Source organism: Scleropages formosus, chromosome 1 (assembly GCF_900964775.1).
Source record: "Scleropages formosus chromosome 1, fSclFor1.1, whole genome shotgun sequence".
Classification (NCBI taxonomy): domain Eukaryota; kingdom Metazoa; phylum Chordata; class Actinopteri; order Osteoglossiformes; family Osteoglossidae; genus Scleropages; species Scleropages formosus.
In genome coordinates this window covers 22790675-23076816 of record NC_041806.1, presented here as the reverse complement: position 1 = coordinate 23076816, position 286142 = coordinate 22790675, and the positions used below count along the sequence as shown (strand labels likewise).

Genomic DNA, 286142 nt, shown 5'->3' with positions numbered 1-286142 from the left:
GTAGGTCACAGAGACAAGCAGGGCAAAGAATCATGATGGTGTGAGATGATATTATGTTTTTCATTTGACTAATTACATAATGCTATTGTGTGTGTAATTGTATAACCAAAGAGATTAAATGGATTAGGTGCTCAAAGAAGGACAACCAGTGGGAGTTTCCACTTGAACATTTTCTTTGTTTGCAGCGTTACACTTAATTTTCCCTGAGCTTACAAAATATTTCTGAAATATATACACATTTTTAAATGAATACAAATGGTGTATTGGTGGAACATTTCTGGATTTTTATTGAATGTTGCACCTTTATTTTTTGACTGCTAGAATGTCATCCCATTATATTTTATTACATAGCTGCTGGAGCTAAAGAAGAAAAGTCTGAAGCTATGTGCGGTTAGGCACAAGCCAACAAGGCACCTGGCTTGCATATGTGGGACAAACAGGGTAAATTCACAGCATTCGTCTGTGTGGGAAGAGTATTAATTGCAACAAAGCAGTCTTGACTACAGATTCAGATACAGGCACCTGCTTGGCCTATTTCAGACTTAGGCAGTGGGAACAGATGTTAATTAATCTGCAAGCAACAAATCACTATTGTGATTCGGTGTCGGTGTTAATAATAATAAAACATAATAGTAAATCACTTATTTTAAGAGAAAACGCAAGCAAAAAAGTCCGTAAATTAAGAATCCAGCCCTCACATAAAATATTTGTTGACTTCGCTGAGAATATGCCATCTAATATAGTTATCTTTGCTAACAGTGCCTGATTGCAGTCAATCGACATGGTGATGGAGTAATTTTGGTTTATAATTGTGCTAATTAACATGATCAAATAAATCGCAATGGGATAATTGTAAACAATTGAGCAAATTGCATCGAAAGGTTCATTTGATTGGCACCCTGTGGAGGGAAGGGGAAATGCAGTCGAGAATGCCGGGGAAGAATTGGTCCTGTTATTTACGTGTTTTTCCGTGATAGCTGCTGTAGGAGCGATCCTGTGATCAGTTCATTTTCGACTAAGATGGCGTCTCCGAAATCGATTTTAAAAGCACAATTTAAATCATTTTCCTCCACATTGTCTTTGGGTATTTGGGCTTCAGGGCCCTTCTTGCCCGTCCGCACTCTGTAAAGTGTAAGGTGGATCATTTCCTATGGTTTTGGACTGTTAAACCTTTTTATTCCTTCGTAATTGCACTGCTAGATGTAAAAGTATGCCTTACCTTACAGGGATGCATGAGGTGATTTATTATGCTGCACCTTGCAATAATGATTAATGGGATTTTGTTCTCTGCACAGACTCTGCTCTCCACAGTGAAATGGTGCCGGCAAATAGAAATTCATTCTAGTGGCATTTTAGCAACCGTGGTCAGAGACACAGTAATGGGTACAGAGCCCTGCGAAATGGACTGAATCTCAGTGCCAAAGGCTTGGCTGCTGTTAGACGGGACGTGTAAAATGCAGCACCGTGCGGCCAGCCAGCTGCCGGGTGAGCTGATGTGCAGACGTGAAAATGTGGCTTTCAGCTTTGTCCCATCACCCAGGATGGTGAGACATAACCATGGCCTCTTACAGCTTAAGCTCTGCAGATGGGGCCAAACACTACAGTCTCTTAAAGGCAATATTTTGGTCATTTGAAGGCCCTCTGCACAATGGACAGATCAGCCAAAACAATCAGCAAATTGTGAAGTACCCTGAAAATCTGCTGTGATGCTATGGACCGTGGAATAGACTGAGAATAGGATGATGATCTTAACTCAGCTGAGTCAGGGACTGCGGGTTGAACCTTGTAAGGAACAGCTGCTCTTGCAACTGTGCAATACCCAGCAATGTATTAGCGTCAAATGAATATGCTAATTTCATATTTTGCCCTCGGTAATGATGCAGAATGGATATACCTGCCTCAAAACTGCTGAATCCATTTCAACATTCAAGAAAGGTCTCTCAACATCCCTCTTTCAGATACGCTTCTTTCCTGGCCTGGCATCTGCTCCACAAACTTATGTTGCATCATCCATCACAATGACCTTTGTGTTTCGTGTCGGTTCTATATGCAGCTACTCGTGTTACATGTGCCAGCAAAAATAGTGGTTTTGGGGAAACCTCTCCGTACTACGGAAATCATGTGTCTACATGTATAACTGTTTGCTTGCTGTGAAATGCACTTCCGTTCGCGCTGAGTTGTGCATCACTTTGAGGGGGAAGGTGACTGCTAAATGAATAAACATTATTACATTTACATTTATTCATTTAGCAGACACTTTTCTCCAAAGCGACTTCCAACAAGTTCTATGCGGTGTTGTCAGCTTATTGCAAGTTAGTCTGAATCGCTTTGGCTTTCAGGGAGCCAGCTAACTAGAAGTAATGTTAAATATCAGGAATCTCACATTAGGTTTTACTGTGTTTCCTTAGGGGCAAGGAATATTGATGCTTTTTCTCCTCGTGATTACTCAGTGAGTTATATATCTCATTCCAAGAGTTAGCAAAGGCTTGAGAACAAACTTGGAGAAGTGACCCATTCAGAGAGGCCTGAAACCTATCAGATAATGATGAGCCTTTCCATCAAACGATGATCATTGCAAGGGCCCCGAATTAATCACCCTGTCTAGCTCCAGGCCATCTTGCAACCTTCCCCACACGAACCTCAGCTTTTATTCTTCCGCTGCGGCAGCAGTAAGGCCGAGCCACCGAAGCCGCATCTGGTGATTGTAACGATTTAGCAGGGAATGAATGTGGCTTTGTGCTGCGGGCCAACTCTACGACGGGCACCTCTTTGAAACCGAAACTGAAAGTCTTGGAAGAACATGGGAAAGAACAAATGGGGGGGGGGAGGGGTGTGTGTGTAGGAGCAGAAACATTTGGAAACCTGACCAGGTCAGGGTGGAACAAAAAGAACAGCTGTCATAGTGGGGAAGAGTCCGAGGCCCAGTGCTGACTGATGAATGGCCAGTCATCCTCAGCTCCTACTTGGCTTCCTCCGACCACTAGTGAACAGCAGGAAAACAAGCTGCTCGACAATGACGTGACTGGGCTGCACGGGAGTGCGCTCGATGAACCTGTTTATTCTTGATGAACCTGTGTTGTCGTTACGCTGCTACCTGAGAACGACAACCTGTCCTGTGAAGCCCTTCTTTAGGGGGGTGCTCACTTGCCTCCCACACACGTTCGCTTCCTTCTGCGTTCCCAAACTTCTCTGTATTCTTAAACTTTCATAATTGGCAATAGAGAAATTTTTTTTTCCCCCCCGATTTGTTTGGCTTCTGTGAATTGCTGAAAATTATAGTAATTTCAAGTTTACAAATATTCAAGTAAATGGGCACTTTTGCACGCTTCAGGCATGGTTCATAACAATTTGTAAAAATACGCTTTACTAAATAAAATTTGACGGACCGACTGCGGTAGGCTGTTTACAATTCCTTGATACTCTGAATTTGCCTGACAATGTTGTTGGTTGTCCTGGAAAGATCCAAACAAACATTCTTCGCACTGTGTCATTACAGTTACAGTGATTTGTGTTAGTCCTCAGACACACACTGGTTGTTTGCCTCCAGTTTTGGGGTCCTAATGATTACTGTAATCTAAGCAAATTGGGCATTAATAATCAGTGCTAAGCTTGTAATTATGATACTTAAGGTAAATTAAGCATTGACAATTGTTTGGTTGTGTCTGACACACAGGTGTTTTAATTTACTCTTGGGTCCTGTGGAGCGAAAGGAGTTTTCTGTCAAGATGTTATGAGAAAGCAGACTGGTGTCAAAGGCAGCGGTGCAGTTTAACCCTAGAAAGGATGGTACAAGAGAGCAGATTCATCGACACACGGTTGGCATTGTTCAACCCAGGACAAGCTGGGTGGTTCATTAACCCAGAACCATGGTACAGTTTAACCGTACGGAGGAGTGTATGAGAGAACACACTTATTATAAGACATGTAGTTTGGCTGAACCCAAGATGTAGCTCTGTTTAACTGGACAAAGGTTGGTGTGAAGGAGAAGATTCCTCATAGGACTAGTATATGGTTTAATCCTAGAGTGGAGCGCAGTGGTTTCACGCAGACCTACTTTGGAAACGCAGAAACTAGATGCTGTCGTAACAGACTTTGGTGTCAGGAAACACTGAAATATACTGTTTTTTAAATCCACGGAAAGAAAACGACCAGGAATAGCATTGGGTTCTGCACTTTCATTGGTGATGGGGGTAACTTCATTTATCCGTTCCTCCATTGTCCAAACACTGTTGTTAACCGCTGATCGAAAGGCATGGTCGCAGTACACAAAAACACCCACATCGTCTGAAACCACTTGTCCCAAGTGGGGTCACGGCAAACCAGAGCCTAACCCGGCAACACAGGGCGTAAGGCTGGAGGGGGAGGGGACACACCCAGGACAGGACGCCAGTCCATTGCAAGGCACCCCAAGCTGGACTTGAACCCCAGGCCCACCAGAGAGCAGGCACAGGCCAAACCCACTGTGCCATCACAACCCCCCACAGTCACAGTAGTCAGTGACTCACACTCACTGACTCACTGATACACACTCAGGGTGATCTAAACTCACTAGTTCACAGAAATATGTCTTTTGACTGTGGGAAACACACACAAACATGCGACCTTGACACTCTGGAGCTGGATTCGATGTCATGTTCAAACTCATCCCAGGAATTATGAGGCACCAGTGCTACCTGCTGCACCGCCATGCCACTCCCTACTTAGGAAATAACCGAAAATATCAATAAAGGATTTTGCCTATGAAAACTGCGGACTTTGCATTATCGTCATAAATAGGCATGGACTGAGACAAATTCAAATATTATAACTGATATTGTTTTATCTGATCCCATTTAGATGTTTACATTCAGTATGTCAGCAAATCTGATCTGAAGTCACAGTTCTTTATAGCCTATAATTACCGCTGCCTATGTATACATTTAATCTCATACTGTATGTTCCTTCTCATATCACTGTCACTTGAGTTTTTTTTTTTTTTTTTTTTGTTTTATTTTAAAATCCAAATTGACAGAGATAAATGGTAAAATTGTTGAATGCTCAGTGGTAACACTAATGCTCCTATGAGCTATTACTTAAGGTAGTGAGAACTGTATCTTTCTCCTCCTCCCTCCCCCCACTGCTTGAGGGGTAACACTGGGTCTTGCAGGTAAGCACATTACCTGTCAGAGTTAAGTCGCGTGTCACCCTGTCCCTCCCACCCCCACCCCCCGCCCCTGCTTTGTGTTTGTCTATCTGATCCTTTGGCCTTTTGTTGCTTCTTTCAAAGCCTCGATCCGACAGTCATTATTTTCCCCTTTATCTTCCTCCTCCTCCCCCTGATTATGGTCGTCGAGTTTGACAGTCGCCTTGGCGGAGATCCTATCCATTATGCTGTCATCGCGGGCCGGCGCCGCTTGCTGGAGGTGTGGTGTCAACAGAAGGTGCTCGGTGAAAATTGGCACCCCCCCATCTCCAGCTAATTACCCCAGCCTCCAAGTTAATTAAATACGCGTTAGGCGCAACAGGGAGGATGGCTGATTAAATGTGTCTCATAATTGTGTGCTGAAACATAGAATTTTCTATGAGGGACTAAATAAATGTGTAAAGGGTGATACCTACAGACTGTGTCATGCTGACTTCAGCCAGTCTTGGTGGTTTTTTAAAATTTTTTTTAGAAATTGTCCGATGTGTCTTCCAAAGGGCCACCTTCTTAATCTTAATGGTTTCATTAAAGGCAATGCTATTAGTGAATTTTTGCTCTATGCTGTGCAAAATATGTTTACTCTTTTGAAAGGTATTTTAATCCAGTTCCAGGGGTAGAGTCTCTGCATTGTATATTGTTTTATCAAGCACTGGTACATTTTCTCACGATGCATTGAGGGAGACGTGGGAGCGCGACCTCGACTTGTTGTTTGGTGATTAAGTCTTCCCTATCGGTAAATAAACTTTGTGTTCATTCATAGAACGTACTTCACCGCATCTTTGTGGGACGTTCCTGGGGACGTCTTAGCTGGATTGTAAATGTAAGACTGTTCCGGGCTATTTGGTATATTTATTCTGTCAATGTGATGAGACTAAAGTTTACTGGATTGGGGAATGGGGTTCATTCAACAAACTTTGATTTGTCCTCCTTTAAATTCCTGCTCAGTCACAGCCTGAATTCAGTTCCTTCATCAGTTTATAGAATGTAGGCTGTTGACTCTTACACATTCGGTAAGGAAACATATTTTACAGCTGTGATCCACATCAGAAGTTCCCACAGCAGATGTTAGTCTGCATGATCATTCATATGAATTCTGGAGCAACTGTACATGCCCGGACTGACCAGCTTCATCATTGTGGTGTTGCTTATACCATGTTGAACAAGTCCATCTGATGCTGAGGAACACTGTTCGACATATTCATGGAAAAATGTAGAATGGAATATGTGGTTTCCGCAGTACTGAAATATTCTACAGAATCAGCTGCCTTTTGATGGTGCTGCATTAAACAGATCTGCTTTATATGGTCAATTTCAGTAAATAACCTGCACTTTCTTTCGCTAGGTAAGCATATGAAAAATGACACTTTGATGTTTGACTGGTCCTAGATCTTAAATGTGATTCTGCTCCGAAAACCTGAGGTTAACATTTAAAAAAAAGGATATGGATAAAATACAAGGATTTTTTTAAAATGTTCAATGAATAACACACATTAGGATATAGTCCTGTTGACCCTATATTTGTCATTCATAAAAAATCTGAATACGATCTGGTGCTCAGTGTTACATTTCATGTCATATGTACATGTGTAACAAGCCCCTAGTTTTATTGGGCAGGATAAGCTGGGGACTCAAAGTAACTCGAAATTTAATTGGGGACTTTGGTGCTGGATAAACCACTTCAGGATGGCAGATGCTAGTGTGTGTGTGTGTGTGTGTGTGTGTGTGTAGGGTGACGAGCTTTGGAAACAACACGACAACGCACAGGCACTCCTGGCTGGGTCGTAGCATCTGCATCTGGGTCGTGATCAGCTCATCCTACTGGGGAGGGAGTTTAAAAAGGAAGCTATTGTGGCTACGCGTGCCACAGTGTGTATGTGTCAAAACCGCATGCAGTCAGGGGCACAGTGGCTTCAACATTTCTGGCAAATCCAATTCCCAAAGTTGTCTCTATCAGAAAACTGCATGGAACGCTGCCCTCTTTGAAGGTCGTTTTACAGCCGCTTAGCGCATACAAAGGGCCTCTGACTTGATGTGGTTTGACTTCAGCAATCCTCTAAAGGGGGAATGACCCCACTCCCACACATTCAAATAGTTACACATCATGCTGCCAGAAATTGTGAATATTCAGTCAAATTCTGAATGTGCATAAACCCCCTACCTGTCACATTTACCTGTGACCTTAATACTTAACTACATTAATTGTGCTTGGCTTCATAACTGTGTTCAAGCACATAATAATTATTGTTGTTAATTAATCCCTTTTCTGTGTCTATGACAATGTGTACGATATATGACTGCGATGGACTGGCGTCCTGTCCAGGGTGTATCCCCATCAACATTCCACCTAGTGATTTCAGGAAAAGCTCTGGACTATTGCAACCCTGACTAGAACAAGTAGTTAATAAAGATGGATGGATGGATATTTATCCCATAAATTTGACTGATACAAAGCAGCATTGTTTAAAATGTAGTGATTTATCTGAATCAGTTTATTTGCTGGGAACAATGAAAGCACCACGAATTTACCTTGGTGATTCTACAGGCATTCACAAGATCTGGCAGTACGGGACTGTGACATATGGGACTTGAGGGCACGGCTGTCCCTGTTTTCCAGCGTTTACCACGGGTGGGTTTTACATTCGTTTGCCGCAGAGTGGGAGGAGAGGCGAATACACGAGCCCGGCACTCCTGGTGCGAGCCGATAGGGAAGGACGCGATGGGCAGGCATGGTGTGCGCTTCTGTGCTGACCTGTCGCTCTGGGTGAATGGCGCTGGATATGTGATATGTGGTTCTCTCTCCCTGGGTTCCATTGTGCACTTGGCTTTGGGGGAGAAAGACATGATGGCAGTGGAAACCAATACAGAATTGCTGATGAAGCCAGTCTGTTCTGGCTTTTATTTGTTTTCGTGTGACCTTGTGTGGCTGTGTTTTGTTTAAGTCTTTGTATTGGGTTCCAGATAGTAGACGATTGTTATGTATTTTCTGAAAAAAAAACACAATGTATTTAATAGGTTATATGTTTAAATATCTTATCTAATCTTTAACTTTATATATATTTTTCTGTGTATATCTCTATTGCTGTGTGTGTGTGTGTATATATCAATATGTATAGAGAGAGACAACATATATGGAAAAATAGTGATATCTAGGTACATTATATCCAGCATAAATACAGTGACATAACTTGTTTGCAATAATACTCAAGTTTGCTTGAACATGCCTTTCTTATTGCAAACGCACATAAAAATTACAGACAAAAATAAATAACAGATTACACATGAATGCGACATCTTGTGTATCTTGAATGAGTAAAAGAGATTCACTCTTTATTCGAATTAGATACATCGGAAAAGACTTTAATCAAACTTGTTTCTGGATTTATTGCGGCAATGGTAAGGAAACGACTGTTTTGTAGCGTACCGTGATCGGAAGGTGAATGAAAGTATCAGAAGCACGGGCTTGTAGGTGTGCGTATTTTGTTTGTTTATTTTGCAGGCTGCCATTGCACAGAGTGGATAATGGCTCAGCATTTTGTTCCCAGTATGGGGAGCACCGTCTTGTGTAAACAAGGAGCTTGTTTCCCACGGGGTACCTGAGAGATGAAACGAACTGCAGGCGGTGTCAACGGAGAGCAGGAGCAATTGCTGCAGGATTGGCGGGGGTGATGCTGGACGCCCTGGTAATGAACGGTGGATTGCAGGCTTCCCCTCCACGTGCTCGTGCGTGCGTGAACGTGTAAGCGTGACGGCCTTTGTGACGCTTCCCGTCTATCCGGCTGGGGATGTACGTAGTGGGGACGCGAAACGGAGCGAGTGACTGCGAACGCGCTGCCTCTCGCACGCGGCCTCAGCTTTTACCTTACCGTGTGTTCCCTCACTGCATTACAGCTTACGGTGAATTAAAAGTCAAATAGCTGGCGTGTGCGTGAACAACGTATTATTCCGCAGTGTAAATCTATACAACGATAAAAAAAAAAAAAGATCCCTGATTTCATTTCTGTGGCTGAATTGGATTCTTTGCTAAGATTTTGCTCTTGCTGAGTGTTCCGCTTCCTACACGACATTCACATAAAAGCCTTGGTCTGCTTCACGAGTGTCGCTCTCTAGCATCTCAAGAACGTTCCCCGTGCAGCATCCTCCGACCGCTCCGGGTCACGTCTGGACCGGAGCTGCACCGACAAACTCCCGTGTCTCCGTCATAATGGTGAACTCGTGGAATAAAGCACCTCTCTGTTCCCACATGCCGTCCTGCCCCCAGCGGCCTTTTTGTTTACTCTGGGAGCACAATGGGAGCTATAGTCCCTTCCACTACATCTTTTATAGGAGCATTCTGGTCCTGAATGTACATCCCGGGCTGCCGCACTGAATAAGCCGTGTGAATATTGCCAAGACCCTCTGCTTTGTTCAGCATTATTCCCCACAATGGATATCACACTTTGGAAGTCATTTTAAAAGGGGAATCAAAATAGTGGTACTTTTGGCCTTTGTTTCCCTTTTCCACTGCCCCGCATTCTCCTCGCCTCACTCAGCAGCCGCCATTATACTGACAAATTAAATAAACCACTGCGTTGCCTTAGAGGCACGGGCAGTCTGGGAGCAGTTAGTCTGCAGGAGAGGTGGGCCTGGCTGGCGGCTCATGGCCTTCCCCGGCACCTCCGCAGCCCCTCCGCAGAGCCGTCGCGGCGCCCGCGCACCCGTGCCTCCTTGCCACGCTGGCCTCTGCTCGTGGGGAACTCAGAGGGGAAATTAAATTAAAAGGAAGGACAGAGAGATTGGGAGGATGGGGAGGGGTTCCCTCCTCCTCTCTCCCCTGTCGTAGAGAAGGGTAGAGAAGCCTCCTCCTCTCTGCCCAACCCCATAAAAAGGTACATATTCTTTTTTATTCTCACGGTTTTATTCGGGGGGTTGTTTATGGGATTGCCAAAGCTGTGGCTGCACTGCACGTCTGCAGAGTGTGTGTGTGTGTGTCCACGTGCTCATGTTCTCAGGATGTTGACAATGTCTTAAGACTCTTCGAGAGGGCGTCTTGTTGAGCCGTCTATAAACTTATCAGCTATTGGAGACAAGATAATTGGCTTCTTTGGGTGTTTCTGGTTAAAATGCAACGAGGGACAGCGGGACAGCGATTAGACGCTCGGAAATGGCGCACGTCCCCATTCCTCTCGCTCATACCTGCTCATTCGGCGATGACTCACAGTGAAAACATTTCCGTTCGCGTTTGATTTTTGGATTTTAAATTACTGTACGGAAAAGCTCTGCGTGTGTGTGTATTTTGGTTTGTTGTTCAGCCTTCTTTTTTCATGTAATTACTTAATAGTTTTATAAATGTAAGTTTTTATGTACAATAAAACGCAATTTAAGAAGCAGCTCATGGAAGAGGATTTACCTGAGCTAACGGAATCTGCACTAAGAGCAAACTAATTTTCTTAGCTTATGAAAGTTCAATGTATTTCCCAGACATGCAACAAAACAAATTTCAGCATTTATAGGTTACCTGATTTGCATGAAAATAGCACAGCATTGTTCTCAGCCTGAGGTGATATTGGATATTTGTTATCTATACAAACCCTTGAGGTTTAAAGTAATGCAAACTTTCGTGGAATAATAACTAATCTTATCTGTGCGAATTATTAATTTTCTTCCTCTTCCTTAATTTGTATAGCTGCTGCTTTTTTGATTTATCTTTTTTGTGCTATTTTTGCAAGATGAATTTTTTTTTCTTTGCCGATGAAAGCGATGGGCATCGTACTGTGGACGTAGTAGGGTAGGTCTTTCCTTACTGACTGAGAAGGTTAAATTTAAGTGGTTTTCTGTTCTGGCAACCTCGAAAGAAACAGCTGACAGTCATTTATGAAAAATAAAGGAGGCGGGAAAGAAAGGGCAAGCAGGAGGTAAAGGGCAGGTAGGCCGAGGTGCTTTGAAGGCCCGGGCCTCCCTGGAAGGGTGACCTCATTTAGAATTCCAGGAGTTCACAGGACGGAGGTGGCTCGCCCCTCCAACCGGGCGTTCCCGGACGTCCTGTGTGTGGCGCCATGGGGGGCCGGAGCGGCATGAGGCTGGCCCTCAACCAGGATGGTAGGTGACCGCTTCTCCGCCTTTTCTTTTCCCCAACCTGCCCGCCCCCATAAAAAGAGAAGGGGAAACGGGGCCACCCAGCTCACATGGCTGAAACTTTTTTTTAAATCTCCTTTTGTGTGTGAGTGGAGGTGGAGGGGGCTGTTGGAGTGCTGGTGCTGGAGGAGCTGGTGAAAGGAGTTTGTCGCTTCTAATTTGCCCCCAGGGAGATCCCTGGGTCCATTGTCACAGTGGTGGGTGCCCACAGGAGCCCCCAGGAGAGGGGAGCTGAACAAGAGGTCAAAGACTCCCAGAAAGGTTCAACTTTGCAGCCAAAGGGCCTTTCGGTGCTGCTGTTCCAGGGTCAGATCCCATCAGCTGGTTGGTCTGGCATTTGTCAGGAAGGAGTTAATTGACACTACAAGCTTTACTGTCTTCTGCTAAGGGGATATTAGGCATCATTTTAAAAGTCATGGTTTACAATGTGGCGAAAGTTCACTTTTTGCAGAAGTCTGGAATATGGCTGGATTTTTTAAAAAATATATTTAAAAATATTTTATTTTGTAATGGTTATTTAATTCTGTGATGAGCCTTCAGTGATTGCCCTCAGTATGCATATCCTGGCAGCAGCATGAGGCGTAGTGGTGGGTCCAAGTTCGAATCCCGTCTATTGCCGTAGTATCCTCGAGCAGAATACTCGGAACGCTCGATGCCATAAATGTCTCCGGTTAAAAATTACCCAGCCGTGTAAATGGAAAAGTCATTATAAGTAGCTTAACGTTGCAAGCTGCTTTGGAGAAAAGTGTCAGCTCAATAAGCGCATGTAAATATCCTAATTTTAACTGTGCAGCTGGAGAGTAAACTGAAGAAAAGCATTTCCGTGATGCTGGACCGCAGACAAGAGGTGGTATTACGGTGCAGAACCGAGGTTAATTTACCCGTGTCCATCTGATCTTAAGCGATCTGGTTCTTGGGGAGCGCAGGTGAATGGTGAGAGCTGACCAAGTGGCTCTAAGCACACTGAGGAACCTTTGCTCACATGGACTGAACGGGGCTCCCTATCCGTGGGCTTTAGGTTCTGATCCAAATTATGCACGAGAGTTTATGAGAATGCAGGATAATACCAGTAACAGCAATAAGAGCAATCATAGTATAGCAACTGAGTTCATGATGTTGAGCTGGTGAAAGAGTGGCCTTATCTTTGGTTGGAGAGGAAGGTGGAGCTATGATGCTGAGAGAGGGTGATGAGGAGAGGATGTGTTGAGGAGATTCCGCATCTGCGAATGCATCATCCTCTGCTTAATTCCAGAGTTTGCGATGCCTGCACGGGGGCACGAGGGCAGAGATGACTAACAGCCCTTCTTGCCCCACCCTCCACCCACCACCTCCAGAAATGAGGTGGCTAATTTATAAAGGAGAGAAATTTGCTGTGCTCGCTTGGGGAAAAGCTGATTGCTCCGTTGTTGTCAATGCACCTGTGCTGTGAATCAACTGTGAATTATGTAAGTGGAAACACGTTGCGCCGTGTGCCGCGCGTTTCGCAGCACACAAAGCCCGGGGGAACAGTTTGATACGGAACAGTCTCGAAGCCCAGTGTTTCGTGTCTCGGTGTCCCGTAACGCGACGGTGCTTCTCACGTCCGTATCTCGAGGTGAACACGCTGCGTGAATGTCGTGACGCCGTGGTGTTGTTCATTTGGGGTTTTTCTGCTCACCGCGTGCTCCATCTTGTTTGCTCTATAGAGTTTTTTTATAATGAGCTTTTATAATGGCCATTGTTGTTTTACCTTGATTTTTAACTTGTCATACTTGTCAACTGTCCAAAGGCAAAAAAGAACAGCAGAGCCATCTTGGCGTAATTAATGGTAATTATCAGAAGTAAAAACATGTTCTAATCCACAACGCTGAGTACAACAATCATTGAAGTATTTTCTGCTTTATTTCACATTTTTGCCACGTTTATTTCACATTTTTCATTTAAAGCGTATAGGCCTTTATCTGGTAGATCAGCAAAATTATTTTATTCCTTTACATTAGCACTGTGAATGCCTTCTCACCTGTTTCTCCTAAGACAAAGGGCAAAGACGGTTTGTTTTCTTGACAAAATCATTGGTCAGTGGAGTAGTTTTTAATTAATCTAATGCCAGTTGTTACAGGAAATGGATCCATCGTTGTGTTCGGGCGCCTGTTCTGGTCAGTACTGAGGACAGAGAGGCATCACTGTGCAGCTCGGGGAAAAAAGTTAGTGAAACGATGTAAAAGTCAGTAGAATTGCAGTGATCACAATATTTCACTGTTTTCATATTCTCCAGTGTTTTGTCAAGGGTTTACAGCGCTTACGGTCACAGTAATTCTACCACGGTTTTCAGATAACCACCCTTTCGTATAATATTTGATTTCACATCGCTCTATAGTATGCCACTCTAGGTGCAGTGATGAGTGTGTCTTCTCGCCTTGATTGAAATGGGTGGTAAACACACTGTTTGACTGAGTCCAGCCTCTTGGCCAGTGAAGTACCATTAAATAACCTGTCATCGCCACACCAACGCTTCAGGTCCACTCGCAAATATTGGCTGTATATCAGCCTTCGCCCGAGCACGCGCGAATAGAGAGCTATGACACACACCGTCATAGAAACACACGGGCGCACACATACCGCTCTGCTGCCTGACCGCACCTCACACCTAAGCACAGGCGTAAACATTCCCAGTATTCTCCGTTGAGGGTTTTTCTGCCCGTGAGATGGTACGTGGCTCTCTGCCTGCGAAAAACCCACACCTCCCCTAGGCGCCTGTCACATCGGTGCATCATGGTACACTGCATCTGAATGAGGCTCTTCACATCAAAACCCGGCAACCATTATGATATCATCTCCCGCACCAAACCGTAATGCTTATTAATTCTGCACCCCTACTCGCCAGGCTGGGACGAGTGTGTTCCTGCAGCCTAGCATTTAATTTAATTAGTCCAGCTGGGCTCTCGTTCCGGCTTGCCTGTGTCAGAGCCATTGTCGGCGTGTGCCAGCGCTAACACAATTACTGATTGCTTTTAGATAGGCAGAAATATGATTAGGGTTTTCGGGCGACTGTATCGTAAGCCTTATTAGTTTCATTTGAAATCTGCAGATAAATAGGAAACTTTTATTTGCTGTGTAATGAGATTATGCTTATTAGGACGGGGGATCGCGACCCTTGTGCGGGGATTAGAGGGACACCGGTGGATAATGAACCGCCGATACAGCGCGGATGAGCCGCCTGTCCAAAACGCACAACGCACCCCTCCACCCCCCCGGGAGCGTTGAGTGCACGTCTGAGGCCTCCGGAGCCTCAAGGCACCGTGTTTGTACTTCCAAAGGGGTCGCCTCTCCTGTTTATTCGCTAAGCCGTTGCCGTTGCCCCCACACGATCCAGTTGAATTCGAGCGGCTGGATATTTACTGAGGTCACTTTTCGAGCGTGTTGTTCACGGGTACTGTACAAGGGCTTGAAACAGCTCCCTTCTCATCCAGTTTCTTACATGAAGCAAAAGGGCTTTACATTCTAACATTATTACGCAACATACTGGACATTTAACCTTCAGAAATATGTGATACACCGTCATCCTCCTGGGATGTCCCGAAGGGAGCCGTGTTTAAGGCGGTTCTTTTTCCCCATTTTACTGCATTTTTCATGAGAACAAATTTTAATGATTTTTTTGTGGCTGCGGTCTTTAATTTTTCTTAATGTTGTCTTGATACAGAACATATCGAGATTTTCTTCGTACCGTTTTTTTTTTTTTTTTAAGGAAAGTCTTAATCCTGTTGTGATAGTACTTTATTTTTGTGGAAGGTTGGCAGTGCACCAGATGTCCAGATGTCTGCTTCCTTTTACTTTGTTTGGGGGCAGCAGGTACCATAGTGGTTGGCGCTGTTGCCTTTGCGTTTGGAGGTTGCAGGTTTGAATCCCACCTGCTCCTAGAGTGCCCTTGAACAAAATCCTCACCTTAAGTTGCTTTAGTAGAATTATCCAACCGTATAAATGGGTAACGCATTTTAACGAACCTAAAATAGTGAGTTGCTTTGGGGAAAAGCATCAGCTAAATGCAGAAATGTAATATACATGCTTACTTGCTTCCTTTGTCTGAAAGAGGGTTGGGCAGCAGCACCTGGGAATGTCGGCCAGTGAAGTTTCACCACCTTCGCTGTCCAGGTGAAGCTCAACCTCCAGCCGCAGTTTTGTCCGTCCAGCTGGAAGCAAATCGAAGCGATACAGTCAGCAAAGAAGGGCCACGTCCACTTCTCAAATTCCTCTCGAACCCCCTCTGGTACCTCTGTCAAGACTAAAGAGTGTGGTCGCCTGATGGGGGATGTGACATTGAGCGAATCCACTAACAAGCATAAGTGGCGGAGTGATTAACGAAGGATAGCCCCTCTCTCTGTCCGGCACATAGCAACCATTGTGCTCCTCTGAGTGGAGAAAGCTTCTTTTACAGCTTCTGACCCCGGGCAACTAAATGACTACATTAAAACCTGCTTTCACACCAGGCCCTCGTCAGATACCCATTAGAGTTAGGGCTTATTACTTCCGTAATGAATGACACGGTGCCTAATTATAAATGTACTCCCAAATGCTGACATTATTAAAGGCAGAGAGCTTGCAGCCCCATTAACAGTGTTCCTCTAAGTGATATGTCTGTGAACTGCTTGAACCATTACATTCATTATATATCAATCAAAATAGGTGTTGCGATTAATTGATGAACAGAACAATGGTTAAAATCTGAGAATAATTGCGGAGCTCTCAGACAAAAAATACTCTTCTTCTGACATGAGCATATTTATAAATACATTAGTAAAATAGAAATGAATGTAACATGGGTAATTCTTTTCCATATGTATGACAGGGCTATAACGCTGATTTAAACAACACTTTATTTCCTAATGTATGTAATCTATGTAGGTAAGTAGATGTCTTGGTTGTCTCTTTTTAAGACACAGTCAGCAGAAATTAACTCTTTTTGGATAACAGATACATATATTTATGTATACATACATACAGTATATGTATACTATATAAGCTATATATTTGCAGCTGTACTTCTCTTTTACTTCATTTCATTCAGAAGTATAAGCAGGGCTTGATACAAAATCAGGGACTTGGCCCTGCAACCGACAACATATTTTTCCCCACAAAGATTTACCGATATTTATTAGTTTAGCGGACAGTTTTCTTCAAAGTGATGTACAACTCAGCAAAAACAAACACAGTAGGAGCAGTAGCAAGTCAAAGATCAGTCTGCCATAAATTATGCCTTCGTGTTGAGGGGCACAGATAGAAAAGCAATTGCAAACACTAATGTCTATTCATGTGGCTTTAAGAGGAAATGCTGTGGTAATAAATATTTTCGTTTTCGGTCATGTTCGGCAGTGTCTCTTGGGAATCTTCTGGAAAATACCTTGAGAACAGGTGAAGGTATTGGTGGGAGTGGCCGTCCTTTCCCACAGTAAGCTATAGTATCAGCTCTAGGTGTTACAGATGATGATGATGATGATGATGATGATGATGATGATGAGTGCTGCAGGGCACCTGAAAGTGTCTGGGGGCAGTTGTCCATATTTATACAGGATGAAGTACTGCCTAACTGCCCTGGTTAAGAACTGGTAAAATGAGAAAATAAGAGGGCTTTGATGACACACTTCTTAGAGGCTGAACACTCTCTTCAGCTTCTCTTTGTGTTTGTGCAATTGGTTTTTAAGAGGTAACTCTATATAAATACCGTTAATATTACTCTGCTGTATTTAACGGTTTTCATTTTCGTCTTATACTGATTGTGTTCTCTGTGATCCTCTTTCGTCTTGTCGCAATATGTGCTTCGAATGTTACCTAGAGAAACCAGTTAATGCTCTTGTGTGATCTTCCGTCATTTTCCTAGGCCCACCGAGGTGGATATGGCTTCGGTGTTGTTTAAAGACCCTCTACTCTTTCCCTTTAGCACCATCAACTGCTGCCCGTAGGCCTCCGTTTTGATCCTATCAGCCCTTGGGGAGTACCAGTATGATGCATGGAGGCTGAGAGGGGTTGGCAGGGGACAGGACTGAAGTCAACCATCCTACCGCTTTCGAGCTCTAGAAGTGCTTTGATTGGTTTTCAACTATTATTGCTGTACCAGCCATCAGGAGTGTGAGCTCACTTTGTGGAACGCTGGACTCATCTGTTTGTCTTAGTCCTGGACACCTCATCTGTAACACCTTACTGTCATGCAATACAGACAATAACAGTGTCGTGGGGGGATTTGACCTGCCCTTTTCTCACAAACACTCGGCTGCTGCACAAATAACATCTAACCATTGTCGCGGTGAAACGGTCTCACTATGAATCTCTGCACCGTCGCTGCGATTAATGCTGCAGATGTTAAGTTTGTTCAAAATTTAATAACGTCTCATAGAAGAGAGATTTAGTTTCAATGAGTAGATGTCTGGCCTCAAGGACGTACAGGCAGTGCACCTGTTCCCATGATATACAAGCATGGAAAAATCTCTGTGCAACGTGTCGAAAAATGTATTCGTCCGTTTGTCATACATGCATTAGAATGCATCAGGCGGTAGTTCTCCCTTGTGCTGTTTGAACTGAAAATACAGTGACTTCTTGTTTAATTCGACTTGTTTGTAAGTGCAGGAAACTGGCTGTTCCCAAGTGACCTTCTTATATTAAGGGTTATGGTATTTTGTTTGGATTCCTCGTATAGGCTATGGGGTGGGAGTCTAAAACAAGACTGACACAAAGACAATGTCATTTGTAAATCAAACCAGCAAGGTAAACAACCACAGATGTCTAACGTGTGAACTCTGGTAACGAGAGTCAGAAAATACAAACGCAGTTTTATCCCTCCTGCTTTGACGGTCGAGCTATGCAATGAAATATGAACTTCCACACGTGACGTACGTCTGACGCCGCATCCACTTTTATAAACTTGTTTCTTGTTATCCGGTGCAGGTTATTTATGAAATGGGACCCTGAATGCAGATAGATTGCAAGCTTTCGGAAGAGCAGGTCCCCAGGGCATCGAGCTGCGGGGAAACATTAAATCAAAGCTCAATTGTGCCCCAACCCTATGTTTTCTAATGGGCGAGGCGGTGAGCATGTTTGATTTAAGGCCCCCTTGAACTGTTGGTTAAATCACTTGTGAAGGAGGCTCTCTCTCAAAGAGCCTGTGAAGATTTATGCGTGTTTGAATCCAGTCTTGAATCAAATGCAAAGAGTGTGTCCCCCCCTTTGCTTTTATGTATTTGTCCCTCTCTTCTCCTAGTGCTTTCAGGACTGACCCAGAGCTTCCCTACACCCCAACCGCCCCCCCTCTCCCACCAAAAAGCTTTAGAGCTTCAACAACAGGCTGTGGATTCTACCCACAGCTGTCACTGGGGGACCCATCGAACATGTGTGATTGGAATCGCTGGCCATCACTGACTTTGCTCTTGCTAGTTAGACCATGTCTAAACAAGGGACTGACATTACACGCAGTCCCCTTCATTTCAGCAGCTCTGTACGTTGCACACAGACAATTGTACATTATCGCGAGCTGCCGTTGAGGGAAACCTTCAACGGCTTTCATTTCAGCCTTTTATTGGCGAATGGTAGCGGTTCCTGTTATTGACAGCATCTTTCCGGTACACAGCAAGAGCCATAGCTCACGTTATTCTGTATGTCCAGTGTATTTCTGTGTCCTTGGACATTGGACAGTATCCCCAGCATCCGTTAGACTGTCAGCAGAGCGTGACTGTGTTTCTAACGCATGCAGGAGTGAATCGGGATCCGCAGTTTCATAAAGGGCCTTCGGAGAGGGGATATTTATCCGAGTAGCATGTAATGACTGTAGCACTCATGACAAACTACACTATTCAGCCAGCTGTTACTGAGATCAAATCACTGAACCAGTCAGATGAGGCTGTTTTTCCAAGGTTTCAGTTGAAAGATTCAGCAATACTGGGAAAACCTCAAAATATATTTTGAATCTCTTCATCTGAATTAAGGGCTTGATGCCAATATTTTTGTATTTTATCCAGTGCTCAGCAAATTCAAAAATCCAGTTAATCCCAATCTAATAATATAATATGCAACAGAGAGTGCTTAAAATATGCAGTCTTAGTGCTTTTCAAGTAAGGCCATCTTTTATTCAAAATAATCAGTTATTAAAGCACTTTCACCAGACAGTATAATATGCCAAATAATTTGACCTAATTTGGAATATTAATGTAATACAATGTGAAAACAATCCTTTGCATACCAGAACCTCATTACCAGATTTACGACTTCAATAAATATCATCATAAATAGAATCCAGTCATTCAAAACCATGTTATAAAATTCCACAGAAAAAGGAATAATATTCACAAAAATGAATGATTAAATGCAGTAAAATGGTTTCCTCTTATTTATTTTGGTATGGGAATCCAAACAGGTTTGAAATGCAAAATTAATGACAGATTTTTAATTATTTCTGCTTAGGGTTTTTATGCATGAGTTTGGAGACAAAGGGAGCCATGGACCCGTGACTGGGAAACTGGCATTATCCCACAAATCCGTGTTTGTAAACAGATTGTAGCGATAAGCGGCTGACACGCAGTCAACACCTGCTGGTATTTAAATACACGCAGTGCGACAGAACTTGATTAGATGTGCCACATTAATAAACAGTGAATCAAAACAGAGATGTCGCCGTGAGTGGAAATTGAAAATTAGGCAAGGGCATTAAGGCCCGATGAGCGCTGTTAACAAACATGGTGGGAAACAACACATGAGAGTAATAAGGACTGCTATTTATGAGGTCTCACCTGTTACTCTGCTCAGCCTTTAGGATGGGAGAAATGGATCATGGGCATAAATAAACAAGTAAATAAATAAATAAACACCCCCAAGGTACGTGCCTCCATCTGAGCTAGCTTCACGCGGCAACGTGTCAGCTGAACAACTCTTCATAATGCACAGCTGCTTTTGCTCGCCTCACCTAATGCAGGCATTCACATCTGTATTTATTTTCCGAGAGCGCCAAGCAATTAGTAGGGTTTTTTTTTGGTGGTCACATGACCAATACTGTGGCTTCCTATTGGGCCTCGGTCAGTACTGTAAGATGACTGTACTTCGCTGGCACTGCAATGGAAGGCATTGTGTCCCCATTCTAGAGTTGTGGAGCACCTCTTTGTCACCTTATCTCCAGTGGGGTCCCTTGTTTACAGCCTAGTCTGGGAGATTTTCTAGACTGTAGAAATGAATGACCCTCATAGCAACTTTCTAATCGTGTGTCTTAATGAGAAGCGCCCTGAAAATGGGGTGTAATTTGATATCTGCCCTTGAGGTCATGAGAATAAAAAGGGGGCAAATTCTTTTAAAAGTTCACTGAAGAGACCCCTCCATAGACAGCCCAAAAGGGGACCCCCATATTGTTCTACATGCACACAGACTTGTAGTATGATAGGCCATATAATTGTGCTATTTTGTATAATTTTACCATCAAAGTTTGTTCTCTGACATCCCTGGAGAAAGTTGAATTCATTGCTCTATACTTCTGCATTGGCCAAAAGCTATTGTTAGTTTCCCAGAACACACCTGCCTTTTTAACATTGCTTAAGCACCCCCCCCCCCCCCACCCCCACTCAACCCTTGTTCTATAGCATAAAGGTGGGGTCACTTTTTATCTTTCAACATGACTTGAAAGACTGAGGTCGTAGGCACAGAGACCCAAAGGTGTCCAGCTCTTTCTCTGGACATCAGGTTGACCAAGCCAGTGTTTTAGGTATATTGCTCTGAGTTTATACAGAGGTTGTTAAATATCCTAAATGATTATTAAACTTTTGGTGACATTACATGCTACTGTCCTACACCCACTGAAGAGAGAGTGTGAGCTCTGGAGATTCCGCCATTGGTTTACACCAGCAGCATTAATAATCTCTAACAACTAAAGCGAGATGACAGTGTTTGAGCAATTTCTATAGATGGAATTCAACTCCAGTCCTTGGACCTGAGGACTCGGGCAAGACATAATCATTTTGAAGAAATATTAAAAACAGCCTGATTGTGCCTGTGTGGGTGCTTAGTAAATGTCATGTACGGGAATATTTTCTGTTCAGGGTCACGTTCTATATCCTGTAGGTTCTGGACTGTATATCTATGGTTAGTTAATCATCTTCATAGTTCTCTCCAGTACCTATTATCTAACTCATTCTCCTTGTTCTGTGTAAATAAGGTCAGAGGATTGTTGTTGTTGTCGTTGTTCACAAGCCGTCTATAGGTTCCAGTTTAAAGATAACCCGTACATACGTTGCCATATGAAAAGGCTGTCACAACAATTATTCTTGTGAAAGAGACGAGGGTAAATTTCACATCCCGAGCGAGAAGACAGAGTGTAGTTTCTCGCAGCAGAAGAGTCGAGCGCGAAATGAGCACAAAAAAACCCGTCTATGACATGTGTGTTTTTTTTTTTTTCCCTTTTTTTTTTTTTTTTGCACAGCTCCTTTTGCTGCGCCACGCTGTCTCAGAGTGTGACAGGCTGTCAGGTCCATGCGGATGACAGCTGTGTGCACCTCGAGGACAGCGGTGCGCGGCACAGCACGCGCCGGGCGCGCGCACAGCCGCCCGCAACTCTTTCTTACCTTCAGCGCCGAGGCATTTTATTATTCCCCTGGATGTGTGAATAACGCAAAACCACTTCGTGCTTTATTATGGTCGAGGGCGCTCATTTTTTATTATTGTTGTTCTTATTAGTACTAGTAGTAGTAGTGGTGTTGATATTAATTTTGTGTGTGCGTGTTCATTGCCAAAGTTCGTACTTTAGTGAAGAATCAAACTTTTTTCCTCATCTACTGCGGACATTTAAATTGAGTGCTTTTAATTAAGAGTTTATTATATGCCTTTTACAATACCTCTCGAGACGACCAACTGTAATCACATTTGAAACCCGCGCATTGATATTTAGATGGGATGGATTCAAATGATCGATTAATATAATTTGATAAATATGATGGGCGACAGTGGCAGCTATTTTTCTGTTTTTTTAGCAGAGGACGTTGATTGTTCTTTCATGGCGAATTAGGAGCAAATTCCCCCCAACTTCTTCGCCAGCGCTGTTACATTGTCCCGATAATAGACATGGAAATTGCATGTCATCACGGGTTAGATATTATAATAAAATCAGCATCATTATTTATAGTAGAATTTTTTTGTTTAAATTAATTGTGACTATACAGATATATTAATTTCCGAGTGAGAAATGCACGCTGATACTACTGTATTATACAGTGTATAAAGACGAGTTTTGCATGTGAAGAAAAAGCGCTTAAAATGAAAGTTACGGGAGTCCCACGAACGGAACGGCTACAAAAACACATAACGGTTATTAGCGGTATATTAATGTTAACAGACCCACGGCGGAGCGCGACATAAAGCGGCAGCGCGACGAATGCAGCGCGAGAAGGACGCTCGCGAAGACGGTGGAAACGCACGCGCAGGGAGACCGGGGGCGCGAGAGAGAGGGGGGCGGGGTGGTGGGGGGGGGGCGCAGGCTCCACCTCCCTCTCCTGAAAGCGAAGCAGCTGCTTTCAAACCCAACTGTTCAATTCCATTCATCGTGGAGAGCGAACAAAAAAGTGGCTATTTATTAGAATACTTGTTTTGTATTGTTCCTGCGTCACACAAAAGGCGCTTCATTATGTAAGAAGGAGCCCTTTTGCCGAGAGAAACAATAACTTGAAATTGTCTTTAAAGTCTATCAATAATAAATTTCATTTTCTTTTCTCTCCCTTTCAGTGTGTATTGAGTGAGTGGTGGGTTTGGAAGCTGGGCAGGGCCGGCCTTGGCACACTTAGACGGTAGAATTTGGTGTGGATGGCGGGTTTACTTCGGGGGCTTTAAGGCGTATGGCACTTTGTTAGAAAAGGACATAGCAATAGGAATGAGTATGAATGAAGATGTACTTTTCCAACATCACTGTCTGCGATTGACGGACAAGGGAACGCGCGTAAGTCTGCATGATCATGGGCTAAAAAACAGCGACTAGCCTCTTATGTTAAATATACCTTTAGTTCCTAATTTATTTCAGTTGGACAGGTTGCAGATATGGACGCTTATTATTATTGTCAATAAACATTGGAAATGGTATCTTGGTCGCTTCGTGATAGATTCTGTGTCAGTATTGTGATTATTCAGAGGACTGCGACAAATAAGCGGCGAAACGGGCTATGTGTTCTTAACCTTATGACACGGGTGTCTATTTTTAATGTAATATAAATCAAATGTGTGCTTGTTCGGGCGCGTACGCAACATGTGTTTGGAGATGAGGTAAGAGTGGGAGGCATTAATCCCGTTCCAGCCCCGGGTTGCTTTAGGGCTGAACGGTCGTCCTTGGAATCTGGGGGGAAAGAGGGGGGAAAAAAAAAAAAAAAAAAAAAAAGACACGATGCGCTCACTGGATGATTAACCAAGTCTGCAATGTTGTTTTTTTTTTTTTTTTTTTTTTTTTTAACCTGCTGTTTTTGAATTTCTGTAGAATTTCAATCTAAAATGTATTTTCAAAACAAATCTAGGATTCTTACTTTAAACGCTCAGCGGGCTAAAATTGTATTCGCAACCGAACGCATTAATTGAGTTTGTAAATTAAGGATTATTCCAATTAAGTCCTTAATTAGCCATCCTAAAATTGAATTTAGGAGACGGAAAGGATGTCCAACTACCAGTCAATGAAAGAAACAGAGTTGAAATCGACTGATTAACCGATACTATTGACCGATGCTGAAAATGTCTAACAAAATGTAATTTCACATTTCCCCCCACATTAATTTAACATAAACCCCATCTTAACACGTGATAAATCTAAACCCACGATCTACACGCTGCAGCCGTTGGAAGACAAAATTTCAAGAACACTTCTTTGTTAGTTATGAGATGTATTTTCGCGCCCCTCCCGCCGCATGTAGAATTAGTTAAGTATTTGTAAAAGGGCCCTTTGTGCCCATTGTTAGTTTGTCTGTTTACTGTGCACATATAGAATTTAGCTGCTCAATGACATGCAAATGTGTTACTTGGGAGTCCGATCGCTGAATGAGTGGGTTTGTCCGTGAACAGGAGGAGAAGAGGTGAACGTGTGGAGAAAGTGATGAACAGATAGAAACAGGTGTTTCTGCACGATAGCTGCGCTGCTCAGTTAACCCAATAATGAAACTGAACTTAATGTCCAGGTTTTTTTTTTTTTTTTTTTTTTTTTTTTTTGATGTGTTTTGGCAACATCCTGGGTGTGCGACGCGGAGAAAACTCAGTTAATAGTGGTGGGGTTACAACTGTAGCACAAACTGTATCCTATGTTGGGATATAGTAGCAGTATTCTGGATGAAATAAATGCTGTAAAAATAACTACTGTAAAATTAACCAAAAAAAAGGTCCTTTCGTCATGTGACCATTTTCAGAGTTTAAAACAAATGGAAATGCGCGCAAGTAGTTAATTCGCATCCCGCTCTTCGTCTTGACCAAGTAACCTCTCAATTTTTAATCACTTGAATGCAAATGCGCTTGCAAATAAAAATTCGTAGGTGACGGATTTAACTTATAACTCGGAATGTGTGATGTGTGTGTGCACACACGAGCCGGCAGTACCACCTCCATCAGAAAACACCCCCCCCCCCCTCCCGCGCCAAAAAAAAAAAAAATAAATCCAATTGTGTTTACTGAGCGTGCTCGGGAGCGCGTGGCGGCACCTGACAGGTGGTGACCATTTTAAACTAGTCCTTCTCACAAGTTCAAGAGACACTCTACCTTCACTTTTAGAAGAGGGTGGGAAAGGACGGAGGAGGGCTGCTGCTGCTGCTGCTGCTGCTCCTTCTTCTGCTTCAAATTGCGGGTTTCGAGCGAGAAGCGCGTGTTCAGTACTGAATACTGACACACGGGACGTCATGGAAACAAGGTCCCGGTTAACGAACTGTCGATTACAAAGCCTTTTCCTCAGGGTGGAAGGTAGAACCACCAGAAACATGGCATCATACACCATTTCTGGCTCTGTCTCTATGCCTCAGTATATCAGCACCTGCGGTTAAAAAAAAAAAAAAAAAAAAAAAAGCTCGAAATACTTTTCAATGATCCTTTAAATACATCACAAACGCTAATTTCTCTAACCCTTAAATTATATTATAAGCTTTCCCCCATAAGCGTCACGTTTTGCTTGTTTTAAATCACGGCGCTTAATCACACGAGACGGTTTATTAGCGGGCACACCTATGTGTATGTCGGGGGTGTCCTGAGAGGTGAAGGTGGCCGAATCACGCGTGGGAGGGGTTAAATGTTATTTGAAATAAAGATGGAAAGATTCTTGCGCAAGGTATTGTTTCTGGGGAGGAGGGAAGGACCTTGCGGCCGCCGTGCGCACCAACAGCACATGTATTGTCGGCTTCCCAACGCTGAGGCACAAAGACATGTCTAAAACCCCGTGACCGACACAGGGATAAGCAAAAAGTAAATAGTACTCCCCTCCTGCCAGCCGAGGGGCACAGAGAGTATGTGATGAATGAGGTGTACATCAGAGGTCCCAAATTCTTAAAATATTATTTCACACATAAGCGTTTCAGATACACATTACAATTTTTTCATAACTGTTGTTTGTTATAATTGTTGCTTGTAAAAGATAAAATATGTGAATACACCAGAAATAGAGGCGTATAAATATTTTGCACTACACCTCACGTTTATAATTTTCTACATAGTACATATTGTTGGAAAATAGATTTATTCATCTTACATTTTTGACATTGTGCCAGTCCTTGTATCAATCAGTTTCATGTTAACGTGTTTAAATAATAGAAGAGACATGGCTGAGCTACGAATATGGCTTTAAGAACTTGTTTAAAATTAAATTAAAAATTAAATATTTTAAAAGCGTTTTTAACAAGAAAATGTGGCCGTGTATCTCATCTGGTTTCAAAAAAGGAGAGTGCAGAGTCCCCGTTTGTGACGTTGGAAGTGTGTATGCAATTAATCATTCCCAGACGTCCTCTTATTAATCATAGTGCCAGAAAATACCACATTAATATGCTAAAATATATAATTATTTTAAGGCAACACAAATTCCTCGCCAAGGATAAGTGACTTTTACCTACGGTATCTCTGTGTGCGAGGTGTTGCAGTGCTGGATGGTTTTCTTTTTTCATCTAAATGAGGAGGTGGGGGAAATACACCATTTCTCATTGTGGTAAATATACAGGTCTGTTCAAGATTTAGCGAAGAAATTACTGTTTTTACATACCTATGCATCGGACAGCGAAATATTAGTAATAATTAATGTCTGAAATTTATCGTCTTAATTCTGTTTTTGCAGAATGGGTGTAAAAAAAGTTTCTTAGTCTGCCGAGAACAGTTTTATGAAACAACTTTAATGCAATTGAAATTTCAGTCAGGAAAGACCAAAGGATTATTTTCATTTTAATCATGCTGTTGGATGATGATGATGATGATGATGATGCGTTTTTTCATATTCTTTCTTGTAGCAACTGTTTTGACAATCGCTTTTAGGCTTTTTAACACAATATCTTCAGGGATCAAGAAAAAACTTTGGTACAGAAAAATAATCTTGTTTGAAAGATGCTTATGAACTGCAAATGACCGTCACAAACTAGATTTAAATCTTCAGCATTACCTGTATTGCGCAATGGAAATTCATCATGTGACTTTATTGTATTATCCTAATCTTTGTTATATTGAATATTGAATATAAGCAAGGCATTATAATTTATCAAATTAAATCCCAGCAGTTGAGAGGAACTGGGCCAGATGAAGTCCAGGTATAATGTACAGATCTGAATATAAGCATTTCGTGTTGGATCCAGTGATCATGTGTCCCCGGTGTTTCTGCAGAAAGCAGGAGCAATTACAGAAATAAACGACATCAGTTTCCTTTTTAACGCCACAGTTAGCCTAATTAAGCCATAATGTCTGATATTACTATTAAACCGTTAGCTGTGTCGCAAGGAAGCAATATTTTGTTTCCCCTTTAATTAGTAGTTGATTGGGGTTTTCATAGTAGGTCATCTGTGAAATTTGAATTACATGTGTGAATGTTGCTCACAAGTTGAAACCCCTATTCCTACATTCCGTCCTTTCCAGTATTTATAGAAAACTAGCTCGTTGTTTAAATACTCACTTTTGCTATGAAAAATTGCGTTGGATATCGCAAACATGTAGTAATTTGGTCGTTTTTCAAAAGTATAATTTAATTGCCCGTCGTGATTTAATTTTTATATATATATATATATATTTATAATTTAAGTTTTGTGAAAGTGAAACAGTTGACTACTTAACATAAATTCGTTTGCCATGTTAATGTTTTGTGTTTATATTGTTGCATTTCATCACGTACGTTCATGACGCTTCTTTCTCCATACATTTGTAGCTGTTGTTCAGAAGTTTGCGGTTCTGTGGGTCGCTGTCTTTCAGCACCACCCTGCGTGCTTTGCCACCAGCAGACGGCGGTCAAACTCTGCGTACAGCTGGAGAAGGCCCTGCTTTGACGTTTATACTCTGTGTGTGTGTGTGTGTGTGTGTGTGTGTGTGTGTGTGTGTGTGAGAGAGAGAGAGAGAGAGAGAGAGAGCGGGAGAGAGTGAGAGAGAGAGACCGTACGCCAATCTGAACTCTCTTTGGAGAACAAAAAACAATCACCAAGTTGAACTGCAAGAAATTATCGAAAGGCTCTTACACTTGCTCGAGCTATTTGCTTTATTTGCAATATCAGAGCGCTTAAATGTTTATTGTAATTAGCAAAGAAGCGTACAGTGATGCCGCGCAGGGCAGACAAGATGCGCACGTATGTCTTCGCATGTCTTTGTGCCTTTGTAAGGCTGCCTTCCCCTTTCTGTAAGCCACGACGATTTTAGCATCCCATTCAAAGCTTGCCTGTAGTACTGGGCTATTGCGGGAAAGTGGCTCGGCTGGCACGTGCTGCGATCGTCAGTCACCTGTTTCTTAGCAACCGTCACAACAAGAGAGCACCTGTGGCTCTAATTAAAAAAAGGCTTTCACGGATTTAAAGTTCTTTTAAAAGGCGAGATGCGTAAGTAGGCTAACATGAAACAGTGTTTCGGGTTCAGGACCGGAGTTTCACTAAATCGCCAAACTACATTCCTTTCCGTGTATTTATTTCTTATTTTCGACTTTTTGGTGGATTCTAAGAGTGTGTGTGTGTGTGTGTGTGTGTGTGTGTGTGTGTGTGTGTGTGTGTTTTTTTTTTTTTTTCTTCTCAAAGGTAGACCGCTAACCCAACTCTTAAGATCTTCTTTATATATGAACTGGAAATGGGTCGCATGTTGCAAAATATTCTAGCAGCTTCCCATGTTGTCAAGACCATGATGGACCAGCGATGACAATGTGTGTTTTCCGTTCTGGACGTTCTGGCAATGTCTCCTTGGAACCTGCTGCGCACAGTACTTTTGAGTGAGCAACAATAACGTAATATTCGCGCGATGCTCCACGAATTACACAAGAAGGCTGAAATTAAACATTGTCTGAAATGGCATCAACTGCCGTTTCTGCGCGAAATATGGCACGCGCCTGCGTTTTTCGGAACTTCCATGCGCGTAAAAAGGAGCAGGAAACACAAATTGTCCAGAAGCGCACTTGTTTAAATCATGCGCTGTGCGTGTACGTGATTATTTAGCAAAAGGATGGTGCGTTTCTGAACTCGGATCTGAAATCGGCCACGTAGTACGACAGCATGAATACATGATCAGTATTAGATAAAATTAAAATTCGCAGGCTTCCAGGCCAAAATTGTGCCTGTTTGATACGAAAGCGACTTAATTTTCAATAATAGATCTACAAGATAGGTATTTTGCAGCGTAATAACGAGGTTGATGGAAACAGCAGTATATGTAAATACAGTATATGCGCAGCTGTTCAGTAATCGGTCATGATTGCACGTGACAGCTTCGTGTCAGAACTGTTTCGGGTTACAATTTACAGTCGTGACAGGTTGCAGGTGACATGATTTTACACCATCGCGGTACAGCTGTCAATACCTGAGCGCACACAAATAGAGCCCAGCGAGGAGGAGAGAGCGACAGAGGTAATCATTATCTCGCTTACATTTGATATTAACAAATGTCATGCTTCTACTCGGACCAGATAATCCGACCCTAACTGGTTTATTACTATTTACCTTCCGCGTGAGAAGCGGCGGTGACCCCCTGTTACACCCCGCCTACTAGTTAGTTCTCACCTCTCTACGTCACCTGACCGACCGCCATGCAAATCAAATCATTTCTGGAACGCCATTGGCCGCCTTCAGCTCATTTAACGGCCGTGCGCGCGCCCCGTATGGCTGCTCCTCCATTAACTTACCTAGACTGTTGAGAGAAAGTAGCTCGACGACACTTTTCGTCGCTGTGGATCTGGACGGCAAAGTGGAGAGAGAGAGAGAGAGAGAGAGAGGGGGGGGGAAACATCCCGAAAAGTCCAGCGAAGTATCAGCGCCCTCCTGGATTACATCGCGCTGCGTTATTCCCTTTTTCCGAGGAGGTTTGCTCGTTCGCGGACCACTTGAGCGCCCGAACTGAATGTTCTTGTGTGTTGTTGGCTGACAACTCAAAAGCCAGGTGAATGTATAGCATGATGATGGAGACGGACCTGCATTCCCCAGGACCCCAGACTAACACGAATTCGGGTCAAACGGGGCCGAACAGCGGGAACAAAGCTAACCAGGATCGCGTAAAGAGACCGATGAACGCGTTTATGGTTTGGTCCCGGGGCCAGCGGAGGAAGATGGCCCAGGAGAACCCCAAAATGCACAACTCCGAAATCAGCAAGAGGCTGGGCGCCGAGTGGAAGGTCATGTCCGAGGCGGAGAAGAGACCCTTCATCGACGAGGCGAAGCGATTGCGGGCGATGCACATGAAAGAGCACCCGGATTACAAGTACCGACCCAGGAGGAAGACCAAGACCCTGCTGAAGAAGGACAAATACTCCTTAGCCGGGGGTCTTCTTGCCGGGGCCGGTAGTGGTGGCGGAGTTGGGGGTCTGGGGGTCGGCATGAGCCCCGCGGGGGTCGGACAGAGGTTGGAGAGCCCCGGGGGTCACGGCGGCACGGCCAGCGCGGGCTACGCGCACATGAACGGCTGGGCGAACGGCACCTACTCGGGACAGGTGGCCGCGGCGGCTGCGGCTGCCGCGATGATGCAGGAGGCGCAGCTCGCGTACAGCCAGCACCCGGGCGGCGGCGCGCACCACCACCACCCGCACCACCACCACCCGCACAACCCCCAGCCCATGCACCGCTACGACATGACCGCCCTGCAGTACAGTCCCATCTCGAACTCGCAGAGCTACATGAGCGCCTCTCCCTCGGGCTACGGGGGCATCTCCTACGCTCAGCACCAGAACTCCAGCGTGGCTTCTTCTGGCACCATCGGCACCTTGGGCTCGCTGGTGAAATCGGAGCCAAGTGTAAGCCCTCCTGTTACCACTCACTCCAGAGCTCCGTGTCCGGGGGATCTGAGGGAGATGATAAGCATGTATTTACCCACGGGGGAAGCGGGCGACCCGTCAGTGCAGAGTAGACTCCACACACTGCCGCAGCACTACCAGAGTCCGGCGGCTGGGGTGAACGGAACAGTTCCTCTGACACACATCTAAAGCGCACACAGAACGAACGCAAGCTGCGAGGGGCGTACAGAAACGCTTAACCAAATATTTACCTCTTTTTTTAGATCGTCGCTTAACTACCTTTTGTACAGAATGTTTTTGATGTTCTTGTAAAATTGAAAGTAAATATTGTTTTGGCTGCCTTTTAGGGACAGGTGATGCGAGCAGACATGATGGACATGGTTTGACACTGGCTATTGTTTTATTCTTTGTTCACAGAGAACCGTTAATTATTAAGTTTTGCTTCACTTCACTGACGAGTTCTGAAACGAACGCGCTACTCCTGTAAATTAAGTCGACTGATTTTGAACTCACCCTCACTTCTCTGTGCGAAATGACTATAGAGTTTATCGATAAGGAAATTAACATATAGTAACAATGTAAGTTTGGAGAAAAAAAAAAAAAAAAAACACTGAAATGTTCTTAAAAGTTTACAGTTTTTTTTTTTTCCTCCATTTGACATTTACCCAGACGTTTGTACAACATGTGCGTTTCTGTATCTCAATGATTTATTTTTTGTTGTAATATTTCTTGTAAATTGTGAATATTTTTCAATATTCTAGAACTTGACGAGATACTACAACTGTAAATAGTTTACTAAATGCATTTCTCCTAAAGGAAAAAAGAAGAGAATCTTGACATTGCGTTGAATTATGAGTTAAATAAATTTTACAGATATGTTGGCCTGGTTCTGAAAAAGTGTCTCAAGTTTCATTACTTTTGTGTTGTGTTGTAACTAAAACTTAGATATTATTATATTATTATTAATATTCATCTGCAAAATATTTAATTAACGCAGTTTCGGAAAGGCGGTGGATTAATTTGTATGTCTTTAATTTGAAAAAGGATATTTTTTCGGTGCAGCTATATTCGGTACTTTATGTGTTTCTCACCAAAACCGCTGGCAAATGGCAAATTCTTGTATGACTGGATTAATGACTAATGATCGGGTTATTTTTTACAAAACCATGACAGCTTTGCGTTTAGGCTTAGCATAAATAGTCAGGCCCATTTGTGAGAGAAGCGACGCAGAAAAATCTCCTTGGGGGAGAATAATAATATTTTAGACTAAATTGATGATGTTTAATGATCTTAATGTTTACAGAGCGCCCAGTGTTAAGTGACACTGCACACCAGTTCAGCCTGTAATGTACGAAAATGTAGATGCACTAAAATAAACCCTACGGATTTGACATCTGCACAGAACAAATTATACTATTCTGAGCATAAAACAGAAGCGTTTGCATTAAGATACTTTGATCAGAGGAATAGCCTACTTGTATCCTTTGTTTCATAACGAGTAATTATAAGTATAAACGTATTGGAATGTATAATTGATTTACTTTTGTTTTCTGTAATTCTTTGAATGCATATGCATTATTTAAAGAAAAAACATTATACACATATTTTTCTTCTTGAAATTTGTATATTCTTTCCAGTAAATCAGCCTTTAACACGGCATAATTAGGGCATAATTATATTTGTCAGAACCTGCAAATAGAAATAATTATAAAACGTGGTCATTGCTTATTCTTGTTTAAGTACTTTGTAACATTTACTTTCTTTTAATATTTAAACAAAATATACCTCTGCGCAGAGGAAGAGAGGGTAAAAGACGAACTTGATCACCTGTTGAGTTACAGAGTTCTAACTTTCGAGATAATAGTGATTTTGGACTTCGTTAAAAAGGCCTTTTCAATCTAAACAGTGCAATTTCACAGAATTTAGAAATTAGGTGCGAATCTGCAGCCCATTTGCATTTCCCAGAGCTGAACAATTACAGTATAACTGTGCTATTAAACTGTGCTAAGCGAACACTAAAAGCAGTGCTTTTTTGTCTAGTGATTTGTAATATTCTGGATTGATTTAATTCAATTCAGCTGTCACTGATAGTGTGTTTACGATATAATAGTCTCATACTCTTTGAGAAATTTAATGTAGGATTTTAAAAAATTTCAGATCACTGGTATTAAATCTCTCACTGGAGAGATATAAAAATATTTGATTAACTTCAAAACATTCCGAATGTAACACCTGAGAGAGATTCGAGAAATATTTAAAATACGCGCATGCTTTGCCTTGACATTCAACAACAAATTAAACATTTAAGTGAGTAGATGGATGCAAACAACCAACTTAGTTTTTCGGCAATGAACTTTGTTATTTTACATTTGAAATATTGCACAAAAGAAATCTGAAGAAGTAGGTGTTAGTTTTGCTTTTATTTTTTTTAATCTTTGTTTTTATTTTTTCAGTGATGCGCTTTTACTGGAAACTGCAGTTCTTCTACACTGGAAGTGTAAAAACGTTGCCGAAAGCAGCAGTTCTCATTTTGCATTATACTTTGAGAAATGGCCCGGTACAGTAATGATATTAATAGTGTAGTGCGTATCTATCTTTGCCGCTCTTACGTCTTCACTCACTTGTGTTGTGTATTTTCTGTCATTTAAAAGGAAATACAGTATGACTTTTAAGCAACGCGACATGCAATGCTGTGAAATTAATGTGCAGAAATCTGTTCCCGTGCGCCGTTTGAAATGGAAAAAGCCATCCGGCTGTTTGCTTGTTTGGGATCCAGAGGTCAAAGTTCAAGCCTTCTTCCTTGATCTGTGAACAAAGAACGTCCATTTGAATACGAAGTGATGCGGATGAAAAGAAATCACAAATTCATTGGCGGACGGAGACTCCGGCTGATGTATTCCGACACACGTTCCTATAAACCCTTCTCCACTTCAGATAAATCCGCCTGCTAACCGGGGAGCTATTGAATTATTTATTTGCTTTGTACAAAATAATGAAGCACTTAAATGTAAAAAATATTGAAAAGGCTGTTATTAGATACCTAATCGCGTGTATACGGACTATTAGTGGCTTTAATATCAATACACCGAGACCGCATGTTTTCCCATGTGCTTCCTTTAAAAATAACAACAATGTGACTTCGATGACTGAATTATGAAGCCGTCAAGAAAATTTCGCTATTACTCAGTTAGGTGTCAGATGGGATTAAGATGGATGAGACGAGTAGTGGAGTTTTTTGTGTGTCGGGAAGAATAGGATTAGTCAGCAGAGGGACTAACCCCGAGGTCAGCGGCAAGTCACAGTCTCTCACAATTACCACCGGAACAATGACGTCAGAGAGCGCGCGAGCTCTCCGGCAACAAGTGGCGGTGCCTTCGGATCTCATCTCCCGCGTCGCCATCCCCCGTCCCTCCACCTGACATCTCTTAATGAATGCATTCAGCAAACAGTAAAAAATAATGACTGCTAATCTGCGATAAGCATCGAGTCGTAAAACGAGCAGAAAGGACTTGGATTAATCTTGTTAAGATTCAAGCCTTTTTCTTAAACTATTTAACATATAACTACATAGGTGGAATAAACACATTTTAGGTACTGTAGTAATTGCAGCATAGGATTAATGTTACCGGCTCCGTGACTTGTATTCATTCATAAATTGACCTGCGCTAAAATCATGTGCCCGCGCGATTAAGCGAGAAAACGGCAGTAATGTGATCATTAGAATTATTGACTGCATGTTATTATCGTTAGAATTATGATTACTACACGTGACATGTTCAGTGAAAGTGCCTTAACCTAAGGTTGACACTTGCTTGCAGTATAGCTCGAGGGCGTCGATTCACATCTCGTAGATTTTTAATATCACAGATGTTTCTTACCTTGGATGTATTATATGCAGCGAGCAAGGAACCGTCTAACCCTACAAGAAAACTCTTCATCCTTATCCATCTCTGAACGACAAGCCCAAGAAGCCTCTGAAGGTGAAGGAAGTGCTACGACACATCATGTTCCATTGAAAACCGTTTTTCACAAACACATGTACATTTCAACTCTCCAGCACAACGCTGAACATTTTCAAACACCATCCCATTTTAATCCAGAATTTGAAACTGCTGCCGAAGTGATTATTTCCTTTCCATTAAAACTTTGACGTTAATTATTCCCTGAAGTAGCGCGCACATCATCATGCCATTCTTTTCTTGGACGCTCCGTCTTCCACACTAAATAGAGAGCGTGGATCCCACATCATTATTTTTTTTTTGAACAATACGATTACAGAATTGTGCCTTTCGCACGCATGTGGAATAAAACAGTTCGCAGGCAAAGTTAGCGCAGTTCGAAAAGAACATTTTCACACAAACTGACTTACTGGCGCACATCGCTAATTAAAACAATGCGCTCGTCTGAACGGGCGCGTCTCCCAGGACCGAAGCCAGGTGATGTCATTATCAAATGTGTGTTATCGCTCAACATTTCACCCCGTACTTTACTATACACCAGTGTAAAACGGCTTGCCAGTCGGGCGGCTATTCGTAGCCCTATCTTCAGATGCAGAGCCGCACGGATTTGCATTGAAAAACACGACGACGGAATAAGTCGTGGCATATTGCCAAAATAAAAAAAGAAACGTTTATATTTTTTGTAGAAATTTCACCAAAATAATATATTACTCCATAAAGGGGGGAAAGTAGGAGGAGACACTCTGACCAGCAAATCTCTTCAGGATGTGATACCCTTATCTTGTAGGCACCGATATATTCTGCGCTAGGAAGCCGCCACTGTTGGCTCGCGTTCGCTATTTGTAAACCCCGATCTCTTGCACTTGGTGTCCTAAATGTGGATAATTAGCATCAGTTTATCACGCCTCTGCATATTTTCTCCTCTCTCCGAAAAAACGCACGCTGCTATTGGGTGCCATTCTGTCACAGAAGATTACGGAGACAGATTGCACAGAACGAATGTGCTGAACGAGATTAGAGAGGAATAGAAATAGCAACTGGGCCAATAAATTCCTCGCGAGGGCCTTATCGTGCAATTACACGTTGACATGTTTAACAATCTTGCAGCCTCTTAATCCTCCGCCCTTCCAAGAGCAGAAATGCTGCGACGTAGTATCTGCTGTACACTCTTACAGTCAGTTAAACACCAAAACGTTGTTGTAAATTATAAATTGCCCCCCGAAAAGAGACCAACAAAACTTCACTGGGAAAACTTTTTACCTCCGCTCTTTTCCCTCCCCATACTTGAACTGGATCAGGGTTACTGCTGCAAACTGAGAAAACGTATCGGAGTAATTAATTTCAACTTTGATTTAGCAGTGCCGTTTAAAAGAAATCTCGTTTGAATGAGCCCGGCCTCATACGTTTGCGTGTGATTTTTTTTTGTTTTTTTTTTTTTTTAAAGCACCAAAGCCGTGTCATGACCCTTTCCAGATTTTCCATTTACACCGTCGCATTGTATAAGTTCCACGCATAACAACACTGAGAAGCATCACTAATGAGAATTCTCGTACGCGACTGAGAATATTCCACTGACATGGGGGCTCATCGGTTCAGCATCTTCAGAAAACGCTCACAATTCAATCTGAGTTCATCCGGACAACGTTCGGGTGACCTTGAGTGAATAGGAATTCATAAAAAGTGTTTTTTTTTTTTTTCTTTTTATAAATTATTTATTTTTTTCAAAACTGCCTTCTCCACGAGTTGTGAAGAACGTGTTGGTGTGACATGATCATTTGTTAGACTTGGTCTTGACACCCCCCCCCCCCCCCTCCTTCCTCGTCCCCTCGCCTCGGTGCCATCCCGGAGCCCCTCCCCCCCTCCCCGCAGCGGGTCTGCGGCCGCGAGGCCTGTGTGGGAGTGATTGTGAGTGACTCTGCTGGAATTTGGCAGGCCCTGCGTTTGGAGAGGCGCCCCACGCTGACTCCCATTCAGCGGGCCAGCTCGCTGTGAGGTTGGGAAGTTTCACTGAGCCGCGCACTCAATGGCTCCACAAAGCTGATTACAAGCCTCAGCGAATTCCTGAAGGGACCGAGAAGCGACGCAGGTGCAAGGGAGCCGAGGGACCCTTTAGAACAGTGACAAAGTGGGACAAGCCGGCAAAAGGGCCGGACCACACAAAACCGAGCGCGCGGCGGGACGCGCGGGGGCCTTGGGATGGAAAGAAAAAAAAAAAATAAATAAATAAAAAATGAAATAGGAAAGAAGAGCGAGAGAGAAGGAGAGAGAGAGGAAAGAGAGAGATACTTCGGACTTTAAAATAGCCAGCCCATCAAATAAACAGGGGATAATATGGTCAACATAAAATCTTAAGGAAGGAGAAAGCAAGCCAAGGTGCTCTTAATTTTTTTTTTCTTGTTGTCACCGACAGCACGAGCACTTGTCACTCTGTAACACCCGTCCGGTCTATAAAAGTCGCGTAACTGTCAGTTCCCGCTTCAGCGGAACCGAACCGCAATATTTTTATACCACTAACCCTGAAGATCTGTGACCAGCTATCTAACATTAAAGAAATCGTTGCCAGAATAATAATACGTTTAAAAATAATGAGAATAAAATAGGATAATAATAAAAAAATAAGTTCTATAAACTTTTAGCGCTGACATCCGTTGTCAGGGTGTGAACAAATAAAATAGAGCATCTCGGTCAACTCGGGAGAAATATTAGGTTCATTCTATTATTTAAATGAATATTGAGGATGTAACATCAGCGGTGTAGAGTTAACTTAATTCAGGCTCAGTGCGACATTTGAAAGTTCTTCCAAACGGGCTAAAACTATGGAAATGTCACTGGTAGTATATATAAAAAATCAAAGTAATAATGAGTGCGCTTCCCATCCGTGCAATTCGCGCAGTTTCTTTTGCCGACCAACTCTGTGCCTGTTTCTAAATATCAGTTACTGAGTGGAAACAGAGGATCCCTGAGGACTGGTAATCAGCCCACCGGCGGTCCGCAGATTCCCCATTTATCCAACAGTGAATATTAATTGGGGTGCAGGAACGCATAAAGAATTCATTGTGCCTTGTATCGTGGCCTCCCCCGTTTGCTAGACGACAGGGTATTTCTATTAAACTGTGTATGGATGCCTCGTTTTTAAGGTTTGCCACAAATATTGTTTTGCGCCATTGTTGGTCCAGCTTCATTGGATGCACTGAAAACGGTGTGTTTTTCCGTGTTAAATACACTTTAAGATTAGCTACAGTGTTGCTGACAAGGTTTACGTTTGGGGGGGAGTTTTCAAAAGCTTTAAACAACAAAATTATGAAGAAATGCCTACATAATAAATTCTATCATTTTGTTTCATAATGCGTTGTTTGTATCCACTCGTGTACTGTTTGGACTTCTGTGATCATCTTTAGAGTTTTCACATGCACATCGTGGGTTACAGATAAAAAAAGGGACGTTGCATTAATTTCCTTTTGTCCTTAACTAATTCAAGCTAATTTGATATGTCTGCGAGGCTAACAGCAGATAATTGTCCATTTTATACTCCAGCATCTTCAATTACAACCGGTGATCTTAAAACCAGGGGTTCAGTCCGCCCTCCAATCCTGTTCACTTGTTACTTCCATCTCTAAATAAACCTTTTAAATGTACGTGCTGCTAGTTTCCTAATACACCTATGTATGTGTCCTGATTCACTGCTGACTTTGGGTTTCTGACAGTTTAGTAAAGTTGAAATATTCTCTCACCCTTCAGTTTTTCCTATGCGCTTTCATTTTGCTTTGCATATTATAAAGGCACGGGGGGAAATATCAACAATTTCTTGCATTGCAGTCAATCCGTATGTAATCCTCATGTTTTTACAGTGAAATCATGCAGGAGACGACCTGGAGCGCGATTTCCAGAAAAAAAAAAAAAAGATGCTACCGCAATTGCGAGATGTCTTAAACTGAATCTTTGTGCTGGCATTTTATTTTCTACTTATCCACTCGTACTTCAAACAGATTCAGCCTAATTTATCCCCCTCTGCCCTCACCTGTGCTGTCAACACGCCGTCTCTGGGTGACTGTGGAACAAAGGAGGTCTCCCGGACTGGCTATGGTGGTCAATCAACCAGAACGGACTATACAAATGGAAGAGAAAGGCCAGAAGATGGTGAACAGTGGGCCCGATTGTTGGGCCAATTTCACAGCCTCACGCAGCTGCAGCCCTCGTCGTCTGGGACATACACTTAAATTATGGATTGACGTTTCCAGTGTAAATCGGAAAAAAAGTACTAGAAACAAGTTAAGTCTAAATGATGCCCCTCCCAGCCAAAATGTCATTTTTGGACATTTAACGGGGAGGAGATAGCGGTTACCAGCGGTCTGAAATAACTTCAAAATAACTGTCTTGTTTGAAGAAGTTCCAGAGAAGTTTTTTTTTTTTTTTTTTTTTTAGCTCATGGTGATTCACAATCATGACATGTCCAACCGGGCGACATCATAACTGACATGCAGTTAACCTGTCCTCACAAATGTGATTCTCCACCACTGGATAGCAGGGGGCGCAATGGTTAGAACTGTTGAAGTTGTTAGAATTCCTCCCCTGCTGTACCCTTGATTAGATACAGTACCTACCTTGAGCTTTCCCAGTAAAAATACTCTGCAGTATAAACCGGTAAGTCATTGTAAGATGAACTGCACAAAGCCGTCATCTAACTAAATTAATAATTAACTAAACAAAAAGTTGGTAAATTCCATAGGACGCTCAGATGGCTCCGTTAGTACGCCAGCACAAAATACAGGACGGGGATGCGATGGACTGGCATCCCGTCCTGGGTGAGTTCCCTCCAGCCTTGTGCCCTGTGTTGCTGGGTTAGGCTCCGGTTCACCGCGACCCCACTCAGGACACGCGGTTTCAGACAGTTTGTGTGTGTACTCGGTGTAGGTTTACACAAATACCCCCCTCCACACACACACACACACACACACCTCCGCCCTAGTCGCCCGTGTGGTTCTCAGTAAATTGATTCTCGCCCCTCTCCACCTCTAGTACTGTTAAACACTCCCTGAGGACGATTTAAGAGCTTAACCTCCAAATCTTTGCAAACTATTTCGGTATATAGCCCTCAATCATTCGATTTTAGTGCACACACTCGCTGCAGACACATTAGCGCACACTTTATTCTTATAATAAGCGCATAAGCACTCACTCTTATTGCAAAGGTCTACAGAAGTCCGGCTTTCTCTGCTGGAAGTACCTACGTCCTGTCCGACGGTCCATTGTTAGTTCGGAAGGAGCTGTCCAGGTGCTGAAATGCTTCCACTTTGAAGAACACCTTCTACCTCCTGGGTGCCTGGATGCGAAGGTTGTCCTCCTCTTTTATGAAAACATTTGTCACCACTTAAAATACCACAGTATTACCCCCCTTGAACAGCATTACCTTAGTTAACGAAAGACCGGTGTCTTATGAGAGCGCGGAAAAGCGAAGGAAGAAGCAACTTATTTGTGAAGTTTTCACTTTTTGCCGTGACTGACTTTTTAAACACGTGTGGTAATTTGGGAACCGGAGGACGTAAAACAGGGTAATACTGCTATCAGTTCCCTGTTCGCTAAATTCGGTGCGATTTTTCAGACTTTTTTTGCTTTTCTTTGGTTGTGTCGCTGTTGAAGTCTGGCGGTATTTTGCGAGGTGAAGAGCAGCGATGCTATTTAACTAAACCCACTTTAATCTTGAAGTTACCAGAAGGTATTCCTACACAATTTGTCGTTGTTTATTTTGTTTTAGAGAAACAAACCGCTTAAGATTACAGTGCTGGCAACTGTACTGGCCGTGATCCTGACAGTTTTACATTTCGGTTTAGTCTTCTTCCCAAAAGTGCATTTAAAACATTTTTTTTTGTGTGTGTGTGTGTCTCCAGAGCACAAACATGAAATTCCGTCAATCTGTATATTGCCAGATATTCAACGGTTCATTTCTAATTGCCGTGTTTTCAAATGAGACGCTAAGTTCCATTGCCGCTATTAATTCCGTTTTTCACATTCAGCGCAGTGAAAGAGGAGCCGCCGCGTAGCTTTTCAGATGACAAATACATCAGTTTTTTTGTGCTGGAGATTTTTTGTTTTTTTTTTTTTTTTTTTTAAAATCAAGAAATCCATGTTTGTTGTCTGCTATGTAAATTGAAATATTTTTCTGTAAAAAAAATGTAAATTAATCGCGTTAACTTGGGACATTAAATGTAAGAGAAGGAGAAGATTTAGGCAGTGCGAAATATAATGCAGAAGGATAATTCCAGTTCAGTAATGGTAGAAAACAAAGAGGAGGCACGTTTGTCTGTGAACAGTGCCGCTATATAACCTACTTATCACAGCAGAGTACCCCTGTTCAATAGTCCTAGAGCAAAGAGAATGAGAATAATTAGAGATGAAGTTATTGTTTGTTCATTTAATACAGTGTTTTACCCCTGTAATGACTGCAGTTGCATAAATAAATAATTATCCAACAGCAAATAATAGCTGTTCGCATGGTTGTAATAACTTCAAATAGGTTTCTAATAAGTCATATTATGGAAGAAACCAACTCCGTGCCATAAGCAAGATGAAACTGGCAAAGAATTATGAGTGATTCGGTGTATTTGTGTGGTATATTACACACATACCTCTGCATACCGTGTGTACATTGTCACTTGTGGAGCTGTGTGAGTCTTTGAAGAGACTTCATTCATTTCAGAAACTGCCCTTGAATGTGTTTAAATTTGCAGCCTTAGAGGAGCCATTTCTGAGTTCACCTTTGTATGAAATAGGGAGAGATTTTCTTCTGCATTGTGTGTGTTCTCTGTTTCTCGGCATCCCACTGCGTGCAGTGGAAACAAACTTTAGCTCTACCGGACGGTCTCGGAAGGCCTCTCTAGTTTGTGACAAAATTAGATGTAATACAGGCATTTCATGTTGATGTATTGATCATTGATTTTTGTTTTTGCGTTGACTTTATTTCAGTTGGAAAACAAAGTCTTCTGAAGCACAGCTCGTAATACAGTCATGCGCGCGCGCGCGCACACACACACACACGCACACACAGAGTCATACAAACACAGACGGAGTGAGAGAGCCATTGTTAAGAGCAAAGCTCCCTGGGCGATCGATGGCAGCAGGTGTGGGAAACCTCCTTGGGTCCAGGGGTGTTTGTGGAATAATCAGACACCCCATGGAGCGTTATTACTTAAAGACTGTGCCGCAGTGAAATTGTAGCCTAATGGGAGGGTTCTTTTTAGACTTCTGTGGCCGTCAGAGCAGGCGACCTCGTCCTTACGTTATACCTCCGTGTTCTGCTTTTGTTTTGAGAACAACATCTGTCCCTCCATGGCCCATCCCTCTCTGTGATTGTACAGAAAAAGACTCTGGTGTGCGCTTGTGTATACTTCTAGTATCTGAAAAGGAACAGTCGTAAGTGTGCCTCCAAATGGGTCAACACACACACAGTGTGTCACAGTAGAAAGGTAAGTCTGTCGGTGTTCATTGCTGATTTGGAAACTTTGGGCAGAATTGTTTTTTCACTAAATACCTTTGTCTGGGTGAGACTCAAAACCTGTCAGCTTTAAGGAAGAAGCGAAAACGTACCTGATCGTTGCCTCTGCTGCTTTCTCTGTCATTCCTGCTGCTACACTGAACACAAAAGGAGTAACAACTGTGTAAACGTCTGTCTCTCCTCTTTGGCCTTCTGCCTTTTCAGGGAAACTCCCAAAAAGTGAAATGGGGCAAATTAATATGAATTATAACTCTTGCTGTGTCATTCAGTACCATTTGTTGTGAGTGCAGAGGTCAGCATGGTTTGGTTCCCTAGGGAGGGTTAATTAGGAGAGAAAAACCACGGTGGCAGGGGATGCCACTGAGCTCATTCGTCCCACTTAGGCCCATGCAGTGCTGATTAGCTCCCATAGCGCTGGCCTTTGCTGCAGGCAACAGCGTGACACCTTGGGTGGCTGGTCCAGCCTCGGGGCACAAGCGAGACCCGGGTCTGCCAGGTGAGCGCAACTCAGGCAAGAGGTCACCGGGTGTTTTAAAGCCTCTCGACTCTTCTGTTCTGAGTTGTAAAGAGGCACCAAGACATAGAGTCCCCACCAGTCCAGTCCACTGTTGGGCTTTGACTCTTCCTGCCAATCACTTCACTTGTCTTTGTAAATTAACAAAGATTATTCTTGAGAACTCCAGCAATTTACGTGAGTTCACAGTCAATGGGTTTTGTCTGCAGTTTTCTTTTCCCTTGCGCTTATCCAGTGGACCAAGTAAACAAGACCCAGCTGGTTTATGTGAGTATAGCTAAAATAATGGTTAATATTCTTCAGAGATTCCAATTTAAAGTGCTAATTCATGAAGTTCTATTGGAGAAAAATGATTTGCCTTGGGCACTATATAAACATTTAGTTTTTTGTTAACATAGAAATTAGCATCAGCACCAGCATCACCTTATGAGCATTGTGGTGTAGTACAGCTGAGGCTATATGAAGGTGAAGGTAAATCTGATGAAAGCCCGGAGGAAACCGATAAACCAGTGGGTTGCAACTGATGCTGCTCTGGACGTAAGCGATAGCTCTCAACTGCCCTTTTGACCTTTGACCCTGTGTTTGCGAGTGCAGTGGATCGTTCCAGGGACATTTAGATGGGCCAGATAATGACACGCAAGTGTCTTGTATCCATTCACCTCTGTCTCAGGGTGGCTGACATTTTCCAAGGTTCGATTATTTCAAATGCTTAACGTAGAGTTTGCGTCTTAGCCCTTTCAGCTAAGGGATCAACCTACTTCACAAACTGTGCTGCGAAATGCATATGTGTTTGTTTTGTATTCGGACAGCTGATGTTTCACAAAGAGCATGAGACATGCTAAACGGACGTATACACTGAGCTTGAATGTTATCTAATCAGTCGTAACGCTGTTCATTAACTGGTTGCTTAGTATGAACATGGTCTTCCTGACCGGAAGAATGAAACCTTACACAGAAAACATAATGTGAAGTTTACTGAGGGTGGCAGTCTTCACCTTTGAAGACATGCAGCCAACTCCTCTTCTGGCTGTATGAGAACTAACTGGGGAAAAAAGAGAAAAACCTTTCCATTTGGGGTGTTTGAGCATGCCAGACCTGAGATGTTTAGACACCAACTGTTGTATTAGCTGTTTGACGACGATGAAGGTGTCTCCTTATAGAGGGTATTAGCGTGTGGGTTTGTGTGTCAGGGGAGGGTGTGTGTAGTGGGTGGGTGCTTTTGGAGCCCAGGCAGACCCTGGATTTGCTCGAGCAGGGCATGCTCATTAGTGATCCTCTGGTTGTGGATTTCCAGCGACACCCACCTCCTCCCGCAGCCTGCCTTGATCCCCTTTCATAGTGATTATTACACTGTCCGCAGTGAGGGAATTTCAGCTTCGCCGAATGCGCCACGGATCCAGGATTAAAACTCGGCGTGAGGAGACGTCAGGTGGTGTTTGTGATTTCTCTTTATTGCCTCATAATCGGGCCACATTCATGCTGTTGCTCTTGTTCTGTGAATGCGGCCCCTTCAGAGCCCAACATCGTGTTGTCGTATTCTCGTTTTCCCATTTTCTCTTGCTCGGTTGTTACTTGTCCTCGGTTATTCTTGTATCACTCATATGGAAATTAAGGACACGGTAGTTGGCAAGATCAAGAAACAAAATAAAATAAAAATGAAAAAGTTACTAATTTAACTGGAATTTGGACATCGCACCGGTGATCGAAAGGAATCAAATACGATATTGTCGTTCTTGTTTCGTATTGGAGCCCGGTACGCGCACCCTATTGTTGATCTTGACTCCATTGTTTTGTCTTTTGAAAGTTAAATAAGGGCTATGGAACCGGTGTGTATTTGTATGTGTGTTTCATTTTTTTTTTTTTAAAAGTATACATTAAAATAGTCAGAAAATAGTGAACATGGAGCTGTTTCTGCAATACATACAAAAAGACCCCTTAAATGTAACAAAAATAGGATAATCACATAAACTGTAGGGTGTTGAGGGAAATCACTGGCAGGCTGGGCGTTTCGCGCATTTTCCGACATGACTGTCCTTCCAGGTTCTCTCAGAGGACAAGGGGTCCATCGTGATCTGACCCCCAGCAGAGCCAGTGCAATTCCAGATAATGTGACAGTGTCAAGATGGTTGACCATCGGCTCTACTTTTCCGATAAGGGCTTTCAGGGACGTTTCAACCACATGTACACTCACATCTTATGTCTTTCATTAAGCAGGTGTCCTAGAGTCACATTCATGCCTATATTCATTTAAAAAAGGAAGTTTACACCAAACCTAGATTTTGCTGCCACACACAATCTAGAATGAACACTTTAGATACAAAAGCAGCATCATATCCACCTTGGCTCCTTTACAGTCATACATGGCCAAAATAAACCTGTTTTCCAGACCTCGTGAACTGTAGCTGTAAAGTGTAATTCATCTGTATTATTTTTTTAAATAATAAAAATTAACTTCACTTTTACTGTGCGAAAAATAAAAATTAATTTCAATTTTGTCATTAATCATGTTATTTCTAAAAAAAATAATTTCTCGTTTCATTTGCAGACCATTGTTCAGGAGAAGAACCTTCCGGTCCTTCGTTTTAAACCATGCTCTCTCCCTTGGGCTTCATTGCTTATGTCTGAATGCAGTCACCCAGTGTACATTGATTAGTTTCTATGTGCTCCTCTTTTTTGGCCTTCAGTTATTCTGTTCACTTTATAGAAAGGCAACGAGAAACAAAGAATGACTACAAAATAATAATTAAAGAATATATTTATCAATATAGAAAATATATTTCTATATATATATAAACAACAGAATTTTTGGTGAAATTCACTTTGAAAAATCTGCTGCATTTCATTCTGAAATACCAACAAAAATGAAGGTATATATGTTTTAAAACTGGTGCAGGGGTGTATTGAGTGGAATGCTGAAAGAAGGAAATCAATGTAACTTTCCATATCTCCATTCTGGGTCTATTAGAATAAAAGCTTCAGAGGTACCCAAAAGTTGTTATTGTGTTCCTGTATTGGATTTTTCTATTGCATGGCATTTATTGCCGTATTTGTGTTTTGACAGCTTTCAGAGTACTGTATGAAATTTTTTCAAAGAGGTCATTTCTGTTTTCAGATTTCTCTCGTGACTGCTGAAAAGTAACTGTTTGCAGTTAAGTTATTTCTGAGGAATAACAGCTCAACCTGCAGTGTCTCCTTTAGATATTCACACCGTAAAATCCTACGTTTGTCCCTCGGGTATCCTATGGAAAATAAATGGCAGCCCCACAACTTTGTGTCATTCATGGGTCATAATATAAAGTAACACATTAAAAAGAAAATATGCATACATAAGAAAAGGACTTTAACTTTACATTACTTGTACCAAAAGAGGTGTTGTTTTCCCTTAATGTAGTAATGCTTGCATTGCTTTAAATCAATCCATCATGCAAAACATTGCAATTTTTGCAGTGTATGCTTTTCTCTTTTATTCTAGCTTGACCTTTTTGTTTATCGAAAAGTATGAAATGAAGCAAAGTGGAAACCGAAGAGGCGGAGGCATCCGGGCAACATTCCAGGTCTGTCGGAGTGAGGAACAATGAGTTATTGTCGTGAAGATGTCGTGAGACTCTGATGCTCACCCCCCCCGCCCATCTCGAACCCTGAGGAGTTTCCCCTTACAGTCTCACCTGTGTCCCTGGGGATGGTGTCAGTAGGAATGCGCAGAGGTGGGTGTGGAAACGATGCTGTCCTACTTCCTTCTTGATCGCGTTGAGGTTACCGGGGCTCTGAAAACAAGCTTTCCCTTCCTGGGGCTTGACAGGGACACACACAAACATGCAGATGGAAGGTTCTTCAGTGTTTCTCATCACAAAATTTTGGTTTTCTCATCACATAACCTCTTCTTTGTGGGTTATGGATGCCTTCTCATGAGGTGCAACATGGTGAGGTCAACACATGGAAGTGGGTAAACACAGCAACTCTCTGACTTTCAAACAAATTAGAGATTGAAGCACTTGGATCTTCTGCGATGAGTGTTGTGTAAGTGTTGATAACTATGACTGCCGTAGGGTTCTAATACGGAACTAGTGAATAATATGACGCAAAATCCTTTTATTCTCTCCACCATGCCTGGATTCTCACCGCTCTCTTGTCCGAGGGAAAAAACCTAAGGTGGTGGAGCCCTGTTTCAACCCGAGAGAGCGCTCCTCAATCCCAATGCAGGGAAACCGGTGGAAGACGGTGGCAGCATCGTTTTTTTTTTTTTTTTTTTTTGCTTACAGATAAGACGCGGTACAGGTAAAAGACTTGATTCGATTACTGGGATATTCATTCCAAATGGCACAACACACCTTCCCTTTCATTGCAGAAACACAGAGTTATCACACAACACCAGAGTGTTTTGAAATGTAGGGGAAAACATATTTGAAGATGTATTAGTGTGCCTTCCACTCTTGTCTGCAGGAGCCAATGTGAAGTACATGGTTGTTTTTTTTTTTTTACCATCTCCAAATTCCCAGCGTTGCTAAGATGCTTTGGGAGAGGATTAGCCATTGCTGGCGCTGACGAGCAAGGCTCGCAGATTTCCTACCAGCAAGGAAAGACAAAGGAAGGGGAAGGGAGGAAGAAAAGAGTGAAGAGGGAAAATGGCAACAGCAAGTTGTGTAAACATGGTCAGAGAGTGGCTCGCCAGGTAGCTCTAAACAATCATTATCCTTGGAGCGGGAGGTTTTTTTAGTTTCGCTCCACGACTCACATGAGGACTGTCACCTTCGCCACACACTAAAACATCCACACACACACACACACACACACATATGAACAAGCTTTTGCTTGCTTCTCTCGCTGATCATTCCAGACCCCATTGGAAACCTTCAACACCCAGCAAAACGTTCCCACACACACACTTTCTATTGCTTGTCTCTCTGATCATTCCAGTCCACAGAAGAAATCATTGTGAACCACCTTTGTCCACCGTCGTCACAACTTAAAAAAAAGGAAGCCCGTGTCATTGTGATGCACGCTGCACTCCTGAACTAAGTTTCCTGCCGTTTCCTTGGTGACACCTGCTCTCCGACCCTGACCCCAGGAGTTCCTTGCTTTTAAATGTCTTTGGAGGCATTTCAATCCACAGTGAACTTGTGAATATCTGCCAATACGGAGTGACTCTTAGGAATGTAAAATATTGTGATTTTATTGATACGAAGGTCTGAAGTTTAATAGCCTTGCTTACCTTTTACAGCACCTTTCAGCAGAACTTTCCCAAGTGTGTAAACAGAGCTGTTTTCATATCTGATGTTTGTGAACCAAGTACGTATTTTATCAGCTGGTAAACTTTGCCTGAGAAAAAGTTAGTTTTTTCAGAATTATATGCAAATAAACCGACTTCTTATAATATAAGTTTACTCCTACAACTTTTAAATTGTACTACTCCTTTACTGCTGCTCCTACTTCTACTACTTTATAGATATAATGTCTAAAATATTTTTGCAAGACATGTGCCTTCTTTTCAAAAGCAGCAGCATTTCTTTTGTTGAAAAAAATTGATGTTGGATTGCTTGCTGCATATACTATCAAAAAATAAGCAATATAGGCATGTATAAAAGGGCAGGTTGGGTTACATTTTATCTTTGACTTTACATTGACTTTTACACGTCTGGCTTCAGTCTTCACATGAGACACTTAAGGACGTTTGGGGAAAAATCTCTGAGCCACTGCCATATTTTCTTCATCGTCGTCATGCCTCCCAGAATCATCACTGTCATCGGAGCTATTAGTGCAGTTTGTGTTATTACAGTTAGTAGGTTGTAAACAGCACGACTCAGAGCTTGTCGGGGATTCGGGTCAGGACCAAGGCTTCTCTCACATGGCGTCTTGGGCGTCCTGTTTCAAGCCGGGAGGAACTGGATCTGCGCTGTTTGCAGGGCTCTGCACAATGGACCTGACAGACGGCCAGATTTCTGCTCCCGGCCAGTTTAGGGTTACAATAATCTCATTATTATGCTTGAAAGACGACAAGTAATCGAATCTCGGGTGGCCGCTGTGTTGCTGCTCAGAGTTGGCCCCCCTCCTTTATTCCGATTTGCCTTGATTACCTGAACCGCGCCGGCTCCATTTCAGCCACTTATCTCCCAGAAATAATCATCTGATCGGCCCCTCAGTGCCCCGGCGACGGACCGCCGCCTCTGCTGGGTCAAACACATTCCCCCGGGGACCCCTGTCCCCAACTGGAGCTCGCTGTGGTTGCGACTCGGTCCAAGCCTGTTACAGGCTGCCTCATGAGCGCACATCCCGGCTTGGGTTTGCAGTGGTCCGAGCATCTTTAGTCATGGTAGGACGATCTGTGTGCAGTTTTTCATCTGGCTAAGCACAAGACCGAACTAAATACATCTCCCACTGAAGTAAGTGAATCCTCTGTCCTATTGCTATGATTGTTAGCATGTTATGGAAACCTATGAAACATGCTAATAGACTGGTTTAGCAGGACATGACTGGTCTCAATGTGGCGGCCATGGTCCAGCTGCAAGCTTTCAGGGCACACTGGGGAACCCCACTGTGGTAGAGCGGAGCTGTACAGATGACTGCTTGGCACTAAACTCGGATGGGGGAGAGGGGTGGTACACCATTAATTGAAGAGGAAGTAGACCAGCTGCAGGATGGAGTTCTGGCAGTTCTGGCTTTGCTGAGCATCACGTGCTTCGAAGAGAGGGAAAGCAGCTGGTGAGAGATGGCTCAACCTGAGGGTCTAGGTTGCACTTTCCAGGGGTCCTTGGTCTGTGGTCCTTGGTTAGTATGCAGCCTAGGAGCAAAGGCCAAACTACCTGTCCTAGACAATATTAGGTTAAGCTTGGGCATCTTGCCAGGTTAGATGTCAGCAGGAAATGTTGGTGAATCTGGTTAGACCACAATATCAGAAGACAGACAACAGACTAATTTTAGGATCATGTCCTAGACAAAGGGCTATATGGAAATGTGCCCCAGGTATCTGAATTGGTGATGCTATTCCACAGTTCAATCTTTCAGAAATCAGACTGGTTTGTGTTATTTATGGCACCTTTATTTAGAGAAAAACTCGTCACGAAAGGTTAGCTGCACCCACGCTGAGTCAGTCAGTTCCTCGGATCTTGCAGTGCACGATTTTACTCATTTTCGAACGAGTATGGAATTCCATCCAAACGAAGAAGACACATATCGTGCAATTTGTGTCTAACAGCTGCCTATACTACATCTGTACATGTGAGCGCTTTCTGCTCTTCTGTAGATCAATCTTAGTAAGATCATGTACATTTGTTGCAAATGCAGAAACAAATAAATACATTTTCAATTTCATTTAGTAATAAATGGAGACATAAACAGATATCCTCCTATTGATTCTCCTAAGGTAAAGTGCACAGGGGAACTCAATCAGCGCGGTGCAATTTTACAGTAACAATTTAGCCAGGCACCCTGCCCTCCTGGCTGCTGACAGGAAAATAAGAAAACTATTACACATGCAGGCCAACAATGGCCTCCAGCAGGGCGGCTCTGCCCGGCTCTCCATGGCCAGGAGAAATGGAGGCCGCAGCGGCAGGAGGTGTATTATTCTCTCCCCTCTATGTCTGTGGCCTGGTTGCACCCCCCCCCCCCCCCCCACCCCGCCCCGCCTGGCTGCCCCGCCCGGCCCCTAAGTGCAGAGCGAGGGAACAAGTGACATTTCCAAGTTCTGACCTTTGTTTTTACATTGACCGAGGCTAGCGCTGAAAATAAATAAATAAAGAAAGAAAAACATTTACAAAAAAAAAAAAAGAAAATCTGAGAGGAATAAACGGCTGAACGCAGTGATGTGGCTCATAAGGACTCTTTCTGACATGGTCAGCTGGACCAGTGTAACGGTCACTGTACCCCAAAGGACGCACAGGTGCCGAGGTCAGCACTGGAAAAGCTCGCAGTCCTGTTGGCTGGAAGTAAGTATGTGGCATCGCCTGACTGTGCACTTCTTACTGACCTGGGCTTCCGCAGTAGCCCCTGCGGCATTTGTTTGCGTTCGCGACCGAGAAGCATCCGTGGGGCATCTTTCTCATCCCCAACACGACAGAGGGCATCTTGAGACCCGCTGCACACCGTCGCACGCGAAATCACCTCTTTTGTCCCAACGGTTCTTTACGTCAAAAATTTTCAAAAGGAATTAGAAGGACCGAGAGGTCCCCATTAGCAAAATATGTTTTAAAATTAGCAGCTGAAAGTAATTCTAATAATTATGTTGCACCAATCTAAGGTATTGAGAAATGGCCACTTTGAAATGCTTTCGCCACAGTGAGGTTTTGTTCTACGGTGTCCCTTCGCTGTGGCTCATCCTCCCCCCTGGCCGGCGGAGGGACTGCCGGGAAAATGCGGAAATTGCAGTAAATAGCGGAGTAGTTAGCCGCGCTGTGCCGTCACGCAGCATGCCCCAGGCTCTCCACTCCCACAGCCCACATTAAGCCCCCGATTCCAGAACCGCTTAATGACGTTCTGACCGCCGCCAAAGTTCAGTAAATCAACCTTCTGCTGTTCCCCCCCGAGACTGCTCCCTTTCAGCGCAGGCCTGGCATGCGGCGCTGGCCTCGTTTAGACCGCGGCTAATTGGCCTCCTAATTGACAGCGGTGCTGGGCACGGCTCTGAGCTCCGCAATCAACATGCGTCGCAGGTCATTTTTTGCACTGGCATTTTGATATGACCTCATATTGTTTCTTCCCTTCACTTCTCCCTCTTTTCATTTGTTGAACGTAGGCATTCAAGGTGGCATGCTGTACTTTGCATATGTTTTCCCTCGTATTTTGCACATCTGATCATTAATTAATAAACAGCTGTGTGTTCCAGCGTATGGTGTCATCAGCCAGCTTTTTCCAGGACCGGACACTTTAATCACAGAAACACTGAGTGTGTATTTCTGTACGGCAGGCTGACCACTTAGGTGAAAGTGATGCATCCAGTCACTATTTAAGGGCGGGTATGTGCACATGAGCTCGGGATTTCTATTTCACTATCCCTCAGATAAGCACACATATTAGTGTGTTAAGACCCTGTCTGCTGAGGCTCATATTGCTCCTAAGCAGATTACACAAGGTATGTTTATTGCACCTACACAGAGATTTTTACCTGCTGTTCTGTACTGAGTAGAGGCTGCACAACTCAATCCCTCACACACACACACACACACACACACACACACACACACACACACACACCAGGGTTTGCTCTTTCGGCAGGGCTCTGGAACTTGGCAGGCAGTGAGATGCTCCCGCTAGGTTTTCCCAGCACATTGCACCCTGGATTGTGAACGCCATGCACAAGTGCTTCCAGGCAAGGTACAGTAGACCACAGACTTTCACTGTGCTAATATCAAATCTCAGAGCCTGACAGCTACTGTATAGCAGGGAACAGACGTAACACTTAGAGCGTGGCAGACAGGAAGGGTTTTCGTATCAAACTGTGAAAGACTTTAACAAGCAAACATCTGTAGAAATCCTTTGATTGCACTACTTTACACTACATTTTTATATGTCAATAAATTATTTTGATTATTCCTTCACAGTTGTGTTTTTATTAATTTTCAAACAAATGTACAATTACAGGTTATACTCATTAAAAACAAATCCACTCCACTCCTTAGTATGCTCTTCAGGATTAGTTAATAAAGAGGGTCAGTTGTACTGATACACACAAACACACACAGAGAGTGCGGTGATTGTCCCATGGTATCTTCTCCAGAGGCCCCTCCTAGTCCCGTCATCTGGAAAATGCCCCCTAGCTCACCCCACCCCACCCCATCCCATCCCAGATTAAAGGTGAGGCACTGAAGCTGCGATGATGGTGGCCCTGCACACTGTGGGAGAGTCGGGGGAGAGGGGGTAGGAGAGGTCCCCTCATCAGCCCCTGGGGGGTCTGCTAGTATAGGCCCCAGGAACCCTGGGAAATACGGTAGGGGTAAGAAGCTTAGGGGCCAAGGAAAGCCCTGCTGCAGTGGATTTACACAGACATCAACACACAACCCACACCCACTCCCATTATTATTTATTTATTACTCCCACTATGGGAGCGTTAAGGAGGGTCCGTGAGCTACGCATTCCCCCACACACAGAAGGAGGGGAATCTCTGCTGTCTTGCTCATGAACGTCAGCTGTGCTGGGCCCTACCTTGAACTTTCCCATAATTCCTTGTTATCAGCAGGAAGAGCCACAGTGAATGGGGCGGACACAAAGTAAAGCCATCTGCGGACCTCCGTAACGTCATTGTGCCGTGAAGCCCCGTCCACTTCCTAAATCTCTGTAGTACCCTCCAGGTTTGCTGATACCCAGAAGTGCTTCTTATATCTTCTTACATCTTCTGACAGTGAAAATTCCCTTTGAAACTTACTTGCGTATTACAAACAGAGGAATATCTCACTAAACGTTGGTGCTGGACTTCTATATGGGACATTCTGTTTTTCAAAACAGTGCCCTACTATGCTATAATAAACCATACCATGCCATACTATTCACTATACGTTTTAAACGTGTCCACACCGTAAACCAAAAATAGGTCCCTGGGAGATTTAACTCGGTCTCTACTGTAGTTAACATGTAATAAACACACGAGATGACAGACAAAACAACACGCCAATGTAGTGGCACAAGAGGCAGCCATTAAACAGCCACGGAACAGACGGACCGGGATACAGAATGTGCAGATAAAAACGGGAAATGTAGATTCATGTCCATTTCAGATTTTCCCAAAGACTGGAAAAGGAGGATCATTACATGCGACTATTTTTCTTCATTTGATAGGTGGCAATCAGCCCAAACAGTCAGACACTTTTAGTTTGGGCTCATTTGGTACCTTTTAACCTCAAAGCACTCTCCAGCCCTGGCTTTTAGCGTGACAGGTGCACAGAGGCCGGAGAGGGGCTGTAATAGTCTGCTCCCAGCAGGGCAGAGCGACTCCTGCTGAAGGGCTCCCGCATAATGTCATCCGAACAGGAATATGGAGAGGAGAGCATTGATCTGAAACCACGCCGACCCTGACTGACTGCTGTTAACTCTGTGAGACCCCATCTTGGCTTGGGAAGGTAACGGGGGGGAGGCATTGTTCCTCTCGGCCTGGTGCGCGGGAAAAGCCTCACAGGGGAGTGTGGGTTCTGATCTCGGGCGGGGGGCGCATCTGCTTCCTTCCCCCACCCCCAACGCAGACCCCAAAGGTCGTCCATCCCGAGCCCAAAGCGGCATAAACTCAAACTCGAAATGCAACCTGTTGACTTTTACTCTAATTTACTGAAGAACAGAACAAGTCATGTGGGACTTTTAGTTTCAGCATTCAGTGTTTTATGGTTTATTTTCAGTTTGTCCCTCCGTTTTTCCTTATGAACGGAGACTTTTTGTGCACTAATTTTAAAACTGTAGCTGGCTCCAAATAAAAACAGTTTACGGATCAGATCGCTCACCCCTCCTCCCCAGGTCTGCTACTCCTCCATACAGCATCCGCACCGCTCTGGCAATACACACACATCAGCACAGGCAGGAGGAAGGTTTCCAGTGCAGTAACACTGCCCCCTTTTGAAGGCACACCTCGAGCAGATGCAGTAGCGTTGCGCCATGACACCAGCCCTTTGGCCTGCAGATGGGGCAGGAGAATGCTGAGCCAGGGCCGCCGGGTCTTCGTGGCTGCACATCTGAGATACCGCAGCAGACCTTTCTCAAGACCCAGTAGTGTGAACATGGTCAGAGAGCGCTGGTACCTTGACCCATACAAGGCTTGTCTTTTTCTTTCTATAGCTTCCAGTTTCGAGTTTGATGGGAAGGTAATTAGTTATTTCACTGGCTTTCTCTGTAACCCGGTACCGTGTTGAAGGCAAAATCACTCCTAGACCTTCTCTTCGCTCCACTCCACTCCAACACCCAGTTTCACACAAATGCAACCACTTCTTAAAACAAATCTGCTGACCTTCTTTTCATGCCCACCAAATGTAAAGCACCTGCTGGGCATCTCTGCCTTCTGAAAGTCTACCCTTATGCAAAGCTAAGACAATATATGCTGATCTGTGTGAAAATGTGAAAGCAAAACCCATATATAGGTAACATACAATAGAATGCGTGACAGAGTAAATTTCAGCAGAAGAGAGAACTGAGCTGTTCAGCAGGTACCAAAACCTTTTAACCTGAAAATTGCAAGCTGAAGTCCCAAGTTATTTTACCTTTGAAAATAGTAATTAACCTGAGATTGACTTGCTGAAAAATTGCTTTTCTGTGTTCATTTACCTAGGATTTTCTGAGGAGTGTGTGTATGTGTATATGCATATAGATATACATACATACACACACACATCTTACAGTGTATATATATATATATAATTAGCTTTGTTTTAATGACGCTTACAATTTTCTTGGAAAATAAACCATTGCATTTTAAATTAATTTTCTATCAACGAAGGGTAAAATTATACAAAATGCAATAATGTCCTCTAAAATTGGTAGGAGGGTATCAGGATTTGTCTATCCTGTGTTTTACGCACCTACTTGAACGATGAACCTCGATGCAGCAAGTGGTAGGTAACAAACTAGGTTTATCTGAGTCACATGCCTGCAGCTATGTCTCTTTCTCTTAATGTAATGCATAAATTGTACTTTCGCTGAGATGTACGTCGCTTTGGACAAAAGGATCTGCTAAATGAATAAATGTAAATGTGAATGTAAAATATTATTTAATCCTCTGAAAGATACAGCATTGTCAAGTCTTTCTGGAGCTAAGGGCTATGGTTGCTTTTTACTGGATAGAGTATGCACTTCACCTTATAGTCATACTATAGTGGCTAACTGGGTTCAGAAACATTTAAATTAAACCATAATCTGTCTTTGACGTGACTGACGTAGGACGGTTTGGAAGCTGTTCCTGTACCTCTGCGGTTATTTTTTCCTCAGACCTCTTGTGACTCATTCTTTCATTTCGACAGCAGAAAGCGGTATAATATCACATGACTGCATCAACAGCGCTGCCGGCAGCATTCCAGAGTAAAAGCTGTTGTGTAAACGCTTTATTAGTTTTTCCTGTTTTATCACCTCTTATTTTGTATTATGTATAAATAAATATATGCATCCCATAATATCTTGCATTTTACCTATACGAAATGCAAAAAGATTTAGGGAGTGTTTCTAGCTATGTGACTTTATGTAGATTTTTTTCTCCCATGTTGCACTTTGGCAGAGGTAACAAAGCTGAGAACAGCCACTATGGAGAATTCAACCTACTGGCCGCCATTCACCCCTACGGTCTGAATCCATTTCCATTTAATTGAGTTCAAGACAAAAGGACAGATTATTACCTGATAGCATTTAAGTCAATGAGTCATTAAAACCTATCGAGCCCCTGAACATGCCCTCGGTCAGCAATGTGGTAAACACAAAAGACTGGTCATCATTTGTACTTTGATTATAATGTTTGAGAGAGAAAAAGTGGTGCCTAACTGCTGATGCTTCCATCACACTGGGGTCATTCTTGATCAGTTTGATTGGTTTAGGGAGACACTACTGACAGACTGCATTCAAACCGCCAGCACTGTGCTGTGACCTAATAGTGTGATTGACTTCCAAGGTGAACCTGTGTTAAGTATCAGTATTAGGCAGGGGTAAGCAAAGCTCAGCAAGAGCAGTCTAACAATCAGATGATTATTCAAACTAAAAGGCGCAGAATTTTATCGTATTTGAGCCTTGATAATCCTTTTCGCTCATGTATTCCAAACCTTCATGCACTTACTCCACCATCACACCACATATCACATATCATTAAGTCTTTCCTGCAATCTGCCTCTTTTTTGAGCTCCAAAGGTTCGTGTACCAAAAAGCTTGGTGGTTTCCAGCAATGTTTGCTTGTTCATTTTCTCTCAAAGCCCACAAAAGTGGCTGTCCAACCCCTAGACCTGAAGAAGTGAGCTTATTTGTCCAGGTATCCCAGTCTCCCAGCTGCTCTGGGGCTTGGGTAAGTCACATCAATTAGCAGTAAGCCTATCCAGCGCCTAGGGACGTGGTGGGGATCATGTTCATTACGATGATGAACTGTGCCTCTGCACAGCACCATACTGCCCGCACTGTCTCCGTGCCCCATCTTCAGCATTCTCATATTTGGCTGTTTCTGCTTTGCTTTGCAATGAATTGTTGGGGGCTGCTGAGCCAAACGGGCTCCTGTTGTTTCCTCAAAAATAAACATTTGTGCTAGGAGTTTAGAGGGAATTTTATCAAATAAAACAGGTACAAGAAGCCTCTGAATGACATCTACAGCAATGGTTTCCGGCAGAAAATGCCGTAAATAATCCATAAAAAATATAGTTACGCTTCTTTATGACCAGATCAGTATTCCTATTTTTATTACCATAATGTAAAAAGAGCATATGCAAGACAGATTTATTTTTCCAATAAGAATTTATTTTTATCATTGCATATTTGCTCCATGGTAACAAGGCATGAATTTGAATGGTACTTGTAGCATGACAGTCAAACATCATTAGCGGCAGCAGGCTATTTTCACTGAAGAAAAGGTACTACTAATCCTGTAATAGGCATACAGAAGATCCTTCACTAGTTCCTCTATATGCAATGTGATCTTAGGAGACTTGTAATGTAGGGATAGTCTCTGCTCAGGAAAGAAAACGGAAAAACCAGGCCACATATTATCAATTTTCATTCCAGTATTTTGATCTCATGTGGTTTTCAGTAATGATCCCCCACCTTGGGATGGGTTTGGGACCACTTACCTGTCCTTCACATCAGGGATCATTCAGATGGGAGGGTTAATCGGAGGGAAAGGGTGTGGGGCTGTTGGCTGTTGATGCTTTTTTAATTCAGCAGTGTCACTCAGCTAATAACACCACCACACCCCCCCGCCCCTAAGCCTTAGTGTTTCTTTTCTTTCCAGTCTGTTATCGAGGAAAGACATTGACTTTCATCCTGGATCAAATGACATTTAAGGAGCCGTGTTCCAGGTACAGGGGTGTCCTGCCCCTGGTGATCCCCCTTCCCTCCATCCTCTGGTGACCTTCCCGTTGTGAAGGCCTCCAGTCAAACTGAAAGAAAACATCAATAAGATTTTCACGACGTTGTACTCAACCACCTTGTTTTGAAGGGTCAGGGAGTAATTTTCAGTTTTTCCTGCCCTGGAAAATTAGGTTTTCTGTTCTTCCATTCCCTCTAGAAAATTGCCGGCGTAACACTTTGTGCCAGGTGGCACCTAAAAATGCACCATACTGAATAAAATAACTAAATAAAATTTGATTGATTGAGTAATCAGAGAGAGAGGGTTTGAGCAATAGTAGTCAACATGCCAGTTTAAACTGCAACATAATTTGTAAAAATTGAAAATAATCACCGGAGTGAAAAGATGGTAAACAGGGAGTGAAAAGAAACCATGTTCACAAAGGTACTTGGTTACTGTGGGCGTGATGACCAGCAGCACCTTGAACGTTTTGACCTAGATGGCTTGTGGAAATGCTAGGATCCAGACCCTTGGAAGCGGGAACCCTACAATTCCAGTGGCTGTCCCCAGCCCAGTCTTTTGCATCTCATACATCAACAGGAAGTCATTCTGGTCATTCAACCAGGCATCAACTCAACATGAGGTATTCTGAAAAGATGCAGGTCATTATACCCTTTATTAATGTCTTTGAGTAAAGGTGAATCTTAATGTTGTTTTTCTTTATCGAGCAAACAATGAGTTTGCGTTATGGTGATTGAAACACATGCCAGGGCTGCCCTCAAGTTACTGGGCGTTCTTCTACTATGCCACTCAGGTGGTGAAAGTACTCATGGTGCAGACCTTCTGCAGAGGGGGCGTGACCTGCTCGTTAACTAACTGTATCTCTTGTCATCCGTTCCGCCGAGGGCTGTCATTCCAAATTTGGATACAAAAGCGCTCCTTGGGAAGTCATTTGTTCTTCGGATTTGGGGGTTCTTTTGTGAAGCTAACGGAAGATTTTGTTAAGCACTGTAGAAAAATCGTGACCAGCAGGGGGTTTCTCGCGTCAATAGATGTCACACATGTTAACGAGCAGCTCCACTGGGGTTCAAGACACAAAACATGGCCGTCACAAAGGTGCCTTTTGTGTCATGCTTCTCACTGTGTATGCTAATGAGCTTCTCCCCCAGAACGCGGTGCTGGGCACCTGCAGTGGGACAGGGAACCAAGCTTTTTTCTCTCTCTGGAAATAGGGGATGCCTACACCTGTGATGTCAAATTTCACAATCTTCCAGACTCTCAATGCATGTCCCACAGATTGACTAAGGCTATAAATTAACACAGCAAGTGGAAAAAGTTTGTGCAGAAAAGGAAAACTGTGGTGCTTTGTGTGACTTGAGTTCTTTAATTCAGCATTAGTATTGTGGCGAGCAATGTAATGGACAATGAAGCTTGCAGGTCCTTTTATTAATGACTGCATTGTGGATACGCTCTCGTTACATCCAATATTTGCTTCCTTGGAAATACAGTGACATTACGTGATTCACACACCAGCTTCAAATATCTGCCTTTCTTTAAAGGTCACTGCTTCAGCATTTGCACAACAGTACGAGAAGAGCAGTGTAGGGAAGCTACTAGAAGAGACACGCATCTTTTTATTGTCCTGTTGATTTTATAGTACATATGATTTAAGAGGAATTTACGCTGAGAACAGTAAAGCTGAGTTAAATATGACGGCTGTTTAAATGACTAGATTATACAGCAAAGGCTTTTACAGCACAGAGAGGGTTCACATCATGTTAGTAATTAATTGTATGACACAATGGATGTTTTTCCAAACCAAAAGCCCCTGCCATGCCCCTGGGTTTCTATTTCACATTAGAAATACGAAAAATCCTTCCGTAGGTCCAGGTAGTTAGTAAATCTATTAAATACCCTCATCAAGAATTCAGTTTACATTTTGCAATTAGGGACAAGTAGTGATGTAATCAATCATACAATAACCAACTTTTGTGAGTCTGAGATGCACAATTTTCTTGTACACAGAGGCCTCATCACCTCTACACTGCCCTGTCTGTATTTATCGTGGAGGTGGATCATTTTTAAACTTGCTTTTCAGTCCTGAATGAACTCAGTCTCATAAGTGCTAAACTCTGGGATATATGGCTAAACGCACTGCCCAAGGCTATTCACGGTTCCAGAGCGCGCTGACTGACGGGAACCAAGTATAAAATATGTTTTTGTGCGTGTGTGGTTTTGTTTTCTTTCAGAGAAAGGAACGCTTCGATTCACCTGAACATGAGTGGAACAGACCTTGAGCAAAACCACAGGGACGGCTTCACCCCTGAACAGAATTCAGCTCATTCTTTTGTTTGGTAGCCTGGAACAGGGAAAATGTTGCGCTGAAGAAAACACCCACGCTTGCCGCTAAAACAAAACAAGCATAAGACTGGACAAGGTAAAAGGATAAAATCATGGTCGCCGCACTTACAACTTCTCCCTATTCATGGTTTAGTGCGCTCATTGTCATCAATCAGGAAGAGAAGGAGGCTCTTAAACCCTTTTTTTTTTCTCCTTCAAAAATGCAGACCAAGCAATGCTAAAAGAGCCCACAGCCTTGCACTGTGTACACCTGTACAGCAAGGCGGAGAGAAGGGGAGCGATGCCTTGCCACATTCAACCTCTCCCTCGACCTTCTAAGGCCCAGTTCCTCTCTTGTGGGCTCAATTCACCTACAGTTTTCTAGAAGATAACTTCTTCCATAAATGGCTTCTCTTAAAGTGATGAAAGATGACAGAAGTGGAGGTGAGGGGCACACACATGGCAGGTTGCTGAGTGGACAATGTGAGGTGAAGTGAGGGCGACAAGTGCTGGAGGGGCAGGGGTTTGCTGGGCATGACCCGCCAGCACCTGGTAATTAAAATTGCTAATGAGAAGCAATTACGCTGCCAGGCTTCCTCTGGCTGGCTGCGCAGTTTGACCCTTCCACGGGAAGAAAGAAGAAGAAGAAGAAGAAGAAGAAGAGAAAATGCCGGCTATCTCGCGACCAAGGCAGCGCTGAGGAGACCCCGCCCTCCGCGGCACGCGGGTGAGTGGGCGCCCGCCTTCCGTTCTGAAGAGCGGTTGCGAGAGGAAGTTCACAAAGCTGGGAACATCTGCTGGTGGGCGCTGCGGTGTGCCAAGCCCGGCGGGACAGGTGCGGGGACGCCCTTGGGACGCAGACCGCCACGGCAAGGTGCTCCGCCTGCGCTGCGCAGCTGATGTCGGAAGGGCGGCGCGCTGCCTCGTGCGGGTGTTCGGCACGGGCTTTTCTGTAGCGCATGCCTTCGCTTCGCCAGTTTTCTGAACAACTTTTTTGATTGTAGTCAAATGCGTGGGTGAGCCAAGTATCTGCAGTCATGCTTATGAAAAGTTAAAATATACATAACTGTACCTATTATTTAAGTAACCATTTTAATTCGTTTTATTTTCGCATCTCACGTCAGTCGCGTGGAAAATAACAACTAAATGAGTTTTCCTGTCAGGATAACAAGTGTTGAGACTTTTTAAACAAGAGAATATCGAGCTGCTTTCGCCGGACTATTGCTCCGGCTAACCTGGAGCTCGACGGCATGGCTTAATTAGCCGTGTAATGAGCTCAAGCTGAGAGGCGCGAGAGCGGACGCGGCCGGGCGCGCGGGCACTCGGGCTCGCGCTGAAAGAAAGGCGCAGGCGCCAGGAGAGCGCGCGCACAATGGCACCTCGAGCCGGGCGCGTTTTCAAGCGCTTCGATGCGCGCCACCTGTTTCCGCAGGGACGCTCTGTCCAGATTTTTGTAAAAGAAAATGAATTAAAACAAAAACGTACTGCTGTCGGAGACTGGTGGTGGTTGATTACCCCGTTGTTCTACTACTTCTGTTACAAATTTCATAAGGAAGGTACCTATTGTACCTTTCACATAATAGGCGTGCAGCCACGTCAGAGATTAGGGAGTATTTTTGCCATTAATATATATTATCATATGTCATTCTGGAAGAATGAAAAAAGCCCTGTCAATTTAAGATTAAAAACATCCTGAACACGATACGTGTTTCAGACCGAACACTGATACTTTTCAACAATAATATAGTAGATGACTCATTACCTCACGACGAACAAAACTCACTTTTCCAAGCAGTGTAAACGCATGCGGTGTATGAATTCCTTTCTGAGGCACCGGCGGCACACGAGTTCAGGGGCTTACAGCTCGGTTCCTCCTCCTATTAGCTAGAAAAAAAATATCATAATAAACAAAACCTAATTCCAACGTTCATAAACTAAGCCGATTTTTTTTATTTTTTTTTCTTTTGTTCGCAGGAAATACGAAGGAAAGGACTTAAGGACCGAGTAAGTGTGTGTGTGTGTGTGTGTGAGAGGACGAGAAATTGGTATGTATTCCCATCTCTCGTCGCTTTGTTTTAATGTAAAATTCTCTCCTTATGGTCATTTTCTTTGTGAGCAGGGTGTGAAGTTCAGCAGGAGCAACCTGCCGGCCGGAGACGTGGGCCTTGTGTCACCAGCAGACCGGGGACTGGAAGGGCGGAAGCCTCAGAAACCCAGAAGGTGCTCTAGTGCGAAGCTCATATGCAGTTATGAGAAATGGCGATGTGATGCATTATGAGGAAAAATGGTCCATTAGTTGAGGATAGAAAGTGTTCCAAACTGATTTGGGCCCAGATATAACTCGCCGTGCTGAACAGAAACTCTTGCTCGTTTTAGCCAGATGGTGTTTTGCCAATTCAATGAAATAAATGCATTAATTACAGCAATACTGCGAGAAGTGAGATTTTGTTTGTAGGGAACAAAATCTGAGGCGAGTCACTTTCTGCATTGTGGCGTGTTATAAATCTTTCTACAGCAAAAGTATACAAGTAATTTTTCTACATGCAATAAAAACTCAATGACACAACTTGCCAATATATAGGAACACCCAAACATTTTAGCAGTTAACTACAGAGGTGACTTCAGTAGAAGTAATAAAATTTTTTTTCCCTTAATATACATATCAGAAAGCTTTTGTAAAGAAGGAACACGTTCTCGCAATGCAGTGTAACCCCTAAAGTCTAGTAATACCCCAAGGAATAGGCTGATCCCAGTAACAGTATTTTGTGTGCTTGTGTACCCTTGGCTGTCAGTGGTCTGTTGCTCCCTCTGGCAGGACATCGCCCTCCGCTGGCTGAGAAGAGCTGCTGCCAGTCATCCGTCATCGGCCGCGGAGGGACGTGGCTGTGAGCAGAGAGGCAGGCAGGCAGGGCAGGGCAATTACCTGTGATCGATAGCAGTAAATATGAAACCACACATGGCTCATCCACAAACCACAGAACCGGGGCAGCATTGTTAGCACAGGAGAAGAATGGAACTCGAGATAACCCTGGCAAATTAGACAGATGTTAACATTAAACCATGTCAGCAAGCAGGGCTATATATTACAGACATATTAGAGGCCCATAAAGCCCCCTAATGAATTGTGCAGCAGAATAAGCATGGCGATGAAATCCTTTTGTTGCCTGACTTAACCCCTTCGGGGGGCCTACAGTGGCTTAAAAATTACATAAAGACACACAGGACATGCATCTTAGGTATTCTGCAATATTGTTATAAATACTGTACGTGTGTTAGATGTTCACTCATCCAGCACCACCTTTCTCCATACCATTTTCATGCCATGCCGAAATGTTGCAAATTCTTTTCAAGGAAATGTATCCGCCTGTGTATTTAACCAGGTCTAAATGAGAAAAATGTTTGCTGGTCACCCAGATATGCAAAGGCTAACTGTGGGCTGTTTCCGTAAAGACAGAAATCTGAATAACAGTGGAGGGTGGGCTGGGTGGTGGGGTGTACATAGTCATTCATATCCTGTCACACAATCGCCCACATCTCCTCACAGTGTCCTTCAAATCTCAACTCATGCTTCCAGAAAGTTTGTCACGATCCATTTTCCATTCTTTCACTCAAAGTGGCAAGTAATTTCTGTAAATGCTGCTATGCTAGTATGGCATATGCAAATGTTCACCACCTGTACTATCCAATTTCTGAGGGAGTATTGTGCAAAATATCTGAATTTGCAGTTATGAAAAGGGAAGTATGAAATGGCTAAATTGCTCAGCAGGAAATTGATGAAGGAAAGCTGTCGAGACAGGGTGTTCAATTAAACTGAGGCCTCTTTTAGTTGCCTCACCTTTTCTAAGAGATAGTAAATTCAATCTGTGCTGCGGCTCCTCATTCAGAGTGGAGCGCGCGTACTTGTTTAAGAGTGCTAGAACATGGATATGGACGTAATCCCGCACTAATTTCCTCAAGATCAGAGTCGGCTGCTTTTAATAGCTTTTCTACCGCAGGCTGTCCTCAACTGACATAAAGAAATATATGGTTTCCAATACCTGTTGTATTAAAATAATTTGGTATGATAAGGGGAGGAATCGAGGCAAACATCTGCCCTGTTTTACTGTGGGTGTGAACAAAGAGGGAAGAAATCTTCATTAGAGGAAAAAATCCTCTTCATCAAGCTATTCAGGACAGATTTTATGAATTCTGATTTTGTGCTCCCAAACACTGAAAAGGAGGCTATTGTCCACTTCACACAAAACTGTAATTGATGATGGCTGTTACCCTTGATAAGGGAGTGTGTAAAATCGGTAACCTCGATTGGGATCTTTTACGACCGAGGGGAGGGCCGTGACTGACAGCGCTGTGTTTTTGTGCCATTTCTCCAATACAGAATGACTGAGATCAAACCTTCTTGACCTTCTGCTTGTTTGTTACATTTTTAAAAAAAAAAAAACCTATTCATGTCATTGGTCAAGTAAAAGGGTATGTTGCTGAAGAGCACTGGACATATTTGTACTGTACAGCTGACACAGATTGCATGAATCAACCACTGATCAAATCATTTTATGTCCCCAGTGTTCACTATTTGTACAGTACCAGATGTTATTCCATCTGGAATAAACTCTCATAAAATTATACGTATCCCACTAATTACTTTCAAGTCTTTAAAAATGTGTGCTTCATTTTATCTTTTTCAAAATAATAGTTAATAGTAATGTTTAGATGTAAAATAATCTTAAGACATAATATACCATTAAATTACTAAGTGTTTTTTTTTTTCCAAAAATCACAAGAATAAATAAGAGCTATTTGGCTCCTCACTCTTGGAACCCTTTCAAGAAGATGTTAAATGAGGAAGCTTAATTAGATTAAGAGAGTTAAGGTTTTTAATAGAGTATTTAATAACTGATGAAACCCCCTTCTGATAGGAGATTTGGAGACAGAACTGCATGATTATGTATTAGTATTCTCTCTTATAGCCAGGCTGGATTCTATCCATCTGGAAAATATTACAACTTTGTTATTATCACAAAAGCACTCCGGTTTGTCATCCTGTCCTCTCTATCCCAGCTACATCTGAGGTATCAGTTTATATTCATTTATATTAAGAAGGGGTAGTTGCAAGAGATTTTTTTAAAGGAATATACTTATGAAATGTTTTTTTTTTTTTTCCCCCCCTTAGCTGAAAATTAGACCGTGTTGTTTGTATTTAGTTGTTTTGTTTACTTTCTTTTTTGGCTGTTTTTGTATTGAATGCAGTTAATTCCAAATTGCTTCAAATTCACTGGGCCTTGTGAAAGTGTGGTGAGCAGGTACATCCCATCATTAGCGAAATGAAAATAAAGGCAAGTGCATGCAGGCCTGCAATTGTACAAGGAATAGTGGGGTTCTGAAAAGGTATTTTCTGTTGTTTACTAACATGAAGATTAAGAGGCTTAATTTTTCCATGCTTGACTTTTTTCCACAGTGATTTGAATCATAGTTGATTTTCCGTAGGAACTTGAAGTTTTTGGGCTCAAGGCAAAACCCGAGACTCCCCTGTGTACCCTCTCAACTCCCTACACCCAAATGATTGCTGAACAGAACTGGACCTGGAAAAGGAGAAAGCATGGTTGTAACTCTTGTAAGTAAATATCTTTGCTAAGGTGCGAAAAATAGCCCTAGCAGCATAAGTGACTTCAGGCAATATTCAAATGTATGAATGGAAATATTCCATGAGGTGGAACCATCTGCTAAGTAATGAAATGATTAACAGAACCACGTACAGCAGTGCTTACTGCTTTACTAGTACCATTTTCTACATAGTGCTGATGTGGCTGACATTTACGTGTATAACTTTTACAGTTGGTAGTTTCCCCGAGTAAGAAGCTGTATCTGGGATGTATGAATCTACTCAGTGATACTTCCACTGCTCCCCTAATGTGTGAATTCAACATTACAGTAATTGAGCAACTGCAACCGGTAATGGCACCATGATAGATTAGCCTGTACTCAGGGAAGGACTGTACCTGAACATCGAGATGATTGACGCACCGTAACTCAAGATAAACCCAGACCCATTAGTTATAATATTAGTCATGCCATAGTTTCATATTACAGCCGCACACGTTAAGTCTAAGCAATATTAGCCGACAAAAGCGTATGTTGAGCTCAGTGGTCAAGTGGTGTGCAGCAAAGAACCGTGTATGAGACAGCACTACCCCCAAGCATGGATCTTCACTCTGGGCATACAAGACTGGTAACAGACAGGGGAAGCTGGATTTTAGACGGTCACCTTAAAAATTACACACAGTATTCAGAGAATCCCTTTACATTTCAAACAAGCGCTTCTTTAATTTCGCTGCTCCGTCACACTTCTCCTCCTACGAGCGTCAGTGTGGAGCTCTGCTGTGTACCCACGCCACCCCAAAAGACTGCACTGTGTGTTTACTGGTGCCTCCGCTCTCTCCTCGCTCTGGGTTGATAACAAGTGAGCGCAGCACACGCAAAATACGAAGCAAAGGAACTGTGTTCCGATTCAAAAAACAATCTTAGCAAATGACAGAGCTGTTTCAGGGCTAATGGGAACACTTCACAGCCGGCTGACTCCACACAGTCCATTAAACATGCTCAATGGCAGCCGCTCTCAAAAAACTTCTCCAAGTACTAGAAGGCGCACCCACCTAGACATGGTTTATTACCATTAATTACTTTAATTTGTAATATTATGTGCTGCTGAGAAGGGCAATGACCTGTGTTTGACAACAGGACATCCCTGCTTGAAATTTCTTACGCAGTCCCGCCCTGTTATCCCTGCATCATTAACAGTATCAAAGTGTACATGAACCCATTGCTGCTCTCTCAGAATTATTTCTGCGTGTTTCTTTGTTAGCGCTGTGATATCTTGATCAGGGGGTTCTTTGTGCCATGCATCTTCTTGACCTTTCAGCCTGGTATGACCAAAGCATCATCCATAATATAATTAACTGCGCCAGGTGTTGAAAAGAGAAGGGTGCTCACCAGCGCTGGAGAAGAATGACTTGTGCAGCTTTCCGTTGTGATGAGGTGTTGGAGATGCGCTAGTGGATGGGCCCACTTCCGCTTTCTTTGCCTCTGTCTCTCTGTTCTGCAGTAGTTGTTGAGGAGGATAACAGTAGAGTGATACGCCAAGCGGGTTAACTCCATCACTTTGTTTGAATCAGCACTGTGTCTCTTCTGCTGTGGTGGAATTTCCTCTCTGATGTGTTGACTCTCAAACATATCCTTCGTCCAGGATCCTACTACAGGCACGCCTTTGGTCGGTTGCTATGAAGTGCAATGAATTGCTAGATAAATGCCATTCCGGTGTAACACAACAAAGAGGATCTGGGCTGGAATGTAGCTCTGAATATGGCAATAGTGTCCACGTCAGGTTTGGGATAGAAGCTTTTGTATCTGTGATAATAAGGAGAACACTGGCAAATACTGCTTGAATTGTATTTCTCAAAGGCTGGATTTCTCACTATGTAATTCGTACGGCGCCAGCAGTTAAACGACGTATCCAGTGATGCCAGAAAATCGGAGAGTACCTTATGTGAAGACGCAGCTCATTTTGGTGGGGGGGTTGAGAATGGGTCTTGCCGCCGTGAGTTTTGCACATCAGTTCTTGCTGTCTGTCGGCCAGAGGCCTCCAGAGCAGCCCCCACTGCTGTAGCTGCGGAGTGGGGTGTCATGGGGGAAAAAAAAGAGCCTTCAACAAGACTAGGCAGCTCCCCCCACCTCCTTCCTCCCCCTCCTTCCCCCAGAATCCTATTTCATGGTGCCAGGCTGGTTCCTACTTCTGTCTTAGCCATGCTCCTCCTAAACAGCACACTAAACCCATCTTCCGCGCTTTCAGGTTATTTTAATGCAGCGGCCTTTCTGTAGCAGCTCCCGTTCAACGTGCGGCTCTTGGTAACAGCATCGCGTCTGAGTCACAGGAGGTGACAGATCGCAGCTGTGGCAAGCAGGCCTTCCGATCGGGACAATCGGATTACTTGTCGTTTCCGTGTGGGGTGCTGGAACTGCTCGGACCAGCGCTGCCGATGCGCCGTGCGCGTCAGTGTGTTCAGTGTGTGCAGCACTTGCTGCTCCAGGGCTCTGCTCCCCTTTCTGAAAAAGCAGCACACCCCACACACTTAATCAGTGGAGTGAGATTCAAAATGTAACAGCGATGGAGTGGCGCCGTGTGCTTACTTCACATCGCTGCAGAAATCGTGTCTAATAGCTCGTTCAAAATACAAACATGTCAACAGAAATGTAGACCCTCCTTGTATGAGGACAGGAGAGTGGTTTACTGCAGTTGAGAGGGCAGTTAAAGTGGCAGCTGAGTGGCAGAAAGGAGAAAAGTTATGTAATAGGGACCCCTAGTGGTGGTAATGTAGAAATGAAGGTACCTCTTCCTGGGACCCTGTATTCATAAATCCTTATTTTGTTTTCTTTATCACAGGCAAATGTATAGTTTTCTCCCAAACGTACTACAGCAATGCGGCAAAATAAACAGTTGTCTATAGATACCGGTCTGATAAAAATGTATATAAAAGACCGCCCAAAATACATTACGAAAAGTACACTAAACATATACGCACACCTGTATAACCTGTAATATATATAGTATTGTATATAGTGTATATTCCAAGGGCAATATTTTTATATTTTGTGTTATGCACTGGAAGGCAGTGCATGTGTTCAGTATGAAAGAGGAAACTGTCACAAGCTGTGTCTTAGTAAACTCACATACTCAGAAGTGTGTCAAACATGTTTATTTGGTCACACTTTCACTAACAAGTTTTTTTTTTTTTTTTTTTTTTAAAGAAAATGGGATACAAATACCCCTTTTCAGTGTGAGAAATACAGATATCCTTTGAAAACAAACACATAAATGTTATTTACTGACATTTGAGAAATACATGTAACAAGAGCAGCATTTTAAAGCTATCATTTTGCATTTTTTTTTCCTCATTTTTGTTTAGCCGGCCTCTAATTTTGGTTATGAAACCAAAACAGATAAATTTCCAAATAAATAAAAGTAATTTTTTTTTTTTTTTCCTGGATAAAAAAGTAGCAAAACAAAGTTATTGTAAGGTTTACAAAGGACCTACATTGGTTAAAACTAGATCAACATTAATTGTATATGAGGGACACAGCAGTAGTGAGACAAGCATGAATGCCCATACACAACTAGTTAGCATTTGGTGATCTTGCAGTTATGCTTTTTGCAGGTGCTCTGTATATAGATGTCTGTCCAAAATGTTACAAATAGCAAAAGTGATGCTGTTAAGTGTGAAAAAGAATACAGTCATTTGTAAATGCACTATTTGTTCAAAATGACATCATGTTGCAGTTGCTTTTGCTCGACTACAGACCAAAAGGGTAGTACATTCAGAGTTACAGTTTGTGTTCAGCAACACTGAAAACAGACAGTGCACACCATCAAAGTCCTTTTCAAGCCACACAGTACTTTCAGCCAGGGAACGCTCCAGGATATGGAAAGTAGAACTTGGGAGGATCAAATCAAATTTTACTTCTACGGATAATTCTGCACTTTAGTGATCTCCGCACACTTCGTTCGAGATTTTCTCTTGTAAGCCATGAAAATATCTAAAAAGGGGGACTCTTTGGTTTGGCATCCATATCCTGCCGACTTCCCTGAATAAAATGTACCTCACAGCTTCGGTAAATTACAGGAAATTATGTTTCATGTCATGTGTGACACAAGAAAGCACCTGAGGTAGCCCAAAACAAACCTTTTGTGCCAAAAACAATGACGTTCTTTCCCAAGAAGGTGGATTCAGCTCAGTGAGGGCAGTTAAGCACAGCAATGCAGGATGTGCACTAAGTAACAATCCCAGCAAGTGTGGCCAAACCAGCAGTCAGGACACATTCAGACAAAGACACAACAGCAGCTTTGGACCTGTGTGAAAGTTCATCTTTCACTGATTCAGTGTGACATAACTTATATACATTTTATTTTTCTTGCCCTCACAGAACAAATAAATAGTGGACAAGCTCATGTTTTATGATTTTGTGACACGTCAGTGCCTTTTGATTTAAAATTCCGTATAAATTGAAAAGACTCCTAGTCTCACCTCTGAGCCAAACACCCCCAGAGGGCAATAACATTTCTTTACTCTCACATTCTTTAATATTGAAGTTGCCTTTACACTTAATGACTTACTAAACATGTTTATGTATTAAGCACTTTCAAGTTTATCAAATTATGACAGCTTAAAATAAAGATTTGAAAAACTTCAGTTTATCCCCCACCATTCTAGATGCCTGTTTTAAAAATAAAACATCTTACCAAAGAGAGCACAATTAAAATTTCATCTGAAGGCAATTGGCAAACATCAAGCAACTATTAATTTGTATACTGAGGGGAAAAAAGTTGGTCTTCAAAGTGTTGCCACCTGTCTGCTGCTGACCCTGCGATACATTCTGTTTTTATGTGCAGGAACAGTGTTGCGCCACAAGAGGGCATGAGTGAGCAAGACAGCGCCTGGCCACAACCAGGTGTGCGTTATGTCCCTTCTGGCCACAAGGGGGCGCGTGTGGCAGGTGGACTGCGGTGAGGAAAGGAGGTTGTGAACAGGAGGAGGACAGGATGGCCACCGAGAGCACAGATCCTCAAGACATGGCTACACAAGCAGGACGAAAAAGAGAAAAATGAAAGCAAATCATCAGGAGGGATGGAGACGAACAGAAAGGTGAAACAGGAGCTCGTGTCTCAGGTCGCACTTTGAAGAGCATGAGATGCCCCTTGTACATACAGGTAGGGTACAGTGTACATATTTACACATTAAAAATAGTATTTCTCTCACGATTAATCCCCACAGCTAATCTGTTACACACAAAACATGACGATAAATATAACAATATCAATGCTGCATGAGAAAAAAAAAAATCAGGACTGAGGACAAATGACGATGACAAACGAAGACGTCAGTGACACGTAACAGGTGATCCTTTTTGGCCGAAAACACAGAGCGCAGCATGAGCACAGCAGCAACGGACAAAACAGGACGTGAAGTACCGAGTGACAGGCAGTCACATTGGCCATAACAGCGCAAAAAAGTGAACACAGAAACCGAGCGCTTTGTGGTCCCCACCTTGGCTGCAGTTCAGCCCAACCTGACACACACATGCCCCACCTGCTGATGGAGGTGCAGTTATTTTAAGGCAGGATGGCTAGAGCTTACAATTCTTCAAAAAGCCTGTTTCTCCCCAAAGGCCCCACCGTAAGGCAACGACACGAAACGTGTGTGTACTTTTCCTCATCCTTTGGCTGAGGGACTACTGTGTAACAGAAAGGAAACACTGTAGTATTAAGGCAGAGTAATAGTTTTCGGACACAAGTACTAGGCTTCTACAACACCACAAGGCTGGACTACACATGTGACATTCAGCGTGACGTGGACATGGGGATGACACAAGAGCAGCAGCACAAAGCAGCACGTCACACACAAATACTGTAAACTGGCTGCCATGGCGACAGGTGACAAACAGCTCTAGAGCTTCCAGACCTACAGCTGTGTTTACATGGTAACCTTCTGACTCTTAGGAGACAGGAAATAGATAAACAGTTACAGGGTTGCATGTATAATAGTGTATGTTGGGTGACCTTAAAAAAAACACATAGGTGTAATGACAACCTCCTTTTGCAGCCACAAAGCGCTTAACAACCCTATAAGTGTGCAGTAATTTCTTGACAAACTTGGGTCCAAAATGGATGTTACAGCAACAAAATAAAGGATTATCGTTGACAGGGAGCTAACATTTGGAATTTTACACATAACTGTGTGTTACATTTTTACCATATCTGTGTCGGACTGGGCCAAGTGACACCCGCAACGTGACAACCCAGTTACAGCAGGTTTCTAGACAGGGTCTGTGTCTCTCTCTCTCTCTCTCTCTCTCTCTCTCTATCACAGACACACACACCAGTGTCTACGGGGACCAGTCTAGCTTGGTCTACTTTTACAATGACTTACAATGAAAGAAGGTAAAACACAGTCCTACGGAGTGTTTCTTGACAAAAGATTTGCACAAAGGCAACACCAGTTTGTTCTACAAGCAGCAGAAAGGAAAAGGGGGAAAAAAAAGAGAAAAGAAAGACAAAAAGGTCAGTTAAACAAGTGGACACGGCTGTTCATTCAGTGCATATGCAGAGGTGTCAGTTCCTCTTGCTCTGCCTACACGAAACAGACAGTTGATCGCAACGCTCCTAATGCCAGATTTTGCTTCAAGTAATTTCACCTGGAGGGAGGAGGGGAGGCAGGGGCAGGCTGCAGGGCATGACTGGAGTTACACAGGGCTCACGCTCTCACCGCAGCATCACGGGGGTAGCAGGTCACGCAGTCCTGGACAGTGTGGTGGGACCACACGCAACAGTCACACCACAGGGTTGGAGGAGCAGAGAAGGAATCCAGGGGCTACAATCCCACAACCATATGGGTCTCCTCAGCTCCCAGGTTAAAGTCACTGACACCTGCAAAGGTGCCACTTTGCAGGGGTCGCTTGTTTACTTGTTTGTTTTTCTAAAGGCATAGGTAAGGGTAAGCGAAGCCTGGGTTACACTGAGGTTTCGTGGCCCCCCCAGCTGTAAGCAGAGTGAAGGCCAAGATGTCCAAAGGAGGAGCTAAAGGTGCAGTAGTCGGCACCACCTCCCCAGTGGGTGTACATGAGCTTTTTGGAAGGGTGCTCAGACCTTCTTGGGTTGAGGTGATGGGCATCGGCGGCCTTGTGGTGGGACGCATGCAGCGAGGACAGCGGCGTGAACTCCGACAGGTGCCCCTGGTACAGCTTGTCCGCATTCTGGAAGGATCAAGACACAGGAGCGTCAATGCGACTGCACAGCGATTCGAGTCTCAAGCACAGGCCACAGACAGGCACAAGCGGAGTGGGATGCAAGTGAGGAAAAGTAACAGTATGGCGTGTATTCAGCCCGTTCCCCCGTGGGTGTGAATGCGAAGTCACTCGTGTTTAAGGCATGCAGGTACTCTGACACAACAAGCTGTCCGTTCCCAGAGTTAGCAATTCGATGACGTCCCCATGATGTCACCAGAGAAGATTTACCTTTAGGGTACAATAAGACTATACGATGTGGTATTTCACATACAGTGCTCCTTGATAGTATGTGGATCCTATAGGGATGCTTATTGTTCTTATATATTAAAATAAACTGGTAAAATCTAAATGTTAATTCAAAATCAATGTATAAAATGAATAAATGACTATAATTTACGCACCTGATTCCACTTACCTACTTGGTTTAGCCAATTCAACTTGTGCTTCGCTTATTTTTGCACCTGCACAACTTGTGTGTTTCTACTACACACGATTTCCTCTAAAGCAACATATGGAATTGGTCATTACACACCTATTAAGTCACATGAGAAACACTGATTTTCATTAAATAAGTATTTTGTGGTAAAACTAGGGGACACATGGGGTTCACCTACTTTCAAGCAGCACTATATTTCATGGTAGTATTTATTTAATGTCTAGCAGTTGCTTTCCAAATCGCCTAATATTTGTTAGAATAAAATTAACAAGATGCCAGTCTCTGATAGACCAGCTAGAGTTTGGGATTTCTGAAATGCTGTTGAAATCAGGTGTGTGCTGTTTGTACTGCTCCTTCTGGCTGTAAAAGCAGGTCTGTCTGAGCTCCTCTCCAGGGAATCCCAGCCAGAGTGCGTTCCTTCGATGCCCTGTCCAGGATGGGAACCTGTGTCCGTGTCGCTTCCTATCGCGCTGTGGGAGTAATTGCTTGGAAGCGAAGGCGAGGGCTGCGAGCGTGTGCCTGCGCTGATGCACTACATTCCAGCCCTTTCCCTAAAAGCTAGTCATCCATCAGCCTCGTGGCTTCCAAGCAACGCATCACTGTTTACCAAAGACTGAGACACCCATCTTTGATAAACAGCAGTTCGAGGAGGAAGAAGGGTGGTTTTTTCCCTCACAGATTTCCAACCCGATTCTCACCACCTGCAGAATCATTCCGAACTCTAGAGGGCAGCAGCTGCTTCTGTTTGACTGCTGAGGTCTGACAAGTGGGGCACAACTTGAGAAGACATGCTAGGTTTGAATTGCGTGTTTTTCATTTCATTTTCTTACTTCACCTTGAACTTCTCTGACGTTCTATTTTAACCGTTTACAAAATGAGTGTATGTTACTGTCAGGTACTTCTTGTTATCTAGGGATACTTTTCTACATTCTGGCCATAGTAGAGTGCAGGAGCCACTGAGGTGTGAGGTTGTCCCATCCCGGCATGCGTCTGTGTCAGTGTGGAATTGAGGACATGGCCTCAGAGCCACCCAATGTAACGAAGACCACCGCGACCAACTAACCATTCCCCCCCCCTCCCATCAAGAGAAGCACACAGCACACTGCAAACCCCTCCCCCTGTGGTTACCATGGTACCGCTAGGCCTCAGTGGTGGATTGAGGCCCATCCAGGAGCGAGTCCTGACTGTGTGTGTGCACCCGCTCAAAGGGTCTATCTGCCTTCATCCTCTGTGAACAGCAGGGAACAGAAACACTTAAACATGGGCTGCTGGGAGTCCACGCCACAAGCGGGACCCAACTGGCATTTTCTCAACCGCGGAGATGCCACGGAACCAACGCAGGCGGGACGAGCAACATCAAACTGTGGATTTCAGGTCCAAAACCAGCAACAAGAATGCAGTGGGAGGAGATGAGCTGATGGGTTACCTTGAGGTTGACACCTGGATTTGGGCACATTAAGGTAACCCCACAACTGTAACCCATTACAGGAACCATAAAACTGGATCTTAGGCTCAGGAGGCTTAGGCTTCGAGTTACATTCAAATGCAGTGGGCTATATAGTGCTGGGGAGCTCTGTGTAAGTAGAGTTCTATGTGTAGCTGGACTGAGTCTTTCTCCGCACCTAAAATGTGGTTCACTTGCTCTTTTTTGTCACCAGTTAAGTGAGACGCGAAACTGTTGAAGAGCTCAAAGACTTACGAGCACAGAGACGCACGCCGTACGAGTCGGTGTCAATTCTCCGCAGCTAACTGCGTTCTCAGAACAGTCACCTCTCTTCGTCTTTGTCTTTTCTTTACCGCTTCACTATTCCCGCAGGTCACCTGCAGTACTGCCGCTTGACATTGCTCTGCTCGTCCTAGTCCTACCTTTCGTCTTCTTGCCCGAAAATGAATTTCTGTCTGGGGTTTACACGACCAATTATTCCACCAAGACTTCTGAGCAGAAAAGTGAAGAGCTATGAGGAGACAGCCCTGCACTAACGCTGATCAGTCCTGCTGATGTCAGAACGACTGTAATAAACCTGCAAGGGGAAAAAGGTTAATGCACTGATGTCACTGATGGCATGTTGCACAGCTGACCAGCACATTTTAAGCATGAGGATGACCTTTCACATCGGACCTTAGGGAGCAGTCCAAATAATTGATGAGAGGGAAATTCCACAGCTGGCTTTCCCAAGAAACATCTTTTAACACGCAACCCTTCTGTCACATCAGAGGGTGTTATGAACCCTGGGGCCACGGCATCAGTTGGTGTCTCAAACACCCAGAGTGATTCTGTGGACCTGACCGGACCTGATTCTGCCAAAAAATACCACTAGCCTTCCCAGAGCCAAGGGTGAGCATATCTTTTCTTCTATTCGTCCTCACTTTTATTGATCTTTTTCCTACAAGATGGATGGCAATACAGTGGGTCCGATGTGAACGGCTCACTCACAGCAGTTTGGACACAGGAAACCACCAACATGAACACAAAACGATCACGAGCACAAAAATCTCCCTGCATGCAGTTTACGGCTCAGGACCAGGATGAGAATGAATTGTGCCACGGGACACATGCATGTGAGCTCAGGTCACCATGATGATGGCTCAGGACTAGTGGAGAATTTAAATTGAACTCTTTTCGGTGTCACATTTATTCCCATTATGACAACGCTATTTCAGGTCTCTTTCTTGACGTCACAGCCAGGTGTCCCAATTCGCTGCTACTTTTCAAACTAAAAAGTGAGTTTCCCGTCAGCCAGCTGACAAACAGACCATTCGCACAGTATGTGCAGCACAGCTCATCACAGCCTGTTGAGGTTATTAAGAATTTGATCATTTGGTTTTGAAGAGAGAAGTCTAGAATATTCAGTGCAAAGCAGGCATGCACCCAGTGAGACCTGCAGTGATGTGAAAGTCCAACGAGAAACACAAATGCTAACATCCTGAGTCGTGCCATCATGACCTGGGAGTACAAACATGGCATCATGCAGAAAGGGTTCGACAGTCACCTCCGGTCCCATTAGAAACTTATACTGCTGGAGGTCTGGGATAGCATAAAAATAGTGGACTGCTCAACATTAAGGCACTTTCGCTTTGTCTGCCGTTTCCCAGGAGACAGAGCCGGACGCAGATATCAGAGGTCAGAGGTTACGGAAACACAGAGGAGTAGCAGGAGGGAGTCAGCAGGTGAGGGCCAGGGCAAAGGAAACAAGTGGTAAAGATCATTAATAGAGATACGCAGATTTTCTCTGTAACACACACTTCACATTAAAAAACTGCCAGTCTTGGTGAATAGGAATAAGAAAATAGAAAGATGAAAAAGCTTTAAAAAAATTTCTGAATTTTGAATGCTCTGAAATGTAGGTAATATGTATATTTTGTATATTTTGCATGTAACATACAGTCTGTTGTTTACATTGTTAAAACTTGTTCTATATTTTTCTGTAAGGTCTTTCCTGTGCAGTGTACTTTAAGTGGTGTGCATGTAATTATTTTCCTCAGCACTGAACACAGCACAATAAATTGCACATTACTCTGATTCTGAGAGTACCACAGAAACACTGCGATGCTGTATTTACTTTTCGACGCTGTCTCTCGCCTAAAGCAACGAGGTGCAGGTCATCACCTTTAAAGGGCACCACCATTCATGGAGCTCACATGAGCAATATTTAATAATCCTGTTCATATCAACAGTTTGCAGACTGAGTCCCCGAAGAAAAAGTAAGTTAAAAATGGAACTGACAGAATAAGTTACATTTCTACTGCTGGCAATTTTCCTTCCTTAGGAGGGTTGCTGCGTTTCACAGTATTTGCACAGTGAGTTCAAAAGCAGCACAGGACGGAGGAGCACAGTGAGTGTTACTGCTACACGGTTCTGGGAAATGTCCCGTCCAGGAACCTGGCCTCTAGTTTAAGAGTCGCAGGGATCGGGGAAGAACTCGTACCTCATACTGGCATTTTTCTTTTCCTTTTAACAAGCTATCGACCCAACTCAACCTCTTCAAGTGCCAGTCTTTTCTTTTACCTTTAACCCAAGTGTATTTGTACTTTTAGTTGTATTAAGGATTCATGTTTAAACAGTGTACTGATTGCCCAATTCAGCATTGTTACTGGTGTCACAAATTTGTGGAAATGAACTCAGAAATCTCAGAAATCCTTTCAGAACATAGGAGAAGAACTGCAAACATAGCACAGGTCGTTCACTTACTTCTAATATCGCTGGATGACATCCAGAGCAAATGTAAATCTAAAAGCCATTTGATTATCATGAAATAATATATATGCAACAGTTCATATTTGCACTTTTATGTGCATGTATACTGTCTCATGAAGTGTTCACAATTTACAGCAGTCAATGCTGAAGTATGTCAAGAACAATTGGGGTGCGGTGCAAAGGCACAGCCTACCTGGATGCGCTCAGTGGTGGTGGGCCACAGGGCCCGGCACATGACCTTCTTCACCACATCGGGCAGCAGGCTTACTGTGATGAGCAGGATGATGCAGAGCCAGGCGGGCCCACTGGACAACATCTGCATGAACACGTAGTACATGCGCTGGTAGTTTAGGAAGGGCCTGTGGGGAGCCAGGTGGGAAGTGGAAGAACATGAAAAGCCAAGCGAGGCCCCAAATCAGGAGCAATATTTTCAATTTTTTTGTTCTGCCTCATTTTTCCATTGTATGATAGTGCCTAAGGTAATGAATTTAGATATAACAAGGCAAGGTCAAGTGGCAAGATGGTGAAACTGACCAAATGATGCCTCCCCACAGCAGGGAAAAAACGACATAGAAAAGCAATGACCCCCAAATGACAAAGTGGTTGATCCACGTCCAGTAGTGTGTGTCCAGAGCAAGCTGTGACAGGAAAGTGGAGCGCATAAGGTAAAGGCATTTTTACAAAGCTAAACCATGAAATGAAACTGCATACACAAACACATTCATCATGCTATTTATATCATGAGTAATTAAACAATTCCATCATTAAAATATAGGATAATTACCTTTAGTGTGACTGTGAATACCAGCACGGTGAAGACAAGAGTCCCAAAAGTCCAGTTTCCAAACATCTGCAAAAAGTAAGTTTTAAGAATAATAAGGTAAGATACCGACAAAATGGACACACAGTCTGGTACGTATAACGTTTCATGTTCGTTTCCATGATGTTATGGTAATTCAGTCTGAAAGCAAGGTTCCTAGTGCTAACATGACTGCTGCAGACCTCATTTGCAGGGCTAACAAATACTAATCGGACTCACACTACTGGCTCACTTGACGCCTTAAAGCAAGAGGTAAAACTTTTTTATGCAGCACTCATTGATGTATTCCTTGTTTTGTTCCTGCTCGCAATCCAGCTAATGCCAGGTGTGAAATAAACATGCGTCACAGAACATTAAGCATCAAAGTGACAGTGAGAAATTCATAAATAAGAGCAATCCATGCAGTCTTCAATGTCCTTGATGAAGGTAAGACACACCAGGCTGTCTGGCTATTCGGTGGGAAAACACTTGCAAAGTTTCTGATGTTTTGACTGTCAGGAATGTGATAGCAATGTTAGGAAAAAGCTACATTATTCGCCATACCACCTTCGCATCTAAACACTGAAAACTTCTTTACGGGCTTCGTTGGTGTCAGAGTTGGTATGTCGCTGTGTCATCTGTCACTTCACTGGGCCAACATTCATACCCACTGGAAACATCGGACAGAGTGAAATCTGCATCTAGCAGTATCTCCGAGTGCTTTTACTAGTCTTTCAATCAAGTCAGAACCAGTGTTATTACGAAGTCGCTGATCTCTGTGTGCCAAGGTACAACTAGTAAAAGCCTTCGATTTCTCCATACCATCTTACAACTCAATTTTAACTAAGAAACCTACATCAAAATCTTCCCGCTTGGTCACAAGTGTTTCCCATCAACAATCTGTCACTGTGGTAAATAAGCCATGGTCACATTAAGGGGAGTTGTAAAGTGTGGTCTGTGCAGGTGGGAACACCACACTTACACAACACTCAGAAGTAGTTATACACCAGAAGGTAGCAAAAATCACAGCACTCAACAAATATTGCAAAGCACAATGCAGCACTTCACGCCTCCAAAGAACACAAGACTGCCTGTGTGTCTTCACACTTTCACATTACCTTTGTCAAGTCCTTCATTACGCTTTCGTCATTAAAATGTAAACTGTAATCGATGGATCGTTTCCATTTTCCAGAAGTTTGATTTCAGACAAAACCTACTGACATATCGCTGTTATAATGCTAAATGAAATATTGTTTGTCATTGTTTTGTCAAACGGGCAAAAATGTCTGGAGCAACCACACATATTTCTACATTTTGAAAATCCAAACAAACACATAAATCATGTATTTTCTAACAAATTAAGATATGCATACTGTCACCCATATTAGCTGACAGTTTTATGAAATCTGTAAACAAAAAAAGCACCAGTAGCGAAAATTCCAACCGTAATAAACTTAAATTGCAGCAACTCCAAATATATTGTAATGTTAAATATTACTACAAAAAATCCTAAGAATGAAGGAAAAAACCCACTTGAACACGGCGACTTCTTTAGCTCTTAAAAAGTGTCACCTTACACCTTTTTACATGAAACATTTTGATTTAACATCTGTTCCTTTTTCCTGCAGCCCAAGCTAATGAAAAGTGATGGATTAGGATTCTCAGTTCCACTCTAAGGATTTCGACTACATTTTTCCTTTTCAACAAAAGGTTAGTACTTTGCCACAGGGTAGTGTACTGAGCTTCCTCCTGTTTAGTCTTGTATCCGGATTTTTGCAAGGTGATGCCATCCTAACATACCATGTATGAGAGACTTGTTACAAACAGTCTGATACCAGACCATACATACTAACAGTCCAAACCCCGCGGCAAAATAGGGTGCAACACAAGAAAAACATTTATTCTTAGGTTACTTATGCTAAAAAAATGGAACAGGACGTGAAGGAGACACCTACTGGAACCTTGAACAGGTGGGGCAGGGGGTGCTGGGGTGGGGGCAACAGACTGTTAAGATAGCCGAGAGGTTTACATATATGCCAGGCAGTATGCACTGCAAGGATCTCTTTAGGTACGGGATGGGAACGGGGCGGTGAAACAAAAACTGGAGGACAGACAGAGGGGAACAGGCTTACCATCTGTGTGTTGGTGGTCATTAGCTGAAGAGAAGAAGAGAAGCGAAAAAAGCGAAAGAAACGGGATCGCAGGAAGAGGAGGAAAAAGAAGGGGAAATAAGGACAAAAAGTAAAGAAATTAGGATGTTAAAACTGAAAAACAAAGACAAAAATGCAATCAAAAAGGCTAATATGATATAAATAAACAGCACAGAGAAGGATGTTTGCAACTCAACATGTTAGCAAGCTGTAGTTTTAATGGGACCCCAGTAATGCTTTTGTGACTGATACTCAAAGAGCGCTTAGCCATGTAAGTACCCATGGCATGTTATCAACGTTGCACGTAACATTAGAGCTTCAAAAATCCGTGTTCAACACTGCCTCGGGGCCTAACTGTAAAAACTGCTGCGCAAAATTACATCTAGTTTAAACTGCCAAGTCTCGAAGGCTATGAACGGCTGTTGACCTCCGCTCAAAGTTCAGAGAAGCCCTATAGCCGATGCCAGGGACTCACCTGTCCATTGCTGGTGAAGGTGGTGTTGTCAAACAGGAAATAAGCACCAAAGAAGAACACGACCGCATCAAACACCCCAAGGAAAGTCCAGTAGATAAAGATTCTCCAGCGGAGGAGGGAGTTCTTGGCAATGTCCCTGGAAAAAAAAAGGAAAACGAGGTGGAAGACATCAGTTATAGTAAGTACATCTTTTTATACTATTTGTTGTTATAGCTATTTTCATATTGCACATGACAATTCTTGCAATCTCTCCTACATGTTGTGCAGTACCACAAAATACAGCGCTTCATGTTGGGACAGGTGCAGATTTCCTGTCTTGTCCTCACCTGTACAGAGAAGGGTCTCTTTTCAGGATGTCCATGTTGATGTGCTGCTCAATGAGGCTGTACAGCAGGATGGGCAGGGAGGTGAAGCTGATGTTGTAGAGTGTGAGATAGGCCGTGTCGTATAGCGGCTGGAGGTCACAAATCAAGCACAGCACTGTCACTGGTCACAGTAAGTCAGTCAGTCAGTACACTGCTCAAGCTTTGGGGACATTCCATTTCTGAAAGTGTGTGCCTAAACTCCTCAGACCCATCAAAAAAATGCTTTCTGAAGTATTTCTGGGATTCCCAGGAGATTATCTAGCCCAACCATGAAACATGTAGTCCCATTTAAATTTCTTCCACAAGAAAAATTAACATTTGATTTGCTCCAAGGAATTCTAGAAGGTTTAGACACCCTTCCGGAAGTCATTAAAAAGTGATATTTCATCATACCTGTGATATATTGGAATTGGAATGTCCTCTACACACTCTCAGAATTGTAGTATGCACATTTTGGGAGATATACTTAAAAAATATATGTCCTCTAGGGTGGAGAAAAATGAATGGCCTGTTCATAGGGGGATATGCATCTGTGGTATAGTTTGGAGCAATTTTTTCTGGGTTTGCCCAGATACCTGTTGTGAGAAACCACAGAAGAACTGGTAGAGGAACTGGGGGAAGATGAAGCAGACATTCTGTCGGGGAAGAACCAGAATCAGTTTTTTTATACAAGCCGTTTGGTGTAAACAGAGTAATTTCATTATAATCTGTTTCCCAGCAATGAAACCAATGCATTTATGGCTTGAGGTTTCCATCAATCCACAAAGGAGTTCCAGTCACCTTGTAGAAGAAGTACTGCACCAGTTCCGCAATTCGGATGTAGTAGTAGTGTCCGTGGACCAGCAGCATCTTCTTCAAGTGTTTGAATTTTGGGATTGCATAGTCACTGTTCCTAGCTGCCTGACGGCCCTCTTTTCCCATGATGCCTTTAGAAAGGAAGCCAGTTATGAGGCAATGCAAAACAATAATGGAGACTAAAAGTTTTTTCACTCTATTTCGTCAGAATCTTTGGTGGATTATGTTTGCAACCCAGTTCGGGGCAGTTAAAAGTACTTTCGTTTACATTCATAACAAGCACATTAAATTATGTGTTGTGGAGCAGCAGTGGAACAGTTGTTGAATACCTATGCCCACATGAGCCTCAAGGATCATGCTGACATCATTAGCCCCATCTCCAATGGCCAGTGTGATTGGGTGCTCTTTTGAAAACTTGATCAGCTTCACAATCTGAAATGAGAAGTGCCCCTTACAACTTATCATGCATATGACCAAAATATCCTATTTTAAGCAGAATAAAAATAGGGGAGTAGTTTATCAAATGAGATTATCTCGGTTACTTGAGCGATATGTTGGAAAAAGTGAAGGTTTTCCAGTAAGACTGTCCAATCTGTTGGACAGTCAACATGTTTACAGAAGTAATCCAGCTAACTGAGTAAAAAAACTTCTTAAATTACCCCTGAGGTACCTCTGAAGCACAAGGTGATGGTAAAAACATAGGCAGACTTTGTAAGTCCACAAGGGTTACACATTTACCCTTGTATTCCATTACCACTTAGTGTGATGTATAATCCCTTTTAACTAAACCAGCAGTGCTGTGTAATTCCACAATGTCACCCTTTATAGCAGGAAGGTCCAGTGAAATTTACAACCAGCACCGACACACAAAGTCACCATGCCACTGGTGTCCTCTGTGACATGCACTACTTGTCATTAATGTGGGCCAATGGGACCTTGACTGTTGACCGTGAAGCTGCAGAACACGGGAAGCAAGCAGCACGTCCCCTTGCAGTGAGATTCTGACAAGACTGCGTTGACGAAAGCAGAAAATAACTCTACGCTGCCTGCTTTTCGAGGGCTGATGGAGTGTGTGTAGTTGTGTGTTTTTGTTCATATGTGGGTGGGGGGGGGGGGTGTTCAGGTGGAAAATGGTAATGGGGAGCCCTGATCACCTCTTTTAAAGTTGCACTTCTAGTGGGCCAATTTGATACGACCTCATGTCAGTGACACATGAGATCAGGAAGCCCAGATTTTTATTCCACCTGACCAAGTCAAGTGTGGTACAACCGTTAAAATAAGACAAAAATGCCATTATATGAGGAATCCCAATCCAAGTTGTGCTGCTAATACTGCCGCCCATTGACTGCATCTCTGTATCTGATATGCACTCCTGAAGCTAAAGGTAACAAGAAAGCCCGCAGGAAGTGACACCTAACCTGAGCTTTCTGCAGGGGTGCCATTCGACAGCACAGCACAGCGCTGCAGTTCCGGCAGATCTCCAGAAAGATCTCCTTGTAGTTCCCTGTGCTGCCATCCTGGTCAGGTTTCATCACTGCTGTGAGCGTCGCCCCGTCGATAATGAGCCCGTAGTCCTGGAACTCGTTGGAGAGCCTATGGATGCACAGGAGTCCGTGAGACACACGTACCAACCCCAGACCCAGTGACTCCCCTGACCACTCACACCTCCCAAATCTAATTTGAACACGCACTAACTGAAAATTGCAAATATTTGAAAAAGTGTATTTATTTTATATAGGTACTCGTAATGTTTTGTAATAGCAATATTTATAACTGTAATATTTATAATAACTGGGGGGCACGGTGGCGCAGCGGGTTGGACCACAGTCCTGCTCTTCGGTGGGTCTGGGGTTCGAGTCCCGCTTGGGGTGCCTTGCGACGGACTGGCGTCCCGTCCTGGGTGTGTCCCCTCCCCCTCTGGCCTTACGCCCTGTGTTACCGGGTAGGCTCCGGTTCCCCGCGACCCTGTATGGGACAAGCGGTTCTGAAAATGTGTGTGTGTATTTATAATAACTATATTTTTTTTACATGTCAAAGGATTGAAATTAATTTCTTTACTCATCAATAACAGCATATTAATGGACTCAGCACGGTTTTGTAACAAAAGAGGGCACCGCTACTTGTGCACCGTAAGGCTAGTCAGCTGTGCTTCTGCATCACGAAACCTCAGTTATACAGTAATACAAGTAAACCAGCACTGTGCCATGTTTGAAGGCGTGGCTGGCAGAGCAGGGGAGGAGCCAACTCAGCGAACATACACACCCCGAGAAGGTGTCGCGTGTGAGACTGCCATGCTGCCTGAGCACGGTCCTGCTGAGGTCAAAGAGCACGTCGTGGAGGTTCTGCTCCTCCGTGCGCTTGGTGGTCAGCTCCAAGATCTGTGTGCTGCGCCGGAACAGCTTGCTGGCATAGCAGGTAGCCGCCGCGGTCTCCATCTTGTCCCCCGTCAACACCCACACCTTCATCCCGGCCTTGTGCAGCGATTCTATGGTGTCTGCGGCCTTGTCCTGAAGCCTTGACAGGCCAGATAATCAACTGATCTGTTCAGCAACTAACTGATCAGGTTGCAAATTCCCCATTAGTTGTGCCTACACATTCTCAGAATGGAAAAGGGCACAGAAATCAATGTACTGAGAACATAATGAAGAAAAGTAAATGTCAGACTAAAAATGGAGACAAAGACTAAATAATTAAAACCATCAAAAGAAATGCAATAGTAATAACACAATAGAAAGATAAAGATACTGATCCTTTAATCAGTTATATAGTACGTAATTCAGTAATGGCTACTCTCTCGAAACAATTCACCCCATATTGATCCGTATTAAAACAAATGTGAAGTTGCGTCGTGCTTTTAGCTGGGTCAATAATCTAGGTTTGATGCGGTCTCTGTATTGCTTTTGGGGCAAAGAGGTAAATAGTGCCGGTAATTAAAAAATCTAAAGCATCGTTTCCCCACTATTAGACACAGGGACCTGTTGTTGAAGCTGAATGCTTTTCCAGCGCAAATTTAACAGCTATATGTGTGCTGGTAATAGGAACTCCTCTCTTTGAGCGTGTGCAAAACATCAGTGCTGACCATAAAGAAGCATTAAGCGACCAAAAACCATTGATCAGCCAATTAATGTCAAGAAAAGACAGATACAAATGGGTCTGTAATATCTTTATGTAGTTATTAAGTGATAACAGCTGAGCACATTGTCTAGGGCTTATTGACTCCCTTGAATTAAAACTGCTGAAAGACATATAAACTGAAATGTGTTTGCAAAATGCCAGTAAGCCTTTCCTTCTTCAAGGAGCACGAGTGACTCTCTTCCGTTACCCCAGCTATGTGCACTGGAATTCTGAATAACTAAGAATAAACTGCATATAGCAGCATACATGGCGGTGGACCCCTCCATATATCACAGCCCATTATAGTTATAATTATCTGTGTTCCACATTGCCTGAGATGTCTACTTAGCGTAAGTTACTCTTTCAGCAGCTTACACTAGTACAGCCCAGTAAAGTGGAAAGTCAAAATGAAAGTAAAAGGCAAACACTGAAACTCTTTAACCTTAGTAAGGTACAGTGTGGCCTTCACCAGACCCAGGTGAGCTTACTTCCACCTATAATGTACCTGTCCTCCACAGCCGTGGCCCCAAGCAGGATGAAGTCCCTCTCAATGGCATCGTATGCCTCTGCCAGCTTCTTGTCCCTCTCCTGCAGGGCCAGCTTGGCAGTCTCTAGAAGCTGACAGATATCCTGGTACTCCTCGAAGGTCAGCAGCTTGTAGGCTACGCATAGAGTCCTCAAGCCCTCCTGTAGACAGCAACCAGTCACAGGGTCACAAGGGTACGTAAGGGCAGAGACCACACACTGTTTCAGGGATTGGTAAATACAATGCCCTAGTTATTGTGATCTCTCTTAAACACATCTGTAAAATTTTTACACCCATTCCACCCACAGCTCTTAATGCCTCTGTGCCAACTGGAGACTCTGGAGAATATAGGCAATATCAGCTTAGTCATGGGGATGAACTCAGTGTGGTTTGGAGACAAAGAGAATGAAACCGAGAGGTGCGCAGGTGTGCTTCAGGGATCCTCAAAGCAGAAGGAAAGTGGGTCATATAACGTTCACCACCTCCTACATTTCCAAATGAGGGCTTTTCCACATCATAAATAGCACCAAACACACACACTTGACATATACTTTTCAGACCTTTAATGAGTCCTCTGGTGTTGACATTATCAATCTATGAGGTATATCAGATTGCATATGGATCAGAAGGATAGGAAAGGGTGTCTTTGGGGTTGAGAGTGGTCTACAGAGGTGAGGGTGGTCTACAGGGTAATGGCATTCCTTCCTGTGATGTAGCTCCAGGGACACGTCCTCTTGTTAGTCTCACTTATTAGAGCATCCTAAAATCAGGACAGAACAGCTAAACCGGTGTCACTATGTGCAGCAAGCTGACCCTACAACCCTCCGGACTGCGCCCCACCAGCTCCTCAGAACCTCAAAACCACAGAAACGGACAGAGTGCAGTGCAGTAACAAATTTCTAATTATGCTGGCAAATAAGGTTTGATATATCGGCAAAATTAATGCATAGTACTGCTAACCAAAGCAGTCAAACATCTGACTCTTAAAAATGTTAAATAGGTCACTTTCATACCATAAAATTTGGAGTTTTAATCATAACTATAAATTAACATTAAACAAACCTAATTAAATAGAGAGAACATGTGCTAACTCTGTGGGCACATCAGGTGTCTTCAAGCAGAAAAATAATGTACAGATGATTGGCAGCAGTTAAGACGTGCAAAACTCACCACGGCATTGTGCTCAACTCGCGCCCGGACCTGCTCCACTTTCCCTGAGATTACCCTGGGGAAGATGGAGGAATCTGCCCCTTTGCAGAATAGATACAGCTCCCCTGCAGACCATGAAAATAGGAAAACATAAACATGAGTGCGTTGGATGTGACACATCATACCCACTTGACCCTCTCTTAAAGATCTGGCCAGCTGGCCCGAAAGCGGTGATAGTGTGCCAGTGTGCCACTGTGCTCTTTAGTGCAATTACGGAGCATCAACCATCAACCTAGAGACCCTTTTTGGCAGACCAGATATAGACGCGTGCTCTCAGCTGTGTAGCCATCAGGGGACATTACCTGTGCCCGAGCGCACAATGACGCTCATCCTCCTGCGGACTGAGTCAAAGTTGAGTACCTCCAAGAGCTCGAACCTAGTGTGGGTCACAGAAAACAAAGATGTGCATCACCGGCTGTGTGAGGTGAGTTACCCACCACACTGCCACAGAGGGAATGCCAGAAATCAAAGGTTGGCCTCCCTGATGATTTCTAAAGGCTTCCAAAGGATGCCTGCTTAGAAACTCAAAGTGAACTTTTTAGTTAACTCTTGCACAGGGGGACTGGGGAACACACAAAACATCTGCCATTATCTGCTCATGATTCATCTTGGGTTTTTACCTTTGGGACCCTGTGGTCAGGAAGGGGAGAAATAACTGGGATGACTTTCGGTATGAGAAAGAATTAACTTGATGGCTGTGAACCCAGTGGAAAGGCCTGGCTTTACAACTAGAGTCCTGCTAAAGAGGGTGTTCAAGGGGGACAGCTCTTGAACCCCAACAGGACTTGACCCCTCTGGGACAGAACAGTTTCAGCCTAATGTGATACGATCAATTCGTATAGATGCTGCTGACAGCAATGGAAGCATGAAAGCTATTGATTGGTGTATGGTATTGCTCTGGTAATGGATGTTGCCTGAAAGGATAACTTTCAATCAACACATTGCGCATTCCTGACTGAATATTCCAGAAACACATGCTGGCCATGTCATGTATTTGAGTTTGTTAATAGACGTTGACTGGCCACTGACCACTGCATCCGGTTACGCTGTGTTAGTCATAAGCACATCACACTGACCACCAAGGAGCTTAAACCTGGTCTATAATGGCTGAATACTGACCTTTGGCAACTGAAGGTGAAACATCAATTATTCATAACACCATGGATAGAGTCTAAGAGCAGTTTAATTTCAAAGCACAGAGACAAAGCCCACCTCTCAATCTCATCCTCCCTGTTCAGGATTTCCATGTGATTATCTTTCAACCGCAGATAGGTGAATCCCAGCCTATGGAGTAAAGGAGTTAAAACAGCCAAGCAGAAATAAAATTAGCTATAAATGTGGCTTAAATGGCCTAACCACAGTCAGTATTGCATCTGGAGCAGATTTCATGCTCAATATCTGCCATTTTCTACATGCTCACCTCTTCATGCCCTCCACTAGAGCCACCTCGTCAGGTGAAGAGGAGATGTAGAAGGAGGTGCCCTTGCCTTGGTGGATGCCTCGCTTGATGCCGTCAACTGTCTCTTCCTCCTTTACCTGCACTGTGTGGCACAGACAGAGTGCACGGAAGAACAGCTCCTCGTGCTCCTAGTTACAGGGTATCAAGAGGAATCAAGGCAGAGACCGCAGAACACATGAGATTGTGCGTCAGTTGTTAAAAAAAACCACAGCACCTTAATACTTAAAAATCAAGTATGAAAAACTGATGACTACTAATAGGGAGCATCAGGAAATTTGCAAACAATGAGAGTAGATTCCGGGGGTTGCGCTGGCGCAACGGGTTTGACCGGGTCCTGTTCTCCAGTGGGTCTGGGGTTCAAGTCTGCTTGGGGTGCCTTGTGATGGACTGGTGTCCTGTCCTGTGTGTGTCCCCTCCCCCTCCAGCCTTGCGCCCTGTGTTGCTGGGTTAGGCTTCGGCTTGCCGCGACCCCACTTGAGACAAGCGGTTTCAGACTGTGTTTGTGTGTGTGTGTGTGTGTGTGTGTGTGTGTGTGTGTGTGTGTGTGTGTGTGTGTGTGTGTGTGAGTGAGTGAGAGTAGATTCCAACAGTGGTGTTTAATGACATCAACCCTTGGTAAAGAATGCCTCTCACCTTGCCATCAGGTCCAGGAGAGGAATCAATCATGTCGATACCCAAGGCTCCAGGGAGGATCTGCCCATTGCAGATGGCATGGGGAACGTAGACATGGCCATCCACGCAGCATTCAATGAACTCCATGTTGTTCTCTGTCAGTGTGCCAGTCTTATCAGTGAAGATATATTCCACCTGGATTGTGGTGGGGCATTGGAGGGAATTAATTAGTTGGCAAACTGGACACCCTATGCTTGCCTTACAAAAGTAAATAAAATTGTCATGTTCCTTGGTAAGTAGGCCAGTTGGCTTCTGGTCTCTTCTACTATTTTTCTAAGATCTCATGCTTTTTATACTTTGAGATTAAGTTTTTCATCTGTCTTAGTGAGAACCTCAACACATGAATATTTAGTGTACATAAAGGTGTCTTCCTCCTCCTTGTAGCAGTCTGGAGACTTGTCATATTCAAGACAAGACAGACAAGACAGTCATGCAGCACATACCTGGCCCAGCTCTTCATTGAGGTCAGATGTGTTGACCAGCGCCCCTTCCCCAATCTCATCATCAAACATTTCTTCATCCCAAGTGATGAAGTAGGACCCCAGAAACTTCTGCATCTCCACAGTAACGTACATGGAAACAGGGATGATGTAATTGAAAAGTACCATGAAGGCCAGGAAGTCAGTGAAAGCTCTGATCAGCTGAAAGAGGAGAGGGAACAGATCCACAGTCAGAGAGGTAGACAGAAGGTGCGTCCAAGTTAGGATTTTTTTATTTATTTATTCTTTTTAACGCACCACGTGCCGCTGCCTCTCAGATTCTGTCTTTTCATTGTACCAGGGCTCATCCCGGTTGGGATTAGCCTGCCACACATATTTCAGGACTGTATTGATCAGGGCCTTGCTGAGTAGGATGCACAGGTAGACAATAAGGAAGGCATTCATCGACCTGCATGAGGGAAAAAGAGCAGAAATTCAGTGTAAAAGTGAAACTGCACAGAGCTTTCAGTTTTACTTTTTCATTATAGACAGCTGAAAAATTATACAGGCAATTCGAGCGAGACTGAATAAATGCTCAAGCCAGTTACTTTCCTGGGTCGCCACCCTGCAATCTCATTTAGCTGACACTTATCATGAGTGACATTCTGTACAGGATCTGTGCATTACATCACAGGCTAAAAACAGAATACTTCAGCACAACAACAAGTGCATTTACATTAATCATACTGTGATTTAATTAGTTAATTACAGCACGCATCAGGCACATGTAAGTAGAGTCTAGAGGCTGCCAGCCATTTACATGTTGCGACAAAGTACTCAGATTTCAGAGCATGATTCATTATTGTTCTTTTTTAAAAGCAAATCTACCACAGAGATCAGCAGAAATGTAATTTAACAACAGTATCAATACGTCATGTTGTAGCAGGACAGGTTAGTGAAACGGAGACGGGGGGAGGCCAGAGTAAGACTAAATAAATTAACCGTGTAGCACGTATTGCAAAGTTAGTCCGCAGGTTATAGGCTGGGAACCCAAAGAGATCGAAACAGTAAAGAAAAAGAAATAGTTGCAAAAGAAATCATTTATTGACATGAGTGGGGACATCGGTGGCAGGCGATTGGTGATGGCCCACAGCACTGGGTCAGAACTTACTTTTCAACAGCAGACCGCTTCTGGGATTTGGACTGGTAATTGAGGGCCATCTTGGTCTCCATACCAGTGTAAATGGCCACAGCTGAGAAAGGAACAGCTGAGTTAGTAAGACAGGCGCCTCTACACAAGCTGGAATGAGCTATATCCTATCAGGCCAAATATCACAAAGTATTTATATGAAATACAAAGTGGGCATTCCAAAAAAAACTAAGACCGGATACACAATGCACATCAATTTTCACTTTACTTCTATTTTTATTTTCAACAACATCTTTTAAAACTTCACAAAGGTTTACAACAATCATAGCACGCGATGGAATCTAAGCTTGTGCGATCTTGTCGGCCTCCTGTTAATACTGCCATTGGCCTGTGAATGGTGAATTACTGAGGTGTAGGACAACATAGATTTTTTTACCATAAACATATTCAGTGTTTTTCAGTGTTGCTCCACGAAGAAGAACGTTTTCCGATCCCAAAGGCCTGGCATGATAATAACAATAAAAAGTTTTACCCTCAGGGAGAGAGGACAATCAGTTCAAGTCAATCACAGTTCTTTTCCTGTGCTATTGAAATAAACGATGAACTCTAAATCTATATTAGTAATTTCTAACTATTTAAAAATATTTCTATAATATTTTTATTTGAAAACAGATTTAAAAAAGTTACTGCAGTATAGTTTTTCGTGATGAGACTGACATAACTATGCTAATGCTTAACTTCAACAAGAAGCAAAAGAATGGTGCTTGTTTTGCCCTTTGTGGAAATAACACATAATAGATCATTAAAAAAAATTCTTAAGTTGCTCATTGTGTTTTCAGATAACTGATTAATGAATGAACTATAATTGCACCCAACCTCCAGCTGATCGCAAACACCCTGCTCTCACACGTGTTTTGCAGCCCTCATTATCTCAGAGCAGGACTAAGCATGTCCTTCCCTCAGGGGTGTAAACACATTTTCAATTCATATTAAATTCCAAATTATTGAACTGCACCACAAAACATAATTATTACACACTTTTCCTAGCAATGTCTTTAAAAAATAAAAAAAACTGAAGGTTATGCATAGGAGAAATTATAGTCGTTATAGTATTACACTTGTGCCTGCAAGATTAAGCTATTTTTAAGTAATGTTCTCAGCATTATAAAATACTGATTCCATTTATACAAAACGGAAGCATGTTCAACACCATATAGTACTTACTCATGCGAAATGGGAACAGCTACGAAAATATCGTTAAAACCCCACACCAACGGCAAGCTCTTGTTTCCATGAAGTCAGTGACATACGTCCAGTTTAATGTGAAATCAATTTCCTGTCTGGAAGGCAGGGCAGGAAATGGGATGGACTGACCTAGCGATGGGCTCATCTCGTTCCTGATAAATATTGATGCGTCCCACGAATCTGAAAGCAGAGAAAAGGTACGCACTCAGCCGCGCCATCCAACGTAGCAATGAACCACAGCATACGACCTGTGCTGAACATATCAGTTGTGTGACCATTTGCACTTTTAATGTGTGTGTGCGCAGTTGTGTTTGGCCTCATTTCCCGTCACACACTTTATGCATGTCAACACACATGCTCATATGGTCAATTGTGCGTATATATACACACACACACACGCACACACACGGCTTTGTCATCACCAGGCACCTCTGTGCTCAAACACATCAGCGCATCACTGCTTTGCACCGCACGTCACCCACTTGTAGAGGTCAGGCTGTGGTTGTTCACATTCAATGGTCGCTCTCAGCGTGTCCAGCTCCTGCTCCGTGTTGAAGGACTTGGTGTCCTGCACAGCATAGTAGGTCTTCGAGGAAGAGGGGACAAAGGCACACAGCGAATTGGAGGAAAGAGGAAACGAAAAGACAGTCATAGCTGAGGTCCGACAGGGAGTCGAGATATTCGGAGCAGTCCGAGAGCGTGACAAGGTCAGATGCTAGCGGCCCATGTGCTGGATGTCATGTTGACCAGAGCATGCGAGAAGAGTGACATCCAAACCTCACTGGTTCAAATGCATTTTTTGTTGCTCTGCTCCATGTTTCAAGTTAAATCTGTCTGCTCACATCCAAAAATTGCCCAGTCTGATCCAACAGATTCATATGGAACTGGGTTTCTACGTACGAAGAGTGGAAAATAATAATGACTGTTTTCTGTAGTCTGTATGTTGTTTTTATTAATTTCACCCGACTAAAAACTGCATACATAACTAGCAAAATGATTGTGCAGGCCACCAATGTGCTCTAATTCTAAACTGCCGCAATTTTTTTCCTTTACTGAGATTTATGGTGAAATGTAGGCCTACAGAAGGGGGTGCGGTGGCGCAGTGGGTTGGACTGCAGTCCTGCTCTCCGGTGGGTCTGGGGTTCGAGTCCCGCTTGGGGTGCCTTGCGACAGACTGGCGTCCTGTCCTGGGTGTGTCCCCTCCCCCTCCGGCCTTACGCCCTGTGTTACCGGGTAGGCTCCGGTTCCCCGTGACCCTGTCTGGGACAAGCGGTTCTGAAAATGTGTGTGTGTGTGTGTGTAGGCCTACAGTGCTGCTTGAAAGTATATGAAATTTAGGTACCTAACTGCCCCCCCCCAACATTAAAGAGGATAACACTTTATTAATAACTCGTATGTGATTTGTCTGTCATCGTTTAAGTCGGAAGGATTAAACAGAATCCTATATTTAAAGATTACCAATGGGACCGCTATTGACTCTGACCACATTCTCTCGGTTTTAACAAAATGACTGCATTTGCTTATTCATTCACAATTATGGGATTTGGTATAATTTCCATATAAGAGTCTTTTTATAACAGAGGATTTATGGCCAGTTAGTGAATGTGGTCTTTTCTAACAACTCAACTTCATCTGCATCTTCAGCCTTTCTAGCTGCCACTGCAGGATTCTTCACCTGCGACAGGGCCTCGACTTGGACCTCCAGAGACCTCACCTTGTGACTTGATTCTCCATCCAGACTGGCTGTTGTCACAAAGCACGTGCCGTCATCCCGACTTGTGGACAGGAGGATGAGGTCACAGGGGAACGTTTCATCCTCCTTCACCAGGACAATGTCACCGACCTGAGATGACAAAAACGGCCATCGTCACTGGAGGAGAACACTAAAGGTTGGCGTCAATGTCCTGATGTCTCTCTCAATGTCTGGCAATATTGCTGAGATTACTTTTTCCAACCCTTCTCTGAGGTTTCAATTCCCTGGTGAGGTGCAGAAAATTCAAGTGCATCCACTGCCTTAAGAGACAAAGTAATATTTGGGGTTTTCCTCTTAAATCAAGTGAATTGTGTCACTAAGGCATTATTAGCATTTTAAAGGAGTGAGCAGCTGAGTTGGTTTCACATTATTTTGAGGAAAGCACTGTCTTCCAAACTGATGGCTCTTTTTAAACAAATATTTAATGCCGAAATCAAAGATGGTCATTTTCAAGTAATCTGTTCCACAGCAGTAACAAACACATGGCCATACAGACTTCATTACATTTATGTTATCTTTTTTGTGTTCATTTTTTTAGAGGATCATCTATTATGCAACAGATTTAAAGCCATTCAGCTTAGCAACACCCAAATCCTTAAACTGCTGTGCCCAAGCACATGACATTTTTTCATTTCATTTTTTTATTTTTATTTTTATCATTTTTTCATATCTCAATTTCGCTGAATTCCATCGACACTCAATATTTCTTAGTGGTATTCTGTTCACCTTCTCACCAAACGTACACAGCAGGTTGCGTGGCATGGACATAAAACACTCTTTCACGCCCAGCAAATCATAAGACTAACCAGACCAGGTTCAGTCTGGGAGCTGTCATTTTTCCAACCTCTCCTGAAAGCTAAGGCACCAGGCTTTTCTCGAGGACAAATGTGCCATGTTTTTAAGATAAGAGGATGAGAAAGGGGCCGATGGCGTTAGAGGCTCAGCGAGGATTTCCATTAGATCGTGGGTAATGTGCACACAGCCGCTAATTCCCCCCTTTGCTGCCGCTAAGATGCTCCTGCCAAATTGTAAGTGGGACACAAAACTGGACAGGCTGAGAGGAGTCCTCCATCTGTCAGTGTCTGCACCAGGCCTCCTCACAGAAGACTCTACATTCATATGGGATATCATATGAAAATAAAGTCATACCCCTTAATCATACATTTGGCTTAGACAGATTTTTGACAACTGGGGACTAGAGGGTAATCGCAAAAATCAAAACAATTTCAATGGAAAAAAGTACTCAGGTCTGGGTAACAACAAAGTACATTTTCAGCCCATTTTTAAAGATGTCTTATTTGCAGGCATGAATGAACAGTAAAAAGACTGAGATAATTTGGCCATTCCTGCACGGCAGTCCACAGGTGACCCTCACCCGCAGCTTGTGGCTCTGCTTGCGCACCACCTTGCCATGCTGGATGATGTGGACGGGGCACTGATTGACAGCATTGTCGGCTTTGTGCCGAAGCCAGTCCTCGTAACCCTGGAGTTGGGGGGAGGGGGGCAAAGACACAGAAACGAAGACAAAAAAATGGTCTTTCCCACTTATTACAGGAATAATGGGCGATTTTTCACGTTTATCTTTTTGACATGTCACTGCGCTGCACGATTTAATATAGCGAGGAGTTAGTGAGCCAAAGGAGTTTTTCATCTCTCTTGTATAATTATATCTGTCACAAAGTGGACGCGCTTTTTCAGCTGTCACATGGCACTTTAATTATTGGGGGAAAAAAACCGTACAAATGATTCTGACTGATTTGGTATGCTTTATATGTCAATCATATTTGCTAGTTTCAGCCAGCTGTGGCAGCATCAACAGTGACATCTGACTCACTAATCTGAATGATTTAGACAGGAGGGCTCAATGTGCCACATGCTGTCAGCCTATAAGAGCTTTTAGAAAACCAAGACAAACTCAAGGCTACAACCACAAAATCTTCGTTCGGCTCATTAGTGTAACCACAACACCCTCCAACATTATAAATATGGCACATCTCCTCCTCTCAAAGGAAGCCACAACAACGTGTTTTGACCACAATAACGTTACCATTTTTAAGAAAACACAGCATTTTCATTTCAGACATAAACACATTTTCTTTCTCCTTAACTGTCAGCAGACAATTGTAACACAGCCAGTGTTAAGAGCCAAGCTGTGAAACTTTATAATCATTTTACCAATCTGGACACAAACGTGGACAGGACGTTTCCAGCGTGTACGGCATAAAGAGTTACAGGAAGATGAGAAAACTCTACCCCCCACCTGAGAGAGAAGATGACAGGATTTCTGATCCTTGCATCACATTGACAGGGAACTGGAAGGAGTGACAATCAGGTGTTCGGTGCTGGTGTTGCTCAGATGAAAGTCAATGTGTGCATTGATCTACTCATCATGCACTTCCCCTGGATTAGGATGAGCCTGAGGTGCACCTCCAGTGAGGACATTAAACTCTGCTCCGAATGATGAATAGAAATGAGGTAGCCACTGCTGTGATGTGTTCCACGGAAACTTGGTTGGTGGTCCTACAACATCGCTGCAGAGTTCTAGAACTTTCCTGATCAACATGGGGGTTCTGGCTCATTGCAAAACAGCCTTACCTGCTTGATAGCAGTGACAGTGATGACAAAGAAGAGGGGCAGCCCACTGGTGATGGGACTGGTGGGGGTGTCAATGATCAGCTGCAGTTTAAAGGGGGAAGGAGGGGCACAGACAGAGAGAAACAACAGGTTAGTCACTATTTCCACATGTCATCATACCAAAAACCATGCAGCTTGCACAAGAACACACTGTAGCAACAGACCAACTGAGGGCCTCACCTGGACAAGGAATATGATGAGAAAGTAGAAGTTGGCGATTCTTCGGAACTGCTCGAATAAGTTCTTTGGTACAAAGTTCCAGAAGGTGTACTGTGAAATCAAGAAACCGCTTTTATGAGAATATAACCACAGAAATGATGTAAAAGCCTCTGCTGAATGTAAACATACTGTAAATGAACTCACATTCACATAAATAATAGTAGAGCGATATAGTAGAGAAGATCCTCTGGCTCACTACTTTGAACAGTTGGTTGTTCTCCAGAAAGATAATGTCATCAATGCTTATCAAAATGAACAGGAACAGGTCTAATTTAATCAGCCGCTCAGAGGGCCACCAGCTCCTATCATTGGGTCATGTTGCAGGGTCACATAGCTGAGGCTGAGCTGCTGGTTTACATCCAAGCTCAAAAAGAGTGTCACAAACAGGTGTGGAAGAACCCAGGACGGGTATGCTAGTGGACCGAGACCTTGTCCAAAGGACCTAAATTTTGAGCCACGGTTTCGTGACCTGCAGTCAAGGTCCTGACCGCCAGGCTTTAGTGTCTGCAACACCATTGTCAGTCAAGGTGTCTATCTAGTGAGATTCACAGACTCAGTTTCACATGCTAACTAGCAAGCACATAAGCAGAAGGTGCGGGCCTACCTTGGACGAGACGATACGATTATCAGGGAAGCGCTGGGGTATGTAGGCCTCGGTGCCAGGCGGTGGCTCCCGGTGACCAATGTACACTGTCCGGCTGTCCACCCAGTTCTCTTCGCCAGTGCACTGTAGGAAAGAAGAGGTGGGACCACAGGGTTCAGGACCAGAACATTCCCACCTTGGATGACTAACACACAGCAACTGTCAACAACACAAAAATGTCATAGAGCTAGGTTGAAGAATCTCCCACTCCTGTCAACGTGGAATCTACGATATTGCTTTAATATGATTTTCATTCTTCGCTAATGTGAGCTTAAAGAAGTTAGCTGCCTTTAAAGTGGCCTCAAACACACATGCTGAAATCAACGGCGCAATCTGGGCATAATAAATGATCTTATCTACACAGACCTGCTCTGCTTGATACCACTCCTTCAGTACATAATATCTCCTGGAAAGCACAACAAAATTCAGCAAATGATTCTTCTTTTTCTACATATTTCCCAAGGCGAGCATTTACTTCTTATATAAAATATGCACATTTCATTATCTTTGGTTAATTAACTGATTGGAAAATTGAGGTAGTAACAGGGGGCGTAGCTACGGATACTGGACTGGGAGGAGACAAGAGCATTTGCAGGCAAGATGAGCCCCCGCAATGGCCTCACCCCTAAAGCCTGGCCTCTGTCCCAACCAGCCGGGATTACATCTACTGTACACGTTTATTTGTTATGTAAGTGTAGAAATCTAGGGTACCGTCCCTCTAACAGCTATTTTTAAGTTTAGTACGCTATACTGCCAAGCAAGAGTAAGCATTTGTTTAAAGTTGAGCTTGGTATCATGTCTTGGACTAAAGGCACTCACTTGTGGTGCCTGGCAAGATAAATTTTAAACCTATATTAGATCTTTAACTTAGTTTAACAACTGACAATTTGTTTGATGTCTCAAAGCACGGTGAAAACTGAACTGTGGTAGGAACCAAGTACTGCTTCCACCTGGCAACAAACTGAGTTACAGCAGGGTACAGGTACCTGTAATACAGCAGTCGAACCCAACCTGAACGCTTGGTACACATCTAGTCGCTTCCTGACTTCGGAAAACAACCTGAGAAGTAAAAGCAGTGCCCTCCCCTTCACCCCCACAAATGATAACTCACTCGAGGAATAGTGGGTTTTGTCTGAGAAGGCTTTCATACGACTAAATCAGTGTTTATACATATGGCATGTAGTTAGGCTTTTGGTAATGGAGAAATCAGAGAAAGCATTTCGGGAAGTGGATACTGGCTGACGAAAGACAACACAAAATTTATACGTTTCATTGAAGGGGGTATTTTTATATAGCACAATTTGTGTGTTCCCTCCCCCTTCAGCTTTGCGCCCTGTGTTTCCGGGTAAGGCTCCGGCTCGCCCTGACCCCGCTCGGGACAAGCGGTTGTTGACATCGGTTGGTTCGTACGTACAGTTTTTATGTAGCACCTGCCATTAAGAGGAGTATCTATAGAGCAATGGGTTGATAATATAGATAAGAGCCCTAATCCCATTGGCTGTGGAGGTAGGGTCACCCACAGTCCCAAGGGAATACAGTGCCTTGCAGCAATAGCCAATTAACACCAGCCCAGGTCTCCTTCCTCCTCTTTGTCTGGGGTTCCTCTGTGGTCCATGTAAAGCAGCATAACACAAGCCTGCCTGCCGCTCCATCCTGCTGTAATCAGTGGTAATGATAATCCGGCCAAAGCAGATGGTGGTGTGTTTCAGGTGCTCCATGTCCCAGTTTATAGTGAAGCCTTGGAGTTAACTAGCACAGCTGGGGGGTACGATGAGGCTAAGGGCTACTTGGGTTCACACTCACCTGGTTAATCTGACATGGCTCACCCTAGGAAAAGGTGGTCAGAGTGCTACTGAACCTTAAAGCTCTTCAGCTGCACAACATTTACAGTGAGCGTACACAGGGCAGAAACTGTACATTATATAAAAGCAGTAAAGCAACTGAAGTCCAGGTTACTAAATGCTGCTGACCACTAAGTCTACCAAATGCACAAGAGGGGATTACAACATCCCAGTGTTTTATTTTACAGTGTCAAAGAGGATTTGCATCACAGTGAATACTACTTATCTGCAACACCTATTAATTTTATTCCAGATACATACATTCCAACAAGGTATGTATTTGAAAATGTTTCAAATCAGTCAACACGCAGAGCACCATGCAAGGGGATAAAATATTGCTTATTATCCTCATATACTGGAAAGCCACAGATGGAAATTAAAGCAGCATTCTTTAACATTCAATGACCTCTTTCTACTCTTGCACAAGAGTAACATGTTAGAGTATTCCTTTATAGTCATTCTTCAACTAATAGTTAAATGAAGATGGCTCAGAAGGAATGAAGGCGGGGAATGACTTGTGCTCCAGCCAGTTCTCACACCCATGTACTCTCCCTAGACATATACAGTGTGTCTGTCACCCTCTCAGAACACATCTTGCTCTCAGAGAGGATCGCCCTGCTTTCCGGCTCTTCCCGTGGTCAAGGCACCCTTCGCCTCAAGGACGAAACAATACAGAATTTTGAGACAGGGAGAGCTTCTTCAAATGATATGAAGAACACATTTAAATACAACGGCTGAAGCAATTTTAAAACAAGCCACAAACAACAAACAAACCACACAAACAGTGAATTTCAGATGATACAGTAGTGAGACTTTTTGGTTCAGGGGTCTGAAAAATCCTGTAGTGCCTCAGAACTGCTTCTACATTAGGCAGCAAAAAAGTCCATTAACCCCCAGAGAACCACAAGAGATTAAACAAAAGCTGAGATCCTGATCTGAGCAATCACAGGAACAACATCACCTTTGATTTGGGATTATCGATGATGTAACCATGCTTCAGAATGAAAATTTTAAACCTTTAAATCTACGTATGTCTGCAATCACATATTTGCAGAAAAGTCCAAAACTATGTTCTACTTATTTTCGGCTACAGTAGTATCAACACAACAACATATGGATCCATTAGAGGAAGTTCATAAGAAATATTAAGCAGAAGACAATCACATTTTCTTTGTATAGAGTGACTACAATTAATGATGGAAAACCTGCCGGGTCATGCCATTAGGGTAACACCTCATAAATGATTCAAGTGTCAAGTAAAGATCGGCCTACTATCACACTACAAAACGTAATCCACATTTCCAGAGTTCTGTTGCAAAAGGCTTCAAGATAAGGTTTTGCACTGATGTTTGGAATTTAGAGAAATTAGAGGAACTTCTCTTGGTAATACTTAACTATAGCTAGAACAACCCCTATCTCTAGTGAATTTTAAGTAAAGTGAAAAGAGAAAGCAGCATATTTAGGCTTTATCTTCTGGTATTAATGCCATTACCAGGTATTCTCATTGACTTTCCACACTGCTCTGTTAATCCTGTTTTGAAGAAAGGAACAGCTATGAGGTAAGAAAATCAGCATTCATGTTGACCATCAAAAGAATTTTCCTCTTGGTAGCCCTTTAGACAAACCTATCCATCCGTCCATTGTCAACAAATGCTTTTCCCGAGCGGGGTCGTGGCAACACAGGACGCAAGGCCAAAGGGGGAGGGGACACAGCCAGGACGGGATGCTAGTCCGTGGCAAGGCACCCCAAGCATGGTTTAAACTCCAGACCCGCCCCACACCTGGCACCAGCTGAACCTGCCATGCCGCCATGCCCCCCACTTAGACAAACCCATGACAAAAAAATAACAAATTTCCATTCAAATATTGTGCTACAAATGCAAATAAAATATATGAGTCTTGCTGTCTGGCCACAATGGCATAGCTAAACACCAAGTGGTGTACCACAGGGCTGGGTACTAGGTCCTCTGCTCTTCTCAATCTACACCTCCTCCCTCGGCCCTCACATTGCCTCCCATGGATTCAAATACCACTGCTATGCTGATGATACCCAGCTCTTCCTCTCCTTTCCACCTGGAGCATCAGACATTTCTGCGCACGTTGCTGCCTGCCTGTCGGACATCTCTGCATGGATGTCTGATCACCACCTCTAACTCAAACTCTCCAAAACAGATTCTTCACCTCCCAACTGGTCTGTCTACCTGTCATGATCTCTATCAAACTGGAAAACTCACTCATTTTGCCTACCTCCTCGGCTAAGAGTCTGGGAGTGATGACTGACTGAAATCTATCTTTCTCTCAGCATATTGAAGCCACAACCTGGACCTGCAGATACATCCTACATAACATCCGCGGGATTCGTCCTTACCTCACAACAGACTCTGCCCAACTACTTGTTCAGGCCATGTTGACATCCCGTCTGGACTACTGCAACTCTCTCCTGTCCTGCCCTCCTGCTACTGCCGTCAAACCCCTAAAGCTGATACAGAACATTGTTGCCCAAGTTGTGTTTGACTTGCCGAAGCGTTCCCATGTATCTCCCCTACTCGTTTCTTTGCAATGGCTTCCCATAGCCGTCCAGGTCAAATTTAAGACCCTGGTTATGGTTTACAAATGTATCAATAGAACTGCTCCCAGCTGTTTACAAGACTTAATCATTCGCTATACGCCAACCAGACCATTATGCTTTTCCACATCTGCCCGCTTGGTGGTCCCGCGCATGAAAAGTAAAGCGCGGAGGTTCTTGGTTCTGGCTCTGTTGTGGTGGGACGACCTCCCCCTCTCACTTAGAACTACTGAAACTCTGTTCATGTTTAAAAAGGGTCTTAAAACTCATCTCTTCCGGACTCACTTTGCCCATGATCTCTTAAGCTCATGTAAGGTATAACTGTTCACGATCATGCTCGGATCAATCCTTTACAGATCAACTCCTGCAATGTAACGGAAAAGTTTATATGTATCTCAAAAAAAAAAAAAAAACTACTAGCAAGGTGATTAGGAATTGGTGATATGCTGTTAAAGTTTTATGCAGGTACTTGTGTGATGAACGTCGGTGCATATGGTGAAGGAAACAAACTAACTGTACTTAAGAGTCACACATCTGCAGCTATGTCTCTTTCTCCTAAGGTAATGCGCAAATTGTATTTTCTATGAGATGTACGTCGCTTTGGAGAAAAGCGTCTGCTAAATTAATAAATGTAAATGTAATGTAAATGCAAGTGGCCTAACAAAGACAGTTCCATATATTGGCTCTCTGCAGACTGGAAGGGAATTCAGTGTCAGAGTGAGATAGAGAAAGTGTGACAGTAAGGGTGAGACGCTAGCGTATGAGGTAGAGGTACACTTATAGCCCTGACGAAAGGAAGAGATACGCCCAGCTGCAGCCCTTCCCCAACAGGCCCAAATACGGAGAATGTGGGTGAGCCGTATCAAAATTAAACAAAATGACCAGTAACTGCCACACCCCACCCCGCATGTATATACAAATGTTTATCTGGCGTTACACAAACACGCTCATCTGAAAATAACTGGGGAATGAGCGAACGTGAGAAGGGGGTTGAATGATGAGAGCCAATGGATGTAGCTGTCGAATCCAGTATTTAACAATGTACCATCCGCCAGGGGACCCGGGGCCGTGCAATTAAACTAGCCACAACAACATCCGACAGACCATAAAACTAACTTTCTGTAGCCAAAAAAATACTGTTGGCATTGAAAAAAAAAAATCATTTTAACACTATTTCCTACATTTGTCGTAAAGGTTCTATGAAGTCATTAACCTGTAAATAGTGTAAAATGTTCACTGTGATGAGTGTCTGGAACCACTGACGAAAAAAGTGAAAAAAAAGGAAAAAGTGAAACTGATTAATACTTGGTGTACTGAGTCTTTGACATTTCAGTTACCCACAAAGTAAAGCTAAATTCTCAACAACTGTGATCACATTTATTGTTAGTGATTAAGATGTAACAATATTTTATTTTCTATTTTTATTTTTTATTCTAGGTCATGCAATAATAGTGGTCTACATGTAACCAAATACATGTGGTAAGTGCACTCTAAGAGCTTCTTGTCAAAAGTAACACTGTAGTAATTCCATTCATGGTGTTGTAATCAGAATTATGCTTCGTCAGAAAACTGAACCGAAGTGTATTTATAGTCAAAGGGAAAAACACAGAAAAAAATCAATACTACCTTTAGCATCGACCAAAGCTGCTGCTGCATACTGCGGTGTTTATTTATAGGAACATCCATGCTCTGCCTCTCCATTTCTCTCTCTTGTTACCCCAAGCTCTCCAGAGACAAGAGGACCCTGCTCTTTGGCAACGACCCCAGGAGTCGAACACACCCCTCCTGCTGAGTCTGGATCAAGTCAAGCAGCCACAGAAAGGCAAACCCAACAACAGCTCCTACAAAGTGAGGAAATCCTTCGCATTTGAAATGACTCACCTGTTCTTAAAGGTTTCGAAAATTAAAGTTCAGTGGTGGGTTTTGTGTCGTCTGCGAGGGGCAATGACGTGATCGAAGAGATGGTTGTTCTACCCTGCTGTCACCTCTGAGGTCCTTCACTGAAAATTCAGAGGAATCGGTTACCTCACCCACCCCCCCATCCCTGCTTTGCTCTCCCGTTCGTCCAACGTATTGGCCCAGAGAGACGATAAAGCTGGATACAAGGCGCCAGAGAGCTGGCTATCAGATACAACAACGAAGGTCGGAATTACATTCCACCTGCACTCAAGAATGCTTCTAGCCAACCCTGGGGAGTGCAGGGAAGGGGGGGGTTGTAATCCATTAAACCACAGCTTCTGTTCAATTACAACAGAAGCAAAACAAAAGGCAGAATTCTTCCTAAATGGCTCACAGAAGCACCTTTTCTTTTGTATACTGCCATGGGGCACCAGAAGATGAATGGGCAAAAACAGACAGACATCCATCTGTGTCTGACTGTAACTTTGTTGTGAAAAAAAAATCATTGAGACAAAAGTCAGCAGTTCATACTTCACAGGATGCTCACTGGAGGAGAGAGATAAGAGCAATCGCTTTTTCCACCTTCCCAGGCCTTTAAGAGGTATAAATCATGGATATATTTTAAGGGATATAAAGGATCGTACATAATAGTGTCTGTCACATGTCAAAAAAGGAACTCCTTGAACGAATAGATGGAAATGTACATGCAAAGAACCCCGTCTGAGCCTTTTTGTGAGCCTCAAAAAACCCTGATCTGGAAACCTTCCTTGATTAGCCTCTGGTGATTAGACAAAAATCCTGGTTGAGGCATCGAGGCAACCGAGCTCTTCCTATCTTTTCCCTAACAGACACAGATAAATCGTCACACTTTGCTGCGTGTCCTCTGACATTTCACCTGGATAACTGATCACCTACTGCAACTCGTTCTTTTTAGGGGCAAAATTCTCCATCCTCCTGCAGGTCCTTGTCCTTGTCAGGAGCTCCCGATTTCATTTCACATCTCACTTGTCTCATGCTCACTGGTAGTCAAGAGCTTGGGAACAACATTTTCACTCTAGTCATTGCTTCACCCAACACATTGTAGCCGTATCACTTACGAACACATTCTCTTCGACATTCATCATACCAACCAGTACCTCACACCACACTGTACCAAGCTTCTGGTCTAAGCTATGGTGTTATACTGTGAACTACTATAGTGCCCTCCGATCTGGTCTTCTGACCTCTGCCATCAAGCCTCTTCATCTGTTGCAGAACATTGCTGCAGGAGTTGTATTCAACCTCCCAAAGAGTTCCCATGTGTCTCCCCTCCATATCTCTTCCTATTGGCCTCCTGTAGCTGCTTGTATCAAGTTCAAGACTCCGGTTACAGCCTACAAGACAGTCGAAGGACTCCCACCATGTTACCTACAGGACCTGATCCATCCTGACACCTCAGCAAGAATGTAACACTCCTCTACCTCTGACCCCGTGCTAAACTGAAAGCTGTCTGTGCTCAGTCTTGGCCTTGATGTCATACAGTAATTTCGAACCTGAGATCCCAACACCTTTTTAAGTTAGCTTTTCATCACCTGTTATTTTCTACCTTACCTATTTTACTATTTATATGTGACTTCCATGGGCAGCTAACTGAATATGTGCACTATGACAACAGCTGTATCCAACAAATGAGAAGAGCTTCTATAATTCTGTGTATACAGTATATCTAAACCCTCTGCTCGTTTGAAATGCACCTTTGATAACTCAGAGTTGCATGTCACTTTGGAGAAAAGCATCTGCCAGATACATGTAAATGTAAAGTTACTGACATTCTTATGTCAGTCATTCAAAATGCCTGGGAAAAAAAAAGAAAAAAAACACATTTACAGCATTGAGTTTTTGTCCGCTTGGCTGGATGCTGCTCAGTCTGAATGCATTTCAGTCACACTGTTCTCTGCTAGGGATGAGTTGAATATGCCATTTGGATTTTATGGTGCACCGGCACTGTGGCCTGCCACTCCTCATTTAGCTGCAGTGTTCTGGGAAAACAGTGTATGACGGACAAAGGGAGTGATAGGCGGGTTGGTACCTAGCAGGCAACCATGGAGGAATGCAGATGACATTGCTTAATCCCTTAAAACCAAGAATACAGGCCAGTACCTCAATCTGGATAACCATGTGAGCCCCTTAAGGGCTTTGCAGAGAGCAGTAGGAAGGGCTGGGGGTGGAGTTTGGGCCTTGCTGTCACGTTGTGCGCATGTGACCTGGACAAAGCAGAGCAAGGTGGAGGGGCCTTGGTGTATTCTGCGTGAGAGGAACCATTAATCTCCTGCCCTCACTGCAACGGCACTCACAATAATACTTCCAACGGTATGAGAAGCACAGTATCGCCAGGGATAAGTAAAGGAACATGTCGCATGCAAATTGTTATCTGCACCTGTACTTTGTCACACTCGCCAAGGGGTCAAAAGGCAGATTTTTTTCACAGCTCCCTTAATTTAAACATCCATGCGACCCCCATGTGTTCAGTTGATGCCCAAACTGAGAATGCCATTCCTACACAGATCACAAAGAATACTCATAGACTGTTTGAGTAACCTATGCACCTATGTACCTCGTCCATCCAACACTGTCAATTTTAAAAAAACACTGCTAAAGATCTCTGGACATCAAAAATTCACTACAAATCTGCCTTACGTGAAGCAGACCTTTAATAAACCTACTTCCGCAATGAGTCACACAGTCGAAAGCTGAGTTTGGTCCTCTTTGCTCCTAGCTACGCAGCGCAATAAAGCAGGGAATGAGTAAGTCTCCATGTCCAATAAAAACCCGCAGTGGCATCAGACTTGTAGAAGTCCAACAAGGTTAGCATGACATTCCTCATAAACTCTGCAACCCCAGCATATTCAACCTTTCTTTATTAGACTAAACATTATACACTGTTCACTTCCTTGCATTTTTCACCTGTTTCAAATGCCCTGACCTGAAATGACCTGAAGAAAATAAGATGGAAATTCAGCTGCAATAACAATAAAACCACGTAACTTAAAAAGGCAGTTCTCCTATATGGGTGAAAAGTTATCTAATTTGCAGTCTTTGGAAAGGACTAGATTTGTAATGCTCATTCATTTGAAATATTTCTGAGCAGCTTAAAGCATCTGCTGACCACTGATTAGAACTTGCGTCCCTGGTTAATGAAGAAAAATGGCTATCAGAGTTTATAACTGCATTTGTCTGCATGCCATCTCCGGCTCTGCTAAAGTCATTTCCCGGTGTCCTGGCTGCAACCTTGGTGACAGCACACCTCGTGAGTTCCGGGCAGGAGGTTTTAAAGGTAAGCGCAAGAAGTGGTGATGAACTTCCAGTCACCATCTGGCCCTATATCCCAGAGCTGCTGTCACTCACCTTGTTGTTATGGCTCCTACTATGGATGTAATTTATGCAGTTCATTTTACTGCTACTTCTACTATTACCGGTATCTCTGTTGATCCTGCTCTAACTGCTGCTCTCACTGTTGTTACTGCTGTCATCGCAATTGTCAGTGTCGCTGCTGTTGTTACTTTTGTTACTGCAGTAACTGCAAGTATTGATACAACTGCTGTTTCTGTCACTGCAAGAAAAGGATCACAGCATGGGCCAGTCGGCGCACAATGTGGCTCCAGCGACATTTCTGGTCATGGCAGCAAGCCCTGAGATGTGCAAGTCATTCAAGCTTTGAATGTAGAGTTTCGGCCGTTTCTCACGCTGGACAAAGACTGGTGAACTCAGCTGTTCAGCAGTACAGAACATTGCAAATGAACACAATCTCCTATGACTTACAGCCCTGACACACGTCTCTTTTCCCAGAGAGATGCTAAGACCACATTTGTTTAAAATATCCCTCTCCCCGTTTCCTCCTGCCCCAAGAATGAGCTTCCCACGAGCCCTCACTGAGAGGAAACCAGGGAGAATACATATGACAAACAATAGGTGCACAGGCTCTGCTGATCTTAATGAACATCTCAAGTATTAACCAGCCTGAAACACATATGGAAAATAAGGATTGAAACCGTAAGCCTTGTGTCTTTCAGTGATGCTTTTCATATTTATATTTAATTGTAATCTTTCATTGATTATTACGATCATTTAAAGTTTTAAGTAACTTTCAATATTTTTCAGAATGCTTGGAAACAGGTGAACGGACCACCAGGTGGAAGTTTTTTAGTTTTGCCCCACTGCAGAGAAAGCAATGAACCCAATAGTTTTTACCAGGGAGCCTAACCCTATTCCGTTGTCCTACCTAACCTGTAGAGTACAACAGGCCACATGTTTGTGTTTTTCCTTTTATGGGGGCTGCAGTCCCCAACCAAACAGTCACATCAAACTTATCTGTGACCTGGGACTTAGCTATACACCATTGTGATGTACCAACCCATCGCAGGACTACAACAGACAACATTAAACTCCATTTGGAATTTGTGCATCTCATGCAAAACACACAAGAAATATTTTAAATGAGCGTAATCTCTGTAATTACAGCAATCATCAGATGTGCAATTGCATCTCAGACCCTCTGCCCACAAAGCCACCGCATAGATAAACTGGCTCAATATCCATCCATATGTGGTGTTTGTTTGTCTTGCACCTCTAAAAAGCAACACCCTCTTGGACTACTGGAAGATCTGAGTGAGGGTCCAAACTTGCCAGTGCAGTCAGCTGCCCTGAAGTGACCTCAACGTTACACAACAGGACTAATCCAGATGTGCCACCTCTCTTGTCCTCCTTCCCACAACATCTTGTCTGTACACAAGCCATAAGTGCATGGATAAATCCCTTGCTCTCAACCTCTCCCTCAGGCTACAGAGCTGGACAGAAAAATCATGCGTACTACTGAACTGTGCATTTGGGGCACTTTTCTGGTGTCATTTTGACAGAATAATCAATCCTGTTTTTAAAAAGATGTTTAAGTTTCTTGTTTTGTCACCTACGTTGCATTCAAGTAGGTTTCTATAAACATACTAACCCAGTTCAGGGAGGACTTTCAAGAGGATCAAAACCTGACTGAAACCTTCATGGCATGAGACCATATGAGAGAAAACTGGGGTGTATTGTGGTGTGCTTTTTTTATGAGAATTAAAGGGAACAAGTCTTCTGTAGAATGGGACAGCACCCACATTGGCTCAAGAGATGGTCATATTAATCCCGCCTTCAGTCTAGACTACAAAGTTGGTGAATGAATGGCTGACAAGCAAAAGCTTCACACAGCTTCCCAGTATAATAACACCTCTCTTCTAGAGACTCAAGTTCATAGCAGAGGGAAGAAATCACACTGTTGCTAGGAAACTGTAAAGTAACGTAACGTAAATTGTGCAGGTTGTGGCTGCTGAAGACCCAACCAAGAGTCAAACCTGTTACGTTGGTGCCGTGACCCAGATATTCGAGACGGACACATATCAGTTTGCAGGAGTTTCTGTTGGTATTTTTAGACAGTGTGGTAGAGAGAAGTGGAGGTCACAGGATGTTTTCTCAGTCCACGAAAACAACACTGTTCTCCAGGTTTGAGGTCAGGATTCTGTTCTGTAGCTCAGAGGATTAATTGTGTCCTAAGGAATGTGTCTAATCTGAATATACAGTTACAGTACATGTGGGCCCTCTGAGACATAGGCTACTGTCACGCCATATATGCCAAGATAGCAGAGATACAACCTTCAGTTTCCAGGATTTCAGAAAGCTCTCTAAGCTGCTCTAGATGACAGAAAAACAAAAACAGGAGGACAGCAGAGTCACCAGAGAAATTTCAGAGGAAACAGTTGCACTTGCTTCATAAATAATCCAAAACTTTCAGCCATTACCTCATCCTGTGCCCTCAAGGCTCACTGTGCTTGTCATAGTGCAATGTCAGTGACAGGGGCACCTCATCTTTCCATACAGCCTGTGTTGGTCTTATTGTCCTTGAATTCACTCGCACTCTTGTCTCCCTGGTTGCTCATGCCTTCAGTCCATCCATCAGCTTTCATTTCATTCATTCCTACAAGAGTTAATGCCCTCCAGAGGAAATGTAAGAAATAGACAGAAATCTGAAATTATTCTCTGAATCCTGTCTAGAAGGTTATGGAGTACTTGAAGGATTTCTTGCAAGATTGAGTCAAGATATATTGACATGTAAATACTGTTTAACCTCCTTGACTTGACCAATAAGCCAAGTCAACTCATGTCATTCTCTTTCCCATAGTGCAAAAAACTGGCTCTAGCACAGCATCTATGGGTTTTCTAGCAGAAAAGTGACTGCAAGGAACTCTCCCTCTCTCTTATCCTGCTGATGTATCACAGCAGTTGACAAGAGAAACCTCCTGTTCTTCCAAACAGTTGCTGGAGTATCAGCAAGAGAGTGACCACAGTGAAATTACCATTTAATTACCCTTTGCACAACAACCCGCACAGCTTCCTTCCTACAGGCAAACTTTATGCATTCAGCACTTTCTCATGGAGTTATATCACATTCAAGCAAAAGTATTTGTATTTTTATTTCTAATAGGCATTTTATCACCCCATAATGTTACATATAATGTCATTTTTATATACTGTAAAATATACTAAAGCAATTCTGCTTTGTTTCAAAGGTAGATCACCAGTTCCAATGCTGAAACTTGTGCTTAAAACTTCAAATTATTACTACTTTGCTTTAACCACTACTTCTCCAGGGCTGTAACTCCAGAAGAGTTTTTACCAAAATCATTATATGCTCAAGTCAAATGGTCACCTGGGCGTTGATGATGAGTCCCATAACATGGTACAGGCTGTGTTGCGCAACACCAGTGCATACAAATTGCCTTTGTGACGGAAGCGCAAATACATCGCTCAACAACATGAAGTATCCTGGTGCTTTGGCCAACAGCCTTCTGGTCACACATGAAAATTACATCTGCCATTTTTGCTGTACTGTTAAATGTGTCTCTTTTATCTGTTTCTCTTGAAGGGGAATCAGCCAAGGATTTAACCCACTGGAGAATAAGCAGGACACAGTCTGACAGTGAAACGCAGTGTAAAATCAGAGCCTCCCAGTTGTGGCTCAAAACAGCGGAGATGGAAAAAAGAGGCTCTAAGGTTTTGAGAACTTATAGGTGTGGATTGCTGACAGCAGTCTAATTAGCTTATTTTTCATAACCCATGTCTACTGGGGGTATGCTAATTAAGTAATTGACTCATAAGCATGTTCTTTTTGAATCACTCTGTAGATTGAGTGAAAAAAGGGTAGCTGTAGGCTGAACTTTTGGTATTGTATGTTCAATATGTATTTTGTGATATTGTTTGCACTGTGTTTCATTGTTTGCATTTCTAAAATTGCCTTTTTAAAACTTGCAAAGTTTGTTCTCCCTCAACTCAATTTCTTTCTTTTCGTTTTTAGAGGCCTGACTAACACATCTACCAGTAGAAGGTAATCTGAACAGTAATAGACAGAACTTTCCTGAGCGACCCACATAAATTAGGCATTCAGCTATTGACCAGCTTGATCAGGGGATCAGTGTGATCAATTAGCCCATAATGCATAAGGTAAGGACTGGGGGAGAGACAGCTGATTCCAAATCAGTTAATGAAATCAGAAAGTAACATTCAAGGAGCGTAAAGGAACATTTAATGAGAACAATGCAAACACCATTAATAGAAAAAACAATCACATGCCTGGGACCTCCTCACTTTGCAGAAACATTATTAAGAGGTGGCATGTGAGCAGGGAGAGACCCGGTATTGACCCCCTCCCCAACATCCCCCTTCCCCCACCCCCAGGCGTCCTGTCACATGCTTGCTTCATGACTTCCCGCAACAAGCAGCTGTTTGTTCCAGTCCGACACAGACCTTCCCCTCTGAGGCAGCGAGACTCTAGAGAGAGGAGGATACTGATAGGGTCTTGAGGGCACACTTCACTCAAGCAGATGCTTCTCAATAGCTCCACCCACTTTCAATCCCATTCTGTAATGATCCCTTGCACAATGTTACACAAGATTAGCATAAATATTCCGTTAAAGTCTGTGGACATTTAGTTTCTGTTCCCTAGGGATATTTCCCATCATGTTGTGATTACAAAGTCTGTCCCACGATGTGACTCATAACCAAGTGATGAAGTTCTGCAAGAGTATGGATCATTGCTTGTAATATTAAACATGTTCAATATAGCTCTACTCTCGCCATTACTCGAGCTCCAGGGCACACCTGAAGAGCAGAGCAATGGGGCATTACAGTTCCATTTACTCTTTTGGGTCACACTTTCTTCTAAAGGGACTTACAATTCTAAACAATTTGCAGTGATTTCCCCCTGTTTATTTATTTATTTTTTTAACTTCTTCAGGGTTCAAGGGCAAAGGTTGCCTCCTAATCCATACTTCCTGGGAAATAAGACCCTGTGTTCTGAGAAAGACTCAGGACGAGAGAAGGGAGGGTGTGGAACACACACAGTTATTGGCACTCACTCAAATCTGGTTCTGTCCTCATCCAGCCAGCAGAAACCAGCACCTCCAGCATGCTTCTCACCACCTCCCCTCCTGACCCCCTGACCTGGAGAGTGCAAGACAGTTCAGACTGCACCAAGTTCACCCCTAGAGCCAATTACACAGGTATGGAAACCTGATCCGGAACAGAGCTTGGCCACTAAAGCAGTGTCTGCCCCGACACATTCCACCACCTGTCCCTTTTTGTGAAGGGTGTGTTGAGGGCTAAGGGTGTGAACATGCTTCTCAGTTCTCTAGGACATACAGTGCGAAGGCATCACAGGCCCAAAACATATTCCACATACCCAACATCATTCATTAGTCACTGAGGATGAACCCAACACACACAAAAAAACAGAAATGAGATATGATCACGTGAGTCACTGACCATATGGCTGAATAGAATGGCAGGCACTGTGGTAGTGACCACTGTGCCTGCGAGAGCCTTTCCTCTAAATATCTCAAGCTGTAATTCTATTTGGCACATTCCTTAGCTTTGACTACAGCAATAAGAAGGGGGTTTAAAGCACAGTTTGCACACAAGAGCTAGATCAGTGGTGGGAGTTTCAAAAGGTTGGTTACATTTAATAATCACAACTCTTTCTGTTACAAGGGTTGGATTTTACTCGTTTATTGTTATGATTTTGGTCTAGACAAGTTTCCATTCCATACCAAATGTGGCCCATTCGGTCTCCTGCCGCTAAGATTCAAATTGGACACAACGGTTTCAATTATTCACGGAAGTCAGCCACATCACATCAGTCATGCAACACTGCACAGAACTCAAACATAAGAAGGACGGGGTGGAGGGACACATCGCCGCAGTATTCAAGCAAACCTCTGTATAACTCCTCTGACTATTTTTTGCGGCCCCCCCCATACCTGACAGAATGTCACAGCCCTGGCATAGACCACACTTCTGTATCTGTTTTCATTTCTCATATGAAAAAAAAAACAAAGCAAATGCGCTATGTATTCAAAATACAATAATACTGTTTGAGTAATTATTCACAACTTTTTTTCTGCGATGCATATGGTCCAAGACTGAATTCTTTTAAATGCCTTTCTTATTTTAAATTCTGCTTAAACATTTACTCTGGCCTCACAAAGAAAAAAAAAAAAAAACAAGAAGACAAGATTTAATTTACAAGAACAATTCAATTCCAGGTCTATCTTTCGGTCATCATAGTGCTCGATGTCCTGTGAACAAAAGCTCCCAGTTTCTCATCAAGCAGCCACTTATCAGGCAGTAACTCATTGCTGGCTACAGCAGTGTATATCAGGGAGAGATTTCCGGAATAATGCATTTTGTCCTACATTGACATAAGGGGGGGGGTTATGTCTCACCAGAGGAAGGTAAGCGTTAGCACCACAAGCATCAGCAGCCTGACAACGAACACAGGCACAGCCTAAATATCTACGCACTTAGCGTCAGAGTCGTACTGATACATTAGTAAAAACACACTGATCGTGCTTATATGCTTAGTGATAGACAGAATTACCTACCTCATTTTCACTGGTGAGAGGCATGCCTTTCCAAAAGGTATTTAAATTTCGAGTTAACTGTCTGGATCCACAAAGGAAACTAACGTCATTCCGGCGTACAGTACACACAGATGGAATAAGTAGAATACCTGTTGCAACATCTCCTCACAGTTCAAGAATGCATGGTTCCATGTAAACTCCTCACACGCCAAAGCACTTCAGGTCCAACGCGGTCGCTAACAACTCTCCCGCCTCGCAACTTCCCGTCCCTCCTCCACGCTGATTTTGTTTTCCTTGGGTACTTTCTGGGTTTCAACTGAGGCTTTGCCGGTGCCTCAGCTTTGAGGTACGTTGGGGAAGGTTCTACCGCTTCGGCTGGACTTTAATCTGTGCCCCTGGGGCCCTGTCACATGATTCTCAAATGATCCTTACTTTGGAAAAAAAAAAATAAAAAATCTCAACACCAGTCTTTTTGGGGAATTAGATATCAGACATTGACAGAAATTTCAATGATTGTTTTTACTTAAAAGAGATGTATACTGTAATGAAATTAGTTAATTCCGTTTTAATATGGTAACCTCAATGCTGTGTAGCTGCTAGGTTGTTGTTGTTTATTTGGTGACCTACCATTACTTAGCCATTCATACTGCTGGAAGACTTTTACTAGAGCAAGTCAGGATATGTACTGTATGTTGCACAAAGGTACTACAGTGGAATATAGGATTCAAACCTGGGTTCTGTGAGCGCAAGGGCAGCACCTCCAGTCACTATGCTGCCCGTTTCTGTTTAGATGGAGTACAAAGCTCAAACAGTACTGTCAGCTTGGTGTTCAGTGGGGGATACTGGAGCTGAGAGGTGGCAATTCCTGCCTGTTTCACATGGACCTTCAGTGCTCAGACCTGTCTGACCCAGGAGTTTGCGTTCAAATCCTCCGGCAGAGTTCTCTTTGGAAACAGGAGGTGGGGTGCTGAGCTAGTCCTGCGCAACCTCCCTCCCCAGGGGCTGTGTGAGTGCTACCCGATGAGCTGGAGTCACAGGTCGTCACGCAGACCCGAAAACCACGCCAGTTGTCATCGCTCCATAATTAAACAGTTAGTCATCAACATTCCACATTCCAGCTTCACTCAGCTGTCACCCCTCAGAGCGAGGCCCTCACACAACAGCCTGAACAATCAAGTGTGATTAATTTTGTTTAATTCTCTCCGTTCAGCTGTCCTCAGGTGTGACCTCACCTTAGCAGCGCACTCTAGGGGGTCTCATGGTTCACCTGTGTGGGTGGGACTCCTGGTGGGCAGACACATGGCGTAGCGATGCAGTCCGTTCCATGGTGCGATGTGTTCGGATAAAGCAATTTACCGTGTGAGTACATCAAATCCTCTTTTTCTGCTTCACTGAGTAGTGCCTGCAGAGGAATAGCTGTATAAATTCTGTTGTCCTTGGCCATTATACTTGGGGCAAATCACTGCATTCTGATCATCTTCACTGACTTGCTGAGCTAAAATGCTACTATGCCTGTTTATCCTTCATTACTTGCCTGTTCAGGCATGAAATAAGCCAGCCTGTAAAAGAGCCCTTGAACCGCATCTCTCCCTTCGCCTTGCTCCAGACACACATTCATATGCTGGTGCAGGCACAGCACAGTGAGCCACGCCTAAGAAGCCGCAGTACTCAACCTGAGTAAAAATTTCATTCTATCGCCACAGGTGACAAAATTCGGACCCAGGCTTTTAACACACAACGTCCAGAAATCACGTGACCTCACGAAGGATACGTGGAAAAACCTCAGCTGGAGGCATACAGCTGAGCATTGTTCCGGAGAGGTCTGAGTGAAGTGATGAAAAACACCCCAGGCCTTTACCTTTAACCTCCGTTAAAGTGACTCTCACTTTTTTGTGGCTTTTGTCTGCTTAAATCAGTTTTCGACCAAAGGGCTGCAATAAAAGTATGACCTTTAACCCCCAGTCATGAATGTGAGTGTATCCCACACCACCTATTCAACTTTTTCTATATCACATGGCATCTGTACTCAGTAACTCAGTATACCTGTGCAAAAAAGATGAATTTACCTGTTGGTGTACCAGGGCGGCAGCACTCAAAGACTTCAAGTCTGAACTCTCTTTGTTCTTCAGCACCCTTGAACAAGGTCCTTAACCTGAACTGCTGTCGTACAACACATCCTGAATTGGTACAATAAATATTACCCAGCTGTGTAGATGAGTTAATCATTCTAAGCTGGTTTGGACAAAAATGTCAGCTAAATATACCGGTGTAAAAATAACACCTAGGGCAGTGCAGACTCCAAGGTCCTAACTTCTATCACACAGGACCATGCTGGTTGAGAGTTATTCAAGTTGTGAGCACAGTGACAAATATTTCAGAACGCCACTGAGACATGCAGTTAACAGGGGTGCAACTGGGGAAAACGCACGTGTGCTCGACCTTCTGGCACGCTCTGTTAAAAGAAAGTCTAAGTGCCAGACTATCCTTGAGTTTCAAGAGGTTACACACTAGATGACACCATGTGTCAGCAGGTTGTCTCAGCACTTTCCCCTGCGTTTAATTGTACTTAAGATGAATATCCCCCTTGCGTCTGGCAGATAAAGCTGGCCACTGCGGTACAGGCCTCTTCAGCATCGCTGGCTTTTCAGCCGACGGGGCCATAATCAAAGAGGAACATCACCAAGTTCCAGTGATCACCAGGGCTCTGATCTGGTGTTCTCTGCCCCATTAACTCAACAGTACTACGATGCTGACCAGAGAGGACAGAGCTGGTAATGTGTCACTCCAACAGTTGTAGAGCATGACACAGTTCGCACGCTCACCATTACCATAACAACAGGGAGAAGACCTAGGCGCACATTAATAATTTAGTGGCCCTTTGTTGGCCGGTGGTCTGTGATGAATACATGTGCGTCAAAAAATGGGGAAAGCTTTATCAGAAAGTCTTCAACGGAAGGCGTGATACAGCAGAAGTGTTGAAAAGATAGTAGTCAGGGAATTGTTTAGCGCTCTGCTGTTTGTAAGTTCAATAACAGCACTCCTTCCTTCCTCCGTGGAGGGATGGAGAGCTTATTTTGTCGATTTTATGCCTTCGCTTGTATTGCGGTACAGTACTTGAACAGACCTGCGTGAATAAAATGATTGTACATACATTTCAAAAGGGACATAATAGCATATGCTACAGACAGATAAAGCAACATAAAAGTAAATTTACCATGGAAAAAGTGCACTCATTTACCACAGGGTGGCGTAATGGTTATGTCAATGGTGTGAATACTTGAATAAAAACTACATCTGGTTGTTACAATACAGTAGTGCTTTGCATCATATTAATGGGTATAATGGTAATTTTTTCAAGTCACTTCAGATAAAAGTATTTGATATAACTTTGATATAACATTTGAAATAACTTTTCAGGAACTGACTTATTTTCATTTTATGAAGCAACATATTTCTTTCATAGTTTCTGGCGGCATCAAAGACATCAGATTTCTGTTGTGGAAAAGCAATTACAGGTGGTCCCTGACTTATGATGGTTTGACTTACGATTTTTTCGACTTTACGATAGTGAGCTGGCGACAGACATTCAGTAGAAATCATACTCAAATTTTGAATTTTGATGTTTTTCCCGGGCAAGCGATATGTGGTGCGTTACTCTCTTGCGATGCTGGGCAGCGGCAGCGATCCGCATCTTCCAGTCTGTCACGCAGAGGCGTGTATTAGGTGTATTAAATGCATTTTCGACTTACGATATTTTCGACTTACGATGGGTTTTGCGGAACATAACCCCATCGTAAATCAGGTACCACCTGTACTTAAAACTTAAGGGATGTGATGCTACATCAAACTCTGACGATACTATCAGCTTAAGCCATACACATGGAAATATTATGGAATATTGTTATCCATGTTTAAAGGAGCATGTGGTACAGACAAAAGACAGGGCCGTTGTTTGAAATACCACAAAGGAGTGAACTCCAAAGGATCAGACTGCTTTTAAAGTTGAGCTCATTCCTAGAAACAAAACTGTTCATTTAAAAGCACTCCGTTCATCCTCAGTGTAAACCTCTGATATCCCTCTTCACTTCAGGAACGTGTAAGTGCCTCATGGCTTAAAGAAATAGTCTAATCCTTTTAGCTCCACACCGACCATAATAAAAAGACCTGTCTTCCCTTGAAAAATCCTCCACTGTCACCAGCATCACCACCACCATCATCATCATCGCAAAGGGTACTACGATGAAAGCCAAAGTGGAGAAAAGGAAAGTAAAGTCATAGTCCACCCAATTAAGACAAATGTCCCAATTTCTAGCACTCTGCTGACAGCTGACATCCACCTTAAGCCAGGTCTCTACCTGGGTGGAGTGAGCCAGGTTGGATGTGACTCCAGATAATTTAATCAAACTGGTTGGACTGAAACACCACACTTTTCAACCTCAGTACAGTATCTGTGAAAATGTGACATGAACTGAAGGACTGCTTCAACAGATGTCTCTGGCCTAATACTGGAGATTAGTCATTAATATGGCCAGTAAGCAGATTGGGCTCCTGCAAGAAGCCACTGGAAACAGCCTGTTAGATGATTGCTTCATTGTTGTTGTTCAGGCAGCACCACAAAACACGCTGTTCACTTTTTAATTTGGGTTGTTTGTAAAACGTGAGCAATTCAGCGCTCCTGCCTAGGGTGGGTAATCTTCAACCCTCTGGAGTGAGATACTCCATTCTACACTGATTCTCAAAACACTGCAGATCAGGGATATAATTCACAGTAGTGGAGATTTTAATACCACTTCATCTACAGGGTCTATCGTGTTAGTAAAACGAAGACAGCTGTCGAAAATGAAAGCAATAAACTGTTGTAATTTAGTGATGCAAAAACAGTGTACACACTTAAAGAGCCAAAGTGCACTAATATTTTGTGTTCACTTAGCATGCAGCGCAATTAACTGCACAGCCAAGCTCCACTGAAATGATGGTCATCCACATCGGGTTTGTGGACATGAGCAAATGAATGATGGAACTGCTGAGGTTTCCATGGCAACCCTTCTTCCACAACAGCATCGCCACTGGTTGGACACAGGGGGTAGAAGAAGGGGCTCCTACGTCTCCTTGTCTCTGAATACTGATTTCCCTGTGAGAAACACCCAAAGACATCCCCAAACCCCAATCATCCACGCCAGGGCATGGCAGCTTCTCCAAGTGACAAAACTCAGAAACAACAAACATTAAAATTTAGTCATCCATGCAGCATTAGAATACATATTATAGAACTTTTTTCTTAACAGATCAGAGTTATGAGTCTGCCAACTGATCAAGCTGGGTGATGCTATAAATCAGTTCAAAGTCAAGGGGGCAGGAGAGTCTCACTTAGGACTTGAACCTCCATCCTCTTGGTCACAAATTCAGGTACTTAGCCACTCTTTCACCACACATATAACACTTCACCAGAAAATAGGGTTTACTGTTTTATTTTTGTTTGAAACGGTGAAGACATTGCTCTCCTATCACACTTGTTTGGTTTTATTTGTTTTTTGTTTCTTTTTTAGGGGGGGATTATTGTCCTTTTCAGGGGTAGATTATGTGAGCAACACCAAAGAGGCTCCATAAACTGTACGAGTCAAGCATGTATTAAATATGAACTCTTCAGGATGTGAAATCATACCAACTCACTCAACCTTCTTCCGCTCCCCTGTGCAAACAGTGCGCTTATGCTCCGTTCAGGATTGCGAGAATAAAGGATTAGGATATCCGATTCTGCTGTAGCTCTTCAAAGTGACGACTGCAGTTTTTTTCAGCATACTGTAAAGAGGATGTTATGGAAGTTATGTAAGTAGAGGATGGAATGTTACCTCATCCAGCTGTATGATAATAATGCATCACATGACCTGTCAAAATGAACACATTTTCATCCAGTATTTTTCTCATCTCAGAGTATTTATTAGCAATAATCTTTCCAACAAAAAGAGATACAGGGATGTATAAGTGAATAACTGGATGTAAATAAATGAATAAATAAACTAAATAAAATAAAATAAAACTACGTAAAATCAGGGCGTGAGATTTTATTATGGATTAAATGCCAGCATATGCAAGGCTTTCTCACTTATGAAAAATCCAAGTCATAATGAAAGAAAATGTGACATGTTTGTGTTCCATGCATTTATTGGATAAGAATAAGCCTCCGTCAATTAAGCGTACTATAATTAAGTACTTTACAGCCAAGCTGCGGGTGCAGCCAGCTGGCCAACAGCACAGGCAACTGCTGGCAGAACAACTTTGCTGCATGAAAATATATGCCTGGTTCAGTTGTCTAAGACATCGCAAAATAATTAAAAATGAAAGCCTTCACAAACTGTGTGACTCATTAGTGCAACTGTTGCAACAATTTTGATAAGCTACATGTTTTGAAGGACTAAATTATTACATCTGGAGAAACACAAATTTAAAGACCACAGTATCTAAACTATTTTGCTTAATAGCTCAGCAAAACAAATCATGTCAGAGTTACAGGTTTGCCTCTTGTGTTGTTTTTTTTTTGGTCAATTTACAAAATTTGGGTCTGCTTCTCTTTTGCAGTCCTATCAGCTGTCATAATTGAATCCCCCAGGTCTGAGGAACCAGGCTACTGGTTGTAATTGTAATCGATCGGGGTACAGTATGCAGACAGAGGACCAACAGTCCTGATCTGTTACTCTGCCTGCAAAGGTAAGTTCCAGCCAAATTGGCAGTGATCCATGGAAACACCTAATGGAGACAGAGGAATCAGGGCCACACTGCATCTGTCCAAGAAGCACAGCTGGAAAGTATAGTTCTATCCGACCGAATCGTCACTGGCGTCGACTGCTGAATGCAACCACTAAAATCAGCGCTGATCAGATCTCAGCAAAAGGAGTCTGGGCACTCTGCATGCAATCTGTGCCCATTCCCCTGTGCTGTGATAGATTTGAAGCTGCTGAAATGCAAGCAAATGGGCAAGGACAGGTGATGTAAAGAAAATTCTATTCAAATCTCTTCATTTTCTAAGAAGCAGAAAAGTTAAGTAGTTAAGGTCATGGAGTTCTAATGTAAAGGTTGCAAGGTCATGTTCCTCTAAAAGCCCTGCTGTATTATCCATGAGCAAGATGTTTAACTGAAATTGCTCCATATAAATGAGTCAAATTGTAAGCTGCTTTGGACATTGTTTTCCTTTCGGTGCGGTTGTAAGCAGTACTGTATTTGAAACCAATTTATCATTTTGATGTGTATTTATTTCAGTCTGTGTGCCTACACATAAGACCACTATAATTCTGACATTTAAATGAAACAACACTGTAATTTCAAATTTAAAAAAAGTCTCCTCCATCTGTTAGTTCTGGTAAACAGAAGCATGAATAAAGCAATCAGTTCAATGACAGAAAATATTTCAGAGCGGTGTTGCTCAATACTGCCCATTACACATCTGTGTATTAGGACATGGTCTCCTTTCCGCTTTCATCCACATCCCATCAACAGGTTTTTGTCATGCCTGACTGCAAAGCAACCTGGATTCTGGAAGCTGTGCCAACATATCTGCTGGATGACAAACACAGGTATCAACACGTCTAAGTTCTGGCCGTCTGCACCGATACTCTGCATATATATGTTTTTTTTCTTCGGTTAAAACTGCTCACGCCATGAGGTATTTCTTGGTTTATGTAAAGTGAAGCTATATGAGAAACCTTTTTGATGTCCAATCCAGCACCTTCCCAAACTAAAATGGTGTTTCTTCTGTTCCTGCCCAAAGCCACACTAGGTCACTTCCCTCAGTTATAATGTACACATTTTATTATTAGTAGGTATTATTAGATAATGTTAAAGAAAATGATAGTGATTATAAATTACAGAGGAAGAGATAGAGATGTTATGGAGAAAAACACTTGTAATAGTATGTCTCAGGCATACCAGGTTTTCCACACATGTAGTAAAATATACTAACATTACTGTGTAAAATTGCCCATGGCAGCCAAAGTTAAAGTTAATGGCCCAAGTGAAAAACACGTAAAATGCAAGTTATGTAACATTTTGCTGCATTTACAGTGGTAAAAATAGGCAATGTGTATACAAGGTGCATCTGTAAGTCTTTAAAGAGCAGACCGTGTCCTGGTCAGGACTGTTGTGCTGGAGCCTGAAGTTTCCTGGTTTGAATCCCACTCCTGTACCCTCAGTCAAGGCATTTACTGTGAATTGATAGGGTACCAATACCTTGCTGTATAAATAAATGGCTATATGACAATAAAGTTGACTAACATTGAAGACACCTTGAAAAAAAAAAACGTCGGATGAATAAGATTAATAAGAAATTAATGTAGGAACAGTATTGTCAGGTTCGACTGAGAATATTGAGAATGTAAAGTCCTTTCAGGTTCATCATGTTCTTGCGATCATGCGAGACCCCTGTGAAGCTCTTTAATGAACTGGCAGAGAGAAGTCGGATCTGTGCCCCTGGTCCGAAGATCACATATTGCTCTTGGAATTTATATACAAATCTGTATAACATAACAAACATACACAACGCCCGTTGATGTTCTTTAATTTCTTTGCATGTCTTATGGTAAAATTTTGCTGATTCGATAGACATGGACACTGACTGTATTGTATATATAATCCTATATAATTTTGTGTAGGCAGTGATATAAACAGTATATATTTAACGGACCGCAGAATAGTTGATTCATAGGACAGACTATCGTAGTAAATCTATGAACTGGCAAAAAGAAGGGAGCAAAACCGAAAATTAATTCTAAATTTCGGAAACAGGGAGGTTATTCACCAAGGTCATTTACACTGCTAGATACACTACTTATGCTATTATGGGTCACTCATGCAAACATCAGTGGAACACACTCTCTCTGTCATTCGCACACTAACGGTGAACCTAAATAGCAAGTCTTTGGACTGTGGGAGGAAACCAGAGCACCCAGAGGAAACCCACACAGACACGGGGAGAACGTGCAAACTCCACACAGACTGAGCGGGGATCGAACCCACGTCCTCTCACCCCACCCAGGCGCTGTGAGACCAGCAGCGCTACTCGCTGTCACCGTGCCGCTCCTTAAACACACCCCTGTACACCCTCCCGTCATTGCAGAGCCCGTCCCGGGTCTACTCGCGCTTTCCACTCGTTCATTTAAACACTCGGCGCCTCTTCCCCGCAGATCGAAGCAACTGTGTGCACTTTTCACACCGTTTCACAGCCGTCGCGCGCGCGGGCGCGCGCTGTGAAAACACACGCAGACACAGTCACAGCGAGTGTAACAGTAACTCGAGAGACGCGCGCCGATCGCTGACCGCATCCCCCCAGCCTGTTTCGGAGGAGATTCCACCAACAAGTTGGAGAGCACAGGATTTCACAGAGCACCTCAGTCTCCCGGTTCTGTCTACTTACATATCTGCTGATGAGATTCCGAATCGCATTAAAATCCATTCTTTTTGACAGCTTCCCCGGTGCTTTTATTCTATACCCGCCTCAGAGCTCCTGAGATGGGCTGGAACGCTAGCTAATTTTATTTTCTATTCTATAAAGATCCATGACATTCGTCCACTCTCTCTTGATTCAGAGTAAAGTAGAAGTCCTGCTTTTTAACGGCACATCCTGACATCTAATAATTTGTCACCTGTGAACAGGTAACGGAACGTCATAGTTTTGGGGGTTCCTTCATACGCTTTATGTTCTTTTTAATTTAGTGGAAAAAATAGTCTTTTCGTCGTATTCTTCTTTGTGTGTGGGAGCCTTTTCTCTTCTTTCTTGTCAAGTCCCCCTCCTTCCTTCTTTCCTCTTCTTTTTGTTGTTTCTTCCTCGCCTTCTCCTCACCTTCGCCTTCTCTGTAATCCTCTCGGCTCCCTGTCGTGCGCGAGCCCGAGCTTTTCTTTCGGTCTACGTCATGGGAGTGATCCGCGCATGCGCGCTCTCCGAGGGCACACCCACTCCTGTCCGGGCGACTTCTGTCATTGCCCCGTTGAACCCGTCACCGTAGCGGTTTAAACGGTGTGAAGGATGTCTTTTCCAAAATATTGCCTATTAATGACAAGAACAGCTGTCGGATGTTATGAAAAATCACTCTGCTACATCACTATGGGTTTCATATAAAACTTTTTTACATTATTAAAGTTTTGGTAAATTACTTTCCACAGGAAGCGGGGCAAAGTTATTCCCTATATTCAAGATGGAATTAAGTTAAATAGGCCTAGAGTAGTTCAAACATGCTTCAAGATTTTAAAAAAAAAAAACTTGTCCTTTAAGTCTTTATTTAAGAAAATATTTAGAATCTACTAGACTATTAATAAAAACAAGTAGTTCTAATTAACTGATTTGATATATCTAAATCTGTTCAAATACTATTTAATCCAATATAGTGAAAATATAATCCTTGTACAGCGTAAGACAATAGTGGCCCGCTGCAAGAGCATTTAATTAGTTGGTCTTATTCTATTGATTAATGGAAAATATGATATGTTTTGTTGAGTCTCAGATACTTTGAAGCGAATCTCTGGCCGAGAGATGCTCGTCTCTTCCACTGCCTATGTTGTTATGTGTGTTTTCTCAAAGTTTGGCATCAGCGCTCAATCATTTTGAATTACCTATTCGTTGCAGTCTCTTACACAGAAGCGTATTCCGTTAAAATTATCTGTACATTTTCAGGATATGATAACTTTTTAGAACTGTTTCTACGTATATATCTCTGTGGGAATTTAAATGCTCCCTCCGGGGCTTTATCATCTTCATCCACATCCTGACATAGTGCAGAACAACATACATGTATAGTTTGCATGTAACGTGTCGATACTTAAAAGTAATTGCGGGGAAACTGCATGTAAAACGTGTAAATAAAATAACATATACAATATATGAGTGTATGTATAAACTTGACGGCGTTATATTTTAGTGGCAACGATATCAAATTAAATGCGGGAGGAGGATGCACAAATTATGATTTATAAACGAAGTGATAAGCGCTGCGCACCCTTTGCGCCATTACGCCTCAGCGAAGCGAAGTGCGGTAGGAAATATTTATGGGAGGAACGCGAGCCGCAGTCCGTGTTTCCCGGGGGGACATTGTTTTCCTTTCGGTCCGTTCGCCAAAGCGGATGCGACGCCTCCATAACTCAGCCCAATTCAGGGCAGTGAAAAGCGCTTTCGGCGGGTTCAATTAAAATGGCGCCAGTGCCGCGAGCGCGGCGGTGCTGCGGGAAGAACGGCAGCGGGTAGGACGGCACTGCGAGTCGGCGCGCTGCTGCACAACACAGCGGGGCGCCATGGCGGCCTTGGATCAGAAATCGCCCAACGTCCTTTTGCAGAGCCTTTGTTGCAGGATCACGGGGAAGAGCGAAGGTAGCGCGCGCCCCCTCCTCCTCTCTCTCTCTCTCTCTCTCTCTGTGTCTCGCGCGCGGGTGCGTTTTGGTTGAATCTGCTCGGCTCCCTGGAGCCGTGTGTGAACAAAGTCGTGTCAGGAGACACAGAGTGTGTGTCCGTGTCGCCGTGGCTTCGTGGACGCGCTACAGGTCCGTCACAGGCCCGGCGGCGGCAGGCCCAGACAGTTCATTCATTCATGATTAGTAAGATGACACCGACCGTCCGAATCGAAGGGGCCGTGCTGCACCTCGGTATATTTATTCTGTGTCGAGTTAGCAAAGTGCTGCGGTTCATCAGCCCCAGAGTGTAATATTGAGTATGAGATCATCTCAGAGATGTATTGAGCAGTTGTTTCACCCATCTATTCTCTCTGCAAGTGGATACAATATTGTAATTGTAACTGTAAAAAAAAAAAAAGTCAGTGTAAAAATGTAGTAAATAATGTACTTGGCTGCAGACTACTCTGGGCCAGTCTGGCTGAGTTTTATTTTGGTTAGTGACAAAACACTGGTTCTGACAGGACTATACTTTTGTTGCTCAGGTGTCTCTTTCCCTCTCTCTCTCCCTCCCTCTCTTCCTCCCTCTCTCTCTCTCTCTCTCTCTCTCTATCTACCTCTCTACATGTTGGCCCGTTAGGAGGGTTAGTTTTTAGGGCTGCTGTTGACCTGGAACTTTCCCAGTTCAAATCCCTCTTTGTGCTGCAGCACCCTTGACCGTGGACGGATACGATGATACTGCTACTGTGGGACAGCTGGTTGTCTAGTGGCTAGAGGTGCTGCCTTTGGACCTAAGGTCGCAGGTTCGATTCCCTCCTCCAGCTGTAGTACTCTTGAGCAAGGTGCTTACTCCGAAACTTCTCCAGTGAAATTACCCAGCTGTGTCAAAATGGGTGAATAATTGTAAGAAGCTTAACATTGGAATTCGCTTTGGAGAAGAGCGTCAGCTAAATTAATAACTGTAAATATGTGTTCAGTTTTACTGCATGTTTTCCAGGAGAACAGATTTACCTCGAAGTGCTGCGATCTGATACGCTTATAAATTACTGCAGAGTTGTTTACATAACACTAAGTCATCTTGGACAAAGGTGGCAACTAATAAACACGTTCAGAAATAATTACTATGTTGTTTACCTGTCAGTTTATGGGAGGTGGGATTCAAACCTGTGTCCGTTAAGTCCACAGACGACTGCTCTAAGCATTTCTCCACTTTTATTCATTTAGCTGATACTTTTCTCCAAAGTGACAAACAATGTTATGCTAATTACAATTATTTACCACTTTATACAGCTAGGTAATTTTCCCAGAGCAGTTTAGGCTAAGTACCCTGCCCAAGTGTACTACAGCTGGAGGTGGGATTAAAACCTGTAACCTTTGGGTCCAAAGGCAACAGCTATATCCACTACGATACCAGGTGCCAAATGTAAATGATAGGTGAGCTTTCTGTACCAGGAATGATGTGATGGGGAGGCTGTGGCACTAACCAGAACCCGTGTCCCGCAGCGGAAGTGGCACACCAGTTCCAGTATGCCGTGCGAGTCATCGGGAGCAACTACGCACCCACCATTGAGCGCGACGAGTTCTTGGTGTCCGAGAAGATCAAGAAGGAACGTGAGTCTGCTCTGCGGTTCCAGCAAAGGATGTCAAGAGTGGCTGTAGAACCACAGCAAACAGCTGAAAATGTGCCATACGCCACGCTCCGCACGGCGTTTCTTTTTCTTCACTTAAACGCTGCTGTTTGATTCAGTTGCATCACTGAAAAATGCCAGTCTTTTTATATTCCTCCCATTGTATACCCATCTGGACATCATATAAGGTGTAAAACTCCCTCATATTATTTGTTATTCAAATCAACTAGTTTTTTTTTCTTCTCTCTCATTACATTTATTTATTTAGCAGATACTTTAGTCCATAGTGACGTACATCACGCGGAAAATACGAGTTCATTACATCAACAGAAAGAGACTTAGATGCAAAGTTCCTTGCTAGAGTATTTAATAGCTCCACTTTATTTTGAGCCCCAAACCTTGTGTTCATAATTTCATTTATTGTCAAGGTTTCTATATCCAAAATGTGCCTGTGCAGCGACCTTGAACACTAAGGCAATGCTTCCCTCCATTTTTGGATTTATTGTTTTCATCAGATGTGTTTATTTCTGAATGATGCATGACTGTCCTAGAAGAGCCATTACCCCGTCCCTGACAGGAACTTTATATATAGTGCTACTTTGGTGGGTGATGGCCCATACAAAAGCAGATCTATTTGTCAGAACTAGTTGCAGAAGTGCAATACTGTAGACTGTGTTGTTTTTAGCTGAGAGCACTTTAATTATTTATCTTGTTTAATGGCCCTATATTGATCTTTGAGTTAAGGCTGTAAAGGTAAATTTGTTAAATTCGGTGAGGGGAAGCGTCATATCATGGCCGTTTGGAGCGCTTTTTTTAAAACACTGACCCAGCGTTTGCTTGGTATCCACTCTGGCTCTTGCAGTGCTGAAGCAGAGGCGGGAAGCCGACGCAGCCCTGTTTTCGGAACTCCACAGGAAGCTTCAGACGCAGGTCAATTGGGAGGCGAACACCGCTACCTGGGCTTACTGTAAATAATGGGTGGATGGGAATATGTGATTTCATTAGTCCATGGGTTTAAGAACTGAAACTAAACTAAAAGACAGATCATTAACCACTCCATCCCCTGCTGTCTCCTCTGTGGAAGGACCTTTTTCGAAGCAGTGGATAAGGCTCATTTATCAGAAAGTGTCCATGGCTTTTTCATCCTTAACAGGGGGTTCTGAAGCACAGGTGGTCAGTTCTGTACCTGCTCCTGAGCTTATGTGAAGATCCACGGAAACCATCCTGCAGGGTAATAATTTACTGCGTTCCACTCCATTTCAATCTTCTGTCACTTGCAGGAATGAACTCCACCACTGGTGATCAGTAGTAGATCATACTTCATAATGCCAAGTTGTTTATGTATGGATTCCAGGTATGCTGTAGGGTGTTTGAGGATGTAGCGAGGGTGTACTTTTTCCCCAGAGTGCACAGAGCTGTACACATCAACTAGCCTTAAGTCATTTCCTTTAATCCTTTTTTTTTTTTTTTTTTTTAATTTATAAAAATGACTTGCAGCATTTGTTTCCATATTTCTGGAGTTTTGCAATTTGTTATTAAGAGGGCTTTGAAAGGAAGTACATTGATTAAGACTAAAGCAGCGGTGCCTTTGTGTGATTTGAACCTGAAGCTGTAAGAGCTCCTAACAAACTATTGCAATGTTGGATGCGGCATCTCTGTCTCAGGTGCCTGGCTACGGCGCCCTCTTTGCTCAGGGCCTGCCTCGGGATGCCCACTCCACCCCGTTCTACTGTGCTCGTCCGCAGAGTCTGGCCTTGGGCTACGCAGACCGCAGCAGCTCCATGCACACCTCTGCCAGCTTGGGCACCAGTGGCGTCAGCAGTTTGGGGACGTACACCCTCAACGGGCCCACCCTCACTCCGCCATGCCTGATGTCCGGGTGAGGCCTGCTGTGCCAGCCGTCCCCATCCCCCTGAACTGAACCAACAGAAGTGCACCTGAAATGGCCCTCATTCAGTATAAGCCCCAGCCAAAGCATTTATTGCGGTCATTTTTGGTTGTGGGGTTGCGGTTAATAATATATACAGTTAATAATGTATGGGGTCTTGTCACTTGAAAGCTTCTTAATTATAGCTGGACACATCCTTGTTTTACCTGCCACCGTTGTTCGCAATTACTTGTATCGGACTGATGGGCTGTGAAGTGTTGAAGGTTCTGCTCTCTGTGTGCGTAATGTCTTTATTTTCTGCTAACAAGTACATGATGAGAGGTGTGTTTTGCTAAGTGTCCTTTAATTGCACTGAAGTTTGAAGCAGGGTAGTGGTCCCATTTAAATAGTTTAAATGATGTAGTAGATCAGAAAACTGGAGAGGGTGCCTTCACGTTTTTGAACAGTCATTATCGAGAACTCGCAGGATTCCTGACATAAATGTATCGCTGTTATGTTTTGACTCAGTGTCTCTCTGCTCCTGGGCGTGTGACTCCTCTCACGGTTTTCAGGCCCCAGACCCAGGCGGCAGGAGATTCCCTCCGGCAGCAACTGGGCTCCCGATTAGCGTGGACCCTGCCCCCCAGTGCATCTCCCTCTGCCACTGCACCTACCTCACGAGGGTCCCTGGGCCCTCCAGGACCTGTGGCCAGGGCCCCACACAGACCCCGGCGGGAAGGGGATGATAGTGGTACGTTAGCCAGTAGTGATGGATTTTGCTTCGGCTTCCTGGTCCTTGAGGTTTTAGTATGGAGAAACTTATTTTTCCACATTGATGGTTGAAAGTTGCTTGGTTTTATAGGTCAGTGTAACTTTGAACACCCTTGGTCTCTTATTTAATATGTACCTAAAGTGTGTGTGTATGCATCTATACGTGAAATTTACTGTGAAATTTCCCACTTCACATATGAATGTGGCTGCATCTGTTTGCATTCCCTGTAAGTGGTTTGGTTTTTCTTGTTCTGAATTGTTTGTAAAAAGTTAGTTTTCACGCTGGACTGCTTCATTTTATTGTCACCTTTCAAGAGGTCCCAGTAAACTCCAGCTTTTGTTGCAATGTGCGTTCAATCTTGCTACTTTTCGGGGGGTTTCTCTGCTGTGCAGCTGAAGTCGGCGAAGCAGCCCTTGTCCGAGACATCCTGTACGTCTTCCAAGGAATTGATGGCAAGTTCATCAAAATGTGCAGCCCTGAAAATTGCTACAAAATAGATGCAAAGGTAATTTTACTCACTGGCTATCTTGCGTTACACCTCTTTTTGGATTTATACACCTATCGGGCAAATGGCTCAGACCTTCAGCTAGGGATGAAAGCTGACATTCCCTATCAGTGAAAATGGCTTTAGAACTATGATTTCAGTTGCCATTTTTAACACTGCAAAACTGGCTGGCGTTTGCTATTAGAAAGTGCTATTGTTAGTATCCCCTTCCTTTATTGTTGAATTTCCTTTATTGTTGATTTTGGTTTTGGATGCCCCGTGGGGGTATAAAGTAGTGAGGTGGGTAAATTCATTCTAAAAGCAAGCATCTGGGACACGGGTACCCAACTCGGTTTCTTTCTCAACTCTCTGCAAATGTTTGTTTGCTGTCTGGGTCTTAGAGCGTTATTCAAATCATTCTGCTTCTGTTGCACACCAGTCTGATGATCTGCCTGAAAACAAAAACCGATCAATAAGGGCTTTGATCGGCCTCGAAGAGGATAGCTCTTTTTTTATCCCCCCAACCCATATGCCCCAGTTCTCTTCAGAGAACTTGGAGTCAGCCTCGAGACCAAAAATATGTATGTTTACCATTCGCTCTGTCTCCGTGTCTATCCGTTTTATATCTGTCCGTGCATTTTGCGTTCCATCTGTACTATTTGTCTTTGTTTCTGTGTGCGCATCTGTCTGTCTCCAATTGCCGCTTTTTAATAAATGACAAAGTTCACTGCATTGAAATGTCATCGGCTCAAATGGTACGAAAAGAGTGGCGAGAGAAATGTAAACACACAAGTCTTGTCATCACTGTTTGACCACAGCGCGGTGATTCAGCCGCGGGAAGTGTGTAATGTCACATTTTCAAAAGGAAATGAGCTTTTTCATGACAGCAGTGATGTTAAGTCAAGTGACAGTGCTGTTTTTCTTTCACCACATGAAGTATCACACAGATGAAAGTATTTGTGTCCTTCTTATGGATTTATGAGAAGATATGATTAGGCTGATCTCGATACCATTATGGGGCAGCCAGTGTTTCCTCAAGCGACTGTTAGTGCTTAACACAAGCAGAAAATGTGTACCACAGCTTCTGTTTTTATGCAGAGTAACTTTCTAATTTTACTGCTTTTTTGGAGTGAGTGAATATTTTCTGAAGAATATAACAGCACAGCACTGGGAACCTTTATTTGAATTTCAGACAGACAAGTATACTCTTATGGCTCTCTTAGTGATTGGTGTGATCAAGTTCTCAGTGTATTTCCAGTAAAACCATTCCTCCTTGTTCTGAATTCCCACTTTAATCCCTTTGTCCCTCACCAGATGCCGTTGTCCAAGTCTCTGCGGGACATGAGCAGTCGGTTGGCGGAGCTCGGGTGGCTGCACAACAAAGTTAGGAAGTACACAGACTCCCGCAGCCTGGACCGGGCCTTTGGCCTAGTGGGCCAGGTAGGAACCAGCTAGTCCCTGGTACAGAAAGGTGTTGTTTTTGGCCGATGAGTCTGCTGGAAACTGGAATTCTCCTAAGGACTGTGGGTCAGCTAGGAACCTGGTAGCCTCCTGAGGACTTGGGCTGAGCTATTGTCTATCAAGCGCTGTGTCAACACTTGTCTTTAACAGTTGTGTCTCTCACAGAGCTTCTGTGCTGCCCTGCATCAGGAACTGAAGGAATACTACAGGCTGCTCTCTGTGCTGCATTCACAGGTAGGATGGCCCTCTGATTCCTCTCAATGCTGAAAAAACCAAGTCCGCTACTGTGTTTTACATTTTTTCAATTGGCAGATGTTTTTTCTATAAAGTGACACATGCTATTAATGATGATAGTATTTTGCTGGCGCCTTTGTCCAAGGCAACCTCTTGTGCTAAACTGCACTAAACTCCCAGCAACAATTTGCCTATTTATACAGGACAGCAATATGACAAACACACATTAAGACACTGAGGGCAACTCGGCTTCTGCCATGTTTATGAACTGTGGGAGGAAACCAGAGCACCTGAAGGAAACTCATAAAAATACAGAATGAATTACACCCAGATTAAGTGAGATTCAAATCCATGTCTCAATGCACAGCCCATGCACCGTGAGGCACCAGTGCCACCTGCTGCACCACTGTGGTGCCCTGTTGTAATGCATATGGGATTGAGTGGCACCTAAAATCTAGTACGAATGGGGCAACACTGTGGCACAGTAAGTAGTTCTGCGCCTCATGATGCCTAAACGGTATGAGATGACGTAGTTTCGGTCCCAGCTCGGTCTCTCTGGAGTTTTCATGTTCTCCCCATATTTCTGTGGGTGTCTTCCAGGTAGTCTGGCTTTCCCCCACAGTCCAAAGATGTTTCAAGTCAGTTGGTAACTCTCAGTGGGCCATTTTGTGTGCGTTGCACCTCTTCTGTGTGCGCAAAATTGCTCTGGAGTATAGATGAGTGTCTGTAGGTATTGTACTGTAAGGTACCTCATCTAAGAGGTGATAGAAAAATGGTATTCAAAGTTTGGAGAGAAGTGTCTGCTAAATGAATAAATGTAAATATTTGAAACCATAACCCTGGGTTGTAACCTGTTGCTGTATGTGGTCCTCCCAGCTGCAGGTAGAGGACGACCAGGGGGTCAACCTGGGTTCAGAGAGCAGCCTGACACTGCGTCGGCTTCTGGTTTGGACCTACGACCCCAAAGTCCGACTCAAGACGCTTGCGGCCCTGGTGGACTACTGCCAGGGTCAGTGTTGTGTGAGCATGTCTTATAAAGGTTTAAGTGTCAAGTTGTCTTTAATTTTCCAGTGCTTCCAGGTTTCCTTTAGGACTTGGGCAGTCAACGTGGAATGGTTTAGCCGGGGGCAGTTGGACAGTGTCCCACTGTGTCCAATCATGAGACCTTAGAGCCAGGTGTCGCAGTAGCAGAGTAACACTGGTGGCAGGTTCCCAATAGATTGTACAGCTGGGACTGCAGCAGCTCTCAGTAGTTTCTGTGTGTCCTGTCACTCAAACCCCCACCTGCCATGTCTTCCATGCAGGGAGAAAAGGGGGCGAGTTGGCCTCTGCAGTCCATGCCTACAGTAAGACAGGTGACCCATACATGCGTGCACTGGTCCAGCACATTTTGGGCCTCGTGTCCCATCCCATCCTCAACTTCCTGTACCGCTGGATCTACGATGGAGAGCTGGAGGACACATACCATGAGGTAGGTGAATCAGCCCCCTGCCTAGAGAGAGGAGGGGAGATAATCACTTGGGACTTATCATGTGTTGGGTGTCTGCACAGAGATGATAATGGTCAAGGCTTTAGTAGAATGACCCCTCCTGGGACATGCATCTCCAAACTACTGGTTAACTGTTCCCTTGACTGTGTCATACTTTCCTATTTTCTGACACTTTGCATTTAAGTTTCAGGTAGTTTGTAGTTTTTTGACCCCCTGGTTTGCTGGGAGTCCAAAGAAAAGCTGATGAACTTACAATAATGGGGAATGTGGAAAATTACCTTCTTCTCAGCTCCATGTTCTTGTCAGCCTTGAACTATTAATGAGCCCTAATGTGTCTGCACTTAGTGTTGCCATCATTACCAGTCAGACACTCCATCCCCACAGAACTTGGAATCCATCAGGCCAACCGTCCTAAAACATCAGGCCTGGACGAAACTCCTTTTACACTCAGCGTTTTGCTCACCAGCTTGTTGTGTGTTTGTTAGTTATGGTTCTCTACACAGAAAACCTTTTCCCTGTTGAATCATCCTGGGACATTTGAGAGAAGTGATGGATGTAGCCTCTGGTCCTCTGACTTTAATGGCGACTTGTAAGGAGAATTGATTTTGTAAATATTTCTGGAGCTTGACTAAATTTCATTTCTGAACTTCTACGTAAAGAGGCACCATTAAACTCAGTGTACCATTTCAATTTTCATGACATTTTATTCATGTATTTTTTTTTTTTTCCTCACCCTTTCTTCTTACCCTGAGGTAGCCACTGACCAGTTAGTCCTAACAAGGTGAAAGTGATCTGTCAAGAAATGTGAGTTATGATTTAATACCTTGTTATGTCTTTCCAGTTCTTTGTGGCTTCGGACCCAACGGTGAAGACAGACCGACTGTGGCATGACAAATACAGTCTTCGGAAATCCATGATCCCATCCTTCGTCACCATGGATCAGGCCCGGAAGGTGCTGCTGCTTCAACTTCCGTGCTTGAATGGAAGTTTCCCCCCTGCGCTTCTATAGCATGCACAGCCTAGCTGCATTTTCTTAAGATGTTGTGTCCTTCCTAATTGGAGCTGATTTAATTTGTATCTAGGAGGCATGTTACTATGTTTACCTTGTGTGTTATATGTGAAGTGTGGCTCGCTTTTTTTTCTCAAGCCCTCTGTTTCCTTTTGGTATTTTCCTTGACATGCAACTCCTTGTCCAGTATTTGTTGGAAAACCACCTTCTTCTTGACAGGTTCTGCTGATTGGGAAGTCAATCAACTTCTTGCACCAAGTGTGTCACGACCGGACGCCTCCCGGCAAGCTAACCCCTGCTTCAAAGTCCACAGAGTCTCCCAAAGATGGTAAGGTTCCTCTGCCTTTGCCCGGTATTCCACTAAAACCACAGTATTATAGATTTATAGATACTTTGTTTACAGTATTTCTGTAGCTGTATTTTCTATATAGAAATATAGCTACAGTGTGCATTAGAATGTTAAATGGTAATTACTGTAATTCATTTCTTGGTCTGTTTGTTTGAGCTGAGTCTATGAATGAAGGTGGTTTACACACTTGTCTCCACCACCACAAGTACAGTGTTTAGGAATTATATCTAATCAACACTGAAGTCAAAAGGAAGGTACTTTTACTTAGATGAGTCATCGTTTAATGTTCTGTAACTTTTATTTAGTTACTATGTGGACAGTTAGGTACAGCTTTGCAGGTTTGTTGCCTTGAAATCCGAAGGTTCCTGGTTCGAATTTCATTGTTGCTGTAGTAACCCTGATCAAGGTACTTAGTATGAATTGATGCAGTAAGAATACCTTGCTGCATAAATGGGTTGTTTTGCAAGCTAACTCCCTAAAATTCTCTCCCCCCTCGAACAGAAGTGGCAGCTACATAATTTTAATAATGGATATAGAAATTACTCCAAAAATCATTGTGATATCAGGAAGGTGACAGGACTTCATAAAAACATGGACACAAGCAGGTTTTTTTTTTTTTTTTTTTTTTAAATTATAATTATTTATTATGGGAAAAGTATCGATTGGGTTGGCTAAAGAGTGACAGTGGGGCTGTTCTCCTCCATCAGTCCATGGTGCTGCTGGATATCGATGGCTGCTGTACTTACCGTTTTCATACCATAATCAATGCTGTGGCTGCAACGAAGGCTTTTGCTGTCAAACTCTCCCTGTCCTTGAGTGCACAGTGATGTAATCCCTGACCCCCTCGACTCCCGGGCCTTCCTTGCAGCAGCCGAACTCTTCACCGACCTAGAAGGCACTTTCCAGGGGAAGATCGACGCAGCATACTTTGAGACCAGTAAGTATCTGCTGGACATCCTGAACAAGAACTACCTGCTTCTGGAGCACCTGCAGGCCATGCGACGCTACCTGCTGCTCGGCCAGGGAGACTTCATCCGCCACCTCATGGACCTTCTCAAGTGAGTGTGTTTTTAGCCTCATTTATGAATGATCACTGTTTTTGATGGTGTATTGATGCTTGGTGGATTTTGTTTTACCTCAGAACTCTTAATTGTTGCAATAAGGTAATTAATTGTATAAAGTCTCTTTACCTGAAGTTTTAAATCACACACTAAATAAACTGTGGTCCTCCAAGACTGGAATTGGTCTGTCATTGGTAGGAAAATCCAGTAACTGTATTTTGTAATATAAATGAAAAATCCTTCCACAAGGATTTGATTTAAAAACAATAATATATATATATACACACACACACACACACACACACACACACACACACCCTGGCTGAAACCACTTGTCCCAGTGGCTAGCCAGAGCCTAACCCAGCAACACAGGGCATAAGGCTTTTCCAGAGCATCTGGAATAATAATAATAAATTATTAAAGAAAAATGTTGCTGGGCAGGACCAGTAAAAAAAAAAAAAAAAAAAACATTTATTCATTTAGCTGATGCTTTTCTTCAAAGCACCTTATGTTAAGGTGCTTAGAATTATTTACCCCTTTGTACAGCTGGATAATTTCCATCCATCTTCCTCCGCTTATCTGGGACCGGGTCGCGGGGGCAGTAGTCCAAGCAGAGCCCCCCAGACTTCCCTCTCCCCACACACCACCTCCAGCTCCTCTGGCGGAACCCCAAGGCGTTCTCAGGCCAGCTGGGAGACGTAGTCTCTCCAACGTGTCCTGGGTCTGCCCCGAGGCCTCCTCCCAGTGGTACATGCCCGGAACACCTCACCAGGGAGGCGTCCAGGAGGCATCTGGAACAGGTGCCCGAGCCACCTCAACTGGCTCCTCTCGATGCGGAGGAGCAGCGGCTCTACTCCGAGCTCCTCCCGGGTGACTGAGCTCCTCTCCCTATCCCTAAGGGTGCGCCCAGCCACTCCACGGGGGAAACTCATTTCTGCCGCTTGTATCCGCGATCTCATTCTTTCGGTCATGATCCAGAGTTCATGACCATAGGTGAGGGTAGGAACGTAGATCAACCGGTAAATTGAGAGTTTCGCCTTACGACTCAGCTCCTTCTTCACCACAACAGACCGGTACAATGACCGCGTTACTGCAGACGCCGCACCGATCCGTCTGTCAACCTGCCACTCCATTTTTCCCTCACTCGTGAACAAGACCCCGAGATACTTAAACTCCTCCACTTGAGGGAGCAACTCCCCCCTAACCTGGAGGGGGCAATCCACCTTTTTCCGACTGAGAACCATGGCCTCGGATTTGGAGGTGCTGATTCTCATCCCTGCCGCTTCGCACTCGGCTGCAAACCTCCCCAGTGCACACTGCAAGTCTTGATTCGATGAAGCCAACAGGACCACATCGTCCGCAAAAAGCAGAGATGAGATCCTGCAGCCACCAAAACAGACACCCTCCGTTCCCTGGCTGCGCCTAGAAATTCTGTCCATGAAGAGAATGAACAGAATCGGTGACAAAGGGCAGCCTTGGTGGAGTCCAACATGCACCAGGAACAGGTCTGACTTACTGCCGGCAATGCGACCCAAGCTCCTGCTCCGGTCATACAGGGAACGAACAGCCCGTAGCGGCGAGCCCTGAACCCCATAATCCCGAAGTACCTCCCACAGGATGCCACAAGAGACACGGTCGAATGCCTTCTCCAAGTCCACAAAACACATATGGACTGGTTGGACAAACTCCCACGAACCCTCCAACACCCTAGTGAGGGTATAGAGCTGGTCCAGTGTTCCACGGCCAGGGCGAAAACCGCATTGCTCCTCCCGAATCCGAGGTTCGACTATCGGTCGGATTCTCTTCTCCAGTACCCCGGCATAGACTTTCCCAGGGAGGCTAAGGAGTGTGATCCCCCTATAGTTGGAACACAATCTCCGGTCCCCCTTCTTAAAAAGAGGGACCACCACCCCGGTCTGCCAGTCCAGAGGCACCGTTCCCGAGCTCCACGCAATGCTGCAGAGGCGTGTCAACCAAGACAGCCCCACAATATCCAGAGACTTGAGAAGCTCGGGGCAGATATCATCCACCCCTGGAGCCTTGCCACCGAGGAGTTCTTTGACTACCTCAGCAACTTCAACCAGGGTAATGGACGAGTCCCCCTCCAAGTCCTCAGCCTCAGCTTCCTCTACGGAAGGCGTGTCGGAGGGATTGAGGAGATCCTCAAAGTACTCTTTCCACTGCCCAAGGACATCCTCAGTTGAGGTCAGCAGCGCACCACTTCCACTGTAAACAGTGTTGGCGGAACACTGCTTCCCCCTTCCGAGTCACCGGACGGTTTGCTAGAATCTCTTTGAGGCTGACTGAAAGTCTTCTTCCATGGCCTCACCGAACTCCTCCCAGGCCCGAGTTTTTGCCCACCAGTACCCATCAGCTGCTTCAGGAGTCCCATGAGCCAGCCAGGCCCGATGGAACTCCTCCTTCAGCTTGACGGCATCCCTTACCTCCGGTGTCTACCACCGTGTTCGGGGATTGCCGCCGCGACAGGCGCCGGAGACTTTATGGCCGCAGCTCTGAACCATTGCCCCGACAATGGAGGTGTGGAACATAGTCCATTCGGACTCAGTGTCCCCAGTCTTCCTCGGGACCTGGTTGAAGCTCTGTCGGATGTGAGAGTTGAAGACCTCTCTGACATGGGCCTCTGCCAAACGTTCCCAACAGACCCTCACTATGCGTTTGGGCCTGCCAGGTCTGTCCAGCTTTTTCCCCCGCCATCGAATCCAACTCACCACCAGGTGGTGATCAGTTGACAGCTCAGCCCCTCTCTTCACCCAAGTGTCCAAGACATATGGCCGAAGATCAGAAGAAACGACTACAAAGTCGATCATCGACCTCTGACCTAGGGTGTCCTGGTGCCAAGTGCACTGATGGACACCCTTATGCATGAACATGGTGTTTGTTATGGACAAACCGTGACTAGCACAGAAATCCAATAACAACTCGCCACTCTGGTTCAGATCAGGGAGGCCGTTCCTCCCAATCACGCCCCTCCAGGTGTCACTGTCGCTGCCCACGTGGGTGTTAAAGTCCCCCAGTAGAACGACAGAGTCCCCAGTGGGAGCGCTTTCCAGCGCACCCCCCAGGGACTCTAAAAAGACCGGGAACTCTGCACTGCCGCTAGGCGCATAAGCACAAGCGACAGTGAGAGACCGTTCCCTGACCCGAAGGCGCAGGGAGACGACCCTCTCATTCACCAGGGTAGACTCCAACACATGGCGGCTGAACTGGGGGGCTATTAATAAGCCCATGCCCTCCTGCTGCCTCTCACCCTGGGCAACGCCAGAATAGTGGAGAGTCCCCCCTTGGTCAAGAAGAATGGTTCCAGAGCCCAAGCTGTGAGTGGAAGTGAGCCCGACTATATCTAGACGGTATCTCTCAACCTCCTGCACTAGCTCAGGCTCCTTCCCTGCCAGTGAGGTGACATTCCAAGTCCCAAAAGCCAGAGTTGGCGCCCAAGGTTTGGGTTGACCGAGCACTCGGCCCCGACCACCGCCCAAATCACAATGCACCAGCCCCTTACGGCCTCTCCGGCAGGTGGTGAGCCCACCGAAGAGCGGCTCCACGTCTTGGCTTCGGGCTGAGCCCAGCCAGGCCCCGTGGGCATAGACCTGGCCACCAGGCGCTCGCATGCGAGCCCAGCTCCAGGGTAGGGCCCTGGTGACCCCAGGGTAAACGAGAACCCTGATTTAATGGTCATCATAAGGGGGTTTTACCCATAAGCTGGGTAATATTACAGGAGCAATTTAGGGTAAGTACCTTGTTCAAGGGACTACAGCCAGAGGGGGGAATCGAACCTAAGACCTTTGAGTCCAAAGGCAGTAGTTCTTACCAGTATGCAACCAGCTATACACGTGATCATTTTGTAATAGATTTCTCCTACATATAACCCCACCTGTATCCCCATGCCTTACCCCTTGTCCTTCAGGCCAGAGCTGGCACGCCCAGCCACCACACTCTATCAGCACAACCTCACTGGCATCCTGGAGACAGCGGTGAGGGCCACCAACGCTCAGTTTGACAGTCCTGAGATCCTGAAGAGGTTGGACGTGCGGCTACTAGAGGTACAAAGGACATTCTGGGTATTCTGCCCACATCTGAGTGCCAAGGTTGCCTGGTGGAATGTGCTGAGACCACTTACCCTACTCTTCCTCCAGGTGTCCCCTGGTGACACAGGCTGGGATGTCTTCAGTTTGGACTACCATGTGGATGGACCTATTGCTACGGTAACAAAACCTGCAGATCGTGCCCATGATGCCTTTAAAACTTAAGGATCTGAAGTTTATTTTGTACCGTTTCATAAGAACCCATCAAAGACAAGCAGTTTAGCACAACAGCAATTTAAATATTTGTTACAAATATTACCCTTATGCTTTGAAAGGATTTTGTCACAATCAGAACAAAGTTTCTCAAGTGTCAATTGTGTGATTTGGTGTGCTTCAATGTGTTTTTCTGTGTTTGTGTGGATATTTCCACCTGCCGCAGGTGTTCACGCGTGAGTGCATGAGCTGCTACCTGCGAGTGTTCAATTTCCTGTGGCGAGCCAAGCGCATGGAGTACATCCTTACTGATATTTGGAAGGGCCAGATGTGCAATGCCAAATTGCTGAAGGCCATGCCAGGTGTGTTCTGCCAGAAGAGAACCTCAGCTTGTTCCTGGGCCTCAGTCTGATCAGGCTGTTATGGTTTGAGGTCCATTTAGGTAGCTTTTATAACCTTTATGTAGCATCTGATTTCTGGGAAAGCACTTGTAAGTCGTTCATGTCATGTATTCCTTTGTGATATTGTGTGCAGTGCAGGTGTAAGGGTAACGTACTCGTTCTGTCCAGCATCTCTGTGTTTTTGTGCAGTGAGATAGGTGGTCTGTATGTGTGTTGCAGAACTGTCGGGGGTGCTGCACCAGTGCCACATCTTGGCTTCTGAGATGGTCCACTTTATCCATCAGATGCAGTATTACATCACCTTTGAGGTATACCTGGTCTTCACAGCAATTCCAGGGGCACTGCCCTGTGTTTGTATGTAATTTGCTGCAGCAGCAGATTTTCTCAATACTTGGCTCTTTCTCTCTTTTGTGTGCTCTGTGTGTATTCATATCTGCACTCACTCGTGTTGCAGGTTCTTGAGTGTTCGTGGGATGAGCTGTGGAACAAGGTCCAGCAGGCACAGGACCTTGACCATATCATTGCTGCCCATGAAGTCTTCCTGGACACCATCATCTCTCGCTGCTTACTGGACAATAACAACAGAGTAGGGGGGACACACAGGAGTTTTATGATTGTCTGTCTTTCTTTAAAGTCTGTCTTCAAAGACTCTTTTTTTTTTTTTTTTTTTTTTTTTTTTTTTTTTTTGTCACATACCTTAACACAATGTTCAGAGGTGCTACAACACGCTGCTGTGTTTCTTCAGTCCCTGCTGAACCAGCTGCGGGCCATCTTCGACCAGATCATCGAGTTCCAGAATGCCCAGGACGCCCTGTACCGCTCTGCTCTGGAGGAGCTGCAGCTCAGGCTGCAGTTTGAGGAGAAGAAGCAGCAGCGAGAGGCAGAGGTATGAGGTGTGGGGCTGAGGGTATAGGGCTGAGGTATGGATGTATGGTATGACAAGGCTGTACGCGTTGATGGAAAACAATGGAATACATAGTGAAGTCCAGAGATGTGAGGTTCAGGACCCAGAGTTGGGATCTTCAAACACTAAAGTGATCAAGATGTTGGACTTGAGACAGGCCACAGATCTTGTTAATGGCAGGTTCTCCTGAGCAAAGTAGTAAAATTGGAATGGCATCAGAAGGTAATGTATCGGCTCTATCCAGGAGCGACGAGGCATTTGCATAAAAGCATCGACTGAGACTTGCTGACATGACCACGCTAGACTGGATGGGTCCATGCTGCTCCGGGGCAGACTGTGTTTTCATTCCTCTCCAGTGACAAACCGGCACCTGGAAAATGGCCAGTTGCCAGTCAGCTTTTACGAGCTGGGTGTTGTTTTTGTTTGTATTGATTGTAGTGTCAGCAAATACATCTCGAAGCATTATATAAACAAGCACATGCTGTCGAAAGATTTTTTTTAATGCCTGTAAATAGCTGATACAAATCTGTTTTGTGTGTTTAGAGTATTCTTTGTATATCACAGTGCTTATCCATAATGACAGTTCAAGCTCTGTGTGTTGCAGAACTTTTTCTCCATCTCAAACCTGGTAACTGGTAGCAGGGTGATGCGATGTGATGTAATGAACGTGTCTCGGTTCCAGGGGGAGTGGGGAGTGACAGCTGCTGAGGAGTCTGAAGAAAAGAAGCGAATTCAGGAATTCCAGGAAACCATACCAAAAATGCGCTCACAGCTGAGAATACTGACACACTTCTATCAGGTGCGTGTGCCCACCAGCCGTGACCTGGTTCGCTTGCGTAACAGGTTCTCATAGCCACTAACTGTCTTCTTGTGCTAGGTGAAGGTTCGTGATTGATTCAGTGCATCGGTTCTCATCTCACTTGTACTGAAATCTTTCAGAACATTCACCTAAAGTTGGTATGGTGGCAGTAGAGCTGCTTTCTTGAGAAAGGACCATGGCAGTTTGACTCACCACCATTTTTATGTTTCCACCTTCCCAGGGGATTGTCCAGCAATTCCTGGTTCTCCTCATGAGCAGTTCAGACGAAAGCCTCCAGTTCCTCAGCTTCCGGCTGGATTTTAATGAGCACTACAAGGCCAGGGACCCCCGGCTGCGTGTCTCACTGGGAGCCACCAGGGGGAGACGGAGCTCCAATGTTTAGCTAGAAGCCACCTTCACAACCATCTTCTTCCTCCTCATTTTTCAGTATACAGTGTGTGTATGTGTGCGCACACATGCATACACACAGACACACACCTTGTCAACAGGGCTACATAGAACTCCACTGTGTCACATGAAGACAAATCTGCTTCTCCCCCATCATCACCAAACAGTACGTTTTCCTAAAATGCCCCAAGAGATGAAATATAGTAGAAATTTTATTTTAAATAGTACAAAAGTCAGTGCTGTTGCTGCCTTTTCCATTTCAGTCTAGTGCGCCTCCCATCTTTCTGATGAACCTGTCATTTGGTATTTTCAGTTTTAAGTTAATTCTATTTCCTATATTGTTTGCTCCACTGTTTAGAATTTGTAATGAGTCTGGATCTAACAATTTTGCACTTAATAATGGTGATTTGTTTGTTTTTACCCTAATGTCTTAAGTACTGCTCTTTCGTGCACAGTCGATGCAACATCGGTATAAATATTTGTATTTATAATACTTGTAGCAAGTATCACAATGCAAATATTACTGTTGAAAAGATTTGCCTTACTAAGAAATCCTGAAGGTAAAAAGGATTTTTTGTTCTCAGCAAGCTCCCAGCAAAAGCTCTTTGTATACCATCCTCACTCTTTCCTTTTGTTAGTTTTTTCTTTTTTTAATATATATATATATATATATATATTTCTCTTTCTAGTTTGTGACTTGTCCAGCATGTTGAAATGACATTGTCCACTGTTTGCCTTCAACACACACAGATCAGGTTTATCAAACTGTCCCCTATCATTGTTCTCAGAGGAATCTTTCTATTTTCATGTTGATGGAAAATATAGAATTGTAAAAAGAAAACCACATGTAGGCATGGAAGTGGACTGGTCCCAGTACTCTGGCTGTCACTATGGGTTCTCCCACCACCTTGATCTCTCTGTTTTGAACTGTGCATTTTGTGTCCAGGCATGTGTACCAGGAGGTCCACACCACAGTATGTCAGACTTTAAAAGTGCGGTGTACATCTCGGATTTGTATAGCACATATGTAGACACCACATACTGAACGCCATCTTTCATTTTCTCATCTATTCTTAAATAAACAGTTTTTTAATATAAGTTTGCAGTGTTCATATAGCCGGTGTGTACTTTAGGCTAAAATGGATGATACAAGAAATGGGTCATGTCATGTTTACCACTGTTGCTGTGGAATCCAAATTTCCCTGGTCTGCATCTTACTTCTGTTGTAGTACCTTGATCATGGTATTATGCAGTCACGTTATTCATTCTGCTGACACTTCAAACTTAATTACTTTACCATGTTAACCCACCTGCAGTTACACTTCCATTTATACAGCTGGGTAATTTTATTGGAGCATTTTGATTAAGTACCTTGTACAAATACTACAGTAGTAGGTGGAGAATCTGACCCAAAGGCAACTCGCACAACAATACCCTGCTCTTTTTAAATTAAATGGGTGCATTTTTGCAACTTGCTCCTCCTTCAATCAAAGCCATCATTGTTAGTGGTCTTGGACAAAGGTGTCGGTTAAATAAAAGCTGAATAAGAATCGCACCCTGAGTACATGGTTTTCAAGGTGGGTTATTAAATCCTCAGAGGAAAACCGTGTGCAATTGCTCGGGGTCAGTCTACTTACGTTTTTATTTTTTTTTTATCACTACTCTCACGGGGACATCCTGCTTCGTAAGATCGCCACATCCGGGGCCGAAACGCGTCCGCGCACGCGACGCTCGAAGCGCGAGGAACCAATGGGAAGGCAGTACGGTTACGCATTCCTTTAAAACATATATTGGCACACGTAGCTAGCAAACTTTAGCACACGTTCTGTCTTCGTTTATCGAAATGGGGCTGTCTGGACAGAGGAGTTGAAAATAAAGTGCAAGAAACACAAAGCGACGAATTCTGGAACAACGCGCTTTTCCATAAGTCCGCGGTGTAAATGACCAAAGTGGTGCGTAAACATGAGAAAAAAATAATTCGGAGGTAAGTGCGACTTATGTCAGAACTACGGTCAGTAGTATTGTCGGCGGACGTATTATCTGTATTGAAATTGACTTGGAAACGCCACACGGTGGCAGCAGAAGGTAAATAGTCGAGATTGAACAAACGTCTGGTGAGGGCGCGGGCGGGTTGTGTGGAAGTGCGCCTCGAGACGCGGGTATCGCGCACGCGCGTGTACTCCCGCCCCACGTCGGCTTGCGCCGCGTCCTGGACCTTTCGTCCTTGTCAGTGAGCCTCCAAGAGTAAGATTTGTTTAGCTCCTTTCTCGCTCTTTAAAAGTCACCGCCTGTCATTCTTCTTGCCTTAATTTAAGCACCACCTACCTAGCGAAATATAATTTACAAAAATATATTTAATATCATGGGTTAGTCTAGAAATTCCACCGCTGCTTGAAAGTATGTGAACCCTCGTGTCCTTCAGTTTTACCACAAGAGATGGTTGTGAACTGAGAAGAGAAGCCGTTTTTCCTCATGTGACGTAATAGGTGTGTAATTATTCATTTTATGTGTTGCTTTAGAAGAAATCGTGAGTGTAGCAGAAAAACAAAAGTAGTGCAGGTGCAAAAATGTGAAGACCAAGTTGCATTGGTTAAACCAAGTAGGTACAGTAGAGTCAGGTATGTAAATCATAAACTTATAAAATTAATAAATGACTAAGATTGAGAGTTAATGAGTTTTTTTTTTTTTTTTTTAAATGAAAGTCCCTAAAGGGTTCACATACTTTTTACACTCTGCTCATTGAAGGTAACATATAATTGATACCACAAGCTCATATGTACCTACCCATCAATCCACAGGATAAACCAGGTACTTTGACTTGTGACCTTTGTTACTTTAGCATCTTGTCTTTCCTGGTTCAGGAAGGGTTAAGGGACGTCAGGATAAGTATTACTGACGTGTAACATTTTACTGACACAGCTAACATGCAGATTTTTTTTTTTTTTTTAATTAGGCCATAACTACAGAAAAATAATACGAGTGACAATACTGTGGGTTCAGTGTTTCCGTGCTTGACTTTATTGAGGGGACGGCAATTGGGTGGCACAGTGCCTGAGTGGTGCGAGAGGATGAGAGGATGTGGGTTCGATCCCCACGTAATCTGTGTGGAGTTTGTATGTTCTCCCTGTGTCTGTCTGGATTTCCTCTGGGTGCTCTGGTTTCCTCCCACAGTTCAAAGACATGCTGTTCGGGTGGATTGGTGACTCCATAGTGTGTGTGAGTGAGTAACAAACGGAGAGTGTGTTCCACTGATGTATGGATGAGTGACCGATTGTAAGTAGCGTATCTAGCAGTGTAAGTCACCTTGGTGAATAAGGTGAGTGGGCTGGTAACACTATATAGAGTTCGTTGAAAGTCGCTTTGGAGAAAAGCGTCTGCTAAATGAAATAATTTAAACAGACTGAGAAGTTTAGTTGCAAAGCTGGAACAGAGAACTGGACACCTTCAGCTCACTGCTTGTTATGGTCCAGGGGTCTTGGGAAGCACTGAAACCAAGTTGTTCTTACATCACAATCGATCTAGGATTATAAATATTTTCTGACCTTCACTATAAGTTACAGATATCCCTTCTGACAACAAAAACTAGTCAAGTAAAGTGGCTCTGTTTAAGAACAGTGTGTAATAGGGGACTGGAGACTGGACTCCTTGCTGTGGGGTCCTGTCTGTCACAAGGTCCTGGTGAGACCCCATGGCAGCGGCGACACTGCGTGGCCAGGCTGTGCAGAGCAGAGTGTGAATTTAAATCAAGCTGACATGATTCACTTCCCCTGCAGCAGCCAAAGTGTGTGTGTCTGTGCGTGTATGCATGCATGCATACTGTATTTTTGTCCCTTCCTGTATGTGTGTCAGTGAATGTCTGGTTGCTCATAGTTATGGGTGTGTTGTCTGGGAGTGTTTCTGACTGTGTGTGCAGGTCAGCTGGTGGATGAGTCTGCAGAATTGCCTCCACCTGTATGCTGGTGTATGTGTGACTCCCACCCCCCCACCACACGACAGCTTACTGTACCTCAAACCCGTTTGTGGATTTGCACTTGCCAGAGCTGCTACAGCCTGTGAGCTAGCTCCTGCCAGCACGCCTGAAACAGCGTGCGTGCGTGAGTGCCTCCGCGTCTGTGTGTGTGTGTGTGTGTGTGTGTGTGTGTGTGTGTGTGTGTCAGAATCCCAGCCTCTCCACCGCTCCGTGTGGTGCTTGTGCCTACAGCCGCAGCAACGGTAGCTGTGTCAGGCTTCGGGTACTCTGCTCGATCGCAGCCAACTCCGCTCCCCAGTCTCCAAGCCCCCCTTTGTCCTGGAGAATGATCCCCTGGATGAAGACAGAGGAGATGGCCCGCGATGAATTGGTGCAGAGGTTGAATGCCGTCACCCACAGCATTGGTAGGAGGAGCTGCTTGTCTCTCTTGTGCTCTGTTGTGTGTTTTACCAGGATGCATTGATCTGAGTTCCATGAAAAGGTTTTGGGAGTATGAAAGGAATTCTAATAATTATTTAATTAGCTGGAAAGTAATAATTGTGTATATGTTTCTTCTCGTCCTTTAATGACTGAAAGGTCAGAGCACAGGATGATAATTTATGCATCTCTCTGGTCAAGTGAGAATGAGTGATCTTGACTGTTCTAATGTGAACCAAATGTAATCCTCCTTTCAGACTGACTCAAGCCATATCTGTGATTTATGGATTTTTGTAATCAGTCAGTTGAATGCATTTGAGTGCAAATGTAGTATGTAGAAAATAAGCACAGAGATTTGCAAAGCTAGCTGTGAGATAATGGTATGCTGCTACGTGTAGTGTTTCATGGAGTGAGAAAAATGTACGGAAATTATTCTCATGCAAATAAGTAAACTTATTGTCAGGTTAGTAACATTATTGTATATATCTTTGTGTGTGTGTGTGTGTGTAGACATTGGTACTTATTTTGCAGTTCATGCTTACCCTGTTATTTTCCATGTGTTGACTTATCCAACCCTGGGTTTTTATTTTAAACTCATTTAATCCATTTTTACAGATTTAATTTAAGACATTTGCAGTGGAAACAGCCTTTGACCTTGTCAAACGAGGGTCTTAAAGGGGAGCTACACTGCCTCTCTTACACACACATACCCATGTCTACACAAACTTGCATACACTCAAATCATATGCACAAAACATCCTCTTCCACCCCTTTCCTCTCTAATATACCCAAACACACACACACCTACTTGGAGGATCCTTTTTTTCCTTTAGCTCTTCTGGTTTTGTTTTCTTCTCTGCAGTAGTCTGAGCCTTCTTACTTCCCCAGTAATGTGCTGGTAGGTGAGTGCTAAAAATAAAACCCAGTAACAGGGTGTATTACATTTAATACACCACACCAACAACATAAAAGAAGAATGAAGGAGTGGGTCACTAAAAGACTTGATTTCCATGTCAGGTCTAACTTATGGCTCTTAAATAACAATATAATGTCTTTATACTCAGCTCTTGTCTTTTGTGCTTGTGTTGCCCTGACATTTGTTGGACTCAAATCAAAGGGCAAATCTCTAGATCCTGTGAGCAGATTCCTAAGCTTAGCATGATAGAACCCTGCGGGCCTACGTAAGTAATCCTCAGTAGCAGAGTGTCTTGGAGGTGCATTGACCTCACCCAGAATTATCTGTCTGAGCTATGTGAACACAGGAAAAGGGTATAGTTCCAACAGTCAAAAGGAGATTTCATCTGAAACGATTCATGTTTGGAGAAATACTATTCTCTACTGTAAGTTGTATGTGAGTATAGAGAAAAGTGTCTGCTACACGAATAAATGTAAAGGTCTGCTGATCTTCATAGCACTGTGTGGCAGGTAACACCCTGAGAAGCTGGGTGACACAAGACAAAGAGGGAAAGAGTTGGAGATCTGACAGGAGACATCTTGGACCCTGTAGCGCAGACATCAGTCAGTGAAATTTAAAGGACACCCATTCTTCAGAAATGGGTTGAATGGCTTGGGAGTGGCAGCGTCTGGAAGGGGAAAATGGAGTCAGTTTAAGAACCAGGGACAGGGACGGTTCCTACAGTAGTCGTGTGACACCACAGGACCTGAGCAAAATTCTCCCTACTGAGTCTGTTGAGGGGGGTGCGGTGGCGCAGTGGGTTGGACCACAGTCCTGCTCTCCGGTGGGTCTGGGGTTCAAGTCCCGCTTGGGGTGCCTTGTGGCGGACTGGCGTCCCGTCCTGGGTGTGTCCCCTTCCTCCTCCGGCCTTACGCCCTGTGTTGCCGGGTAGGCTCCGGTTCTCCGTGACCCTGTAAGGGACAAGCGGTTATGAAGATGTGTGTGTGTGTGTGTGTGTGTGTGTGTGTGTGTGTGTGTGTGTGTGTCTGTTGAACAGAGGATGCTAGCACAACACCAGGCTTGTCATTGTTAGAAGACAGGTAATAGTTTTTTTTTGTGAGGAAATGTAATGGTCTCCCTCGTTTGTACTCTTGCGTGTGGGCGTGTTGCATTGGCATGTGGAGAGCTCACTGCCCACTCACGACTGTAGTCGGCCATCTCAGAAATGCCTGGAGGGTGGGGGAGAGGTTGATTTAGAAAGTCCTCTCTGTCCCTTAATCACCTTTGGAGTCCTAAAGAGCCCTCTCACTGTCAGTCACCAACAGCGAGGACCATGCTGAATTGCTGCCTACGCTTGGCAAAGCTGGGCACAGTGTCCTAGAACAAAGACCAGAGAGTCTGCATGTGAACGTCTGCATTCACTGCTGGTTACCATAGTATGAAGGGGGATGTATGCAATGGTGGCAGTGCCAAAGTTCCAAAGAACAGCTAATGGTTTGTTTAAATATGCAGTAGCTGTCACCACTACATTAATGGAGAGACTTCTTCTATCTTTAGTATTTCAGTAATTAAATTTTCAGTAATTAAAGTTTCACACTGAACTATTGTTTTCTGAAAGGATTGATTTATTTCAGATTTTTTGTCTTCTCCTTTAAAAGTATTATGTACTAAGTAGCATGTTCATTAAGTTTTAGAATACAACAGGTATTTTCTCTTGCTCAGATTAAATAATCATTCAGTGGAAATGAATATCAAAAAACAACCTTTTTTTGGGCAGTGATTCTTTTGTAAAAAATTTCTGGGATAAATCCTTTCTAGATTACTGGTGTATTTTTATAGTTTCACTTTCACAAACGGCTCTGTGAAGCCATGTAGAGCCACCCTGCAGCAGAGCACAATGTAATGGGTGATGTTGGGTATTTTGGATCAGTTGGGACTGCCATAAACCAGGCATCAGAATAGTCTGGACACCTAGAGTGGGCTGACTCATGAGAACAGCACACAGGGACACAATATGTGCATGGAGAAACAACTCGATTAATGGTGATTATTTGAATTTATGCACATCATGAATTTGTGTTTTTGTTGAAAAGTGTGTTTGGTTGAGTTCAGAATGTAATCAAGCAAAAGTGCAGCAGCTCAATTTGGAGTCTTAGATATTTGAATGCACCATAATGACACCCCATTAATAGGGTGTGCTTCAGAGACTTCCTAAATACTTACGTCTGTAAATGACACGCAGACATGCTTTAAGTAATATTGCACTGCATAATTAGTTTGAAGAGTCATTGAAACTGATGAGTATGATTTTACTCCAAATGTTGCGCTGTACTGTGCTCCCTGATCCTGAAACTGTTCAGTAAGTTTTTATTTTTATTGTATTACTGGAAGTGAGTAGATTTTTATTGTTGTCTTATTAAAATGTAAAGCTACAGGTTAGGGACCCAACTGTTCAGCGATATCATCAGGAGATTCCAGAAACTGTGGAGATTTTTTGTTACTTCTTTCTTTGTCTAAATACTCTGAATTGTTCAATTTTGAAGAAAGTCTGGCTGATGAACACTTCTGTGAGAATCTCTTGCACCATGACAAGCCATCTTCTATTAGTAATAACAGCGGTTGATGTTTTTGTTGACAAATGTGTGGGTTCAGACCAGTGATTGTTCTGTTAGTCCTGCGTTACACATAAATGATAGAGGAACACAATAATGTTTCCATTGAAAAGCATAGTCCACTTCTGAGTTATTTTATACTCTCCATTATATCTTCCTAGGAAGAGCATTGGTTTGCATGAATAGTTTTTTTTTTTTTTTTTTTTAACTGTGTTAGAATTCAACCTCCCATCTTCAGAACTTTGTCACTGACATGTTCAGGTTTTATGTTTCGTTACTTCATGCATTTCTCATTTTACAAAGTTAGGACATTCATGTATGTTTCTCCCATTTGCTATTGTTCATTCCCTCTAGAAAGGCCGGTTATGTTAACCACATGTTAAACACAGACATTTTAATTCCACAGTTTTTCTTAGCAACCTGGAAAATAATTCTCATGCAGTCTGTGGGTGGGATTCTCTTGTGGAAAATTGCCATACTATATTGCTAGAGTATAGAATAGATAAAGCATTAGTTGGAAGAAATGAAGCAATTCTCAGTCAGATACATGGGCTGTATGTGTTAGGTGGTCTGATGTTTGTGTTTACATGTACGATGACCTGGTGTGCGGTGCAAAAGAACGGATTATGGCCTTAGTTCCACTGGCCAAGTCTGTAAAAAGCATTGAAGCCTTTTTAGAAAGTGACTGTGTGGAATGGCACTCGTGTGTGCACATGAGAGAAGCTTCCAAGGTTAGTAAGGTGCTCTGAAATAACAAAGGTGACACCAAGAGACTTGCAGCTGCCCCACTGTCATGCTAACTCTTGAACTTGAAACTTTGGGTCTACTCGGCAGATGTTTTGCACCCTTGTGTGTACCTTGCTGATGTTGAGAAGTAACTTAACGGAAGGTATTACATGGCTATCTTAAAACGTGGAGGAGCAGAAAAGGAGTGTTTATAAATCTGACCAGATTGGTACCATCTCCTAGTAGCCCATGGGGGAAAAGTGGTTAAAAGCAGGGCATAGTTTTAATATCACAGATTTAAGGGGTCTTGCTTTGTACCTTGGGAAGAGTAGTTTAGCTCAGTTCTTTCAGTAAAATAATTCAGGATATGAAAGGCTACAAGTACAGAGCTGTAAACTGCAGTAATCCTTTAGATAAAGGAGTCTTCCATGAATTTGTAACAGGTGCATGTTTTGTGAGTGTCTGAACTTTCTTTGGCTTTTCAGAATGGGTTTTCAGTGACAGTAGACATTCCTTTTCCGAGCAGTGTCTGTTTGAACCTGAAACCATCAAAACCACTGTCAAGTACGTCTTCGGCTGAACAGATTCCAGGGGAATGATTTCATCTCTCTCCTCAAAGGAGACAGGGAGCTCTTTTGCATCCTGCCAGCACTCATTGTTGATAGTGCTATACGGTTACCATGGAAACACATTTCTGATACACTTCCTCTTTTAATGCATTTCTTAATTTTGTAATGTCATTTTGTTTTCTTGATACCTCAGAGACTTTAAAAGTAGTATTGCCTTGGTGAAAAGGGGGGGGGCATTGCATTTAACATTGGTATATTGTTGTCAACTCCTCACACTTCCTCACCTCTATCAGCTTTTGCCTGCATCTGTTTTTATGTCCTGGGTTGCACATTAAGGGCACTTTTGAGCCCATTACACAGACCCACTTCGGTTTATTCAGGGCAAGCTCATGCTTGCTTATGGGGCAGCTGGTAGTGTAGTGGTTAGAGCTGTTGCCTTTGAATCCAAAGGTTGCATGTTTGAGTCTCATCTCCAGGTGTAATTAAGCTGGAACAGGATACTTATCCTGTAATTGTGCCAGTAAGAAAATGACCCAGCTGTATAAATGGGTAAATAATTGTAAGTAGCTTAACACTTTGTTGCTTTGGGGAAAAGTGTTCACTAAATGGAATTACATATGTAACGTATTCCTTTCTGGTCTCCATCGAGACTGCCATGGAGATGTGCTAAGAATCTGCTTGGTAATCCAACATTACCCTTAATTGAAATAGTCATGTTTTGTCAGTTAACATTTTAATTATCCCCAGTTATATCTAGTTGGAGTCTATACTTATAGAAATTTGCCCCAAGTAGACATACAAGCAGAATGAATATGAGGTGTATTTTCTAGGAATGATATCTGCGTGAATGTATATGGTGCAAGTGAATGGCAGTGTTAACTTTGTTTTTTTTTCTGTGGTAAGGATTCTGTAAAAATGGATAATTTTGTGGTTTCTCTTCCTCCCTCCTGTGGTCTTGGTCTTGGAGTCAGAGAAGGTGATTGGTCAGAGCCCACTTACAGGCCATGACCTTTTTCCTTCCCACAGATCAGTTGCAGCCAGGTCAGCCTGTCACTCATGTGGTCGCTCCAAGTTTGTCAGCTGACAGCCCCCTGACATCTGTACTTCACCAGATAGATGCTGACAGTGCTGAAACTCACTTTCTCTTCCTCATAAGCTGCTCAGAATTACTCATCTCTAGCAAAATTTCCCGAGAGCCTTCTGCTTCGGCATTCTTATAAAAAGTCGCCTTTGCTAAATTGGCTGTAATGGTCCCATCTCCTTTGCAGTCTCTGTCCTGTGTGCATTTGTTTGATACAGAGAGCCCAAAACAAGGGTAAGTTCAATGGTGTTAACTTTACAGGAATAATATCTTATGTCGTTAAACTGTGGGTACAGCTTTATTGCAGTGGGAGAAATGTCATTGGGATTTGCAGAAATCAGAGGCTGCAGTTGTTTTGGGGACAGTTTCCCCCCTCCGTCTTTCTGTTGTGGCTCTGATTGTACAGTCATGCCTGTGCAAACTGAAGGGGGCAGAAAAGCCCATTAGCGAAGAAGGGCCGTGTCCAGTCACCCCTTTCCGTTGAGGTTTCAAAGCTCATCTGTATGCAGGGGATGAGCCCTATGCAGTTGCCATTCAAAAGTGCTAGAGCAACAGCCTGTTGTGTGTGAATTTTCCCACAGAGGAGACCACCAGCCTTAAGGGGAGGAACGAGAGCAGCCGATAGGGTTCAGGAGGCTTTTTCAGCAGCTGGGGCTGTGGGATGTTCTGTGAATTGAACTGGGGTTGGTGATGCCTCTGTGGGGTGAGTTGGGCAGCGACACCTTAGAAGGACGTGTGAGAACAGGAGTGTACCAACATGTGTGGGACTACATCGAACTGTCTTTAGCCTGTCTGAAGCCACGTGCCTTCTTGTGACATACGCCACACGTTGGATTCCTGCTTCTGGTCCCGTCTCTGCTTTGCTGTGGTGGATGTCTGCACAAGGTGCTCTCCACAGGGGTCTGTTTGGCCACTACTGGATTCTGTCCGAGTTCCAGCAGCTCCTATACAGTTTTTCAGCTGTACTTCGGGGATCCACAGCCAGCCTTTTCAGTAAGAGGGACTCCTAGAAGGAAAGGAATGGTTAGGAATTTGGTTGTATCTGTCTGTAAGCGTACATGTGCATTTGCGTGCCTTTTCACTTTATGGGAGTGTGTGCGCATGTGACTGTGTATGATTATCCTGCTTATCCACAGACCCATTTCCTCTGAGGCAGGGGAGGTTAGGTTGGTGGCAGGAGTGGAGGGTCCAACAAAAGGGCAGGGCTGAATTCGAAATAGTGCCTCTTCCTTCGGGTTTCCCCGGTTCCCCACACCCAGGGGACATGGCTGTGGTGGGAAGGGCCGGGTGAGGAGGAGGAAGAGGCAGCCTGCTCTGCGAGGTGCAGACCCTAGTTGGGTCGACAAACTCCGTTTCCTCATCTGTTTCACCACATTCACCGGGAGCCCAGATGCTTAGTAGAAACAGAAGGAGTTCCTGCCGGAGGCCCAGTGGAGCCGTGCAACTGCCTCTGCGGGCACTGAAACACCGTGAGTCCATCACCCTCAACCTGGCCTGACTGGGGCCACCCTCATTTATATTTATTCATTTAGCGGACATTTTCTCCGACACACGTTAAAATGTTAAGCTCGTTACAGTGATTTACTGATTTATAAAGTTGGATACCTTTGACTGGAGCAATTTACAGTAAGTTCCTTGATCAAGGGTACTACAGCAGGAGGTGGGATTATAACCTGTGTCTTTGAATGCAAAATCTAACTGCTGTGCTGCCTGCTGCTCCCACTCTTTACAAAGTAACCCTGCTTGATCTTCTAGCTGCGGTGTCTGTGCGTGACCTCTGTCTGAAGGGTACCAAACTGTGAAGTGTCATGATTATTTTTTTTTTTTTTCTTTAAAGCTTAAGAGTCCTCTCTTTTTTCTCTTCACTTCAAATGATTTTATATTTTTTGGTGAATATATTTGTGTGGTATTTTAGTTCTTTCCCTGTGTTTTAACCATCATTCTGCCTCCTGTTCTACTCCAGACTCAGGAAAAGGCATAAATCCCTCCTTTATTTTTAGAGGATTCATCCTGTTTTAAGTACTGTCCATGTCTGGGGCAAGCAGATTTTTATAATATGCTGAAGCCCCTGGGATACACTCCTTAAATTACAGCAGACCTTCGGAGAGGCTCTTCTGTGGCGTTTCATTACGGAAAGTGTCTTGGAATGCGCTCAGTTCAACAGCTGAGTAATGCATTCAAGACATCACCCCTGTATTTATTGCACTGTAAAGCCACTGAGATTAATAAGTATGCAATATCTGCTTATGACTTTGTGGGGAAAACCAGTGGTCTATCTGGACTTGGACCAGAATGAGCTTGAGGTAAAGATTCATGGACTGAATATAAATTCTGATACACATTTGATTTTGCAGACATAACAAAGGCAGGTTTTTTTTCCCCCAAATTGTCTGACTACAATGGTGTATTTGTGCTCTGCTACAAATAAGAACAAAAACAGAATACCAGCACCACGTGTGCTGTTGACAGGTAAATTCAGTTTAGGTTTGCAGGGGGTGTGGTCAGGTCAGATGCAGGTAGGGGCCTTGTTCCCGCTCGAGTGCAAGCTCCACCCACCCCAACGTTTTAGTCGAGGAGGCAGTCACCTGGCAGTATACAGGAAGCACCAAAGGTCACATTAGACAGGCTGCAGTGGGAACAGACTTTCTATCTATTGGGATTTGACTGAGTACTCAGAGGGAGAGAGAGGTAGTAAGAGAAAGGAGAAGCCAAGCGTCGAGATGGCGGCACAGGTGGAGGTGCTAGAGGTCCACCTGCAGCCAATGGAGGATGGAGGGGGGTTTGTACGGATCTGTCTCGAGGAAGCAAGCAGCTACTGCAAGTTCTCCCAGTGTTGTCACTGGCTGCACAGTGAGTCTGTGGGGGGTTTCTCCATACTGGAGAGGGGGTGTGGGTGTGTGGTGGGGAGCTCTTAGCAGGGGCGGCCACTTCTTCACTTTGTGCTATGGAAAGTCTTGACTTTCAGGGTACAGGGTTTTTTGACACTTCATGCTTATAGAGAGTAGCCTGTGTTAGGAGGTTTCATTCTATGCCTTTACCAGGGTGATCCAGGGTACTTTTGCGAGATTGTGAGGTTTATGGATTGTATGTTGACCTCATGGGTGGTCTACCCGAGCACTCAGTTTGAACTCCGCAACATGTGGAAAATTGTATAAGAGGAGTTCTTTAGTGATTCCTACTAAAATGTCAGCAGGGGGTTTTCAGCAGAGATGAACAGAGAACGTGATGATGGATGTGAGCAGGGGCTTCCCATTTTTTGTTGTTTAAATGAAAATCAGGAAACTTGGGGACATCCGCACGTATATGCTTCACGTCTGACTGGAAGTTGTTTATCACAGGCAGAGGAACTGCTGTGTCATTTCACTGGGGGAAAGGGACAGCACAAATACACTAACACTGGAGACTAGAAATCCAGTCACTGCATTGTGCGCTTCTTCAGGAGAATGATATAGCTTTGTTCGGTTGCATCTGAAACTTTGTCTGCATTTAGCTGACCTACAGATGCCCAAGAAATAGTTCTTACAGCTGTTCAGTCAGTGGAGAGGTTTTGTGAAATGTTGAATTTTTCTTGTTTTTTTTTAATTTTTTTTGGTTGGCCCTTGGGAGACTCATATCCAATATCTTTCTGTTGTGGATACTTTATATAAGATTGTGCCCTACAGTACGTTTTCCTCCTGAAATAGTTAGCTCATGGAGGTCCATCCAGACATTATGTCCCCTCAGTGTAAACAACACATTGTGATTTGCACGTCATTTTAAACCTTGCTCCCCAAACCCCGGGAATTATCTCCATCTAAGTGGGGAACTATTCTTGATACTCCCATCCTTCAGCACTGACTCCTAACTTCTCTGAGCTGAGCTGCAGTTTTCTCTCAAGGCAAACTGTGCTGCTGTGTTACTTTCCACTCTTGTAGTTATGATCTTTTTTTTTCCCCCTTGCTGCCCCCCCAGCCCTCAGCCCTACCTGCCATGCATGCTACCATATGTAACTTTCTGTGCTTTCAGGCCCAGTCTGCTCTAAATGCTAAACCTTTTGACACATTTTTTAGGATCATTATCCCATTTTCTCTCTGTGTAGTACATTTATGTAACGCATCTGTTTATTTAGCGACTGTCTCTGGAAGTTAATACAGAGAAGCTGGAGAATTAGTGAGTTAATATTTGAATGAATTTGGACTTTTTTTTTTTTTTATACAGTGCAATTTTATAATTCTGGGGAAATGTACTGTGGGGAAAATGTAAGGATTCTGCATGTATCATCATGGTGCTTACCACATTTGATTTATCACTTTTGTGGTAATAAATGTAGCCATGGTCCTTTAAAGCTTGTTACTGTCTTCCATTTTTTCCATATCTCACCCCTTTACATGGCTTATTATATCTTAGAGTTGCTTTTATCTCACAGATCTGGGTATACGTTCTTGCTTTTATTCATTGAGTAGTACTGAGTTTCAGTAGTTTCGAAAACTGTTTTTGCAGCTTAAACTACATCATAAGTAGATGTGTCTGAGTAAACATTCTGGCCAAAGATATTTATTGCTGTGAATAAATTTTTTATTTTCTGCTCAAAGCTAAATGTAATGTAGAGTCTGAGTCATCAACCACCACCAGATAATCCAGCGACAGTTTCAGAACATTAATTTTTTTTGCCACTGCCAGGAAAGTTCTGTGGCTCCAAGTTCTTGTGGTCAGCAACAGTCTTTTGATCGGCCACTAGTGATTTCAAAACGAACGGTACAGCACATTCTACTGACATGCTCACCTACATTTAAGGGGGTGCTTGGCGGTACACCACTGAAATCTTAGCAGATGACAGTGTCCTCCAGCACTAAGAAAGGTACAGATTTCAGTGTAGCTGTGCCCTAGGGATTAATTTTTTAAAAATTCAATATTGTTGAAAGGCATGACTTTTGGGTCCATTGCTGTATTCCTACATGCAGACATTCATATTTGCAATTACAGATGTTTCCTACTGTGTGGTCATGATCACATGACATTCTGGGCTGCAGCCTGCAGCCCGTATGCTGATGGGAGAGATAATGGGAGTGTATTCCCGCATGGTGCAGGAGCTAAGAGACCCTCTTGCTTTTACCCAATGCCACCCCGACTACTGAACTTAAGTAGTGTTACATCTGTAAGCACATCAGGTATCATGCAAAACCAAGTACTGTGCTGCAAGGTGTTTTGTGGGCACTATAATGCTGCTCTTATGTACTGTCACACTTTTAACTGCCCTATAATAATATCAGTACACTTGTATAGAAACTTTAATAACTGTTTTGTATATACAACATGCTGCCAGCTAATCTCAAAATGTAAACCTTATGCTTTTTTTATTGATCTGTGCTCCTGAAAATGAAGTAAGATGTAGATCCTTAAAATGAATGGAACTGACACATTAACACAGTAAAGTCACTTATAAAACAGGAAGCCATGTAGTTTTTATTTCCCTGTAGTACACGAATCCACTGTCACCACATGAAACCTGTGTCGATACTGACATAAAGTGATTATATGACACCAGGGATATTAAGCCACAGTTATAAATGGTAATATAGGAAGCTTTTTCCTTCTGCCCTCTTGTAAAGAAAGGACCGTTGATTCCCCCCCACCCAGTGTAGCTGTATTTTATTGAGCGCAGTCTCATAACACAATGAGGGTCCTGTTCGTTGAGTAGTAAGTAACAGAAGTCAGGTGACATGGGTTTGCTTCTCAATGTGAAGACTGGTTCTCAGTTTCTGCTCGGTGCGTTAGAACGTGGCACCTTGTTCTATAACATAACCACATTATCTTCCCAAGCACACACAGACAGAGCTCACCTTGTTCGTCTCATTGAAGCCAAATTCATGCAAATGGCGGCTGAGCAGGCGGGCCTTGGCCAGATGACCTGGTGAAGCACTTGCGGGACCCGCATCAAGGGAGGCATTCAGTTATCATGTGTGGGCTAAGCTACTGGTAGCAGTGGCACAGGGACACTGTGAAGGTACCTTGATATGGTAACTGTGAGAAAATTTGTGTTCAGAGTAAAACCCAAGAGCACTCGTGATTGGGGAAACTGTCAGTGACCCATTCAGAGTGTAGCCTGTATCATAGCCAGAGCCACAGGGCATCTGAGGCAAGACAAAGCACTGTTTCCAAATTCGTTGTAGGTAGGTTAGTTATCTAATTTCCGTCAGGATCTTTGTGATCTTTGAATGAGACTCACTTTTCTGTATAGTAGCTCACCTTTTCCCATCGTTATTAACTTCTAGTAGCAAAGTTTAGCTTCAAAATGCTGCAATTCTTGTATTGCTGCCTCTTTAAGGCGCAGACATTTCCATCATCCTGAAGCAATCCAACTGCATCAGGAAACCAACAATTACAAACTGCCATTTCCGCTCCTTGCCTGATACAGCTGGCCTTGCGGCATTCCCGTCTCGCATGCACCGTAAATGACGCTCCTGAAATGCTGATGGCGTGAATCTGCTTCCACTGTATTATGGTTAGGTTTCTATGTAGAGTATTTTGGCATGTGGTCATTGTTATGCCATAACAGTAGTGCATTGTGACCACAGGTCTGCATCATGCCTCTTGTAATCCTTTTTCTATTTGATTGAAGTATCTCCACCTTTATTTTTACCATTTTTAGTCTGGTGTTTGCAGGAATGTGCAGTCCTTTTGGTAAAACTCGCAGTACAGCACCAGTTTAAATATCAGCAGGCTAATTTTGACGTTTTTTTTCCCACCTGAATGTAATTTCAGGTAATAATGTTGTCTATCAGATATATTATTTGAATTCTTTCTGTGCAGTATGCTCTACCGGTGTGCTGGAAACTGAGTGTGTTGTTGTCCACAAGAACAGGCGCAGGTTAACGCTCTGTTTGGTAAGTAGAGCACATTTTCACCAAAGTGTTGTGTTCTTGTTCCCGAGAGAGTCGCAGTCTCCGTAGTGAGCAGGCATTCTCAGAGTCACGTGATCAGAGTAAACGGGCCCTTGTGCTGACATATGCTCTACCCTTTACTCCTAGACAGACTCAGAGCTGCAGCTGCCCACCCCCGTTACTCTTCTGCCAAACATCCAGTTTTCTGTGTATGAGTCTAATCCATACAACATGAGTGGTCCCTAGCCTGGGGTTCAGTGACCCCTCGGGTAAGGCACAGGCTTAGCTGTAAATAGGTTATGTTGGTAGCATAGTGGTTAAATCTGCTGCCTTTGGACCCAAAGGTCCTAGGTTTGATTTCCCACCTCCGGCAGTAGCCGCTTGAACAAGGTACTTACCCTAAATTGCTCCAGTAAAATTACCCAGTTGTACAAATGGGTAACTAATTGTAAGTCGCATTGCAGAAAAGCATCAGTTAAATGAATACATGTAAATTGCTAATAGCATGGTAATATTTCTATGTATGATATTTTCTAGTTTTAGTGCAATAAATTGCAGTATTACCTGGACTATGTTAAATGTTGAGACTTAAAGTCAAACACCAGAGTTGTTAAATGATTCTGCCAAGTGATCTGGGCAAATTTGAGCTCACCGAAGAGAATGGGTCTAGTCCATTTAGATGAAGATATCCTTTGTGCCTGTTTTCAGAGACATACAGTATATAAATGCCTGTCCTGCTACTGATGGCACCACACCACTTCACTGGTATGCAAATGCTCTTTTCCCCCCTCATTTGTATAGACAGTTTCAAAATTAGACATATTGTTCTCTCAGGTTTTAGAGTACATCAGTGACCACACAATTACATTTATGTTACTGTGTACAGCTGTTTGTTCAGATCAGTATCTGGGAGGCTTCATGTCGCGTGGGTGGAAATTCAGGCTCCAGGGTGATGAGGTCTGCAGTGAAACATCCCTGAAATCCAGCAGAGGCCAGCAGCATCACGCTTTCTAAGTCTCAGCACACAGTCAGTGTCACGTTGAGGGCTAAGGAGCTGTAAAGGTCTTGCTTGTTTTGTTGCTAGTCTAAGAAGCTTGACAGACCACTGCAGGTGCGTGTCATCCCTAGCGAGCACAGGTTTAGGTCCTCATGGCTAATCTGCAGCTAAGCATCTTTACTGCTTCCTGGAATGTCGTGGGCCGACGCTGTAAGCCCTGTGGGGAAGGCAGTCTCTCAAAACACTTTCTTTTTGGAGAATCGGCAGTCTGCAGCTGAATGTTTATCACTCCGACCTGCGGTGTCCTGGTGGTGAGAACGCAGGTATGCCTCACTCTTCAACTTTGGCAACGTTGTTTCATTAGTCCTGCTCAATCTCCATGGTAACCGGTCGATGTCATACGGGACTGAAACAACACCTGATCGATTGTGAACACTGATAGGATTGGCAGCAGTGCTTTGCAGCCCTGTTCTCTGGGAGAGTTTTCTCACACCATTTTCCGCTGTGAATGTTTGTATGACGCACACTACATGCTGCTACTGCCCACCTTGATTTGATTTTAATGACAACAGGTTGTCTGAAAAGAAAGAAGGCTGTCATCTGCTGATCCATTGAAAAAGCTTGTAAGTGTGTGAGCCACACCCGTGTGATCATGCCCAAAGCTCGTGGGCTACTTTCTGGGGGTCAGGGTTTCTTTTCCTTACCTGGTTTACCTTAATCCCCCAACCTTATGGGTCTGTATGTAAAAGTAAATGTATGCATTTTCGCAGAAAAGGTTTTTTTTTTTTTTTTTTTTCTCTTTTCCTCCTCTCTCTCGGACCCAGAATGTAACCCCCTACCCTTCCGTCACCTGTATGTGCGGTGGCAGCTGCCACCCCTTTTCCCCCTCTGAGCAATGACCCTGAGGCCAGCCTCGGATTGCTGGCTGAGTAAGGAGAGTTCAAAGCATTTGTATGGTGTATGTGTGAGGGCTAGGGGAGGTGCTTACGTTACACACTGTCGACAGCTGCTGGCCCTCTGTATTCCCTGGGGCCCAGGACTGTCACCTGATATGTCCTACATTATTAAACATGGGCCTCCCTAAGGGAGGTGTGTAACAGGCAACGGCACAAGCACCCAAGTAGCCAGTCCTCCCTTTATCGTCCCTGATCTGCTCTCAAACCTTCTTACAGCATCCAGTTAGTGTGGGAAGAGCTCACTGTATCCGGGGAGAAGCTCAGCCCACACACACAGCCTTTGTGGAATTCACCGAGCCAGTGGCAATCCTCATCCAGGGGATTGTCCATTCACCTGGATGGGGGGTTGGATCATATCTGAGTGTTTGAGCTCCTCGGAAGAGCTGGGTGACGTGGGAACGAGAAGAAAGTGTTGTGGCACTCACTGAGAAATGGCACCATGTCTCCACAGAGGTCTATGAAGTTGGACTGGCAATGCAAGAAAATGGACAGCTCTCACTGATCTTTTTCCATCTGAATTCTGCGTGTCTGTATGTGTGTGCGCCCGCATGCGTGTGTGTGAGAGAGAAGGATTCGAGATGGCTCTTAACCGCGTCTCCCTGCTCTGTCAGGACATTACCAGGTTGTGGCTGGACCTCAGTCAGATGACAGGTATGGAGGGCACCTTGCCCAACCCTTGTACTCTATCTCTGCGTTTCTGCCAGTGGGTTCCTGTGTAAGAGTTATTGAGCTTAAAGAAACAGCTGCCTGCTGAGCCAGTGGGTGTGAGCACTATTCCCAAATCTTAGAACAGGTGTAATTTTAGAAATCCTTCCTTTGCACTATTGCAGTCTTTCTGTGTTTGTGGCAGAAACATTTTTCAATGTCATCAATCAGCTGGCAGCGATCACAAAGTTTTTAAGGACTTTCAGGTGATGCTGTTTTTTGCTTTAGAGCTTTTGTAGGCTAATACAGCATTTATGCATTAGTTATTTAAGTGAGTTATGTTGTGTCAGAGCTACAATTTAAATTTCAGTAATTGTTTGTCCAGCCTACAGTTCTTTTATTTACTCATCAGCTGCTGGCACAGAAGCTGAGACAAACTATCAGAGCACAAAGGAAAGTAAATACCACTGTCTGTTTCTTGGAAATTTCTGTCCACTGCAATCTGTGTAGAGAGCCACATGTTTGCTTACTTTGAGATACTATTGTGACATTGCTCTGACTGTCCATGGAAGAGTTCATTGCACTGCACACCTTGGTGTGTGGGGTCAGGCTTCAGTTCCTGCCACATGGTAGATTGAACAATGACACGTGCCCCTCTGTCTGGTCTGGGTGTTGTCCCAAGGGTTGTGTTATCCTTACATTGTGACAAGCAAGGGTGTGGACAAATTTGCATTTGTTTTCCAATGTTGGGTGCAGGGTAAGCAAACTTGTCCGTGCTGCAGTTATTTCACTCTCACTGTAACATGAAGAGCGTACATCAGTTCAGGAAAGTCTCAGGCTGCCCACTGAGTTGTCTGCTCCATGCAAAAGCAGTGATTGTGCTCAGCGGTTGTATCATTTGGCTTTTGGTGGGACAACATTTCCATTAATGACCACTGTGACGGTGAAGCCATTGTTTATCGAGGTCTCACTGGACCTCGTGGGCTGTGGGGCTGCCTTCGCTGTGGCTGCTGGTGGAGCATGGGGGCCGTTTCGAACAAAACTCTGCATTCCCTGTTTGCACCCCTTACACCAGTGAACTAGGCCCTCTCCTGTTGTGCTGGACATTTTGTTCTTCTTGCTCTGTGTTCTCCTTCTTGCACATTTGTGGGCTATTTTGCTGCCCTTCCTTTATGGAATGCCCTTTGTGTGGCATTTGCTGTGCTCAGCTCTGCACCTGTGGCAGTAATACTAGGTAAACCCAAGCAGTAATACTTTATTAATATAACCCCTTAATCCACCCTGCACTGCATTCTCATATGTCAGTAAAACAACTGCTAAGGCCCTGCCTGTGGTGGCTAGAGTGAAAACATACAGTCCAGGCCAGGCTTCAGATCAGTTATATCTGCCTACCTGGAAAAGGGGGGGGGGGGGAACAGATCTTTCATTATTTAATATAAGCAGCTAACCTCCTTTCTGAACTCCATATTCCTAGAGCACTGGTACCTCGTGCTACAAATTTTCAAGTTTGTAATTGTTAGAGGTGCAATCATTTCTCGGTTTATTTGCATATTTCAATAGCATTTTTTCCACAATTCTCTTTTCTAAAATGTCATTTTTGCTCTATAACAGATGTTTCCACTTGCCACTATTAGCTGGCAGCAAGCCACACTCATAATAACTATATTTAAAAAAAAAAAAAAAAATGGAGGTGATAGACTGCTTTCATTGCACACCCCCTTATCCATGGTGTTTAGAGCTTTTGTCTAGTGTTCCTGAATTAAATAATCACTAACAAGAAGAGGAATGCTGCACATGTTCATGGGATTAACACTGAACACTCTTTGTCGAATAGGGTTTTGTGGACAGAATGTTTGTTTTTATGTCATTTTTAGATTTCATTTTAATGTTGCTCAAAGTGGGGGGGGGAAGTGAATAAAAACTCTTTATGTTCTGTGGTTATATCTGAGATGTTTACATCTATGAACCTGCAAATACATCAAGGGATATGTTTTATTAATTTATTGCTTTAAATAGATGATGAGGTGAAAGTAGTCCGTAGCCAATAGACAGCAGACATTTTTATGTGAATGGGAGGTTGTAGTTATGATTCATTTTTATTTTCAGTAATTTATGAGTTTAATTGTAATGTACTTTTGAGTTCATAAAATGTACTAAAACCAGCTTTTCTCTGTGGGCATCCCAGTCACGCTAGGTTTCAGCAGATGGCGTCTTCTCTCGTTCTGCATTCGTTCTGTCCCCCCAGAGTAATTTCCCATCTTGTCTTGCACAAGAGCAGCTGTCAACACAGTGTTGGAGCACATCAACAATACCAGAACACAGGAGTATTATGATGTAATCACTGGTGATGAGCATGGATGCGTCTGCTTTGGCCAGGACGTAACAACGTGGAGCGCCTGCCCTGCTCCTGCTGTAGTGGAGACAAGCCAAGGCAGGACAGCGGCATCTCTGTCCGAAAGGTCATTACCAGGCGGAAACATGTTAAACTTTGAACCTGCGGAAACATGAATGTGTGTTTTTTTTTTTTTTTGTAGACCAAAGCAAAAGGATAGTTGTTAGTTGTCAGTACGCAATAGATCCTGAAGGTTTCTAATATCTCATGTTATTTAGACCTAATGTAAATAACGCACACTGCGCTTAAGCAGTAAAACCAGTAACCGCATGTGGAAGGCTCTACCAAGGCCCTCTGTGGTTCCACACCATCCCAGAACTTGGCTGCAGCACTCAGGGTGTTGTTTCTTTGCAATTAAAGGCTTTTACCTATTACTAATGTCAACAGTCCTCCGTCTTTGTTTTTGTAAAACAAAGACACGCAGACACAGTGGCTGAAGCCCCTTGTCCCAAGCAGGGTTGCAGCGAGCTGGAGCCTAACCCAGCAACACAGGGCATAAGGCTGGAGGGGGAGGGGACACACCCAGGATGGGATGCCAGTCTGTCACAAGCCACCCCAAGCAGGACTCGAACCTCAGACCCACCAGAGAGCAGGACCCAGCCACGGTATTTGACCTTGACGTTGGGTTTGACCTCATGATTGACGAGGCAGGAGCCAGGCTAAGGTTGGCAATGAACAAGCCAGTCTTTAAAGAGATGACCACTCCTGTCCATTAACTGTGGTGGAAAGGATATACTTCATATCTGCTCTTCTCCTGCATTGCAAGTCGGAGCAGCTTTGCCCCAGCGTGTGTTTACATTCCAGGTGTTTGTGTACGTCTGTTTGTCTGGGATGAAAGGTTCCCACGCAGCAGCTTTCAGAAGCATGTTTAAAGAGCCTTCTTCTGCCCCGGTGCAGCTGTGAGGCTCTGTGTCGCCCTTCTTTTGCGCACGGTCCCTGTCCTCTCAGGCTACTGACCACCCGACATGGCAAGACACAACTTGCAGGTGCTCGCCCCCAGTCTTTGTTGCGTTCGCCATGCGTCTCTGTGCCTGGGTGACCCAGCAGGTCAGTCATTCAGTCACACCATCGCAGTTAGTTTACACAGCTCCGATCCTATTGTGCAGGTCCTTCTGCGTTTTTCTTCCACCTTTCCCTCCTGCCTCTCCCATCTTTAACTACCCAGGTAAAAGGTGCTTGTTTTGAATAATGTTATAATTAGGAATTTATAATGGCATGTTTATCTGTTTAATAATTTCAAAGTAACACCCTATATGCAGCTACTCATGTAATGAATACTGGTTCATACAGTGGTGTATGACAAAGTGAATGTCCTCAAGAATCGCACATCTGCACTGAAATTTGTTGGTCGGTGTAATATACTGTGGTATTCTCTTTGGAGAAAAGTGTCTGCTAAATGAATGAATAAATAAATGTAAATTGTAAAGCGGTAGTAAAGGCCTCTCGTTGTTTGCCTTACTTGTATACATAAGGTGCTTTTGTGTGGACTTGAACCTGATTTAGATGACCTTCACGTGGACATGTGCATTTGTGGAGCCGGTCCACAATGGGGTATTAACCTCACTGAAGGGTTAGCTTTTTGCAAGGCTCCTGTACTGGCATCTGTCTTTAATTTACGAGTGACAGGGTTCCACTTAAGACATGCCGTGTTCTGTTCGCTTATGTAGTTAAGCTCCTCTTTACATTTACTGTAGGGTGACAGCTCTAACCGCTCTACCACCTGAAGACATGCCCAAGTTCAAATCTCTACTCTTGATTTAGTGCCTTCAGTTGTGATACTTTCCCCCAGTTTCTACAGTGAAAATTACATTAAGTAATTGTATACTAAGCCAGTGAAGAATTTTTAGATGGCTTGGTTAACAAACCTGACATTGTAAGTCACCTTCGACAAAGGTCTGCCAGTCCATTTAATGAAGTGTGATTAGAGCCTTGTGTTTCTGTAGCAGTGTCTCCTGGGTTCAGGCAATTGCTGATGGAATTAATCTCTTGCGTTCTTACCAAGCCCTTCCTTTTGGTCCTTAATCTGCCAAAGCACCCATGCACATCTGACCTTCAGGGCCACAGTTTCACTTTTGGTGTGGACGGTTTATAGCCATGAACCCAGGTTTGAAGACCTGTGGTGTTTTTCATCTTTTACAGTGTGTCCCCCTATGACAGTAGGCTGAGTTGCAGATGTGCACACCTTTGACCAGTTCTAATGTGAGTTTTAACCTTCACTGGTCCGAAGAAGCACACATCTGTATGATCATTGTGAGTAATGAAGTAAAATATACCACCACCCAAGATCCTTACACTGGATAAACTGCTTAGCATCAATTGACTAAAGTCTTACCAGGAAGAGCCCTCTGCATGAGTGTATACATGTGTGTTCATGTGTGCAGCTTATGGCACAGGGAGCCCCTGCCGTGGACAGGCCCCTTGCCAGCTGTTTATCCAGGACAGAGCTGTGTCTCTAGGGGTCTTCATAGCCCATCTAGCAGCTGCCCTTCTGCTTTCCCTTTGTCTGTAACTTCTGTATGAGCAGATGCTCAAAGTGTTGAGTCACTGACATCAAAGCACATTGTGCTCTGTAGCAACATGGGAACATTTCATGGAAAGTTTAACAGAAGCAGATCACAGAACGGTGATGGCTGGCTCCTCCATCATGCTTGGGCCCTTGGCCCCCCACTTCCTGCTTGGTTGCAGACTGGGGTTCAGTCTACTCTTCTACCCCTCCCCCATGTCTGGACCCAAACAAGGGGAAACTGTCTCCACTGCTGAGCAAATGAAGATGGAGAAAGGGCATCTTCTGATGTCCAGTAGCATGCCAGGTTCTCCATCAGTCCTCTGTTGTTGAGCACAGGTCCTGAGTGTTTCTGTCCTCATTCTGCAGACGAGATCATGCAGCAGGAGAGCAGCCCCCTTCGTGCTGTGGACATCGTGAACGACCTCCGGAAACAGTTTGCCTTCCTGTCGGGTGAGCACTTGCTCTTTCGCTCTGTCTCTTCCTCTCCTTCCCCCCCCTCCTTTTCTGCAGTATTCTACCATTGTATACATGTAAGTACCCAGCTGGGTATTTCATTATATTTCAAATCAATATTTGTGGCAGACCCATCTTCCAAGTTGTAGCCGTTATCTTCTTGTGCGCACTTCTTAGTTTGCAGTTTGCAGAATGCGAGCTGCATAAATTTTAAATGCGCATTCTGGTTCACTTATATGTATACATATATTCATAAAAGACACATAGATGTCCTAGATTGTGGCTGGGAAGATTACATCTATGTGTTGATCAGAGTTTGTTGGAAGTCTGTTGGAAATCTGTTAGAAATGTGTTACAAATGTGCATTTGAATTCTGTGTTACCCCAGTATCTGTGCTCATCTTTTCCTTGGTGTGTGAACTTTGGAGCATGTGCTTCGGGGTGTGAACTTGGTGCATTTTGGAGTATAATTTGCAGTTTGCATTGTGTGCACTATAGAATGTCCAGGAAGACGGCATGCGAGCTGAGACGCATCCTCTTTGTTAAATCTCTTTTTAAAAATTCTCCACTTTGTTCATAAAGATGATGTCATCCGCATTATTTGGGGAGAGGTCATGCCATGTGATACAGGGAAAATATGAACATATTGTTAGCTATTTTTATATTTATTTCTATAACAAGCCTCTAGGAAGAAAGTTTCATACCTTCCACTTTTAAAGATTTGATAGCAATTTGCTCATTGTTATACTTTTTTTTTTAAATTAAAAAAATACTGCACCCAAGCATACTAATGTAACAGCCGTGTTCAAAAATTTGAACATCACACGCAAGCAAATACAGTAGGTGCCTCCAGGACTGCAGAGATGTCGTCACCATGTGACAAACTGCAGCGTGATGCTGGTCTTCACTCTCCAGGTTTTGAGCACTGTCAGCGAAGGTTATTTATAAACCTACAGTTGTGCAGTCTGGGTGGCGGACTGCGATTTGGAGATTCGAGTCACAGGAAACCATAGCAGCTGCAGGAAAGTGCTGTCGTTCACTGCTGTGCACGCGGCCCAGATACCACTGGGGTTGGGTTTCCCCAGACAATGTGGGAAATGAGATGAACAGTGTATAATTTATCAGCTCTCCACTACGCAGTGCACCTTGTGTGTTCCAGAGACGGCATGGCCCGGTGAGCAGCTACACAGCCAAGCCAGTGTGTCCACTCATTTCCCTGGCTGTGCTACGTTCTAGTTTTTTCCACTGTCAGCTGTCAGTCCAGCGCCAGTTTCCGTAGCCGTTGCATGTCTGTTCTGCCCTTCGAGGTGTTGGCTGTTCGCCCACAGTCTACGTTTGTCGCATGTGCTTCCATCACGATGGCGTGTTGGTCGGCGCTGTCACACCGCATAGTCCTCAGTCTCCTTTCAAGGCTGCCTGGACATGGAAGCCGCTCGTAGTTCCGTGCGTTCGCTAAATTTGCCACAGAAGTAGGTTTGTGTGCATATTCTTTGTCATATATTCACAGTGATGTTTTTAGCTTTGGTGTGATGGAATTGTGTAACCTGCTCACGTGGAAAAAATTGCAAACACGAAAAGTTTGTTGGTAGAAACAATGCCGCTTTGTGTAACAGTCAGTCAGCATCCATGTGCAGCCCTTGCATGACTACTGTATAGTGTTGTGATGTCACAAAGTTTGGTTATTTGGCGTTTGTTTTAGAATTACCCCAGTGTTCTTAACTAGTGTTTCAGTAGTGATCCGCTGCCATTCTGAAGACCACTCGCCCACCAATCCTGCTCATCCACTCCCTGGAAATTCACAGCTGTGTCGTTTCTGAAGATGTTTGTCGCCCCTTTTCAGTTACACCTGTAAACACCGCAGTGTGTGTGAATGATTTGTTTTTATCTATAGCCTTAAACATCCAGTGTAAGAGCTCTGCTACCGTTTATAGTTTTTTTCCTTCTCCTGTACTCATTTGCATATTCTTTCGGTCATAATACAGAACATCTCATTTCCTTATCTGTGGCTTCTGGATTTCCTTTTAAATGCATTTGCACTGTTTAAAAAAAAATGGGACCGTAAAATGATCAGGTTTTACTACCCAGTAACTGTTCTAATAAGAGGTTTATTCTTCTGTCACCACAGAGCCCTTGTGTTGTGAGTAGAAACGTTCACTGTTTGACAGGTTCTGTTTCCAGTGCTTTCCTGGTGAGCTGGAGAAAGGGGGCTCTGTCAAAGTATTTTTTTTTTTTTTTTTTTTTTTTTTTTTTTTAAATAATTTAAGGGGAAAAAAAAAAAACCCACCACCAAACACAGCACACAGACTGCCCCCATACACCATTTCAAGTGAGGAAGTGAAGTCATCTTGGATCTTCCTGTCAAGCCTGCTGCTCATTTGTCACCAGCTGCCTGTCCAGCGTACATTGAAACAATGTCTTGCTGCTGCTGTTACCATGGTAACATTGGCTGGACTGGCGGTCCAGTTGGTGTTTGGAGTTCACCAGCTCTGAGAGCCCTCGTTCATTCTCTGGGGTGCATGGGAGAAAAAAGTGATGTTTTCAAAATGGCCTGAAATGAGCACTCTGGCCATTTTCCCTTTTTTACCGTGTTTCCCACAGCATCCTGGCAGAACCTACAAAGACTTTAGTGTCTGAGAATGAGGCGGCCTGTTTGGATCTGTCCTACAACTTGCAATTGTACAATTGCCAATTTCTACAGGCTGCAGTTTCCTATTTGCTTCATGAATTTCTGTACTCAGACTGTTACTTATGCTCCAAATTTAATAAATCTTGTCACTGTGTGTTTTTCTGACTCACAAGACATGCAAGAGCCCCCTTGTGGTTGTGGCGAGGATATAAAAGCAATATTTATTTATTTATTTTTATTTATTTATTTGGCCTGTTTCCTGCAAAATTGGAGGATTTTTGTCTGTATTGCAAAACACATTTTACAACATGCATATTTGTGTATATATGTCCATGTGCACTAAATGTATATTATAGAAGTTATACAGTATACATGTATTCATTATGTAATATTATAGAATTTATGGAACAGAATTTCTATTACAGAATAAAATGAGCCATTTTTGTGTATTGAAATATGGCAACACATTTTATTTTTCTCTCTGTGTGTGTGTGTGTGTGTGTGTGTGTGTGTGTGTGTGTGTGCGTAATTATTCATAAGTATTCATTTGTTCAGCCGAACTGAAGTGTCACACATTTACATTTATTCATTTAGCAGGTGCTGTTCTCCAAAGTGATGTACATCCCCATAGAAAATACAATTTGTGCATTACATTAGGAGAAAAAGAGAGATAGTTGTAGATGTGTAATGTGTGACCTCTGCAACTTCATCACAGCTACAATGCAGCTCTGCCCTTTGTGCAAATAATCTATAAATGGTAATTCTAGTTCTACAACAGCAGCTTCCTAGGGTTAGATTGTGTTACTGCTGTGTATAAAAAATAAATTCCAACCTCTTAACCAATGAATGAACAGCCGCAGGCCATAGTGCAGTTATTGCTTACCCCAAAAGTTGGTGTGTGATCCAAGGTTGTGACCATTGGAAGTTAACACTGTCCCATTCCTTCTCCCAGGAGGTCGAGGGGAGAGCGGCAGCCCCATAATTGTGTTCCCAGAGTTCCCGGCATTCAGTGAGATCCAGGAGGAAGAGTTCCACAACGTGCTGACGTACCTCACCAGCATTCCCAGGTCGGTCACCACACGTTTATACCATTGCATGGAGTGCAGAAAAGTATGGAAACAACCTTGAGTTAATGCACTGAGAGCAATACATGAAACTATGGTACTGAAGAAGGAGGAGATAGAGGGCACTAATCATTTTACCTAACACTGTTTTACACTCAGTTTTACTAGTGTCTTTGGTGTGACAAGTGTTTTGTAAATGGAGTCTATGTTAATATTTCTCTTTGGAATTTGTTTTAAGGTTTTGAAACTAAGTAGAGTTTTGATGTCAAGTGTTTCTCTTTGGGGGGGCGCGGTTATGCAGCAGTTTTGACCGGGGCCTGCTGTGTGTGGCGAGGCTCGGGTTCGAGTCCTGCTTGGGGTGCCTTGCGGTGGACTGGCGTCCCATCCTGGGTGTGTCTCCTCTCCCCCTCAGCCCTGCACCCTGTGTTGCTGGGTTAGGCTCCAGTTTGCCGCAACCCCGCTCAGGACAAGTGGTTGTAGACGTGTGTGTGTGTGTGTGTGTGTGTGTGTGTGTGTGTGTGTGTGTGTGTGTGTGTGTGTTGAGATTTGTTGTTCTTGAGACTGTTTGCACTGTCGTCATCCATCCAGCAGGTGTCAGCATGGACTTTATTACAGTACTTCTGTTTTGTTAAAGCGTGAAGGCTTTTGCTGTGACATACTTTGCAGTGATCTCATTAGTGCGTTGTCCTCTCTGCGAATATTAAGTGACTGCATTTGCCTGCCCCTTTCACCATTTACTACCCCGGGGGAGAAGTTTTCAGTGACATTAGCTGATTGGGTCCCTTCGTCATGTTACCAAGAAACGCAGCCGCTGCACAGAGAGAATGAGCTGCACTAGCGTATCCTAGCAACCAGCACAGGGCCCCACGTGAAACAGGTTCATTTAGGCTTTGTGAGAAACGAGAGACAAAGGCAGTCTGCAATGCTTAGTCGCACTGTACCGGGGTTTCAGCTCTGACCGCTGGACCGATTTTTCGGGAGAGTTCTGTCCCTGTGGGTATTTATCTAGAATAGTAAGTTTACGCTGTACTCGGTAATGCTTAGGTTATGAATTCTGAATTCTTTGACCAGTCTGCATTGTTCTGAAGTGAACGAAGATGCTGGTTTTTGCAGCCAATGAAAGGAGCAAAGTACCTTTTGAAGTTCTAATGGACTGTAGACTTTGTTGGGATGTTGAGAGTGATTATAGAGGGAGAGAATCCCTGACTCCTTTCCCTGGGACTTTGCTCTTCTGGCTGGACTGTTGATTCAACTATCTTTAATGTACAAAATGTCAGTCATTGATCTACTTCGGTCTATACTGCTGTGGTCCTCCCTGACCTCCCTGGTCGGTTACAGAGACCCAGAACGGAACTTCAGAGGAAACATTTAGGCTGCTAAGGCCCACGCTCCTGAACCAGAGGATTTTGGACATGCTCACCTCGCTCTCAAGCAAACGATGGGAATGACTGGCTGAACACAAAATAGTGGGTACCAGAGGGGTCAGGGCCACTGCCTTACAGTCTGATGTTACCTGGTTCAAATATCGTTACTGTCGCAGTGGCCTTGACCGCAGTATTTATGCTGAATTGGTACAGTAAGAATATCCTGCTCCATGCAAGTCGCCTTGGCAAACAATGCAAAAGAATAATAAACAACATGAAACACGTACTAATTAATTTAGTATTAGTAATTTAGTATTTACTTTTTTCTTATTTACTTTTTACTAATTTAGTATTTGATTTATACTTAATTTTCCACTTAAGAGCTAAATATGTTTTGTTTTCATATTATATGCAGAATAAAAAGCTGTAAATGAATGCGTGGAGTACAGTGTCTCCAGCTGCAGATTTTTAGACCACAAAAAGACTGGGTGAGACAATTGCAACCCTGTTGTCCACTGATCACTCCCCAAACACAGGCAGACACACGCACACACCACCAGTTCCCACCTTCCTGTGTCTATGTCACATTGGAATCCACATACATCCTATATTTTTTCTGCAAATGGAAATATTCAGGGTTTTTTTTTTTTTTTCCCCCCCAGCCAATCTGTCATGAGACCAGTACCTTTTTTGCTACTTGTGTTTTTTTTTTTTTTCTTTTTTTGTCTCTGGGTAGGGTATTTTCCACTGTTCAGTGCATCACTAAAAGATGAAATACAGGGTGGAAGAGTTGCTTCAGGATGCTGAATGGAGCACTGATGAGCCACATGGTGTCTAATCCAAATTTAATTTCCTCAAGGGGTTTCTTGTCTGACAAGGACATGATTTACATGTATCCTAAAAAAGGCTTGATCGACATGCATATTGCATGTAAATACGAATATATATGCATTCAATGTAAAAACGAAAATTCACATTCTCCGTAAAAACGAAAATACGCCATGCTGAATTCAAAGCAGGATTAAAAATTTAAAACGGTAGTTAAATTATCATTCCAGATTAATCCAGTTCGCTATTTACTCCTTGTCATTAATTGATTTCAGTGCATAATAAATGGCATCTAATTTCCTCATTTAAAAATCTTATTTGACTTGATTCTCTTTCCAGGTAATGAATTACTTTGTTGGGAATTGTCTGTATCTGTTCCTTTTTCAACCAAATCTCTGACTGTTTTCATTGTATTTAATAAAGTTCTATTTCCATGAATCTGCATGTAGCAGTAAACGCTTTATATGTGAGGAGCCATCTGAGTTCTGTAGCTCCACCTTCAGTTTTTTTTTTTTTTTGTCTGTGTGTGTTTTGGGAGAGTAATGACGCCTGGTTTATCCCTGACCTCTCGCGTCCAGTTTATCACACTGCTATTCTTGCCAGCATAAATCATCTTGTCATTCTGGCGCTGCGAACGACTGTGATTAGCAAGACAGTAGTGCCATCTTGTGTGTACCTCCCCCTCCCTGCTCACACGGCCTGCGGGGGCCTTTTTGTTGTGAATACATCACCAGGATTAAGGGGAGGGGCGTTGTGACCATGCGCGCATGTGTGCATCTAAGAGAAATAGTGGGAGGGGGCTTGTTGACTAAGGGCTGCTCTTCTGGAGAGGACTGCAGCTCCTTGTGCACCACCATGGGGGGTGGACTCTTACGAACACAGAGCCTCCTGCACGTCAGCGATTTGATCACCCTGCTGCCAGTCACCTTTCTCCTGGGCTCTGACTGGTTGGGCGAGAGCAGCTTTCTCTGCCTCCTCTCGCTGTGCTGCCAAATTCACGTTCCGGGTGCCTTTTACGCTCCACGTCCCTGGCGTCCTGCCCACTGGTGTTCTACGTCGAAGGGCGCTCCTATGCTACTCCTCGCTTCTCCTCCGCAAGCTGCTCTTTTTCTCTGCTTACAGCGTAACTCTGCCCACTCCTCGGCACGTGAAGCTGCTTGCTCACAGAGGTCATCTCGGACAGCAAGTGCTGCCATTTCAACGTGCCCGTGGGCTACTGCAGGCGGCCAGCAGGATCTCTGTACGACAACACCACCTTTGCAATCTTGCGCTGGCACTCTTTACCTTGTGCGTGGCTGACTCCGGTTAACAGTTCTCCGCCTGTTCTGGAGTCAGTGTGCGCCACTGTTGAGCGTTTCAGCAAAGCGCCCAGCTTGGTGGGAGCATCTGAACGAGCAGGAATTTTCACTGGGAAGGCAGGGAGCAGCAGCACAGGCTGTAGTGCTGCTGGTGTGACCCTGGCCACATCCCGCGCGCTCATGGCAGCTCCGCACCTTTCTCTTTCAGTCTCACTGCCGCTGGGGTCGGCTTCATCCTGGTCATTGACCGGCGCATGGACAAATGGGCGTCCGTGAAGGCAACGCTGCTACGCATCGCGGTGAGTCCCTCGCTCCGATGCAGTCAATCAGTCGACCATTTAGCAGATCAACCGGTGCTTTATTTTTGTCTATAGTCAGAGAGACCCTGCAAGAGAAATTAGTATGACTATGGGACAGGAATTTGTGTGTGTGTTTGTTTGCTTGCAGAGAGTTGTGTGTATTTGCAGATGGAGGCAGGAGGAAAGCTACATGTGCAGGTGCCAAGTGTAAAAGCAAGTGGCAGGTGCTCTCAGTGCTAGAGGGGCTGATGGGATACCTGAGGAATCTTCATGGTCAAAGAACAAAAATAACTCAACTTGAAAATAGTCCCTGACCTGCTTTTTGGTCCACTAAAAACAAGTGTAGAAAACAGAACTGTTTAAATCTGCTCCATACAACATCTGACTTTTTATACAATTGGGCTATATTTAGCACTGCTTTTTTTTTTTCCACTAATTCCTGTGGCTCAAAAGCTTGGAGTTTAGAGTTTTAAATGCCATTGTTTATCTGTTTTGTGAGCATTTGGTTGCCAGTTAAGCTGTATCCCACTGGGTGCTATGGCAGTCATGTTTACCATATGCTGCAAGTGATTCTTCTGGTGAAAGTTCACTGTCTGGAGCAGTCACAGGGTCAACGCTGTCAACACACGGGTAACTTAAATGACACCTGCCCTGTTGTCAAAGTCTTGCAAAGCCGAGCTCATCTTTGCGCGTAAGTTTTGTCACTCCAGAGTTGCAAGCCTCTCATATCCATCCGTACACCCCACACCATTTCTCACATTTTTTTCCCCTTCTGTGCACATGTACATGCATCCTAAAGGCTTGCACTTCAATAGCCCATTGCATTTCCCTGTGTTCCTCCTCCTTCCTGCAAAGGGGAATTTCATGCCTTCTGTGAGGATGTCTTATGCATTAAGGTCACTGGTCACCCTACATGTTCTCCACATGGTCGTACACTCCAGCTTATTGAGTCAAAGGACGGAGGGCTGCAGGATCATTAGCATTCTGTGCATTTGCTGCTTCCTCCGCTCCCTCCTTCTGTCTCTCTCTCCCCTGTACTGCATCCTACTCCTACACTACTTTCTTCTTTATCTCTCTCTCTGTCCTCCACTCCTTCCACCAGTTCTTTCTCATTTCTGTGTACGTTTGCCTCCCTCCATCAGGAAGCACTAGATGCTGAGCGCTTGTCAGAACTACTGCCAAAAGGAATCAGTTCTCATATTCATGGTGCATGCTCCTCTCTCACTCCTTCCCCCCGTTCCTGCACGCACATACAGATCGACAATTTGTCTGTCCACCTAAATCTTACATGCCATCACTTAAATATATGTCCAGTCACATGAAGTTCATACCTGCAATTAAAGGAGGGTTATGCTGTGATAATTGGTTTTACTGATTTTGCCATTGTTTATTTTTACTGGAGCTATCTATGTATATCAGTAAGTCAAGGTTTAGTTTGCTAATCACTTAAGAAAAGAATTTCGGTTTTTATTAATGGTGATTTCTAGTTACTTCAATGGTAGTGAAGTCCACTATCGATGTATACATATGATATCATTCATATTCTTTAAACATGTTCATACATATTAAACCCCAAATATGCTTTTATTTAATGCATCAATTTCCACTAATTCCCAGTTAATAAATAACTGTTTGAATCCAGTTCCACTGGTGTGCATGGCTAATTTTCAGCACCATTGAGTTGTGGACAGCTCCTGCTTATTCCCAGCAGAGTCTTTGCAGACAAGGGAAATCAGACTATGGTCCCAGTGGTCTCTGAGTGTGGATATCACTTCAGATGCTTATAGAGGCTGGTTTCAACAGTAACTCTGACTGAAACCCCAGTCCTTTCCAGGGTAGGATGTCAAAGGACTTTTCCTGCTGCCACCTGCCATTGTGGCCTCTGTTGGTGGTTGTGTAACATTCACCCGTGGAGGGTACAGCGTCACAGTGATGCAAAGCCTGAATGCTACTGTGTTTTATTTTTATCCACCGCTAGTTTGATAGTTCTGCTGAGATGCACTGTCTCCAGAGTGTACTTGCAGGTCGGACGTAGAGTGCGCAGAGAGGTAGGCTGTGGGAATTATGTTTTGCAAAACCATTCAGTTCAGCATAAGACCAACAAAAGGGACACAAAATAAACCAGATACACCAAATGCTCCAAAAGATGCAACTTGTGTAAATACAGATTTTTCAGTGAGTAACAGAGGAAAGAACAGTAAGTCTCTCAATGGGGGGAAAACAAAGCAGTGATGGGCCGGTGTCACTGACAGTCCCTGTAATCACCTGGCAGAAGGACGATTCTCCTGACGTGTATATGTATCACTGTGCTCCATCACTCTTAACCATCTCATGGCTACTGAAGCGACAACACATGAGAATAGGCATGGAGATTCATCTTTGAATGCCCTATCAGACCTGAACAGTCTTGGTCACCCTTCGCTACCTTAACTGATACAGACAGTGCAATAAGAAATTCTGGCCAAAGTAATTATTCCTCAATTATATGTGTCATTCACACAGTCCTCATAATCTCTGAAAGTAATGCTGAAATTCAGCTGAGTGGCACCTGGCCGTCTTTAAAGAGGTTTTTATAGCACCGTCCCTCAGAAGGCCTCTTTTTAAGGTTGGTGGTATCCGTGGAGGCTGATTTCATCAATAATCCTCTCTTTAAATTTTGCATTTATTAATTTAGCTGACACTTTTTCCCCTAAAGTGACTTAAGGTTAAGCTACTTGCAATGATTTACTCATTTATACAGCTGGCTAATTGTTCACTGGAGCAGTACAGAGTTATTACTTTGCTCAAGGGTACTACAGCAAGAGATAGGAATTGAACTTGGGACCTCCAAAACCACAGGCAGCAGTTGAAACCACTATAATACCTGCTGTGTAGCATTGCTAAATATATTAGAATGCTCTTTAAGTAGATATGAGCTTTTCATGGTCTTTGCATGCACAATGTGTAAGCATGTGTGCCCTGCATTGTGTATTGTGTGTGTCTGAACAAATATGACAAAGATTAAGTGTGTGTCAGAGAACACACATTTTAAAGAACATCATGGGAACATGACATAAGTGTATATTGAACAGATCTATTGCTGTCTGCTAAAACTGACACTGTGGGGAAAAAATATCCTTAAATACAAAAGGTTTTGGTAGGTAAATTTTAAATGATCTGGTACAATGGAGTAAAAAATATTGAAGCACATATGGGGTAGAGGTGGAAAGTTATTCGAGGGGAATAGCTGGGGCTTGTTGAAGACACACACCATTGGGAGCTGATAAATTTGTTTATTATTATGTAAATTTCAGGTCATGGGTCATAGGAATGAGGTTCTGCCCATGAACATTAATTTAATGATGTTAAAATCCCCAATCCATCATCTTTTGTTGCTTGTTTACCTTTATCCGTTTACCCATGTGACAGCGAATCAAATTAAACAGGCAGATTAGATCTGATTACAGCTTTTGTTAATAAGGAAATTAATCATTTCTGGACCAGTCGTCATCCATTTTGTACGATTGTGGTGTTCAGTGTTAAAACCACCATTTCCATGCCTAAGGTGTAAACTGGCAGAATTTATTTTCTCTACACCCATGTTGACATTAGTTTGTTTAGACTACACACGCAGTCATTAGCATGATCATTTGCATATTAACCAATTTTGGGGCTAGCTTCATTTTTAATTGCCTATGAAAATCAGACTTGATGTTAAAAAAAAAAAAAAATCACCCTTTTTTTTATATATATATATATATATATATATATATATATATAACTTGCCCCTTTTACCTTGTGGCTGTTGAGAACTGACTGTGTAGCAAACTGTAATGCTCACCCAGTCGACCATGACACTTAATTTAGTGAACAGTTGGCTGGTGAAAAACAAGGTAATGACTTTTGTTCTAACAACTTTACTGTTGATTAACAGTTTTTGTTTCTCACATTAATTATGTATCAATTATCTGTGACTGTGTGGGTGAATAGAAATGTCTACAAAAGGCACCACTCATGGAGAGTCAGGGCTGTTTTGTGTGTCCTGCTGGCCCCTTCAAATGGCCCACAGTGCATTTCAGCCCCAATGCGCTTGACTGCTGGCCTGGAATAGACACCTGACAAATGTAGTTAATAATGAAGAGTCAAACAACTGATGGAAATGAATATGAACCAGAATCCCTTGTGTATGCTTAGTGAAGGGGCCCAGAGAGTTTATCTACTTGTGAGTATTGATCTGTCGATGAATATTTAACCCAATCCAATGAGATCTTAAAGAATTGTGCGTGTGTGTGTGTGTGTGGGGGTGTGTACACATATGGTTTCTGAAGAATGAGGTGTGTGTTCATACGGATGGGTATAGCGTGTGAAGGTCTGTTGTTTTGTGGAGGAAAAATGCCGGTGTGGAAGGACTGGGGTTTCCATGACAACAGTCTGTGGGGTCCATGTTGAAGAAGTGTGTGAGGTTGAATGTGCTGTCGGGAACTCTGCTATTTCCGAGCTTTCAGTCGTTCTCCAGATGGTTTTGTTAGTGTGCTTTGAACAGTAATTGCACGTATGTATTTTTAATCTGAATATCTCACTGAGTGGGCAGTAACTCTTGCTCTGTGGTGTTGATGTACCACATAGGAGGTCAGAAATGACAACGCAGCTTCAAAAATAGCTAAGAAATATAACAAAGGTACAGAATTGCACAAGTGAGGGCAGCTTTTGTGTATTTATTATGAAGAAAATTAATAAATATTCTTTCTATCTTCCCACCACCTCCCAGAGCTCCTTCCCAGGAAACCTGCAGTTGGTCCTGGTGCTGCGGCCCACCACGCTGTTCCAGCGCACTCTCTCCGACTTCTTATTCAAGTTCAACAAGGATGAGTTCAAGATGAAGGTGCCGGTATGTAACATTTCCGTACGAATAGGGTTTGGATTTTATCCTTAGTTTTTAAGCCAGGTGGCAGTAGGTGGTGCAGTGGTTATAGATAGCCACTGCCTTCTACTTGAAGGATCTGGGTCCGAATCCCACTTCCTGCTGTACTACCATTGAGCAAGGTACTTGCCCTAAATTTTTCCAGTTAAAATTTCACACCTGTATAAATGGGTAAATCACTGTGCTTAATATTGTAACAAATCATATCTTTAGTGCTGTGAGTCCCTGCAGGGAAGCGTGTCAGCTATATGAGTAAATGTACCCTGACTAACACGAAACTCTTCATAAAATCATGCAGAAAACAAACAAAACAGTTTTGATCAAGTCAGTAAGAATTTATTTGAAAAATGTTTAATTTTTTAGTGTTTTAATTCATTTTCATTGTAATATATTAAGATCAGCCATCAGAACAGAACCCCACACACATCTTACTCCCGTTATCCCATCCTAGGTGATCATGCTGAGTTCAGTGACTGAGCTCCACAGTTACATCGACAGAACCCAGCTTACCGAGGAACTGGGCGGCACTCAGGAATACTGCCACGAAAAGTGGATTTCACACCGCACCGTGAGTACCCACAGAAACCAAACACAATGGCACAGTATCCATTACCACAAGGTGTAAACATAATGGGTGAAGAAAAAAGATCTGTTTATTGTTGTATAATAAATTATTGACCAGTATAAAACACACCTGCTCATCGCTTTCAATTTATATTGACAAGCCTTATTTTTTTATTTAATGATAATTTGTTTAATTTTAACATTGAGTCTTGGTGTTGAACTTGCAGTACGTGGGTTACTAGAGCAGTTGACTAAATACTTCCTGCATTGCATTCCTGTGTCTCCCACAGGCCATTGAAGGCTTTGCTCTTATGGTAAAGAAGACTGCACAGACTCTACAGTCTTTCGGGACCGAGCTGGCCGAAACGGAGCTGCCCAATGATGTCCAGGCCACGACCAACCTGCTGGGAGCTCACATTGAGAAGAAGGAGAAGATGAAGGTGCGAGAGAGTGGGGGGAAGGTGGAAGGAAGATGTTACCCACACTTTGGTTTTGTCAAAAAATTACTTGCAAAAAGCTGTTTTTTGTGTATATTGCAGTGAGTTTTCAGTTCTTGCCAGCTTCAGCAGCAAATCTCTAATTAGGATAGGATACAGAAATGCACACACACACACACACAGTAACTGAAACCGCTTGTTCTGAGCGGGGTCACGGTGAGTCGGAGCCTAACCCAGCAATACAGGGCACAAGGCTGGAGGAGGAGGGGACACACCCAGGACAGGACGCCAGTCTGTCGCAGGGCACCCCAAGCAGGACTCGAACCCTAGACCCACTAGAGAGCAGGCCCAGGCCAAACTTGCTGCACCACCGCTCCCTCCTGAGATAGAAATGTGCAAACCCAAAGTACCAAGCTTTGTGAGCACGTGGTTCTGTGCTATTTGTTTATACATTGCCTCTTGCCTCTTCCCTCTTCCTAGGAGGACCTCAGGATAGCCCTGAACCAGGGTAACCGGCTACTGGAGAGCATTCGGGAGCCGCTAGCAACAGACCCCGACTACACAATGAACCAGGATGAGCTAGAGAATCTGGGTACCGTGCAGAGGTGAGGTCCCTGAGGGACACACAGAGCAGTGTGATCAGCCTTTTTTTTAATTGGAATTCTTGCAGCATCAGCAGTCATTTTTGTTGAAATTGGTTTCCCCCGTGTTTTGCTGTGACCATGTTGAGCTCTAGTGAGCACCAAGGCCCATCATGTTGTACAAAAAGGGAAAAACTGGCATCAGTGAAAAACTTTATGAAAGAAGTCTTAGTTTTATTAATTCATGTACCATATTCTCGCACCTTATGAAGTCTTCCTGAAAAACCCTTGATAAGGTGAGTTTTTCTAACTTAAGGGCATAATTACCATTAGTTTCAATTTGATGCATTCCTGAGCCCCAAAATTGAGTAATTTATGCTAAAATATCATGAAATCCATTTCAAAAGAACACGCTTACTTCAGGAAACAATAGTTATAACACGATATAAGGCATTTTCTCTTCATTAATTACTATATAATACTGTGGCTACCTGTGATTGTTCACTTCCTTCACTACTATTATCTGCTGTACCCATAAACACTCACAAAATATATATGCAGATAATATTCAGTTTCTGTCTATTAATTCAACCTTTATTACAAAGAAAAAAATCAAACAAAATCAGCGAAAGCAAAGCAACTCGCTCTCGCTGACCAAAGTGGCATGTTGTCTCACTATACCCAGGCTGGTTCAGTCCCTTCTCAGTTTGTGTGCTGTTTGTATGTTCTCCTGTGTTCATGTGGATTTCCTCCCAGAAGCATGTGTTTCAAGTCAATGGGTGACTAAATTGAGTGTGTGTTACATCACTCTTGTGCACAGATGGGAGAATGACCCACAGGTGTGTCTAAGATAGTACATCACCTTGTGTAAAGGCGTCAGCTAAATATTACATAATAATCATTGTACATCGCTTTGGAGAAGGGCATCTGCTAAGTGAGTAAATGTAAATGTCTCATACCAAGATGTGAAAAATCCAAATTGAGTGTTTATAAATATTAGGAAATGTCTGAAACTGAAATAGGGGTTTTGAAAGAAACTTCTTGCAAAGTCAAAGTCTCGTAACGAGAATGGTTGTATTTTTGTTGGGGTTGACTCTGATGTATTTTGAGTCAGGAGCAGACATACTGCAGTACCCTTGGAGAGGGTGTTTTCCATGTTGTTTTATTCCTTTGGCCCCGAGACCTGGCGTTACAAATCTCCCCCACCTGCAGGCTGCTGTCACAGCTGGATGAGACGGAGACGGCCTTTGACGAGTTCTGGGAGCGGCACCAGACCAAACTGGAACAGTGTCAGCAATTGCGCCACTTTGAACACAGCTTCCGGGAGGTGAGACAGCCGGGGGGCTGCGGTAGTGGACAGGGTGGGTGGCACAGTGAGAGAGAGGGGTAGCTTATATGTATGTATCTATGTATGTGCGGAGGATCAGCAGGTGCCATAGATGTTAGGCTTTTAACAGGAAGTTTCTATAGATCATGGTTTCTGCTGGGGCTAAATTTCATCAACTTCATATAAAATAACTAGCCAACATTTACAAATGTTAATGGTTCTGTTTGGAATTGACATTGACAAAAAATGTTCAGTGTAGGCTATTGTGGGAGATGTGCTAGGTCAGCCGAATGGATTCGCATCCTGTGATAACTGCATGAGGTCAGTAGTCAGAGCAGTGCATAATACTACTGTGTCTTCGTGTGTGCGCGTGTGTGTGTGTGTGTGTGTGTGTGTGTGTGTGTGTGTGTGTGTGTGTGTGCGCGTGCGCATCTCACAGGTGAGAGCGCAGTTGGACATGGCGACTGAGCGACTGACGGCCATCTCCCAGGTGGGCATCAGTCCTGCCCACGCGGAGCATATCCTACGGGAACTGAGCAGCCATGAGGAGAAAAGCTGTGTAAGAACCTGCCGCGCACCACCTGGCTGCCCTGACACACAGAGCTGCTGTACCTCTCACATTGCTCTTCTTATACACACTCTGCTACTAAAGCAGGCTACAATGCTTAGTATGTGGCTGCTGTTCCAGAAATGTTGTTTCCGCCCCCTCTCCCACACACTTTTTTCAGAACGGATACTTGCAGTGTGAAACCCCCACTTTTAATAAGTGTGGTGTATCCTTGCTCCCTGATACTGACTGTTGGCCTAAATACTAATGAATTATATGCTTACACAGCCATTATCCTCTTTTTGGGAAACCAGCATGCCCTTTGACCCCACAAGGTGAAAGGTCTTGGTCACAGGACGGGCCAAGAGTATGGGGGCTTTAGGGTTTATTATCTCACTAGTCCTATTAAAATAGTCTCAATGGAGAAGGAAGTGTCAAAGGTCGACATGGCGTGACTAGCGAAAGGTGACATCATTGATTGTTGTTGGTTAAGCTCCGGCTGTGAAACTGATGCACACAACAGTGGTGTGTTTTTAGAAGAGTCAGATATTGTGTCTGAAAAACGCACCCCTGGCTTCATGCCATACAATGAGTTTCCCTTACACATCGTTCTGCGGTGGTGGATTTGGGACAGATAGCGAAATCAGTGCTTGCCTACAGCTGCATCAAAGATGTGTCATAAATAAATAGTCTCCTTAAAATTCTGCTAGAATTTGTCTAAATGGGAAGAACAGAGTAGTGGGGAAGGAGGATGTGAGGGGAACGCTTAATACAGTTGGTTGAGGTGAACTTTATGGCTTGCTTACATTTACCAGGATTGCACTAATATTTTTATTAATTTACAGTATCTGATGCGTTTCTCAAAAGTTACTCATAATGTTAGGTTACTGGCAATGATTTACGCATTAAAGTAGCTAGGGAAGATTTACTGGAGTAATTTAAGGTAGGTACCTTGCTCGTGAGAACTACAGCAACAGATGGGATTCGAGTCTGGGTTCTTCAGATCCAAAGGTAGTGGCTCCAGCCAGTGTGCTACCCACCATTGAATGTTCATCAGACATGTCCTTTTTCTTCACTGTCTCTCACCCTCTGTGTGTGTGTGTGTGTGTGTGAAGGATATTTTGGGCCGGGCTCAGGCACTAGCCGATGAGGGCAACCAGCTCATTGAAAGCTCCCACTATGCCGTGGACTCTATCATGCCCAAGTGTGCTGAGCTGAGGGCTGTTGCAGAGGCCCTGGCCACGGAGCTGAAGTCCAGGAAGGCACACCTCCTCAAGGTCATGGAGCTGCATCAAAGCCTGGAGAAGGTAATTCAGGGTCCCCTCCTGCTCTGACTGTCAGCCTGCACCTCAGACACTCTATTTTTATACAGGCCTGCAGTTACTCTTTTGAACTTAGGGGCCAACAGTGCTCTGAACACACACACACACACACACACACACACACACACATTGTCTGAAACTGCTTGTCCCAAGTGGGGTTGCAGTGAACCGGAGCCTATCCCAGCAACACAGGGCACAAGGCTGGAGGGGGAGGGGACACACCCCGGACGAGACGCCAGTCCGTTGCAAGGCACCCCAAGCGGGACTCGACCCGCTGTGCCACTGCGTCCCCTCATACTCTAAACAAATATTTATTAATTTACTCTGTTTACTTTGGTTTATTTATGGAGTAGTTGACATAGTTTAAAGTTTACACTTCTACTTATGTATCACTTACACAAACTAAATGATTTCCATGGCTGTTCAGGTATAACGATGCATGGTTTGTATCAGTCACCGCTATTGATTTTCTGCAGGAAGCAATAGATGCTTTAATAGTGATTTATAGTTCTTCCCAGATACAGTGCAGATAAGCTTTTCACTTGCATTCTTCACCTTAGAGAGAGAGCACTGAGTACTAATACGAATGACGTGTCTTGTATATAATTCGTGGTGTTTTCAGAGAACTTTGTTTATGCTTGAATTATAGTTCATGAGGTCTCTTTCGGTTAAGACTGTTTGGTAATCAGTATGGTTGCACGTAACACAGGTTTGTTATTATTACACATACATTACTAAACACTTATCTTTGCTCCTCTTGTCCCAGGCTGCTAAGTGGTGTGAAGACGGGATCTACTTGCTGGCCTCCCAGCCAGTGGACAAGTGCCAGTCACAGGACGGGGCCGAGTCAGCGCTGCAAGAGATTGAGCGCTACCTGGACACGGCTACGCAGCACCTGCTCACGGACCCCAGTGCCATCTGGAGGGACTACGAGTCAGTGCTCAATGTTGAATTGAGGGTGAGGCAGCTGGAACAAGGCGCTGGAAGAGGTCACAGCATCTGATCGGTGTTTTCATTCACTGTGCATCGCTAAGCTTATCGTCATTCATTGCTCAGAAGCACAATGCTTTAAAATTAAATTGTACAAAGGAGTACCTCTTGTGACTGGCTTATGTTATTATCTCATCCATTAAGTTCTGTGAAATTAAACAACTTGCACAGAAAGGTTCATCACAGCATTAGTTTTCATATATTTTCTAGAATCAAAAAGCTGAAGAAAAATTTTTGTATTATCACTTTGACTATTTTTACTGATTATTTAAGTTTTAATAACACTTAATTGTAATCGTACAATTAATGTATTCAATTATATAAATGTAGAATTCTCTCATTTTGTCATTCAGTTTTTTTGTTAAAACATTTTCTTTACATATAACAATATTACTAAATGTCAAAGCTTTTTAAAAAAATCTTGAATATGATACATTGGAATCACATAATTAGACCTAGCCCCATTAGTCTGGTGATAGGACAAACTGTATATCCAGTTTAGTGTATATAGAGCTTGCAAATCATGCATTTCAAAGGTCAAAGAGCTCATTTCCTCCTCTGTAACACCATGTGGAGGCACTTTTCTTGGATAAGTGGATGGAGCAAGGTATTTTCTGACTGACGGGAAGTGACCACACACACTGATCCCTGGGCCTTTTCACTCTGTGGCTGCCAGGAGCACGTGGAGAAGGTGTTTCACAAGCAGCGGTCTATGCATGAGATGTTTGACAAGAGGAGAGTCAGCCTGAAGAAGCTGGCAGCCAAGCAGACACGACCCGTGCAGCCAGTGGCTCCACGGCCGGAAGCGTACATCAAGTCACCCATGTCCTCCCCAGGTGAGCCCAGGTGTCTCCCATGATTCAGTGCTGCATGTTCCAGAGCCTCACCGCACAATCGCTGGTTTTGCCTAGAGACTTAACACCTAACACTCGGGTAGCTGACCTCTTCCACGGAGGTGTGTTGCTCTCCTAGAGGTATATTGATGGTAAGTACAAGAGCTGCTTTCATTCAAGGATTAATGCATTTGCTGTAAATGTTCAGATCCATAAACACATCAAGAATTGCATGGATATCTTTTTGTAGTAAACAAATATCAGGCTGATGCTTGTTTTGCTCTGCCTCTGTACCCTTCTGTTCAGCGCACCGCATCACAGAGAAGTCCAGCCCTGAAGGAAGCCCATCCAGTGGGGAGAACTGTAGAAGAGTAAGACAGTTGTGCCCTTGGGAGAGAAGCAAGTATTTACACATTTCTTCAAGCAGGGTGGTGCATGGCTAACAGGAATTTCTCTCTGGCCACTCTCTCAGGCAGAGGTTCCCTTGCAGAATGGAAGCAGCCGGCACGCATCTCTCTCTGAGGAGGAGGAGAACCTTGCTGTACTGAGACGGTGAGGGCTTTAACTGGAGGTCAGGAGACAAGGGTTTGAAGATGAGAGGCAGAAGCTTATTATAAAATGCAGAACAACAAACTGATATTAAATGTTTGATTTTGGAATTGAGTTGATATGAAACAGGAATATGGTATTGCAATCAAATGTGATGGTTTGGGTAAAAACAGAAGGGTAACTAGAGGAATGATTTGTGTTGTCCTGACCATATGTACGTTTGCTTTATGTCTGTAGACATGTGATGAATGAGCTTCTGGAGACTGAAAGAGCCTATGTGGAGGAACTTCTCTGTGTGCTGCAAGTGAGTACTCATTTCTCCTCTTGTATGGGTGCCATCAGTCAGTACATACGGATGAACTCACTCTCTCACCTGTGTGGTTGCAGGGCTATGCTGCAGAGATGGACAACCCTGCCATGTTGCACTTGATACCCAGTGCCCTACAGAACAAGAAGGATATCCTCTTTGGGAACATGCAGGAGATCTACGAGTTCCATAAGAGGTTGGTCCCTTTGCTGGGGTGTTACTGGAGTAGAAATGTAGTGCTACGGCAAAGAGTTCCAGATTCTGACTGATCCTACTCTTATGGTTAGGATATTCCTCAAAGAGCTGGAAACATACACTGAATGCCCCGAGCTGGTGGGCCGCTGTTTCCTGGAAAGGGTGAGTGCTCACAACTCGGAAGAAACAGGCCAAAGCTCACGAATACGTAGATTTCCACAACCGCCTGGCACGCATCAAGAAGCTTTGCCTGACTGCAGCTAATATGACTGGCCATTTACCAGTTTTGGTGGGACTGGATTTATTTGTTTTTTCTGTTCCACAGATGACTGACCTACAGATCTATGAGAAGTACTGCCAGAACAAGCCTCGCTCAGAGAGCTTGTGGAGGCAGTGTTCAGACTGCGCCTTCTTTCAGGTACCCCAACCCTTTTCCAGCTCTGTTATTTTATTTATTTATTTTTTTTAGATTTACCACTGTGAGGTGACCATGTGCATAATTTTGATGGTATAAGGAAACTTGTTGAAACAGGAGTGCCAGAAAAAACTGGAGCATAAGCTGGGCCTGGATTCTTACCTCCTGAAGCCCGTACAGCGGATAACGAAATACCAGCTACTGCTGAAGGTATCTGTAGAAATCACTCGTAATACAGTCATGCAGTTACATTGGGGTTGATTTTTAAACTGTATTTTACCAAGATCACAATGTAGAGAATATTATACTTGTTTCAGTTTTACTTTGACGATGTTTGCATCTCTGCAGTTAAGACCTCTTTGCTTCTTGATCTGTAACATTTAGTAAACTCCTCCAATTTCAGGAGCTGCTGAAATACAGTAAGAGCTGCCAAGGGGCTGATGACCTGCAGGAGGCACTCACAGCCATCCTGGGCATCCTGAAGGCTGTCAATGATTCTATGCATCTTATTGCCATCACTGGATATGAGGTGAGGGGATGGTATATCAAGGATGTTGTCAGCTTTATTTACAAAAAGATATTTTTCAAGCTGCTATTGTTCATTCTATTTTTTCATTATGTTAATTATTTTAGTGATATACCCCAATGTCCATTCTTATCTTTATTGAAGTGGTAATTGTTGTACAGTACCATGTTTGAAGTGTTGAACATGTACTTTTCAACTTATGTGGAATGTGATGGTCCTGTTTTTTTTTAACTGTGACCCGAAACAGGGTAACCTGAGTGATCTGGGCCGCCTGCTGATGCAGGGATCCTTTAGCGTGTGGACAGAGCACAAGAAGGGACATGCCAAGGTGAAGGACCTAGCCCGCTTCAAGCCCATGCAGAGACATCTCTTCCTGCATGAGAAGGCCCTTCTGTTCTGTAAGCGTCGTGAGGAGAATGGGGAGGGTTATGAGAAGGCCCCCTCCTACAGCTTCAAGCACTCTCTCAATGTGAGTGACCAGGCATGGCTTCACGGTGGGCTAGAAGATCATTTACTGGTTTTTGTCTTTGCCGATTTTCTATTTGTCTCGTTGCTTGGTTGCTTTTTTTGTTGTTCTTTTTCTTACTGCTCTTGTCATTGCACTTGTAGCTGAGATGAGCAGCAACAGTGACAATACTTCTGCTGTCTGGGTATAAGTTATGTTGTTTGCCATAAAGTAATATTTTGATGTGTGGAGTCAGCAGATGATCACAGGGTAGCAATGACTGAATATATTTTTTTTTGTCTCCATACTGTCACATTCACATGTTTATATGCTCTGACAGATGAAAGCTGTGGGCATCACAGAGACTGTCAAAGGAGACAACAAGAAGTTTGAAGTGTGGTGCAACTCTAGAGAGGAAGTGTACATTGTGCAGGTGGGTCAGCACCCTCCAAATACCTTACAGGTCATAAGAGCTCTGTAGGCTCTGTAGAGACAGTAGTACAGTTAACTAGGATTATCATAAGGATGGTGTCATTGTACTTCCTGTTTTTTATTTTTATTTTTAAAAAGCCCTGAATGTGGCAGGAAAGGCATCGTGTGACTGTTTAGTCATTTCCGTCCTCAGGCTGCAACAGCAGAGATCAAAACAGCATGGGTGAACGAGATCCGGAAGGTGCTAACGGGACAGCTCCAGGCCTGCAGAGGTCAGATTTCCCCAGGTTGTGAGAAAAAGACCTGTACACATCTGGGACTGGGCACTGAAGGGAGCAGGGGGTGGCTGAGAGGGATGGTAACCACAGTAACCACAGCACTATCCTCAGGAGACCACAGTTGGGAAAGCTCTCAGTGCATTGCCTGAAATTAATCCATAAATGTGGTCTGGCAGCAAATCAAAGCCAAAATTTATTTATGCCTGTGTGTGTGTGTATTTTCAGGATTACTATTCTTGTAAAACATTTGTAGAATTTGGTGCTAGATTAGATTTTGTTTTTGACAGGGTAGATGAAGAATGATCACTGAAAATTAGAAGTTAATTTACAGAGTAGACACATTTATTGAGCGGTACCTATTATAAAGTAGCTCAATATACAGCCACATAAATCTCCCAACTATGATTTTGGTAGATCTCATTTGTTATTCCCCTGTACCACTAATTTTTTTTTCTTCCAATATGTTGTAGAAGCCAGCCAGCAGAGAGTGTCAGACCAGGTGACCACTGCTTCCAGTCCGTCCCCCGTCACCGTAAGGTGCGCTATCTGCCGAGCAAGTACATGTACTGTTTAGTAGGCAGGAGCATAAACAGCAACACGCTAGACACAGCTTTAAACACTTCAAAGTCACCTGAAGCTACAGTTCATTCAAAAGTAGCTAAAATGGGTTCCAGAGCAACCAAGCTATTTAAACATCATGTGTGTTCAAGTGCATGGTGACTTCACATCTGTCATTTTTCGCAATCCACCCTCTCCTATGCGGATCTAAATTCTAAAGCAGACTTAATTATCCTGAAGTTATCACTGTTCTGATGATCAACTTTCTGATTCCCTTCTTTGTTTTCTATAGTCCACTGAAAAGTAGTCAGAAAGGCAGTCAGAAGAAAGGTGAGGAGAAGAGGGCTGATCCGGCAAGTCCCGAACCCAGCTCCTCATCCTCACCAAAAGGTTCAGAGAAGAGCAAAGGTAGGAAGCCTTGTCTTCTTCTAGCAGATACAGCTGCATAACCCTGCTTGCTCAACAGATCATCTCATTCTCCAACATATGGGTGTGTTACCCCTAAGAATTATAGGTAATGTAGCGAATATCAGCTATCCGTTTTTTTTTTTTTTTTTTTATAAAAATAGGATAGGAAACACAGCTAAGTGTCATGTGGCAGACATCTTCTCTGCATGTGATTTCCCACCCCTCCACCTGGTGATGTGCTGACCTCAGTCCTCATGCCAAAGACCCTTTTGTTTTGTTGTTTTTTCTCCTCGACAATGGTCTGCCTGACATTCTTTGATTTGGCTGTTATCTTTAAACCTAGTGATTCTTTCCTGCATTCTCAAAGAAGGAATGTGAAACATCTGACTGATTGCAAAAGCTGTGGTTCTCTGAGAAAAATTTTTAGGCATATTAGGTATAAATAAGCATAAATCCATTTATGTCCACCTTGATAATGTGAGAATTACATTAAATCCCAGCTCCTCTGATATTCTGAGATGCCTGATACATGGGAAATGAATAGTGAAGTCCAACTAATGCTCCATTCCTGGCAGGATGATATTATGGCTATGCATATTGGCAACATATGAAACGCATACCTGAGAAAAGGTCACACATGTTACTTTAAATGTATAAAACACCTTAACTGCATCTGTACTTATGATTTAAGCCTTCTCTAACAGCAAACAAAAACTTGCGTAGTCTAGTTTTTCTGCATTTACATCAGGCGAACACACACATACAAAATTTCTTCAAGCCATTGTTGTTTGCCACACACCCTACAGGGAGATGGTTTTGAGTCTTTACGATGCCGTATTAGTCATCTGTGGAATGAAGACCTAGGGTACACAAAGTGACCCGCTTTCCCTCGGGTGACCGAAATAGTGGAGGTTCTTTCCCCACCATTGTTCATACCAGCACCAGAGGATTGTGGATGGAATTGGTGCAAACAGTGTTCTTGTCTAAACAAGATGCATCCTCTGATGAAGTCTGCAGCCCATAGAGCAAAAACAAACCAGAAGGCTCAGAGCATAGGAGGGTGTGTGTGTGTGTGTGTGTGTGTGTGTGTGTGTTGTCTTCCATGGGAAGGAATTTGGAAACATAACAGTGAAATTGATTATGACTAAACTGGGAGAAATTAGTAAAGTCGGTAAAAAAATAAATAAATAAATCCTCAAAATTAATGCTTGTTAAGGTTGTTAGTCATGTTTCTTCCGCTATCCTTTTTGTCTTGACATTTTCCAGGAAAACTAAATAAAATTTAACAACGATAAGTAAAGTGTTCTTCCTCATTGTCTCCAACTCTGGCACAAGAACTAATGAGATTTCCTTTGTACTACTGACCCTCCCTCGGTTCCTCTTTCTTGCTCCTTCGCACCTTCAATTCTTTTACATTCCTTTCTGCAACTGGATTGCATTCCTTCCTACAATCGGACTGCATTCCCCTCCTTCATTGGCCTCCTGTAGATGAGCCGGTCACCAGCCCCACCACAGAGAGGGCAGCTGTGGCCAAAAAACGCTTTACCCTACAAGGCTTCAGCAACCTCAAGAGCCAGAAAGGTAAAGCTAGTCCTGTGGGTGGTGCTATACTTCTTATATGCTTCAGAAAGAAATTTTATAAACTTATGCATCAGAGGTCTAAAGTATTCACTAAGGTATACTAGTAAATCTTCTTAGTACTGCTGGAATATCAGGAACTCTGTAAATGTTATGTGGAGACACCTGAAATGCCAGGTGTGATCCAGCTTAGCTGTTGAGAGGCAAAACCAAATGTGCTTCCCTTTACAGAGGCCACACAGCATGATGTAAAAAGTCTCACCTTACCATTGGTGCTCCTGTCCTCATCAGGCCCCATGTCAGGTCAGCAGGAGAACTCGGTATAGCTTAGACCAAGCGTGTTAATGATGTGTAGTCTGACAGGTCCTGTGTCAGTTCCCTGTGCAAAGGGTGTGTTAGTACCCACCACGTTCACTAGCTGTAGGATTTCTAGAAACTTATATGAAGTATTTGGCAGGTTTTCTTGTTTTCAGTCAACAGTAATGTAGCCTTTAACAGGGTACATGTCTTCTGCTGCTTCTTACCTCTTTCCTCTTCGTTCATTATTCTCCCTGATCTCTTGTCTTCCTCTTTCCACATGGATACCAGGATCCCCCACTAGCCCAGATCACAAAACCAAACGCCATGAGGTTAAGAGTGACCCAACTCCATTTGGCTTTAGAGGTATTCTGTCCCATCAGCCCCTTTGTGACACCGCTATCCACCCATGCATGTGTGTTTTCACCACCTTCAAAGGGCAGCCTAGGTGTAAACTTGAGCACATTCGGATGACGTAATCATACATTTTAAACAAGCCATTGTGTGCTCTCTTGCAATTTAAAAATATTTCATTGCTTCATTCTTTTTTTTTTTTTTTTATTTTTTTTTTTCCCCTCTCTCTAAACTCTTGCTGGAGTATTGCTCTGTTTATGTACTTCAGTGCAGTTTTGTTCCTGGATGATGTTTTGTTTGTTGCATACCAGCCGTTCACCACCATTTATTGTGCGTAGCAGGAGCGTATCCAATAGAGCGCTGTGTTCATCCGTGAACCCTGATTCCAGTACAGTGTCGTCATGGCAAAGCATTCTTTTTCCAGCAATCCCCTGTTCTTTTGTTAATTGTCCTCACTGTTATATGAATGACTTAGCTTCCCTCCCTCTGCATGTGGTGGACACTTTGCATTAAGCACGGAGAAAGCATATTATAAGACTGCCATGTTCCCTGAGGACTGGCCCAGGACAGCAGAAAAACAGGGGGAGAGGGAGCAGATGACTAAGGGTTTTGCGTTCCAGGGGGTGAAATATGAAATGAAGCTTCTGAGACTGATTTGTGTTCCCCTCCACTCCCCAACCAACAGATCCAAGCTCACACATCATGCTGAGCAGGGTGAGGTGGCTCAGTACCTCTAGTCTGTTGCAGGCTAAGAGGAAAGGTAATGCCTGGTGCTGAGTGGGGTGACCTTGCCTTCCTAACCTTTCTTGATCTTTCACAATCCCTCCCCTGAAACACAACAAAGAGACTCTTTATTGCACGTGCAGAACTTACCCGCTCCCCACAGCTTCCTGCTGGGTTGCCATCTGGTGTAGCTGCATCCTCGCATACACACCAGAAACACTGCATTCAAGGCACACTGGGACTGGGATGTTTAATGGAAACTAGGTTACCAACCCATGTGACTCATAATTGTCCTGTGTGCATACTTCACTCCAGATCATTACTGAAGTTAGTCAGATATGCAAATCTAGATACATCTTGCTGCTGGCTGCAGCCCATAGGACAATTGCTGTGAAATCATCTGCAGATCTTTTCAGATTGCACTCCAACAACCAGCAAAAGCAGATCGCTGTGTGGTTTTTACTGTTTTTGTCATCAGAAAAAGAAATGGTGGTCACTCTTTGAGCTGCATGCATCGCTTAGACTTGGTCTCTTTTATATGACCTTAGCAAAGCGGTGTGCTGACTTGCCCCTTTCACCATGTGACCTCACTCGTTGGCTGTGTCATGTGGTCTCAGGGTTGCACCACCCCCTTCCTGGTTCTCTGACTTGGTTCTTGCTCACAATACTTTCATCAAAGCAGCTCAAGCCTTAAGGTCTTGTGTTTCTGGGGTTCATGTCACCACCTCACATGCACCATCACAATGGGATGCATGTGAATATACTGTATGTATGAGGGAGAGGGTGAGTGTCATGTGGCTGGAGTAACAACACAGGCTACTACCCTCGGGACACCAAGATGGAAAATGGGGTATTTCCTTTCTCACCGCCCCATTTCCTCCACTTGCAGAGTATCTTCTAACCAGTCTTCCCTCCATCAGGCTGGGCCAAGGCGTCCCTTTCTCTGGATGCCTCAGAGGAGAATGACGAATACTCCAGTGCAGAGGACCCCTTGAACTCTGACCCTGAAGACGAAGGTGGCAAAAAACTGGTGTGTCCAGTCGCCTTCTGATTGGTTATATCTGTCCATTCTCATTCAGTTGACTGTGTCTGTAGGCCCTCTGCTCTGCTTGGCTCTCTCTATCCGTCATTCTGTTTCACATTTATCTGTTAATTTCAGAATGCTGTGAAAGTTTTTGCCAGACATAACAAGGCTTGCGTCATCCAAAAAGTTGCACTTATGATTCATTCCTGCAGGATTCTTGACAGACATCCAGGTGCTTGTTGTCAAACTGGACATGACCTTTCATGTTCTCTTTAGTGAGCAGTGGTTTTTGCCTTGCCACTCTCCCGTGTCCGTTTTTTTACACAGTTTCTCGTTGTTCTTATGGAGTCATGAACTTGGGCTGAGGAGAACGGGGCCTACAATTCCTCGGATGTTGTCCTGAGGTTTTTTTTTTTTTTTTTTTGGGCTCATTAATGATTTATGAATTGCTGGTGGAGAGTTTTTGGCTGGTTTTTGACGAGTATGGCTTTCATTGTGGTTCAGCTAAGGTTCATAGCCTCAGAAATGGCTGTTTTACCCCTATCCAGGCTGATAGGCTTTATATTTTTTTTGTGAGGTCTTTAGGTATTTCTTTAGAACTGGTATGACATGTCCCTGTTAACCTCTGTTTTGCCAACTTAATTCTCATAATAATAGCTACAGTAAGTGAAATTTGTATAGGATGGGATTGGCCCAAATAAGTCCTAATTGTATACCACAGTATTCTGAGAGCCTGTCTTTTAGCTTGGTATAATTTTGGGGCAGTTACATTTTTGCTCCTGGTGAGTGTGCATTTGCTTACTTTGCACACCAAAGAAATTAAAGAATAATACAAGTAAACAAGAAACAATACTGTTTTTTTTTTTTTTTTTTTCTCCCCCTTCTGTCTTCATGTATTCCTGGTACACACAACAAGATTTGGTGAAATATAGGTGGTCCCTGATTTACGATGGGGTTATGTTCCCCGAATCCGATCCTAAGTCGAAAATATCATAAGTCAAAAATACATGTAATACACGTAATACACACCTCGGTGTGACAGACTAGGAGATGCAGATCGCTGCTGCTGCTCAGCATTGCGAGAGCGTATCGCTCTGCATATTGCTTGCCCAGGGGGAAAAAAAAAAATCAAAATACGAAGTACGGTTTCTACTGAATGTCTATTGCCAGCTCACCATTGTAAAGTCAAAAAAAACGCAAGTCAAACCATTGTAAATTGGCTGACCACCTGTAGCGTGAAAAAGCTGCAGGTGTCGAGGAAAATGGAAAGGCACTGTATACGTTAATGTGACTGTAACATAACTGTATTGTCTCAATCCAGCATGGTTAGTGGTTATACCCTTTAACAGACACTTTTATAACGTTGAACATGACTTGGCCCGGTTGCCCCGGGAAGTGGTCGTACACTAAGTAGAGCCCATTTGTCATGTGGCTTAAAGGACAAGCATTTATATTCAAGGAAACTTTTGACCCACATGTAAGATGCAAATGAAAAACTGGTCATGGTGATGGCATACACCCCCAAATTCCCAGAATATTCTCCTACTGAAAGAGAACCCATGAGCATCACTGGCTATGTCATTATGGCCCCACAGGGTGGGTTGCCATTTCAGTGAAATCTATCCTGCAATCTTTTATGGTTTGGGAGTAACTAGAAAGCCTCTCATTCTGTGCAGAAGAGGCCCACAACATCCGCAATACCAGTTACTTCTCAAAAGTGTGTATTTTTCAGTCTTGCAGAACCCTGTTATTAAATATGTCTTCTCAAGCTTGTATCATCATCTTGTATTATCGACACATGTTAGACTCCATGAAAACTCTTTATACATATTTGTTATTACTGTAGTTATCGTAGTTAGTTATGAGACAGAAACATTTGACTTTTTTTCTACTCATTAGTCCTACAGGAAAAATATTTAAGAAAAATAAAAATATTTCTTAAGGGGATACCTTGCATGTCACTTTCATTAACATTTGGAATGATCCAGTTATTCAGCTGAATAGTTATTTACTCCTTGTATGGCCCTGTAGGAGCAGTAAAAAAAAAAAAAAAAAAATTGTATGCAAGACAAATGAGCTTGATGCAAGACTACCACACAGCTATAGTGAGATTCTTACAAATCTGTTTGTAAGAAAGCATAATGGAGTTAAAAACAAACTTATTTGGTATTTGTATTTTGAGCAGAATGAGAAACTTTTTGAAAATAAGTGATTATTTTTAGCAGAAACATTTGAGAAACTGGAGGAAATGTCCCAAGTCTCCTCTTGGTGTGAACAGAGCTCAGGTGTCTCTGGAAGTAAAGGGAGACAGACAAGATCACTTCCTGAATTTTCTGTTTCTCTGGGGAGTTTCCCATGTACTTCATGTGCAGAATTTTTTTTTAAAGTGTAAAGGTTAAAATGTTATGAATTTATGGTTTCCATTTCTTGGTTGTCAGTGTGAAATATGACGTGAAGCTCCTGACAATCTTGTCTGTTATTTTCACTTTGCATGATCTAGATAAGACATGTAGTTCATATGCAGTGGGTGCGTCCTCACTTTGCTCACCTGTACTTTGTCCCCACCCCCACCTCACCTCCAGGCTCCTGGGAAGTACACAGTTGTGGCTGACTATGAGAAGGGGGGGCCTCAGGACTTGGCAGTGCATAGCGGAGATGTGGTTCAGCTGGTAAAGGAGGGCGAGGATGGACAGTGGTGAGCTACTCTGCCTTCCATGAGGAGCTGTTTCTGATGCCTTAAGCCCCTTTGACGGGGGGGAGTGGGGTAAATTTTTACGTTGTTCAGGGGTAAAAGACTCCATGCAAATGATAATGGTTGTGTTCCACCTCTCTGCAGGTTTGTGCGCAACCTCAAAACCAGCAAGGAGGGCTGGGTCCCTGCTTCCAACCTGCTGTCTCTTATTGGGGAGTCTAAGTCCTCCCAGTCCCTCAGTAGCTCAGGTAACACATCTGACCTGTGGAGACATGCTGTCTCTCTGTCTTTTCAGAGCACCTGTGATCTCGCTTAAGCACGTACAACCGTTGTTCTGTGAAACCCACTGGAACACAGGCCTCTATGTACACCACCACCTGGGGCATGAAGTACACATCCCATTGATCCAACTGCCGCCCTCTGGCCTGTTCAGCGTCCGTCACTCTGTGACACTCACTTCTGTACCTTATTTAGATTCCCCCCCCCAGTGACAATGGGAAGCCTTCACTACTAAAGCCAAACAACTCCAGTTCAGTCACACAGTGTTTCCTTGTGCATACACAATCTACTGGTGCATCCTCAGTAATAACAGCATTGCTATAATGTCCCCATCATTGGTATTTTTGTCATTTCATTATCATTCTGTTTTTTAGAGGGGAGTGCCTCTGGCAACCTGAGTACCTCCTCCAGCTGCAGTGAAACCTACGCCAGCTTCTCAGACATCAAGGCCTGAAGTCCCACCCACACTGTCACACAGTGCCCCCTCCTCCTCTCCCCCCCCACCACCACCACACTGCACGTTTCTCTTGAACCGCCCTACCCTTGGGTTCTGTAGCCCATCTGCGAGCATTACGGGAATATACATGTTGTTTACTGGACATCCTGTGAAAAGTGGTGCGTTTAAAGGGAAACCATGTTTAGCTGTATTTGTTTTTCCCTCTACGAGGTGCCGTTTACAGCTTGTACTTGAACGACAGTGTGGTGTGTGTTCGCTGGGATTCTGTTCATTGACAACTTCTGCATCATCAGTTGTACAAAAAAAATCTTTATGTAACAAATCTATATTTGTTTGATACTTTTCGTACAGAACTGATGTCTTTTCCCATATTCTGTGTACATAAAATGGACATTGTGAAAACTTCAGATGGGTATGCTGGGTAATGTCCGGTCTTTACAGTTACTGTAAAATTTATATTGGTGAGATAGTTCACCCTGCATGAATATTCAAACTTGTGTATAGTTTATTTCCTGATAAAGAACATTTGTATAGAAGTTAACTGTTGCCTGACTGAGTCTCACTGCTGTGTATTGCATAATTCTGTTTGTTGTGTAAATATTTCCACAAAGGTCATCACTGTAATAAGTTAATGGATTATTGTCATTACACTGGACATTCTTCTTGTTGTTTGCACCTATCTGATAGCTGGTGTACTCATCACCATGGATGGAGATTTTCCAAACAAGTTGAAGAACACAAGCTTGCCCTTCAGTTTGTCTTGGATGTAATAGCTGGCATTAGGCAGTAAACGTAATCCAAAAGCACAGAAAGTGAACGGGTTTATAAAGGCAGACGTCCAAAGATCAATAAGTGGCTCATATCTGAGGTTACAATTGATGAGCGCTGTTATGGGGCATTCGTGTGTACAAGGGATGTGTGTTTGACACATGATTTCTCCTGAAATGCGATTTGGTGCTGTTAACTGTCACCTGATGATTCCTTGGTTCCCTGGTCTTGCGGTTCAGTATTATGTCAGTTTGTTTACACAAAATTCTGGATATCAATGAACACTTTGTCAGTTAGTGAAAACTCAGTTAAATATTTTCAGTTCACTGTCATGTCATGTAAATTATTGTACTTTTATCTTTTTGATTTGCACTTTGTAAGTCAAGATGATATTGATGTTACCGTCTATCACACTTTATGCAGCACATTGCCGCAAATTTCTTTTTTCCTATGGTAATTGATTTATGAATAATAAAGGAATTTATATATGTATGTAAGAGGGTCTGAGTTATATTGAGAGGCAATAAAGCTACTTGAAATTCCACTTGGTTATTTTGAACTTTTTGATCATGGTCTTGTACTGCTGTCACAATAGACCCACAAGTAAAATTCTTTGGTGGATGGCAAACATTTACTGTGTGGATTCCAGAAACACACTTTTTTTTTTTTTTTTTAAATTTTACTTTGATTTCTCTATATTGATAGTTAGGCTCAAATGTATGATGGACATTTTTAGCAATATGATTAGCTTGTGGTTAAAATATCGTCTTCTCATTCCAGCAAGGCAATTTGGGTAAAATATTACGACTTAAGGTCGATCCATTGACCATAATGATAACCAAATGTTGCTGTCATAAGTAATTTCCATCTGAAAACTTAGTAAAACGCATACCTTACTGTAACAGGTGTCAAGGAAAGGGTCGTACCTGGAGAACTAGTCTATCTCCAGTAAACATGACACGGAATTGTTACAACACGTTATTTTTCATTTTTAGTTACTCTGAGAATGGATCCTGGCAACGAAGATGATTATTTTATTAACCTCTATTTAGCTGTAGCCTTTACATAATCAACTTTACAGTGATTTGTACCACAGCGTTTTCTTTACAACCATGTCAATCAGGCTTTTGTAATGAAGTATACAGCAGAAGTGCGGTTCGACCCACCTCATTTTTTAACGCGCTTATATTATTATTTTCCTCGGATGATAATAGTACATTCACTCGGTCGCGTAGACTTGGAAAACTACGGGCGCGTGGTACGGCGTGTCTCGCGCAGCGAACCAGTCGCGAGGCGCGCGCGCGGGGAGCGCAGTCACACATCCCGCCCGTCGACGTTAACGAGGAGCGCGCAGTGCCGCACTCGGTCATACACACACATCGGTGACGTTCAGCGCAGTGTACACATCCCTGGCGTGACCAGAAAAAAAACACAGACACACGCACAGCCTGGATACGCTGGAGAGAGGCGAGCCAGCCAGCCAGCGAGGAATCGCCGTTAGAGAAAGAGAGACAAGAAGAAGAGAGGAAAACACGCCGTCGAGCTGTGAGTACGAGCCCTGCGTGGAGCGGGGACGGGCAGAGGCCGCGCGCGCCACCGGCTCGCGAACTTGGCGTAAGGAGACTAGAGAGAGCGCGCATTTCGCGGAACGAAGCCATGATGATCCGGACGGACGGCTCCCGCACCATGACCGCGGTGATTTGGCGTCCGAACGGGACGCGTCCTGCGCGCTACGCGCATGCGAAGGCGTGAGCGCGGGCCGCGGGGCTGCGCCGGCGGCTGCCGGGGTTCCCCACCCTCGTCTGGGCGCAGTGTGCCCGCCGCGCTTGTGCCTCAGAGCCGAGGACGGGTTCGCCCCCGGTCCTCGCGCGAGGAAGGGCCGAGCGCGAGCTTCGCGCGCTCCCCGCGAGTTTTCCGTCTCGCTTATACGTCCAAGGCAAGGGCGGCTCTACTCGGGTCCCGAGCGAGTATAAATCCCGAGTAAAAATCCCATGGCATGGTTCGGCTCCGCTTCTCTGACCTTCAGTCACGTGTCATTCGACTCGAGCCATAACTGACGGCTTTTCCGAGTTGCAGTTGAGCGTTAGCTGTCACTCTAACTCACCTCAAGTCCTTTTCTGACCTGATTGTACCTCAGCGGTGTGGTGCGACAGGGTAAACCGTGTAGCTGCGGCTGCCTGCCCTGGCCTGAGCCTAAGCCTGAGGTGTGTCCGCGGCGGTGTCGCTGCCATGGAGCGCGGAGCGGGAACCTCGCCTCGGGCACAAGCACCACCACCAGCCGCCCGATTAGTAACAGTGACCGTAATGTCATAAGGGCGAAACGAAATTAAACCTTCCGCGCGTCCGTCTATATTTCGGTCGGTCGGTCCGTCCGTCCGTCTGCCTCCTGCCAATGTAATGTGCGCGCGCTGAAGTGTTAATTCGCGGAACCCAGCTGTGTGTTAAGGCACGACGAGAGAAGTTGGAATTTGAGGAACGTGCTGTCGTTGACAACTGACTGTTCGCTTTTATTTCCTTTATCTGAGGAGAAGAAAGAAGAGGTGAGGTGTGCATGTGACTGCTCTGCTGTACTCGTACTGTACTCGTCCTGTACTCGTAACTGTACTCGGTGTGTGAGAGAGAGCAGCGCGCGCGTGTCCAGTTGAGTTGTGCTCTCGCGCGCCGACGACGGTCCCGCTGCCGAGCTCCGACAGTTTGCGTTTTCTTAGTCATGTTCTATGTAACATTCGGCCTTTCTGTGGTGAATTTTTGATAAAACGCGTTTTTTTTTTTTTCTTTCTGTCACACGTCATCTGACGGTCACTTCTTCCAGTTGTGTAGCAAAGCACTCGGTTCAGATTGTTGTACTCTGTGTGTGTGTGTGTGTGTGTGTGTGTGTGTGTGTGTGTGTGTGTGTGTGTGGGGTCGCTTGTTTGTTATTGCTCTTGGTGGAGTTCCACTGTCAACTGTGTGTGTGTGTGTGTGTGTGTGTGTGAGAGAGACAGAGAGGGAGAGAGACTGACAGATTCGCAGTGCTTGCTCAGGACAGTGACCCCGACTGGTTTGTAGTACACCCTGTGAGGTGATGATGGGCTCTGGGGGGGGGGGGCAACCAACCTGTGAGCTCTGTGTATCTCTCACACACACACATACTACTGCACCACATTTCTGCTTCTAGGTTCCAGTTACCTCTTCTTGAATGACAGAGGAGCACTCAAGACAGTTGCACCACTAGAAATGCAGTCTTTTCAGAATACTATCTGTGGCGGCACAGCGGGTAGCGCTGGTGCTGCACGGCACCTGCGCTGTGCCATCAGGCGTTGGTTTGCATCCTGATCAGCCTGTACAGACCTGGCAAGTTTTCCCTGTTTTCATGTAGGTTTTCTCCAGGTGCTCTGATTTCCTCCTGCAGTGTGTTTCCGGTGACTCTGAATTGAATGTGTGTGTGTTGTGTTGTGTTTCACTGCTCTGCTGTAGAAATGTGTGAATGACTAGAGAATTTAGTGCAGTGTATCCTGCTCTGAAAAGTCCCCTTGGACAAAGGTGTCAGGTATATATATTACTTTAATCACCACTTTGGGTCATTCCAGTGAAACGTGCCTCTCAAAGGAATCAAAGTAAATGTAACGTAAATATAATTGTCTTGAGAGCCGCAGCTAAATTCGGGAAAAGAATAACATGCGACAGCGAGTGTCTAACTCAGGAACTGGGGAAGGCTGCAGACGCCACCCCGTGGACCTGTTTTTGTGTGTCTGAAACTGTTGCGGTCACATTTCTCACTCTCGGCGCGGCCATCCTGACCCCCCCAATCATATAGGGTCTTGGAGGTAAAATGTGGCCCATCGAAGGTCAGTTCTGGGCTCTTTTAATCTCACTGTCACATGTTCCTCATGACAGTGTTAGTTTCATGGCGGGGGGTCAGGATTTCATACCCCATGAAAAAAATGCTCCCGGGTTGCGGTTCCTGACGTCCGGAAACTCCTGAAGCCTCGGCTGGGGTCAGAGTACCAAACATAGTGTAATACCCTGCCGGTCTGCATAGAGGATTACCAGTCACAAGTTTTTTTTTGTCTGTCTTTACAAATAAACAGTATTTACTCTCCGTAATAGACAGAAGTTAATTCAAGTACTCGCATTATTAGCGTTTTCTTACTGACGGCCCTTTGTTTGAATCATTTACGTTTGTTTAACAGATGCTTTTCTCCAAATCAACTCATAATGTTAAGACACCTACAATTATTTACCCATTTGTACAGCTGGGCAGTTTTTTACTGGAACAATTTAGGGTAAGTACCTTGCTCAAGGGTACAATAGCTGGAGTTGAGATTCAAACCTGTGATCTTTGGGTCCAAAGGCAGCACCTCTAACCACTACACCACCAGCTTTCCCCATTTAGGGAGGCATATGTCATTGACAAAGCCTGCCCCCACTTAAATTTCTCTGCTTATTTAACGCAGCTACAGTCTGACCCTGTTTGAATTTTTTCTGAGTTGCAAAATTGAATTCTGTTTCTGTTCTTACGTTGAATTGCACAGGACACCCAGGGTCTGTTACACATGGCAGTAATTTTTGTTTGATTCCTCGGTGTTGGGTCCTGACTTCCTGTCCAGCTTCGCCCACCACACTTGCATCTGTGTCCACATCTGAAAAGCCCTGCCATCGTGATCGGTGGGGGCAATGGCTCAGCGGTTTGGGGAATGTGGGGATAAAGCTGTGTATTTACTGGGGAGCCGGTTAGCATGACATGCAGTAATAAATAATGGCGGAATCCCCCCCCCCCGGCCCAATCAGTGGAAATGAAAGTGTTTGGTCTCCCACATGGCAGTGAGCTTTGCCACCAGCCAAGGGTGTGCCCAGCAGAAATATTTAATGGGTGTGTGCGTGTGTTCCAACTGCAAGTCTGCTCAGTGATTCAGAGCTAGTGTTTGCATGTGTGTGTCTGTCTGTGCATGTGGGGTGTTTCACTGATTCACACTCTACATCTGTTGTTGTGAGGGTGCATGCATGCATCCCAATTCCCTGGAGGTTCATTGATTCAGACTGAGTGTACGTGTGTACGTGTGTGTGTGTGTTTTATTTATTTAAAACAGTGTTTAATATGAAGAGCCTTGCACTTTAGTTGATGGAAAACACAGTAGTCTAGTGTGACCCGAGAGGCCCGGATTTTTCTTGCCATATGTTTAGTTTTCTATTTGGCGCAACAGTCGCAGCATAATCGAAGGGCCGGTCTGTAGCTCATGACCGGTGTCACAAGTCACTTTGAAATGACCTGTCTGCCAAAATGTTTGGACCAACAGACCGGCCCTCATAGAGACTCTTTTGTTCCTCAAAGTATTTCCTTCTCTTTTCTCTTCTTTTGCCCGTCGCTGTAAGTTGTCACTTTTGGCCCGTTTTACTGCCTACGCTGCTTTTTCAGTGCACAACGAAGAACTGACGTTTGCAAGTTAATGATTGTTCAAGTACGCTTCACAATTTTTTATTTTGTTTATTAAGTGGGTATAGAGAGCTGAACTAACACAACTGACTAGCCACTTTTTTAAGATGGAATGCAACTTTGTCAGTGCTTATAAGTCCTTAAAATCAGTTGTTTGCTTGCTATTCGTGCTCTTGTTACGTGATAAAACTACTGTTTGGGCAAAAAACAAAAGCACAGAAATGTAGATCCTACTCTGCAGGGGTTTTTCCATTAATATATCAGTGTCTCCATTAGTGCCACCTCCATATAGCGCTGGTTCACTTGTGTTGTTTGAGTAATTTATCATAACTTTTTTTTTTAAATTTAAAAAAAAATAAATTCAGTGACTTTATCTTTAAAACAGACTTTTCTGTGTTTACTTCCTGTTATTACAGGTGTTAACAGTGACTTGCTTCAGAACTTGCTTGTGTTGCTTCAGAGCACAAGTGAGCAGAGGCCTCCTAAAGGGACCGAGCCCAAACGCAACCCTGATCACTTATGAACCTCAGAGCCCCTCCGCACCTCCCTTCCACCTTGTGAATAAAATGATACACGCACACTGGCTGAAACCGCGAACCGGAGCCTAACCCAGCAACACAGGGTGCAAAGCTGGAGGGGGAGGGGACACACTCAAGACGGGATGCCAGTGCGTAGCAAGGCACCCCAAGCGGGATTCGAACCCCAGACCCGCCACACAGCGGACCTGCTGTGCCACCTCACCCCCAATAAAATGATAAAGAATAAACAGTTAATAAAGTAGAATAATAAATAAAAGAATACTTTGTCACACCCCCCCCGCCACTATCCATCCTTTATCTTGTTTCTCAGGGGGATCTCATGCCACATTCATATATGTATGTTTCAGGATACAATGGCCCTGTTTCACAAATATTGTTGTCATTTATGCAATATACATGTAGTATGTTAATTAGCTCTTATAGTGCTGCTTCCATTACTGCCTCATTTCTGAAGGACCCATCTAAAGTGCTGGTGGAGGTATTTGGGCACTTGAGGATAGTCCCCCCCACCCATGGCCTTTGCACAGAGGGACTGAACATCTTACCGCATTTGTTACGTGTGATCTGGGGCAGCATAGTTCATGACCCGCCAGTAAAATGCTCTCAGATGTAAGTGTGTGTGCTATCCTAAAGACTGGAGACTGAGTATTATTAGGGTCTCACCTCTTCCCCCCCCGCGCGTGTATGTTTTTTCCACCACAGGCTCTGACCCAGGAACAGAGGTACCAGCATGCCGCTGTTTGGAAAATCCCACAAGAGTCCCGCCGACATTGTCCGAACCCTGAAGGAGAACATGGCCATTCTCGTCAAACAGGACAAAAAAACGGAGAAGGTATAATGAAGGGGGCCCTTGGTCCAATAACAGGTCTCAGTGGGTAAAGTCCTTTTTCCAGATGAATTGTGTAGGATAGCCTGACTGAACCCTCCTTCAGAAATGTTTTGTGGGTGGGAGCGACAGTGAAGACATTAGCAAAGAGGTGTGGTTGAGCACAGCGAGAACTTGGCCCGGTGGGCCGTAGGGACTTGGGCTCGTCCGGCCGCCATTCGGAGCCCCTCCTGACGAGCAGATGCAAAACTAGCGTGGCTGCTCGACGCGCCCTCTCATTTACACGTCCCTGTGAAGGCTGTAATTGCCATGCAGAAAAACCCAGCGGCCTGCCCTAACCGTTCAATGAAAGCCACCAAAGTCCAGTGTGTCACTCCTCCAACTCTCTTTGCAGCCTGTCTGGTGTCACTATTTGATTTGTCTCCCTCTAGTGGTGGTCTCTTACAAAAGCACCCACTTCCTCCAATGCCGCTGTTTCCTAATACAGGTATCCCCAGTTCGTTCCTCAAAACGGTCCATATACCAAGGGTCTGTAAACCAGGAGGTCCTTTCCCATTATTTTAAGGAAGGGGGAGGGAGCGATGTGTTCCAGGACTTCACCAAATATTATAGGGACAACTGGTAGTGTAGTGGTTTGAGCGACTGCCTTTGGCTCCATAGGTCACAGGTTGAATCCCCACCTCCCAGTGTAGTACCCTTGAGCAAGGTACTTACCCTACAATGCTCCAGTAAAATTACCGAGCTGTACAAATAGGTGAGTAACTGTAATCTTAACACTGTAAGTTGCGTTAATAATGATATGGTGTAAATGTTCATGCACCGTAACTTTATGATCATCCCCAGATAAGCCTTTACTACAGCTGCTACTCCTGCATTGTATGTGAATGTTTGTGTACCTTATTAAAAAAAAAAATTAGTAGGAAGGTTATCAGGATTCGTCTGTCCTACGTTTTATTCACCTACTCAAGCTATGAACATCGGTGCATCGAGTGGAAACTAACAAACTAGGTTTACTTAAGAATCACAAGTCTTCAGCTATGTCCCTTTCTCCTAATGTAATGCACAAATTGTATTTTTTGCCGAAATGTATGTCGCTTTGGAGAAAAGCATCTGCTAAATGAATAAATGTAAATGTAATTATCACAAACACCCTCCAAACACTTAAAAATACTCTTAACAAGTAGTAATCAAAATATTAGTATGATAATAGATTAAACATAATCAAGAAGGAAATTAAAAAAGACTACATTAAGGCAGAAATTTTAATTTTTACTAAAGTACTGTACAGTAAGTACATGTAAGCATACAAAAGACACAAACAGGATATTGACATTTAAATTTTTTCATGTAGCAGACAAGTGCATCACATCAACAGAAGGAGAGATTTGGATGCAGACACAGAATTCTTAAGTACAGTAAATCTGTCACATACCACAGTATATATTATACAAGTAGCTGTATATAGGCATTTCCATTATTAAGCAATTTGTTATTAAAAATTATTTAAAAAACACATACGTGTTTATCGAGCACTTATGAGGTCAAGGGAGAAGTGAGTCAGAAAGCACTGAGTTTTGAGACCCTTCTCAAAGGTGGAGAGGTACCCAAACAAATTTAAAAAAGAAACATTTCTCTTTATACAGTTCTGTTTCACAACTGTTATAAAATTACCTCTCCTTAAATTTGTTTCTCAAGTTATCATACATTGTTTAAAAGTCTGCGCCTCATTGACTCATGACCTCTGCATCATTGAAGAAAAGTCTGGCTCACACACACACACACAAAAGTATCTAATACCGGGAGCAGTCGGTCCATAAACCGATCATGGGTACAACTTTTCTGGGGCCCTACGGTGGTAATGAGGACCAAAAATCTGTCAGCTGGGAGTCCATATACCTGCGGTGTTTTTTTTTTTTTTTTTTTTTTTTTTTTTTTTTATAAATCATTACCATCTTTTATTTGTCCTTAAAATTTTTACTTGTACATTTATTTACTATAAAACGTTTATTCAAATTGCATTTTTTGATTTGAAATCTAGTGTAGTGTGAAAACACTTCTATGTGTTTATGTGGTCGAGTGGGATTATGTGGTCCTCTTTGTGTATATGTAGGGGTCCGGGCAGGGAACATGTAGAAGGTGTGGTTGTCTGTGTGTCTTCCAGGCTTCTGAGGAGGTGTCTAAGTGCCTGGTGGCGATGAAGGAGATCCTCTATGGGACCAATGACAAAGAACCCCACACAGAGACAGTGGCTCAGCTGGCACAGGAACTCTACAACAGCGGCCTCCTCATCTCACTTGTTGAAAACCTCCAGGTCATTGATTTTGAGGTGAGATTGCACCCTCCAGCTCGAACCGCACGTCAACCTTTTTAAAACACCAGAACATGAAATCACAGGTTCTTAAGCAAAATGATGAGGCAGCGAGGAGATTTTTGACTCATGTGTGCCCCTTTTCGCAGGGTAAGAAGGATGTGTGCCAGATCTTCAACAACATCCTCAGGAGGCAGATTGGAACCCGCAGCCCAACGGTGGAGTATTTTTGCTCACACCAAGAGGTGCTCTTCATCCTGCTGAAGGGGTGAGTTTCTGCACCATGTGTAACCCCTAGTGTGACTGTGGCCAAGAGTCAATGGGGTTCCCCTTCCTTCAGCTACGAGACCCCCTTGGTAGCACTGAACTGTGGGATCATGTTGCGGGAGTGCATCCGGTACGAGCCCCTGGCCAAGGCAGTGCTGCACTCGGAGCACTTCCAGGACTTCTTCAGCTACGTGGAGATGTCCACTTTCGACATCGCTTCTGACGCCTTCGCCACCTTCAAGGTGAGCTCTGAGGGCTGAAGCAGGAGGAGCGCTGCTGGGTCCTGTGCCGCCGCCGCTCTCAGCGGTTGCGGTCATCCATGTTCTCACAAGACACGGCTCAGTTCGGAGTGAACTGGAGGAGAATTAAAATGAATGTTTATGGGTTTTCTTTTTTGTTTCAGGATTTGCTCACGAGACACAAAGTTCTGGTGGCGGAGTTTTTAGAACAGAATTACGACACAGTAAGTTGCACAGTAATTCAGGAAATTAATGTTTTTCCATGTTCATCTACCCACTTCCACAGCACTGCATTGTAGTTGGTTCAGGAAATGTTACGAATCAATCACAAAATAATTAAGTTAATGACAATGACTTTTTCACGTTCAACACTGCTTTGCAAATATCCCTTTGCTCAAGAGGTCAAAGAACAAAAATAAAGTTAAATGAGATGCATTTCTGCTGCTGTACCATCTCTACTGTTGGATAAAGAAATTAATTTATGATGTTATAATGTATGTTGTTCCTCTGACCGTTCCTCAGCCAATGAGAATGTTGGCTGTCTAGGGTGCGTAGCTTCTGTGTGAAGCTCGATGGAGGAATGTGAGGATCCTTAGACCAGTAGATCACCCAGTCGCATGGCTCGGTGCTGATGAGCGTGTAAGACACACGCTTTAGCTCTGCGTTGACGCGAAGGATGTTGTCATTGAAAACAATTCTACATAATATGGAATGAGGAATGTCATTCTCTGTGTGTGTGTGTGTGTGTGTGTGTGTGTGTGTGTGTGTGTGTGTGTGTGTGTGTGTGAGAATTTCCATGTGGAGATGAGTGACCAAGTGTGAGACTGTTCCCTACTTTAACTAAGTAGATTGATGCCCAGGGGGTGGGCAGCCAGTAAGACTAGATCGCTCGCACTTGTGGGGCCAGATGACTGTGGTGCCCCCCCAGGTTTGTTTCTATCAGTCTGGAGTTTCTGACTTCCTCTCCTCCATTACCACTTCTTATCATGCAGGATGTCTTTAATGACAGCGTTATATGTTTACCAAAGATTATCATTGTATTTGCTTTTCTTCCTGTTATTTTAGTTCCACCTATTTCTTTACTGTACATAATGTCCTGTGAGAGTGCGTGTTGTGTTTTATAGTTTGTTTTTCGATTTATTTGTGACCCTGTCAGTGTGCGCAGTCTCTGCAGGATACAGTACTCTGTATGAATAAATTGTGTAATGTAGGAGCACCTGAGAAATTATGAGATGTGTTGTGCAAAGACTGATATTGCGAATGCTTGGAAAGATCGTATTAATTTTTCAGAAATTGTGCGTCTGTGTTTCACAGATGGTGGTTTTCATTTCAGGTCAGGTTGTCATTTGCTGTTTCAAGTGGTTTAAATTTTACTTGAAGGCTTTGCCAAAATTAGGCCTGTGTCTGCGTCAGCGATAGAGGACTAGGAAAATGTGGTAAAACCGTTGCTGTAGTGGTTAAAGAACTTCCTGCACAAGAAGCAGGTTAGAGAGGAGGACTGCAGTTACTGAAATACATATATTTAAAAATCAGGAAAATCTTTTTAAAAATTCATGGAGAAAAAAGTTAAAATATAGTGTGTAAGTGTGTAAGCACTTAACTCATATCTAGGTCTTGGTTTCCTACTGCAGGTGTTCAGCGACTATGAGAAGCTGCTGCGCTCAGAGAACTACGTTACAAAGCGACAGTCGCTGAAGGTGCACTTTCCTTTCTCTGTTCAAAGTTACATATTATAGACTTCACTCTATGAAAACAGGCTGTTTGCATGGAATTATGCTTTGAGTATTTTTCATACATGATAATCTAGGGAACAGCACGTACTACATAACAAAACAAGGCAGCTGGTAGCACAGTGGTTGCTGGTTCGAACCTCACCTACTGCTGTAGTACTCGTGAGCAAGGTGTTTACCCTAAATTGCCCTGCTAAAATTGACCCTGCTGTAAAAATGGGTAAATAATTGTAGCTAATTTAACATTGTAAGTCAGCTAAATGAATAAATGCAAATGATCACGTTATGTGGTGGAGTTTCAAATGACTCCTGACCTTTGACCTCTCCATCGACCTTGTAGCTTCTGGGAGAGCTTCTCCTGGACAGACACAATTTCACAGTGATGACTCGCTACATCAGCAAGCCAGAGAATCTCAAACTCATGATGAACCTGCTGCGAGACAAAAGTCCCAACATCCAGTTTGAGGCCTTCCATGTCTTCAAGGTACACACACTTGGGGTACCATTTACTGGCATCTGATCTGCAGAGCTACAGTTTTCCTTTTGAAAAGTACTATACAGACACCTGAAACAGTAAATATATCCTCTTAACAAACAGTGCTATGTAACAAGTCTTTCTATTAATGAATTCTAAAGTCGTCGTGTCAGTTCATTGTGAATTAAGAATATGTCTGTTTTCTGCTGTGCTATTACTTCTACTGCTTAGGCATTGCTCATACGTGTTCCGAAAGCACACGTATATACGTTCAGTGGCGCTCGATGTGTCTTCCATCTAGGTGTTTGTTGCCAACCCCAACAAGACTCAGCCCATTGTGGACATCCTCCTGAAGAACCAGACCAAACTGATCGATTTCCTTAGTAATTTCCAGAAGGATCGCACGGATGACGAGCAGTTCAACGATGAGAAAACCTACCTGATCAAACAAATCCGGGACCTGAAGAAACCCGCTTCTTAGAACCCCCCCGTCCCCGTCACTACCTTGCCAACTCTTTTTCTATTGAGAAAGCGACAATAATAGTATCAATAATAATTGTATTTAAAATATTGAATACTTTTTTTGTTTAAAAGGCTCTCAAAAATAGTTCTCAATCACAGATCTTCTACATCTGTTTTACTTTAACTGTGTTTTTATCACTAGTGTTGTGCCACTCTTCGATTTTAATACATTGTTGAATGCAAGTTTTGTTAATTTTCAAAAGAGAGCCAAAGGTTATTAAAATTGTAGTTGGAATTTGATCTTCTCTTGCAGAATTGAATAGATTACAAAGACCTATGACATAGCAGGTAGCATAGTGGTGACAGCCATCGCTTTGCAGTCAACAGATCTGTGTTTGAATCCTCGTTCCCACGTTAAAAAAAAAAAAAAGAAATCCCTAGCTATACGAATGAGTAGAGGCATTGTAAGCAGCCTACTACACAAGCTGCTACTCAGTTTTTATTTTTAAATCAAATTCCGAAATATGCACTATGTAGCCATCACTGCTAATCCTTTCATTCAGAACTTGTCCAGCAAATGACATTGCAGTGGTTGTTATTGTTCATTTGTAGAAGGTCAGAGTGATTTGCCAACTTTTCTTATACCTTAGGAAAGGAAAACACATTAGGTTATTCCAAATTACCAGATACAGATACGAAGATTCTCCTTTTGCCGAGTGTCCAGGCGCCAGTCTTCAACTTGCATTCCTTAGCTCTTTTTCTCCTCTCTGTATGGGTCTTAACACTTTTCTCTTTTGAAAGTAGCTCTTTTGGTGACTTTTACACCAATACAGTTTGTACCATAGAAACAAAACGATTTCAGTTTGCGTGCTGCTTAGAAAGAAATGATCAAATGCCAAACAGGAAATCCGTGGAGTGGCACTCTATCAGCTAAAGAAACCATCTGTAAAATTGACAGGAAGTCTCGCCAGCCAGTGGTTTGGAAGCATACTAGTATGATTCGTTTTAAGAAGCAATGATTTCACACAGATTCGCATTTCATGCCGACTGAATCAGTATTTTATTTGTAGTTCTACCGAATGACATTTTCAAGTGACACTATAACCAAAGTCTTGGTTTTCTTCATGGTTCAGTGCTACTAGTACTACTATATTACTATATTTAGGTTTATGATATTAGCATATTTTCTTGTTAAACAGGGCTGTATTTTTATTTAGTTGTGTTTTAATGTGTAAAGGCTGGTTTTACACATCTAGAGTGCCATTTAGAGTGGCTTGATTTAAAACAAAAAATATTCTTGGCACTTTCTACTTTTTTGTAGCTTTTCCTCCAGTTAATGTACGAGAGGAATTATGATATTATTTTATGACTGGTATTTATACGTGTGTGATCTGTAATGTGATTTTTATTTCGCTCTTGATTATTTTAAGTCAGGAGAAATGCATTGTGGGCCTGTGAACACACAAAAACAGTTGGAGAGGAAGACAGTTAAGAGGTGCCTTTTGTTTTTGTGTTCCTTCTCTTTTGCTTTTTTTGCAGTTTACTTTCCAGGGGGAGCTTAATCTTCTAGAATGATGCTCTAGTTGAACATATTTGCGGTGGTTAAGCAGTGAACCCCTTTTAATGGTCTATTTTTGAATTATGCTGTTCAAAACATTTATTTCAAGCTACTGCTGAGATATTCATTGAGTTTTTAAATGTTGTTTGCATATGAAATGATGTAATCAAACAAGGACCAGGAGACCATCAGCAAGGCTTACGATGCCTTTCTTTCCCTTTTAGGCCTCATTTTAATGGAAAATCTGGGGAATAGTAGCCTAAATGAGTCATTGAACACCTCAGTAAAATTACCATGATTTTTAACCTCACAAAATTCCATTTAAAAATTACTAACAGGTATTGTAAGGAGCAATGTTTCATGGAGGGTTCTACAAAGCATTTGTATAATTTCCTCCAATTGCTTGTGAATATGTACCTTATTTCTGTTTTTCACCCAACATTTAATGACAGTTTGGTGCAGCATTACATATATGGGATAAATTCAGCTGTAACCAGTGACTAGTAAATCAGGAAGACTGTCTTGAGTCAGAGACAGTAATAATAATAATCAAAATCTACCTGAGCCAAATTCACTTCTGACCCTCCTTTAGGAAGGGATATAGAATGTTTTCTTCACTTTTTGTGTACTAACAAAGTAAACATAAAATAACAGAGAACAGACCTATTTTTCACATTTTGAAATGTGGAATTTAAGACAACACACAGTTGTATATCATCACCCAATGCTACTGTACCACATCACCCATAATGAAAAATAAAGGAATAATTAATATTCCATCTGCTTGCTTCTGTTTTCTTTTCAATGGGAATTTTGTAATCCACAAACTAGAGGTAAATTGTTATTCCTATTTTAAGTTTACTGATCATGGTTAAATATCGATGTTACAGTTAAACACTTGTTTTAATAAATATATTCAAGTGTTTATTAAATATGTTCAATATATAGATAATAGTCTCTTGGGCTCTGTTTTGAGTTCAGAATAACGTTTAGTGCTATTTTTGGAATAGTAAGTCTTATTTTCCAGAAACTGGTTTTCACCGTCTCCTGCATTTTTTAGCCACAAGAAGAATGTACCTGATTTGTAGTTTAGGGCCGATAAGCAACAACGAGTTAACAGGAATTGCGGGGTGGGGTTTGTACGCTGTTTGGACCCACTGGCCTTCCGTACTTCTGCGTGGTTTCGCGCGACTGCGCTCGTGTGCTGGAATGATTTTCGTGTCTCGTGACGTGTGAAGATTTTACGCCTTTTATAGAATTCAGTATTCCCGCCACCAGTACGCAAGGCTGGTTCTGTCGAACTTATACAAACAATAAGAGAGCCATTCGTGGTTTACTTCAACGAGTCATAATTTATGCACCCGTATGTCATCTTTTACTGGAATTTCTGTATGGTATCCTGTTACTGGAAGACAATTTGGTTGTTACCACAATCTCTTCTCATGAATTAGGTAACAAGTATTGTACAAGCTGGTTAAATTAGTTTACCCAGCAAGTCACTACGTTCACTCATTCAAGAAAGACACGGATACAAACTGTGTATTTTGCAAAGAGCACGCAATTTCCTGCAGTGATAAGCTACTGTAATACCTAGGACTGGACAAAAGTGCAAAAATTCATTATATAAATAAATATTCCTTATCACAAACCATTCTCATATTCAGCGAGAATGTGCTATTTATTTGGCTTCTTCGACTGTTGCAAGGAGGATAAACACCTTTACTTAATCTAGTATTACTCTCAACCAAGTTTCAATCATATACAATTTAACAAAGTTAAGCAGCCTGAATTTCGGCACTCCTATGAAACCACAGTACATTATCCAACACTCTTGTAAAAAATAGTTAAGACTTAAACTTTGCAAATTCTTCGATATTGTTGTTTAAACTGTAATCGTAGTCACCTCACTTTTTTTATATTTTGTACAGAGAAGCACTTGGGCAGCGGCAGCGACCCCTATGACGTCACTCGAAGTTCATCTGAAGCCCGGGAGCGATGCGCGCAACTATGTAAATCACACCTCCGACGGGGGGAGAAACCAAGCGAGAAATCGAAACTGAAGGAAGTAATTCGACGTCGAGGTTCCGGTGTGGTTTGTACTGATCTGGTGTGTGTGTGTGTCGCAGGAGTGAGGAGCCGGAGCCGAGATGGAAACGCTGCCCACCATTGTCTGCGGATTTTGTCACGAGTCCGAGGAGTCAAAGATCACGGGGCCAATTTTAAAGAAAAACAGTGTCGTGGCGCACGAGAACTGCCTGGTAAGAGTAACTCCCCAGTAACACCGTACTTGACCGTCGTAGTGCTCGGAGCCTCCATGGCACATCGGCGTTTTTCTCTCGCGAGACTGGGACGTTAGTTCTGCTCGCAGTGAAACGGGGCTGGCAGCCGTCCGCCGAGTCGTCTTCTTGCAGCATCTTTAATTTGTGCTTCGTTTTTTTGCACTGATTCCAGGTAGTCGTCCAGCTAAACTTTTAAACTTAAAGTCATCATATCCTTCTTTATTTACCTCCATGTTTTTGTTCAAGACAAGTGTACATGTCCAAAGTACAGAATGACTGTCAAAGTGTGTGAGAGTCACTCGTGACATATGTCCCACTGATCTGATGTATGTGTGAGCGACCCAGTAAGTAGTGTATCTAGCAGTGTAAGTCACTGCGGTGAATAAGGTTAAAGGTGTGTGGGCTCATAACACTATATAGAATTCCTTTGGCAGTTGCTTTGGAGAAAAGTGTCTGCTGACTGAATACCGTTATTTACTCCATTATATAAGTCGCCCTTAGTTTTACTTTACAAAAAAAGAAAAAGTTTTGCATACCTCGCACGGGGGGGAGGGAAAAAGTGTAAAACTCTAAGAAATAGATAATCAGTGTTGTGGCAGTTTCAGATTTTTTGGAACTTGCCTTGGTTAAAGATAATCAGAATTTCAACAATTGTCAGCTTGCCTTTGTTTTTGAGTCATGCAATCTTTTGTTAATACCGCACCCATCGTATGCGTACAGGACCATTGATTGTTGTCAGTTTCACGCTCCGATTTCAAATCAGTTCTCATAAGTCATTCGTGAAGCGTTCGTTGTTCATACCGTATCTCAAGTCTTGTAAACAGAAACTTGCATTACAAATCCAGTAAGTCGAGAAAAGCATTCCAAGGACCTACTTGTGGAAAGTTTCCTGCACTGGAGGACGAATTATTTGAATATATGTTAAGTTTGCGTAAAGGTGGTTGCTGTATTTCCCATGAAATGTAACATTTTAAAGCACGCAAGTTGGCTACAAAATGAGGCATCGGTTGCACAGATCTGAAAGTGAGACGAGGTTGGATCACGAGATTCATGAAGAGGAAAAGTCGTTCCCTTTGGCGAAGGACATCCCTGTGCCAAAGAATGCCGGTAAATGTAAAAAGATGTAATGTAAATGTAATTCGTTATAGGGCATAAATCGTATGGCAACAACCAGTTTTACAGATGGTTTTTCCTTCTAAATGATGACTTGGAGAAGAAAACAAGTACTACAGAGAAGCTAAAACACAGGAGACCTAAGGAAACAAAAACAAATAATTTCAAGTTAGATTGACTCATTTCTCTGACTCTTTTCTCCAGAGTGACTTCCAGTGTTAAGATGCTTACAATTTACCCATTCATGCAGCTGGGTAATTTTACTGGAGCAACTTTACTGGGTAAAGTACTGCACTCTACTGGGGTTCCTATTCTGAGTGTGTTTTGCTCCCAGCTAATGGTGGCAAGAGGAAACTCAGGTCCTTTTACCTCCATAACAGACAAATTTTAGAAAACTGAACAATGAATAAAAGCCACTTAAAAATAAGTAAATCTGTGTTCCTTTGAAAATTTGTAACTCGAATGTTACTTGTCTTGTTTACATTTATTCATTTAGCAGATACTTTTCTCCAAAACAACATACATCTCAGAAAAAATGCAATTTGTGCATTACATTAAGAGAAAGAGACATGTGCTTCTTAAATAAACCTAGTTTGCTACTCTCCACTTGATGTGCCAATGTTCATTGGCCAAGTAGGTGCATAAAACACAGGATAGATGAATCCTGATGACCTACCAAATTTTTTTTTATTATTATTTTTTTAAAAGGATAAGGTACACAATCACATACAATGCCAGAGTAGCAACTGTGTAAAGGCCTACCTGGGGAAGATGAAGTTATGGTGCATGAACTTTTACACCACACATGAGCTGAAGAGATCTTGGGCGAAATGGATCCAGAAGAGGCGAGTTTTCAGACCCTTCTTGAATGTAGACAGTTTCTGCAGTTCTGAGTGAGAAGGGAAGGTCATTCCACCACGGTGGAGCCACAACCGTGAACTTCCATGCTTTCCCTTTCGTGCACAGGACCACCGATCGAGCAGAAGTAGACGAGCCGTGTAGCTGTTGATCAAGTCTTGTAAATAGCTTGGATCAGTTCTATAGACATTTGTAGACAATAACCAGGTTCTTGAATTTGAGTTGGGCAGCTATAGGAAGCCAGTGCAGAGAAATGAGTAGAGGAGATTCATGGGAACACTTTGACAAACCAGGACTCATGCAGCAGCATTCTGAATCAGCTGCTGAGGTATGATGGCAGTAGCAGGAAGGCCACACAGGAGAAAGTTGCAGTAATCCAGATGGGAAGTCACTGTTACCTGGACAAGTATTTGGGCAGAGTCAGTTGCGAGGTAGGGATGGATCCTATGAATATTATGCAGGATGTATCAGCAGGGCTGGGTTGTGGCTTTGATGACTCGAGTCTGTCTTTCTCTTGGCACAATCGTTACTCCCAGGCTCTTGGCTGAGGAGGTAGGCAAAATGAGCGAGTTGTCCAGTTTTAATCGATAGATTGTGACAGGAGGACAGACCAGCTGGGAGGTGAAGAACCTCTGTTTTGGAGAGGTTGAGCTGGAGGTGGTGATCAGACATGCAGAGATGTCCGACAGGCAGGCAGCAATGCGTGCGGAAATGTCTTGCGCTCCAGGTATAAAGGAGAGGAAGAGCTGGGTATCATCAGCATAGCAGTGATATTTGAATCCAAGGGAGGCTATGACCAGGCCAAGGTAGGAGGTGTAGATCAAGAAGAGAAGAGGACCCAAAACCAAGCCCTATGGGACACTGGTTGAGAAAGGCAGAGAAGGAGGGCTCTCCCAGACCACTTGATAGTATCTGTTAGATAGGTAGGACTCACACCATCTTACTGCCACTCCTTTGCTCCCAAGCTGACTAAGAGGAGAGTAGAAACCGGTGGTTGACTGTCAAATGTTGCAGACAGATTGAGGAGGATGAGGACTGAGGAGTTGATGAGCTTAGTGATGAAGGTGGAGGAGTTGTGGGGGAATGTACTGTAGGAGTGATGATAGGATCGGATCAAGCGGGCAGGTGGTGGCTCTGTGCAGTATCAGGAGGTCAGAGATTTCAGATTCGGAGAACGGCTTGAATTTGAAGAGGATAGCTTTGCAGGAAGGTCCAGTGCAAACTGGGCTGGGTGATGCTGAGAACTTGTCAGTGATTAGCTTGACTTTCTCTCTCTGAAAAACAAAGCAAAGTCATCAGCAATGAGACAAGAGGGAGGAGGAGGCAGCAGAGGACACAGAAGGGATGAGAAGGTGGCAAAGTGTGTAGTTTTTTTAGATGCAGACTATTTTGTTGTGGTAGAAGGAGGCTTTAGCTGAAGAGACAGCAGAGTGAAAAGTAGCTAGGAGTGAGTTGTAGGCATCCAGGTCCGAGCAAGTCTTGGATTTACACCATCTTTGCTCTGCAGCCCAGAGTTTGGTCCTGTTAGCTCATAATGTATCAGTCAGCCATGGGGTGGCACTGGGGCATGCCGGTCTAGAAGACAGTGAAAAGAGAGTCAAGGGTGGAAGATAGGGCAGAGAGGAAAGTATTAGTGGCATCATCTGTTGATAGATCCAAGAACTGTGCAGCAGAAGGGAGAGTGGACAGCATAGCAGAGGCAAAGCAGGAGGGTGAGAGATTTTAAGTAGCAGCGGAAGGTGACGACAGGTGCAGAAAGAGGCGAGGAATTAGAGGTGAGGCAGGGTTGAAAGGAAATGAAGAAGTGATCAGAGACATTCAGCAGAGTAACAGAGAGGATGGGAAAGCCACAGTTGTGGGAAGATAGAAGGTCAAGACAGTTGCCTGCTTTGTGAGTAGCAGGAGATTTGATCTCTCCCTGTCCCAAGGACTGTAGGAGCAACAGAAGGCCGGTTGCATGAATGTCAGCGACATGTAGGTTGAAGTCACTCAGGAGACTCAATGGAGTGCTCTCCTCTGGTAGAGAGCTCAAAAAGATGTCACGGTCATCCAAGAAGCAGCCAAGAGGGCCAGGAGGGCAATAAAGAACAACCACAACAAGAGCAACTGGGGCAGTGAGAGACAGCATGCCATTCAAAGGAAGACAGGAAGAATAGAATATTCCCACCAGGGAGAGATGAGCAGGCCTGTGCCTCCACCTCTGCTGGAGGAATGAGGGGTGTGAGAGAAGGAAGTTAGTGGAGAGTACTGCAGAGGTGGCTGAGTTGTCTGAGGCAATCCAGGTTTCAGTTAGGACCAGGAGGTCCAGTGAGAGATGGGTGGTGTAGGGTGGTGTAGGCTGGTATGAAGTCAGCCTTTCTCACACCAGACTAGCAGTTCCAGAGTCCTATGGAGAAATTTAAAGCAGGATGGAGAGTTTGACAGGCAAGGATAGACCAGGTTACTCTAGCAGCAGGAGCACCCAGGTGTCTGACAGTGACAACATCACATGGCTTGGTTGCCGTAGAAGCCTTTGATGGTCAACATGTTTGACGCATGATCCTTTGCGGAACCCAGTACCAGTGGAATGACTCCCTTGTCTTTGCACCCCAAGTCTTCCCACTAAGAGGCTGCTACTATGGCTCACCAGCCGCTATTTAAACCGGTCGAATTTCTGTCAGCTGAGCTTCCTAATCGAAACCGAAACTACTCCAACAATGGTGACCAAAACAAACGACCAAACGGATGTGGTTAATCGATCCACGGAGTCACGCCCACTCCACACTACGGGACACAGAATTGTTCCAGAGAGCGGGCGCCCTAACAGACCACAAAATACAACTTAACAAACAAATTAATAAAAGTGCCATCCACAACTACACAGACACACAACTGATTGTGCCTGTCTATCCGCACAGCTACACGACAGGAATGCACAGCGGGAAAAAGCAGTAGCAACACGACCACACTTGCTCGAAAAATCATGAACCGCAGCGAAGGACCTCCAACACAAAATGTAATGCACAATGAATGAATGAATGAATGAATTGTTGCACAAGAAACTGCAAGCACCCACATCTGCATTATTTATCACAGCAGCTCCTGAAAAACTTTGACAGTGTAGAGGTGTCATGCCCGTATCCATGTCTTTAAACACTTGTGATTAAACAGTTTTTGTATTTCTTCTGTTTGTTTTGCAGTTTTTTTCCTCTGGGATTTACAACAAAAACACACCTGATACAGATGACCTGGAAGGATTTGAAGAGCAGGATGTGATACAGGAAATGAAGAGAGGCAAATTTTTGGTATTTAAAAATTTGATACTCTTCCCCCCCCCCCCCCCAGTTCTGCCTTCACATGTAACTAATTATAGTTGTCCTTCATCTCTGGTACTTTGTTTTGCCAGCTTCAATGTTGTAAATGAGTTTTGGCAGCGGGTCCTCTTTTTCCACAAATTTACTTACTGGATGACTCTCCCATAAATGATAAATAGATGAATATCAGATGGATTCACTTTTATAACAGATGAAATCCTGAACTCAGCTGAAATCGTATAGGACTATTCTTGAAGAAACTGTTCTGAAAATAACTTTTAATTGCAAATTCCATTTTGGGAATTCAAGGCACTTCACCCGTCCTGGGTGTGTCCCCTCCCCCCTCCAGCCTTGCGCCCTATGTTGCCGGGTTCGGCTCCAGTTCGCCGCGACCCTGTTTGGGACAAGCGGTTTCAGACTGGGTGTGTGTGTGGGGTGTGGGGTGTGGGGTGGGGGTGGGGCACTTCAATAATGCTGTACTTGTATTTTAAACAATGACTTCCAGTACTTCAGTCTGAATCAGGTTTTTTTTTTTTTTTTTTCTCCCCTCCTCTGTCTTCCCTCCCTCCTCCCATCATATCCATATGCAAAAGTATAACGCTTTACTACCTACCTCAATTGTAATGCTTTACTGCCCTACCTCTGGTCATATGTAAGTCTGTCAGTATTTCTCAAAGCAAATCTTTAAATGTACAAGAAACGGGCTTGTCCTGAAAATAAGCCTGAAGGTGTGTATTTTCAGGAAAGGACAAAGTTGATGTCTGTTTTGTGTTGCTCAGTCTCTTTCTAGATTTAAGATTTAGTTTTTTGTGATTCAGAGAACCTAAGAACCCTTAAAGTTATTTCATCAATTTCTCACCATTGTAGCTGCAGTAACGGACTGTGAAACACATTTCAGCAAGGTACTTGATTCATACCTGCTTGTCTGTGGTTGTGACAGTACTTTGTACGGAGTTGGACACAATCTGAGCTGCTCTCTGAGACTACGGAAAAAGAGGACCCAAACTGACCGCAAATCCTCAGCATTTTTCCCAAGTGTTTTTGTTTTTTTGTTGGTTTCAATCTTTTAGTTTTCTTGAGTTTTTATTTTTGCCTACAGTTTATGTAGTTGTATATTTTCTAATGGGAATTGAGGTATATTTTTATACAGAAATCACTATGTATTGCATAAAGAGAGAAAAGACATTTTGGTGCATTTTTATAAAAAGCAACAATGCTGGTTTTATGTTCTGACATAATGCATCAGTTATTTGAAATCAGTTATTTCAGTTGTTAAAAATTAACAAGTACCATCATTCATAAAAACATACTCATGGTGAACTTTAAGATTTGAACCAGCTGTCTGCTGGCTTCTTGCTGAAGTAATCTTTATCTAATCTTCACCAGCGTAAATTTTTAACACAGTCTCCAGCTGATGTTGATTATTTGTGCATTGGGACCTCATCTCAGCAGTACAAAAGATTTCAAATTGTTCTCTGCAGAAATGTCACAAGTGCAAGAAGAGTGGAGCAACTGTTGGGTGTGAGGTAAAGAAGTGCAAGAGGTCTTACCACTACTCCTGTGCCATCCATGACAAAGCCCAGAGAGTGGAGAACATCAAGAAGGGTGTTTTTAAGTGAGTATGGAGACTGTTCCTTATATTCAGTGGCAAACTACACATGAAGTGGTACATGCCTTTATCTTCAAAGTTTTCAGTGTGTGGTTCCAAGTGCATTGCAAACAAAGAGCCGAGATATATTGAAACTGAACTTGCATATTGAGTTTGGTTAACTTCTGTTAAGGCAAAACAAGTGTAACTGACATGGCATCCCAAAGAGTATTGGAATACTTTTGTATGTCCGCTAAAATGATTTCCATTCTTCTCTGCATTCATACATAAGTGTACGCATAACACATGCAGTCTTTCCTCGTTATCTCCATGTTTGCAGGTTTGCTCATTCGCTCGAAGTAAAGCGTAACCCATTTTTCACCATTCACAGGCACCTCGCGGCTATTCACGGCCATGCACAGTACGCAAAAAATTTTGACACCTACTGCACAGCATTGCATATGGGATCCAGCAAGGAGAGGGTGCTTCCTTGTTCTTGCGGCTCTCGTGTTAACATGTTTGCACACACACACCTGCAGACCCCCAGCATGTTGAGTTTACAGATTAATAGGAAATCCTTAAATTCTGATGGATTCAGTGTCCACATAAACTGTATGAAGACTGCAATCATTTTTTGTTGCAAATCATCACCCTTATGTGCTGTAGCATATACTTAACATATACAAGAAATTTTGAGTTTGTATATGCCAACCTTAACCAAGCTTAATTATTTTATACAGGTGGTGGCATAACGCCAGATCTTTTTTTGCAGAATGTAATAAAGAGCATCTCTTTTGGAAACTTCCACCACCTTCAGGAGTTTTATTCTCTCTTTATTTGTGATCAAATTTAGATTTAGTGTGTGCTGTTCTTTAAAAAGAACATAACATGCAGTTAACTACAGTTGACCCTTGAACAACGCGGGGTTTAGGGGCGCCGACCCCCGCGTAGTTGAAAATCCGCGTATAACTTTGGACTCACCAAAAACTTGACTATTAATAGCCTACTGTTGACTGGAAGCCTTACCGATAACAAAGTCGATTTAACACACGTTATATGCTGTATTCTTACAAAAAAGTAAGCCGGAGAAAAGGAAAATCATAAGGAAGGGGGAATACATTTACAGTACTCTACTGTATTTATTGATACCGTAAGTTTACGTCATCTGTTTACAAGATGAATTGTCTGTCTGTCAGTACCTACATCAATATTGTCTTATATGATACAAAACAGTGTAGATGTCATATGTATTACGTATATATTTTATAGTCGTAAATGATAAAATAGACTAGTATCTACATATATTTTATGCGTTCATGACATACCTAACTTTTTCTTAATCTTTTCAATATTTCTAGGCTTCGCAGTTCGTCTGATTTTTTTCAAGCTCTCACAAATATCCAAAAAAATTTTCCCAATATATCTATTGAGAAAAAAAATCCACGAGTAAGTGGACCCGTGCAGTTCAAACCCATGTTGTTCAAGGGTTAGCTGTAATTTAAATGTTATTTCTGCTCTTAATTTCACTATGTGGCCATCTCCTCCTAGGTTGTATTGTGAATTGCACCGGCAGTCACCCACAAGAGAGATTAATTGTAAGTTTGCTGTAAATACATTAGTACTTAGGCTGCACCTGGTCTGTTTATTTTCACTTTATGCACTGTGTAGTTTTGAATGAGTGAGAACTGACTAATCTTGAAAGAAATATGTATTTAGTTTTGAGTTGTCAAGAAGAATACTTAATGTAATGCAACAATTGCTTCTGAAATTTTTTTTGTTTGCTTCAATTCAGCAAAATGGGGATATGTAATCACTGTTTATTATTTAATTTGATATTGTTAATTTGCAACGTAATGTTTTATATGTTGAATAAATATCTAGTCAAAAATTCCACTGCTGAGCAATCAACGAAAACTGGTAACAGCGACAGAGCACAGGACCTGGAAATACCTGCCAAGGTTTGTCATTTTCTTTGCTTGAGTACACAGGGGTTGGTGTAAATTTCTTTCTGGTCTTTAGTTCAGTATTCATTGGCAATATACCAGATACAGTATGTAAGTACTATTGGCTTTTTGTGTACAATGTAAAACACTTATTTAAAAGGTAAACATTGAACTTTTATGTAAAACATAAATATTAATAAAACAAATTATGAACTGTCATACAATGTGTGAGTTAAATTGTGCATTTACATCTTTGCTGAGACATTAATATATATTTCTTTTTACTGCAGAGAAGAAGACAACATACTTTACAGGGGTAAGTGTCAGTTGGAAATTTATTCATGTACACTGGGTCCTCCACTTAGGTGCACAATTGGCACAACAAGTGTGTTTGTAACTCAGTTTGTTTGTAAATCAAAAAGTATCTTATTACTACATAGGCAGGGTACACTATGGACAGAGCAGCAGTCAGTCAGTCACTGGCATTGATTGACTTGAAACAACCTTTATACTGTCTACTTTAAAATTACTGAAAATAAATAATACTTCATCTCCACAACCTTCTATTCAATCCCAGTTGCTGACTCTTGCAGCACATAAACTTGTGGAACATTATTCTGCAGCTGGCCACTTTGGTTGCTTTATTACCTGTATAATCAATAAAAGCATAATAACTGAGGTGTACCTGAATTTATCTTCTGGTTAGGTTCTGTAAAAGTCTTGGATGTAGCTATAATCAATATGAAATACTTTTTAAAAATAAATAAATAAATAAATAAATAAAAATGTTAATCTTATAACAGTTAATGCTGGCGCCTCAGTGCCTGAGCTGTGTGTGTAGGTTTGAATCTAAGTGAAGAGTTTACGTGTTCTCTCCATGTCTGCAATCAAAAGACCTGTGTGGAAGTAAACTGTTTGCATACTCTTCCTTACCATGAAAACCATGCTGTGGACTCATGACTCTGCAACAGTTCCTGATTAGACACTCAGAAACACCACAGCTGTAGAAGGTCTGGAATAGGGTTGAATTTAAAAAAAAAAAAAAAAGACACATGAAATGAACACTTGTTAAGAATATGTAAAAAAAAAAAAAAAAAAAAAAAAAAAATGGGGGGAGGGTATCAGAATTTGCCTATCCTGTCTGCGGCTATGTCTCTTTCTCTGAATGTAATGCATAAGTTGTACTTTTGCTGAGATGTACGTCGCTTTGGACAAAAGCGTCTGCTAAATGAATAAATGTAAATGAACACAATTAAATAAACTTTTATAGTGTTTGTATCATATGAAAACTTGATTGTTGGTAACACAAGGACCCAGTTTAGGGTCGCTTACCATCCACTCACTATAACTTTGAGTTTAACTGGTCTGTTTCCTCTCTTGCAGTCATACCAGAAAAGTTAGGAGGAGCATCCTGTACTCAGATGATTCTTCTAGCTCAGGTGCGCCCTCTTTTTCTTGGGATTATGCATAATTTCATTTGTGATATTTCATACCTGGATATTTTACACTTGGATTGTTATACTTCCTGTTTAACTACTGGTAATGTGACTGTGTAATAAGTATTCCATTGAAAATATTTAGTGAACTCTACTTTAAAGGATGTACCGTTCAACAATGGACACAGTATGTGAAACAACATATTTGGTTTCAGTCATTTAAAATTAGTTTTAATGTAACTTGAAATGAATAAAAATGTGTGTTTTAACTATATCAAATATTTTTACAGAAGAGGGACTTTGTATTTAGGAACATATCAAGTTAAGAAGGAGTTTCTTGTCTCAGCTGTAAAAAGAGAAAAGGCTATATGCATTTTTTTTTTTTTTTCTTTTTTTTTGCAGATGGTCATGAGCAATATGACTGTGAACAAGCACCTTTGGAGAATGATTTGGAAGAGAAGGCATGTTCAGTAACAAAAGTGAGCTTTAAGTCTGCATGTTGATTGGATGCAGTGGAACTAATAATTGGCCAATCTTGAGGTTGTGCAAAATTTAATAAGTAGTCATAAAAGGAAAAAAGAAAAGTATTAAAGGAACTGCACGGTAGAGCTTCAATGATAATTGCACTCAATTTGATTTAGCTTATTTTTTGGTAATTTTTTTTCCCCCACAGCAAATTGTTAAAGCTGACAAAACAAGGTAAAATACATTGGTTTTTAAATGCGCTTTTTTGCTCTTGGATTTTGTTGGTTGAAATATTGGGTTGAAGTGGGACTAATGCACTAAAGGAGAACATTCTCAGCTGTTTTCACTTATTTTCACAGTACCTATACAGATGAAGCACAGCCTTCCACTTCAGGTAAAAAAAAAAAAAAAAAAAAAAAACCACACTCATTTGGTCAGCAGAATTCACAGCTGTGGCAGTGTTTCTGGAGCGATGAAAAACCTTGATTTATATTCCCTGTTGTTAAGATGGCATGTTCTGCTTCAACTCTGAATTCAGTGAAGTCTAACCAGAGCTGTGTTCTTCACAGCAAATCTCTCATTGGCTTACAGTGAAAACCAAGATGAGACTGATATCGATTCTGTGAGTTCTTGTTAACCTGTGAAGGTACTTATGGGCATAAAACATCTTGTTCAAAGTGAGACAGAAACCAATGCTTCTACCCTCCACCCATCTCCTGGTGCAGGACCAGGGTTCCCAGAGCCTTCTGGTGCCGTTCAATATCAAGAAGGTGGAGACTCTTGCCCCGTCTCCTCCAGCTCCAGGTACCAATGCACAGAATGTCAGCAAATCCTTTTATTGTGAAGGAAGAAACAGTAGCAACAAAAAGATGGCAAAATGTTTAGCAGTTCGCTAACAAGTAACATCCTAATCAGACCAAAATATTTCATTACTTCTGAAAATAATACAATATGTAAAAAATGATGCGATATGGTAAAAGAATTCAAGAGAATTTCCTCAAATCGTTTACTTGGGTTACAAATATGAATCGGTTGTTCTGATATTATGCAGAATTTTTCTCTTCCTCTGGTCCTGTAACTGATGCTAGAAGAAAAGACTTTCTAACAGCAAGGTTATCTCCTCAGACATTAGTCCTTGTTCCAGTTCTGCAAGGCCAGTGAGTTTGGGCTCCCACTTCTGGTCCAAATGCCATGAAGCGGGCTGCCTTGAGTCTATCTTCTCCACCTTCATCTCATCCATGATCAGCCTTTCTGAAAAGATCCTGAACAAGCAAGCCAGTAATGAAGGTGAGCAGACTAATTTTAAAAAGAGCAGAACTTCTTTGTGCCCAGGCTTCAACCAAGGAAACCTGTCCGAAGGGATTTATTACACTTTAGATGAGTCACAGCTTTTTAATCACGTTTCAGTTGGGAGAATCTTTTGATTCTGCTTGGATGCTTCACGTTTTATTTTACACACATGTGCCTCTGATTTCTCCATGTATTTTCCATGCTCATGTATTTTCAGTTGTACCCACATAGTTGTTAGAAACTTTTCTTTAACTCAGAGACAGGATCATCCCTAACAGATGCAGAAGGGGGAGGTCCAGGCTACTCTGCAAGGGGATGATACCCAGATGGTTCTTTTGGTTTGATAACGTGCACATTCCAGTAGTACTGTGGATTCCCACCTTATCCTGTTCATGCGCTTACTTACATTTCAGGGGATGTTGTCAGTTGGAATATCTCATAATTTGCCTTTTTCCCTCTGCCCACAGAGTGTGATCTCTATTTCAAAGTGCTGATAGCCTCAGGAGTGCTGCCTGACATAATAACCAGGAAAGAACAAGGTAAGGTGAAAAGTCCAAGCGCAGTGTGTCACCCACCACCGGGGCTCTGGCTACTTTGTGCCGGGCCTCTGTTGATTGGGCACATGTGACTGACCAGATGTGTGCTGCTGTTTTTCAGACTTAAAGGAAAAAATGTCAAGTCTTGAGAAGGAGAGGGAAGCATTACAAACGGCCCTGTCCGTAATAAGCAGCGTGAGTAAAACAAGTGCCTTCCCAGTCAGTCACCAGTCCGGTGAACACCGTTCCAGTGAAGGATGCAGCCGTTGCCAGAACGGTACCAGCACACCCAACAACCCATCCTAAAGTGCTGAACTTCCAAAGCAGTTATCTGCAAATATTCTGGGGACCACGTTGCCTGCACTGTGTCCTTTCAAAGCCATTTTTTATATTAAGTTTTATGTTTTTAACTTTATCAGACAGTTTGGCAGCTTGTTTATCATCAGGATTTTATTCAGGCTTATACCAGGTGAAGTATTCAGAAGTTTTAGTGGATCTTTCGAAGCTATATTGAAATAGAGGGGGATTTTACTGCGTGTGTGTGTGTGTGTGTGTGTGTGTGTGTGTGTGTGTGTACAGTCATTCTTGTTATTTCAGCTCACTTCAGATGAATGAATTTTTGTAGAGCACTCTTCTCCCCAATGTAACACAGAACGTTGAACAAAATTCCTGGGAAGCATACAATACAAAATGGCAGCAGTTGTAGTTAACAGTGGAGTTTAAGCCAGCTGGCAGTTGAGAAGAGGAAAAAAACTCCTACTGCAAAGAAGGGGGAAACAACTGGTAGCATCGAGGTTAGAGGTGCTGCCTTTGGATCCAAAGGTTTTGGGTTTAATCCCCACCTTCAGATGTAGTACCCTCGAGCAAGGTACTTACCCTAATTTGCTCCAGTTAAGAAAAAAAAAATAAATTACCCAGCTGTATAAATGGCTAAATAATTGTAAGCTTGTAACTAATAATTGTAACCTCAACATTGTCACTTTGGAGAAAAGAATCAGTTAAATGAATAAATGTAAGGGGAGAAAAATAAACTTCTCTGGGGGTCCAAGTACCAGTAGGTTCCCAACTTTCCTGGGCATTCTAAAATTTAGACTACATCAAAGATTAATTTTACTTATGGTGAGGTCAACTGTGATATTTTTTGTGACTCTACAGTTACTCACTTGGTAATTGAAGATAAAAATGACACTTGATGCAAAAAATGTTGTCAAACAGGTGCTCTTAAACAGAGCGAAGGGTTTATTTTACCATAAAAAGTAGGATTTCTACAACCGCTGGCAAAAATGATGGAATCACCATACTTTGAGCATGTTTACCCAACTTTTTTTACTTCATAGCAAATAAATCACAGATACAACACAAAACATTTTTTGTTTAATAGCTGGACATTCTGGCTAAACATACCTCAAACAAATTAAATTAATTAATGGTAATTTTTTTTTCCCCAAATCCAGCAGAGGAAAAAATTACGGAATCATCAACAAAAAAAATACAGTCAATACTTTGTCGTTCCTCCTCAGGCTTTTATGATGGCCTGGATTCTTTGAGGCATTGACTTCACTAAGGAAAAACAATATTCTTCATCAATCTGGTTTCAACTTTCTCAAATAGCCGTTAACAGATCAGCTTTGCAGGATGGAGCCTTGTCATGGACCAGTTTTTTTTTTTTTTTTTTTTTTTTTTTTTTTTCCCCTCTTTTTCCCAATTTCCACATAAATTTTCAATCGGATTGAGATCTGGACTGTTTGCTGGCCATGTCATTGAGTTGATATGCCTTTCCTGAAGAAAAGCTTTAACACTCTTTGCCCTGTGGCAAGATGCATTATCATCCTGAAAAATTACTTCTTCATCACCAAACCTATTTTCTATTGATGCAATGAGAAAAGTGTCCAAAATGTCAATGTATACCTGGGCATTGACTGCTGAGGTCATGATTACCATCTCACCTAGTTCTTTACCTGACATGCAACCCCATATCATAAATGACTGGGGAAATTTGATTGTTTTCTTCAGGCAGCCATCTTTATATGTTTCATTAGAACGGCACCAGACAAAAGTCCCAGCATCATCGCCTTGGCCAATGCAGATTCGTGATTCATCACTGAATATCACTTTCATCCAGTCATCCACACTCCATGATTGCTTCTTTAGTCCACTGTAACCTTGTTTTCTTCAGTTTAGGTGTTAGTGCTGGTTTTCGTTTGGCTTTTCTATATGTGAATCCCATTTCTTTCAGCCGATTTCTTACAGTTCTGTCACAAACATTGACTCCAGTTCCCGCCCATTTGTTTTTCCATTTGTTTTGTTGTGCATTTTCTATTTCCAAGGTATATTGCTTTGAGTTTTTTGTCCTGACGCTTTGATGTCTTCCTGGGTCTACCCGTATGTTTTTCTTTTATTACCTTCCCATTTTGTTTATACTTGCACCAAATTTTAGACACAGCTGACTGGGAACAACCAACTTCTTTTGCCATACTCCGTGTTGGATTTCCTTCTTGAAGAAGTTTTATTATCCTTTTCATTGTTTCTATTGACAGCTCTCTTGTTGGGGCCATGTTTCCTTTCAATTAGTCAAGTCCAACAGCTTGTTGAGCTCCGTAAGGTCTCTCTTTTAACTGCAGACTAATTTGCATTTTTTGACTTCTCTGTTTTAAAAATGCAAATACCAAGTGATTCCATAATTTTTTCTACTTGACAAAAAAAATGCCATTAATTAAAATTTAATTTGTTTAAGGTATGTTTAATGAACCCAGAATATTCAGCTATTAAACAAAAATTTTGTGTTCTCTCTGATTTATTTGCTACACCGTAAAAAAGCTGTGTGAATGTCCTCAAAGTGTGGTGATTCCATAATTTTTGCCAGGGGTTGTATATAAGGTTTCTTTATATGAATGTTACAAACTTTTGTGTTGGGGCTTTTTGAAAATTTTTGTGTTGCAGAGCAAACCCTACTCGTATGCACACACCCAGCCATTAGTTTGCGGTTAAAGATGCCCAAATAATGCTTAACTCCCTTCTGCAGTGTTTACAGCTGCTGTCTGGTGTTCCTGATGTAACTAGATGAGGAATGGCATGTTTGAGCTGAGTATGTCAACAGTCAGCACTGAATGGGAATAGAATGTGTTTGTCATTTTGGATTCATGTTAAATTTTATGCACCTTAATGTTGAAATCTTTAATAATTTTTTAGCTATATTCAAAACTTCTAAAGAACATAGTCTGTAACTAAATTGAGGTTGGACTGCTTTTTTGAGACTCAGATTGTGTAGCCCACCTGGCTACAACACTGGTTATGTTTATTGGAGGAATCAGTGAAGCCCACATTCAATAAGATGTTTGGGTGATGTTTTTATTTTAAAATTTCTTATCCTTAGATTTAATGTAATTCAGAGGTTTTTTTTTTTTTTAAAATGTCCTGCAGTTTACAATAGCTTTGTCTCGGGTTTTTAAAAAGTCCAACCCCTGTGTTAAGTCAAGCCACATGTGTATTAATTTAATGCTAAAAGTGAATCGGTTCCAGTTTTGTTCTTAAGGTGAGAAGTCAGTATAATTTCTATGAAAAACAGAGGAAATTGTTTACATTTATTACTTAAAGGGGACAATATGAGACAGTAGTGAATTCTGCATGGAATACAGCACAAGTTTATTTAAAAAGATTCATTTCTGTACCACTCACTGCAAACTAAGAACCCTAAACTTTTTTTTTTTTTTAACATCCAGTTTTTATATGGCAATACATTACCTTGAAATAGTTCTCATTTTTCAAATGTATGAATGACTACTACTGGCATTACTGTTTTACTATACAACTGAGTTTAGAGGCATTTTAACACTTTACACATAAGGCCTCCTTTACTGCTTACTAGTAAGAGTCATCTGTAGCCAGGAGGGACTGTAAATGTATAAAAATGTCATGTTTACAATTTTCTATATGCAGTTAAGCAGTTCCACTGCATGGTGGAAATACTTAATACTGTAATACTAAGGTATATGTACAGTAATAGTATGATTCTTAAAGGGGGAAAAACTGGAGCAATAAAAATACCCCATATATTAATTATAGAAAATTTTAAGCTCTTGTAACTCAAAGGCAAATGTATGTAAAGTGCACTCACCCCCACATTATACTCATTGCTTTAACTAGCAGCAACACCACCTTAATTTTCAAAATTCAGCCCAACAGTAAAAAAAAAAAAAAAAAAAAAAAGCTCTTGTAGGACTACAGGTATAAATCCAACAGAACATACTTTTGTATACAAGTCCTGAAAAACAAACATTTTAAAAATGTTCAAAACAGCTGCTCGTGTGGGTTGGAGCCTGTTGTAGCAATACCTGTCAAACTATTGTCATGTACCTTAAACATAGTAAAAGGTTCATGTGCAAATCTTTTGTCAACAAGAGCTTGTCACAAAGCCTTTATTATAGGAACCCATGTTGCAGTTCAAATAGCCTTTGGCTTTTTTTTTTTTCTTCCTAGGAAGGATGTACTGTTACAGCTGTGTACTCAAAGGAACCGACAGCAACTCAGATCATTTTACAAACCTTAGTACATTAAATAAATCCAGTGTAGATGAAACCTGTAAGACTATTTCAGAGTATTTTAAGTGCAGTTAATGTGTTTAGAAAATTCTCCAGGTCCTCCAGTAAAACATGCTTTAATTATTCCCATATGAGCTGTGGTTTTCTTCCCTATCATGAGAAATGCAGACCAGACTTTTGCAAAAGGGCCTGAAGGTCAGTCTGCCAGTTCACATCCCCATTGAAAAGGGGGAAGGGAAAAAAAAAAACACCCAGGCACATTCCTGTTAATGGAGTGCAGTAGTTAAAGACAGGCTAAGCAACAGGAGAGGTCCCTTTCTGCTTTGAGTTGACCTGAATGGCTGACCATTTCAGAAGACTAAGGTTAGAGAACAAAATATGTACTCATTTCTATGCATTAGTATGCAGTGTCCACTGGAGGCCACATACCAGAAGCATGACAATGTTTTTCCTTCCTGCTGCTCAAGATGAAGATTTTGGTGATGGAATTAACCTCTTGCCCAGCTGCTGATCACAGGAACCACCTGTCTGTGTGGAGGGAGAGACAACGCCTACTTCTTGATGGGAGAAATCCCAGCCAGGGAAGGGGTTCAGTTTTTGAAGGCTCCACAGCGACTGGCTCTGCATATGAATTCCTTGAGCAAGTTGCCGTCCATCTGCCAGAAGGCAGCTGTCTGCGTGACCTCAGTCAGGTGGTTCACACAGAACCGGAAACAGAACTCCTCCAGATCCTGGGAACGAAGAAGAAGAGTCAGCACGGAAATGTCATGGAAAGTGGGTGCATCTTAACCTCCAAAATCCACACTAGGAAACCACATCAGTATGTGGGAGGTGTCACTTTAAACAAAAAGCCTGGTCTTACAGAGGCCTGGTAAACACCCATATAGCATTCTCTTAACACAAAGCAAGGGCCCAAATTATAGTAATTCCCCAGCAGTTTAGTTTTAAGCAGCTAGTTCAACTTAAGTTGAACTGTGTCCTTGTTTAAAGGGACAATTTTCCACCCTTCGATCATGGCATGACTTCGGGGCCAGGCCCACCTCAGCGTCGTAGCGCACAGCGGCCGACAGCAAGGAGAAGGCGTTCTCCACCGTGATGCCTCTCTTGATGATGTGCTGACAGAGTCGCTTCAGCCGGTTCTCACAATACGATGTGGCCAGATCCAGCAAGCCTGAAAGACACCTGAAGTCATCACTCATGAAGCAGGTAGCGCAGTAGTTTGTTTATACAGCTGTATATTAATTCGAACACAAACAGCCACAATAGTTATGTAAAGGTGCTGTTAAGCTGCTAATCGCATTAATAAGCACCTGCGAAAAAGCTTTCATCAAAAGCTGTAACTAAGCAGACACAAAGGAAGAGTTTAATAAAAATAGGACTGCAAGCGATACAAGAGGAATTAGTGAAATTACAGCTTAGTTTACAGCATCGCACGTCTGCGCTGTCAGTGGGAGTGGGGGAGGGGCTGGGTGCTGCCCAGGGTGAGTGAGGGTTTTCTAACCAATGGCATCCTCTGGAGGCAGGTCCACAGTGTCTGTGTAGAGGAACTCGAGGAAGGAGCGGTACACCGGATAGGAGAACTGATCGATCTCAATCACCTCCTTCATGTCCTCAGTCCAGTGAGACTGGAACATAGAGCGGAAGTGTTCGCACCTGCAAGAATGAGAGGTGGGGGAGGTTGAAGCGGGCAGACACAAACAGAGAGAGACACTCTTCTGGGCTCCAGCACACTGATTGACATGACTATACCAGCTACTAAAACACCAAACAGGACCAGACAGCAACAGAAGTACATGTGCTTATCGTCACATATAAGCTGATGCGTGCAGGAAGAAACCAGATACAGGTAAAGGTGTCCATCATTCAGGGACAGAAAACACAGAGGAAATTAAAATGAGTGCAATTTCAATTATCCTCTTTGACTCAAAGATGACACAAAGACAAATGAAAACCAGAAAAGTGACATCTGAAAAAATTTAAACGTGCAATTTTGGAAACGTTCATTCGAGCATGGTGTCCGCCGACACACTAGGATGACTGAAGCTGTTCACCTGATCTTCAGCACAGCCTTGTGGACGTGGATGAATCTCCCATCCACGCTGAACTTGAGGTCTGACGTCTCCGGACTGTCAAACTCTTTCTTCAAGGACTGGGCCACGGTCAGGAAATCATCGTGCTCTGGAACCAGAGAGGATATCAAGCAGTGAACATCTGGCTCAACCTGAGCAAAAGCAAAAGGACAGCAGTCAGTCAAGGAAAAACATGAAAAACAACTGAAATTACGAGACAGAAAACACTGCATTTTGACAGCTAGTCCATGACCGCCTGAGCATTACACGCCTCACCCATGGACAGCAGACGCCACATGACCGCAGGAGTGGCAAAACAGGCAAAGACATCGTCAGTGCAGCTGAAATGCGTGAGGTGAGGCAGCACGACGGCTTGTCCGCGACACTGTCCCCACATGTACACCTGTCCGCTCTGCGTCTTTGCCGCTGATGTGTGCGTGGAGTGACAGGCGGCGATCTCCACAATCCTGCCAGAGGGGAACACGGAGCAGCTCGGTATCAGTGCCACTGACCGCGAGTGACACCCAGTAGTTACTGGACACAGTGATGCCCGAGTGAGGTCCAGTGTGAGGTTCTGCCAATGGCAAAAACCATACAAATAAAATGTGATAGATGTGAGTTACAGGGTCTGACCACAAGGGGGCAGCACCTGCAGCTGCAACCAGCAGCTCCCATACAAAGACCACCCCCCAATCCCCCCCGGCTCACTGACCAGCTCTCATCAAACACTGAAGCACAAAACACAGATTAGTCTGGATGAGTCTGGCCCCCCCCACACACACATACACACACACGCAGCTCAGATGCACGTGTGTGTGCTACAGTGAGTCTATGTCCATACAATGTCAGAAGAATCAGCTCTTCCCGTGTTCCTGAATGGTTTTGCAGCTGTTCATTATTAATATTACTGGCACACTGACAACCCCACTAGTATTTAGTAGCTCAGATACTTGCTACAGTCAGCATTAATTCAGAGTTTCAGCCTGGAGCAAATGCTCTGCCATTCAGCACCTTTAGGAAAACTTGCTTACTGAGACAAGTTAACTCATTCCTGCCCTGCGCGTCCCATCGCTGTTCTCGACACCGGTGTCGAGGAGTGCAGCCATGGCGACAGGTTGGTCAGGAACTGCTGCAGTAACCGTAGCGCTGGGCCAGTGTCACGCAGCGGCAACTCACCTCTCCTTCTCAGCCATGATGTGCACAGGGCTCAGCTGGTTGCTCTTGTTACCCGTGCCCAGCTGGCCGTACGTGTTTGCGCCCCAGGCGTACAGCAGGCCCTCGTCTGTTAGTGCCAGTGAGTGAGCGTAGCCACAGACGATCTGCAGGGCACATTGCAGCGGTTACCCCGATCTCTAGGCGAAGGCCAGGCCATTGTGCATCCTCGGATGCACCGGGTTGCAGAGAGTGGGAAGCAGGGAAGGGTGTGCGCACTCTGGGTGGCTCCACACTTACCTGCAGCACACAGACACCCTGGAGAGCTGCCAGTCGGCACGGGGTCAGCTGGTTCCCGTTGTTTCCCAGCCCAAGTTGCCCATTGCCATTGTAGCCCCAGCCATAGACCTGAAGTACACAGAAATAGCACGTCTGTGTTCGCACCAGCTTCACTTTCTTACACTCACATTTGACACTTATGGAGGATCTAGGGCTGAAATTAGAGAATGAGAAATAAAGACAACTACAGGCGTACCTCGTTCTGTCCAGCCGTAACGCCTTTTTGCCAAAGCCCATCTGACACCGTTTCAAAGTCACCCTCTTATAACACATTTTATTACATTTCCTTACTCTGAACAGTCACTGAATGCAGACAGAAAACACGAAACCCTCTTTCAGGGCAACTCACACACACAGCAGTATTCCTGTTGTATTTATATCGCCTTCCTCTATCCACCTAGAACACTTTTAGCCCGATGCGGAACTTGACCTTCGCTCGTCGACAGAGGGCGTTCAGCTCCACTCACCTCCCCGTTGTCTGCCACGGCCATGGACGAGGTCTGTCCGCAAGCGATGCTGACCACTGCCTTGTTCTGCAGGCAGATGGACACCTTGCGGGGAGTGGGCTGGTTGGCGGTGGAACCGGAGCCCACCTGACCGCAGTTGTTGTAACCCCAAGCAAACACCTGCACAGTATTTCAAAATGCAGAGCATGCTTAATGTTTGCATCACAGGAATTCCCATCAGTTGTGAAGACAGGTGCAAATTTCCAATAAAGTCATTTCAAGCCATATACACCCCCCCCCAAAAAAAATACATACGATAAAATTAATTTTGGGTTCAACGGTCAGTAACTATATCTAGGGTTCCTCCTTAGAAAGGCAGTCAGTGACATGGCCTCGGTTGAAAAGAAGCTACAACAGACAGGCTTTCACACCCGTATTAGTCCTGGTCAGTGTTTTATGACCACTGTGCACAGATGCCATGCGAGATAATGATCACCAAGAGCCCCACAAAGAGGTCTACATTTTCAGTGCCAAGAGCGTCAAGATTAGAACGGCAGATCGCATGGCCTCTGTGAGGGACCAGCAGCCTAATCCACCAGCATGGAAATTTATTTCAAGATTTGGGATTATTTTAGTGCGCCTGACCGAGTAGCAGGTTTACAAAGCCAGTGAGCAGAATGAACGTAATGAGCAAAGAGAGGAGAGCACAAACACAAACTTAGCTGCAGTGCAAAAGAGAATAAAAGAAAGGACAGAGAGGCAGAGGATTTAAGTTCCACAATCACACTGTGAACCGGGCCAGAGAGCGCTGCCCACAGGAGCATCGTCTACTCTGTGCTGTCAGTGCGATGCAGCACCAAGCATAACGTGCCACTTGTGTGAACTTCAGCGCAAAGCCATCCCTGCTCAGGTTAACCGATCCCCTAACTGCACTGGGCTGCAGGTCGAGCGACAGTGCAGCACCGACATCCTGTCGCAGAGCTAAAAATAACCAGATTAATTAGCGTGCTGAGGAATTAGTGAATGAGCAGAATCCAAACCTCGCCGCTCAAGGAGTCATGTGAGCAGTTTCCACGACTATTCATACCATATCAAAACTAATCATAATATTTATTTCACCCTTCATTCTTCATGATAAATCGGTCATGTGGTAGCGGTTCCATTTCTAGCCTCTTCCCAGAGCCATACTTTTGCACAGCCCAACTGGGTTACAGAAAACTCACTCATGATGATTTCTAGCTAGACAAACTTTACATTCATCCCAAGAGACACCCGCACCCCTCACCTCCCCCTCGTTGGTCAGAGCCATGGAATGATGAGAACCGCAGGCCACGTCCATCACCTTCTTGTTGAGAAGGTTGGCAGACACCAGGATGGGGGAGACACCCTGGTTGGTGGTGCCGTTGCCAAGCTGGCTGTATCCATTGTGTCCCCAAGCGTAAAGCTCACCATCTGCACATTGCACAACATGTCCTGAATATCAAAACCCCTGACGCCCCAAAACAGAGGATTACTATGCATCTGTGACTGTACTACACATGCAGGAGACAGCTGCACCTTCCGTGGATTTTTTAAAAACATGCACAGAAGCCCAGACCCCAGTAGAGTCCAAATTAAACGACTACGCAGCTCTGCAGCCAACCCAAAACTTTAAGAGGAAGGCGGATGTCAGAGCCACTAAGAGGACACTGACGCAGGGCCCCAGAGAGGGCGGTGGCACTTACCTTGGGTGGCTAGCAACACATGCGGCCCGCTGCCGTAGCTCAGGCTAACCACCCTCTTCCCAGCTAAGCAGTCCAACTTCTTGGGCACGATGGTGCTCTGGTTGTCCCCTGTCCCCAGACAGTTGCTGCAGTTCAGCCCAAATACAAAGACCTAGGGCAGGAGGTGGGGGAGAAAGATTTGCACCACAAGTCAGTCGATTTCCGCTAAGAGGTAAGAGTATTGCAGTGCGCGACAGCCAGGTTGCAACAAAAAGGAGCACTTGCAAACAGTGCACCTGTTAAGACCTCCAGTGAGAGACGTATGGATGGATTCTTCCCCGTGACACCAGTCGTAACTGCACAGGAGAGTCCAGGCTTTCAAAGGCATTACAAGAACATAAATTCTGCAGCTTACCTCATCGGTGTGCGTGCAGTAAATAGCTTCGTTGGCTGAGGTGCCAAAGACACAGGCCTGGCGGATGGAGGCAACCTCCTGGGGCCCCAGCAGGGTAAATAGGGGCCATTTGCTTACGTCTGCCATAGCGCGGGTCTCTTCTGTACGGCGAGCAGGAGCCGAGCTAGAAGCGGGAGCGGAGGTGGGGCCTCCCACCGGGGGAGACTTCGAAGAACTTGATCAACGAGCGGGCCGGAGAGCAGGGTCCACAGAGGGGATTGGAGCAGGTAGCCCCCTGTTGCTGTTGACCCTGGTGACCACAGCAGAGTAAGGGACACAAGAAGGAAGACATATCAACTGATAGCTTCCTATTTTAACCCGAAGCACCTGACACAGACACAAAGAGAGAGGGAAAAAAAAAAAAAAGAGATTTATTTACATTTATTAATTTAGCAGACACTTTTCTTCAAAGCAACTTCCACTGAAGACTCTGTAGCCCACACCACATCACCCACGGTGGTTTACAATGGTAGATGCCCTACTTACAGTGAGTCACTCATGTATACACCAAAGCAACACACTGTCGCACACTCTATGGCAAATTCAGTCAGTAATTCACTTGAAACACATCTTTGGACTGTGGCAGGAAACCAGAGCACCCAAAGGAAATGCACGCAAACTCCAACCAGGCCGATCGTGGATCGAAGCCACGCGCTCTCGCACCTCCCAGGCGCCGTGGGACCGCGGCGCTACTCGCCACGCCACCATGTGCTTTAAGTTTACATAAGGTGTTTCCAAGACAAAACCAGGTGCGAATGTTTGACAAACAGAACTACGTACAGCGTGAACCAAGCAGAACATCAAAGAGGACGAGGAACAAGCGTAACGCGCCATTTACGCTTAACGGCACTTAAACCTCGCATTCCTACGAAATGAAATCTAAGAGAGAGGAACACCCCTGCGTTTTATACAGTATACACACTGTACGTTTCACACACGCAGCTAAAGCATCCGCAGCCGCGAACTCGCCTGACCTCCCCCGGACCCACCCCAAAAGCAGCACGCTTCCAGCGAAACCTGTGTTCGAAGCACCAAAGTCCATTTCAGGTTGCCCCCCTTCCCCCGACTCCCTATTATTTCCACACACCTATGCGACAAGCGAGGGGTTTTAGCACTTAATTCTGCAGCCCTGGAATCGGAAGGTTGCCGGTTCGAATCCCACCGCTGCTGGAGTACCAGTTAGATGATGAACTTTATGATGATTTACCCTTTTATACAGCAGGCTGTTCTTACTAGTAGGTACCTCAAGGGTGCCCTTTTTATACAGCAGGCAGGGTATTCTTACATGCCATGAATAGCATAGTAAGAATACCCTGCTGTATAAGAGGGTAAAGCAAAGTAAGGTTGATCACCCAGCAACACCTTCGATGACATTGTCCCCAAATACCCAATAAGTACCAGGCAGTAGTACCATGCAATGATCTGAACTTCACCAGACAGTGACCAGGTTTTTTACCGCCTGGGGCTCCAGGACCAGTGCCCTGCCCATTCATTGTGCGCACAGATCGCTGACACATCGCTGCTAGAAAGTTCTCCAGTGACAGTCAGACCGCCATCTGGACACAGTGAGTGGTCAGTCGAAAGAGAATAAACACGACGGCAAACGACACACATACACGCCGAGCAGAGGACGCACACAAACCGTCCGGCTCACGGAAGCGCGTAGCATCAATCGCACATCCCAATTATTATTTTTAAAAAAAAAAAAAAAAAAAAACACACTGTCAGTGATAGACGTTTTGTACAACAAGTCGTTGTCAACGAACGTTCAGCTCGGCAACCGGCGTCAGGTGATTTCGGAAGGTAGAAACACTACAGTACCGGAACGGAAGCACGACTAGCTAGTAGTAGCTGCTAGGAGACTCTAATTTCAAGGTAATGCAGTTTCTCGATGCTTTTTATCCCGGGCATCGCCTCCGTCGCTCCGCCTACCTATAAAAGAGCCGAACCTGAGACCGAAGTCTCAGCCGGGAGGAACGTTCTGTCACCCGGTGTGCGACGTTTGCTCCGCGTCCCGACATCTGCCCGGAAGTTGTTTAGAAAAAAAACAAAAAGCACGTGACCGGAAGTAAGACAGAAAGAGTCGAACGCAGAGACGCGTCTCCTGTGATTGACGTGTCCTGGTGAAGAAATAGGCGCGATGTGTCCCGTGACAAAGTTACGCAGCAAGTCTACTCCTCAAAGCCATTCTAAGCCTCCGCTTGATGTTTTAATCGTAGTTTAACATCGGTATAAATTTTTTATTTCAAGACTAATGTGGTTAAAAGTGCACTTCTTTTCAACAGCCCCAGCGTATTATGCAACCGTATATAGTGACTGTTTTAAAAATTGCACCCAGTCAGTGGTCCTACATACAGCTGCAAGAACATGAGTAGGTGCAGTTTGGAGTTATGTAGATTTCTCCATTAATTACTCAGAAAATGTGGTCTAAACTTCTAGTAAAACCCAGTAAGTGTCACCTCAAGGAATACACACACATTTTCGGAACCGCTTGTCCCATACGGGGACGCGGGGAACTGGAGCTTAACCTGGCAACACAGGGCGTAAGGCCAGAGGGGGAAGGGGACACACCCAGGACGGGACGCCAGTCCATCGCAAGGCACCCCAAGCGGGACTCGAACCCCAGACCCACCGGAGAGCAGGACCCGGTCCAACCCACCTCGCCACCGCACCCCCCTCAAGGAATAAATGTAAGATAAATGTCAACAACCCAGGCTGCTGAGCGGGGAGGGAGACAACAGCAGGGTTTTTGGGACCAGAAAAAAAGACGATCAGACCGTCTCTCACTCTCCAAGCCATTCCCTCTGGTGACCGGGGCTAGAGAAGTACAGTATTTGGAGCATGTTGTAAATTTGAAAGCACAATAAAGAACTGTGTCCTGAGTTAGACCAGGGTATATATGCTAATCTGTGGCTCTGGTATTCCTTTCTTAGCCACACATCACATGAAATTCATTAATACCCAATACAAGTGAAGTAATAAGAAATAAAAGCACAATTATTAAAAAAATTAAAAAAAACAATGTACATTGTATGCCATTTACCTCGAAGAGCAGAGAAAAATTGCGCATCAACTTGGAGCCGGAGGTATTACATGAAGGTTGAGGATGATGGAGATGCGACACTTTACTGATGGCTCAAAACTGGTAGATGTAGGAGACAGAGGATCATCTACAGCTTCTTCACCCTCTCTTAAGAAAAACATAACACAGCACTTGCTATTCATGATTGCTGTCTGCCAGGGCATTGGATGATGCTTGGACACAATTCAAATAGGAAAAAAAAAGTTAAAATACTTCTGAAAAACAGTTCATGATGTGAAGTTTGTTGCTCAAAAATTTGTAAGTCACCTGCTGTGGCTGCACATCACTTTGGATAAAGGCTAATAAAGACTGGATAACAAAATTGTAAAAGGTGCAACAGAATAGAAGCTTAAATTGTAAATTACTTTCCACTAAGGAGAAATAAGTCAATAATAACACAGAGCACACTGAGGTGTTTTATCAGTTTTGTAATTGCTTAGTATAATTGACTGTATCTAGCTCTGTTTACACTGTACATTTAAGATTACTTAAAACTGTATATTGCAGCAGGGGGTGCAGTGGCACAGTGGGTTTGGCCGGGTCCCGCTACGTGGCGGGTCTGGGGTTCGAGTCCCACTGGGGGTGCTTTGCAATGGACTGGCGTCCTGTCCTGGGTGTTTCCCCTCCCCTTCTGACCTTGCACCCTATGTTGCCGGGTTAGGCTCCGGTTCACCGTGACCCCGCTCGGGACAAGCGGTTTCAGACAGTGTGCGCACATGTGTATATTGCAGCTGTTAATATTGGAAGTGATTATCAACATCTGAAAGCTTTATTTGATTCAAAGTAACTTCTGCACTTTAGTTTTTTCACCTGATACTTTTTTTTTTTTTTTTTAACTTTTATTTAAGCAAACTTTTGGACAAATTCCTTTAATTGTTTCTAAGTAACAGTACTTTGACTAATATGTTTGTCTACTACACCCAGCTATTCTCTATGATGGAAATAGTAAAACCAGGGATACCAGTAGAACATGTTCAAAATGTAAACAGAAACTTGTCTTTGACAACCAGCTATGGCCAGGCTTAATTTAAAAGAAAAAATAAATATTTAGAAAAGGCAGACTTGCAGTCTGGAACAAGGACGCTGATCAGGTTATACGATCCTTCCCTTAAAGTTCCCCACTTCCGTTCCTGACAGCTGTCAGCCAGCATCGCTGTCCGAGACAAGGTCTACAGAGCCTCTTCTATACTAATTTCTGAAAAAAGATGCAGCCATGTCATACACATGGTTTTGTTAGGGTAGGTGTCGCCCAAGAGCGTTGGTCTGAGGCTACAAGGGAGGGGAAAATGGAAACGGAAACAGGAAGGTTCTCAGTAGGTGGCCACTGATACACCTAAAAGGGACTGTATCCCCATTTTATTCATTTGTCTGAAATAACAGGACTAATTTTGTTGGGAAATCTGCAGTCCTTGGCCTTTGTCCTGTCTGCGTGGCCCCTTGCACCACACAATCTGCAACAAAATAAGGGTTTAGATTATCGGGAACAATAAAAGGAGGAGAATAATCTGGATATATAATGTATCAGTCGAATAAATAAGAGTCCCGGGCTATTTCAGCAGAAAGCCAGTCGAGACAAATATTCCCGATACTACTTTCTTAATGGAGCATTCAGATGCAAAAATGTTGAAGGACCAGTTCCGCCAGTCACATGACCATGTTCATAAACAAACAGTTAAAAATGTACTTCACTTGCCACCGGCTCGCAGCACAGAAGCTTCTACATTTCCTCCACCTTGGAGCACAGGACAGGCTCTGCTTTGCATGTTTTGAATACAGATTCGGTAAAAGCCCAGGGTGAATATTTCATTGGTTGGTCCTTCAGCGAAAGTAAGAAGAATTTTCTGGGCACTTCCTATGGGAATGCAAAACAGATGCTGATAAACTTTCAGCGTGAAGATTACAGGAAGCAAAGACAAAGTCAATCATCGCTCAGGGCTGACGCGGACTGCTTCGAGAGGGGAACTTGGGCATGTTCAAGTGACCACACGATGGGATTGATCCTGTCCAGACGCAACCTGAAGAAGCCACCCCAGGTGGTTATGATTGGTCTGGATTCGGCCGGGAAATCCACCTTACTCTACAAAATGAAGCTTGGTAAAACCATAGAGACTCAGCCCACCGTGGGCTTCAACGTGGCCATGCTGCAAGTGAAGAAAAAAACTGACTTTACAATCTGGGATGTGGGCGGCCAGGGCAGGATGAGGCCCAACTGGAAGTATTACCTGGAGGGCACCAAAGCACTGGTGTTTGTGGTTGATAGCAGTGACCGCGGGCGCATGCGCGAGGCCAAGAAAGCACTGAGGACCATCTTGGGGGACGACAACGCGAAGGGCATCCCTTTGATGGTGCTGGCCAACAAGCAGGACCTCCCTAATGTCATGACCATCTATGAGGTGGCCAGGGAACTGGACCTGGCCAGGTACTCAGACCGACACTGGGAGATCCAGGCGTGCAGTGCCCGGAGCAACCTCGGGCTCCAGCAGGTCCTCAGCTCCATAGCCAAGCTCATCAAGAGCTGAAGCAATTCAGCATAAGCACCTTCCTCTCAGGTACAACTAGCAACCATGTTACACGACTTCTGATAAATGATTGAGTTTATAGTTTGGTAACCTGCGTAATTGGGCATCCCACCCTCAGAGATGTTTTGTTTCTAACTCCATTAATTATCTACTAAGCTTCACATTAAATAATTACAATCACCTGGACATCCGGTACTGTTACTTCCTGGTACATACTCGATTCTGAGTACTGCGTACTGGCGAGAGCTGTGTGAACAGTGGGGTATTACATTTATGAACACACACTTAAATGAAGGTTTTTGCATCATTGTATTATTTACAATTATGTTGCACCAGCAGTCTAAACTGAAAGCTTGTTAAAATCCGTGGTTCGACCGTTTATCGCAACACTGCTCACGAAGCAGCACCGCAAAGCAATACTGCCCCAGTAGCAGTAGTAGTACGTGATGTAGCAGAAAAGTGGATTTAATCCCTTCGGAGAGGGCAAAAATAATCTCTTACATCTTTAAAAAGCGTTTTTGTGCTTTAAGCCAATGCAGATTGGGACGCAGAGTGTGACACATAGTTTCTATTGTATATAGTGCAACAGAAAGAACATGAGGGGGCTTTCTGCTAAAACTTGCCCTACGCCGTCACGGCATCTCCCCCACTTTAATCCTTTTCCTTTCCGAATCCCGCTTGTGAGCGAACGCGCTCTACTTCGCTTTGTCGAGAACCGCGGCCGTCCGCGAGGGATGCGCTCTCTGCAGGGCGAGCCAGGACTGCCACAGTAGGAGAGCTGGGACCACCACCCATAGGCCATTGAAGAACACCAAGTACACCCAGAGGTAGAGCCGGTTGCTGGTGTTGAGGTTGGGGCTGCCCGTCAGCCATTCCGGACAGAAGGTCATCCAGCCACCGTAGAGCTCGCACACACACAGTGTGATCTGCACAAAGTGCCTGTAAGGAAGGGGATGAGTTACACACGGGAAGGGACGAAGGTCATCCCTCGCCGTACACGTCCGCAGCGAGAAGGCACAGCGACTGCGGCACGAGCTCCTCCTCCCTGATTTTTAAAAAGTCCATTTTGATTACAAATATCAGCTTTTAACCATGATGTATCACTGTGAAATATTTTCGAAAAATCAAAAGCTCGTTAACTTATTACATTCATACAAATTACTTTGTTGCACTGCCGTGGTGAGAAGCGGCGGCTCTGCTGCTGAGCGCTGTGTCAGCATGCAATTCTGCGAAACAGCCGTTGTGGATGTTAATCTAACTTCTGCCAAACCGCCCGTGACCATGATTTTCTCGTCTCCGCTGGCAGATACGGAAGAAAAACAACGCATCTGATTTTCTCCAACACCCCAGTGAGCTCATGGATCAGCAGCACCAGCTCTCCCACTCATTCCGGTGACTCCGTCCACGTGGAGCAGTCCAGGTCCGGCTACCTGTAGCGTCTGTCCTTGACGATGGCGTAGACGAGCACCAGGGCCAGAGAGCTATCGAGCAGCACCGTGAGAAGCTCTAGAGACACCACCGTCGGGTCAGAGTGGAGCCATCGCTGGTCCGCCTTGCCGTACTCCTTCCCTGTGTCCGTATGAAAAAACAACCACCTGGGTCATTTTTACTTTATCGATTCAGGATACGAATCTTGACGAAGGGTACTGCTGCAGCAGGTGGGATTTGAACCCAGCTCTCAAAGGCGGCGGGCGGCTCTAACCACTACGCCACCCGGTGGCCAATTCTCCCAGGTGCGCTGCAAACGCAGGGACTCGCTTTAGCCAAACGGGGTCAAGCGGCTGCGATCTTCCCCTCCGTCCATCGGCCTGGACAGGGATGCTCCAGAGAGACGCCCCCCCTCCCCCGCATTCAAGGTGTGCATCGTTGCAGGTAAACACAGCGAACACTTACACAGCTCAGCTACGAGGCTCTCCGAGGTCGCCACGGTGCCGACGAGGGACATGTAGACGAAGGGACCCTCCTGGAAAACAGGGCAGAAACACGCGCTGCCCACACACGTGACGTGCCACTACTCGGGCTGTCTCACTTCGCGGCCTCGGCGGGAGGCGCGCGCGCGCCCCTTCGGCGCGGGACTCACCAGCGTCACGTGGACGATGGCGTCGTAGAAGAGCCACACGAGGACCCATCTGTCGGCCGCGGAGCTCTCGTGGCCCCAGCGGCGGGCGAGGGCGAAACCCAGCGCGAACTGGGCGGCGCAGGCGAGCAGGGAGTACAGCGTCACCGGGGGGAACACGTCCACGTGCGTGTCCGTGTGCGTGTCCGCGCTCCCGGCCGCTGACGGGTTCGCCGCCATGATGACCAAGGAGTTAATAAACTGTGGCCCCACAAGCGACCTGCTGTTCTTGGCGAGCGCTCGTTTCCCAGGCACCGCCCCCGGGGAGCGCGCCGTGCGCCCATTGGCTCGCTGCGACATCGCTCCACGCGCGGGGCCGCCCTGCCCTCCCAGACGGGGCTGTCGTCCTCCGCACCGGAAACGGCGCGTGCTGCCGCGCGATGCAGGCTGCTGAAGCGACGATGTTACAGTAGGAATACACACACACACACACACACATTTTCAGAACCGCTTGTCCCTTACGGGGTCACGGGGAACCGGAGCCTACCCGGCAACACAGGGCGTAAGGCCGGAGGGGGAAGGGGACACACCCAGGACGGGACGCCAGTCCGTCGCAAGGCACCCCAAGCGGGACTCGAACCCCAGACCCACCAGAGAGCAGGACTGCGGTCCAACCCACTGCGCCACCGCACCCCCTCAGTAGGAATACACTGCTGTACAAATGAGTAAATCAGGGTAAAGCGGCATTATGTAGCATCTGGATTTGGAGTAAAAGAGCAAAAATCTTTTGTCCAGTACAGGAAAAAAAATAGGACACGTGTCCTCTCCAAGTCCCATCATTCACACTCCCTCGCTCACTTTAACCACTTGTCCTGGTCTAGGTCACAGTGGTCCAGTGCCTATCCCAGAAGCACTAGGTGCAGGGATGGGGGGGTACACCCTGGACAACACTCAGGTCTATAACACCGTAGCCACACACACACACACACACACACATTCATAAACTACGGGCAATTTACAGCGGCCAGTTTGCGTAAACTGCATGTCCTTGGACTGTGGGAGGAAACCAGAGCGCCCAAAGGAAACCCACACAGACACAGGGAGAACATGCAAACTCCATACATGGAGCCCGATTTGAACTTATGTCTGAACCACCCAGTGCAGCAGTTACCACTGTGTGGCTTCATAATAATCCAACAGAAAGTATTTCTAATTCAGTAACTGATCACACAGTTCCAGTGTGTCCACCTGTCAATAGCAAGGATACTGCATACTCCAAAATTTAAATCGTAAGATGAAATGATTAAGTAATTCATAGAGCGGTCTCCCCCATCGTTCTCGTACTGCTGTCCGAACTCCATAACCTAACCCTAAGCACAGCTGTCTGTAAATGGACTCGACTTCCTGACTAACCGTCCCCAGAGCGTTGTTAGGAAAGGACACATCCTCCACTCTCACCCTGAACACTGATGTTCCGCAGGGATGTGTGTCGAGTCCTCTGCCGTATGCACTCTTCACCCATGACTGTCTACCTGCCCACGCAACAAACGCCACAGATGATACCACAGTCTCGGGTTTGATTACAACGATGAGACCGCATACAGGGACGAGGTACGAAACCTGACAGCCTGGTGCTCCTCTAACAACGTCATTCTTAACACCAGGAAGACAAAGGAGAGTGCGGTGGACTTCTGGAAGAAAAGGAGAACTGACCTCAGTCCTGTGCTCGTAAATGGCGAGGCTGTGGAGAGTCCCCACTTTCAAATTCCTGGGCATGAACATCACAGAAGACCTCTCTTGGGCCACACACACCGCTACTGTTATTGGAAAGGCACGACGACGCCTTACTTCTTGAGAAAACTGAGGAGAGCGAGACCGCCCCGGGATCTTCTCGTGAATTTCTATCGATGTACAGTGGAGAGCGTACTGACGTACTGCATTACAGCATGGTACGCAAGTTACACAAGAGAACGACAGAAGGCTCTGCAACAGGTCATCGGGACATGTTTAAACTGTTTGATTTTTATTTTATACTTAAGTGTTGTGTTTTATATTGTCATCTAAAGAACTCAGGGAATACCACTATAATTTTGTTGTATTGCACAGCGGTACAATGACAGTCTTCAATTCGATTCATACTGTAATGAGAAGTTCACACTTGATTTGTGGGCTCTGCAGACTCCTGGCTGGACTTGGACTAAAATCATTTAACACCTGTTCAAATCCACATAGGTGAAAAGAAGACAATCACAAATAAAGCCTGATAAAAACAAAGCTGAGGTCAGCGAGGGGGGGTCGGGTCACATCACCCAAAAAAAAAAAAAAAAAATCAGGACCCTGGACAGCAGCATGTGACCCTCCTTCCTAAGCAGTGATTGTTATTTTATACTTGTAATCACTGACAGACCATTGATGCTTGAAAACACTACTGAACAAATGAAAAGCAAGACATCAAAAGGTCAGCAGGACGTTGGGGTGTCCAACCAGCAACAGACATTGGGATATGGGATACAGGTTATTGTATGCATATTGACTGAAGACCAGCGCAAGTTATTATACCATTATAGATGACAAAGAGAGGCCACAGGTAAAGGGGAGACACGGAGGAGGTGTAAGACACACTTTTGGAAATATGTCCAAAGGAAACGCCACATACAGGAAACGGCGAAAATATAACCCCTGTAGTATACGTATGAGGGTGGTGCGGAGCGAAGCAGTGCTAACTTACGGTGCCTCGGCTATCTAGGCATTGGTTCGAATCCAGCGTCCTGTCCAGGCGTACCTCCTCCTCTGGACTGCTGTGGTCCCAGTAAACAGTTCACAAACATGAGGGAGAACTTATATGGTAAAATAGGGAATGTTTCAGACACACCTATAGCCAGTATAGAGGTTTGACTTGTCTTATTCTCTATATTTTTTATCTTATTCTCCAAACTGTACACAGCAGGAGCTCTTGCACTTCCCATAAAATCTCTTCTTCCCCCTTCTGGGATATTAACACACATGAACACACCGAGAGCAACACAGAGCCAAAGGCCAATATGTTTATTTTGGTTAGAAGTAATAATACAGAGGCCATGTCCTGAGGGAGTGATGGAAATGAGAGCTGTTGTCATAGAGACACGCTGGAACCCCCGCTTGATGAGATACGGTTATGGGTGGAGTTATGAGAACGGTTATGGGAAGATGAGGAAGTGAAGGAGCAGGGTGTTAGTTGGAATTCAGCAGTCAGTCACCAGAAAGGCAACACACCAGTCCTGCATGGAGCGCACTTTGTACACCCTGCTCCTCAAGGTCCACAGCACATTCCAACAATAGGTAAAACCTCGAACCCAAAACCTGCTTCACAAACACCTCCACTGCTAAGCATTTGCTGTTTTTTTTTTTTTTTTTTTTTTTGCTTAGGAATGAGAAACAAAAGGCACAATGAATCTCAACTCATTCTTTAATATACACAAGAGTTGAAGAAAACAAAGAGCCACCTTAAAGAGAAACAATCTAAAATTTATAAAAAGATATAAACAATCAGAGGCCAAAACACTGTCTTATTTAAAACAAGTTTTTTTTTTTTTTTTGAGCAAGTAAAAATCTTGCAATTAACATAAGCTTGTATCACTTTCTGATACAAGACAAAAACTGTAGTCTTTAAAGTGGCTCTGTCTATTTGTCTAAATAGTGCATGACTGTACACCTGCTAGGTTTGTTCATCATAAAGAATTGGCTCTGGCTGCATCCTCCGATAGCCTAGGTCTTCTCAGTAGTAAACAGCCAAAACAAACAACATTAGTTCAAAAGCAAACGCTGCTTTCAGATCCCTTCGCAAGCAGGTGTGCCGAGAAACAAAGTGAACTTCCAGTCACGACAGCAAGAAAAGACCCACTTTCCAATAATGGTACCATCCGTCGTCACATTATGTACGTCAAAAAAAAAACTCAGTTCGGTTCACCTGTGAATACGTTAGAGCCTTGAGCAGCACTGTACAAGCCTTACATAGGAGACAGGTGGGACGATGCCTTTAGTTTGTACAATTAAGTCTGTAGCATGTCATTTTGTCAGGAAAACAAAAATGGAATTAGAAGTATTGCAGAGTTCATGGTTCACAGATTTGTTATGTCTGACTGGAGCAACTGCCACTCTCCACCGACGGTAAGCGCAGGTTACAATTTGGAAATTTTGCATAAGAGTGAAAAACCACAAAATGTGGAATCTCCACAGATCAAACAATTCAACTTTTTTTTTTCTTGTCCATATTAATCTAAAATATGAAAATTTAAAAAAAAAAATTAAACAACCTAAAGCAAGACCAGTGTTTGCACATGTTTTTTCATCATGTAGGGGGAGGGGAAAAATAAAATAATAAAAAAAAAAGGATCAGAAGTGTCAGATCACTTCAGGTTTACGTTCAAGAATAAAAATGGGAGAGCGTGTGGGATAAACGCCAGCAGCCTACCCCATCCAGGGGGACATAGGCTGTGGCGTCACCAGCATGGGTCTTGTGCCTTACAACGGTCCTGCTTTTCTCCTCAGGTCCTCGACTCCTGTAAAGTTCATGTCTTGACCTACAGTGGTTGCCTTCTCATCCCCACACTTTATGCCTATAAGGAGATCAGTGCTGCAGAAGTTTTGTTTTCCTTCTGCTCCAAATTTCAGTAACACAAATACTTTCCCATGACCCTTCAAACTTTTTGTTCACATTTTAATTTTTGCAATTTTTAATATGCATTTTTCAAATAGGTTCAAAAAAAAAAAAAAAAAAAAAAAAAAAAAAAAAAAAAAAAGCTAGTCTTCCACGAGAATTCCCAAAGACATAAAAAAGTTTTATCACTCCACAATAAACTCTCTGGGCTTTCCTCTCCTCTATAAAACCTGAGAATGCTCCACGGGCTGACAGACGCGGTGCCACATGGCTTGGATCCAAGGTGGAACATCTCGAATCAAGGTAGCTGGTGCGCTCGGTGATTGCTTAAATGAGTCTGGGATGATTCCAGGGAAATTACAATACAAAAAAGAAAAAACCTCACAAAAGTGAGGAGCCTTCTTTGTTGCTGATATGATGAGTTTTAGGCTTTCATGCACACACCACTCGATTTGTGTGTTTGAGCAAGAGCGGTTTTTGGCAATTGCAGAGCAGCACAAGGCCTTTTCTGTTCTTTCAGTAACGTTGAGAAGCATCGGAGTGGAGGGGGTGGGGGAAATGGTCTCTGATCCCTCAGTGCGTGGTCGAGGTGTGCGTTCTCAGGTCGTTGAATCTATTCAGATGTTCTCAAGGTGACTGTGTGCTGAATATTTGCTTTAGAACTTAAACTCCTTGGTTTGCAGGTTGGAAGCAGGGTCAAAGGAAAAGGTGTCCCCCTGAGTGGATTCAGGGATGAGACTTGGATCTTCATCAATCTGGCAAAGGGAAGAAAGTAGGTTTACTCAAGCTACTCAATGCTCAGACAGCACAAAAATTATCGTTTGTAAAAATGCAAAGCATTCAAAGTTTAACCAGATTTATGAAGAAAACAGTGATCACAATAGTTGAAGAAAACAATAGATGTAAACACTACGATATTTGTAATCTCACAGAATTTCTACTGCACTGCAGGGATTTTCAGAAACATTACTGAATATTTGATAAAGTCCTGAATTTAAACCTGTAGCCCTGTTCAGATATTACGGGTTCCCTCACATAAAGAGTGCAGTTCTTTCCTGAGGATATACTCATGCAGTAAATTCTTTAAGAACTCTTTAACCAATCATTTCAATGGCAAAAGACAGAAATGTGTTCCTGAGCCACAGAAGGTTCAACCATTATATCAAACACGCGAAACTCCAGCCTTATATTTGAAAAACTGAGAAAATGCCATCCAGAACCAAACTTTCCAAGGTGCTGTTCTTCATTTCTGTTGTTCCAGTTACTGCATCAGCATTTTTGAAGCTTCTCTACAACTGGGTGTCTCCGACACAGAATCTCGAGCCAGCAACAAAACATTGTGCAGTTGTGTCAGATGTGGTACGTGCTACAGATGAAGACAGATTGAGCGCCTGGCAGATGTCTTTGTGTCTTGTAATATGAACGCTTTTTATGCTGGGAACACTGTACAGACATTTTAAACATTCATTTTAAAAAGCATTACTGATACATCTGGCTGTTTTCCCCAAGGTGTACAGTTTAGTTCAACCTCTAACCCGTCTACTTACATCGTCTCCTGAAAAGTACTGATCAATGATTTCAAAGGCTAATTTGTATATGTCCTCATTTTCATGCTGCTGCAGATTCTCAATCTTCTCCAGACCTGGGATGAAGAATGGACACAATCTGTAAGACCGAGCAACAGCTGTGAAGGAAAAGTAGCTAGACTGGTTCCTGAGCACAAGGCTGGTCCCCCACCCCACCTCCGCACTCCTCAATGATCTCAGCAATAGAGCTGGCCTCATCCCCTGCCATGATCAGTATGTTCTTCAGCCCATCCAAGACCACCTGGACCACCTGAGAGTCCTTCACTGACAGTAGGTTGCAGAAGGGTGGGATCACGTTCTGCTGGACCAGGTACTCCACCTATCCCATAGTCAAAAGTAGTCAGTCAATGGACACCTTTTACTTGAAGATATAAGCCCACAAGTTCTTCAAATTTACTTGTGACGGGAGATGCTTACCTGATCTTTTCTCCCACTTATTGTCAAGTTACTGATCGCCCAGGCAGCCTCCTTCTGTGTGCCAAAGTCACCCTGCACAAGGAGGCCCAGACAGAAGGGAAGACAGTAATGACAGGATGCTATCACTACGTTATGGAATGATCTCCAAGACTCATAATGTTTGTGTAGGGGACAAAGAGAGAGACGGCCAACTCCTCCAGACCTGGATCCACGTGAAGTAGGAGAGAAGTACTGTGACTGTATGTTGCAATGACATGGGCTCTCATACCCTGCTTCAGTTAGTGGTATTATAGTGTACAGGCAACTACAAGCTGGAATGAAACAGCCTTGGAGGGTGAAAGCAGGAGGATCTCACCTTTGCTAGTTGGTGGATGATCATGGGAATGAGACCCATGTCGATCACAGCCTGAACCTGCTGTTGGTTCCCTGCTGTGATATTGGACAGGAACCAAACAGCCTCCTGTTGAGAAGCAAATAAGAATACATCCTTCGTGATACACATGGGAAACGAGTCCACGGGCACAAGCAGAATCTTCTAAATAGCATGTCCACAGATTGGCACAAAAGAATGTACCAGAGAATGGAAGATATGGGCTGAAACCACAGAGGAACCAACTCAGAATAAAAAGGTACCATGGACAAATTTACCATTGATTTAAATCTTCACTCACACACACTGGAGCACTTACAAAGGATAACTCAAATTCCACAAGATTTCAGAAGATGATCAACTGGACAAACAGATACAGAGTGTGGGTCCATGGACAGATTAATGCAATTTATTTTTCAAAATCCATGTTAACTGTTTACATTTATTGTTTTTTTGCAAGTGTTAGCTAATGGAATTGGTTATATTCAACTGACTATGTGCTATAGTTGTAACTCAACTAGATCAGATCCAAAGACTTCAGTTTTCCACAAAAGACATCAAGAACAGCCCCATTTACAACAGTACCCATCTACCTCTGACATCCCACCTTGTTGATCTTCTCCTTAGGGTGTGTGAGCAGGTTGGGAAAGTGTGAGAGCACATCGCAGTTCAGAACCACCTGGGTCTGCTCGTCCGTCCCAGTCACTATGTTGCCCACTGCTCTCAAGGCGGCCGTCTGAAAACAGGAAGAGAGACACTGGCCCACCAAAAACACCTTCAACACAAAAAAACACACCATGCTCTTGTTCTTTACATCTCTCTCTGACAGGACAGGCATTAAGCCAAAAAAAAGTTAAATCGCTTATGCATGGAGGAATTCACCTGAACTTTGACCTCCTGGTGGCTGAGCAGCGGAACCAGAAAGGGGACCACGCCTGAGTCGATGACCATCTGGATCTGCTCGTTCCCTCCATCCGTCAGGTAGGACAAAGCCCATACGGTATCCACCAGAATCTACCCAAGTAAAGGACAGCACATCCATTTAGTCTCTTGCGAGCAGGGTAACAAGAGGCCTTATAGGAAGCTCAAAGGATCTCCTATGAAACTTTCTGAAGAACCCCAACAATGATTTAATAAAATGCTACTTCATTTGCTACTACCCAACCCGATAACTCATCATCTTCCTGGGGACAGGCTAGCACAATGCCACAAGGAGTAAGTGGCTGTTCTTGCACAACAGGTGAACTTTGGTCATACACTTACGTTGATATCGGTGTGATAGATTAGCACACAGAGGGCAGGCAGTATCTGCAACAGAGAAAGAATACAAAAGCTTAAAAGAAGACACCAATGAATTACAAAACCTCCCTTTGTCAGACATCATAATGCTGAAGCAGGTTCTCTTTTGCACACACTGGCTGCATATGGTATCAGTCCTTCTATAATTGGCCCCAGATTTCCCCCAGTGTGAGTGAAGGTAGCAGAACAACAATCCCATGTTCCCTCACCGCACTGTGCATAAATCGCTATTTTAATTCATTCATTCTGTTCAACTTCATAGCAAAGTAATAATCCAAAATGGATCCGGACAATGGACAGGGTCTGTTCTTGATGTACCTCTAACAGAGAGGATGTGCACACACCAAAAAAAAAAAAAAAAAAAAAAAAAGGTCCAGGATGCTGAAAGATGCCAGGAAACATAGGAATGCTGCCACAATCTTAAAACACTACACATTATCTCTAATTAGTCTTGCAGCGGCTTCTGACCAGGGACAGTTACCACTGCAACCAATGAGTAACAAAGCAGCATGGAACCGTGGAACCTGTTCCTTTTCAGAATTCATTCATTCCTGTTTTGTGCAAAGAGCCCCTTCACAGCTCTGTGAAAGGCTTTCGCAGATTTGCCACCCATTTAGAGCCTAATTTGAGAAATCTGAGTCCTAAAATAAAGGCCTGGAAATTTGGTACCACGCACCTCTGAGGCCCCCCAGCCTGAACAATAAGGGCAGGAACCGTGCAAGCGCTTCTACCATGTTATCATACAGCATCAAACTGACATTCATCTTAACCTGTCACCCCCCATTTCCTTCCTCAAACACAACCCCGTCATCATTTCAATGGGCCTGAACATCCGCAGCTTACGATGCCTCTTTTCGCCTTACTCATGGAAATGTATCTTAATTAAAAATTAATTACAGGACACTTTAACAACTGCTGTTTCATGCATTGTGTGTACAATGCCTTTTCTCTGTGTCACAGTTTGTGTTGATGCTGCTTTTCTGAACTCAGGACACACTTGAAAAAGAATCCATACATGGATGACATAAAAAAAGCTCTTGCATTACACTACACAAAGATTTTGACAAATGTCTCTCTCTCTCACTCACTCACACCAAGGCCTACCTCCTGCACAGTCTCTATGGGTGGAGGTGGATCCTTGTTTCTGCACAGGTTGACAATGACCCAGGTGACATTGCGGAGGAACGTGATGGGAATGGAGGGGTTGATGAAGGACAGCAGGGGTTTGACCACGCCCAGGGAGATGACGTAGTCCCGGCACTGCGGCCCGTCACCTGAGGGCACATACAGGAAGTGGAGTGAAGGCGGATGCAAAGTAGAAGTGTCGGGAGGAGCAAACAAGACAAATACCCCTAGAGCGACTGAAATCTGGCAACTCACCGATGATGTTACCCAGCGCCCACACCGCCTGCTCACACACGTTCTGGTGGGGGGAGTGCAGCAGCCGAAGGAACAGCGGGACCGCATCTGCAAGCCCAGACAGAACGCAGTCAGGGATGGAAAGCATACACACGTCTGCAGAGCGAAACTGGCGTCTCCCGACCAGCCACGACCGAGAGAAGAATGACGGCCTGATATGAAGGCCCAAAGGGAACTCACTGGATTTGACCACAGCTTGGGTCTGCGCTGAGGTTCCAGATGCAATGTTGGTCAAAGCCCAGGCTGCTTCGAACTGCAGAGAAGGGCTGTGGGAGCGAGAGCGAGCAATGTCATCACTGGTCGCATGAACAGAATCTTTCAAACAAATGGCCATTTACTTGCATGTTTTCCAGTTTTGGACAATACACATCATAGCACTACACTGTTTCACATTTGTTCAGTAAGCTCATGCTTTTCACCACAGTAATTTACTATGATAGCTTTTCCTACTAAGCTACTTATTTACTCATTTGTAGAACTAAGCAGTGTTTAAGAGGAATTCAGGCTAAGTACCACCATCAAGGATACTACAACGGAAGAACGGATTGAGTGGAAGGTGATGCTCTAACCACTACGCCACCTGCTGTCCCCATAAGATACTGAATACAATTAGCCTCCTGGATTGGGAAGATCGCTACAAGCGTGACAGTAGAATTAACCAGAAAGGCATATTACATTAACCAATTAAACAGGACAGACTTCTTCCTGAATTTAACTTCATATCCAGTTATTCTGTTGAAGCTTATGGTGCTGACTGAAATAAGTACACACAAAGACCCTGCACGTACTTTTGGCAAACATTTCCATCAGTTTCCCTCACTCTTCCATATAGCAGATTCCCTATACCTAATGCAGGTCTTATCCTTCCATCAATGTCCAAAATGTCACTACATTTTTTGACCCCCCCCACCCCCACCCCCCAACATTAAGGCTATATGAATTTAGGACACTGGCTAACCAGGATGTGAAGTCACTGTGATGTCAACATTTTATGATGATCAGGATTGATTTGTACTTTTTTCCCTAAATATGCTTACTTGTTTTTTTTATATATATATATATATATATATATAAATAATATATATTTACATATATATAAATTGCCACACTTGACCTTGTGTTAGAGACTCTACAGGCAAGAGAGTAGATGGCAACTGGTACTGGCCTCACTAATCTGGGTGCTCACAGCGGAGCCTCTGGGTCACTGTGACACAGCACAGAAAGTCCCAGAAAAACCCCTGAATTTATAAAAAAAAAAAAAAAAAAAAGAGAGAAAGAAAAAAAGAGAAAACCCAAGAGGCAGTTAGACACACACCCAAATTCCCCACGGCTGGATTTCTGTTTTACAACAATCTTCAAAACACAACACTTACAACAATCTTCAAACACTTCCAACTCTAGAAAACTTCACCGCAAAACCAACGCTGCACCAATTAACTCGATAAGAGTTCACCGCACGTTGTCATAGCGATTCGCTGTTCCATCGGGTCAGACGCCAGGGCCTGGGAAACGTCGCACGCGCTGGTGAGGAATGCAAATTTATTTCCGTTGGCATGGTGTACGCAGCTCAAGTCTGAACTCAGATGCTGGATTAGTCCCTCCAATTTCATTCCAGTGAAAATGCTGACTGCCCCCCCCCACGCGGGACCCCTTCCCCCCACATTGTGCAACAATGCAGTACAAAATCCCACATCGGATGTGTGCGTCGAGCAGAGAGGGACTTGCGGGGAGGGAGGGGGTGGCATCAGAACATCCACCTTCCTGGCCATTTCGACTTGAACGTCTCAAACCGAACTGAAGATTGTCTGAGAAGTGATGCAAGTGTGTGAAACTCCCCAATCGCGGCAGAGCAGCAGCACACTCGGCTTTGCTGCAAATGGGCACATGGCGCCCCACTGTGTCCACGCTACTGCCTTCCTTGGGCACCTCTTCTCTGGGGCCCAGTGACACCCTGGTCCTCCACAGAGCCATCTGTTATTTCTGCACCTCCTCCTGTCTTCACTGCACTGCTAACAAAGCCTGCAAGCATAACCCCTCCCCATCGTCCCTCTGAGTGGGACAAAGGAAGTATCCCGAGTAACACACACAGTTCTTATTCTACAGGGCTGCTGGAGGATAGGGGAACCATGGCAACCTGCAGACTCACTTGTCGTCCCTCTCCAGACACTTGACCAGGATGGGCAGGATTCCAGACTTTATCAAGTCATCGATGGGCGGGTTTCTGTCGCTGGACAGCAGTTTTCTGTAAGACAAGACAAATAGCATCACACACACACACACACACACACACACACACACACACAAAAGAAACTGCTGCGAGGAAATTCGGTCAAGCCCTTCTCACCTGGCTGCCTGCACTGCGCTGAGCTGTACGACGGCATTGTCACTGGTGGCGTTCTGTAACAGCAGCAAAATGAAATCAGTATTACAGCATCGCGAGCCTACCAACAATCCCCCACCGCCCTGAAACCCTCCCAACAGCACTGCTGGCGTAGACTCTCACGGGCAGAGGCCTTACCTGTAAGATCGCATCCAGCGTTATGTTTTGCTGGCAGGAAAAAGAAACAGAAAGAACATTTGTAATATTGGCAGCAATGACAGGATCCTCATACTGATCCTCAAGAAACCCTCTGCAGCTAGGTTTTGGGTGCTTTCTATAGTTTGAGGAGTTTTCATAGTCCACTTTAAATGAGCTGTGTGTGTGAGCAAGTGAGGAGCGAACAACAAGGACTACTTCTGCTGCCTGCTCGTGAGGAGGAGGAGCCCGGCCACACGCACTTACTCCTTTAAAATCGGCATCTACATCCGAGTCCTCGAGGCTTTCTTCCTGTGGGACGTTACGCTTCTTCAGTAGGTGTTCGTCTCTTTTGTTCTGAGGGAGAATCCCAAAAGAAGAAGAAAAAAAAAAAAAGGACCGCATCACTCCATGGAGAGCAAAACAAACACCTACACGCACAACAATAGGTAACAACCCACTGTTTACTGTGCAACAAAGTAACATCCATCACAGGTGACAGCAGTAGCTGACGATGGCAAAGGTGAATTTGAACACAAACACACACACAAAAAAAGAAGTGAGCTTATATGACGACACCGTTCCAATGCGGGGTCGGCCCATCATCGATCAGAAAGACCTGCCGACATTCTCCAGCGTTTCCTACTTTGACTTGGGTATGCAAGACGGTTGCTTCGCTGACAAAGGTAAGACAATAACTTGTACTTAAAACACAAAGGCGGGTCTCCCAGTTCCTTCGTTACTGCAACTCTTTAGTCGATGCCAACCGAGACCCTGGCAGCTTCAGCACGGGACTCTGAGGAACAGTGAAAACCAGCAGCAGCACCACAGTAACACAGCCACGGGTCAGCCATCCCTGCAACAAAGACCCCTGAAGGGTCAGCCACTTGCCGCACACACTCTTCCGCTCAACACGTGCTCTTCTGTCACTGGACATGTGAAAGACTGACAGACACACGCTGCTCTTAGATTCCACACTGAGCTGAGGGATGTGTCACAGTGACTCTGTACTCGAGTTCAACACCGTCCAATAATTAACTGACCTGCATTGCACACTCAAGTGTGAAAGCCGTAACGAAACCTCCCGTTAACTTTTTATTTAAACAGATATTTGAGCAGCGATAATGGGCAATAATGCAAAACACCAATGGCCAGAAGATTAGTTTCATCCGCTGCTGAGAGGTGAAAGGGTTTTTACACACAGCAAGCACCTCAAAGCACCCCGTGCACCAGAGCACTGACCCCAACTCCTGCCTTGGAGCTCAGGCACTGGAAAGGACTCTGACCAAAGCAACAGGTGGATGGAGGACTCCACATCGTTTGCTTGCAATGGCTCATGGGACAAAGGAAAGAGTTTGACAAACTAGAAGATCCAGGACCGCTTTCATTGTTAACTGACAACTGCTAAGGGGCAGCAGGTGGAATAGTGGTTAGAGCTGTCTTTCATACAAAGTACCCAGCTTGAATCACACCTGCAGTCCCTGCGACCAGTGTACTTACCCTAAATTGCTCCAGTAAAAATTACGTCGCTATATAAACAGTAAATCATCGTAAGTACATTTGATCACTACTGTACAAACAGTAAATCATAGTCACTTTGAGAGAAAAGTGAATTGATAAATAGATGTTTACTGACAGTTTTACTTTTCATGAGGCAAGTCATCTTAAAATGTATTGATTCTATGACATGGTTACCAATGACAACATGGTTTCAGAAGCATGCATTAAGACATCGGTCTAACATGCTTTCAATGAAGCGTTGCACCTGCTGTTATCTTAAGTAGCTCATATTCCACCAAACCCAGGGTACCGAACGGAGCCATGACCCGACACAACAGTAAGAGCACACAGCGTCTTGGGACCACAAATGGATCATAAGCAGAGAAAATCCCCTGGCTCAATATGCAAACTCCAGAACTGGTCAGAACCCAGAAGTCCACCAATCCCCAGGTGAGATGTATTCTAGAAGCTTCCAGAAGACGAGAGCTCCACGTCCCGCTCAAACAAGCTCCGTACACAAACGAAAGCTGCGTGTCACAAGTGTGTGTGTGGGTGTTTGGTGCAGCCTATGCTTCAACTTGCACTGCTCTGCACACACATATACCAAAACTCCTGCAACCCCCAAAATGCACTTGCGAGAGCCGACACTCCATTTATGTGACATCTGTGAAGAGCCTCCAACACCGACATTGAGAGCCACTTTGGTTCCAGCGAAATACAGGCAGATTAACATCTATCCACACAAGCGCAAAATTCAGAGAGAATCTGCATAGATGCAGACTTACATTTATTTATTCAGCCGACAAGTTTCTCCAAAGCGACTTAGAACGTGAATTTACCGACAAATATTCAACCATTTATACAGCTGGGAAATTTCACTGCAGCAACTTAGGGTAAGTACCTTGCTCATGGGTACTTCAGCTGGAGGTGGGATTCGAACCTGTGACTTTCAAAGGCAGCAATTCTAACCATGACGCTCCACGTACCAAAAAAAGTTTACCAATGGTAATGTACCATATCCAGTATTTCATAGAACGAAAGGTCAAAAGTGATTTAGATTAATCATTATGAGGAGGATGGTAGGTCGATCTGGGAAGCGTTCAGCAGTCTAGGCTGTAACAAGCTCAGATGTCATTTTATTATGTTCACACATGACATGGTCGTCATAAACTCCCAGCAGACCTCAAGCTAATGGGGGGGGGGACTGTTGCCCTCCCAGTCGCTGTATAACTCCCCATGATTTACCCTTATGATCAAGGATGGATGCATGTGGGACAGAAGCTCACACTGGTCTGCAGTTCAATGGGTTACAGATGGTCCACTCAAGCATGGCTCAACACCACTGTTCCACATTAGCAGAAGTCCCTCAGCTTGAAGCACAGCAGTTAACCAGGCCACTTGGACTGATCTCAGCTGGAATGCAGCAAAACCGATATGACGACCCACAAGGAACCCAAAAAAAAAAAAACCACACACACCAAAGGTCCAACACCCGAGTTACGTACAATGCGTGGAACATGTGAAAACTAAATATCAGAGAGGGTTTGACAGCATCTTACCTTTCTCAGCTCCACTGTCACCTCGTTTCTATGTCTTCGCATAGTCTGAAACAGAAATAGAGGAAGAGTGCTCATTTTCATGTTCATTTCATAAACACAATCACCATCACACATACGTCACTCACCAAGAGGGCAACTGGTCTGTGCAAAAATACAGTGAGGACAGCACCTGGTGTCAATCAACAAAAACTTCAAACTCACGTTCTGCTGCCATGACTCTACAAGATTAACGAATGGCCAGAAACCTTGCAACTGATGCGACAAAACTGACTGGACCAGTGTAACCATGGTGAAATTCCATTAAAACTTTCAACCCCGGAATCATCCTAACGCATCACTTGAACATAGATGAGAGTCCAGCCTCTGCATGAAACTATTCATTCACCCCAATTGCAAAGGACAATGGGCCATCCATAACAACTCCCAAATGACAAGCTAAGATGCTGACAAAAGCCAGGCATGGACATGTGGGATGTCCTTGACTTCCTGCACATAACGTGGACATAGATCACATGACTGACATTACAGCCATTTATACCAGAGCAGCCAAATCTGAGAAATGTACAGCAATTTATTTCTTGTTGCTGTCTAGGGTATGTTTTACACTGACAAACGACTTTAATGAGTTTCCAAGAAGAAAGTGGAGCAGGCCAGCATTTCAGAAGGGGATTACCATTTTTCCCAAACCCAATGAAATCCCACACAAGAAGTTTCACATGAAGAGCACAGCGTGACCGGCGTCTCCCTGGGACTGGAGAACCACCACAAACTCCGATTGTTGCCAGGGCCTGGGGGAGCACCACGGCGGGGAGGGTTGACGTCACAATTCGCAGTCCTGTGTTCCACCAAAGCAGCTGGATAGGGAGATTCAGGGCGTTCGGGATGCTTGCACATTTGGTACTTTACCACATCCGGAGGGTTATAACACTGATCTTCTGGGAACCCCAGTCTAACTGGAGCAAGGTCTTAAAATGCCAAGGCTTCCTGAAGGGAACTAAAAAAGTAGTATGTACATATGCACTTGTTTTCTCAGACATGTACATTGCTTTGAAAGAGGGGAAAAAAACTGTGCTGAATAAATAAATGTAAATGGGGAAACAAAATAAAAATGGAAAAATTCAGATTTTCACAAAAACAAAAGATTCTGTTAAAACAAAAACTAAATACACATCTAGAGACAAATGCATGAACACACCTGGGTGAATGCAAACATTTTTTAAAACATGCCTTCAGAAGAAACATGTGTGGACCTATCACAGCTTGTGTTATATGTCAGCCAATCAGAGCAAGCCTAACAAACAACAAGCTTGGCACCTCCACCCTCAAAGTTTGCAAAGCAACTCCTCTTGTGTGGCCATGTTTCACAGTGCTCCTTATCCACGGTGTTATGACTAATTTTATTTCCCTTGTACACGTGGTCCCCAAATTACAACGGGGTTGTGTTCCGCAAAACCCATCATAATTTGAAAACGTGAGTCGAAAATGCATTCAATATACCTAACCTGCCGAACATCATAGCCTAAGCATACGAGCGATGTCCATTACGGGCTTGCTGCCTTCATGCTGGTCAATTATCTTGAGTTTCTTCTCAAGAGTAATTGCCCTCCTTCTTCCCACCAGTAGCAGGAGACACAGATGGACATTTCTGTGACATCATGGATGCACAAAACAACTGCATGACAGACTGGGAGACGCAGATCGCAAGAGAGTATCACTCCACGTATGGCTTGCCCGGGGGAGGAGGAGGAGAAGGGGGGGAATCAAAATTTGAAGTATGGTTTCTTCTGAATGTTTATTGCCAACTCACCATTGTAAAGCTGAAAAAATCGTATGTCAAATCATTGTAAATTGGGGACTGCCTGTATGTAACTGGAGAAAAAAAAAAATACATGTGCATATTTACATTTTCATTCTATAAAACATCATAGTATTGTTACGTTAATTGTGTGTCTCTCGCCACACACACACACACACACACACACACAGATCAGCCACAACATTAAAACCACTGACAGTTGAAGTGAATAACATTGATGATCTTGTTACAATGGCACATGTCAAGGGGTGGGATATATTCGGCAGCAAGTGAACAGTCAGTTCTTGAATTTGATGTGCTGGAAGGAAGAAAAATGGGCAAGCGTAAGGATCGGAAAAACTCTGACAGGTGCCAAACTGAGATGGCTAGATGGCTGGGTCATCTCCAACATCTCCAAAGTGGCAGGTCTTGCGGGGTGTTCCTGGTATGCAATGGTAAGTATCAAAAGTGGTCCAAGGACAGACATCTGATGAACCGGCGACAGGGTCATGGGCACCCAAGGCTCACTGACGCACATGGGGAGCGAAGGCTAGCCTGTCTGGTCCGATCCCACAGAAGAGCTACTGTAGCACAAACTGCTGAAAACCTTTATGCTGGCCATGATAGGAAGGCGTCAGAACACAGTGCATCGCAGCTTGCTGCATGTGGGACTACGTAGCCGCAGACTCATGCTGAGTGCCCATGTTGACCCGTCCACTGCCGAAAGCGCCTACAATAGGCGCGTGAGCGTCAGAACTGGACCACATAGCTATGCAAGAAGGTGACCTGGTCTGATGAATCATGTTTTCTTTTAGATCACGTGGACGGCCGGGTGCGTCGTTTACTTGGGGAAGAGATGGCAGCAGGATGCACTACGGGAAGGAGGCAAGCCGGCGGAGGCAGTATGATGCTCTGGCCAATGTTCTGCTGGGAAACCTTGGGTTCTGGCATTCATACGGCTGTTACTTTGACACGTACCACCTACCTAAAGACTGTTGCAGACCACGTGCACCCTTTCTTGGCAACGGTATTCCCTGATAGCAATGGCCTCTTTCAGCAGGATAATGCACCCTGCCACACTGCAAAAATTGTTAAAAAAGTTCAAGGTTTTGACTTGACCTCCAGATTCCCCAGACGTCAATCCGATCGAGCATCTGTGGGATGTGCTGGAAAACCAAGTACAGTCTATGGAGGGCCCACCTTGCAACTTACTGGACTTAAAGGATCTGCTGCTGACATCTTGGTGCCAGATACCACAGGACACCTTCAGAGGTCTTGTGGAGTCAAAGCCTCAATGGGACAGAGCTGTTTTGGCAGCACGAGGGAGACCAACACAATATTAGGCAGGTGGTTTTAATGTTGGGGTTGATTGGTGTGTGCGCGCATCTATATACACACACACACAAGGAGGAAAAAAAAACATTAGGATAAACAGATTTTTTGGGGCAACAGACCCTGTGCCCATCATTCTCAGTCCAGACTGTAAAAGTTACAGCAGCATGAGACCCCTAACCTATGTGAATCTGCCCAGCAGAGCTGCCACTACTTAATAACACATCCCTGGCACTCATCCAGCCACAGCCCTCAAAGGAAATGAGACGTGGCATTCCGGAACATTCAGGATGGGTAAAACATCAACAACTGTTCCAGGTGGTCAAAAGGCAAAGAAACACTCTACAGAACCATGCCACGGGTCTTCACTGCCACTTAGTTTAGTGTGTGCCAGAGGGAACCCGCATCCCTGCCTGGGGATACCAGGATCGATGTGTTCCGAAGTGCTGAGAAATTGCACAGCACCCTTTCCCACCTTCGGCTCTGGGTTCAAGATGGCTGTCACGACACTCATGTTAGCCAGGGAGGGAAGGCCACACCCAATTGATTTTGGCTGCAAAAAACACCATGTTTCACTGAATGTGGATTGCAGTGAGTGTTCAGGGAAAAGGATTACCACTTCTTTCTAATCCATATAAATTCAGCCTCCAAGGTTGTGCCAGCAGCACTATACAGTAAGTGCTATAAACGAATGAATAAGAAATTTCACAACCTGCATTACATCTTAACCCACAACCTGAAGAGTTATTTTTTTTTCTTTTTTTACTACAACTAAAGAATCTATATGGTTAAATGAATAGACTAAAACGGGGATTTTAACGCTGGTCACTACCACGCGGCATATTTGCCAAGGAGGAGCCCATTCTCGGTGTGAATACATAAGTGAGGTCATCATGCTCGAATTAAGCTCCTTAATCTCCAGATCTTGAATCAATAAAACCAAACAATGGGGTTAAATGTCAAATCAGTTAAAAGCCGCCGAGTTCATCTGAGCTCCGAATGAAGGAAAGTTGCAGCAAAACACACTAAGAAGTTTTGTTTTCCCCAAATACTCTTCATGCTTTTTTTTGAAATATCTGTCATGCAGCCATGACTGTAGAACTTTCTGATCCCCAAGCGCACACAGCTGCACTCTTGAATTACATTATCCAGTTATGCCTCCAAAAGCAGAACGTTGCTGCCGTCATATCTTTTCATCCAAAAATGTGTGCCAGACGAGAGAAGGCAAGACACGAGGATGCCATAAAAACCGCTTGCAACATAAACAAATGGCACAATAACGTACTGGTACCTTCCGGGCACTGATCTCACAACACCTGAACCAACAGGACAGATATGAAAGGTTGAGGGCTGCATCTCTTGAACATCCCCATCAGCATCCTCAGGTGAGAGAAACCATGTCACATGCAGATGCAACCGTCCCTCGATGACATCATGGACACCACACCTCATTTCCCCTTGTTAAACCACATGGGCCAGCAGGCGACAAAGCGTTTATGGCTGTGATCAGTAAGGCCTGTCATCAGTGCTGTCAACGGGAATCACACTCCCGCCTGCTGTCGCACCCTTGACCAGGGTACTTACCTGACATGTCTACAGAAAGTGGCCTTGGGCAAATGCATGGGGAAAACAAAGGTTAACAGCATGCCTGATTTCGAGGGACATCCCACCTCTGTCGAACCCCAGTCCGGAACAGCCTCTGTCCAAATACAGTGAGTCCTCTGTACCCACACCTGACACCAATGGATTGTACTAAAGTCACAGTTTAACGGCACTGGCTCATATTTAACGCACATTTCCTTCCCAAGTGACTCTTAGGGGCTGTCAGCAGAGGCCGATCGAGGAACCCGGGTGAAGCGCGTCCACGAGGCCGCAGCGCCGTCGGCTGTTCTCCGGGAAAGCGCGTCCCCGCGGGGTGTAATGGCGCTCGGCGCGTTTCCGTCACGGAGCCGCTACGCGTTCGCGCTGTTCGCGGCCTCAGGGACGTGTCCACACCGGCGGCCTCCCTCGGCCACTTTCAGACAGCCGGTTCAGCGAGAGAAGAGGCAGGAGCGGAGCACCGCGGCGCTGGCGCATCATTCGGGGAGGACGGGTGCGGTGGCGCACCGTCATCGTGTCCCCGCTCCGGCTCCGCCCGGCCCCTCTGGAGCCGCCGGCTGGCCCGCCTCCGCCGGACACCACAACGAACTTGGCAACTTTGAGCGAGTTGCCGACACGGTTTGGCTCGGAACGGAGCGGCACCGAACCGTGGGAGAGGCCTGGCTTTCCTAGGCCGCGGCTGTTGTTCCGCAGGCCGGTGGAGCTGGACGCTCCGGGGGGTGGAAGGGGGGAAAATGCAGGCCGGGGCGGACAGCGGTCACACCCCGATGAGCCATCCAGAATCCAGCCATCACATCCCAAGTTGGCCCCGAGGCCGGCGGAGAGCCGGGAGCGGCTTCCCTCCTCTCCCCTCCGAGGCCGGCGGCTCCTCAGAACTCGCAGCTCTCGACTCTTACCTCCACATCGCGCCCCTTATTCTTGAAACTCTTGATGCGGTGGTTCTCCAGGCCGCCGTGCTCTGCCATGGCGCGGTGCTCGGTGCTCTCAGGGCGGGGATGGAGCTGCACGGAGAGTCGGGAGACGGTCCGAGCCGAGCGAGCGAGGGGAGAGCGGCAAGGGGGAGGTAGGACGGGGCGCAGCGGAAAGGAGGAGCCACGTTCACTAACTAATGTGAGGGAGGTGCTAACATGGACGGGATTCTAGGGCAGCGGAATTGGGCAGAACACGCAGGCGACGCGGGAGTCGTGGTTCTGGGCACGAGTGAGTTCGCATAGCGTCAGTCTGACAGGGTCACAGACACCGGACCGGGAGAGTTCGGTAAACCGCTTCGAACGACATGGACCGTGGTCAACTTGCGCGGGCTCGCGCTGCCACACTCCGTCGATGTGTACTGCGCATGTCCCGCAGTATCGGCTCGAGAAACTCGCTCTGGAACGAGCAGCGCTTCCCTGACGTCGTTTGCGTAACCTGCGTGCAGCGCGTGACGAATGTCCGCGCAGCCTGTCGCATCTTTTGTGGCGCAACGGGGTGACGCGCGTATTTCAGTAATTCGCATGGCAAATTTAGCGGGAGGGTAACGTCCAGCTCTAAATGTGTTCTAAGTACAGGAAATAGCAAGCGCTTCTTCTCCGCTGCTCAGGTACACCTTGCTGCCTGCTTTGAGCCCCTCCGTGGGAAGTGCGCGTGTCCACTGGCGCTACAGCACAGGACAGAGCGCGTGGCGCTTAAAGGCACAGTGCACAACTCGAGCTTTCTGTAGTGTGGGCTCCGATCTTTAACGCTAACCTACACCGAAAAGGCTGGTCTTCCGCGAAACGTGGACGATGTAACACAATTAAACGAGTGAAAAGCATTTTCATTGTATCATGGTCACTGAGGAGGGTGGTTTCCATGATACCCAGGCCCGCCAAGGAATGAAATTAGGGTCAGATGACCGCAGCTCGATTGTTACATGTTATTAGCCGAAGTCTTTGGACAACTGACGATGCTGGATACACTATAATAACCAGTCAAAAAGTATATACACATCCTACAAACAATCCTACACACTTGTGTCACCAGTTCATTCAAAACACATGTTTGGAAACCAATGCATGCTGATCACAACCTGAGCTGGATTATAAGGCACCGGCACTACCTGCTGTGCTGTCATGCTGCTCACCTTGGATGCTGAAGCCGTGTGAGATATTGTCAAAATTTGCAGACAGATGGTCCAAAGCAAGTCCACAGTCCTGTGCTTACTGACATGTAGTCGATTCTGAATCAATGGTACAGCTGCAAGAAACACTTTTTTTCAAAATTACCTGCATTTCTGCAATAATTACTCTGAAAATGTGGTGTCCTACAAATGCCCATGCCACCTCTTTGACTGGAACACCTGACTGGTTAGCTTTTAGAGAAGTTGTCAGCCTAGGGGTTCACACACACACTTTCCTGCCTGGACTGCGAATATTTAAATACTGTGTTCAGTTTTTAGAAGTGGAATGCTTTGTTATTAGTTTTAGCAGACTGTGTTTTTCTATTATTACCACTTGATTGAAGATCAGACCACACACACACTGACTGAAACCGCTTGTCCCGTGCGGGGTTGGGAGAGCTGAAGCCTAACCTGGCAACACAGGGCGCAGGGCTGGGGGAGGGAGAGGACACACCTAGGATGGGATGCCAGTCCGTCACAGGGCACCCCAAGCGGGACTCGAACCCCAGACCCACCCCTCAAGATCAGACCATATTTGAGTAATTAATGCAGAAATTACACACACACCCCATCTGAACCACTTATCCATTACTCTTAACATAATTCCAGAGGGCCCACAGACTTTTTCTTGCAACTGTAGCTTTTGGTCTAACCCTTTCCCCAAAAATCAAGCATGTTGCATTAGTGGTTACAGCTGGTGCTTTTACCTTAAATGATCCAGGACTGAACCCCCTTTCTTCCTGTTCCTTGATCAAGGAACTTAATATTTTGGCAGCATTTACATTTATTCACTTAGCAGATGCTTTTCTCCAAAGCGACTTACAACAGATACTATATAGTGTTATCAGCCCACGCACCTTATTCACCAAGGTGACTACATTGCTAGATACACTACTTACAAGGGGTTACTCATCCATGCATCAGTGAAACACACTTACACACTACAGGGGAAACCTGAACAACATGTCTTTGGACTGTGGGAGGAAACTGGAGCACCCGGCGGAAACCCATGCAGACATGGGGAGAACATGCAAACTCCACACAGACTGAGTGGGGATCAAACCCACGTTCTATCGCACCACCCAGGCGCTGTGAGACAGCAGCACTATTCCCTGTGCCACCCAACAATCTCAGCTGATATAGTAAAAATGACCCAATAAATGGTTTTCTTAAAAGCAACTTATTTACCCATCAACTGAATAAGTAAATGGCTTCTTTTGGTGTATATTTTGTGACTTGATCATGCAAAAATGTTAGTTACGTGCAACACTAGATTATATATCAAGGCTTTGTATCTGGCAGTCAAGGTTTGTTTTTACTGGCTATTTTGATTTACATTTAACTGATACCTTCCCTCAGTGCAACTTATAACATTAAGATGCTTAAAATTTACCCATTTGTACAGCTGGGTAATTTTTACTGGAGAAATTCAGGATAAGTACCTTGCTCAAGCATACTACAGCATTAGGTGGGATTTAAACTGCATCTTTCGAGTCCAAAAAGAGCTGCTTGAACCAGGACACCACTTGCTGCCCTATGGAAAGCAATATGAAACAAGTTATTCTGTAGGCAATTTTTATTAGTTCAGAATCACAATAAAAGATTTGGTTTAACATATCACTCAAGTTTTCAGTGCAAAATAACAAACATTTAAATAAAGCTTATGTTTTTAGTGTCCATAAGTTTAACAATCTCCCTGAATCCATAGAATAAATCATAAAACAAACTTTCACAAAGTTTGGTAGCATTCAGATTCTCTTTCCAAAGATTAGTGAGACATCAGCAACTACAAAAAGGGAAACCAAACCTAAACCACATTTATTTCAAATACTTAAACCAGTCATAATTTTAACTTGCAATACGAAAAATATAACAGTATTTTAAGAACTAATAAGCTTAATTTTAAGAACTGTCAGCTATCAAATTAGAACTAAATGATAATTTGTGACAACCTCCAGGGAATGATCATCCCGTTAATTATTTCATTCAAAAGTAAATCTCTGAGGATAACAGGAAAAAACTTGTGTGACGAATGTATCAGTTAAAAACCAAATGAAAAGCATGGTTATAGTCCTTATGCCAGGATTGTATATTTTCAATCCCCCTCCCCCACAATGAGGTGTAAATTAGCCTGCAACCGAGAATATGCTGGATGGACAAGTACACAAGCACAAATAAACAAGTAGCCAAACATGACGAGCATGTAAAACATTCATCTTCCAAAAGAAAGATACTACAAACTTCTCTATAATCAAACAAATATTATGTATATATAGTATATATAGATAATATACACACATACATACAATATTTACGTTACCATAGCTGTATGCCCAAACAGATTTAAACAAACGTAATGTTAATACGAGACACACATCAATGATGCTACAAGGGGAGGTTTGAAGCTAAGGACGATAGTACTTTTGAATAAAGCAAGAACAGCAACATCAACCGTAGCAGCAGCAAAAAGGTGGGCAACCATAGGCAAGTGTAGTGTTTTAAAGCAATATTGATGGACTTTCAGCCAATGCACAGTCGCAGTGCACGGCCCTGAACTACACAGAGGGACACATGCTGAAAAGGTCATGGAACTCTGGATCCAGCTGAGCAAGAAAACAAGAACACAGTACTGCCTGCATGTGGCCATGCGAAGAGGGTCCACAGCTCAGAAGATCTGCTGCTCAAACAGGATCTTCTCAAAGCCCTGTGGAGGTGTGTGGTAGAAGTCACTGAACTGGCAGTCAATTATAGCGCTGTCATCCACTGGAACAGGAGGAAGATAAGGGACAATTTAAAACAACCATACATCTTGCATCATAGCACAAAATCAGAAATGTCTTGGCATAATCAACTGCTAAAGCAGAAAGCGTTTTGGAAAATAAACGAATATAGACCATTACACCATTTCTCCTAACATGCATGTTTCTTCTTGAACTTTAGCACAGTATTTATTATATAAATATTTTAATGGAACATTGGTGTATACTGACTGCCCCCTAGTGGCAGCACTCTCTCACACACACACACACACACACACACACACACACACACACACACACACACACACACACACACACAAAACCAGTCTTTAAATGTTGACCTCTAAACTTTGATGAAGATAAATAACTATTTTCAGTATCAAACCAGGTAACAGCCTTACCATATACCACAGGGAAAACTGTACCACGAATTCCTGAGGCTGGGCAGTGCATATTCTTTCCATTTAAATATAAATTCATCTCGACGTGGTCATACGTGACACCCTGAAACAAAATATATGGGGCAGAAATTAAGCATGATTATAATACATCGGTTTTGGAACATCACAGCTACACAGTTTTTTTTTTTTTTTTTTATCATCTACTGCTACTTTTGATTTCATACATGTGCACAGAATGACTGAGGGTGAACTTCTTCCATTTTCAGTTCCTCCATTTTTCACTGTTTTGAAATGTCTCCCCTGCTTTGTCACAAGAGAACCATTTGAGATTATTACTTCAGTTTCTTAGCACACATTTTCATCCAGGGAACAGAGGCTTTATAAACACTTTTACACACTAATACCAATGAGCATTATGAGTTCAGGACTTTTTTGAAGATCGTATGCAGGAGCCCCACGGGGGGTGAATCCACCACCTATTGGTCTCAAATCCAGGGCCATAATCCAAACACCATATGTTGCCTTCAGGCCTTTTCAGTCAAGCCCCCAACTCACCACAATGTCCCCCTCCTGTGGCAGGCTATTGGCAGGAAGGCGGTTCTTCTCTTCATTGTTGTGGAACACAGACCCATCGTGCCTTAGAACCAGGCTGTGGATGTCCCGTCCCAGGGGAATCTGGTTCAGGTTGGCTTTCTGAGTGGCCACCCCTACACCCCACACCCCTGAAGGACAAGCAGGGAACTCAGCTTGTTACACTAGCACACCTGAACGCAACATCTCTGACCCAGCTGAGAACATGAGGGCATTAAGTATTTCCAGTTCCAGGAAATTAAGAATATCAATTTTATTAAAGCACTATCTGAGATTATCCTTGCCAAGAGGAGCCATTAGGCTGTATAATAGGTCCTCTCACTATCAGAGAAGTACTAACCACTTATTACCCAAGTGGTACTGAGCTGTCTGTACTTATCTGTACTTAGTATATATACAGCATTATATTTATTTACCCTATAAATGTTATACTTACTTATTCAATCTAGAAACACAGCTCTAGTGACCTGGTTATAATTAACTTTTATTTAGTGTTCTCTTTCCTCCAAAGTGACTCACAATGTTAATTTTATACTGATTTGTCTATTTAAAGAGCAGATTATTCTTACTGTATCAGTTCAAGGTAAGTACTCAATTCATTCAGACAACAAGGCCACAATACTAACCGCTGCACCACCTGCTGCCAAAATTATGTTTGTGATTATCCAAACACTCTTATACAGTTGACCATCACTGAGAAAATACCAGAGTGGATAATCATGTTATTAGTATTCCATCATTATGCAATACGGAAAAAGGGCCAGATGTCAAGAGGCGTATAAATATTGTAAGTCACTTTAGAGAAAAGCATCAGCTGAATTAATAAATGTAATGTAACTATAAACATTTTCACATCAAGGCTGAACTCACCTGTTGACTGCACCTTAAACTCGAAGTAACTCTTGTTCTGATGCAGAGGAGCGTTGGCAAGGCAACCGCCTGTGCCACATATCCGTCTCCCGCTCTTCACGATGACCACATCCGTACCTAGTAAAGCATTTCACCATCACACAATACATTCTCAACACAGTTAGTGCCATGATGTGAACACGAGCCCCACCCACTTCTCCACTCTCTGCTCCCCTTAGCCTTAGTCAAAGCAGGAATGACCCCAACAACAATCCCTTCGTTCCAAAGTAGAGATCATGCTGGCAGAAACGACCCTTTAACCTTAGTGTACTTTTTTCAAATACACAACAATGTATTGCCTGTGGGGCCTCACAAAAACATCCACAAAAGCGTTGCTCCTTTAAGAGAATAAAACAACTGCGGAACCTTACCTAATAGTTAAGACGCAGCTCTTTGATTATATATTGACTACACTGTATTATATATTTTGAGAATGTCTCGGACAATATTTGTACAAGTTGTCAAAATTTGTTCAAATCGATACGTTCTTTAAGTTTAAGCTGTGTTGACAACGTTAGCTAGTAGCTGCTGCGCTCAGTTGAGTTACTTGACCCGCGAATGCAATCTCACACGCACCGTCGTCACGGTGACCGTGTTCAGTTTTGTTTCTGATTAAATCATCGCTTACCCATATGGTGGGTGTCTAGCTGAACTGCGGGCATTTCCTTCAGAGGGACATGCCCGGCCGATCCCTCACCGCAACACGCCAGGCAGCAGGAGAACATCGAAGCCATCGCAGAAGTGGAAAGCGCCGCGCCGTGCGTTTCCGCACCTTCCCGGAAGTAGGAGCGCAGACAGCGGACCCGAAGAGCGCATGCGCAGCGTCTCCCAAGCAGAAAGGCGAGCAGCGTCTAGGAAAAGAGGGTCCAGTAAGACCAGCATCGCCCCCTGGTGTGAGGTCTTCCAGGAGGCTGAGCGACGTGCGCGCGCCTTTCAGAACTGTCCAATCACATGCTGCGAAAGAAGATTCTCCGTTCCAAATGGCATGGAAACAAGGGAAGAAAACCAAGGTCAAAAATATTTTTACACGTGACTTACTATTGGTAAACAGCGTAACAACACCCCCCCCCCCCCCCCCGCGGAAAAAAAAAAAAAAAAAAAAAAAAAAAATCAAAAAATGGTTTCATATGAAAGCGTGCGCAAACATAAGAATAGATGGGAGTTTTCGGACTTGCAAATGTTTCTTAAAGCCAGTTAGCTGTTTTTCTTAATTTTCTGTACTCGTCTTTGGCTGAGAACAGCACAATCCAACGACACGCGCTTGAATTAAGGTGTCTTTCGAGAGAGGCAATGGATCATTGTCTAAGTAACAGAAGGTTATGCAAAAGTGACAAGACAACGAAAAAATACTTCATATGGGAATAATTTGTGAAATGTTCGGCTCTGGGTCGCACACAGTATTATCTTGCGCATTATAAGTCACGACTTGGACCTACGGAGAGATGATTATGACACTCATTTTATCATCTCTCAGGTGTGTGAGTGACCATTACTAAAAATACAGAGTCGCTTACATACATTTAATACAACATATCTCGCGAATGATGATTATCAAGATTCGTGCAAATTCACAGATAAGACTGTGATGAAACCAGGGATAAAAATAGTAACAGGAAAGAGAGAGTTGGATGTTTGACGAAAACCAGAGTGGTGCAGATAGGATGAGAAACGCCGCTGACGGAGTATGTGCTGCCGCTCGTGCGGTGGACAGTTTCAGTTTCTCATGTTTTGCATAGCAACAACCCTCAGAGCCCCTCCCCCTGGCCACGTCCTGTAAGGGATCCTCTGCTTTTACGGCACCCAGGAGAAAAACGAACACGATCCTACAACCTCTGAAAATGTGAGAAATTTGCCGGCGCGCCTGTGAAAGCGATTAAACCGCTTAGTTTAAACGCGTGCCACCTCAAATTTTCTGTGTATTCGCCACGTTGTCCGAACTATCCGTTCTTTGATGTGGAGGGGCCGAAACCCTGAAGTGGTTAATGTTTTCGCCTCAGAAAGCAGTGAAGTCTGCACAGCAACAAGCGCCATGATTGCGTGGGACCGCGCGTCCCTGACGCTCGCGAGTGCGACTTTTAGTCCAATTGCGTGTTTTCTCCACGCCCGCATAATCTGTCATAATCATTTCCAATTCACTGCGAGCGAATTGTCAACGGCGAACAAGTCCGCGCGGAGAGTTTCAGCAGCCCGCGCGCACTTCGGCGGAACGCGCGAGATGGGAAGTAAAAGTGCGGCAAGCTGCTGGTCGGCGCGCGGGGTGTCACACCATCCGAACAGACAACAGAGAGAGACACACACTGTGGTCCTCAACGCGCTCGACAGTCCGGTCCGGTCCGGCACGGCACTCTGAGGGGCTGTTGTTGGCCACGGAGAAGCACCGTGACGTGGGTACTTATCTCCTCAGTCCGCTTCGCCAACTTCTGTCTGTCGGCTCGTTTCACTAGTAACTCGGCGCGAGAAGTGAGTAAATAAAAGAAGCGACTCTTTGCCACAGTGTAGAAAAGTGACTTTCTCTGTGAACGAGTCTGCAGTTCGGGGCCCATTTCGGTGTTGAATTTCGCATTAGAGAGTGTGGTGTCGGGAGCGTCTCTCACGTGCTGCCGCGTGCCTTTCCAGGAACACGGGGCTCCTCGGAGGCTCTCACCTGTCTCGCGCTCGGGAGGGGAGCACCCGTGTGGATGGAGCGTCCGCCGCGGGAGCCAGCGCCGGGTGCGCGCAGCTATGGACAAGCGCGGCAGAAGGAGCGAAGGACGGACCCCTGATGTAGTTTTTTTAATGTAATCATAAGTTGTGTGTCGCGGATCTACAGCTCACAATCAGTGTGCGTGTGTTGGTCCACGGCAGAAGATCACGCGTGGGTCCCACGCTACGTTCCCTGAAGGTGCTTGGCGAGACGTGCCCGCGCACACCGACGAGAGGAGGAGAGGAGAGGAAGAGGAGGAAGGAGGGCGCCGGGAAGAGCGGCAGCGCGGAGAAGAGTAAAGACGAGACACGATGAAGTCGACGGCGATGCAGGCGAGAGAGCGCAGTGCTGGAGGAGCGGACGCGAGCCGCTGGGGACGCGCTTCTCCACGGAGGGAGGGAGAGAGGGAGGGAGGGAGGTGTTAAGGATGCCTCGAAATAACGGTTCGAAAAGAAATCCGCGAGGGGTTCCCCCTTAAAAACGCACGAGTCACGAACCAGGAGGAGGGCAAACGGGAGAAATGGACACTGAGCGGTCCGCGCCGTGTCCACTCGATTCCGTGTCCCGGAGTCTCCAACACTTTTCGTCTTCCACACACAGCCCTGCTGTCATTGGTCCCGACTTGCCTGCCATCGGGTACAGTGCAGTGGAGAAGTGACCACTCTCTGTGTGTGTGTGTGTGTGTGTGTGTGTGTGTGTGTGTGTGTGTGTGTGAGAGAGAGAGAGAGAGAGAGAGATATCCTGCTGTCCGCAGCCCCGGTACCACCACTGTAGCCTGAATTCAGTTACTCTTGTTATACTGTACGGTGCCGATCACTAGGGGGGCGGGTGTTTCGAACCTGCCTCGGTCTAAGCGGGCTGTTTTAAATTATTGCACGTCAGCAAATTTGTGTTTGAAAGAAATAATTTTATCCCAACGGACAATCTCAACACGCCCCCCCCCCCCGCCCCTCACGGTACATGTTAACTATCTCAACACTGCTACTTTTATGCTACTTTGTTTAGAGATTCTATTTGCCATATCTGTAAAACGAGTTGTTAAGTTATAGAAAACGAGAATTCAATTAAAATTCATAATTAAAATGTTATGTGACTGTAAAATTGCACCACGTCATGTTGATAACGCATTTTTCCCAAACATTGGGACTGACACTGCGGGACGTACTTGGAAACTTATCAAAACAGCCATTAAATGACGACACTTTCGATTAGAATAATTATTTAATATTCACAATTTGCAGTTCTTAAGCTTTTGCACACATGTTGTGGACGTGACCGGGGAATTCTCAAGTCACATTTGGCAGAGTTCCTCATGTGATCGAATAAAATTGTTGAATTTGCAATCACTCAAGTCACGGGGCCCACCTTCGAATCCTGCGTGTGTGTAACACGGGTGTCCCACTTTCCGCGTGGGCCGTTAAGTAACAGCCTTGATGTCCTCCTCCAGAGCATGAGCCCCATCGCTGAATACGTAAACGTATTCGTGGGGGGTGCATTCATTTAGTGACTCCAGCAGTCATCGGCAGCACTGCCTGTGTGAGTCAGTCATCGGAGGCCTCTGATTCAGACCCACAATAACAGTTCAAGGTGACTTATTGCATAACTGAGGGTGACACGAGAATTCCACGCAACGCCAAATCATACGCGCACATTTTTTTTCTGCCCGGAACGCCTTTAAGACAGACGTGCAATTTAAAGGCTAGTTAACACGCATCCTGAAATCCGCAAGAAGAATCACAGCCTGTGTGAAATGTAATTTTAGCGCACGTCGAGCCCAATTTACGAGCCTCGCTCCTCTGCCGCAATCTAAGATACAGTTGTGTTCAAGTTATCTGATATTCATTCTTAGATCCTAACTTAATTTTTGTAAATGTATTCATCAAAATCCAAATTAAGAAGGTGCCCATAAAATGATTAAAATCTGGTTTATTTAATAGACGCATCAGTTGAAATAAGAACGGGGGGTATCGTTAAATCATTTTGCTCATTTAGAAGTGAGGGCATAAACCAGCTCCCAAAATTTTCATCTGATACGTACAAGTCCCACGTCTCTCTCCCACGTGTGAAGGACAACCCCGAACGCGTCCCAACGACCACTACACGTCCTGTATCCAACAAGCACATTTCAATACCCGCTAGAGCCTATACCACTCAAAGTATATATATAGCCTACTGTTGCCAGGCAAATCACCGATGAAGTAACAAATGCATTTGTTCACAATTCAGTGTCAAAAATTATTTATATTTAACTGCTAACGAATTCAGTGATAATAAGCACAATTCAATTATCTGATCCACTAAACAGTATTGTTTTTCAACGCAATATTATTCATAACCCAAATATTGTTTTGAATCGCCACTGGTAGGAACGTGAGGGGGGAAAAAAAAAACAAACAAACACTAACATGCTTCATTTTTAAATACATACTTGCACACTGCAAAAGTGAGTCGAGACTAATAGCGGGCATGATGAAAAATTGCTTAGAAAGTAGAAAAAGCGCGCTCCGTTTATGCGGCCTGTTGGTGAGAAACGAGCGCAAACGGAATTTAAGAGAGATTAACACGGCAGATAAAAGCGCGGAATGCCGCTTCATGCGCTTCGCACGAGGCCGTCGTGACCCGTTATGAACATTTCACTCCATTCTTCGTTTTAGGGAAGTTTATCATATCTAATATTAAATAAAGACACTTTGTTCCAAACTTTTCCCGATGAGACACTTTTACATAGTCAGCCATGAAATAGGCTACACCAGCCTTGAACGAATGAGGATTGTTTGTGTTATTTCTCAAATGACCAGAACAATTCTTCGTTTTGTGTTGCGGTTTTGGTAAACCACATAATAACGTAATGACAGATAATTATAAGAGCATCTGAGAAACTTCTGACTGTATTGTCGAAGTTCAGGGTGTAATAATGTCACATTTTTTTGAAAAAATGTTTTTCTTCATGCGTACACAATTGTGATTTTAATAAGAGAAAAAAAAAACAAGCCTTACATTTTAAGCTGTAACCGTAGTCAGGGAGTTGTAGAAGAGACGTGCTTTGATTCGCGCCGTTGCGTCGCTCTGCAATTAACCATAAATTATAACCTTTCTAAAAATTTAAAGGGGAAAATTTAATTCTTATAGTTGATTCGCAAACTGGCAGGTGTACATTTGTGAAAGAAAATCGATTCAATAATAGTATTTCAAATAAACTGAAAATTGGTGAACGGTGACCATTTGCAATGTATACAACACAAGCTCATTACATAATTTAAATTGTTGCGTAAGTATCACGTTCCCTTTTCATCTGTCGAGATGAAACTCCTGTAGAAATTCAAGTTTTAAAGATAATAAAACATCCCTATTTTCCGTACCAAAAAATATTTAGATTTAGCACTTACAAATATAGCAAACAATCTCATCTAAATTAATAATGTCCTTTACACATTTTAAAAAAAAAAAAATGTGGGAAGAAAGGGGTTTAGACCGTTTTCGCTCGAATTACAGCCTGGAAAGTTCCGGGGAAAGGCTGTCCATACTATCAAGCCTGTCCTGAACTATTGATATAATCATTATTTCGATATAATACTAAATGTTTTATAGTTAAATGCTCGAATATTGTAATCTATATAATTGTCGGTTAGTTTAAACTGTATTAAATATTCTTACAGATTACATTCAGGGTGACTGATTTTAGCAGGGCTCCGTTTTTGAAGGTGCATGATTAAAATGTTGTTGCCTAAAATAGAGCAAAGAAACATCCTGAAAATTAAATCAGATTCATAAAGCAATTTATAGAGTTCCAGCAGCAGAGAGGCGCATGTCTGATGCCGACTCGTACATAAGAGCGCAGGTGGACCACGTGAGCCGCTTTCCGCGCGCGCGCTGCCTCGACACGACACGTGTGCGCAACGAGAAAGGAGCTCGATTTGTCCCCGGGGTCCTTATGGGGGGTCTGTAACAGCACATGCGAGCTGCGCACAAGACTGCTCATCTTTAAGCTCATTACAGAAGTAGATTTTTTTTTTTTTTTTTTTTTTAAATTCAAAGTTGACTTTGAGCGGGAAACGAGCCGTCCTGCAGGCAGCGCTCGCGACAGAGGACGCCGCTGGAGATCGAGGGGCAGAAACTCACCGCCACGGAGCCGGACACCAAAAGACACTCCAGATCCAGACTTGCGGGGACACGCGTGGGCCCAGTTCAGTTCTATGCTGGTGGACATCAGTACCGGTCACGTCATGTCAGTGCTTCCTGACATCTTCGACGGCTTCGCGCGCCCGCGGAGTGCCTCGCGAGGCATGGCTGGCGGTCGTCTCAAAGAGGTCCGTGGAGACCCTGGACACCAACATATGTGTACGGTGATCCGCTTCAGCCGCGCTGGAAGGAGGAGCGACCTGCAACCGGAAGCGAGGACGAGCACGAGCACACCTGTGCCGGACGTCCCTGGCACGAGCCGGCGCTCCAGCGTGCGGCACCCGTCGCTCCACGGGGGACCGGTTCGTGGAGAGGTGAGGATCACAATGGGTGATGCAAACATCAGCAATCCTTTCAGTGGAACGGTCAGGAAGCCGTAGCCACGAGCGACACTATCTCACGCCATCTGAACTTAGTTGAGGGCCTCGTAGTTAAGGCACGCGCGCACACGCAGACAGCGCGAGGGAGAAAAGGACATTTCGCCCAAAGTATTCAAGTATAAATTCTATAATGCACTTTTAAATGATTGCTGTGCGTAAGCAATAAGTACTCAATAGTTGATTTTTAAAACTTTAATTTAGGGTGTGTAATTGAAACGTGAGGACTCCGGAAACACTGTGGCCCGTGACAGGGTTTTACCTCACGAGTTACCTCAAAGGGGACGTATCCTCACTGACCTATGAACAGAGACGTTCCCTTGCAGGTGTGACACCGCTCAAGCAGACAAACGTGGAGCTGGTGAACAGCGGCGGCGTCCCCGGGCTCCTCGTGAACGCGCGTCCTGCACGAGGACAGTCGAGTGGCGCGTGCTGGAGAGATAATACTCCAGACAGATCACATTTTACCTCCTCAGAGCAAGCACGGTAAAGTACTTGGAAAGCAATGAAGCACAGAAAACGCACACGGAGAATACTGGTTTAGGGTTACAGGAACCTAAGTAAACGCAAGTGAGACTTTTCCCCCCATTTGAAAGTCAGTCACGAGATTTTTAAAAATAATTCACCTAGAGTTTGTCTACAGATACTTCATCGCAATTATCAATGACTTGCGTTTAAACATGTCCCTGTATAACCTGCACTTATTCATGTAGTTAAGCAAGAGAGGAGGGGGGGGTCATTTGTTCATCAGGGACTTCGAAGCAATGGTATAATCGTAAGGTAGCAGGAACATAAAACATTTAAAAATGAAAATGAGTCCATAGTGAAAACACAAAAACAAATTTATTAGGACATAAGACATGAAGCAGTACAAATACAGTCTTAAAAGGTAAATTCTTAGATAGAAAAACATACATTTTAAGATTATATGCAGCTCAGGTTAAAAAAAAAAAAGTAAAATTAAGCACTGCAGTATAGACACAAGCAATAGATAATCAATTATGAGTCCAGTGATTAGAAAAATGAATGATGCTCCTGACAACGCACACTAATTGGTGCGGTTCCTGCACACGGTGAATATAAAAAGCGAGCAGCAGAAATGCATATACCTCAAACAGTACAGAGTACCAGAGTAATTTCACTCCCCTTCGCTGATGCTTATGACGCACACAACTCCTCATCACGGGGTCAGCAGCTCCATGCTGAGATGACGACGATGACGGTAACAGGGCAGCGCACGACAGCCATGAGGCAGTAAGCCGGTGGACGGGAACGGCCAGGCTTCACTTCAGCAGCACGATCAATACTGGAGGAATCAGAAGTGGTTTAACTCCAATATTTACGTGCTGCTAGAGCAAGGCGGCCAAACGTGGAGGGCGACTAGCCTGTACCTGGCCTCACGCTGGTGGTCCTGGTCCTCTTTACAAACTATTTGACAGTTTTTTTTCCATCATCCCCCACCCCCATTTTATTTTCCGCCTGCCCAGGCGTAACTGCCGCAGCACAGCACGGCCTGCATCCCCGTGTAACCCACAAACCATTCTGTGCTGCTACAGCACCACCAGGCCTGCCCCACATCCCCCTCCCTTTCCTCTCGAGCAGCGTTCTCTCTCTCTCTCTCCGAGAGACAGACACACACACACACACACACACACACACACACACACACACACACACACACACGGACGGACTGAAGGGATGCCAAGGTTTGACAGCATCTGAAATAAGAGGAAAGACATGGCGTGAGTGAGAAGAACCCCCCTGCTTTTTGAGGTCAGGCAATATGAAAAAAAGTTTAATACAATTTACTGGATCAGACTACCTATCTGCTGTCATAGTTTTCAGCTTCTTACACTGCCAGATCAGGGAACAAAGGACAATGTAAAATATTGCTGGAAGTCCCTGGTTATATTGGTTTGTTTACTGGGGCCATGTTCATCTTTCATTTTCTACACATTTTCACTTTAAATTTACTGTATTTAGTTGTGAAAGCAGTTGCATGCAATAGTAGTTCTTACAGAAAACTCTCCTCAGTGAAATCAAGCCAATGCTAATGAGTGTTACATGTCCCATTAACATTACCATTCATAACCAAAGCATACGTCTCTGACACCTATGTGCATAAGCCATCAATGCAATCAGGGCCCTGATCCCAAACATCACCCTGTCCTAGAACAAAAGGAAAAAGTACAGCATCATATAAATGTCATTTGACAAAAGTTGTAGAAAGGCAGCTTAATCACATCAAGTCCAGCCGTTGGTCTTTTGCAAACGCGTGCGCGCACACACACCCTGCAGTTACGCAACGCAGCTCTCGCCTGAACTGCCACAACTGCGCGTAAACTGGCCTGCTCGGTGGTGCCACGGACTCCTGCTGCTCTGCCCATTTTGCCCTCCTGAAATATACCAGTGTCACACCCCTTTGTGCACAGCATACTTTAAACCAATTGCAGCCATGCCGCACACTGGCTAGAGACAATGAGACAGGATGGCCAGTGTCTGAATGTAATGAACGGTTACCATAACATGCGTCTCTGCAATTAGTGCCATTACATCTGCCCTTGAAATGCCAACAGTTCCAATCCAAACTACATACCGAGCACAACACATAAGGAAAAGGTAAATATCCAAAACATATTTAGACAAAGAAACATAACATATGTTGTGTAAACACTAACAGAGGGCTATCAAGCCGATATGACTAGATGCTGTGTAGTGTAAACTGAAACGAGAAAAACGGATATTATAGAAGCAAAATAACCACAATAAAGGGTTGGGAAAGAGGTGGAGCCATGTACTTAAATGTAATGTATAAGGAAACAAACCTTCTTCCGTAGTGCCATTCCAAATAAATGAAAACAAAGGCCAATTTCACTTTAGTACAAAACCGAGAAAGTCAGTAAAAATTAAACACATTATGTTACATTCACCTAAGCGTACAGAGTAAATCTGTGCCCAACTAGCACCGCTGCCTGCCAACAACAGGTTGGGGCCAGTCTGCGTGAACAGCTGACAGACGTCATACAGAAGTCGCTCACATATTTTGTGTGCTAGGTGTATGTATGTTTGGCTTTAGTAATTCCATGTTTTAAAAAAAGTTACATTTGTACTGAAATGCAGTATTTTCTCATAAAATGGCACATTAAAAATTTACATAAGCATATATGCATATACTTCAAAACAAAACCATCTTATATGTTAAATCCATGCAGTTACATTTTTCAAATTTCAAGTTTGACAAATCTTTAACCAAGTTTTTTAATAAAAATATTTACAGATTAAATTAATTTTAGCAATTAAAATTAGGTACCTAGTTTTTGTATTTTAACAACTGAACTGATAATCCTCAATGTTAACAACAGAGCTAGCAAGCAGGTGTGCTTAATTCGATCACACAGATTTTGCACAATTTAACATAAGCAAGCCAGGATGTAGGCAATAGGGCAATATCTGCATTGAAAACAGAAAAAGTATTTTTGTAATGACTAACTGGTGTACTATATAAAATGAAAGTGCAACAAACTGACAGTTAAAAGTACATGTCCTTCAGTTTCAAACAAAAAAAGAAGCACTTCTAGCTATTATTCAAAGGTCTCACAAACACCACAGTATATAGAAAAAGCCAGCATAAACAGGTATGGTAACACATTCAGCATGCCAAAGACTTTCTGGTGCGAAGGTATGCTGGTTATGAACTGTTGCCACCTTACATGTTGGATTTTTTTTCCCCGAGGACACAATTTACTGTGGTATATGAACAGGAAAGACATTCCAATTGCTGTAATTGACATTATCAATTTAAGTGAGACCCATCTGACACTTAAGAATGAGCAAATAGAGATTTCTCAGTGCATGTTTAAACTACTAAAAGCCAATCTCCTAGATTATTCATGTTTAAGCATCTGGGGAAAAAACATTGTTACCTGATATTGATTAGTCAGAAACATTAAGTTACACTAGAATAAGGTTGGAACTGCACACAGGAAGTATTATACACAAAATACCTGTGTAAAGAATATTGAGATGTGCAGACAAAATTCATCTGTAAGTACTTGATAAGGAAGTCAAATTGCCAAGATTACACCTTACAATAGAGGGTGTGCTAAGTGTTTACCAGACACTACTGTTACTATAATATGAGAGCTGAGTGTACACATACAAAGAACATTTCTCATAATTGTTGGTGAACAATGCATGTATTACTAACAACTCAAATTCATTACAGAACATACATTTCACAAAATGAGGGCATTGGTATTACTGGCACAATCTTACCTCTAGTAAATTAGCAAAACCAAAAGGAAATACAAGATAACTTCTTAACTAAGCATTTAGTCCCCCTAAAGGGATCCTAGGAAATTAAATTTATCAGGAAAGGGTCACTGTACATCATTTGTCAGAAGTGCACTAAAAATCTAAACAAAATCCTAAAGGAAAACTAAGTATGGCTAAAATAATAAGCAAATAGAATTGGGAGTAAAGCTGATGACCATTAAAAAATTATAGACTGCTACAACTAGTCAGGGGTAGCCAAGCATTCCGTACATAAACCAAAAATACTTAGATATAGTTTAGGCATTTGGGGGAGGGGGGTAATTTAGCCAATTTTCACACTCACACGTACAAATCTGGATTAGGTAAATAATTCTAACACACACCGTTTTAAATTAAAGATCAGACATTTTCTGGTACAAAAAGTCAAGCCTTAAGTGTTAAGGACTGTTTTAAAAATCAAAACAAATATATGAATATTTTGATTAATATTCTTAAAGTGTGCTTAATATCTTTCTGTAATTGTATGACTTCAGGAAGTGTTTATCTAATTCTTCCCTCACACACACAAATCAAGACGAGTATACTGTCCACACCTTCAACCTTAAATGCACCAAGAGAACTGCTTTGCTAACATAGCAAATCAGGCTTTACATAACACTTTGTGTCCATGAATGCTGATGCAAAAATGACCAACTAACCAAATCCTCAGGTTTGCTTTTGTTTTCCACAAAATATATGCGAGAACCAAGAATCATAATCTACACAAAGTTATAGCCATCTGTAAAGACAATATGTATACTTAAAACTGTACATTTTCCCACTACAGTGACAGTCAGCACATCACTGTTGAAGGCAAGCTAAAATACAAAACAGCAAAGTCCATGAATAAACAAACACAATAGACACTCAATACTAACAGCTGGTCACACTGTTACAATAGTACAAATAGCTGACGTCACTCAAGTGTCAAGTACAAATTGTGGTTTTTGTAAGTTGAAGGAGCTGCTACTTAAATATCGGTCTCCACTTTAAATGGGACTGACAATTCAAAGACATTTGAATATTAGAGAAACTTAAGCACACAAATTAAGATTCTGATTAAAGGAAAACTACACGTCAGTTTTACCTGCCAACTTAGAAAATCATCATTAATTCAAATATTAAACCAGGTATTACAGCAATAGCAATACAGTAATCATAATTCAAGGGGAAATATTAAAACTGATATCCATGAATGAAACCAAATCAAACATTCTGAATCATGCCACTTAAATCATAAGTCACACCGATTCAAATGTTACTGAGATACACGTGAAAACCTTGCTATTCCCTTTCAAAACAAAAAACAGGTTATCAGTCCAATTAATGTTTTTGTGATAACAGCTATCGCACCTAAAAAAAAAAAATCCTTAAAACTACATAATTACTTTAAAACAATTCAGAAGGTGACAAAATAAGCATGGTTTTCAACCCAGTGCTACAACAATCTTACCATGGTGAAAGTTACGGTAACTAAGTCACACAGGCCATGTTTCATAGTCCAGGCAAATGCTGCACAAGTTTCCGGGTTAGGGCAGAGTCTTGCCTAAACAAACAAAGCATAGCCCTATACACATTGCTGTAAGACTCAGAATACTGCATTTAAACATTAAGTTCCAAAACTTAAATATAAAATTAACTGTTTACAAAGAATGTAATTTGACCTGCAATCAAAGAGGGAGGAAGAAATCTGGCCATGTGGGTTTTCTACCCTATTTCTAATAACTTCTTACCTGAAAGGAGAAAAGTAAATACTGATCCAGCTATGTTAACCGTGGGGGTCCATGTATTCATTTAGCCTGAAACACAGGGTGGAAGAAATGCCTATTTAGACAACGAATTGAGAGGTGGAAAGGGGGCGTTTATTGTAATTACCATTGGGCTAGCTTTCTAAAAATACAATCCACTGAGCCCTATAGAAACACAAGTCATATACCTGTGGGTGTAAAGCCTACCAAAAGAAAAACTAACAACTGACACACAAAATCACCCCCCCCAATACTGCAGCCACATGCCCAAAAATATGGGCCACTACTACAGTGAGTTCACAGGACTGAACCTGAAGATGGAAAAAAGCATAAGTAGTGTATGCATTGTGCATTTACATAATCTAATTAGGGTGAAGTGCAAATAAACAAAATAGAGTAAAAGATTTAAGGTGTAAACTGCACTGTGAATGTGTGTGTCCTCTCAGCTTATAGAAGGAAGGTTGTGTACCCGTGTGTCAAACACAAATAAGGATAAATATTAGATGTTACACTTCAAACGGCACTGCAGTTTTAATACAAATTTCACTAAATGCGTTACAGTCAACACCACATTGCAGTTCTGATACACCTTTCTTCAGTACACATGTAATGCAAATACGATGCATTCTTACTTTCAGGTCACAACACTGAAGTAAGATGGGGAGGGTCCACTTCCTGTAAATCCATAATAAATTAAAAAGCACTATAATTAAACATTTTTTCCACTTAAAAGGCAAATTTATAGTTTTTTAAAAAGGAATTATTTCAGCCAGTTTCTACATTTCCAACTTTTTACATAGTAGCGGTTAACAGTTGCTCAGTGTGTGAACCGAACACTACAGGGTCCACCACAAATGCTACTGCAAAAAAACAGCACAAAAAGGGGGGAAAAAAATGAAAATATTTCTTCAGAATTTAAAATTACAGCCACCTGGAACTTAAAAAGCACTCCACATTCTACATGGAGTGTGATTGTTTTGTGTCTG

At 43.7% G+C, this 286142-nt stretch overlaps 11 protein-coding genes and 1 long non-coding RNA gene across 25 annotated transcripts; 7 read left to right on the top strand and 5 right to left on the bottom strand.

Annotated features, from left to right (window-relative positions):
- The first annotated feature begins 29544 nt into the window (after nucleotides 1-29544).
- Nucleotides 29545-31231, top strand: sox1b (SRY-box transcription factor 1b). The gene has a single exon (XM_018749960.2). The coding sequence runs from the start codon at nucleotides 29832-29834 to the stop codon at nucleotides 30861-30863; it is 1032 nt and encodes a 343-aa protein (XP_018605476.2). The 5' UTR covers nucleotides 29545-29831; the 3' UTR covers nucleotides 30864-31231.
- Nucleotides 31232-68775: 37544 nt separating this feature from the next.
- Nucleotides 68776-123111, bottom strand: atp11a (ATPase phospholipid transporting 11A). 7 transcript variants are annotated; one of them, XM_018750011.2, is made up of 31 exons: nucleotides 122630-123111; nucleotides 96956-97078; nucleotides 96313-96402; nucleotides 96094-96174; nucleotides 94874-94981; nucleotides 93460-93588; nucleotides 92228-92331; nucleotides 91875-91925; nucleotides 90937-91001; nucleotides 90522-90603; nucleotides 89669-89819; nucleotides 89375-89572; nucleotides 88893-89066; nucleotides 88221-88387; nucleotides 88013-88084; nucleotides 87103-87176; nucleotides 86762-86865; nucleotides 85571-85752; nucleotides 84214-84465; nucleotides 83370-83544; nucleotides 82281-82383; nucleotides 81937-82082; nucleotides 81732-81791; nucleotides 81118-81245; nucleotides 80792-80927; nucleotides 80299-80322; nucleotides 78152-78217; nucleotides 77902-78005; nucleotides 77561-77726; nucleotides 76163-76251; nucleotides 72629-72703 (listed from the first exon to the last, which is right to left on the bottom strand). In XM_018750011.2, the coding sequence occupies exons 1-30, from the start codon at nucleotides 122666-122668 to the stop codon at nucleotides 76174-76176; spliced, it is 3432 nt and encodes a 1143-aa protein (XP_018605527.1). In that variant the 5' UTR covers nucleotides 122669-123111; the 3' UTR covers nucleotides 72629-72703; nucleotides 76163-76173. The 7 variants fall into 7 exon arrangements, with proteins under 7 accessions (XP_018605523.1, XP_018605525.1, XP_018605524.1 ...); XM_018750013.2 differs by lacking the exon at nucleotides 72629-72703 and adding an exon at nucleotides 74313-74400; XM_018750010.2 differs by lacking the exon at nucleotides 72629-72703 and adding an exon at nucleotides 75126-75193.
- A 1212-nt stretch (nucleotides 123112-124323) lies between these two features.
- Nucleotides 124324-142757, top strand: tubgcp3 (tubulin gamma complex component 3). 3 transcript variants are annotated; one of them, XM_029258458.1, is made up of 22 exons: nucleotides 124324-124573; nucleotides 126094-126201; nucleotides 127081-127148; nucleotides 127372-127449; nucleotides 127964-128097; nucleotides 128658-128836; nucleotides 129250-129362; nucleotides 130656-130781; nucleotides 130968-131036; nucleotides 131913-132045; nucleotides 132341-132507; nucleotides 133367-133477; nucleotides 133754-133862; nucleotides 134752-134941; nucleotides 138870-139005; nucleotides 139099-139167; nucleotides 139427-139562; nucleotides 139821-139909; nucleotides 140056-140187; nucleotides 140347-140487; nucleotides 141188-141304; nucleotides 141546-142757. In XM_029258458.1, exons 1-22 carry the CDS (start codon nucleotides 124498-124500, stop codon nucleotides 141705-141707), a joined length of 2643 nt encoding a protein of 880 aa, XP_029114291.1. In that variant the 5' UTR covers nucleotides 124324-124497; the 3' UTR covers nucleotides 141708-142757. The 3 variants fall into 3 exon arrangements, with proteins under 3 accessions (XP_029114291.1, XP_029114290.1, XP_018605432.2); XM_029258457.1 differs by having other exon boundaries at nucleotides 127883-128097; nucleotides 134755-134941; XM_018749916.2 differs by having other exon boundaries at nucleotides 127883-128097.
- Nucleotides 142758-143484: 727 nt separating this feature from the next.
- Nucleotides 143485-198571, top strand: mcf2la (mcf.2 cell line derived transforming sequence-like a). 3 transcript variants are annotated; one of them, XM_029250854.1, is made up of 34 exons: nucleotides 143485-143696; nucleotides 145914-146086; nucleotides 166705-166788; nucleotides 170369-170483; nucleotides 174179-174269; nucleotides 179017-179136; nucleotides 179621-179737; nucleotides 180024-180173; nucleotides 180651-180775; nucleotides 181964-182078; nucleotides 182518-182637; nucleotides 183741-183932; nucleotides 184714-184905; nucleotides 185614-185773; nucleotides 186077-186141; nucleotides 186243-186322; nucleotides 186557-186623; nucleotides 186707-186822; nucleotides 186914-186983; nucleotides 187147-187239; nucleotides 187354-187446; nucleotides 187640-187765; nucleotides 188010-188231; nucleotides 188548-188640; nucleotides 188833-188911; nucleotides 189388-189454; nucleotides 189768-189883; nucleotides 191372-191464; nucleotides 191693-191764; nucleotides 192050-192124; nucleotides 193756-193865; nucleotides 196442-196554; nucleotides 196696-196799; nucleotides 197205-198571. In XM_029250854.1, the coding sequence occupies exons 1-34, from the start codon at nucleotides 143653-143655 to the stop codon at nucleotides 197282-197284; spliced, it is 3732 nt and encodes a 1243-aa protein (XP_029106687.1). In that variant the 5' UTR covers nucleotides 143485-143652; the 3' UTR covers nucleotides 197285-198571. The 3 variants fall into 3 exon arrangements, with proteins under 3 accessions (XP_029106687.1, XP_029106692.1, XP_018605575.1); XM_029250859.1 differs by lacking the exons at nucleotides 191372-191464; nucleotides 191693-191764; nucleotides 192050-192124; XM_018750059.2 differs by lacking the exons at nucleotides 143485-143696; nucleotides 145914-146086; nucleotides 191372-191464; nucleotides 191693-191764; nucleotides 192050-192124 and adding an exon at nucleotides 161294-161446.
- Nucleotides 198572-199366: 795 nt separating this feature from the next.
- On the top strand, nucleotides 199367-212625 carry cab39l (calcium binding protein 39-like). Of its 2 annotated transcripts, XM_018750148.2 has the most exons (9): nucleotides 199367-199600; nucleotides 204710-204839; nucleotides 206995-207159; nucleotides 207291-207409; nucleotides 207482-207650; nucleotides 207812-207871; nucleotides 209279-209344; nucleotides 209718-209861; nucleotides 210154-210340. In XM_018750148.2, the coding sequence occupies exons 2-9, from the start codon at nucleotides 204738-204740 to the stop codon at nucleotides 210331-210333; spliced, it is 1005 nt and encodes a 334-aa protein (XP_018605664.1). In that variant the 5' UTR covers nucleotides 199367-199600; nucleotides 204710-204737; the 3' UTR covers nucleotides 210334-210340. The 2 variants fall into 2 exon arrangements, with proteins under 2 accessions (XP_018605664.1, XP_018605665.1); XM_018750149.2 differs by lacking the exon at nucleotides 199367-199600 and having other exon boundaries at nucleotides 204738-204839; nucleotides 210154-212625.
- Nucleotides 212626-213175: 550 nt separating this feature from the next.
- Nucleotides 213176-227529, top strand: LOC108933126 (uncharacterized). 2 transcript variants are annotated; one of them, XM_018749957.1, is made up of 17 exons: nucleotides 213176-213235; nucleotides 213801-213881; nucleotides 213999-214130; nucleotides 219302-219406; nucleotides 220897-221030; nucleotides 222552-222598; nucleotides 222885-222961; nucleotides 223237-223262; nucleotides 224330-224385; nucleotides 224785-224861; nucleotides 225056-225081; nucleotides 225207-225241; nucleotides 225417-225469; nucleotides 225573-225651; nucleotides 225973-226134; nucleotides 226605-226676; nucleotides 226795-227529. In XM_018749957.1, the coding sequence occupies exons 3-17, from the start codon at nucleotides 214020-214022 to the stop codon at nucleotides 226977-226979; spliced, it is 1245 nt and encodes a 414-aa protein (XP_018605473.1). In that variant the 5' UTR covers nucleotides 213176-213235; nucleotides 213801-213881; nucleotides 213999-214019; the 3' UTR covers nucleotides 226980-227529. The 2 variants fall into 2 exon arrangements, with proteins under 2 accessions (XP_018605473.1, XP_018605472.1); XM_018749956.1 differs by lacking the exons at nucleotides 213176-213235; nucleotides 213801-213881 and having other exon boundaries at nucleotides 213905-214130.
- A 1924-nt stretch (nucleotides 227530-229453) lies between these two features.
- On the bottom strand, nucleotides 229454-237556 carry LOC108933199 (RCC1 and BTB domain-containing protein 1). Of its 2 annotated transcripts, XM_018750089.2 has the most exons (11): nucleotides 237336-237556; nucleotides 236942-237092; nucleotides 236503-236669; nucleotides 235239-235397; nucleotides 234733-234840; nucleotides 234457-234599; nucleotides 233557-233747; nucleotides 233263-233389; nucleotides 232713-232864; nucleotides 232252-232382; nucleotides 229454-231942 (listed from the first exon to the last, which is right to left on the bottom strand). In XM_018750089.2, exons 1-11 carry the CDS (start codon nucleotides 237459-237461, stop codon nucleotides 231802-231804), a joined length of 1596 nt encoding a protein of 531 aa, XP_018605605.1. In that variant the 5' UTR covers nucleotides 237462-237556; the 3' UTR covers nucleotides 229454-231801. The 2 variants fall into 2 exon arrangements, with proteins under 2 accessions (XP_018605605.1, XP_029108842.1); XM_029253009.1 differs by lacking the exons at nucleotides 229454-231942; nucleotides 232252-232382; nucleotides 232713-232864 and having other exon boundaries at nucleotides 233358-233432.
- A 10-nt stretch (nucleotides 237557-237566) lies between these two features.
- On the bottom strand, nucleotides 237567-245438 carry ebpl (EBP like). The gene is made up of 6 exons (XM_029253013.1): nucleotides 245056-245438; nucleotides 244869-244938; nucleotides 244406-244544; nucleotides 243157-243914; nucleotides 240418-240564; nucleotides 237567-237624 (listed from the first exon to the last, which is right to left on the bottom strand). The coding sequence occupies exons 1-4, from the start codon at nucleotides 245389-245391 to the stop codon at nucleotides 243671-243673; spliced, it is 789 nt and encodes a 262-aa protein (XP_029108846.1). The 5' UTR covers nucleotides 245392-245438; the 3' UTR covers nucleotides 237567-237624; nucleotides 240418-240564; nucleotides 243157-243670.
- On the top strand, nucleotides 241477-244396 carry arl11 (ADP-ribosylation factor-like 11). Its single transcript, XM_018750091.2, has 2 exons — nucleotides 241477-243005; nucleotides 244282-244396. Exon 1 carries the CDS (start codon nucleotides 242328-242330, stop codon nucleotides 242973-242975), a length of 648 nt encoding a protein of 215 aa, XP_018605607.1. The 5' UTR covers nucleotides 241477-242327; the 3' UTR covers nucleotides 242976-243005; nucleotides 244282-244396.
- Nucleotides 245439-249776: 4338 nt separating the features above from the next.
- Nucleotides 249777-266377, bottom strand: LOC108933220 (importin subunit alpha-4-like). The gene is made up of 17 exons (XM_018750128.2): nucleotides 265955-266377; nucleotides 260333-260377; nucleotides 257541-257630; nucleotides 257277-257306; nucleotides 257103-257155; nucleotides 256905-257000; nucleotides 254939-255024; nucleotides 254720-254806; nucleotides 254444-254613; nucleotides 253304-253348; nucleotides 252923-253054; nucleotides 252648-252776; nucleotides 252026-252130; nucleotides 251671-251742; nucleotides 251410-251572; nucleotides 251215-251309; nucleotides 249777-250422 (listed from the first exon to the last, which is right to left on the bottom strand). Exons 1-17 carry the CDS (start codon nucleotides 266021-266023, stop codon nucleotides 250324-250326), a joined length of 1566 nt encoding a protein of 521 aa, XP_018605644.2. The 5' UTR covers nucleotides 266024-266377; the 3' UTR covers nucleotides 249777-250323.
- A 2379-nt stretch (nucleotides 266378-268756) lies between these two features.
- Nucleotides 268757-274793, bottom strand: LOC108933054 (SPRY domain-containing protein 7). The gene is made up of 6 exons (XM_018749862.2): nucleotides 274500-274793; nucleotides 272484-272706; nucleotides 271817-271933; nucleotides 270911-271077; nucleotides 270356-270458; nucleotides 268757-269958 (listed from the first exon to the last, which is right to left on the bottom strand). Exons 2-6 carry the CDS (start codon nucleotides 272587-272589, stop codon nucleotides 269861-269863), a joined length of 591 nt encoding a protein of 196 aa, XP_018605378.1. The 5' UTR covers nucleotides 272590-272706; nucleotides 274500-274793; the 3' UTR covers nucleotides 268757-269860.
- On the top strand, nucleotides 272956-280759 carry LOC114910206 (uncharacterized). The gene is made up of 3 exons (XR_003797551.1): nucleotides 272956-274315; nucleotides 274472-279031; nucleotides 279421-280759. It is a non-coding gene; the product is annotated as an uncharacterized LOC114910206 (long non-coding RNA).
- Nucleotides 280760-286142: the final 5383 nt, after the last annotated feature.

What these genes read in the sequence shown, in the direction of transcription:
- sox1b (XM_018749960.2), top strand. Translation starts at nt 29,832, where the DNA reads ATGTATAGCATGATGATGGAGACGGACCTGCATTCCCCAGGACCCCAG.
- ebpl (XM_029253013.1), bottom strand. Translation starts at nt 245,391, where the DNA reads ATGTCGCAGCGAGCCAATGGGCGCACGGCGCGCTCCCCGGGGGCGGTG. An exon ending in GAGCCTCGTAGCTGAGCTGT is followed by an intron (nt 244,545 to 244,868) that starts GTAAGTGTTCGC and finishes ATACGGACACAG; the next exon opens with GGAAGGAGTACGGCAAGGCG. An exon ending in GTCAAGGACAGACGCTACAG is followed by an intron (nt 243,915 to 244,405) that starts GTAGCCGGACCT and finishes CCTTCCTTACAG; the next exon opens with GCACTTTGTGCAGATCACAC.
- LOC108933220 (XM_018750128.2), bottom strand. Translation starts at nt 266,023, where the DNA reads ATGGCAGAGCACGGCGGCCTGGAGAACCACCGCATCAAGAGTTTCAAG. An exon ending in TGTCTGGAGAGGGACGACAA is followed by an intron (nt 255,025 to 256,904) that starts GTGAGTCTGCAG and finishes TCGCTCCCACAG; the next exon opens with CCCTTCTCTGCAGTTCGAAG. An exon ending in CTAAGGAGAAGATCAACAAG is followed by an intron (nt 252,131 to 252,647) that starts GTGGGATGTCAG and finishes GCTTCTCAACAG; the next exon opens with GAGGCTGTTTGGTTCCTGTC.
- arl11 (XM_018750091.2), top strand. Translation starts at nt 242,328, where the DNA reads ATGCTGATAAACTTTCAGCGTGAAGATTACAGGAAGCAAAGACAAAGT.
- cab39l (XM_018750149.2), top strand. Translation starts at nt 204,738, where the DNA reads ATGCCGCTGTTTGGAAAATCCCACAAGAGTCCCGCCGACATTGTCCGA. An exon ending in AGGACAAAAAAACGGAGAAG is followed by an intron (nt 204,840 to 206,994) that starts GTATAATGAAGG and finishes TGTGTCTTCCAG; the next exon opens with GCTTCTGAGGAGGTGTCTAA. An exon ending in TCCAGGTCATTGATTTTGAG is followed by an intron (nt 207,160 to 207,290) that starts GTGAGATTGCAC and finishes CCCTTTTCGCAG; the next exon opens with GGTAAGAAGGATGTGTGCCA.
- LOC108933054 (XM_018749862.2), bottom strand. Translation starts at nt 272,589, where the DNA reads ATGGCTTCGATGTTCTCCTGCTGCCTGGCGTGTTGCGGTGAGGGATCG. An exon ending in GCTAGACACCCACCATATGG is followed by an intron (nt 271,934 to 272,483) that starts GTAAGCGATGAT and finishes ATGCTTTACTAG; the next exon opens with GTACGGATGTGGTCATCGTG. An exon ending in CACAGGAGGGGGACATTGTG is followed by an intron (nt 270,459 to 270,910) that starts GTGAGTTGGGGG and finishes ATTTTGTTTCAG; the next exon opens with GGTGTCACGTATGACCACGT.
- atp11a (XM_018750007.2), bottom strand. Translation starts at nt 122,668, where the DNA reads ATGGATTTTAATGCGATTCGGAATCTCATCAGCAGATAT. An exon ending in TGAGGCTCATGTGGGCATAG is followed by an intron (nt 82,083 to 82,280) that starts GTATTCAACAAC and finishes TCCTTTCTAAAG; the next exon opens with GCATCATGGGAAAAGAGGGC. An exon ending in AGAGACCCTTCTCTGTACAG is followed by an intron (nt 80,928 to 81,117) that starts GTGAGGACAAGA and finishes TTTTTTTTCCAG; the next exon opens with GGACATTGCCAAGAACTCCC.
- tubgcp3 (XM_018749916.2), top strand. Translation starts at nt 124,498, where the DNA reads ATGGCGGCCTTGGATCAGAAATCGCCCAACGTCCTTTTGCAGAGCCTT. An exon ending in CACGGAAACCATCCTGCAGG is followed by an intron (nt 127,450 to 127,882) that starts GTAATAATTTAC and finishes TCTCTGTCTCAG; the next exon opens with GTGCCTGGCTACGGCGCCCT. An exon ending in TACTGGACAATAACAACAGA is followed by an intron (nt 140,188 to 140,346) that starts GTAGGGGGGACA and finishes GTGTTTCTTCAG; the next exon opens with TCCCTGCTGAACCAGCTGCG.
- mcf2la (XM_029250854.1), top strand. Translation starts at nt 143,653, where the DNA reads ATGACCAAAGTGGTGCGTAAACATGAGAAAAAAATAATTCGGAG. An exon ending in GCCGCTGTTTCCTGGAAAGG is followed by an intron (nt 186,984 to 187,146) that starts GTGAGTGCTCAC and finishes TCTGTTCCACAG; the next exon opens with ATGACTGACCTACAGATCTA. An exon ending in CAACCTCAAGAGCCAGAAAG is followed by an intron (nt 191,465 to 191,692) that starts GTAAAGCTAGTC and finishes TTCCCTTTACAG; the next exon opens with AGGCCACACAGCATGATGTA.
- LOC108933199 (XM_018750089.2), bottom strand. Translation starts at nt 237,461, where the DNA reads ATGGCAGACGTAAGCAAATGGCCCCTATTTACCCTGCTGGGGCCCCAG. An exon ending in CCGTGGCAGACAACGGGGAG is followed by an intron (nt 234,841 to 235,238) that starts GTGAGTGGAGCT and finishes TGTGTACTTCAG; the next exon opens with GTCTATGGCTGGGGCTACAA. An exon ending in GCCTCCAGAGGATGCCATTG is followed by an intron (nt 232,383 to 232,712) that starts GTTAGAAAACCC and finishes GGTGTCTTTCAG; the next exon opens with GCTTGCTGGATCTGGCCACA.
- LOC108933126 (XM_018749957.1), top strand. Translation starts at nt 214,020, where the DNA reads ATGGAAACGCTGCCCACCATTGTCTGCGGATTTTGTCACGAGTCCGAG. An exon ending in AGATGATTCTTCTAGCTCAG is followed by an intron (nt 224,386 to 224,784) that starts GTGCGCCCTCTT and finishes TTTTTTTTGCAG; the next exon opens with ATGGTCATGAGCAATATGAC. An exon ending in AGCACAGCCTTCCACTTCAG is followed by an intron (nt 225,242 to 225,416) that starts GTAAAAAAAAAA and finishes TGTTCTTCACAG; the next exon opens with CAAATCTCTCATTGGCTTAC.